Source organism: Alligator mississippiensis, chromosome 3 (genome assembly GCF_030867095.1).
Source record: "Alligator mississippiensis isolate rAllMis1 chromosome 3, rAllMis1, whole genome shotgun sequence".
Lineage (NCBI taxonomy): Eukaryota > Metazoa > Chordata > Crocodylia > Alligatoridae > Alligator > Alligator mississippiensis.
The window spans coordinates 135,746,634-136,034,101 of record NC_081826.1 but is presented as its reverse complement, the minus strand read 5'-3'; the positions used below and the strand labels follow the sequence as shown (position 1 = coordinate 136,034,101).

At 43.1% G+C, this 287,468-nt stretch overlaps 1 protein-coding gene and 1 non-coding gene across 5 annotated transcripts; both read right to left on the bottom strand.

The window, feature by feature from the left end:
• Nucleotides 1-90,307: 90,307 nt before the first annotated feature.
• ADAMTS16 (ADAM metallopeptidase with thrombospondin type 1 motif 16) lies at nt 90,308-280,395 on the bottom strand. Of its 4 annotated transcripts, XM_019491133.2 has the most exons (24): nt 280,045-280,395; nt 279,730-279,823; nt 269,357-269,682; nt 219,519-219,792; nt 217,954-218,153; nt 217,055-217,138; nt 211,738-211,897; nt 210,126-210,231; nt 209,027-209,164; nt 197,794-197,947; nt 186,304-186,399; nt 180,794-180,942; nt 174,585-174,757; nt 172,485-172,615; nt 171,145-171,268; nt 170,348-170,592; nt 163,704-163,842; nt 145,436-145,562; nt 109,282-109,483; nt 108,134-108,328; nt 105,656-105,880; nt 102,697-102,808; nt 95,365-95,512; nt 92,435-92,521 (listed from the first exon to the last, which is right to left on the bottom strand). In XM_019491133.2, exons 1-23 carry the CDS (start codon nt 280,123-280,125, stop codon nt 95,373-95,375), a joined length of 3,675 nt encoding a protein of 1,224 aa, XP_019346678.1. In that variant the 5' UTR covers nt 280,126-280,395; the 3' UTR covers nt 92,435-92,521; nt 95,365-95,372. The 4 variants fall into 4 exon arrangements, with proteins under 4 accessions (XP_019346677.1, XP_019346680.1, XP_019346679.1 ...); XM_019491132.2 differs by lacking the exon at nt 102,697-102,808 and having other exon boundaries at nt 90,308-92,521; nt 280,045-280,393; XM_019491135.2 differs by lacking the exons at nt 102,697-102,808; nt 105,656-105,880 and having other exon boundaries at nt 90,308-92,521.
• On the bottom strand, nt 151,778-151,881 carry LOC132249743 (U6 spliceosomal RNA). The gene has a single exon (XR_009461295.1). It is a non-coding gene; the product is annotated as a U6 spliceosomal RNA (small nuclear RNA).
• Nucleotides 280,396-287,468: the final 7,073 nt, after the last annotated feature.

The window sequence follows — 287,468 nt, the reverse complement described above, 5'->3', positions numbered from 1 at the left end:
AGTACTAATTCGCCCTGATTTGAACGATGACCCAATTGAGAACCCGGAGGAGGAATTCTTTGTAGATGGTTTGAGCAGTGTGATACAGGGTGTGCGATATACCGGATGTGCTGTGGTGACATTGACAGAAACAGTATGGAAAGAAAAGCTCCCTGCGACATGGTCAGCACAGGCAGTGGAGCTCGTGGCCCTAACTTGTGCACTAGAATTGGGAAAAGATAAAAGGGTAAACATTTTTACAGACTCACGTTATGCCTTTGCCACTGTTCATGCCCATGGGTTGTTGTGGAAAGAGCAGGGATTCATCACGGCCTCTGGACAAAAGATTGCCAATGGCCCACAAATAATAACGTTATTGGAAGCCCTCCGGCTACCAAAGGAGGTGGCCGTGGTACATGTAAGAGCCCATGGCAAGGCTGCAAATGAACGCCAGAAAAGGGGAAATGCAAAGGCTGACATGGCAGCCAAAGAGGCAGCACAAACAGGGGGAGAGGCAGTGTTCCAGGGCACGGCCCATGAAGGTCTTCCTATTTAGAAAATTGTGAAGTAAAATATGGTCCAGGGTCAGATAAGCTAGCCGCTGAACTCAAGGCTAGTAAAAATTCACAGGGATGGTGGATCGTACCGGGAGGGAAAGTGTTGATACCTCGAGCCCTGCTGGGAGAGATACTCCACCGATTGCATTCTTCCACTCACATGGGAAGCACAGCAATTGGAGATTTGTTGACTCGTCAAATGGTAGCCCCCGGACTTTATTTGGATGCCCAGAGAGTGGTCTCTCAGTGTCCGACTTGCCAGAAGGTGAATCCAGAATCTGCCAGACCACCAGCTCCCATGGGAGGAAGACCGTGGGCTCAATATCCTGGACAAGCTTGGCAGATTGATTTTGCTGAACTTCCTAGATCCGGCCGATACCATTACCTGTTGGTACTAGTTGACCAGTTAACTGGGTGGGTGGAAGCGTACCCCACGAGAACAGCTACCGCATCTACAGTAGCACGGGTGCTACTCCACAAGATAATACCCAGATTTCTGTTACCTGAGTCTACTGAGTCAGATCAAGGCAGTCATTTCATGGGGAAAATAGTACAGGAAGTGTCCAAAGCTTTAGATATCACTTGGAAACTCCATGCTCCATGGAGACCCCAGAGTTCAGGCCAGGTGGAACGCATGAATAGGACACTGAAGGCTATGTTGACAAAAATTTGTATTGAGGCTCATTTGAAATGGTCACAGGCACTCCCACTGGCTTTAACTCGTATTCGTAGTACACCACGTAGGGGAATTAAATTATCACCTTTTGAATTGATGTTTGGTATGCCTCCCAGGGTCTTGCCAGCAGGATGGAGGGAACTAGTTACTGTAGAACTTGGTAAATCTGAAATTTGGAAACACGTTATTGCCTTGCAGTCTGTTTTGTCTTCTCTACATAGGTTTGCTGCATCCTTCCAGAGCCTTCCGCTTGACGCACCAGCCCACAACTTCAAACTGGGTGACCAGGTCCTGGTACAGAAGTGGAAAAAAGATCCTCTTGCAGAAAAGTGGGAAGGACCCTATCAGGTGTTGCTGACTACGCACACGGCTGTCCGCTTATCAAACAGCGACAAGTGGACCCACTATTCGAGAGTGAAGCCTTTTCATCCGGAGAACACCAACTCCCAGGGTGTGGTCACTCCGGAAGCTGACAACACCCGGGAACAAGAAGCTGACAAGTGGACAAGTGAACCAGTAGGAGATCTGAAGTTACATTTACACAAATGTGGACTCTAATCTATTTTTTTGGACTCATGTCCCTTTTAGGTATAGCAAACCCAAAAGGATATCACCCAGACTGTTGCAAATGTCCCTTTGACATAAAGCTTAAGCTCCTAAATAAGACTAGCTATGAGGCTTCAAATTCTACTATAATCAATGCCTCTATGCATACCCTCTCCAAACGTTGCTTGAGTCGAGAAATTATAATAACGTATGCACTCCGTGCTGGTCCAACACCGGTATGTATAGAGCCAGAACCAGAACTCTGGTCGGCAATCCTCAGAGATTGGCCTTTAAATCCTCCCTTCGAGGTTGAGCCCCAGGGAATCCGCATAGGAGATTACCATTACGCCATGAATAAAACTGTAAAACCTAAAGGTCCACCTGCAAACCCATGGGTGGGAAATGTATGGGTGGCCCTTCTCAAAGAGTCAGCCCGCGCTCTAACTGACCACAGTTGTCTTCTGTGTGCACTTACTCCTGTTTCTAGTGATGAGGGAGTCCCTTTCCTGCCTATTCCCCTCAATAGGACAGGCATAATCTCTGACTGGGGCTTTAATCGTGATTTTAATCTTACGATTTAATGGTTCTGGGAGACTCCTGGTAGCAAAGATTAAAGGATCTATTTGTATTTCCCAACAGGGAGGGGGATTTAGGGTGGGACAGTCACGATGCCAAGAGACATGGATATGTAAGGAGGTTGCCCCTCGCCAAGGTGCTTGGACACATGCAAGCGCCTCATATGATACGTTTGAAAGCCTCCCTTGTCTCCTGGGTGAGGAACAAATTTTAGTTTGGGGCCACAATTGCACTCATTATCAAAACGGTACGAAAAACTCTTTAAAAAGGGGTTCACTGACCTTGGCTTTAATGTTTTCCCGTTCTAGCATCGTAAATGTGGGCTATGGTGGATTTGCAGGCGATGGGCATATAGGCAGCTTCCCCCCCATTGGGCTGGGACCTGTTATCTAGGGGCTTTGATTCCTGGCGTTTGGCTAGTGCAGTCAACACCTCATGATACTCAAACCATCCACCCTGGGCTTTATCGTGCTAAGCGTGGTACTGATACCTCCCTTGAAAGGATAGCCGCAGGAGGGAGTCAAAGGTGGGGCGATAATGAATGGCCAGCCGAAAGAATCATTCAATATTATGACCCGGCAACTTGGGAACCAGTTGTGGTTGGAAGGGAGCCCACCTATCTGACTAACCGCATTATCAGACTCCAGGCCATAGTAGAGATAGTCACTAACAAGACTGCCGCAGCCCTCCGCTTAATTAGAAGTCAACTCACCCAGATACGCACCACGGTGCTGCAGAATCGTTTAGCTCTTGACTATTTACTTGCCAGCAAAGGAGGGGTGTGTAAAAAGTTAAACCTGTCCAATTGTTGTGTTGAAATTGATGATAATGGTGAATTGATAAAAGACCTAGCAAATGATATGGAGAAGGTAGCACATGTTCCAGTCCAGACATGGAACGGATGGAACCTTGACTGGTTCACATCCTGGCTTCCCCAGACTGGCTGGATAAAGGGAGCGTTGATGGCCTTGTGCTTGTTAGTATCAACCCTTTGCTTGCTTCCCTGTATGCTACCATGCATCATGACCCTTCTGAGATGGACTGTTCGATCAGTTGTTAACCGTGAAATGTTTGTACACTATCAGAAATTGGCTATCGCAGACACTTATTAAAAATTTAGAGTAAGAAAGCATCTGAGGGGGGAGTTGTAGTAAAAGGACGTTAGCCCCCATAATTTTGCAGTAATGCTTGAGCAACAACCATATGATAGAAGTGTCTTATGACCATCTTATGACCCTTTTGTGTAAAGATCAGGAGGTCTAATGTCCAAGCTGTTGTCTGCGGTTCTTACTGCTTGCCTTGCATTTTGAAATCATCTCTGTCCAGTGCCTTAAGGTTATGTTAAGATAAGAAGTTACTAAAGTTTAACTAACTTTGTTGAAATTGCTCTTTTCTTCTGAGCATGCTGCAATTCTACCTTTGAGTGCACACGTACTAACCCTGATAAGTCACATTAACCAATAACTAGTTAAGTACAGCCTACAAGATAAGACGTCACAATTAGGAACTGGTACTGCAGCCAATAAACTTCTAGTACATCAAGGCTCTGTTGAATGTAAGCTATAAAAATGTGATTCCAGGCCGGACTCATCGTCGGCCCTGATTTGAGCTCTCTGCTCCCCAGTCGAACTGTTTGCAAACAATAAACCTAGATGGACCCAGCCTGTATGTGTGACTCTTTCCTTGAGGGTAATTGAACAAGCCTCCAGGGGAACTAAACTAGCCATTTTGGCAACATTAGCAGTCCTCCAACTGATTAGAAGGTGTCAAATTCATGGCCATTCGGGCCTGGTCGTGTCCTTAGGAGGAGGAGCCAGACATTGAACTCTGGAATGGGTCCCCTGCAGGGTAAACTCTGCCCCTGACAAGGGTGGAAGAAGCACAGGCGGACAGGCCTCATACAAGGAGACAAAATTCTCCCTGTCAAGAAGAGGAAAGGCTGCATTTCTGGCACCTTTTCAAGCTGGGGAAGGAAAGAAAGGATTAGAGCCTGCTTCAGAAGGGTCAGTGAGCCCAGTCACAACTACCAGAGCCTAGGGGAAAAGAGGGATTTGATGTGAACCTCAGACAAAATGAAGCAAGCTTAGGCCTTGTTGCTACACTAGCAAAATCATCTATAGCTAGCAGTTTTCATCCAACACTGGTTTTAAGCTGGTGCTAAGCATGAAAGGCCCCACCTGCCAAAATAAGTTTGCATGAGCATTTTCAGCTTTTAATTAAAAACACTTTTTTTTTTGGCAAGAAAAGCTTGAGAATGTGATTTGGGTGAACCTTAATCACTCAGAAACCACTTAAACGTCCCCACATTTATTTTATTTTTAATCCGTTCCAAATTATATGGCTTTTTTTTATTCACGATCACTGAACCCTTAGCAATACTGAACCGAGGTTAATTGCAGGGATAGCCAGAGGCAAACCACATGCAGCAACATTTCAGCAACTGTCTTTGCTGCAGACGTGCCTTTGCTAGTTTAGACCAGGCTCATTAATTGCATATTGAATTTCTTTGTCAACTAAAGCATCCATGCTATTGTAGAATTATTTTTTCTGTTTGTTTGAAGATCCAGTGAGCCACCCTTGCAGTTGTCATATAAGCTTTCCCTGCAGATGTAATAGCTAAAATATATTTTTCTAGAATAAACATTTAAAAGCTATGTTGATGTATGGGTCCGCTAGAAATGTGTCTGTATGCCCCACTAGAGGACAAAACCAAACCCTGGATAAGGAAGTGCTTAGTCCTGAATGCAACTAAGCTGCCAAACACCAGTCTTGTTAGTACCCACTGCCTTCCAGCAGCTATGAAGCCCATAATGTGACAAAATTAGCTTATGAAAGAGGTCACATAGATGGATGATTACAGTTGGATATAAATGGTTCCAAAGCAATGTCTTGAGAATCCACAGAAAGAAAAGAAAATCAAACTTAACATTAATGAGATTAAAATGAAAGGAAAGTGCTCATCATATCAAAATGGGATAAACAAGAGAAGAGTAAAGTGGAAAGGTTGGCATAGCCCTAAAATGAAAGACGTGGAATAAAATGTTCTCAGTCACACATTCATGATAGAGACTGTGTTCAGAAGCCCTTGGTTCCCAAAGCTTCCTCTATTTGGCAGTGCTGAGGGAAACTTTCTGAATGTTGGAACGGGAATTTCACTACATTACCTGATGAAGAATGTCTTGCCTTTGAAAACTTTAACTTTATTCTACACATGCAGTTGGTCCAATAAAAGATATCACCCCAAAAAGTCCTTGTCTCTCACTAAATTACCTCAGCAGTCAATGTGTCTACTCTTGTACAATGTGCCCTGGGGGTATTTGTGGTTCACTCTTGCAAGGTTCACCGAATAACCTCAATTCCTGTGGGATACTCCACTACCATGCATACATGCACAAGATCTTGCAGGATCAAGTTATTTATAGCCACCAGAGGTCAGGCTCATTCATCCAAACTTTGTAAGGGATTTTTGATGGGCATAAGTAAGCAGAACTGAAGCTTCATGGCACTCAGTCTAACATATTGGCTGTCTCCTTGTGACAGTTCTCATTAAATTCCCTGTACTCCATTAGGCTATGTACAAAGAACCCTCTCACGCTTGTCTCACAAGCTATCAAATGTGGGTGCTTGTTAGGTCACTGCAGATGAAGCTTGTGTGTACATACATGATTCTGTATTTCATTACAGATTTGTTGACCATAGCATCAGCATGGAAATCAAGTGGCTCCCTCCCTGAGAACACTGCATGCCAGCATATGGGACAGATTAGAGATGGAAAAGATGATCTATTATTGTGTAGACAACAGGCAGGCTGCTGGACAGCTTGGATGCCTGAAGCCCAAGATTTGTAGAAAAGGGAAAATAGCAACAAAATAATAATAAAAATAAATGCTTCTATGCTGCGTTTCCCTGACTTATGAAATAAGTATCATCTTTATATTGTCAGGAGCAACCAAATATAAATAACCCATGACAGCATTTGTATGGAGTGGTTCGTACGTGTCCTTTTTCCTTATTCCCTTTATCATTTCAGATTCTTAACATCATCTGTAGTTTGCTGGCTTCCTTAGAAACCAGTGCCTATATGTTGCTTGGCCTTGCCTGCAGTGAATATTTAATAAAAAGGGTTACCTGTATCCTCCTGCATCACTGTGTTGTTGTGTAAAGGCAAAAGGACAACTTTTTCTCATTCTAAGGTACAAGGTTTAGTTCTTGTCAACAGCAGATAGAATGACACTGACACTGATCTGATCATAATGACAATTATTAGACATAGTCTTTCTCTCAGCCCAATCAGTGGGACTTGTGGGTGCTCAGTTACCCTGGAAATCAGACCGCTCTTTTTAAAAGAGAGGCATAAATGTGACCCAGGATATCTCACTCTGAACATCCAGGATTGGAAATGCTGGCCTCTATGGCATGATCCTGTGGGGTATGTTCTCCCTGCTCAGCACTAGGAGTTCCCACTATCTGCGTGTTTATCACTCCACATAGTTAGGCGTGGATGGCAGGAGAGAGCTTGTTGCAAGCCCCTGATTCAAAGCCTCCTGGCTCTGGTGCTAAGTTAGTGATGCACACTATGCCAGTGGAGCAAACCATGTGTGCTGGAGCTCTATTCCAACATGAGCAAAACAGTACTTTTCCCTGCCAATCTCCTTTTTAGAAGCAGAAAAGTCAGGCTGAGAAAGACAGCAAAAAGCATTGCAGCGTGATAACTGAACGTTCACGTTCTGCTTCCTGCACCAGAAATGGTTTTCACCACAAGAAATGTCGAGCAAACCAGACTACTAGGAGTGCTGCTCACACCACATATAGTCTTCCATGCACATGAGTATGTGAGAGGGATGGGGAGGCTGCGAAGTCACATCAGGATGCTACAATAAAGGTTGCTTAGGCATTTTGAGGCAGTCTGTAATGACATAATCCCATGCCATTTTCTGCACAGCATCCCTGCCTCATTCACTACATGGAATGGACAGTGACTAATCTTTATTTTGTTTTCTTTTCATCATGTAGTCTGCATCCTAGGCCATATTAATTGCACACTATTCAAATACCATATTATTGACCAATGGAGTTCTCTCCTGCTCTGTCGCTGTAGCATCCAGGACCTGCCTCAAGGACTTCCCTCAACCTTTCTTCCCAGAGATGTTACTGAATTAGAGGCTACTAAATCTACTGAGCAGACAGCCAGTGTCAAACAATGGTGCTCTACAAACTCTACACAAAACAAAATTTGGTGGTACTTCCCTCCCTGCCTCAGTATGATTGAGCTCAAGCATTGACATGCTGAGTTACTATTACTTACTCAAAACCTTTCTCTGGCCCAACAATTATTTAGGAGAAGACTCTGTGCAAGAGTTTCCACAGGCAAAGTAGAACAACTTCAACAGCAAGATTTAGAAAGGTCCTGGACTGGGACTGCTTCATCCCCACCCCAAAATGGCCTGTAGCCTGGCAGTTAGAGTATTACCTTGGGAGATGGGGGTTCAGTCTTCTCAGACAAAGGAAGGACATGGACCTGAAGCTCCCAGATCCCAGCTGAATACTCTAACCATTGGGTTATTCTGTTTGTCTTTTGGCTGGGGGGAGGGTGCATATATTGAGGGGAAGGAGGTCAGACACACTCTGAGTATACTCACTGGAGCATGCCTCATAGGTGAAAAAGGAAGGGAAACATCTATTTTATGAGTCTAGATGGGTATGAGCTAGGTGCTGCTGAGATGCCCAGCACTGCCAGGATTTAGGCAGCTCTGCAAATGCCCAGTGGCAGAATCTTAGTTGCCAAGGGAGTTTATACATCCTAAAGCTGGCCAAGTGTTTTGCAAAAGCTAGTGGTAGGTTAGACTTAGCTACCTACAGGACAGCTAGGTGTTTAAAATCCCCTTGTAAATGTAATCACATTCTAAACTCCTAGATAGTCTCAGTAGGCTGTCTTAATCTGACCTTAATCTGGGTCTTTTGAACCATGTCATCAGTCCTCCATGCCCAGAGCTATTTCTCTTCTCTTTCCCACTTATTGAACCAGTTGCAAACTTGCACTTCAGCTAAGTGATGAGCCCTGGCTTTCTGCTTTCCATATAGAGAGAATCTATGCAGAAAAACTTGATAGAGTAATATTTAAAAACATGGTTGTAATGCCTACTTACATACACAGGGTGGTAGCATGCAACACAGAGAACAGTACATCCAATTGTTAGGACAGAAACAATGTACACCATGTCAATGCATCCCACAAACTGTGAGGTGAAAGCTTAGATCTGCAAGTTTCTTTAGTCATACTCCTATTGTGCTTGGTGACATCAAGGAAACTCCAGCCATGTTATCCAGATATTCAAACTGACATGTCCTACTCCACCTCACTTGGTATCACAAATATCAACATAACAGTAGCACAATATGAGTTTTACAATGCATTTATCCTACCACTTTGTTTTATTTATATCTTTTGATACCACCGTATACGCATATACATGCATTTATGACTGAGGAAAGCCCAGCCTAAGGAAATTTATTCTATGAGCCCATGGAGAATACTAAGGGGAAAATATTAAAAGGGAAACTTTAAAGTTGTAATATAGTCCAAAGCATCTGACTCTCATTGTTTAGACCAAGAACGACCAAGTAAAACCAGAAAAAGAGTTCACAGGGATGGTATCAATTTATTGGAGGGTTGGTCCACAAACTTCAGTGAACACCTTAGTCATTTGTATAAAATCAAAGTAGGAGAGCAAAGGAAGGAAAACTTGGGGAGAGAGGAAGAAAAGAAATAATTCCCCTGAAAAGAGTTTTGAGAAAGGGGAACAAGGCAGTATGCAACTGAGGGCTGATCCAGGGAACTGTGATTTTTGACTCCACAATAAAAGGTGATCATATTGGGTCTTTATGGCTCGGCTCTGTTTTGTAGTACAAAGGAGACCAAGGCAGAATAGACGGGTCCTAGAATGGAGTGTACATACCATTCAATCATCGTTGATTTCTGATTAGTCAGAGGAAGGTGAAAAAATGCCAAGGTACATCTATCCAACTGTGCCTCTGAAGAAAAAAAAATCCCTGCTGATCCTTGCAAGCAACTGACACAAGCCCTGAGGCACGAGATTCGGTTCTGGTCTTTATAGGACCATTATAGCATATGCAAGTAAGAGCTGCCTTCTTGCTGCTCTAACTTGCTTTGTGGACAAGATCAGCTCCACAGCCAACCCCAGGATTATGGGAAACATAAAGCTGGCATTGAGCCCACTTTGTTCCAGCCTCCTAGCTTTGTTGAGCCTAAGGTTTAAACTCTGAGTTTCTGTTTTCTCAGGTACTTTAGGCACAGATTTGCTCGTCAAGGCCTTGAGGCTAAATGTTTTCATCTCCCCAAAAAGGGGCTTCCTTCATTTCCTCTGGGCTGCTAAACAGAAAAAAATCAGTCCTAAGCACATGCATATGTGTGCACATAATAGGCTGTATTAGCATTTATTATTTTTTGTGTTTCTCAAACAGAACTCTTGACCAATAGTGGACACTGTCTAGGAAGCCAATAAGCATTAAAGAGACACCTTTTAACAATGCAAAACAGTAGTAAGGAACACTTCAGATTCTTTTATGCCTGGGCATATTTGATTTTGCTGTGGCAGTCACCATAAAGCAGGGTTCTTACCTTTAAACCAAAAGGCCTCTATGCAACAGGCAGCTTTTGGAATATTCCAAAGGTCAGACTGCATTCAAACTTTGATGAACTGGAAAAATGGCCCAAAATTAATTGAATGAAATTAAATAAGGACAACTGCAAAGTCCTGAATGTAGGACAGAACCATCACATGCAAGAATATCAATGGGGAATGACTGGCTAGGCTTCAAAACTGCAGAAGAGGACCTGAGGGTTAACAGTGGACCCTAAGGTGAACATGAACCAACAATGTTCTCTTGTTGTTAAAAGAAAACCTGTATAACATTTTGAACAGTAAGAACAATTTTCTTTCTTTTCTTTCTTGGAGAAATATCTTGGGATGTGAACTTTATCACCAGCAAAATGTGAATGATGTGTATATCAATAATGTAGCAATGCTCACAAGAATTTTTCAAGAATCTAGCTGTAGAAAGGGGTTTGTTTTCCTGGAAAGGTCAGAGGTCTTTTGAAGGATCACAGTTGCATTCAAAAGAATAATCACAAACTTGCACCTATGCCTCTTGGCAAAGGCTGCTTTGGAAGTTATCAAATAATCCATACTATGACTTAAGCCAGAGAAAAAGTATAAAACATTTAAGGTTCTGGTTGCTCCAAGGGTTTTTCTAGCTTTTTAACTGACAGCTGTTTACACCTGATCCAAGAATCATACATCGGAAATCTAACCCAAAGACTGACTTTTTTTTGTTCCTGTTGCCTTCTGTGGTTACTTAAAATAGGTTAAATTAAGCTACTAAATATATCATTTATAAATCTGTGTAAAATCCTACAAAAAATTCTCGGTTGAGAGACAGGCTGCCTGAATGAGTAAATTGTTTATTAATAAACAGATTTGGATTTAGATTACCGATAGGCAAAGAGTTATCTTAAATTATGATAATTTCTATGTACTAAGAGAGAAACACGAGATCCCAGATGAGTTTGGGACTCCGTTGTGTTAGGTGCTGCACATGTGCTTAGAGTCCATAATGCAGAAAGATTACAGACAAAACACTGGAGTGGAAACAAAAAGGCAAGATAAAGTGAGATGACATGTCCAGGACCACATAAGAAATCAGTGGTAGATTCATGCATGCTGTTCAAATATTCCAGTTCCTCATCCACAAGACCCTGCTACCTCACATTCATGGTATTCTGATGCAATATGCATCATAGCATATTAAGTATCATGTGTATGTTGGACATAATATCAGTATAAATTTTGCTCATGGTGACTTTCTTTGGAAAGTTAGTTTTATGGGTTAAAATTACATAAATAATCAAAGCAATTGTTTGTATTTTCAGAGCTATTTTCCTAGTTTTATTATTCTGATAGTCTCTCTGCATTAATACGTTAATTTGCTTATTATTTACACAATGCCAATAGTGTACACAGTACTTTACGGACATGGAAATAGTAGAGCGTGGGTTTAAAGTGCTTCAGAATCAAAATCTCTTGTGCTTATGAGACAAAACTCCCACTGAAGTGAAAGAGTTTTGCCTGAGAAAGAACAACAGCATCTGGCATGTGCATTTTAGCCTAGTCCGTTTTCTTCAGCTTTTCAAAGCAGAGCAGTTATGTTCAATTGACAGATCTGCATGCCCAATCTGCAAAAGGGAATTGTCTAATGGAAAATGGACAGTTTCTTGGGTTTCAAATATCTAAGGGATTCTTTACTCAAGTGGTATGGTACAGCTTATTTATCACAGCATTCTAAATGCCAAGTGTTGAGATAAAGATAATATAATCAGTGGGTTATTGGTGTTGAATGAATGCTGGCATTCTTGGTAGCTTTAAATTGATATGAATGTCAAGGTTGTTTTTTTTTTCTTCTGTTCCTGAAGGCATTAATAACAATGGGCTGAGAATGCTTAATGGTACCTGAATGAGAATCAAATTCACATTCTTTTTGATGCACATATAATTTAGTTTTGGCATGGTGTCTGTTTTTCTTGGGTTTTACATCATCTATGAGGTTGCATGGATACACTATAACAAAACATCATCCATAATCAAGCTAAACTCACAGAAGAAAGTTATGAATGCCAATTCAGGTTAATCTTTGACATTATGGGGATTGCTTTATGCTGTGAGTGATTAGCTCAACATCTGTGTCAACACTCAGCTGCAGATAGAGATATCATTAATGATTAGTGCTCCTAGTCACAGAGTAGACTCTGCTCCTTTTCCAGTCAATGGAAAACTCCTGGTGATTTCAATGGATCCTTATCAAGTCCCTCATTTCATGAATCAGCATGGGATAACATGCAAACATATACATGCCCAGACACACACATACACACATATGCACATACTGGACCTTTCCAAGGCAGAGTAGAAGCCAGATCCTTCTCAGGGTTAGGTTCCTTAGTCTCCTATGAAGGATGAAGATTTATGAAGCAATCAAGGGCATATGCAGCTGCACCAAACAGCTGGGCAGCACCAATGAGGTGCTCCAGCTGTTTGCTGCAACTTTTAGTTCAAGGGCCTTCACTTCTCTGTTCAGCTGCATGAGACCACTGATGAACTCCAGCTGAAAGGAGAAGTGATGCTCTTTGGAGCAAAAGGTGCAGCAGACAACTGTTTAATTCATCCTTCATTCAGTAATCCCCTGAGAATTAAGCAGACTGCAACCACCCAAATATGAATGATCAGTCTACCGTATTTCTGAAGCTACTTATTCCGCAGAATTAATGAACAACTAGGACTAGTGATTATCCCATAAAATCAGTGTTCTGAAGCTTGCTATTTTCTGTCTCATACTTACTATATAACACAGCTTGTTTCTAGACATGTTAAAACCGTGTTGTAATCACAGAGCCTCAGGGCAGCACATATATGGAGAAAATCATTGTAAATATTTCCTTTAATTTAAATTGGTGTCTGTTACATTCACTCCCCCTTTCTATTGATTCATGTGACCATTCAAATAATCAAGTTGCCTGGCATGGTTTAATCAGGGATGATCCTGCCTTGATCCTGAGATGACCGCATGAGGTCCTTTCCAGCCCTACTTTCCTTTGATCCAAAGTTGTGCCATAGAAAGTCCATTGTGAAATCATGAAGACTCTAGAAGCAGCTCAGGCAATAATCAGGGAAGACACCGACCCAGCTGACCCATTGGGCTTGAGGTATATATAATCCCAGGGCCTGGGGTAGGTGGGCAGTCTCATCCAGACAGCTGACAAGGAGGAGCTCCCGAGCTGGCCACTGAGAGAATGACTCTGGCTCACATCTAGTATGTCTGTGGGTAGGAAGCCGTAGGGCCAGCAGGACAGCCAGCATGCAGCCTTAGGGCTGGGGAGCATCTGGTGGTTTGTGGAAGGGACTAAAGGGAAGTAAGGAGGTTCCAGCTGGCCCAGGGAGAGAGTCACTAGAGGTCCCAGAGAGACAGAAGAGGGCCTGGGGAGCAGGTAGAGACAGGATGCCCATAGGTCTCAGTGACCTAGAAGCAGGGCCAGGGCTCAGGAAGGGCCAAAGGCCAGGAAGACCACAGCTGGAGACTGGCGGGGCTGTAGAGTCCATGGGTCTCAACTGACCTAGGAGCAGGTCCAGGGTCTAAGGAGAAAGACCAAAAGCCAGGAGGGTTACAGCTGGAGACCAAGGGGACCTTAATGCCCATAGGCCAGAAAGGGGCTACCGTAAGGATAAGCAGAGCCAGGAGCCCATAGTCCATAGGGAGGGTTATGATTTGATTGGTATGTGTGATGTCTGCGAGGCATGGGTATGGATAGTGGAGTGGATGGAACCCATATAACTAGCCCTTAAGGACTAGGGACAGGTATTACACATAAACCAGTTTAAGTGATCAGAAACTGGTTTAAACCTGTAACAGATGTTCAGTGCACATAAACCAGTTTGAAAATGGCTGAAGCTGGTTTGAGATAAACCTGCTTGAATGTAGTATCAGACTTAGCTGATTTGAGTCAAACCAGCTTATGCAATGTCTGTCCCAGACCCCTTTCTGGTTTAAGTTAAACCAGACTCCCCCCAGCATCCCAGCACGCTCTCCAGGCTGGGCGGGTCGTTCTGCTCCACAGTATGGCTGGCCCCTCCCCTGGCAGCAGCTCCAGCACAGACTTGTAGGCACAGAGCATCTGCCTGGCTTCACCCTGCTAAGCAGGGATTATTCCCCCCACCCCTCTGCCTTACACAGACACACAGTATTAACTAACAGATCACATACTGGCTATGGTCTATGCTGTGGGAGACAACAAAGGAAGACAGGCTTTTTGGAACTAATCAACAGGTAGCTGGTAATGTCCTTCCTTGGAAAAGCTGTTTAAGAAGAGCTTGGAGAGAGGCTTGGCTTTCTTAATGGCATGATAAACACTGAGTTAGGGGTGATAAACATTTCCTGCTGGACTGCTCAGGAGTGGGGGAATAATCAGAGTGTCCTGCGAGGGCCTGGCCATGCCCCCCCTCAACTCAGCATTGTGGAAACGAAGGGAGGGCGGCTGTAGTGCCCCCCAGCTTCTAACCTCAGCTACTGTGGGCATGTGCCCACATTTCTGGAATGAAAAGGGAATGTCTATTTACCTCCAAATTGGTTCAAGGTTTGCAGGTTAGACTAACTTGCAAATATGGACTCAATTCAGGCTCAAGCTTTAAGAAAGACTGTCCCTAGCCAAGATGATGAGCATGGACACCTGTGTTCATGAGTGTGAGGCCAGGCTTGGGGAGCCCTGGGTCAGCCTCCCTTTTTCTAAAAGATAATTACATCAAGACATGACAGACGAGTGGAAGGGGAGATTGCTCAAAGCAAGCAAAGTTAATAAGGACTGAGGGGGTTGCAAGACCTCACAGCCACCCCTGGAGTGGGATCATGTTACAGAAATCAATAGTAATCCTTTCCACCCTGAGCTGATATATTTTTAGGGTATGCAGCACTGCTTCACATAGAAGATGGAGAGCATTCACCACACCCATCACCACAGCTGTGACCTGGACGTGTAAAGAAAGCAAGGACCATCTAACAGCTTTCCTACCTCAAACACGATGAGTACATGCAATTGCTTTGTGCAAATATGATTCAAGAACATTATATTTAAATTCAGAACCCAGTAGTAGCTGACTTTTCCTTGGAATGACGCCCCAGATAAGCCCTGTAGGGTCTAGAAAGGAAAGGATTTAAAATTCTCTAAAATTTCCTAAGCTTGCCTTACTGGTTATGCGTCCTTTAAAGTTTTAAAGCCCCCATGATTTCTTCATTTGTTTATCCTGATTAAGAGTCTTAGTCAAACAAACTGAAAAGTGCATCCAAGCTCTACAGCAAGCCTGATTTTTCAGCATCAGGTCTTCCTAGAGCAGTGATGCCAGTGGGAGGCTGGGTGGCTGGGTGCTCTGGTCAGTGGGCTAGATCCAGAGCCCATGGGGTCTGGAATTTAGTGGCAATAGTATTAATTGACATGGGTCCTAGAGGTGCAGCAGCCACTCCTCCTCCCACCACCACACTTCCAGCCACATGGGCAGCCCTGTGGGTCAGATGACTCAGCTCTACACTGTGGGTCTGACCCATAGAACTCCCCAGAAGTTGAAAATGTGGCAGTAGCATGGTGGCAATTTTAACTGCCATGACTCCAGAAGCCACGAGAATTAACACTGCCACCACTCTCCAGGTCACCAAATGTTTAGACCTGTGGGGAGCCTTGTGGGCCAGATGACAATGCTCTGTGAGCCATATCTTGGTCACCCCAGCCCTGGATCACTGGTCATGATCAATACACCGAATAAAATGAAAACCCCAACAAAATCCCATGAATCAGGATAAATACCTAATACACATGAAAATTGCAGTTTGCTGGTTAAAATACAGCATGGAATATAAAAAACAGAGTTATGTCCACATTTAGCCATACACAGTATGCAGCAATACAAAACTTTGAGGCAAGCAGATGTGAACCCAACACCAAGGTGAAAATAATACTTATCTCTTCTTGTCAATGTGCTCTACAAATGACATAATTAACTGTCACAACATTCCCAGTGAGGTGACTAAATGTGGTTATTCGTTTAGAGGTGATGAAATAGAGTTTGTAACAGGTGAAGGACCTAATTCAGCAGCATGTGGAAGGATGTACTTAAGACTTTCCTGGATCAGGGAAAAGTGGCCAGATTTATTAAAGCACTTAGGCCATGTGTAGATGAAATGAGAGGCGTGTGTGCACAACACTTTAAAGCAGGCTAAATGCTTTTGCACTGCCTTAATGGTGTTGCTGCTTGCACGCCTCGGTGGTGTATTGCAGATTAATTCCAGCCGCTGTAGGAAATTCGGCAGCGTAATGCACCTTAAATGACTTGGGGTACTTAAACGACTCCTTTGAGGAGTTTTAGTTTGCTGCCCCTATGGCTGCTGAGTGAAGCACCAGGCTCTGCACAGATCTGCGGCTCTACAGGAAGTCCTGCAGGCAGCCTGGCAGCAGCATGGGAAAGCAAGCCCCAACCAAGAAAAGCGGCGAGCCTGATCTTTTATTTCCCCCCTCTCCTCACCCCTCCACCAGAGCCTGCCTGCCTGCCTGAGCTGCACAGGGACCTGGTGTTTCCCTCCACAGCTGCGGTGCCTGGGACCACCCGAGCCAGGGGCCTGTGGGTGGGTGCCACCTGGGGATGGGGGCCACCACTGCTGTGGAGGGAAATATCAGCTCCCCCCCCCCTCCACAGCCCAGGGACTGCTCCACCTGCTGGCAGCTTCCCCTCTCCTCCCCGCTGGTGAGGCAGGTAAGTCAGCAGGGTGTGTGCACAACATGGGGGTTTAGTCAGCCCTAAATTGAAGCGGTGTTTTTTAAAATCTACTGCTTCAATTTAGGGCCCCCGTTTCATTTACACATGCCCTTTGTGATCTTAACTCTAGTATCTCATGGTTAGACTACTCAGTCAAGAAGGTGGCTGGGTGGTTTCCAGTCCATGCTGTAATGAATACATGTATATTCAGTGGAGGAGGGAGTAGGACCTAGTTGTCTACTCCTCGGGAGACTAGCCTGACCACTAAATTGTAGAATTCTCTCTCTCTCTCTCTTCTCCACCCCCACCCCCTCCCAAAACTCTTTTGATTATCAGTTGAAATTTTCCACCTAAAACCCAACAAAAATCACATCTGACTTACATGCAGGCTCGCCAACACCTTTAAAGAAGTCATGCAGAGTCTTCTTTCCCAGCAGAGTGACAGCAGGCTGTTGGGCTTAGTTTGTGTAAAGGGCTACAATGGGCAGGTGACCCAAACTATTATACTGCTGTACAGTTCCTATGGATTTCCTGCATCTGCTTGGCTGGAGTGGGAATCAGGCATTAATCCTCCCTCAGTTAGGCTAGGGGCTTAGGGCTGTATGAGTCTTGTATCAAGTTGAGGGTTTCAGAGCCCTGAATTTACTTTATGGAGCCGGCTAGTCTCAGTTCCCCAGTGTTGAGGCAATCCATGTGACAGGTCACTAGAGCCACAAAGCCAGGAAACAGCCTACTAAGGTGAGCTGACAGGAAACCACAGAGTCCTGTTTAACCTCTGCTGGTGTCTCATTGGAAACTGGTCAAAATCAAGAGTGAAACATTTTGGATTCATCATCAACAACAACAAAAAGTCAGAAAATCCCCATGCCACCACCCACTATCTCCTTTCTCACATCCCCCAGAAATTTGAACTTTGAATCCCTAAAACCACGGTTGTCTGGTTCTAGAGCAGTGGTCAGCAACCTTCTTCGGCTGCAGGCCAGAATGACCCAATTTGGGTAAGGGGGGGGGGGGGTGCAGGTCCAGCCACTGCTGTTTCTCCTTGAAGTCACTTGAGGAAAGTTCCCGTCTACTGCCACCACCTTGGCTCCCCGTGGGGGCACAGGGAAAGTGGCCACTGACAAGCCCCACACTGCTAAATGCTGCTAAAGCCCCATGCCCATGGGCCAGATCAAATGGTTCCACAATGCAGAACTAGCCCACAGGCCATCGGCAGCCTGATCTAGAGTTTTGGCTTTATATATCAATGAAGTCTGAATCCTGAATTGGCAGTTCAAATCTTGTTTTTCAGTTTAAGTAAAAATATTTGTCTTAATATGGATTGACATGAAATTTTAGGCTGAAGACAATATTGCAAGCCCTGGCCAAAAATCATCTTTGGTGTAGAAGATGCTTTTTTTCTTCTTTCCTTTAATACTTATTAGTACATTTAATCTTTTGGGTGTTTTCCTTGGTTATTGGATTCTCTAGTGGGATTTCATTAGTTCAATAGCAGTTCAAAGACTTTATCTCTAGTTATCAATTTACATTCAAGGGAAAAGCTGTTTTTCCTAAAATGTAAAATCTAAAAATGTGCATTTGACTTATATGCTTGACAGTATAGCAACTAACTCTGCAAGATGGAAGAGTTTCAAAGGGAGGGACCAAAAATATTCCACTTTAAATTTTCTGATAAACTGGTGATTAGGACAATCTCCTTAAAAGGTTGGTTTAAGCCCACTCAAGCAAAAGAAGAATGTGAACCCAGGTCTTCCACATCCTGGGTGAGTTACTAGTCACTAGTCTATTGGGCAAAAAGTGGGCATTGCCTCCTTCATATTGTATGAGAGGTCTAGTCTGGTAGATGTGGGCTGAGAAAGCCAATCAGGTCAAGCAGGTGAGACAGGGAGAGAGCGCTTGTTTGTGAAACCCAAATGAGCATAGATGTGTGCTAGCACCTAAATACTCGATACCATTAAGACTTCAAAGGCAGGCCCAGAAGCAAATATTTAGTGATTAGAGAACTTTTTTGAGAGCAACATAGATCCTTCTGGATTTTAAGCATCTCCCGAGTTAAGGAAGAGCTGAGTGCAGGTTTTAAATTTTGCACATAGATGGCAGTTTAGGTACCCAAGCCATTTTGCGGACCTAGTCCAATATGACTAATCCAAAACTACATCTTCTGGATCTAGGGCACAGGCTTAATAGATTTATAATGTTTAAGACTACAAGGGCCATTAGTTCATTTAGTCTGATCTCGTGTAAGTCACATGCCATTATTTTTCACTCACATGTTCTTATACTAGCTAAAGCAAATCTGTCAGGAAAACATTTGATTTTGATCTGTAGACATCAAGAGATGGAGAATCTCTCATATCTTTTGTCAGTTGGTCCCAAGGGCAAAATGCCTTTGCTATTAAAAAAATTGCCTAATTTCTCTTTGAATTTGTCAGGCTTTAACTTAGGCTTAACAGGAACTAGTGTTTCTCCACTAAATTAAAAAGCCCTTTAGGGTACATCTACATGGTATGATGCCTGAGAAGCAGGGTATATTAGTCCAAACAAACAGGTATGCTAGCACAGATGTAGTGCTTCTGGTAACCAAGCTAGCTCACTTAGATCTAGCACAGGTATCTCTACATTGCACTGCTTTGTGATGTACACACATACTTAGCACCCAATATTTTCTCTTTGTGAAGATGCTTACAGTAGGTTACATGGCTACCCAATCGCTCTCAGGGTGAGAACACAAAATGTTTAGTCCAGAGCAGGGCTGACTGGATGGGGACTGCGGGCCTCCTAGTCACATGCTGCAGGAGCCCCCAGAGACACCACATGACGCATACAGTGGGGCGCCTGCCATGGGAATCCACATGTGGTACAGCACAGCCCCCACCTCCACCACATTGCACAGGTTCCTGAGGCACCGTGTGTGCTCCCCCAGCCACATGCTCCCATCCCTGACCCACATGAGCCACATGAGTCACGCTCCCACCACGCCATGTGCAGATGTATCCCAGCCCCCAAGTCCCTCCTACAGCACTGCACTGGTGCCTCCAGGCTGAGCAAAGTTCCCAGGTCTCTTTTTTGTTCCCTGGCCGCAGGTTTCCCCATCCTAATAGACCAGGCCACTTTTCCCAAGCCCTGGGGGTGGGGGTATGCAGTGGAAGCTGAAAGAGGCAGGGGAACTGGGGGCTCTAGCAGCAGCAGCTGGAGAACAAGGGACTGCAACCAGACCAGGAGCCCAGAGGCCACGTGTTAACCCCTCAGGGATCACATGCAATCTGCAGACTGCCAGTTGGATTGCACTGCCTGATCTAGAGGAAAAATGTGGTGGACTGATGACACACAGAAGGGAATATGGATTTTTCATGTAAAAGTTACTTTTGAGTAAGACAGAATTACATTTACCCTGGAGAAAATTAATCCAGTACACATCAAGTATCCACTACTATTTTTAGTTTCATTCTGGGGAACCCTTTTGCTCACTACAAACTGGCTTCCCTAGCAGGACACCATAGTAATGCCCACTTTGGTGAGTTTAGGAGAGCTGCTCACATATGTCTGTTCCTTATGTCAGAGGAAATGTACTGCAGAATAAAATCTAGGCTAAATTACTCAAGAGTGAACAAGTTGTGTGTCCACCCCCTCAGTTTTACAGCACTGCCTCTCCTCAAAACATTGTGCTCTCTCATCATGCTGTATAATCAAAAAAATTGCAGATGACTATTAATATTTACAACAATTTTAAAGAATGTATAGGCCCTCAGTTCAGGGAGCACCCGTTGAAATGAATAGTGTGCACAGCACAATCACAGAATATATTAATAACATATATGAGATAAATCTTTGCCTTCATGGTGAAATTTTAGGATGATGAATGTAGGACATTCCATTCATCCCATGAAATAGAGAAATAATGGAATTCCTTATATTTATAATCAGACTGTCTGTAATCACTGTTAAAGTGCAGGTTCTAATTATATTCTCAATAGGTATATTTTTCATGACTCACATATACCATTTTTCATTTTTGCCTGTAAACTTTTAACAGGGGGAGATCCATTTGAAATAATGTCTGACAGATGTTTGGGGATTCAATAAATTCCAGTAAATCTATGGCAGGTTACACGTTATAGCTAATGAAAATGGGGCCAATATTCAGGAGCTTTAGAAGTGCTCCCCTCCATCTCCTTTCCTGCAACACTAAATCCTGTATAAAATGTATAGCTCAATTAAGACAAAACATCCACGCCTTCAAGAATAAGAACTCTTTTGACTATCTCAGTTGTGTCCCTCCCTTCCTTACTCTGTAAGTCCTAGATCTGCAGGAAGATGCAGCAGCAGTCAATTAAAAAATACTTGATCTACAACCTCAGGGCATGTGTAGATGAAACGGGGACCCTAAATTGAAAAGGTGTTTTTTTAAAAACACCGCTTCAATTTAAGGCTAAGTAAACCCCTGTGTCATGTACACCTGTGTCTTACCTGCCTGTCCGGCAGTGGGGAGGGGAGGGCAAACTGCTGGCGGGTGGAGTGGTCCCTGGGCCATGGCAAGGGGACGGTGTTTCCCTCCAAGGCAGTGGCGGCCCCCCACAGATGGCACTCACCTGCAGGCACCTGGCTTAGGTGGTCCCGGGAGGCACTGCAGCCGCGGAGGGAAGGACTGGGTCCCCATGCAGCTTATGCAGGTAGGCAGGCTCCAGGGGAATAAAAAAGATCAGGCTCGCCCCTTTTTTTTTCTGCAATGGAGCCTGCCTTTCTGGGTTGCTTCCAGGCTGCCTGCATGGGCTGCCTGCACAGTCTCTGAGCTGCATGGAGCCTGGAGCTTCACTCCGCAACTGTAGAGCAGGAAACTAAAACTCCTCAGAGGTGTTTTAGTTTGCTGCGCCCCAAGTCATTTAAGGCACAGTACTCTGCCAAATGTGTTACAGCAGCTGGAATTAATGCGCAATAATCTGCTAACGCATGCAAACACCAACACCATTCAAGTGGTGCAAAAGCATTTAACCCAATTTAAAGTGTTGTGCACACATGCCCCTCGTTTTGTCTACACACACCCTCAGTTTTTATCAACCTGAAGAAAATGTCCTATTTAAATGAAAGCTACATTTTAAATAATGAGTTTTGGGGTTTTTTCACTGATGATACTTATTGAATTAGGCTCCTTCTGGACCCAACAACTTACTGAAAAAGGAAATTTTCAAGATATTTCAGGCATCGATTGCAATGGATTCTTTCAATTAATAATTTCAGTTGGAATAATTCCAGATTCAAATCAGATCTAATTATGGGGGAAAGTTTTATCTTTCCTTATTTTCCTAATAACTGTCTTTTCTCTGAAAAAGGCTGATGTGTACCAAAAGATATCGGTTAAAAAAAGAGAAGGAAAAACCAGAAAGCTGTACAAAAAATGTTTAAAAATGTGGTTTTTGCTATTATATCTCAGGTCTGTCTGGTATTTTCCCACTCCCACTCTGTTAGTCTGGTGGAAAGGCACAAGAATTCTGGGCTGTGTGATCTGAAATTTCCCTCATTCAAACCACCACCAAGCTGTGTCTGGATTCAACCTGTGAAAAGCCCTATTTTATCTGGAGTATTTGCACACAAAACCTCAGACTTTTGCAAGTATTAATGAATTTGATCCAGGAAAGCAATTTTGCCATGTTATTCACAGAGGAAATAAAACCCCTTTTGGCATTAAAATAGCAGTTTTTCACCCCTTTGTTGACAAAAAAAGCCACAAAAGTTTGGTGCAAATCCAGAAAATGTTTCATGGTTTTTAAAATAAACATGATTTTTTTCACACAGTCTTGCACAGAGAAGGGTCAAAATAATTTACTGCAGGCCCTGTTTCTCTCATCATGTTTGCTTGTGTTATCAGTGAGTTTTATCCTACAGCTGAAAATGCTCTTAAAACTCCCTTGTCACTAATAGGCATTCCACCTCCAGCATGATTACAGAATCAGCCTGTGGGAATGGCATAGTATATAGAGTTTGATCCGAAGTGCAGGCCAGCAGGGAATGCCATGGGTTTGGCATAGAACATCTCTGCCTTTCACCACCTCCCCTGACCCTTAGAACATGACTACATCTGTTTCCCCTCCAGCTTGGAAAAAGAGAGTTCAAAGTTGACTCCTGAACCTTATTAATACATATGATAGGGTGCTGGACTGTTACCAGCCAACAGCCAGGTTATGAACCCTTTCTTCCCATTGGTAGGCAGTTTCTTGTACAGGTAGCTATAATGAGCAAGTCCAGTTTGTTTTATTGCCCCCATAAACATGGACTTGTCTTTAAAACAGCCATGTCCATTATCTTTCACTGAATTAAACTTGATGGGAAATCTGGCTTGATGCCCTGAGAGAGCTAAATATTATTCTCTTTTTGTGTTAGTACAAATGTTAGCACCCCAACTTTACATTATTTTAGCTACTTTTTTTCCTTAAAATGTTGAGAATCCAACTCTTTAAACTATTATAATCATTCAAATCAGGGACTTATTTTACTACATGTTTAAGATGCGCTCTTTATAAATACTTGTCTGGTATTTTATATACATAGCAGGCAGGGTAGAAGCTCACCATGAAATGTCTGGAAAGCCACTTGTATGTTAACCAGTTATACAGGAAGTTAAAAAGATTTAAATATCTATTCTTTATTTCATAGATCTTGAGTAAAAATGCTGCTGCTGTTACCAAGTGCATCCTCAGACTTGGAGCAGATTTGGTCTCTGTGATAAGACTAGTTTTCATACAGGTCAAGCTCTTAAACTTACAACTCCTATGACCAAGTAGGGATGTCCAACTTCTAAGCCCCTGGGCGCTACATGTCCCAGGGGTTGTGTCAGTGGGGACCGCAGAATGAGGGTTGCATCAGGCAGACTGCATGCACACTGCTTCTCCCCACCCTGTGTGTGCCCACCCCCACTGTTGCACCATGTGGGTGTGATTCTCTTCGTCCCCTCTGGCATGATCCCAGCTCACCCTCAGCTGCTGGCACTGCCACAGTGCCTGGCCCCTAGGGTGAAGAAACCTGGGTTCCAGGGCCCTGTAATAACTGTTAAAGAATGACAAGGTTCCTTGGGTGAATTTGATATCTTTTATTAGACCAACCCAAATAGTTGGAGAAAAGTTATTAAGCAAGCTTTCGGGTTCAAAAACCCTTTGTCAGGCTAAGGAAATTAAAGAATGTGCATTCCATTCAGCCGCACATTATCCCCAGTGCTAATAATCCAAGAAGGCAACCAAGTGAAAAATTGGAAATAGCATTCTATCAAACTGCATAAAAAAAATGTTCCTGTATCTTCTCCTTCCTATCCTGAGGATTAATGGGATGTGGGGCTACCTCTCTTCTGTTGCAAAAAATCTCACGGATGTGCTATCAACAGAACATTCTTTTCCAAATTACAGTCCCCTTACAGTAGCTGCTTCTACATCTGAGTGGACAATAAGCAAATACAACCATTGAATTCAGAAGGTTTCCAGTCCCTAAATATCTCCTTGTCCAGAAAAATCTGGGTAGCAAAATCTGAATAGTTAAGGCTGCTTTTCAGAGATCAGTTTAAGCAGGCACCTGAAACCTCTGAGTCTGCATACAAATTGTCACAATAGAAAAAAAAGGCATAGGCAATAGTATTGGAATGAGTTTGATGGAAAAGAGGTGGATATAGGAGAAAGAAAAGAAATTTCTGAAATGACCCCATCAGGAATTTTTTTCAGTGGATTGACCACACTTCCCTTGTCATACATTTGCAAGAAATCTGAAGCATGCTGGGAGCTGTCCTTTGGGCACATGGCTCTTCCTCATTGTTTCATTCCTACATTATCGATTAGACATCAGTAGCGTTTGTCTGGAGAACATTTCATTACTTCTTAGTAAAGTTTTAATAAACATCTGTGCTCCCAACCAAACTCACTACAATTGATGATGTATCTGACAGTCTGAATACCATCATTGAATTCCAGGGCAGAGCAGTACTGGAGCATGTGAGACTTCCCCACCTAATCCACCTTTGCAGTTGGGACAAAGATTCTGAAATGGGAAAGGAGAACATTACATTTTTCCATTCCCAACTATTGCATATATTCCTTCCTATGGTTTTTACTTGCCTTTTCACTGATCCTGACTGCAGAAGGCAGCCAGTGAACACTCTCTTACAGGAAACTTGTACAAAGTTATTGCAGAAAGTCAGAAATAGAGCCCAGGAGGGAAATTTCAACTCAGAAGCTGTGAGCTTTGAGGTGGCTTAAACCAGCCTTGTATCCACCGAGGCCTGAGCTGCCTCAGAGACTGGTGGCATGTCTAATGGTATGTCTGCCCAGCACAATCCAGTGCAGACATATCAGAGCTAACTGAATAAGCTGACTCCAGCTTGGAAAGTAACAGAGCCATGTGATGCAATACTCCACATACCCTAAGTGACAGCAGCCTCTTTAAGCAACAGCCCTTCTGAGAAACTCTGCAATACTGTGGCTGCATCCCAACATACTTCTCCCAGTATCTGCCTCTTATGCCATGGCTTCTCAAAGGATCCTCAGAGGCATCTGTACAGCTGTCTGTTGGGGTGCCAGCACCAGAAGAATCCCTAGATAAGGGGAAAGTGTCCTCACAGCCTCCTGTCTGACCCTTCTGTCCAGTGTAGGTGGTTTGAAAAATAGGTAAAAATCTCATCCTTGTTCTCTAAACCAACATGACCACCCCCAGTCTTACTCACTGTACCATACTGCCTTTCAGAATGGCTAGCACTGTTTGAGTAATTTCTACTTGCTAAAACCCACGTTTCTTTTTTAGACCAGGGATGGAATCCAGGACTCCTGATCACCAACAGTCTATTGCTGTAATAGAGTAATAGCTGTACAACCCACCGAGAAAGTGCTCATCAAGGGCAAAATTGTATTTTATCCAGTAGGTGACCAAAGTGCAGCTTGAGACCAACTTTGAATCACCCAATTAAGGCGTGGGCACGTTGTGAGTCTGTGGGGGCATCTACACAAGATGCATTAATGTGCATTATCCTAGTTTAATGCGCAATACGGGTGTGCATCTACACTTGCACTCTCTTAATGTGTATTAAAAGGGTGAAATTAGGCTAATCATGCCTAAATTTGACACCTGAAAATGCTGGTATCAAATTTAGGCATGTGTAAAGCACATTAATGCACATGTAGATGCAACCTGGCACTAACTTTAGTACCAGGTCTGCCCAGGTACTAGATGCACATGGCAAGGCTGCAGGGACTTGCACTAACTTTAGTGCCAAGTCACTGCATGTGAAGACATATGCCAAAAATCACTTAATGAGCATTAAATTTAGTCATGCTTAAATGCATGTGTAGATGTGCCCTGTGAAGGAAGGCAGAAAGCAAAAGATGTACTAGTAACAAGAAAAGAGATAACTTTTGGGGCAAAATTCAGGCTAGAAAAGGCTTGGAAATATTAGGGAAAAAAAACAACCTGTTTCCTTTTGTTTGATTCCTTTGCAAAAGCAGATCTATTTCCATTTTTGGAAGATCAACAGGATTATATCAAAATACCTGACTCCCTTATCCATTTCTTCTCCCAAAAGAACCAATCCTCAAGACCTCAGGTATTAACTAAGTGCTCAGGTTCAGACTAAGCAGCATTATTTTGTCTTCCCATTGATGGGTAACTGTTAAGATTTTGCAGGTGAATTGAAGGGTTGGCATATGTATTGGTTGTGGGTACTGATGGAGATGGAAGTGAAAACTTCATCAAGTGTTTGAGTGTGTTATTGACAGCATTGGAACAAGTCTTTTCATTTCTCATTTAATAGCTTTTCAGGTTTTGGATGGAGTGCAATCTGCCAGGTGTGGATCTGGGAGGGGTAAGGGGGTGTGCACTGGTGTACTTGCATGCCTCTCCCCCCCCAACCTTGGAGTCCTGCTCCACCCAAAGTTTAAAACCAACTGCCTGGCAGTGGCAGCAGCATTTCAAGTCAGGCAGTGCTGAGGGAGTCATTTGACTTCATGGCTCATTACAGTCTACCCAATCCTTTCTAAAAATCTTCATTCCATCGGTGTTAAAAACACTCTCTTCTTTTTAATGATCTTGAGTTCCATCAATCACACTATCCTTTCTTCTGATGTTTTGTGGCTTCTTAGGTTCTCGTGGTAATGAAGCTCCTATTTTACATCCCTATAGAATGTTTTTAACTCATTCTGATGAAGTTATATTCAGTTTAAATTGAAGCGAGAACAAATAATACAGTCCCAGGCCCCTAGCGTATTAGGAAAGCTCTAAATGGAGAAAAACATGTGTGATGATGCTCCTCACCACCTGCACCCATTTTTAAAATTCTAGATCCACCCATGCATTCTGCCATAGCCTAAACTGGCTTGAGTCATAAGTACCATGCCATAGTACCTGCAAGTCATGGCACAAGTAAGGATTTTTTCCTTACAATCCCATGTTGGAATAGGGAAATATTACCTCCATTTTCCAGATGGGGAATTAAGTCTCAGGGAAAGTGAGTTGCCCAAGGTCACAAAGGAATTCTTCAGAGTTTTGAACAGAACCCAGGGCCAGCCCACAAGGCCATCTGTTCTCTCCAGACCTGAGCCCATAACTGGAAGTGCCAAGCTGTGATTACAAAGTTACACTGGTGCCAATGTTAGGAATGGTGTTTGTGTCTCCATGGAGCCCAAATGCATCTGTTGAGCTTATTTCTCTGTCCTCTGCTGTTATGAACGTTTCTCTTCCCTGTGTCCTGATAACCTGGACAGGGAGTTAGTTATATTTTCCCCATACGACAGAAAATTCAGCGTAGTTGTACATAGGCCATTCATGTCACACAGCACATGAGAAAAGTGTATTTTATTTACATCTAGGGAATTCTGAAATAGTTAAACAAATGTTATTGAATATTGCAGATAAAATTTATCTTTGAGTTGACACCAAACCTAGAAAATTTCAGCGCTAAGGGAATTTATCTGATTATAGAAGAAAGTTCAAATCAAATCTGCATTTTAGCATTATCAATGAGGGCCACTTCTGCTCATTATATATGCACCTTAAAAAGCAAAATACACAAGGACAAAATTCGCATCGAGCAGAGGTGCCAAATAAATTCCCTGAACCAATAAGGTTAACAGCATAAAAGAGAAACAGCATGTCAGCTTTAAAACTTGATGGCAATACGTGCCAAAATTAATAAATAAAAACACTGGAGAGCTACATCTGATGTGGAAAATATTTAGTCCAATATTCCAGGATGTTGCAAACAAAAGAGTTTTTTTTAAATATCATATGGTCAGTTGTAAAGTATTAAAGAATAATAGATTTCCTCGCTAGCTTGTTGAGCATAAAGGATGTTGAGGAAGCACTGTACTACATCTCAACTAAAGTCCATCCACAGGAAAAAATTTTTTTTTTTTTAAAAAAAAGCATTAAACCAAATTTGATTTCAAGTAGTGGACAAAAAAAATCCTAATGAAATGCCTTGCATAGGACGTTTTGTTATATGATGAAGTAATAAACATAGTATCTAAGGGCTACGATGCACTTGCCATGCATTAAATATATTTAAAATGTGAGCAACGAGGTATTCAAATAGTAAAACATATGAAGTGCTTCTGTATCATAGCAAAGTTATGACTTTTCTCATGAAGAGTATCTCCTGATCATATTAAGCAACATGTATTCAGCTATCATTGGATGGCTTCACGGAGATAATATGAGCAATTTGTAGACCTAACCCAGCTGTGACATCAGGTAGGGATCCCTCTGCTGTGCCAAGGTGTAGCACTCCTGGTGACCAACCTAATTCTGCCTAGCTGCCCACTAACCTCTCAGAGTATCATCCTGCTGTCTCTCCTGCCATGCCTTAATAGAAAAATATAATGCAGAGGCCAATGAGCTGTGGGTGTCTCACTTGGTTTTGCTCCTCCTTGGGCTTAGCTCTCTGTCCTGAGCAGGACTCCTCCTCTTCCTCTCAGTCCTGGCCAAAAATGGCTACCTTGACTCAAGGCTCTGACCCAGCTGCTTAAGTCTCTCTTTCCAGGGCTCTGACCACTCTGGCCACTGGCTCTCCCTGTTGGGCTCCAACTCCTTTAAATATGGACTCTCTGACACAGGGCTCTCCCAGCCCCAATCATGACACTATGGTCCTAAATGCCTTAAGGGCTACAACTGTGGCCTCCAGCCACCATATAGCCAGAGCCATCCCTAGGGTACAGTGAATCAGGGCAACTGCCCCTGAACTTTGGGGAGCCCCTGCAGAGCCAGGCGGAGCAACGGGTGGCAGCTCAGCTCCGTGCCATGGAAGAAGCATGGAGAAACATGGATTACCCCCACCCCTTTACAAGGGTACCACAGCCCCATGCAGTGTTAAAGGGGGCCCACACAGGCTGATTTGCCCTAGGCCTCACACCCCGCTAGGGTCAGCTCTACCTATAGCCATGCCAATGCTTTGCAAATATTTCTCTTTCTTCTTGTGCACCAGGCCCTCTGACACAGTGCACCAGCCCTCTGGGTCCCTGACCCTAGCTGGACCACTCTTTTTCTCTCTCTCCCTCACTGGGCCCCTTGTTACCTAGCTCTCTCACATTGGGTTCAGCCCACTGAGTCTCTGACTCTGTACAGCTGCTATCTCCCTCCTCTAGACTACTTAGCCTCAACCTCATATAGCCCACTGGGTCCTGGACCTTTGCAGGACTCTCTCTGGGCCTTAGTCTATGTAACACAGGCTGCCTACCCTTAGCCTTCCCTGCACCTGTAGCCACACTCAGACCTCCAGTACTGTCAGCTAACACTACAACTCAACCCCTCATAGGTCCCAGAAAACTCCTACCCTCCATCTGCTGACTCCTTGAAGCTTCCCGTGTGTTACTTGGGTTTCTCTTCTCTAGCAGCCCAGGCCAGGCCAGGCCAGGCCAGGCCAGGCCAACAGGAGTTCCACTCTCAGCAGATGTCAGGGCCAGACTGAGCCCTCTAGCCCAGGAGCCAGTCTTCTAGTATGCTGGGGCTCTATCTCTTCCAGTCACGTGGACTCCATTTTGCCCAAGGGTTTCTAATTAGTTCAGTACACAGCCTTCTGTGGTCAGCTGCACTCTGCTCTCAGATGCTGCATCTTAAGCTACTGAGTTGTAGTCATTGCCCTCTTACCTGCCTGGAGCCTGTGACAGCTGAAAATTATGTCTGTGTGATAAAAGTGCTTGCTGAAGGCTCTATGAAGATTAGACCAAGTGTTTTTCTGTCATTTGTTTAGATAGTAAGCTATATGTTGCTGCTGAGAGCCTAATTAAAGTTTAAGATGTAGTAAGACCTTGTATGAAGTAAGGCTTAGTAAATTTAGCAAAGCTTTGAAGTAGTAAGGCCCTGTGGCATTGTTAAAATTAACCTTATAAAAAGAATGCAAGGCTTATATGGCTATTGGTCAGTCTAAGGACAGTTGAAGTAAAAAGAATCTGAATGGCTGTAAGGTATCAGCACAGCTCAGAAGTTATAAATTGGCTGGCACATATGGAAATCATTCGGAAGGAAGATACAGCTCTGTGAAAGGGACTAATTTGCTGTTGACCTGGATCAGTGGGCCCATGGATCTCAAGAAGCCCAAGGACTGAATACCAGGGTCCTTCCCAGTACCTCTCGGACAGTGCTAATCAGGGACACCTGACTTCGCTGAGCTTTGTGGAAAGAGAAACTTGTTATACATCAGGCATCAGAGGGGACTGGCAATAAGTTGCCGATGCGAATTATTATTGTCTGTCATTATTGGTCTTAGTATATTTTGTGTAGTTGTGTTTTTGTTAAGTCAATAAATCTTTCTTACCTTTCTACCCTCGACCATACTCTCAATCCCAAACCCCCCGCAGGCATCTGGGACAGAGCCCTTTCTGCTCCTGGCAATGTCTTCTCAAGAAATCTCCTGATGCCCTTTAGTTCCTGTCTGTAGCTCTCCTGGCTACTTATTTCTCTGCAGTTGGCCCTTGCTCCACTGTTTGCCTGATTGTAGTCCTCTGATGCTGGCTTCCTAATCCCCAAGTAGCCAGGGTTAGGGGACCCTGCTACATAAGCCTGCAGGTGGGATGAGGAAAACAACATGTCAGGAGGGAGGATCCTAGATCTTTCACTTGTCAGGTTCTTCTCTTCCAAGACCAAGCTGAAAGCCCAGTGCCCACAAGCCTTGGATGGTTCAGGAGCTGGGACCAACAATGGAGGGACCAATTCAAGGCTCAAGGTGTGGTTCCAGGGCTGGGATTGACAATGAGTGAGCTGTACATGTTGGAGATCATACTGAATGTTACTGTGTGATTGCTCAGAACATATTTTAACTTTACTATCACACAGATTTTATACATCTTAAGTGTCCCATGCCATGCAAGAAGGCCCTAATTGATTTCTCAAATCTCCTTCTCTTTCTTTTTCCCTTGTTTTATTATGGAATGAGAATTGATTTTAAAATGACAATGTGGTGGAACAGACCACCCCACTAATAAGATGTTTCATAATTTGGACTTTGATAACTACAAGACTCTATGGACAGAATCCTATTTCATTTTAATGCCTAAATGGCACTTAGGTGGCAACATAACCAGCATTTCCTCTAAGCTGTGTGGCATGTGTGGCCGCACAGCCATGCCTGGCAGCATGGTATGAGTGTGCCTGCGCGGCCACACATGCCACACAGCTTAGAGGAAATGCTGAATGTAACTACTGTTTTTAGCACTTATGCACAGTTTGTGATCCTACTTCATGTGTAATATGGCTACATAAGTATCCACAAGGCTACTGACCACATGCAATAGGCTGCACCCTAGCTGAGGAGGTATATAGCACTGTACACAAATACTTGGTGAGTCATAAAACTAGAGCTGGGAAAGAAGCAATGGCTGGGATGTGTTAGATGCTAGTGAGGAAGCAGGAGAAAGATCCTCCTATGTTTTAGTCCATTAACCTAGTGGTTAGGGAACTTCCCCAGGAAGGGAGAGGTTCAGGTTCAAGGACTCCCTTTAGCCAGAGGGGGCTTGAACTTACATCTTGCTGACATCCCACTACAGTACTCAAACCTCCAAACCATATGTTAGACATTATCTGGTCTCCTCCCCAGTCCTCTTTTTGAACCTGGCCCTGTGGGCAGCCAAGAGAAGGAGGTATATGGGGCAAGAAGGGAAAGAACATCTGAGTTAGAGGGGCACTCAGTGAGGTGATTGTTACTCTGTAAGTAAGCAGGCCCTGGCTTCTAGCCTGAATCCTTGGTTCTACTAGGGCAGAGACGTCCCTACTGTTCCCTCTCCTTGTTAGCCAGCGAATATTAATGGAAGGTGCAGTGGCTCATCTTCAAGAGGCTGGTTGGAAAGGGGACTGATGCTAATGGATTACATCATTTCTCCTTCTATGGAAAAGTGACTTGCCTTGTAGTCAACAGAACATACCATGCTGAAACATGTATTTCTCTTGAAAAACTTGAATATCTAGAACCAATGACTGGGAAACAGAGGATTTCAGATTCCCATCTCCCAACAGTGATGTGTAAGCCCTCAGTGCAATAAAACAAAATAATATCCATTAAAGGGATACTGAATTGCAGAAAGAAGGAAGTGGGAGTGACAGTTTACCCATGGAATACCTGGGGCTTAATCATTCTGTCTTTTTTTAAAACAAAGTAAAATAAATTTCTTTCCATCCCAATTTTTCAAGTTACTTTCCAGCTGGCCCTCTGCACTCCAGGGGATCTATCCTGTCTGAGGACAGATCATCATACCATCATTACTTTCCACTGGAGTTTTCTACCACTGTTAGGACAAGCAGCACTAAGTTATAGCCAAAGCTGTGCACCCCAGTGGTAAGGGTTGCCAGGACTGCCTACTTTCAAGCCAGGCTTATCCCTGTAACACAGGGCACTGACAGAAGTGCAGCTTCCTGGTGTAACTCATGGCACTTCACAGAAAGCACCATGAGTTACTGTGACCTCTTCAACCAAACAGATATTCACTGTTTAGTCAGGGGCAAGGGGGGAAGGGGTGATTTAGCTCCACTTTGGAGACAATCCAGCAGAGAGAGGTTGCCTCTCTGTCTCTTCCCTAGTCCTGCCCCTCCCCACCTCCCAGCTCAGGTGCTGTCTTCAGGATGGGAAAGCGGGGAAGAGAAGGGAGGGAGCTCTGTCTGGCATTTGCCCAGCTTGCTCTGGAGGGTAGGAAAAGTAGGTTGGAGTCCCCCTGAGGAAGAGGTCTCCAATCCACCTACCTGGCACTCCAGCGCAGGCTGGGCAAACCCTAGATGGAGGGGGTGGAACCCAGATGAAGGGGGAAACCCCAGATGGATTTCCCTCCCCGCTCTTCCTTCCCTCCCATCCTGAAGATAGCACTGGGGGCAGGGGCAAATAGAAGCTAATGAACGTGCTTTGCTTTGGAGCAACTCCATCTGAACCCTCATTAAATGAGAATTAATTTGTCTCATGATCATAGATTTCATAGACATTAGGGCTAGAAGGGACCTCGGAGAATCATCGAGTCCAGCCCCCTGCCCAAGGGGCAGGATGTCAGCTGGGGTCATAGAATCCCAGCAAGATAAGCATCCAAATTTCTTTTCAAGGCATTCAATGTGGGTGCTTGAGTCACCTCCAATGGCAGGTTCCAGACCTTCGGGGCTCGGAAATTCTTCCTTATGTCCAGCCAGAAACGGTCTTACTGGAGTTTATAACTATTCAACCTTGTCATACCTTGGGGTGCTCTGGTGAACAGACATTCCCCCAGATCCTGGTGAATACCCCTGATAAACTTATAGGTGGCCATCAGACCACCCTTGAGCCTGAGCTTTTCCAGGCTACAGAGCCCCATAGCTCTCAGCCTATTGCCATAAGGTCTGTTTTCCTGACCTCTGATCATGCACGTGGATCTTCTCTGGACTCTCTCAAGCTTCTTCATATCTTTTTTGAATTGTGGAGCCCAAAACTGAATGCAATACTCCAGCTGCGGCCTCACCAAGGCCAAGTACAATGGGAGAATGACGTCCCTGAATTTACTTGAGAAGCATCTATAGGTGCAAGCCAGCATTTTGCTTGCTTTACTAGCTGCAGCATCACATTGAAGGCTCATGTTCATCTTGTGGTCAATCATGACCCCCAAGTCCTTTTCATCAGTAGTGCTAGTCAGTGTAGCACTGCCGAGCCTATAAACATGCTGCAGGTTTTTCCTCCCAAGGTGGAGAATCTTGCATTTTTCGGTGTTAAACACCATCAGGTTCTCATCTGCCCATTCCCTGAGCCTGTCAAAGTCAGCCTGGATCACCCTCCTGTCCTCAGGTGTGGATGCTTCACCCCAGAGTTTGGTATTGTCAGTGAACTTGGCCAGTCCACTTCTGACTCCAGTGTCCACATCATTAATGAAGATGTTGAACAATACAGGTCCAAGGGCAGAGCCTTGGGGGAACCCGTTGGTCACAGGGCACCATGACAATTGATTTCTGTCAACCATCACTCTCTGGGTCCGACCACAGAGCCAATTCCCCAGCCAGTGGATCGTGGTGGACCCAAGGCAACAATTGGCCAGTTTCACCAAGAGGTGATCATGGGATACCAGATCGAAGGCTTTTTTGAAGTCAAGATATATGACATCAATCTCCTCTCCCTTGTCCAGGTGATAGGTCACCTGGTCGTAAAAGGAAATGAGATTGGTCAAACAAGATCTACCCGCAACAAACCCATGCTGGGTATCCCTCAGGATATTGCCGTCAGCTAGTCTGTTAAGGATGGCCTCCTTGATAATCTTTTCCAAGACCTTCCCCAGGAAAGAGGTCAGGCTGATGGGCCTGTAGTTTGCCAGATCCACTTTCCTCCCTTTCTTGAAGATAGGCACCACATTGGCCTTCTTCCAATCTTTGGGTACTTCACCAGAGTGACAGTTCTCGAAGATCCATGCCAGGGGCTGGGCTATGATGCTAGCCAGCTCCCTGAGTACCCTGGGGTGTAGGTCGTCAGGGCCAGCTAACTTGAAGGTGTCCAGCCTCTCAAGGTGTTCCTTCATGAGGTCAGCATTGATGGAGGGCAGGGGATCTCCCTCACCCAGGCCTCCCTGTCCCATAATGGGCATGAGTGTCCCATGGGACTGGAGAAAGACCAAAGCAAAGTACCCATTAAATAGGTTGGCTTTTTCTTGGGCGTTGGTTGTCAGTTGTCCCATCTGGTTTAGCAGGGGTCCAATGTTGCCTTTGCTTTTCCTCCAGCTCCCCACATATTTGAAAAAAGGACTTTTGAATGTCCTTGATACTTGTAGCTAGCTGGAGTTCCATCACAGCCTTGGCTTTCCTGGTTTGCTCCCTGCAGGACCAGACGAGTGTGGAATATTCCTCCTCGGAGGTAGAGCCCATCCTTCATCTTTTGTAGGCCTTTCATTTTAGCCACAGGAGGTCCGCTAGTTCCCCAGAGAGCCAAGGGGGATGCTGTGCCCTTTTGCTGTCTTTCCTCCGAGACAGAATAGCCTAAGCTTGTGCACTGAGGATTGCTCCCTTGAGGAGAAACCACTCTTCCTGAACTCCACTCCCCTTAGGGTCTTGGTCCCTTAGGGCCTCACTGACAAGCCTCCTGAGCATGTCAAAGTCAGATTTCCTAAAGTCAAGGACTTCTGTATTGCTGAATGACCTGCCAGCTTTATGGTGGATGGTGAAGGTGATCAGCTCACGGTCGCTGTAGCCCAGCTTCCCATCTATCATTACATCACTGATTAGGTCGTCCCTGGTTGCCAGTACCAGGTTGAGCAGTGCTTTACTTCTCGTTGGGCCGTAGACTTCTTGAGTCAGATAGAGGTCATCCACACACAAGAGAAAGCTTTGCGACTACTCAGATTTAGCTGAACACTCTTCCCACGAGATGTCCGGGTAGTTGAAGTCTCCCATGACATCTATGGTCCTGGAGCATGCGGCCTCAGCCAATTTGCTGGCGAACTCCTGGTCAAGCTCTTGACTTTGGGTGGGAGGTCTGTAGTAGACCTCCACCATCGTATCCCCTATACTATGTTCCCCATAGATTTTAACCCAGAGGGGCTCCAGTCATCCACCCTGGTCACCAACATCAGCTTGCAGGGACGCGTAGCTTTCTTTAACATAGAGAGCTACACCCACGCACTTTTATCTACTCGATCTCTCCTGTACAAGGTATAGCCATCTATATCCGTGGTCCAGTCATGTGTGGAGTCCCACCAGGTCTCTGTTATCCCTATGACATCATAATTATTTGTGTTAAGCAGGAGGACAGGCTCCTCCTGCTTATTCCCCAAGCTCCTGGCATTCGTGTACAGGCAGGCAAGTATTCTCCTTGGGGGCCCTTGCCTTGCTCACAGATTGATCCAGGTCTGGGGCAGGGGTGGGCTCCCTTAAGTGCCTAGACCCACTGGCTTTGCAAGGGTTGCTCAGCGGGCCATCAGTGGCAGTAGTCCCTCCATCCCCTGGCGGGCTTAGTTTAAAGCCCGGTGGAGCAGGTCAGCTAGCCTGGCTGAGAAAAGCCTCCTCCCCAGCAGAGAGAGGTGGAAGCCATCCCTTCCCAGCAGCTCACTGCCTCTCTCACCAAAGAGTGGACTGTAGTCATGGAAGTCAAAGCCTTCCCGATGACACCAGCACTGCAGTCTTTGGTTCACTACCTGGATCCTCCTCTCCCTCCCCAGCCCATAGCCCAAGACTGGCAGGATCGAAGAAAACACCACCTGCATCCCCAGACCCTTTAGCCCTGTTCCCAAATCCCTGTAGCACCTCATGACCTGGCTGGGAGTGCTCCAAGCTGTGTCATTCGTACCCACATGGATAAGGAGCATGGGATAGAGGTCAGTAGGCTAGAGGAATTTAGGGATCTTCTCCGCAATGTCTCGGACAGGAGTTCAGAGATCTTCTCCGCAATGTCTCGGGCACTTTGAAAATGTTTTGCACCATGCAATTCTGTCAGGGCGTGGTCATACGTCACTTTCAAGGGACTGATCATGCAACAAATGTAACTTCTGTCTGCACCCATAGTGCCTACTTCAATGTCTCTCTGGCAGATTTTCCATTTCTGGGAATTTACACTGAGCAGACAGAATAAGCACCATAATGTATGAAGTAACAGGGCAAGGGCAGTGGCATGAAGAGAAGGGTCAGTAATAAGTATTCACTGCCTGAGTATGAATTATTTCAATCCAAAGGAAGGAATGGCTGTACTGAATCAGAGGCCACTTTATTCTCTGAAATATTTTTTTCATTTAAATTAACTGGAGAGGGCTTTGTTCTCATGGCTATGAACTACCTGTAAACTTACAGTTAATATAAAAGCTGAAAGGAGCTTTACTGTTACCAGTATCATTTTGGAAGCTCATTAGTTTTTAGATTATTTGGCCTTGGCATATTTTCAGAGAATTTAAAGAACATATATGCAAATAAATTTTATTATAGAAATTATTCTCAGGAGTATACTGATTAATCCCATATATTAGCCAAGTAGAAATGACTTTTTGGTAAAACCTTTCAATAGACTATATAAATTCATATTCGGTCTCCAGTATCTATCAGTAGATCTGCCTTTGTTTTCTACATATCACTGTAGCTACAGTTCTGAAAGTTACAGAGCACCAGAAACCAGAAGGAAAAGGGAATTTAAGTCAATTTTCTCTTTCTGCTCCTTTGGAGCAGAGCAGTTTGACATTGTGTAAATGTGTACATACATATGGATATTGCTTTTCTTTTTTACCAAACAGTATCATTTGTGCTTAAATTTACAACCATCAATGTTTAACAGGCTTCCATGGTTAGCCCCACACCACCATTCTCTAATTTTTTAATCAAAGATATGGCAAAATAACAGCAAATGAAGCTAGAAGCCTGACAGAGTCATTTTCATGGATTTCATAGATTTTAGGGTTGGAAAGGACCTATTAAATCATTGAGTCTGTCCCCCTGCCCTGGGCAGGAAAGAGTGCTGGGGTCAGATGACCCCAGCCAGGTGGTTGTCCAACCTTCTCTTAAATATCTCCAAGGAGGTAGCAGATAGCACCACCTCCCTTGGAGGCGTATTCCATATTTTGGCACCCTCACTGTAAAGAATTTTTTCCTGATGTCCAATCTAAATTTGATCACCTTCAGTTTGTAGCCATTGTTTCTAGTTACCCCGATGGGACCCGTAAACATTGTATCCCCTATTTCCTGCTGTCCCCCCCCGATGAGTTTGTAGATGGCCACAAGATCACCTCTCAGCCTTCTCTTGTGGAGGCTGACAAGATTCAGGTCCGGCAATTGGTCCTCATAGGGTTTTTTCCTGTAGGCTTTTAAGCAGATGGGTGGCCCTCCTCTGAACCCTTTCCAGGTTATCTACATTCCTCTTGAAGTGCAGCGCCCAAAACTGGACACTGTACTCCAGATGTGGCCTGACCAATTCTGCATAGAAGGGAAGTATCACCTCCTTAGACTTGTTTGTGATGCACCTACTTATGCAAGAAAGTATGCGGTTAGCTTTACTTATTACTTCATCACATTGGTGACTCGTGCATTTTGGAGTCAACTATGACTCTGAGATCCCTTTCCACAGTTGTGCTACTTAGAATGGTACCTCCCAAGCTATAGGTGTGTTGATGATTCTTCCTCCCTAGGTGCAACACATGGCACTTATCTTTGTTAAACTGCATCCTATTCTGTTCTGTCCACTTCCCCAGCCTGTCCAAATCTGCCTGGATGCACCCCCTGCCCTCTAGTTTGTTTACCTGACCCCATAGTTTGGTGTTGTCTGCAAACTTGGACAGAGTGCTTTCTACTCCCTCATCCAAGTCACTAAACAAGATATTGAACAGTACTGGTCCCAGGACAGAGCTTTGGGGACTCCACTGCCCACATTTCTCCAAGTAGAAACTGACCCATCTACCATCACTCTTTGGGTGTGTCCCATAAGCCAATTTTCCACCCACGAGACTGTGTAATAATCTACATTGCAACTGCTTAGTTTATTTATAAGAATTGGGTGTGACACTGTGTCAAAGGCCTTTTTAAAATCTAAGTAAATAGCATCTACCTCTATTCCTTCATCCAAGCATTTTGTGACCTGGTTGTAAAAAGAAACCAGGTTAGTCAGGCAGGATCTGCCTGCTATGAACCCATGCTGGTTGTCCCTTAGCATTATTTTACCTGGTGGTCCCCCACAAATGTGATCCTTAACAATTTTCTCAATGGTCTTGCCAAGGATAGAGGTTAGGCTAACAGGCCTATAGTTACCTGGTTCCTCCTTTCTCCCCTTCTTGAAAATAAGGACAACATTGGCCTTTTTCCAGTTTTCTGGGACCTATCTTGAGTGCCACAATTGCTCAAACAGTCATGCCAGTGGTTCTGCTATGACTCCAGCTAAGTCCCTAAGTACCCTAGGATGAAGATCATCAGGGCCTGTTGACTTAAATACATCCAACCCCTCCAAGTGCTCCTTTACTAGGTCAGCACTAACAGTTGGTGGGTTGGTACCTATCTCGTGCTTACCTAAAGTCCTATTGGGATGCATGCTCATATCCATATCCAGGAACACAGATGCAAATAAATAATTTAGGAGCTCCACTTTGGCTATCCTATCTGTTACCAGTTGCCCTAGTCCATCTTGAAGGGGCCCTATGTTAACCTGTGCTTTCTTTTTGCTTCCTATGTATTTGAAGAATGTCTTTTTGTTATCCTTAACTTTTGCTGCCAGCCTAAGCTCCATATCCACTTTGGCCCTCCTCACTACTTCCCTTCAAGCTCTCCTTGGTGGCTGCCCCTTGCTTCCAGAGCCTGTAGGCCTCTCTTCCCCTCCAGGCACTCCTGGATTTCCCTGCTCAACCAAGAGGGTTTCTTTGCTCTTTTGCCCCCTTTTATGTGTACTGGGATGGTCCCTTTCTGTGCCTCCAGGATCAGTCCCTTGAGAAACGTCCATCCTTCCTGGACTCCCATCTCTCCAATGCTTTTGCCCGACAGTCCCTCCCTAACTAATCTCCTGAGCTTGTTGAAGTTGGCCTTCCTGAAGTCTAGCACTTCAGCCCTACTAGTTATCTTTCCCACATTTTGCCAGATAGTGAACTCTATCAATAGGTGGTCATGATCCTTTAGGTTACTTTGTAACTGCAGATCCCCCACCAAGTCATGCCCTGTGGCCAGCACCAAGTCTAGAAAGGCATTTCCCCTAGTGGGAACGTTTACCTCCTGTGTTAGGTGAAGGTCCTGTAAGCAGGTTAGAAACTTATTCGAATGGGCAGACCTGGCTGCCTGTTCCTCCCAGCAGATGTCTGGGAAGTTTAGGTCACCTGCGACAACCAGGTCCTTTGATCCCACTGCCTCTGAGAGCTGTCTCAAGAATTCCAGGTCTAACTCGCCCCCCTGGTGTGGGGGTCTGTAATAGACCACCACTACCAAGTCCCTTTTTCCCCAACACCCCTGTAATCTGACCCATAATACCTCAATTTGTCCTTCTAGGCCCAATTTAACTAATTTTCAGAGATCTCTACTAGAATACATATCTGTATATTGACAGCTTCTCTTCAGCCTTGCATTAGTATTAAAAGAAAGTGGAGCTATCATTAAAAAACTATACAGTATAAGGATCACATGGATGCTTTTTGATTGATGACTAGACATTTAACCTTATTTCACCAGCATCAGAAAAGATTCACCCACATTTCTGTAAAAATTCCATTTTTTATCAGAATTAAATAATCTAGATTAACATAGAACCTAGTGCATTTTGTGTAATGTAATGTTCTAATTTCTCTATTCAAGATCAACAAAATAAACAAATAATAGAAAGGAGTAAACAACTGGAGGGTGTCTATAGGGAAGAAGTGGCCCAGAAGACCTATTTTGCTTCACACCCCACATTATTTTTGTAATGGAATCTCTGTATAGCCAAGCCTTTAAATTATTCAAACTACAAGAAATACTGATATAAAAGAAAGAAAGTTATTGTTATTTAATATAGTTTGGGGATAAGCTATTAGAAAATAATTTTTATCTTAACTACATTCCTTTCACTATAAAGAGACATCAGTGCAGAAGGCTCTCACTAGCATAAGCTACAAGGGCAAATAAAGCTTAATAAGTGATGATAACTTTATTTGAATTCAGTAACCTGAATTAAGTGAATTCAGTAACCTGAACAAACGCTGAGCAGTCAGCTAAAAGTCTGAGTATTTTAAAATGTGGTGATATTTTCTAAAATAACATGTTAGTTATGAGCATTTAATCTTGATCATTTATGACAGATGAGCCGAAGCAAGGTTTATTGGGAAAGTATCTTCCATGACTCTGGTTTCTTATGTTTACTAAACGCTTCTTGTCTCCATGGCAATGACTATTGTCTTCAGCGAAGACTGAAAGAGGTATTGGGAAACACAATATCTAGGGGTCAATAGGTGGGAATGACTAAAAGTGCTGGCTCTGCTGTAATGATTTCCCAGGATCATACAACTGGCTAATTGAGGTCTCCTTGCATTTTACTGACTGTCTCACATGTTTTCAGCCTAGATTACAGAAGATTTTCATTTGTTTTTTTAAAGCAGTCTGAACTGTTTGCCCTCTGTTCTCCATGTAAATAGGGCTTTTTTACAAAATTGATACACATTTTTAAAATATAAGGACAAAGCTGACTTTTGTGATTGATAGCTGGTCTGTTATGTCTGCCATCAAGATGGGTTTATCCATGTTTTTGTGAAAACACCAATTTTGACACAGAATTCAGAAATCTAGGCTAACATATAAATGATGCAATTACGCCAGGTAATGTAACATTTGCTGTGCACTTGGGAAATATTCATTTATAGAAATAAAACAAATAGTGGTCAGCCACATCTGCATTTGCTCACACATGTTATGACTCTGGATACTTTGATACTTTTCCTCAAAGTTTTCTCAGCTGCTCCTGTTCTATGTGCAAAAATCTAGATGTTTACACATTTGACATTTTTTATTCAGTTGTCATCAAGAGTCTCTATTTCTGTTGAATTATTTTGAATTTTGCTGCTTTTTGTTTGCCTGCATCCTTGGAAGTGCCTTCCATTTCTGTCATTAATAAAAAAATAGTTATTTCTTGATTTTGAATGAGCCTAACTCATAAGCACTTATTATGTTCTTACCTGTAACTATGTTAACTCTATTTGATATTAAAAGAATATATATTAGAAAAAGTGATAATTTTGAGGCAGCATTCTACTTAACTGTTAAATTGTAGTTAATTAACAATCTGATAAATTGTAGTTAATTTAATTTGTAAAAATACTATATATTTTAACATTTTCATTTGCATAAATTTCATAGACTTCATAGATATTAGGGCTGGAAGGGACCTCTGAAGATTATGGAGTCCAGCCCCCTGCCTCAGGGGCAGGAAGTCAGCAGGGGTCACAGGATCCCAGCAAGATAAACATCTCATTTTCTCTTGAAGGCGTTCAGAGTAGGTGTTTGAACCACCTCCGATGGCCTTGGGGGCTCAGACAGTAAAGAAATTCTTCCTTATGTCCAGCCTGAAATGGTCTTGCAGGAGTTTATAACCGTTCAACCTTGTCATCCCTCGGGGCGCTCTGGTGAACAATCATTCCCCCAGATCCTGGTGGTCACCCCTGATAAACTTATAGGTGGCCATCAGATCACCCCGAGCCTGCGCTTTTCCAGGCTGAAGAGACCCATAGCTCTCAGCCTCTCGTCATAAGGTCTGTTTTCCTGACCTCTGATTATGCGCGTGGCTCTTCTCTGGACTCTCTCAAGCTTCTCCCCATCCTTTTTGAATTGTGGAGCCCAAAACTGGACGCAGTACTCCAGCTGCAGCCTCAGCAAGGCCAAGTACAAGGGGAGAATGACGTCCTGGGATTTGCTTGAGAAGCATCTACGGATGCAAGCCGGTGTTTTGCTTGTTTTACGAGCCGCAGCATCACATTGAAAGCTCATGTTTATCTTGTGATCAATCATGACCCCCAAGCCCCTTTCATCTGTAGTGCTAGCCAGCTTAGCACTGCCGAGCCTATAAGGATGCTGTAGGTGTGTCCACCCAAGGTGGAGAACCTTGCATTTTTTGGTGTTAAACACCATCAGGTTCTCATCTGCCCATTTCCTGAGCCTGTCCAGGTCAGCCTGGATCATCCTCCTGTCCTCAGGTGTGGATGCTTTGCCCCAAAGTTTGGTATCATCAGAATTTTTTTTCATTATCCTGAATAAATTGCAATGAATAATAATGAGAGCTTTTGGACTTACTTACCTCTGAAAAGCACAATCACAATCAACAGAGGCTACAGTCTTCTTTAACAACTAGCATGTTGCAATCTGTAGGCCGAAATACTGTAAGGCACTTAATTTGGGGTTGTGTTGAGAAGAGAGGATTTAAGTTTTATTTTAAGAGTCTCAAGGCCTGCTGAATAGCTATTTTAATCTGTTCTCTTAGCATAATCATTTGCTAATATAAATGTTGAAAGCAGCTTTACAATCTCATAGCTGGGAAACTACCTGATTATTGACATACAGGCTTAAATGTATCAAATAACAAGTTTGCTGCATCCAGTCATCAAGGATTTGCTCTTGGTACTAAATAGAAAAAACAAAAAACTTGTCTGTGTACGCACGCGTGGGGGGCGGAGAGGGGTCTTACCATGGGATAAGTGACATGCATTGGCTGTCCTAGTGAATGACCCTAGTGAAGATAAATGCATGAGGCCAATCATAGACTGGAGCACAGCATTGACTTCACATAGCTATGTCATTGTAGAAAACTACTAGTGCCTTGTCTCTACTAGGATTTTTTGTTAGGATAGTTAACATGTGTGATTTATTCCATGGCTAAAAAACATCTTTTTGTTTTGTTTTGTTTTTTGCAGTCAAGACAAACCCTTCATCTAGAGTTAATTCTGTCTGCAAATGCACAAAACAAACAGATGTTTCTATTTTCTCTGTTTTTGTAGTCACAGAGTCATCAATAACTTTGTGCATAGTAGGCAGTTATAAATGTGAAATTCTGTATGCTGTGATGTGTTAATCAGGGTTAGAATCCCAATCACTAACAATAAAGCTAATTTTTCATCGCTAACTTGTTGCCAGCCTTACAAAACTTAAAAAACAGTCCCCCTGATATTTGATAGTCATGAGCTATGCTATTTCTTCCTAGAATGTAGGAGGCAAACTGGACATAGTAACATAGAAAATGGGGGCTGAAAGGGACCTCTGGAGGTCATTTAGTCTAAGCCATTGTCTAAGCTATTACTAAAACTACACAGTCAATCCTGTCACAACAAAGCATAGCAGCCTAACCTGCCACAGGTAAAGCAAGGGGATAACAGCATCCAATGCCCCATTGCTGCAAGAGTTGGTAAACCATGGATCCAAGCAAGAGGGCCAACCCCTCCCTTCTCACCCTGCCTTCCCTGCCACCTACAGAGGAAGACAAAAGCCCACACAGTGGGCGCATCTACACAAGACACACCTGCACAGTCATTATTGCGCATTTATTTAGTGCTTGTACTAAATAAATGTGCAGTAACCAGAGTTACAGCTCAATAGCACCAGCAAATGCCATTTAAATGATACTACTCTTCAGTAGCCTAATAATACTGTTCAGTAGTGTATTTTGTCTCTACTGTGACGCGCTACCGAGCAGTACTTTTCGGCTACTGCACAGTCAGCATCTGCCCACCGTGTACCAGGTTTGGCCATGTGGTAAAATTTCTTCCTGACCCCAAATATGGCAGGAACCTCTGGGTTTTAGTTCCACTAGGACCACTAGCACACCCCACTCAAAATCTACACCCTTGGCTGCAGCCAACACTTAAAGCTTCTGAGGAAGGTGAAAGAAAAACAAAAGCACAAAACCCCTGAATGTCTAACAGCAGGAAAGGAAATAATATTCCTTCCTGGTCCCATGCAGCAACCAGCAAAGCTGAGAAGAATGGAAAATACCCATAGTGGAGTGTAGGCATAGATACTGTTAGATCATCTCTGACCATAGGCACTGACCTTTACTTTAGTCAGGGTGGGCCTAAGATGATGGACATGTGGAAAGTTTTACACATTTCAGGTGACAGCCCTCTTCCTGAGGGGGCCAGAGCCCTCGGGCCCCCATGTACTTGGCGCCTCTGTCCCTGACCAATGCTTATCTGACCTCTTGTTGAACACCTCCAGTGATGGAGATTCCACAACTTCCCTAGGCAGCCTTCTCCACTACCTCACTATCCTAACAGTGAAGACGTTTTTTCTGACATCCGATCTAAACATACTTTGCTTCAACTTCAAGCCATGGGTCTGTGCCCTGCTCTCTGCAGAAAGAAAGAAAAGGTGTTCTTCTTTATTTGAAGACTGCTATCATGTCTCCTCTTAGGCATCTTTTCCATAAGGTGAACATACCTATTTCCTTCAACTTCTTCTTGTATGGCTTACCTTTCAAACCTTTTATCATTTTTTAACCCCACCTCTGGACCCTCTCTAACTTCTCCATGTTCTTTTAAAATGTGGATCCCAAAACTGCACACAGTATTCTAAATGAGGTCTAACCAGTGCCCAGTAAAGAGGCACTATCCCCTCCCGTGTCTTGCACCTGATGGTCCTATTGTGTTAGTGATGGGTGTGGGCAGTCAAGAATGGGCAAATTCTGGGACTGGGTTCCCAGACAATTGGAGAGCTCGAGATGCCAGGAGTCAGAAATGGAGCCAGGAGCCAAAGCTGGAGTCAGGATTTGCCAGAAGTAAGAACCAGAATCAGAAACCAAAACCAGAGTCAAATCAGAGAACCAGTAAGTGAAGGAAGGTGCACAAGGGTCAGGAGCTAATACCTGTCTTTGTTTGAACAGAGTAATGCAGGCTGGGCCTAATTTTTAAAAGCAGAAATTGGTGGGGCCTGTTGCCTGTGGCTTCAGGAGACTGGCTATCCTGATTGACCCAACAGGGGCTCATGGCACTAGCCCCAACTTGCTGCAAGTAGTACCTGTTCCCCTGAAGCCTCAGGGGGATCAACTGTCCTGATTGAGGCCAGCTGGGCCCAGAGCCTCATTACATTATTGATGCAGCCCAATACCACATTTGCTTTTTGTACATGTGTGCGATATGCCTATTGACATGACACACAGGGCTCAGAAAGCTAGCTGAATTCACGTCTCGAGAATTTCTCAACTGGTTTAGCTTAGGTGCTCCAAGGATGAAATCCAGAAATGCAACTTAAGCATCTTCAACTTAAGTTTCCTAATGCGTAGAACTGAAGTTCCTATCACTCTAGGAAGACAATCCAAAGAAGCAAAGTTGGGTACTCCTCTGCAGTTATTGGGGACATTTTGATCCCTCCCCAGAGGTGATCCACAAGAACATGCACGTTGAGCAGGAGTTGCCTGAACTGGCCAACTGGTGATCCTGTGAATCACTCCTTAACCTGTGATCCTGTGGATCACTCCTTAACCTAGGACTGATCCACAGGATCTCCAGCTCCTTTCTGATTTTAGGCACCTGAATTAGGGCTCCTTAATACATCTTCACTCACTTGTGAACCAGAACATGGAGTCTTCTTCTGAAGGGTAGCCAAGTGACCATATTTTTTCAAAGCTCACTCCTGAATATAGCAGGTGCTAATACACTGGATGTATAATATAACTGCCTGCAGTTTAGCCAGGCACAGAAAGCTGATTATGAGACAATGCTCAAAAAGTTTAAGGAGTACTGCACTCCAAAAAAAAGAGAGTTTCGAAAGATATCAGCTCCGCATGAGGTCACAAAAAGAGGGAAAGTCCTTTGGGGAATTTGCAAAGGATCTCAGACTGCTGAGTCAATCATGTAATTTTGGAAAATTCACAGACTCCCTGATCAGAGATCAGATGGTACTAGGGATCAAAGACATGCAGCTCAGGAAAATATTGCTAAAGGATCCTGATCTCAAGCTAGTAAAAGCAATGAGCATGTGCAATGCAGCAGAGATCACCCCGTCTAGAATGAAGTCTTTGGAAGGAAAGCCAGATACCAAAACTGCTGACAGAGTAATAAACCCTCCCAGAAAAGAACAAAAACAAAACAGATATTGCAAGGGGAGGCCTGATAAAAGCAATGAGGACGAGGTTATGAATAGTAGCATAAAGAGCAATGGTACCAATATAGACAATAGTTATGACCTGCTTGCTGAAAACACTGCAACAAATGCAAAAAAACAAACCATTCTGCAAGAGTGTCCAGAGGAGAGGACTTCAGGCATAGAAAGGAACACAGTGTGCAAGCACTGTGCAGCAAGGTGAATTGCAACACTGCAAGCAGTGAAGAAGTGCTCTATGTAGGAATTGTCCAAGAGAAAATATCCTCAGAAGACTGAAATACCATGCTGGAAACAAATGGAACTCCTGTGACTTCTAAACTGGGCACTGGTGCACAAATCAGTGTTATACCAGACTATATTGTAAAGGGCTTGAAAATGAAAGGAAGTATTTATGGCAAGCAGATAAGGCTCCAAGCTTACTGTGGGGAGCTGATTCCTCCTGTTAGCACAAGTAATCTGGAGATAAAAGAAATATGGTAATGAAAAAAATCAGTTTGTAGTTGTGCCAGGAAAATATGTACCTATATTAGGTCTAAAGACCTGCCAGGCATTAGGTTTTATATTCAGTGAATATATACCATAGAGGGGCACAGTCAAATTGAAGGTAAGTTTCAAGATGTATTTGAGGGGCTTGGCAAGTTGAACAAATAATATAAGATTGAGCTGTCTGAACCCTATACTCCTACAATACATGTTCCCAGAAACATTCCTTTAACTCTCAGACAAACCCTAAAAGCAGAACTAGAGCACAAAAAAGATGGAACTCTTCACCTTTGCCTGGACTCAGATGAACGTAAGTAATATGTAAAAGATGAATATAATCTCATTCCCACCAGGTAAGAAATCTTTGGAGAGATGGCACAAGCAACATATTTCTCCACAGATGCATCAGCTGGGTTTTGGTACAATTCATTAGAAAAAAATAGCACATTTTGCCCATTCAATACTCCATATGGAAGATTCTGCTGTCACAGAACGCCTTTTGGGCAATGATCAGCACCAGAATTATTTCATAAATACACACAGCAAAGATCTGATAGCATTGAAGGTACCAAAATATATCTAAATGATATTTGAATATGGAAACAAGTGCAGGAAATGTCTACAGATGAAATAGGAACAACCTGCTGCACACCACGAAAGAATAGCAGAATAAACAATCAGGAGCAAAGAAGACTAAAACACAGACCAAGCAAGACAACTCGGAGACTACAGCACAGACTGATCAAGACAATGCACAAACTAATGTGATGCCTCATAGATCTGCAATATTGTGAAAGGCACAGCAAATATTGAAGATTGTTAGTTCATTAAAAATTTGAATTATTATACATGTATTGCTATTGATTGAAATGGGTTGTGTTTTCTGCTTGGAAAGTGGAGATGTGATACCTCTAAGGCAGGGGTTGTCAACCAGGGGTACGCAGACCCCTAGGGGTACTTAGAAAGGCCGTAGAGGGTACATATGGGCAGGCAGGCAGGTGGGGATGGAGCATGCCCTGGGGCATGGCAGCGTGTCCCCCAGCGTGTTCCCATACTTTGTTTCTTACCAGGGGGAGGGAGAAGAGGAGGGGTGCACTGGGTGCTGCCAGCCCCATGTGGCACACCGCAGTGCCTCCCCCCCCCACCTCAGCTCACTCTCTGTGCCCACTCCCAGGAGCAGTGCCAGGGGACAAGAGCAGCAGTGCCCTCTGTGGGCCACATACATGCCAACCAGCCAGCCGGGGGGGAGGGGGGGACGGTTTTGCATACAGCGGTTACCACTGCCGCTAAACACCGCACCACTTTCCTGTGGCCAGTCACACATGCGGCTCCATAGGCTGCTGATGGACAGTGCACAATTAGCTGGGTGCGAGGCCTGTCAGCAGCCTGAGGAGCCACACATGTGACCAGCCATGGGAAAGAGGCGTGGGGCATGGTGGCAGTGGCGTGGGGTGGTGGGTGGCAGTATGCAAGTCTCCTCTCCCCCATCCAGGCGGCCATGTGTTGCCTGCAGAGGGGCACTGCTCCCCTTGCCCCCCAAGCCCTGCTCCTGGGAGTGGGCATAGAGACACATTCCCCCCCATCCCCACCATCAGTCTCCATCTGGCCCCCTCCAACCCCTTCCCTCTCCCCCCCGGTCCCCTCCCCCCACACACTTACCTCCTGGGGGGGGGGGCGGGTATCAGTATGTGTTTCTGCATCTAGTATCATAGTATCATAGTAGCTAGGGTCAGAAGGGACCTAAGCAGATCATTAAGTCCGACCCCTTGCCTTGGGCAGGAACGGATGCTGGGGTTATATGACCCCAGTCAGGAGTCTATCCAGCCTCCTCTTAAAGACCACCAAGGTAGGAGCGAGCACCACTTCCCTTGGAAGTTGGTACGAGGCCCTAGCCACCCTAACCGTAACATAATGCCTCCTGATGTCCAGCCTGAACCTGCTCTCTACCAACTTGTGGCTGTTATTCCTAGTTACCCCATGTGGTACCCGGGGGAACAGGGCATCTCCTAGTCCCTGCTGATTCCCCCTGGTGAATTTGTAGATGGCCACCAGATCCCTGCTCAGCCTTCTCTTGTGGAGGCTGAATAGGTTCAGGTCCTTTAGTCCCTCCTCATATGGCCTGCCCTGCTGCCCCCTGATCGTGCGAGTGGCCCTCCTCTGGACCCTGTCAATGCTGGCCACATCCCTCTTGAAGTATGACACCCAGAACTGGACGCAGTACTCCAACTGCGGCCTGACCAACGATGCATAAAGGGGGAGGGTCACCTCCCTGGACCTGCTTGTGATGCATCTGTGCACGCACACATGCAGACACACACAGATACAGACACACACAGACACAGATACACACATGCAGACACAGACATACACGCAGATGCACACACACACACACACACACACATGCAGATGTAGCCTCCCAGGAGAAGGCGTTAACCACCAGGTTTATAGGTGGATCTAGAATTTTGAAAAGGGGGGTACAGATGATCACATGCATCATCACATATGAAACAACACATACTTTTCTCTAGTTAAAAATAAAATAGAAGCTTTAGTTATATGCTAGGAACCTAGGGCTGTATTAGTCAGGTTAAGATTGAAGAATAAACAAATATAGCTTCACTGGAATGATTTAAAACAACCTGCAGAGCAGTGAACTAGGAACTTCACCACCAGAAGCAGTGAACAGACAGAAGAATTGCAGAAAAGGGACAGCTCGATTGATGGAAGGTCAAGGCCATTCAAAAGGAAAGAGGGTCATTAACACCTGTAGGATGAAAAGTTTAGAAGGGATCAGGTGGATTATTATTGGCCATGAAATCAATTGACTTCCTCAGCACTGCCAGACTAGATGCTACTGCCAGGCAGTGGTTTTAGATTTTGGGTGGAGCAGGATCAAAGGGAAGTTTACCAGTGCAGCCCCCTTCATCCTATTCCTGATCTGCTCCTGAATAGGCTATATTCTGGGACATGGCAGGAACTGCTGTTGAAGAGGGACCACAGTGCACCTAGGAATGCAAGAATCATTGGGTCAGAGAGACAGCAAGTATTTTATATTAATGGGCACAGGTTAAAAAAAGAAACAGAAATAAACCCGTGGATAGCCACCATGGGCAAAGTGTTTCTCTTACTTCACTATAAGAGGGAGGAAGGATCTGGAGCTTCATTTGTCTTTTTAATTTTATTTTTAAAACTGGTAGGTAATCTGTGAATGAACCAACAAGAGAAAGCATTCAGATACATGAGGAAAAAACAGAGTCAATTCATTGGTAATTATATTTATTGTACTTGCTATCCATTACCACCCCTTACAAGTTCTCTGCCACACCAAGCCCCTGCAGTATAAACTTCCAGCTGAGATAAGCAAAAAGATTCATGATAATTTGTGGAATAATTTAAAAGCAATTAGCATGATATTTTGGATAAGAAACTGATTGCGTTTTCATAACCTACTATACCTACTCAGGAGCAAAACAGAATCTCTAAATGAGTCTAATTTTCTTAAAATTAGAAAGACTTGATTAAAACTGAATGAATTGCAGTGCATTTCATTTATTATCTGACACCAAAAAGCACTGTAGGACTGTGTTACCAGTTAACTCTCTTCTCTGCCAAAGCACTGAAACAAATTAAACCAAGCTCTGTTACATTACAAGTTTGCTGCAAAACTCTTTATGGTAAAGAATCTTTTCTTTAATGCTTTGTGGCAGCCAAGACAAATAGCAACTTGGGAATACTTTGCCGAAGACACAGAAAATCATTTCCTAATTGATTCATAATGTAATTATTTTCAGGATTAGAAGTCTAAGCCTTGTTTTCATAATGAATATGGGCCAGAAAATGACAGCTCTAGAATATAGTCCATAATCAACACAGTTAGCACCATAATAACTGAGCTAACTGGCTATGACTAAAATGTGTTTAATGATGACTCAGTTCTGACTTAGGCTTTTTTCTTTTAATTTGACATTCCCCATAAAGGTTACTCAATTAAAAAAAAGCTTATGTTAAAACATGGTGTTGAATATTAAAAGGCCAGAGGGCCCGGTTTATTGAAAGAGTTACCAATACACAAGAGAGTCTTGTATTACATATACTTGACCTGGGAAATATGTGGGGTGGGTTTTTTTACCCCCCTTATAAAGTATGGTAGATACTCAGGAGATTTTTAAATCTTTCTTTCTGCATGCACGAGCAAAGCCAATACTTCATTATAAGTTTTTGGGTTCAATGCAGCACCAAAAGGGCACACCCTTTTTAAATGTGCAAATCACACATATTCATCTGGGAAAACAGCAGCAAAAATGAGAGTGCATAAAATGTAGTTGTTGAACAACAGCCAGCCTTAAGCCTTGCTTCTGCAGTGAGACTACCCACAGGCTTGGAGGTCTTGGCTAGCAGATTCCAATTCAAGTTTGGGCCATTAAGGTTTTATGCAACTGTTCAGCATAGTTAGAACAAGCAACATTAACAAAGGCAATATTGGATCCTCCCCACCCCTCACAGTTAGTGAGCAAACATGCTATATTTTTATACCTTCTACCAGTAGTGTCACTACTGGGCAATGACCATGGTACCAGTCCCAAGTAGTGACTTTGGGGGGAAGAAAGAACAGCCATACTGTGCTGATGGCCTGGCCATTGCTGCAAGTGGGAGCTTGGCTACAGCTGCTTCCCTGTGCACTGCTGCTACCCAGGGAGCAGAGCTGCCCAGTTAGGCCTCTGCCCTTTACTGTTCATTAAATATAATATTTTCTTCCCCATGTTTCTATTTTACTTTATTCATGGTTATATTTTTTAAAGCATAAACATAGCAAGGAGCCTAAAAATGGGGTTCATAAAAGCCAGTAGGGAGTTACCTACTCTATCCAAAAGGATATGCTGAGCAGAGGAGAAGGGAGTGTCTTAAGCCATCAAAGAGCTAGGCAGCAAGGATAACCAGCAGCTGAACTGGGATTCTCATGATATATATCAGTGACTTCCAACAAACCAGAAGTCAAGGGTTGTATAAGGGTGAGATCTTTGTCACTGTTAGGTGTGCAAGCATGATTCACAAAATAAACCCAGAGATTTCACATAAGACTCCATAATGCTAAAAACAGTCTGACCTGCAGTGGTCTTTTGGAGTTTTTTGCAACAGAAAAATTGCTCTACTATTTTCTGTAGTTAAAAAACAAATGAAAGCTAAGAGCTGGGGAGTGCTTTCTGTTTAACCAGAGCCAGACATAGGCATGGGTGAACCAAGCAGCCACCGGGGCCTGGACAGAAAGGGGGCATGAAAATGGTAATTATTTTCCATTGTCCAATTATTATTATTATCTCTGTCGAAGCAGGGCCCAATATTAAAAGTTCACCCGGGGCCCGCCAGGAGTCTAGGTAGTCTATATGTGTCTAACAAAAGGTGCTTGGAGTCTGAACAGTTTGAGCACCACTCATCTATATTTTGAATTTAGGCCCCTAACCAGCAGCAAAATGCAGGTGCGGGACAACTGAGGCAGCAGCCCCAGATGCTGCCTTTTCAGGGAGGCACAAAAATAATTAACAACACAATGGCAACTAACTACACTGCTGTTATCAGTATGTGCCCATGCATCTTGGCTGCGCCGGGCACAGAGCTGCTGTGCTATACTTCTGTCCCTAACTCCTGCTTAACTATTACTTTTGGTGACTTTGTAAATACCGTTGCAGATTGAGGTCCTAGAACTTTCCCCAAAGTCACAAAAGAAGGACATGGCAAAGCTGAAACTCAGGTCTTCTAGATCCCAGGATACTACTTCAACAATGAGGCCACCTGTAGGAGAGTGGTTTGCCTCTTCAAGAAGCAACAACCTAAGGCCAGCTAACCCTGTGTGATTCTCAGTTCCAACTAGGAAAGGGTTAAGTCAGTTTTATAAATAGTCAATCAAGTTCAACTAGAGGAGAACCAAAGGATGCAAGAGGGTTCCTATGGTGGCTCATGGAGCTGAGCAAAAAATGGTGTCCATGACCCTTCAATGAGCTTTGGTCAAGCTTATTTTTATTTTTTGAAAATATAACTAGGCCTGAGAAACAAAGGCTTAATCCAGACTCTGGGCGTGATGCCAGGTTTGTCCCAGTTTAGAGAGACAAGCCCACCAGTGCATATCATCATTCTACAACACTTGCTCCTAGACCTCTTGAAAGAGCTTGTTCTTTTCTAATTGCAAAACATTGCATTTCTTCCATTGCCTACTATCCTATACAGAGGTGAACCACTGTGACTGTTCACATTTACTTCCTTATTGGTCTGCCAGAATCACTAATGCTGTCAGGGCCATACTGATGTAAGTGTGCATACAACTTCATTTGACTGGCCCCTAACCATGATCAGGATCTCTGGGAGCTAGTCTAGTAGATATGTTAAATAAAACACAACAGTGGGTCAGACTAGAAGCCTAAGCGCCTTCACAGGATAACAATATGGCATTTTTGGACTACAACTCTCTCTTCAGAAAAAAAAGGAAGTAGCAGCAGCAAATGCTACAGCCAAATGGTATTCAAGTTCTATTGAACGTCATGGATTAGCTCTTACCACCTGTGAATGGAAGGGGTACTTGATAATCATTCCTCCCTATGCTTTGAAGTAGATGGATATTACAGATCTTCAAATCCTGCAAGTATATCAACCATCATTCATTTAATTAGCCCCACTCATCAATTATAGTCCATATCAAGTTCTCTCTTCTTCTGGGGTTTGTGTTGTGGTTATTCCAAATTGCTTTACCATATTCATTCTGCTTCACTAGGCCTACCCCACTGCATGTGCTATGACAAGCTAGAAGTGTTTTTGATGTATCTCCAGGGAAGCATTTATAGGGGGAAAGGGGAGCTTAATTTTTATTTCCAGTCAGAAAGCACTAACCAGAGCCTCTGGGTTTTGCTGTAAATTCCTGTTAGCACTTTCAAGATGAAATAGATTGCAAAGCTTTTCTCTGAGGTTTATGAAAGCGCTCATGTTTCAGGTGTCACACAGCTCTGCTTGAAGAGATGTTTTGATAAGAAGAGACACAACCATCAAGATAAAAACCGAATGTCCCTCTAACAATTGCTACTGTGACACTCTTAAAGGATGAAAGTCTTCACTGGGTATTTACTCATACTTATCATCTTACTGTATAAAATAATAAAATTGGGAAAAGGAAGTTTAAGATTTCAGCAAACATGCTTTCTTTTAAAATAAAAAAACTATGAAACGTTCCGAACGCTCGGAAATTTCAGAATATATGAAAATATTGTCTTGAAATAAGACTGCTCCTGACACAACAGCATTTTGTCAGACTGCAAAATTTGCAAGGAACGGGAATCAACTCCCCAATAAATCCTGGTATTATTAAAAAGCAATAAGTGGCCAAGCTTCAGAAATGTTATGGATAATCTGCATGGTATCTGGAGTTAAATTAATTTGACTGAACATTATTAGAAACTGAATACATCTTTTTAAAAAAAAATAATACCACTAAATATCACTTGAGGGCAGCAGAGAGTGAGAATGGGTTTCAAAAGAGTTTACACTTCTGATAGCGCTCAGGGGGAAATGAGCACAGAAAAGAAGAGACTCAACTTTCTCCGCATCCAGATTTGCATGAGAGAGGCAAGTATGTGATGTCATCAGACAGACATGTAACTTCCTCTGTATTAGTATACTGCTGCCCAGAAGGTATATCATTTATGACCACAACAAAATATTGACACAGCAGTAGGACAGGTTTATCCAGATCCCTCACCAGAGTCCCTACCTCTGAGGCAAGTAAGAGAGGCAGAAAAGGCTCTGACTGCCCTGCTGAAAACTAGGTCTACCTGCACACAACTATTTTAGATAACTGCAATGCAAAAAAAAAAAAGAGAGTTAAACTCTGTACTCAAATCATAAAGTAGCAGCCTAACATTTCTAAAGAGTGCTACAAGCAAGATATATATATTGGTAATATATTTTACAGAAGCAACTGTTTAGTTCGGAGAGATGCCAACATATTAGCATTTCTAACATCAGTCCCAGCTACACTGTTGGTCAAATAGAAGATTACCAAGAAATCTTGCTTGTCACTTATTCCCCAGGCCAACATCACTAAAACATTACAACACTCTCTAAAAAGTGGCACTTTGAGAAGTCTTGCATGGCTCACAGAAAAGAGTTTAAAATTTCCTAAAATTCCCTAATTTTAAATTATACCATCTGTCCAAAGGCTACTGACATCTCCCCAAGTAATTCAAAAACCCCATGACTAACATAAGCCATTGCCTTGATTAAAAATTTTGCTCACTCAGTCAAGACATTTAAACAATATTATGGGTAACTGTTTTTACTGATGCTCAATAGCATGGATTAGTCCATCTGAGAGTTGCAAATGGAAATATTTTGACTTGGGCCCAGAATATTTGTTGAGTTGTTCTGAACTGGTGAATTTACACTGGCCCTGATTCAGATGGATGGTAAAATTCTCTAGACATTAGTGTTTGCCTTAAGGTGCTGCAGTTGTTAAATGGAGCTTCTTGGTCAGAGGATGAGCTGTTGTGTACACCTAAATAATCAAACTCACTGTTAATGGACTCTGGAGGCTACGAATAAGGTGACCATAGGTCCTGCTTTGTCCGTTAACACTAATTGTTACTGCACAGGTGATACATCATTCATGGCAATTGATTCCCAATATGGTGCAGTGTCCCAGATTTTACACTGTCTCATATAGTCACACCATATATGAAGGTCTTGTCAGTTATTCTGTAGAAATCAAGGTTCAGATGGCTCAGGTCTGGCTAATGTTGAATCCCAACAATGCTATAATTAAGCGGACATGAGTCAGAGAGGATATGTAAGAATAGTAGCATTCCCCTTGGCTTCCCAAAGCACTCTGCAGCACCCTTAAAAGACTCTCACAGCACCCCAGGATGCTGCAGTACCTTGGTTGAGACTCGTTGATCTAGAGTCTAGGCCTAATTCTTGATCAGAGATAGAGAGAATTGTGCCCAAAGAGAATTGTGCCAGATTCCTGATGTTTTGGTCTGATGAGGCTTTTGAGGTAGTGTAATTTTCTTTATAGGTGCAAAGTTGGAACTGAATGACTACATCACAGCATGTAACCCACTCGTTGAACTATAACTTATCTTGGCTTGCAGAATGTCTACAGGCAGACTACAATTTCCTCAAATTTCCTCACCACTAGAATTTACTAAAGGAAACTTTTGCAAGTTATTTTACTCAATAGATCGATCACAGAGAGCTTGCTGTTTACTTCTGGTACTTTATATTCTGTCAGGCAGTATTGGTTAGCTATGATTGATCACATAAGTGACATGATACTATTTTTTGGGTAACTCTAATATCTTTGATTAGACCAACTAAAATAGTAGGAAAAAATCTTTTTTGCAAGCTTTCTTCAGGCAGAGGGAGAGTCTGTAGTTGTTTTGTGCTCTTTCTGGATGAGATAAAAGCCAGTATGCAAGAATGCAGGTCAGTGAAAGCGCAAATGTGCGGCAGTGAGGGTTACACTGATTGAGAGACAATGTGTGAAAGTCAGGTGGGGATGAGGGAGGGGCAGGAAAGGAAATGGTGACCTGGAGATGGAATAAAGCTGGTAAATTGTAGAGAGGTTACCTGGGGTATCAGATGATGGGCAGGTTATAATGTGCCATAAATCGATGCGATGTTTATATTTAGTCCATGATATTTTGTATCCAGTAGACTGATGAAGTGATGTTCGTAGGCTTGTTTGCAAAGTGTTTTGTAAATTCCCTTTGAGGATTAGACCTGAGAGATTGGAGACAGAGTGGTTATCTTGTGAGAAATTTACACCCACAGGTAACTGGGTATTTCTGTCTTTGATAGATTTTCAGTGTGCATTCATTCTGGTACGCAGTTGTTGTTTGGTTTCTCCTACATATTTTCCATCGGAGCACTTAGTGCACTGGGTAAGATGTACCACATTTCTGGAGGTGCAGGTGTAAGATCCAGGAATTGTTCTGTTGTAGGGTGTACTTATTGTGGGAGTGATGGAGATGTGTTGGCAGGTTTTACACTTCTTGTCTCAGCATCGTCTGAATCAGCTCAGTGTGTTCTGGGCTGCAGGATGTTTGCTTCTGGTGATGAGGTTGGTGAGGTTCGATACCTGTTTAAAGGCTATTATGGTGATTCTGGGAGGATCTCTTTAACAACTGGGTCTTCGTCTAGTATGGGTTGCAATTGTTTGAGGATTTTCGTATATGTTCCAGGGAGGGATGGTATGTCATAACTAATGGTGTGCAATTCATGGGGATTTTGTTTTTGTACTGCAGCAATTCTTCACACGGTATCTGGGTGGCTCTTTCAAACGTGCGATCTCTCTCTCTGGAGGAATGTCCTTGTTGAGTAAAAGCCCTTTTGAGATTTGTGAGGTGATGATTGCAGGTGTTCTCCTCAGTGCAAATTCATAGATTCATAGATTGTTAAGGGCTGGAAGGGACCTTGTAGATCATCAGGTCCAGTCCCCCTGTACTAGGCAGGAAAAGACAACTGGGGTCAAGTGACCCCAGCGAGGTGAATGTCCAGTCTCCTTTTGAAGATTTCCAGGATAGGTGACTGCACCACCTCTGGAGGGAGTTTATTCCACAGTCTAGACACCCTAACTGTGAAGGAGTCCTGCAATTGAGCCTGAAGCAGCCTTCCAGGAGTTTGTATCCATTGCTCCTGGTCTTCCTCAGGGGTGCCCTGATGAACAGCTGTTCACCAAGTTCTTGATGTACTCCCATGATGTAGCAGTAAGTCACTACCAAGTCTTCTCTCAGCCTTCTCTTCTGTAGGCTGAAGAGGCCCAAGTCCCTCAGCCTCTCCTCGTATGGCTTGTCTTGCAAGTCCCTGATCATACAGGTGGCTCTTCTTTGGACCCTCTCAAGTTTTTCCATGTCCTTGTTGAAGTGCAGCACCCAGAACTGGACACAGTATCCAGCTGTGGTCTCACCAGTGCGGAGTACAGTGGGAGTATCACTTCCTTAGTTTTGCATGAGATGCAATGGTTAACACAGGCCAGCGTGTTGCTTGCCCTGCTGGCTACAGCATCGCACTGCCGGATTATGTTCACATGATGGTCGATCGCTGCCCCAGGTCCCTTTTGGCTGTGGTGCAAGTCAAATTATTGCCACCGAGCCTAAAGGTATGTTGGGGATTGCTTGCCCCCAGATGGAGCACCTTACACTTCTGAGTGCTTCATCTGGTTCCAGTCCGCCCAGCTCTCCAGCCTGTCCAGGTCTGCCTGTATCTGCAACTTATCTTCTGGCATAACCATGCTCCCATATAACTTGGTGTTATCCGCAAACTTGGCCAGTAAGCTTTTCACCCCCACATCCAAATCATTCATAAAGATGTTGAAAAGCACCAGTCCAAGCACAGACCCTTGAGGGGCACCACTGGCCACTTCTCACCAGGACAACACAGATCCGTTCATGAGAACTCTCTGGGTCCTACCATGCAGCCAGTTTTCCACCCACTGAACTGCTGAGCAGTTAAGCCCACAATCTTCCAATTTTTCCACAAGGATATCATGGGATACTAGATCAAAAGCATTTTTGAAGTCTAGGTGTATAATGTCGAGTGTCTCTCCCGTATCCAGGTGGTGAGAGACCTGTTCATAGAAGGAAATGAGATTGGTGAGACAAGATGTACCTGCAGCGAAGCCATGCTGGCTGTCATTCAATCTTACCCTCAATGAGCGTATCGCACATAGATTCTTTAATAAGTTTTTCCAGGATTTTCCCTGGGATGGAGGTTAGGCTGATTGGCCTATAGATGTCTGGGTCCTCCCTCTTCACTGTCTTGAAGATGGGCACAATGTTGGCCCTCTTCCAATCCTCAGGGATCTCCCCTGTGTGCTACAATTTCTGAAAGAGTTTTGCCAGGGGTTCTGCAATGAGTTCAGCCAGCTCCTTCAGCCCTCTTGGGTAAAGTCCATCTGGTCCTGATGACTTATAAATGTCTAGCTTTCCTAGATGGTATTGCACCAGCTCAGCATCCACAGTGGGAAGGCTATCATTTCCACCATGCCCCCCTGATCCTTATCTCCTCAGTGGTATCAGAGGGCTTAGCTGTATATTACAGCTCTCTTGGTGTGTTTAGAGTGATTGCTGGTTTTATGCAGATACGTATGTTGGTCCATGGATTTCTTGTATATGGTAGTTTGTATTTTACCATTCTGGATAGTGACTATATTGTCTAAAGAGGAAATGTTGATACTGGAGTATTCCAGAGATGGTCTGATTGAAGGGTGACGATTGTTGAATTTCTGATGGAAAACAATTAGAGATTGCAGGTTTTCAGTCCAAATGATGAAGATGTCATTGATATATCTTAAGTATAGCATGGATTTGATGGTTCAGTCCTTGTGGAATTCTTCTTCCAGGTGGCCCATAAAAAGGCTGGCATATTGTGGGGCCATTTTGGTGCCCATAGCTGTGCCCATGGTCTGAAGGAAGTGTTGGGTATTGAAAGTGAAGTCATGTGTGAGGACTAAGTGTATACGTCAGTAATATTTTTAGGTCTGTACTCTGAGTTGTAATTTTGCTCTTGCAGATATGTAATACAGGCTTGGATGCCATCCTGGTGTGAGATGTTCGTATATAAGCTGGTAACATCCATGGTGGCTAGGAAGGTGTTGCTGGAAAGGTGGTTTATGTTTTTAAGTTTTCATAGAAAGTCTGTTGCGTCTTAGACAAAACTCGCTCTTTGGGTGACAAGAAGTTTTAGGATGCATTCATTGAAAACTGATATTTCCTCAGTTAGGGTTACATGGTTGGATATGATAGATCTGCCAGGGTTCCCTTGTTTGTGGATCTTAGGGAGCATGTAAAAAGTCCCTGGGTTGGGTATTGGGAGGGTGGGGGGGAGGGAGTCCTCTACCTGAAGAAGGGTGTTTGTACCCAAAAGCTTGCAAAGAATATTTTTCCAACTATTTAAGTTGGTCTAATAAAAGATATCAGATGCCTAACAAAGCATACTTCTCTCCAATGCAGAGAGTCAATGGTTAGCCAAGGATGACAAGGTGACTTAAACTTTAAAAATTTTGATCAAGAAGAGTAAATGAAAGCTGAAGACAGAATTTGCCCAGTAGAAGCAGAAAATATATTATTTTTTACAGAGGAAAAAAATGTCCCTTATTTGCCAGTTCTAGGAAGAAAAAGCACATCTGGCAAAGAACCATTTGAAATGTTTTTAACCATCCACTTTATCTATACACCAGCTTGGTCGTGGTAATAAGTTAGGCCCTGAAATTCCAAACTCTTTATGTGTAATCTTTAAAAAAAGGAAAAAAGGGTCAGAGGATGAAATTTTCAACAGCACTTACAGCACTAAGGCACTGCGATGATCCATTGAATGTCAATAGGATCAGAATCCCGAAAGCATTTAGTTGCTTTCAAAACTCCCACTCATAGTATTTATGCAGCAGTTTGCTTCTGCACATGGTCATGTTATGCAACAGTGAAACTATGAGAGTTTTGTGACTGAAGTCAATGGGACTACATTATCATTTACTGTCTTGCAAAAATAAAATGGTCTTGAAGTACAAGTCTGGATTATTGAAAATCAAAAATTTAAATGAAAGAGGTGTCATTTTTCCCACTTTAAGATTATTTTTCTACTTCAGTTTGTTTTTTTTTTCCCCACTGCAAGTCAAGGAGCCTGAATTTATGCTTATTGTTATGACACTTTCTCAGGATTCCTTTTTTTGGTTAGGCCTAAAGGCTAAGGATGTGGTAAATATAATATTATCCTATTTCAAACATAATTAATAAAATTTGGGGGATTGTCAGAAATTTCTTAAATCTTATTTTAATTTTACAAGATATTAACAATATATTTATTAGAGCTGAGTAAATCATATCTAATGAACTTACTTTATTTTTTTAATTAATGCCATATATTTTCACATAAAATACCAATAAGCCATTGGGTTTTTGCAGAACTATTCATTATTACTATCATTTTAAAGAATATGAATAAAGATTATAATTGATAGAATGAATAATTCATTATTTTGACTTTTTTTAATGTTATGGGTTGACTATAAATATTTACCACTTCAGCTAAGTCGCTTATCTGTGATAAATGAAGTAAGTCATGGAGCATTGTGTCCACTTTCATTAAGAATACTGGCATGTGTGAATTCAAAAGGGGGTTCCTGGAAATACTTCTGCTTCTGACTTACAAATTTGTTTTAAGTGAACATTTCTACTAGTACGGTTCAATCTGCTGCAAGAATTACAAAAAGAATGGTAAAGAGGTGTCAGTAAGACCAAAGAGAATTAACTGAAAAATCTGACACAATATTCAGGGAAACTTGTAAGCTGTTCTTTCAGCTCTGAATTCTTTTGAGCAAAAAACATTTTTCTTTGCAAGAATTCACCTGTGTTGCTGTTAGGCAAAAATAAAATGCAGAAAGGACTGTTAGGTAGTGATGTTGATTTAAAAATACTGATGAGATATAAATAAGACAGCAGAGGAGACTTGTTGTCCAGCTCTGACCTGGAAAGAAATTTCTACTAGAGCAACTGAGGTGGCAGTTATGCTATGAAAGCTATGTCTGCAGTGCCTCAAAGTGGATGAGATGTCAGATTCAATGTGGTTATCGTTTAGCAATGGCAGGCATGCATGTTATATTTGCAGCAGGAGTCAACGTCTCTGCTGGATGTTTTGAAGACACTGAGATCCACGTGCCTCCCTCTCCCCCAAACTGTCTCTGGGCATGTAATATTCTATAATTTGTGTGGTGTAAAAGATGCCCACCAGGCCCCGTCTGAATGTCTTCCAGGATGAAAGGAGATCTTCAGCACACTCAAGGCTGACATGAGTCATGTGGTCTAATCTGAGTGTCTGGGAGAGAGAAAAAGTAACAGAGACAAATAAAAAGCCATTTCATGGACTAGAATTACTGCACATAGGCACAAACCAGCTATAAAATAATCAGATTCAGTGAGACAGTAGCTATAGTGAGCACATAAACTCACTTACATCACTTCTGAAAATGGAGTATACTTTAGCCCTTTATAGACTAGGCAAAGGTTAATGGTTACCATTAAATAATATCAGGATAGCAAGTCATTATCCCAATGACTGCTACAGATTGTCTCCATGGATTAAGAATCACTTGTCTCTTATTTGAATGAATAGGTGAGAGTTGGTTGAAAAGGTACTAAAGTGGAATGGATAGCTGCTGTTTAGTTGTAGCTAGTGCAGAGGCAGTGATGAGTAAACGCTCCTTGTGAAAAGATTAATTAAATTCTGCCCCTGAAGAGCTAGCTGATAACACCAGAAGAGAGAAATATTCATAAGGAGAAATCTGAAATTACATTTAGAAAGTCACTGATCTTTCATTCCTTAATAATGATGGTTGAATAGGTTTGGATAAGCATTCAAAATCTGGAGCCTTTCAGACATTATTCAAATGTAGTAAGTCTGCAAAGCTTTGAGGCAGAACTTGCCAGAAGAGTCTCTCTTATGACACTTTGGGTAATCTCTGTTTCTGGATGAACTAATTCGGGTTCCATCTGATCTCAGGTCAAAAAAGTAAAAGGAATAAAAATGAAAGAAACCCTCCCCCACATATTTTGTACTGCCAAAAAAAGTTTTGTTCAGGTCTAGAGTTTTAGGTCAAAGGTTAAGATCAACTCCTTGTTTTAGCAAAATGAGTTTACTTGCCTTGAGGATTAAGACAAGAAACTCATTAAACGAATCCTACTAAACTACAGCACCAGACCTGCCAGCTTCTCTCTCTAATTTTTAACTATTGATTTTGTTCTCCCAGAGTAGACTCTCCTGGAATCCTATCTGATTGACTTCTACTAGGCTGAGAGAAGTGATTTCTTTCTCTTGGGCAAGAGGAACATCCTCAAATACAGCTCTGTTCCCTCCACTTCTATGATGCATGTTGCTTCTATTTTCCTTCCTTATTTGTAATCTTAGCTGCCTCTGTGACCCCAAACCTCCCTTCTCCTTCCATATCTCCTATGTGCCTGTCAGCATAGAAGCAACACTCCCTGTGTATGCTACTGCCACTGAAATCCTTACCCAGTCCTTGTCTTGCAATTGTTTCCACTCCTCTGGAGTAAAACTTTGTGCCCAGCAACAACAGTGTCCAGGGGGCTGAGCTGACTTGCAGGACATGGGAAGTCTAGCATATCTGCAGACCTTAAGTAATCTGGTACTTTCATTTGGTCCCAATTAAATGAGTAGTCTTGCTCCTATCTTTCTGATCACCACAACATTTTGCATCTCCCTCCAATATAAATTACGGCACTAAAGAGCTAGATGAAAGAAAACTGACTGGCCATGCCACTTCATTTGCATCCCTACTAGCTGTCTGATGGACAATACAATCTCTTGGAGAAGGCACATTGCTACTTGTAGCCCCATTATTTATGTTGGGCACTAGCTGCTTCTCTAATGGGAGCCAGTTCAGAGCTGGCCTTCTTCCCTGAGCAATCTTTTCTCCCTCCCTTTTCTTCTTCTTGTTCATCTAACATTAGTTCCTAATGACCATCACGTTTTTTAGTATGACAGTGTTTTACTATGCTGCTCCTGCTCTCTAAAGCAGCCATCTTGAATCTCTATTCCCAACTCAACCATTGTTATTACGGAATGAAAGATCAGTGACTTCCTAAATATAATTTCAGATTTTGAAATTTTCAGGTCTTCGAAAAGATTATGAAGGATCATATTTGTGAGAGTCCAGTGGGAAAAATCATGCATCAGGGAAACCAGCATGGATTTGTGGCAGGTAGATCATGCCTGACCAAACTGGTTTCATTTTATGACAGGGTCACAAAACACTTAGACGCAGGAGTAGAGATGGATGTTGTTTTCTTGGATTTTAGCAAGAACTTTGATACATTATCTCATCCCATTCTCATAAATAAATTAAGAGGCTGTAACATAGATGTTTACATGGTCTGATGGGTGGCAGATTGGTTTAGCAGTCACACCCAGAGAGTAGTAGTAGACGGGTCAGTATTGACCTGGAAGTATGTGGGTAGTGAGGTCCCACAGGGTTTGGTCCTTGGACCTGTACTCTTCAATATCTTCATCAGTGACTTGGATGTGGGTGTGAAGTGTACTTTGTCCAAGTTTGTGGATGATACTAAATTGTTAGGTGAAATGCACACTCCACAGAGTAGGGAATGATTGCAGGCAGACCTGGACAGGTTAGAAAAGTGGGTAGTACACAATAGGATGCAGTACAACAATGATAAGTGCAGAGTGCTTCACCTAGGGCACAAAAATATCCAGCACATCTACTGGCTGGGAAGTGACCCTCTCAGCAGCACAGAAGCGGAAAGGGATCTCGGAGTCAGAGTGGACTCCAAGATGAACATGAGTCATCAGTGTGACGAAATCATCAGCAAATCTAACTGCACTTTATCATGCATCCGCAGATGCATGACAAATAGATCCAAGGAGGTGATACTTCCCCTCTATGCAGCTTTGGTCAGACCGCAGCTCGAGTACTATGTCCAGTTTTGGGTGCCATACTTCAAGAAGGATTTTGATAGACTCGATTAGGCCCAGAGGAGGGCCACTCATATGGTTAGAAGCTTACAGGACAAGCCCTATGAGGAGAGACTGAGGGACCTGGACCTCTTCAGCCTCCACAAGAGAAGGCTGAGAGGTGATCTTGTGGCTGCCTACAAATTCATTAGAGGGATTCAGCAAGGGATTGAAGATGCTTTGTTCACCAGGGTGCATCTTGGGGTAACAAGGAACAATGGTCGCAAACTGACAGAGAGAAAATTTAGGCTAGATATCAGGAAAAGCTTCTTCACAGTAAGGGTGGCCAAAATTTGGAATGGGCTTCCAAGGGAGACGGTGCTCTCCCCTATCTTGGGGGTCTTTAAGAGAAGGCTGGAGAGGCATCTGGCTGGGTCATCTGACCCCAGCACTCTTTCCTGCCTCAGCAGGGGGTCAAACTCGATGATATGTTGAGGTCCCTTCTGACCCTAGCATCTATGAATCTATTTTCAAATCTGATCTGAAGATGCGCTGTTCCCTTGTTTAGATGTCGTCATTGCATTCTTCATCTGCTCCTGTTTTTATTTAACTTTGGCCAGGTACAGACATTACAATTTTACTGATATAAGTGATCAGCAACCAGTGTGACCTACTACTCACAAATATGACCTGCTGCTCATCATTTGGGAAGAACTGGTGGAGGATGTAGAAGTGGATGGCAACTTGGGCAGCAGTGACCACAAGATGATTGAGTTCAGGATCCTGACAAAAGGAAGAAAGGAGAGCAGCAGAGTATGAACCCTAGACTTCAGAAAAGCAGACTTTGACTCCCTCAGGGAACTAATGGGCAGGATCCCTTGGGAGGTCAGTCTGAGGGGGAGAGGAATCTAGGAAAGCTGGCTGTACTTTAAAGAAATCTTACTGGATTTAGGAACAAACCATCTCAATGAGCAGAAAGAATAGTAAATGTGGCACGTGACCAGCTTGGTTTAGCAGAGACCTCTTGGGTGAGCTTAAACATAAAAAAGGAAGCTTAAATATGTGGAAGCTTGGACAGATGAGTAAGGAATAGTATAAGAGTATTGCTCATGAATGCAGGGATGAAATCAGGAAAGCCAAAGCATGATGGGGCTGGGGAACTCCCTTCTCATCAGCACAGAGGCAGAGAAGGATTTTGGAATCACTATTGATTCCAAGATGAACATGGGCCGCCAATGTGGGGACACAGTCAGGAAGGCTAACCGCTGTCATGCATCCACAGATGCATCACGAGCAGGTCCAAGGAGGTGATCCTCCTCCTCTGTGCGACACTGGTCAGGCCGCAGTTGGAGTACTGCATCCAGTTCTGGGCGTCGCTCTTCAGGAGGGATGTGGACAGCATCAAGAGGGTCCAGAGGAGGGCCACTCGCATGGTTAGGGATCAGCAGGGCAGGCCCTACGAGGAGAGGCTAAGGGACCTGAACCTGTTCAGCCTCCACAAAATAAGGCTAAGAGGGGATCTGGTGGCCATCTATAAATTTGCCAAGGGGGACCAGCAGGCAATGGGAGAGTCCCTGCTCCCTCGAGCACTACTGGGGGTAACAAGGAACAATGGCTATAAGTTGACTGAGAGTAGATTCAGGCTAGATATCAGGAGGCACTACTTCACTGTCAGGGTAACTAGGAGCTGGAACCAACTTCCAAGAGAAGTGGTGCTGGCTCCTACCCTGGGGATCTTCAAAAGGAGGCTAGACAGCCACCTAGCTGGGGTCATTTGACGCCAGCATCCTTTCCTGCCCATGGCAGGGGGTCAGACTAGATGATCTGCTTAGGTCCCTTCTGACCCTAACAACTATGAAACTATGATTGGAGTTGCAGCTAGCAAGGGATGTTAAGGGTAACAAGAAGGGTTTCTACAAGTATGTTAGCAACAAGAGGAAGCTTAAGGAAAGTGTGGGTCCCATACCGAATGGGGGAAGCAACCTAGTGACAGATGATGAAGTAAAGGCTGAAGTACTCAATGCCTTTTTTACCTCAGTCTTCACAGCAAAGTCAGCTACCAGACTACTGCACTGCGCAGCACAGTATGAGGAGAAGATGAGCAGCCCTCAATGTTAAAAGAACAGGTTAGGGACTATTTAGAAAAGCTGGACATGTACAAGTCCATGGGGCTGGATTTGATGTATACGAGGGTGCTGAGGGAGTTGGCCAATGTGATTGTAGAGCTGCTGGCCATTATCTTTGAAAACTTATGGTGACCAGGGGAGGTCCTGGATGATTGGAAAAGGGCAGATACAGTCCCCAGGTTTAAAAAAGGGAAGACGGAGGATCCAGGGGACTACAGACTGATGGATGAAAAAATTATATTTAGAGATTTGCTTTTAGGAATTTACTTGTAGGTAAAGTAGATATTGCATTAGAACAACAGTCCAGGGGGATGGCAAGGGTTAATTGGTTTCTGAAAGCCTGTTTGTGACAAAGTTTCTTTCAAGGCGCACTGTGTCTGGAACCAGCAGACACCATGTCTGAGACCAATGGACAAGTGGGCATACACAGGCTGGGAAATTGAAGATATTTACCACAGTGTTCCCTGAAAACCCCAAAACAGAGATAAGGGACTCTGCTGTGGTGGCTAGGTCACAGTGAACAGTTGTAGAACCCTTGGGATGTCTGGTTTAGGTGGATGGACAGCGGTAAGTGCCCAAATTAAGATGTGTGAATGGGATAGATTTGGGAAATGAAGGAATATGCTGACAGAACAGAACATGGACAGTATGATGACCACAGGGAAACAAATCAACCGTACCCAGAAATGAAGAGTCATCAGATGGGAAAAAGAATACAAAAGGTGGGATTTCAAAACAGCAAAGGGTGCACATGGGCTACCATGGAGAGAGGGTACACCACCAACTGGGGGAGGGGGAAGGGTCAAACCTCAACCTCCAGGCTGCTGACATCTGGCATACCTTTCCTCTATGAACCCTAGGACTGAAAGATATAGAATTAGGGGGAGGGGGGGGGGTGTATTGCCTTGCCTGTGTCATTCTTACCTGCTATCACTGTGTATCAATAAAATTTGCCTATTATTGAATGGAGTTGTGGTCAGTCTGAGGGTTTGGGTCCACTCAGAACAAGGTACCTGGGTCATAAATCCAGTGCCAACACAGACCAGTCAGCCTTACCTCAGTTCCTGGAAAAATCATGGAGCAGGTCCTCAAGAAAGCTATTTATCAGCACTTGGAAGAGAAGAAAGTGATCCGGAACAGTTACCACGGATTCACCAAGGGCAAATCATGCCTGACCAACCTGACTCCGTCTTCTACAATGTAATGACTGGCCCTATGGATGCAGGGAAAGCAATGGACATGATATACCTTGGCTTTAGCAAGGCTTTTGATATGGTCTCCCACAGCATTCTTGCAAGCAAGCTAAGGAAGTATGGGCTGGATAAATGGACAGTAGGGAAGATAGAAATCCGGCTGGAGCATCGGACTCAGAGGGTAGTAATCAATGGCTCAGTGTCTAGTTGGTAGCCAGTATCAAGTGTAGTGCCCCAGGGGTCAATTGTGGGGCCAGTTTTGTTCAATATCTTCATTAACAATGTGGACGATGGGATGGAGTGCACCCTCAGCAAGTTCACAGATGACATCAAGTTGGGTGGAGCAGTAGATATGCTGGAGGGTAGGGCAAGGATTCAGAGTGACCTAGACAAATTGGAGGATTGGGCCAAAAGAAATCTCATGAGGTTCAACAATGACAAGTGCAAAGTCCTAAATTTAAGATGGAAAAAACCCATACTTTGCTACAGGCTTTGGGATCAGCTGGTTAAGCAGCAGCTCAGCAGAAAAGGACCTGAGGGTTACAGTGGACACTAAGTTGGATGAGTCAACAGTGTGCCCTTATTGCCAAGAAGGCTAACAGCATACTGGGCTGCATTAGTAGAAGTGCTACCAGCAGATTGAGGAAAGTAATTATTTCCCTCTGTTTGGCACTGGTGAGGCCACCTCTGGAGTACTGTGTCCAGTTTTGGGCCCCCCAGTATAGAAAGGATTTGGACAAGGTGGAGAGAGAGTCTAGTGGACGGCAACAAAAATTGTTAGAGGGCTGAGGCACACACTTATGAGGAGAGGCTGAGGGAACTGGGCTTATTTAGTGTGCAGAAGAGAAGACTGAAGTGGGATTTGATAACAGCCTTTAACTACCAGAAGAATGGATCCAAAGAGGATGGAGCTAGACTGTTCTCAGTGGTGGCAGATGACAGAACAAGGAGCAATGATCTGAAGTTGCAGCAGGGGAAGTTTAGGTTGGATATTAAAAACACTTTCTCACTAGCAGGGGGGGAAGCACTGGAATTGGTTACCTAGAGAGGTGGTGGAACTTCCATCCTTGGAGGTTTTTAAGACCTGGTTACACAAAGCCTTGGCTGGGATGATATAGTTGGGGATGGTCTTGCTTTGAGCAGGGGATTGGACTAGATGAGCTCCTGAGGTCCTTTCCAACCCTAATTTTCTATGATTCTAAATCCATAACAGAACAGAAGTTCAGCACACATAGACTGGTTTAAAAATGGCAGAACCCAGTCTAAGATTTGCACCCCTCCACCAAAGGGTAAATGTGCGCTCTGTTTGCAACCAATATAAACCGTGTCACTTACAGAAAAGCATGTAACTTAGATCAATTCTACCTCAGGTTTTTGAATATCTGTACCTAGCTTCTGTTACATAACTCTATTATATGGTTTCTATGAAAGACATCACAAGGAGTAACATTTTATTTGACTTCGGGGACTTGCACTGGGATTCAAGGAGAGAACCACTGTTAAAAGAAGCAACAGATATCCCTGGGGCTCCCTAAGCAAAATCAAGCTAATAAACTTTTTGCACACTATTCTCTAGCACAGGTACTAAAAAAGAATTTCCAGCACTGTAAAGTCACCACGGAGGAGCTTCACAATAGTAAGAAGTGCCAATTGCTTCATTAGGGGACCTGGAGTTGTCCAGTGAGACGTCAAAACCAGAGGGGCATGGCTAGGGAGAAGAAAAAAAACTAGCTAATTTGAGAATCCTTGGAGTAAATGTATCACCCAGAGGACCTTTTCTTGAAGGATGAATTGAAAATTAAAGTTGCTGTCTTCTAACAGCCCTTGGGGAGAAGAGCCCAGGGTTACATACCACCTTCTTTACATGGGAGCATCACCTATGTGTACCAGGGGGTGGAGTATGCATCTCTTCATGCTGGTGGAGGTTTATCACATGCCAAATCTGTACACTACTTAACAACTTCTATTGAAAGCTTTTGAATTGTGTTTACCTGTCATGGAAGGGAACTCACTGTGTAACCACAGAAATCTGACTCTCTATCTTTTGACTCCACACAAATCTGCAAGCAGAGAATAAAATGAACAGAAAATAAATACAGAATGACATTATCTTATTTAAAATAGACTTGATTACTAAAGCAGACCTCATAAATATGTTTCCATCAGTATTGTCTGCAAAACAAGCTTACAGGGAAGGTATATTTAGTACCACAATCATATTAAAATACCCCACAGAGTTTCCAAGGAATGCAAATAGCTTAAACCAGGAGACAGTTCCAGTCTGTCTGCCTTTTCTAGAGAAGGCTTCCCCAGTTTTATTACAGAAAATTTTAACCAGAGAATTTCCAAGTTCATTACTGCAAGAAAGGGTGACATTAAAAAGAAACAGAGGTTCCCAGTATTTGGGGGGAAAAAAATCTTTCTATGTTCTGTCTGGTTTCTTCATGAAAAAATCATGAAATACCTTTGAGAATTAATAGCTGCTGGTTTAAGGCCCAGCGTAGTGAATTATACTTTGGATTAAGTATTTACCTTGCAGGGGGGAAATAGAAACTTTCCACTGTTTCATAATGTAGGAGTCTGCCCACTGGCTAGCATAGTCTATGGAGAGCACATCATCCTGGTATTTTGCTCTGTGATGACTCCCCCTGCAATATATAATCAAATTCAAAGGCCTCCACAGGATTGATCCAGTTTACCTGAAGAGTTGCCTCCTCCTACATTATGACCATCCAAGGCAGCAACAATGTACTGGTCCAGTGGACCTCCCCATACTGGCAGAGACTGTGGAGGGCTGTAGTAAATAACCGAATGATAAACAAAAAACCTGTTTCATGATGCCTCTCCATCACACATTACAGTATGTCCAAATGAGACATGCCTCTGACAGGCAGACCTCACCCTAGCGAGGTTGGGAGGGAAAGTGTGGTAAATTGGTAGGAGGTCAGGGCACTTGTCACTGTTGGCCAGAAGAATGAAAGTGTGACCACTGGTAGGCACACCACAACTTGAAACTTGTTTTGGGGTGTGATGGAATAGGTTCAGAGTGTAAGGTGGGGGATCACAGCAGAAAGGGTGGGTACCAGCAGGGGTAGAAGAAAGCAGGGGATTTAATGTGAATAAAACATTTTCTCAGTCATCATGGGAGATGTAATTCAACCAAAAAGGTAGAGGGATCCAAAAATTCAACTGCCCTGAGGCACAGTGGGAACTCAGGCTGACATGCAGATTTAATGTCACTCTGACCTGACAGGAAGCGTTGAGACCTTTCCAAAGTCTAATTTTTTCAGGAACTTTTCATTTCATGAAAAGTTACTGTATTTCAACTTTGTGCCTCAGAATGTGATGAAAGCTAATATTGAAATATCAGGGGCTTTTCTGCAAGACAAAATTGCTATTTTTTTCACCATTCTAATGCTATGGGTGTGGAGCATCAATTGTCTGTATTGCTGGCAAAGGTGTAGGAGTGGTAGTTCTGTGACAGCTGCACAGTAATAAAGGGGATACTATTAATTAAAGAGAGTTAGCAGTAAAGGGGTATTTTTGGAAGAGAGGAACAAAGAAAACCTGGCAGTCACCATAAAAATTTCTGCCTCCAGAAAAATTAAACATTTAGGGTAGAATTCTATTTCACTTAATCCAATTTGGGGGGGGACCTTTTTGCCAGCCATGCCACAAATCAGCCTTGCACCCTCCCTGAGTGCCACTCTGAGCCCCTTCCCTTGCCCAATCTACTCCTCTGCTTCTTGCTCCCTGCCCTGTGCTCCCTGCCCAATATGCTGCTCTCCTTTTTGCTTCCTGTTTTATCTGCTGCTGTACTACTTGTCTCCTCCCCAATCTGCCTCATGCCACATACAGAAGCTGCCTGTGCCACTTATAACATGCTTGCTGCAGGTTGCCCACCTCTGACAATCAGAAGCGAACAATCAAAGTGCATAACCAAAGAGCAGTTTAGGAATAACACTGAGTTATATGTTTATTGTGCAGGAGTGGTTCTATTATCCCCTCTGGACATGCAGATGTCTCTCTAGTCCTATAATGGGGGCACCATTCTGCTCAGTATAGGTTATTAGTTGATACATTTTCTATTCCAATAGAAACACTGCTGACCTGATCTTCCGCTCTGTGAGAATGGTATAAAGAATCAGTGACCCAGGTCCTTTCCTCCTCCTCATGGGCAAAGGCTGCTGACTCAGTATGTATATCTTCCATTTGTTACCCTGACACTTTTCTGCTTTCCAGCTTCTGCAGTTCTTCTGCTGCTGATGTCAGAGACAAGCCACCTTGGCTCAAGTCATCTAGACAAGGGCAGGAGGGACATGTCAAGATATTTTTAAAGTAACCTGAACCCTTATTGTAATGTGGATCCACCTGGGACCAGAAACTTAATGAGCTCATGGAGCATATAATGAGGAAGCACCAACAGAGCAAACACCCACCTCCCCAAGGGTAGAAGGCAGATAAGTTTTTTTCTTAAAGAAGTAACTTTTTGAAAGGTACTGCGTGCAATTAGAGAAATTAAGATCTTTCCTACATTACCTACAATAAATCTTGTCTATCAGGAGTCCGCAGTGTTTTTGGGCAGAGCGCCAAAAATACCCACAACCTCAATTTGTAAGATGTTGGCATGCCAGGGGTGGATGGCAGGGGAACCATGAGGGGCCTCATCTTTGTTGTGGCAGTGCAGTCCCGGCCCCTTCCCCAAAGCAAACATGCCAAGCAAAATGCCTTCATGTGTCATGCTTTGGCACGTGTACCGGGGGTTGCCTACCCTTTTGCATACCCTTAACAATCTCTCATATTTTTTCCATATCCCATTGCCATCTTCTTTCCTTGTGTCACCCCAGAATTTTGGATCTTACATTAATTCATTATCAAGGTGTTCAAGAACATGTAAGGACAAGGTTTCTCAAGACTGAGGTTCTCCAAACCTGATGAAGGTATAGAAATTCTTAACCCTTTTATAAAAAAGGTCTTACCAGCATCAGGAGTTTCATCATTAGGCCTGCTGATGCAACAAAGTCCACAGCAGCCCTTTGACTAAAGTGCAGTATCTTCAGCCTGTTCATGACAGCAAATAAGAGGGGTCTCTGATTCTGTCCCCTCAGCTGTTGCAGGAACGGAAGAATGTAAACCAGGACCATTCTGAGCTGAAGCTATCACTCAGGCTGCAACAGCTTCACATCACAACATGGAGGGAATTTTCAGCCAGGGGCATTGTGGGTTTCCCTTCCTTTTGCACTGCCTCACTAGTGCAAAATGAATAGACTAAGACATAATCTTCCCCTATGTACTGATTAGGACCTTGAAATAATACTGGAAATGGTGAACATCACTGTTTTCCCCCATGTGTGGGGGAAAAAAAATCTGTCTAAGCTTCCTGAAAGCACTTCAAACTATAAAATAATTTATTATATCTATCCATAGTGCATAAGGATCAACCTAATTCTTTCCTCCCCGGACATTTCTATAAACTTCATGGAAGATTCATTTAGTCTCTTCCCATTATAGCTACACTTAAGGACTTTATATTTTCCAAATGTTTCAACTCAATGACTTTTCCAGAGCACTTAGCATTGAAGAAGGGCATTAAACTGCAAAGCTGATTTAATGGTGCCTCCTTTGATGTACATTAATCAGAAGTCAAGTTGTTTTAAGTGAGGGAAATGGCTAGGCCACCAAAAGAGCCACTTCATCGTAAAAGGAACAAACTCAGCAGGAAACTGAAGGGGGTTACTAGAGGCATTTTAGCTGAAATGCTGGGCAGCTATGGTTCTTAAGTTCTGCTCTGAGTTACAAATGACTGTTTTCTTAAGATTCATAGATTGTAAGGGGCTGGAAGGGACCTTGCAAGATCATCAGGTCCAGCCCCCCTGCAGTAGGCAAGAAGACAACTGGGGATCAGGTGACCCCAGCAAGGTGACTGTCTAGTCTCCTCTTGAAGATTTCCAGGGTAAGTGATTGCACCGTCTCTGGAGGAAGCTTATTCCACAATCTAGACACCCTGACTGTGAAGGGGTTTTTCATACAGTTGAGCCTGAAACCGTTTTCCAGGAGTTTGTATCCATTATTCCTGGTCTTCCCCATGGGTGCCCTGGTGAACAGTTGTGCCCTGGTTAGTCTGTAAGGTGCAATTAGCTCTGCAGTAAAGCCTCAGCGCCTACATGTGCAGTACTATTAGGAGGGAGTAAACTAATTAACTCCACCATAGGTTACCACTTGTAAACATAAGTACTGTCTTGTGGCAGAGTCACTCACTCCACAGCAATGCATGTGTTGATGCTGATGGGGCTGGCTGGAGTAATAGACTTATTCTTACCTCCAAGTACAGGCATCATCTAGTTTGCCCTTTTTCATGAAGAGTCAATTAAGCCTTTAATATATTTTTGCACTAAAATCAGCAGCAGGAGTGACTTCCCAATCCCTCAGGAATTAATCTTTCCTTAGAGCAAATATTCTGTGGATGCAGAATTGGGTTGTTGGCTTTTTTGTTTTGCAGTTTGAGGGTTTTTCTGAGGGAAGGATCATTGGTTTTGATTTTTGTTGTTGGTTTTTTTGTTTGTTTGTTTTGGTGAGACTTTAGGTGGCAAATGGTAGAAGAAGAGGGACTTTTCTGAGTCTTTTTGTGAAAGGAATGAGTCCTCCACTGACTTTATTGCATCAGGAATAAAAGGCAAAAGGATATACATAAAGGCTACATTTTTCACAGGTGGATTCTTGGAAGGGAGTAGGTTGTATCCAATTATGGGTACCCCAACTGAGGGGACTTAGACCTGATTTTCACCTTGCACAGCACTAAGGGCCAGATTTTATTCCACCTATTAAGTGTCTAAGTAGAATTAAGTGTTTAAGTGGGATTCTATTTCACTCTGTTCAAGTCCTGAAAATCTATTAACAAATCTATTTTAACACACACTTACAATTAAGTTGCAGGAAAACAGTGAAAAGGAAAAAGACCCACACCCTTTTTTTATTAATAGTTTTTCAGGGCTTGAGCAGGGCGGAGTAGAATCTCAATTAGGTGTCTAAATCCATTTATGTACCTAATAGATGGAATTGAATCAGTCCCTTCAGCTTTTTATTTCTCCCTGTCCACATTAAGCACAACATACCTAATGGGGATTCACTGTTCAATTTATAGCCATCTCCCATGTGCTCTTAGCCATGTTAATGGCTCCTGAATATGATGCACACCATACAGGCAAACAGAAGCTCTGAGATGCCTTGAGTAAATGTAGTATCTATTTAAATGGCTCTTATCACGTTCTGGGCAGCACAGTCAAAATGATTTTTTCTTGTTTTGCAACAGACTAAAAATCATGCTGTTGAACACAAGCAGTAGAGGGGATGCTGACACTGGGCCAAATTCTAAGACATAGGATTGGCATGGGCTTGTTCAGGGATACAGCTTCATCCTCATCCAAATTTTCTGGAAAACCTGTGTATCAAATTCCCCAATTCCCCAAAGTTTGATGCATTCATCACTGTAAACTTCAGGAAGTTTTAGAAAAAGCTCCAAATCCAGAGAGTTTTATGTCAGGTTTCGTACCCCAAACCACAGAAAAAATGCTTTCCTTTCAGTTGGCCGCTGTAAAGAGGCCCAGAAATTCTTTTTTCTATTCTTCTACTTATGATTGCCAAGAGAGGTAGCCATCTTTTATCACTCTACTCACCTCGTTTTGGGGTGCAATAACCTATAGGAACTATCTATGCTTGGTCATCCCTCAGCACCAAAGAATGGGGTCAGTAATAAAGCAGCAGCTGCAGTGAATGTGCCCCAATTCACAAAGGTTCTTTATCATGGTAATACTGTGCATCATCATATCCAAAATAAAGGTGTAGATTTACACAGACGGAAGAGTTTCATGACTTAAATTGAGACACACAACTTCTTTTTTTTTAGGGATTCACACTAAAGAGAGGCCAGACAATAGTAAATAAGGAAAAGGATAGGTATGTGGAAGTCTACCCCTTTCCTTTACTTAGGCAGCATTTATACAGGTCCCTACAGCCCTGACTTCTGCATTGCTGATGGGTTGAGATTCCATAGCAGAAACCCCTCCCTAGACAGGGACATATACATTCATTCCTAGTAAAAATTGGGTGTAGGCTACTGAATCCATGGAATTTTCTGCATTGTTTGCATTTTGCCATCATTTAAAAAAGGGCTGAACCTCAGGTATGAACTCTCTCCTTTTTCTTACTAAGGATTGTTGAAAGTATCCTTTTCCTGATCTCCTTTGTTGCTACATTTTACTCCTTCAGCAGGGTCTCATGTATTTTGGCCTTCTTAATTATGTGATATGCCTTTTAAAGATCCCCTAATCCTAATTTGAAATGTAATGGGATAGACAGGTCTAGTACTCACAAAAAAATCAATTGCACATATATGTAAAAACAAAGAAAGCCCATAAGATATGAGCATGGTTCCCTTTGAACATAAGGGTAATGAAGTAACTTATTCACGCATTGCAATTAATACAGATACTTTTAATGCATTGCCTTAAGTCAGGGGCAAGCAAAATGTGCCCCTTGGGCCAGATCCAGCCTGCCAGCCATTCTATCTGGGCCATGGGGAACCTAAGAAGTTTAGAAAATTAATAATTATCTGCTCCTGGCTGCCTGTCAAAGATGACAGGAGCCAGGGGCAGTAGGACCCAGGGGAAGCTGGCAGGAGTCAGAAGAAAGGCCAGCCCCCTCCCACCTCTGCCTCCCCCCACCCAGAAGCCTCTGCCTGCAGCTGTTTTCCCTGCATGTGGCTGCTCCAGCATCATATGGCCCCCGGCTGTATGGATGGACCACAAAGCACAGAGCCACGCTGGTACCCCAGGGCCAGGAGCCAGAGGGTATGTGTGTGTGTGTCCATGCAGTGAGGGAAGGGGGAGAGAGGGAAAGAGAGAGAGAGAGAGAGAGTGTAGTGAGGGAAGTACACGATGTGTGTGTGTGTGTGTGTGTGTGTGTAGCGAGTGAAGCACACTGTGTCTGAGTGTGTAGGGAGCAAAACACACAGTGTGTGTGTGTGCAATGAGGGAGGGAGAAGGAGAGTGTATGTGTCTTCATAGGGTGAGTCCCACAAGCACCCCCACTATATACTTGCACCCACACCCCCCTCGCTTTGCCATACACACAGACCCCCACACCCACACCTCCTGACACATCCCAGCCACCCTGCCCCCAACACAGTTCCCCACAAACCCCGTACTCACCCAGACTCCACATATCTATACATACTTACATGCTCCCTCACCCCACACCTACACCCCTATCCACCCCCACAATAACCCACAGCCTCCCCCACATACCCACACACCCACAGCCCCCACAAACCTATACCCACCCCCCATCCCCCCTACAACCCCACAGTATACAAGAGTAAAACTTAATTTTAAGCTATTGTGCAATCACCTCTATGTATATTACACAAACACATGTAAATCAGGACAAAAATATTTTTTTAAATCAAATTAATAAATGTTGTAGATGTTTGATTTTTAGAATATAATTTGGTGTTTTTCTGGTTCTGATATGGCAAAACCCCTTGCTGAAAGGAGTATTTCTGGGGGCAAAGGGAAGGGCTTCTGGTGGCAAAGGCTGGGGGCTAAGGGGTGGGACCTCCGGTCCCAAGATGGAGACCAGGAGGCAGGGCACCTCTCAAGGGGTGGGGCTACCCATGTGGCTCTTGACAACTTGCCAAAACTCAGTAAGTGGCCCTCTGCCCAAAATAATTGCCCACCCCTGCCTTAAGTGTATCCAACCATATCCTTCTACTAGTGGTCTTATCTAGATGACAGATAACAACTTTCATAGTAACCAAAGCAAAATTACCTTTAAAAGAACTCAACACATGATGCCTTCAGAGATTCAAAATGCTAAGCCCACCATAAGACCAACAGTGATGTCTGATAAAGTAAAACAAACAGCATAAACATTTAAAGACAGACCTACTGAAGGGCCAAAGGCTAAGAATTAATGAGTGTGTGGGAAACATTGAGCTCAAGATGTGGATTGGCCAAACAGATGTTCTCAGATTGCACACAGGGAAAATGACCAGTTGGGTGTTGAAAGCATTCAAGCATTCCATTACTGAGTTCCAAAATGGCAGAAACTTACTTTTTATGCATTCACACAGATCACAATGTGAATAGTGGATGTAGCAGGCATGCACAGTACTTAGTGTATATCTAGCTATTCCGTAAACACAGTTTTGCACAGAAACACCTAGGACTTAACTATTTAGGCAGACCAATCACACATTAAATTAAAAAAAACCACATAAAACCCAACTAAAAGACATAAATACCTTCTTTTATCTGGGCTCAGGAATAAGAGAATTCTTGTCCTGACAAAAGAGAGTGAGGAGGTTAACCTATTAACCTCCTCACCTATGGTTTTAGAGGGGACTGGGTCCAGTGACTGCCCAACAGTTAGGCCAGGAGGATATTAGAAAGCTCTCAGATCCTTTCTCAGCAATAACTAAAATGAGAATCCCAGGGACTGTGGAAGAATGCAGTTCCAGTGGGGTTAGTCATTTTCATGTAACAAAGCAGATAAAATTCTAATTTTTGCCAAAGTCCTTGCAAACTTAAGTCAGTGGGTTTCACAAAGTCCTAATGTCCAGCTATTTGGCACATGGGATCTGTATGTTGTGGGCTGTTGTGAACAACAAATCCACTGTTTTGGGCCATTGTGTCCTCCCAGCTTATTAGGCTTTTCCTCCATTCCTGGGATTTGTACTCCCTTTTTGCTAATGCTGCAGACACTAGGGACTCTTCTCTATCTAAGTTCTGAAAGAATGCACTTAATTTAAAACAAAAAGGACAAAGGAAGAAACAATTATTCAAAGGCCAAACCAGTGACTCATGATGATGCAAGAGCAGAATTCAGTTCCATGTGATTTTGAATATTTGAATCACAACTAACACATGAGGAGAGGCAACAGCTCTAGAAGAAAAAAATGTCTGTGTGAACCACAGAGGGTCAGCAAAGCCAGGTGCTGGCAGAGCATGGTTTGGGGGTGGGAGATCTGGGAAAAACAAAATTAGTCTCAAGTATCAACCTCCTTCCCCTTCTAGCCTCTCATGGCCAATTACCATCACATTGCAATCCCCTCATGGCTAATCTTCCATGCTTTAGCTGATTTATAGCACAGTGCTTCTCCACCCTCTGCAGGCTCAGTCTGTCTGCTAAGAACTCCCATCCAATATGTGGCAATGACCTGGTACTTTGTTCCAGGCTGATTTCAGTGTTAAGATGAAGTAGAAGACAGGATAGATTTGCACCTTATAGATTAACCAAAGTAGATAGATAGATAGATAGATAGATAGATAGATAGATAGATAGATAGATAGATAGATAGATAGATAGATAAACCTCATAACCCCTACAGAGGAAGAGGGAAAGAATGAGAGAGAGAGCAAGAGCAAGCAAGCAAGCAGGTTTACAGGCATGGACAACATTCAGTCACTGTCCAATCTGTACATTGCTATTGGTGGTACTGTGCTAATGAAAAACTGTGATAATGTGATTAAGTAATCCAACACAGTGCACCTGAACAAGGAGTCATTAAGGTGACATGTGCAACTACCATACCTCTTTGAAAACTGTTCACTCTCAAAATCTGTGTGCAAGGAAGAAGCCCGCTTGTATGCACAAAGGTGGACGTATCACTGCACACCTACTTAACTGGGTACGGAGAATATGCTTACACAGTTGTGCCTTCCCAATGAGTATTAGACCCCACAGATGGACATTCAGATGCCTAAACAATGCCTTGTTTGCATACACAAACACTTGATGTTTGTCAGGATGTGTTTCAATATGGACAAGTGCAGGGTGCTGCACTTGGGCAGTAGTAACCAGCAGCACACTTATAAGATGGGAACTCCCTTCTTGAGAGCACGGAGGCAGAAAGCGATCTTGGAGTCATCATTGACTCCAAGATGAACATGGGCCAACAATGCAAGTTCACAGTTGGAAGGGCATCCACAGGTGCATCTCAAGTAGGGCCAAGGAGGTGATCCTTCCCCTCTACGCGACACTGGTCAGGCTGCAGCTGGAGTACTGTGTCCAGTTCTGGGTACCCCACTTCAAGAGGGTTGTGGACAACATTAAAAGGGTCCAGAGGAGGGCCACCCGCATGATCCGGGGACAGCAGGGCAGACCCTACAATGAGAGGCTATGGGACCTGAACCTGTTCAGCCTTCACAAGAGAAGGCTGAGGGGGGACCTGGTGACCATCTAGAAACTCACTAGGGGGGACCAGAAGGGTTTGGGGGAGTCCTTGTTTCCCCTAGCGCCCCCCGGGATAACAAGGAATAATGGCCACAAGTTGTTTGAGAGTAGGTTTAGATTAGACATCCGTAAGAACTACTTCACAGTAAGGGTGGCTAGGATCTGGAACCAACTTCCAAGGGAAGTGGTGCTGGCTCCTACCCTGGGGGTCTTTAAGAAGCAGCTCGATGCCTACCTGGCTGGGGTCATTTGAGCCCAGTTTTCCTCCTGCCCAGGCAGGGGGTCAGACTTGAAGATCTACAAAGTCCCTTCTGACCCTACTTCTATGATTCTATGATGTACTAACCTTCACTAGTAGCTCCATCTTCATTTATATTAAGCAAAATTCAATTTTATAGCCCATTCTCTGGAACTAGATTGCCCAATAGGTGCTTTAAGTGCAAAATGGCTGGAGGTTTACCTGCAAGTTTGAGAGACTTTGGTCAAACTTCTGGTCCTACTGAGGTCAACAGGAGTTTTGTACTGAGGTCAGTAGTTTTGCACTGACAGCAACAATGTCAGGATTTTACCCCTCTTTTTTTCCAGTCCATATTGCCTGAGTTGCAGTCAACAAAAATATTTGAGCCGGGGCACCCTCAACTAGCTAAGAGATGGAGCTACTGACAGAGTGATCTTCAAGATGGTGTCTGAGCTTTGGAACTTACTTGTTCCCTCAGTCCAAAAAGTTCTCATTTTGTTGATGTGACGGGCATATTTCAAGGTCTGTCTCTCTATTCCTGAGGTCTGGGGAGGATGGAAGGGGTAAAGATAAGAAACTGATATCTTGGGGGGGTGTAGCGGGGGTGTTGTGAGGCTTCATTGTTACTGCATTGGTAACCATTAACGTATAGGTATGTACTAGCTGTAGGACTTTTGGTGAAATAGCTGTTGCCTGTAATGAGGAGGATACTGGGAGAGGATATAAGATGAGTTTGCTGCTGCATTTATCTTAGTCATGAATGAATTGAGATTTTAAAGAAATATCAGGGAAATACAGAGACTGGAACAGACACTTTTTATATCCCTAAAAATCTAGACACATAAGCTCTCCTATTATATCCCAAATAAAGCAAAATAGTTTGGCTTCTGCTTTGAATGATATTTAGGAACATTATGATATCATAATAGTTTAGCTCTGAACTGGGAGATAAATGGAAATGTGTATTAATCACAAACTCTGGGATGACTGAATCATTTTTCCCCTGAAGTTATCAGTGTCGTTGGTACCCAATGCCAAAATTTTCAATAGGAAATAATTAAGGATAGGACTTGTAGTAACTCTCTAACTATAAACTGACGATAGCAGCAGAATTTTCTCATCTGCAGAAAGTTTTTATCTGCCAACTCCTGACACTTGGGGTTGATGAGTCATGCAGCTGTGTGGGAATGAATTCCGAATAACGAGGAGCATGGTCTCCAATAAATAGTCACAACTAACCAAAAGTCAGTCAGAGTGTTTACCTTTGGTCCAGCTGAGAGAGATAAATGTGCAGTAAAAACAGACTTTTCTTTCGGCACCAAAAGTGCTTCCAGGAGACTTCAGTCTTTGTCCTCTTGCCTGTCTCCAAAGCAGGTGTTTTTATGCTTGTACTGGAAAGCAAGAAGTAACTGCTTGCATTAGTGAAAGAGTTATTTTTGAAAGTCAAATAATCCAAAGGAGGTTGCACAAATACAGATCATTTCTTAGGAGTACCCATCCAATATTCAATTCATTTACATCCCTCAGCCAGTTTTCCCTTAATTGTGTCAGCTACATGCCTTTGGGCACTTTCCTGCCATCACTTCAGACTACCTAAGAAAGCAAGAAGAAATAGATAATGGCTTGTGCTCCAGACTAATCACTTTGCCCTTAGATCTATCCAGCACAGGACAGAGACAGACATGTCTGACCCCATCTCTTTCTTCCTGCTAGCAACTTCTCTCCTCTTTCACAGTGAATAAGCAGGGCCATATTCTTGTGAAATAGAATAAGCTGGACTAACTGTTGGAGTAACTGATTTTATAGGGAAGCCAGTTCAGTGCAGTCCCAGAGATGAGGCCTGAAAATCAGCTGATTTTTTTGGTGTCAGTCTGGAGACCCACCAGAGCCAGTTGGAGACTCCCATGAGTTCGTGGGGTTAGGTCCTATAATCACTAGACTGTGGGTCCTAACCCTGGAGCCACAATTGAACATATTGGACATGTCCAGACTAGCATGCATGTAAGATTTGTGGTGCATGTGCAACCATTTGCTGTGCTGAAAATTTGCAGCTTGGCACCAAGATTTGATACCAGGAACTCCCAGTATAAAAAAAAATGGGGCAGAAGAAAGCAGCACAGTACATACTTCAGGAGTGTGCATGGACAGACATGGAGGTTCAGCCCTCTAGGGAGACCAGACTATCTCCCCTCCTCTAGTTGTCCTCCGGCTCCTTCAGAATGGCAGGAGCCAGGAGGAGCAGGGAAATGCCATTTCCCCAAAGCAGGTCAATTTGCCCCACACCAAACTACACATGAAGGGGTATGTGCAGTGGCAAGAAGTAGCAACACAAATTTGTGCCTCTAAGTTTGCTCCATGAATTAATTCCCTTAAACCAAGCATGGTGCATCCTACACTATTTTGACACCTTAGCTACAGCAGCTATCGGATGCCATATGCCACAGGGGATAGAGATTGTGCGTTTGCCATGTGTCAAGGGTATGTCTTTAAAGCTGGAAGAAGGTTTAATCAAAATCTGGCCTTCCAAGAGAGTGGCAGAGATTAGATCAAAGTGATGGGAAAACTATTTCTGATGATGGGAAAAAAAATTATCTGAGACAGAAAGGTTCCTGAAAGTGTGAGAATAGCATTTTCCTCACAACAGCAGTAGCTGTCTTGGGAGATAATAGCACTTAGAAAAGCCAGCTGCAGGCACAACTAATCTGTGAAGAGAGAGAGGCAGTTAGCCGTGTTAGTCTGAAGTCAGGCAGAAGGCAGGGCAGGGTAGCACTTTACAGATTGACTCATTCAGAAATGTATATGCTTTTGTAGGCAACCGACTACTCCATAAGGAGTGGCATCTGATGAAGCAGGCTGTTGCCTACAAAAGCTTATGATCAAATTAGTTTATAAAGTGCCATCCTGCTCTGCTATCTTCATTTCTAATCTGGCCATTCTGATGAATCTTGATGCCTGATTATACTCAATTGGGAAGCCCAATGTCTCTTCATGAAAGATGGCCTCAGAGCTGGTATCCATCTCTTCATGGTACTTGATCATAGAACTCTGGCCAGCTCTTCTGGAATACCCCTAGTGCAGCTGAGATCACCATCATTTGTATTATTATTACTAATTATCCAATTTGCAGAAGCATTTAGAAGCAAAGGTTCCAGTGGCCCAGAAACTGTATGCACAAATAAACCAAAAAGCTTAGTTTCCCTTAGCACCAGCAAGATTAACCAGACTCTGCAATGAAATTTCGTGGTGGAGTTCTGCCTGGATACTAAAACGTATTGGTAGGACTCACAGACAATACTTGCAAAAGTACATTCCTGCATGGCTGTATCAGATACCAAATGAGAGCCATGACACCTTGAACGTTCTCACTTGAGACTAACATGGTGAACTACCTCTTTCTCCTTCAGGCTACCACAGAATTTCTGGGTGACTTTAACCTGTTTGTATTCCCAAAAAGCATGGGAAAAACCTTTTGTCTCCATGATTTGGATTTCTTGTACAAATGGATACAAGAAGTGAAGCATGGATCTTGTGAAACAAGTGAGCATACAGAGAAAAAGTTTACCAGAATAAAACATAGAGGATCCAATTCTTGTTTACACTCTGGCCCTTTTACCTGAACAGGACCAAGGAGAGGTGCCCTAATGATATTATTTCCCATATAAGTCAACTCTTCGTGTCCATGCTCAGGATTTTTTTATTATTATTATTATTATTTTGGCTCAAGAAAGTCTATTTGTAGGATAGATGGATGATGATGAGGGGTATTTTTTGTTTGCTTGTTTTGAAGATAAATGTTGCTAATAACTTCCTTATATTGGCTGCAAATAACTTCAGCCTAACCCAGGTTAAAGAATTTAGAATTCTCAATACTTGTGTGCAATTGTCTCTTTACAAGAAGCTTTGCCCCAAGGACACAAAGCACTGGAGGCAGCTGTGATGCTGTATGTTTTCTCAGGTATGTATGCAGGAAGGCAATATGTAAGACTTGGGCCACACTATGAATGAATGGTAAAGTCAGGAGTAGACCACTGGAAATCTTGTTTTTTGGGCTTGAACACCAGGAGAAGGAAATATTTCTGCATGTATACATATATCTACAGATTTTGGACATAAAATGGAGAAGAAACTTCCTCTCCTCATGCATGCTCTACTTCCCATATCCCACCAAGCCTGAGTAGCAAAAATGGAAGGGATGGGAAGGCACCCGGCCAGGCTGATAGGGAAACAACTGGATGCCTTTGGAATGGGTGGAGTCGCCTTGCATGGACAGGATGTGGCACCCTCTGTCATGCGGTGATCAGCACACAATAATACTGCAACTTTCTGCTGTATCATAGGAACATTAGACTAGAAGAGACCAGCCAGTCCAGAGTCCAATCCCCTGCCATGGCAGGCAACCATGTAATAGATACGCCTCTGTTGATATGTGAGGAGGACATGGTGCCTTTCATCAGCAATTAGTTGTTTGCATTAAAAGCCAATTCCCAGTCGAGCTCTTCTTTCCCTGGTGATAAATTGCCTGGAATGAAAAAGTGGAACACTGCCCAGAGGCTGAAATGAATTGACTCCTGAGGTTGGTGACAACTGTGTTGCTTGTGTATTCAAAAAGCCCAGGCTTCAGCTAAAGCTTTTAAGGATTACTGACTTACCACAGACTCATTGTGGTTTTTAACCCTCAACCTGGCACGTAACTGAAGAGGCCATCAACTCAGAGAGACCATAGAAAGAAAATATCCCTTATGTATGCTGTTAGCTCAGTGACTTTATCAGATACTGAAAGATGATGCATCGCATACTACTGGGCTGCATGTAGACAAAACGAGGGGTGTGTGTGCATGACACTTTAAAGCAGGCTAAATGATTTTGCATCACTTTAATGGTGTTGGTGTTTGCACGCCTCGGCAGCATATTGCACATTAATTCCAGCTGCTGTAGGAAATTCAGCAGCGTAATGCACCTTGAAAGACTTGGGGCATAGCAAACTAAAACTCTTCTGAGGTGTTTTAGTTTGCTGCCCCTACAGCCTCAGAGTGAAGCACTGGACTTTGTGCAGCTCCATGGCTCTGCAGGAAGCCCTGCAGGCAGCCTGGCAGCAGCCCGGGAAGGCAGGCTCCACCCAAGAAAAGCAACGAGCCTGATCTTTTTTTGCTTTTGTCCCCCCCAGGACCTTGCCCACATGCCTGAACTGCATGGGGACCCAGTGCTTCCCTCAGCGGCTGCGGTGCCCCCCCCCCCGGCCACCTAAGCCAGGTGCCTGTGGGTGGGTGCTGCCTGGGGAGAGGCTGCTGCTGCCGCAGAGGGAAGAACCAGCCCCCCCTGCAGCCCAGGGACCACTCCGCTCACTGGCAGCTCACCGCCCCCTCCCCGCTAGAGAGGCAGGTAAGTCAGCAGGGTGTGCACACGACATGGGGGTTAATTGGCCCTAAATTGAAGCAGTATTTTTAAAAACCCACCCCTTCAATTTAGGGTCCCCATTTCATTTACACATGCCCCTAGATACAATCTCTGAGATTATCTATCTAGTAAGAAGATATTTGAGGAAGATGCCAGTACTCATTAGGGAGTATTTTGGTCCTCCTTTTTAATTGAATTCCTGACAATAAACCACTGGATGAAAAACTTTGTATCCTGGTCTCATATAATAAGATCTTTGGTACAGCCCTAGATACTTTGACTGGTTTTCAGCTATGATATGTAAATTTAGATGTAGACCAATCTCACTGCTTGAAACTTCACCAGCATAATGATAGGGGATGTGATGTTGATGAAGAAGCCATCTTTTGAATTGGACTGAAATTCAGTATGTTAACAACCACTGAATAAAGAAGCAGTAGTAAATAGTTGTGGAGTTAACCCTGAAGTCTTGGTCAAAGTCCAGTTCTTGTAATGCTGTTTTATAGATTTCATATTTCCATTTGGACATAGGAATTTTCTTAATTTCTTGCTCTGTTCTGTAACAGCTGCTGTATTCCAAGATAAAGGTGGTATAATTATTCTTTTATATTCTATACTTGTGCCATAGGAACGACCCTACCACTTTAGAGCAGACTGTGTGTAATGTGATTTGAAATCCTTGGATGTAAGATTGCTTGGGTTTCCACTGCTTAAAAGTCATAAGTTTTAACAACAGGGCAATGTCTCCAAGTGATATAACCCACCTCCTGCTACAATTCCTGGATGTCTCTGATTTTTAAGGAGGGAAGTAAAACTTTTATTCCTATTGATCCTGTCTTACAAGGAGTTATCATGTCATTAAATCCCTCCTAGACCTCCTAAATGCAGCTGCACTATTTTGTGGAAAAGAAGAAGAATTCCAAATCTAACAGACTAACTGAAAGAAGTCAGACATTGCAATTAATTTCATTGTTCCTCGGAGAACATTTAAACCCTGGCCCATTTATGTTTTGGTTTTCAGATAAGGACTTGTGAGTATAAGGTATAGATACCCAAGTTTCACCATTCTGTTGAAACTTCTGAGGGGCCCCACATTTGGTCATGGCATGGTAGTTTCAAAGACAGGGGAGCAGATTTTTGCTCACCAACCTTGACTGATAAATGGTCCCTTAAGTCATTCATTGCTTTCTTTGGACACAAAAATAGCAGCCACTGCCACTGCTCTCAACTCAGCTGCTGTGCCACTGCTGGCAGCCTGTCTGTAACCATTGCCCTGGTTGCCTCTGCTGCTCATAGTGCAGAGCTGCAGCTGCTGCTCCTCCTGCTGACAGAAGCTCTTTCTATTTCAGACCAAATCAGAGGGTGGATAACTCTAAGGGGTCCTTTCCCCTCACTGGTGGCCAAGGTCAGGAAGTGTCAGAGGCTGGGCCATTCTGCCCTCTGCCCTGCTGCTTCAGCTTCTGTGTTCTCGGTTTCTAAGTACCTAAATGCACTCCGGGGAGCAATTTTTCTCCCTAAACTTGCATAGCTCATAGGATTTAGAAATGGCAACCAAACTCTCCAATGGAGGTACCTGACTTTCCAAAAACCAATATTATGTTGCTTACTGAGTTACTTCATGCATTGGGGTAGTTTCTAAATTAACTTATACAGTATGGCACGTACAAGCTGATGGGATGTGTGCAATCCCTCTACTCCAGAACGGAGAATTATTTGATTTGCAAAAGTTAGGAACTCCACCATCTTTCCCAGCCAACATTTTTGGTGAAAAGGTATTTTTGAATGAAAAATATTGTGTTTGTAAAAGAAAAATAATACCAGCCTGACCCAAAGCCGACTGAAGTCAATGAAAGGATTCAGTGACTTGGGATCAGACCCTAAGTTAGCAGAGGTACAAACAGCATTTACTTTATGGCTGGAATGTATAAACTCTGCAAGACCTCTGTTTAAACAGGCACCTGAAACAGTCTCAAAGATTCAAAAAGCCACAATGACTAACTCCAAAGTTTTCCACCAGCTCTTATCAGTTTGTCTTGTGCACCAGATCTTTTCCAGACCGGTGAGGGAAACAAAACTAAAGGTTTCAAACCAACCCATATTTCAGCAATAGATTTCCCCTGCCCCCAAAAGTAAGACTTTTCAAGAAATAAAATACACCTCATTTTTCAAACTCCCATATCTTAGAAAAGCTTTGTCTGGTTAACCTCAAAATCTCTCCTCAAATTCTTTTCTCTTGAAACTTCAAAATATAAAGCATAATTTGGAAGATGCATGTACTCTTCGGAGAAGTGGAGAGGAGTGCATAGGAAAAATCAGGTTTACAATGAATATCAATCCCCTTTAGTACTGAGGGATGGCAAGTAACTTCATAGATAAACCTCTGTCACACATCATGTTAATAGAAAATGGACAGCTTTTTACCTTGAAACTTACTTTTTCCTGCATAGATACATTTTGGGCACTTTTATGGCAAGCAGCTGCTGCTTTCTTTTCCTCCATTTTCTTTCCTCTTCTTTTCTTTTTTCTTGTCTTCATCTTACCATAAAAGATCATTAGCTTTTGAAAGGGCTAGCACAACAGTGAGGATTTGACTTGCCCCAGGTGGCAGTGCAGAGAAAGGGAGCATCACTCTTCAGTATATGGGTACAAGGTTTTGCCAGCTTTAGTTCAGAATTGCCTTTCCAGTCTGCTGATCTTAAGTGGAAGGAAAACTGCCGGCAGGTGGTCAGGTCCAATACCACCTTACTTCTCCTCAGAACAAAGACGTTCGCTGTTCCCTTCTTGGTGCAGCCTGAAGTAGAGTCTCCCCCAGCTTGTTTCTAAGGCCTCACCCTTTACCCAAAGCCAGAAAAGTCTCAAAGTAGCCCTGAGATTGGATTACTTAAGAGAACCTAACTTTATTATGATGTTACTTCAGGGCATTTCATAAAGTAATCATATAGCTTAAGCTGTCAAAATCAGTTAAATTTGCTTAAAATTAAAACAAGGAGCAGTAACAAAGGAACCTGCAACACACCTGGGATTGTTTTGATTACAGTTACCTTGCATTTGAGACTCACTTCTCATCCAACCTGCTGCAGAGCACATTTGTTAACCCTCTGGGTAAGATTCAAAAGCCTGTCTTTTTCAATGTTTGTGAAGGCTGTAAATGAGGATATTGACTGAGGTGGATATGCTTCTGAGCAGTTCTTTGTTCGTATTGTGATTTTTACTTTAGGGTGTAGCTGCCTATCACTGTATCTTTAAAAAAATATGTACTTATTTCTAATGTTTTTGTCTTCTGTCTAAAGAAATCAAATGTCAGTCTAGAAATGGAATGTAATCCCCCTGGGTAGAAGCTGCAATGACTAGATTAAATCCTTGCTTTGAAGATGACTCTTCAGTAAGTATACTCCTTTTTATAATATTCAATATAAAATACATTAGTCTCCAGCATAAGCAGAAAACACAACAGAAGTCATATTGGTGACATATTGAAAAGACCTATCCCTGAGCACAGGAGTAACCAGTATAGGCAATGTCATAACCAACAATAGCACATACCAAAAATAATAAATTGGCTCTCACTAGGTGTATATGAACTGATCAATATGAGCACACTGGAATTTAGTCTTGCCAAGCACAAGGATTTCTCACGTACATCATGCAACTATCATCAGTTTGAGCTCTTTGATTACATTTCAGATGTGCATGTTTTCTTCAAGGGCTGCAGTTCGCTTAAAAAGCATTTCCTTGAACATCAAGTTTCTCCCCTGTGTATCAGTGCCTTAAGACTAGTCAAATGGAATGAATTATAAAATCTAATTCTTAGCAATTTAGACTTCTTATTTCCCTTCCCCCCACCCACATTCATCATGCAATACTCAAGCTGTTTCTGCCTGCCATGTACTAGCAAAACACTGTAAAGTTTGAGTACAGACACTTCAGAGAACTATATAAATTCAAATAAAAATGATTTTCATTGATTCTTTTTAGAAATAAATTCATCTACCATTCATATTGTGGTTCAGTAAAATGTGAATAGGTTACTGCCAACTGCTGTCAAACATGACAGTGCATATCAACTGTATTGAATTTACAGCTGTAACTAAAATGACAATTTGGCTCAAGGCTTTAGTTTTGCCTTACCCAGGCAAAACTTCCATGAATGTCAATGATCAATGTGTCTGAATGAGGAATACAGGACTGAGTCCAAACTACTGCTGTTTGAAAACAGTGGTAACTTGCTCCTTAGAGAGTAAGGAGGGTGTTTGGCAAGTGCAGATCAGCCTAGCAAGCTCTCAGTCATGCTCTGCTGAAATCTTCAGCACAAAGCACATGCTGTGGAAGAAGAACCAAAACTCTGTTTAGGGTTCTTTGCACAACAAAGTCACTGAAAGTGTAATCTCAGCCCCAGCCATTAAGTGATGAAAAGTTACCAGAACAAGTACTGCAATAAAAGTATCCTAAAATTTCAGAAAGCAAATATGCAGATGTCCATTCAGAGCAATATCACACCACAATTTTTTTTTTACAAAGAAACACCATTGCTGTAATATAGCAAAGTGAAATATTAAGATGTGCAGCTTTTTTATTGTAAAATGTCATTCATTTTGAATGGATACTGAAAAAACAAACAAACGGTTTTTAGCTTTACAAAGTATACTATTAAGCAGGTCTCTAGTGTAGTAGTACCTTACATTTTAATATGAACAACATGGTTTTGGTATAATCAGCTGCTTAAACAACACTGGCATGGAACAAATTGTTTTGTAGTTATGGCAAAGCATATAAAAAGTTTAAATAAGAACACTCGTTTGTAAATAACAAAGAAAAGTATTCCCTGGTTTGTGAATCTAGAAGGGGGAAGAAAGCACCTTTTGAATTATTTTAGTTCCCCCTTCCCACCACCTCTAAGTAGAGCTTGAGTTCTTCCATGGCCTAAGTGCCTCAAGTACATTTGCTTTAATTAGAATAGTTTTAATTTTCATGGGGTTCTTGAAGACTCTAATCAAAAAAAACACAGACACTCTTACTGAAATTCATATTCAGAGCCGGCTACATACAGCTGCAGAGGGACTCACTCTTTAATGACTGTTAGACTAGGGACAGAAATTACATATAAACCAGTACATGATTGAAACCTTGTTCAAATCTGCAACACAACAGAAGTTCAGTGCACACAGACCACTTTCAAAATGGCCAAAACTGGTTTAAGATAAACCTGGATGGGTGTAGTATCAGAATTAACTGATTTAGGTTAAGTTTGATTTATTGAACTTGTGACCCAGATCCCCTCCAGATTCAAGCTACCTAACAGTCCCCCAGGATCCCAGGATGCTTTGCACCTCCTCTACAAACTCCCTGTCACAGGGTAGGCAGGTTAGCTTTGGCCCAATCTGTCTGCTCCAGCAGACCAGAGAGGCATGCTCTAGCACCCCCTAGCTTCTGGCCTGAGCCACTGCAGGCATGTGGCTGCATTTTCAGAATCAAAAGTGAATGTTTGTTCACTTGCTTATCAGTCCAATCTATGCAGCTTAAGCTAACCTGTGAAGAGTGAATCGATTCAGCCTCTGGCTTTTTGACTGTCAGTATATAGCCTTAAAGTAGCTCAAAGTATTACCTAACAGATGACTGCTCAGGGGAAGCTGAGGTAAAATGAGAGTGCAGACAGAAGTGACAATTTTTGCCTGATCTGGCCCCAGAAAGCAGTCTACAGTCATGACCAAACACAAGTGCATGGCTATAGACTTCTTTAAAAGGGCCTGATCCTGCAAAAATCGGAATATAATATATTCTGTAGCTCCAAAACAAAGTGTATTCTGTAACATGCGCCTTCCAGCGTGTTGCTATTTTTAGAATGGGAGGGGGTAAAAGTTTTCAGTTTGGTCTGGGGTTTTTACAGCCCATGCTGAAGAGTGGGGTGGGTGGATTGAAGCCCACCTGAGGTGGGAAGGTTCCAATCCACCCATCCCACCCTCCAACACTGGCTGGGGAACCCCAAGAACAAATTCCCTCTGTTCCATTTCCTCCCTCCCATTCTGAAAGCAACGTCCAGGTTGGGAGGCAGTAGCGGCATTGCTACAGAGACTGGGCTGCAGGCTCACAGCAAGCAGCTGGAATCCCCAACTCCCAGACCCAACAGCCAACTTCTGTTTGGTCCAGGGGATCGTTTTAACTGAGAGCACTTCCTGGAAAGTGCTATGAGTTGCAAAGGGGAGCTGCTCTTCTGTCTGCGCCCTGAGTGTTCTAATGCACTTTTACTTGTTGTTTTAACTTTTCCTCCTCCAGAAATCTTCTCCCCGGTTATCTTTTCATAACAGCACCCATATCGTGAAAAGATCAGCTCTTTAGATGATTTTAAAATATTCTCTATAAAAAAAATTAACTGTGCTTTTTCCACTTCTTCTTTACCTTTTCCCAGAAATGGGACCCTGCATATAGACAGTGTTGAAGCTCCTATCAGAATACTGCAAAATATTTAAAGGTCTCCCCAGTAGTGCACGTCCATGTCAGTTTTTAGGCCCACAGTTTAAAAAAAAAAGAGAGAGAGACGAGTATCATTATTCTTCAAATTCCCATCTTCATTAGGCACAGCCCAACTTAGAATGTGCAGCTCATTTTGTATTAAAAATATACTTTGTTTATAGTAACCAGTCTTCATTTATAAATTTGATTTAGAACAAGATTTGCAGCATTGTTTGCCATAAAACTTGTGGTTGCAAACTCCGTGCTGTGGAACCAAATAGCACCAATTGAAGTAGTCCTTGCAGAAGGTATCTGAAAGAGGAAAAACAGAGGTTAGACAGAATTACTAGTATGCTGTATAAAGTACAGAATTATCCCTTCCTGGGCCTGATTACTTGGCATAAGAGAAAGAAAGCCTTAAAGGCACCTAAAACAAAACGTCAATTTTCTTGCAAGAGAATCTAAAAGATTCACAAAGATTAGGGTTCAAAGGACATTTACATTAACCTAATCAGATCTCTTGCACAACACAGGCCATCAAGCCTCACCCAATAATATCTGCATCAGGCCTATGACTTTTTGTGGAGCAGTAACATAAGTTTTAGACAGGTATTGGATCTTCATTTGAAGATTGAGGGCATTTATACACGTTTGTGCCGCAGCACCGGGTGCTTTTAAAAGTGCCCGAAGCTGCAGCAGATATATTTATATAAACAGGGAAACATGAGTCAGCGTGGAGAAAATGGTGGCGTTGTACTTTTGAACTAAAACACAATGAAGGTGTTTTAGTTCAAAAGAGCACTGCTGCCATTTCCTCACGCTGATGCTCATTTCTCCACTTATACAATTGCACATGATGCAGCTTCATGCATGTCAGCTCGCACGCAGAGCAGACTCAATTAAATGAGTCTGCTCCGACGTGCTGGATCTCCAGTGCATTTCAGCACAAAAAAGTATGTGTATAAATGCCCTAAGTGTTAGAGAATCCACCATATCCCTTGGTCAATCACTCCCATGGAGCAGGCAAGGCAAGCTCACAACCTCTGTGACATCCAGTGCATTCTGAATAAAACCTTTTCTTGTATAAAGCATAGCATGAGATCCAGAGTATCACTCTTCACATTACACAAGATGCCCTGTCATTAGGATTCTTTAATAGGTTGTGATAAATTCCCTTCTTCTTTCAGAAAAAAATCCCTCCCAATTCATGGAGATGTTCCTCATCAGCAAAGCCTACACACTTGACAGAGGCCTGGGGAGTTGGTACAGTATTTCTGGAGCTCGCAGTTGTTCTGGGGTCTTGGGCTACATGTGGACCAAACTGAAAAGTTAGAGTCATCAGCAGTATCAAACAGTGAAGATGACAAGTCCTAGCATTGCTTTAGTGTTCAAAAAGACCCTTACAACTGACCAATTGAAAAATCTGCATGCTTTCTCTGCTCAGCCAATTTTTCCAATTTCTAGGTTTGTTCCCAATTTGCAAATCTAGGCTGCCCCCTGTAGGTGCTTTTGCTTGACAACAAGACTGAAATTGTAGTTAGAATAGTCCAAACTGTTCACCTAGCCACCACAGTGGATGCCTTATTTTTCTCTACTGGGCAAAAAGAGGAGCTATGGAGACCCAAAGTGGGAACTGAATGAAGTAATACATGTTTAGTTTCTACCCACATGGATGTGAGGGTAACCAGAAGAGTTTCTCTAATCCAAGTAGCTTTCCTTAAGTATATCTACTAAACAGCAGCCAGTAATAACTGATATTTTTATACTTCATATTTCCTTCCCATTCAGTTTTGCTTTTGGCTATTTCCAGCCACTGGAAACTGGACCTTTTAAAGCACTAAGTTAGCACTGGGAAAAGACCTATTACAATTTTCCATAGTAGCTTGTGGTCTCATCTCAGGGTTCTCCCTTTTGGGAGCTCTTCTTTGGTACTCTGCTCCCCACAAAAAATTCTGCTAATAAATTCTTCCCTTCACCCTTCCACATGGGCTGCATTCACTGACTGTTTCACTGCATCATGACTATTGTACTACCAGATGTAGGATCTCCAGTTTGGATTGGCCACTGCTGTTTTTTTTACCACCATCTCATAACCCTGAATTTAATAGTCTCTAGAACACATTTGTACAAAAATCTGCATCCCCCCCCCCCACACTTCATTATTATCCCTCCATTTTCCCCCCTCAAAAATTGTCAGTGTAGACAGGGCTATACAGTGTAATTCTGGTTAACTGGAACTAATTTACCCTAAAGTCTGCCTAATTTCACACCAGCTATATTAAACTGCAAAACACCGCTCAATTCACAGCCAAACATCTGTTTATTCAAATATTTTGGGTGTCTATAGTTTATGAGGGTCCAGCTGTATATGAGCAACTGTCATGGGAATGTTAATGAATAAATGATTGTGACAAAGATTCAGTTATGTGGGGTCTTGAATGTAGGAACTTGAGACAGGACCATTGTCAAGATGTCTTATTTTTAAGGGATAAACTTTGGTTAGAACACATTTCCCCTAGAAATATCTGAGAGGGGGAACCAGGATAGGAAGAGAAAAAGGAGAAAATGTTGTAAGGAGATCTTTATGAAGGTTCTCTTAAATCAGGGGTTGGCAACCTATGGCTTGCAGACCAGGTTTGGATCACAGAGCCACTGAATCCAGCCCTTGTAGCTTCCCCTGTGCTATGGTGAGGAGTAATGATGGCTGTGACTGTGTCCTAGCACCTACCCACCCACCACTGATCCAAGTTGGGTCATTCCAGCTCACAGCTTGAAAACGTTGACAGCTGTTGCCTTAAATCATTGATTGGATGAGAGAAGGGAAATGGCTCCCCTTGTAATAAGCTGTGATTCCATCTCCATAGTCCAGCAGTTCTCAAGATCCACAGATAACAAGGGCCATTTGCTAGCAAGCCCATGCTGTTACACTAGCTATGGTTCCCTTTGCTCTGAGCATGGGACCACAGGTGGAAAAGAGAAGAGTTATTTGGAGAAGAAACACTATTCACAGACTCAATCTCACATACAGCCTGACATGGGATCTCATGGCAAATGTCTGAATTGACACACCAGCCTACTCCGCTGACAGGTAAAGCATCAGCATTAAGGGAAATGTAATGCTCCAAGTTGGACAAGGATGCAGTCTTTGTAGTTACCTTTCTTTTCAGGAATGGGACAGAAGTTTGTGTTGCAGGCTTGGGAGGTGATAGGCTTCTGGTGCGGGGGACAGCCCATGGCTGGTCTGCCAGATGCCAGGCATTGCACAGACCGCACTTGCACACCACCACCACAGGTTGCTGTGCACTGTAAGGCAGAAAACAGTGAATGAGCTATACCTGTTGTATTCCCACCTGAGACAACACTGGTAAGTGTTTGAAGGAAAAATAGAAGAACCTGACATTGGGATGGAGTATGTGATGACATACACAGGAGATCAGGTTAGAGATCCTGACCAACTTGGCCAAAATTCAAATAGAAAAAGCAAAATTGTGTTACTTGCAAGATGAAGTTAACTGTGTTCATTTTATGGGTGTAATTTTGCAGGCATAAGTTTTGTAGGAGCAAACTGTGCTCCCTTAAAGGAACCCAAAGCTGGAGGACTTTACCACTTAAAAGCAGAGATGGAATTCAGGGATGAGATTTCCCTAAGTACACAACCAACAGAAATCTCAGTACCCTTCAATGGAAGGATGCTACTACACCGTTTAGCTTTATTCACACAAGAATTATGATCAGTAGGATCTGGATCACAGCCCCATGAATCATTTGTGTCGGACATAACTTGGAAAGGTTCAATTCAGTGCATCTTTCCCATTCAAAGTCTCTGATAAAGTGCTTAAATACAAGAATATCATTTAGTTCAATGATGCTAATAGGATGGAAGCATTTACTGTTTCTGTTTGTTTTACATATGAAATGCCCCCAAGTAAGACACACACCTTGATTTTGGAAGGCAAATGTAGGAAAAAAAGATATTTTCCAGAGTCATGACTGAGAGAACTGACTGCTTATAACAGGTCATTTGCCCTCAGCCAGCTAACTGGCTACTTCAGGCTATGGTGCTAACCCTTTCATAGCCTCTGCCAAATTGGCAGCAGCTTTTGACTGCTCAGCCAAAAAACTACTGCCAATTTGGCAGAGGCTGTGAGAGGGTTAAAGCTGGATCCCACCCCTGTTGCTTGCTGACTCAAAGAGAAGCGAGAGCATCTCCACGCTTCTCTTCTGGTGATGAAAATCTGCTTCCCCACTTAAGACAAACATCCCAATTTTGAAAGGCTATTTTTTGTGGGAAGGGTGCATGCAGTATGCAAGTAAATATTTAAGTTCTTTGTTGAATCGGAAATTAATTCCCATACAGCTAACTTTGGGCCCATATATGCATTCCAGTTTTTGCTGGGCAAAATGCTGTGCAGATTGTTTCAGTTCCCTCGTATGTTAATCAATAGATATTTCAGTGCTATGATAAATATATTAAGGGTGTGCACAATGGGCCGTATTCAATTCAGATTCGGCCCGAATCAGGGACAGTGATTCAGTTTGTTGATTCATATTACTGTCCCTGATTCAATTTGGCTGAATTTAAATCTGAAGATTCGAAGCTGATTTGGAGAATTAGCGACTTGGCCATAGACACAGCTTTAAATGTTTTTTCTACATACCTCAAGGTACCAGGTGTGACTTGTGAATGCTGCGATGCTGGGGTGGATGGAGTGTCCCACAGGAGTGCAGGGCGTCCCCCTGCGTGCTTGGTGGCAAATCTGAAAGTGGACCAGAAGTACTTCTGGTCCACTTCCAGGTCCGCCGGGGAGCATGCAGGGGGGCCCCCGCGCCCCCTCTGACTTAGCAATCGGCCACAGGGGGACCCTGGGTGCCCCCCCAGACCCAGGAGGCACCTGTAGCTGCACTGGAGAGACATGGGGGGGGCCTGTGAGTTCCCCGGCGGACCTGGAAGTAGACCAGAAGTGCTTCTGGTCCACTTCCGGCTCTGGTGCCGAGAGGGGTGGGGCGCCCCCCATGCTCCTGTGGGATGCTCCATCCGCCCCACCATCGCAGCGTTGATGAGCCACCTGGTACCTAGAGGTATGTAGAAAAAACATTTAAATCTGTGTTTATGTCTGAATCTCCGAATGTTTCCAAATCTCTCTAATTTGATTCAGAGAGATTAAAAGGTCTCCTGATTCAATACAGACTTGGAGATTCAACCACCAAATCGGGCCAAATCTCCACCAAATCAAATCAGCGACCGAAGCTTCACACAGCACTAGAAAATATGGTCTTCTGTAGCTATAAGATAGCACAGTTTATCCCAGCCTTTAACATAAAGAAAGGATTTTTATAAGATTTCTGTTTTTGGATAAACTGCCTTCTGTTTATTAGATTATTTCTGTAGTATTTTCTCCTTTCACATTTTCTACAGTCTGGACAACAATGTTGGAAAAAATAGTAATTCAATAAGTAGATAGCTTTATTTTTTTCTTAGTTCATTCCTGTTGCTCACTGACATCCTATTAATTTTTGTAACTGCTGTGAGCCTTTATACCTACACTTTTCAAGACAGTCAATTATATATAAAGCACATCTTTCTATGGAAATGCTCACAGCAAACTTTTAGTACATTTTGAAAATGTATGAAGAATAACTGTGAGTAATGTTTGTTAATTAAACTTGCTTGCAGCCTTGTGCTCAGATGCTCATTGATCACAAGGCATGGAAGATTCAGTTGGTGAATGGGAGTCCTCCTACGGACAGGGGTGTTGCAGAAAGTTGCACTGATGACGCATTAAGGCTTTGATCTAAAGCCCACTGAAATCAAAGGCTTTGAATAAACCACTGTGTGCTACTCTTTCCTGAGTCAGTAGTAAGATGACACTCCAGCATAGTGCTTTGGTTACAAGTTTGGTTACATAGTGCTTTGGTTTGCTAGAGTTGCTGTCTTTCAGATTTGCCATAAAGCTAATGACTTATCTACTCAAGGTTATTATGATTTTTTTTTTTTTTTAAAGAGAGGAAGTTAACTCCTATGTCTTGGTCAAATTCCATCCAGATAACTACATTTTGACTACTGCACTTATATTCCTAGGGAATTTCAAACCCAGTTCCTGCCTTAAACAGCTCTGTAGTGGCTCTTCAGTCTTAAATAGTTATTGCATCCCAGTTAAATGGTGTCAGATGGGAGTCTCACAGGGCTGTTGGGAGGCTCAGTTAACAAATGCTCACAGATGAACAGTGCTGGGTGAAAACAAATGAAAAAATGTCTGTTTATGGACCTTTTGATGCTGCTGGCTCACATTGACTCAACATGATCATAAAACCAGAACTATATGGCTAATCAAGTTCAACATGAAAATGTGCACAGAATCATGTGAAACTGAACCAAAGAGTTAAAGAACAACAGGTAAAGCAAATAACAGAAATCAAATTAAAAGACACATATTGGATGATGTTTTGAAAAGCTTTGTATAGACACCTGTTAACTCAGTCTAACAAAGCAAATACGTATTTGAAAAAGAGATGTGGCAAGATACAAGTAGTTTGCTAAATGATAAACAACACCTGTCAAAGACAGGCTGCATTATTTCAATCTACAGGATATCTTACTGTGGCTAAACAACCAGCATAAATACCTTCTCCCCATTCAGGTGATACTTAGCTTGGAGGTAAAAAGCATTTTTTTTTCCTTTTAGTAGTGTTAGAGCAGCGGTAGGCAATTATTTGGGCTGGAGGGCCCCTGAAGGAGTTTGGGTGAGCTGTTGCAGGCTGGGGGAGGGTGCTGACTCAGCCCAACATGGCAGCAGGGAAGGAGAGGGGGAATTGATCCTATCTGGCCCCAGGCCCATCCACCCTGCACCCATCACTGGGAGTGCTGGATGGAGACGATGGGCGAGTGAGGTGTCCATGAAACCAGCCTGGGCCCCCGCAGGCAGAGTGTCCTTGGCCTAGTAGATGTGATGGGGCTGCTAGCTAGAAGGGACTGGCATCTGGGAGTGGGACAGATGAGTGGAACCAGGGTTGGGATGAGGGGGTGATAATGTGGGGCCAGGGCAGAGCCACGATCCATTCCCTGCACATCCCTGCGATGGGCACCAGTTCCATGGGGGAAGGGAATGTAGCTGTGCTCTGGGACCAGCCCGAGGCCCACCCACCCACCTGTCCCACTCCCAGATGCTGGTTCCCGTCTGCCCGTGGCCTCATCCCATCCACCTGACCAAAGTATGCCCTGCCCATGAGAGTCCCAGGTTGGTCTCTATCAAAACCCAACCTTCCCTTTCTGTCCAGTGCCCCCAGAGGTGGGTGCCAGGCAGATAAGCCAGGGTGTCTGGGCAGCGGGGCTGGGTCCGGTAGCAGTGGGGACACTGGCAGTGAGAGCTGGGCGGAGTGAACAGCTGCTATGGGGGCTGCTGGGAAGCCAAGTCTGGCCACTGTGCTGCCCCTGCTATGCCACATGCCCAGGGGTGGTAGGGCCAGCTGCATGTGCCACAACCCAGGTTACCCATGTGGGCCCTATAGAATTCCCTGGTGAGCCAGATCTGACCCATGGGCCATATTTTGCCCACCCCTGTGATTCTATAGCCATGTTGATCCAGGAATTAAGCACAAGGCAAGGATTTCTAAGGGTGATATCTTTTACTGGACCAACTGGGAATAGAGTTAGACAAGCTTTTGAATGCTTTGTCTAAACTGGGAGATTAAGGCCCATCAAAAGGGAGAACGGTCATTATCACATTCTTGTTCTTCCAATAATCAGCTTCTTTTCTCCTGCTAATTGTTTGCCTGCTACACCTGGGAATTTCTCTGCTGCCTCTTCCAGCTGCTTTGGCCATGCCATGCTGTACTGGCTTTAACTCTTCAGACCTAAAGAGAAATGTCTTACATTTGAAAGCTTGTCTAACTCTATCCCAACCATCAGAAATGTAGGGATGTGGAAGGGTGCTGGAGCAAAATGGAAGTGGCAAAAGGGACTATGAAAGTAAATGCATAGCTGCCACTTTTTTGTTGCCTCCTTCCCCCAGGTCAGTACGCAGGATGGTTGCCCTTTTTGCCCCCCACTAATTATGCCAACTATACAGTTGATCCAATAAAAGATATCACCCTAAGAAATCCTTTTCTTTTTATCATTTTTACAGAGAAGAAATTGCAGGGCCGTAAAATTAAAACTGAAAAACCAAGACATACATAAATTAAAACATTGTGACTAACTGACTCCTATGTCTTTGTTTTGTTTTTTTGCAGGGAGGGTGGTGTTCTCCATAAGATGGGCTGGTCTATTTAAATCTAAATAAAGCACTTCAGGTACAATCCAGAAGTGGAGACTGCAGGCATCTAAAAATGGTACTTACACAAAGTGAATGCAGCTCAGTCCAAAAAATATATTGAGGAAACTCTGCCAAAGGTCACCAAATCCTGGAGGCACCTGAATTCTTTGATGCCTCCATTTAGGATTGCAAAATTCCATGGGCATGCATAGAACTGGCCCAGTCCAAGAGGCTTGTGTTTGACTCCTGTCCACTCTCCACTTAAGTCAGAACAAAGATGGGAACCTAGACACTCCCTATGTCCCTGGAGGGCCTGACCTGCTGGATGTGCTCTCAGGATAGCATTCTATTCTTTCCTGGTCATCAGAATGGCCATATTTGATGCTTACACATCCAGGGGTATTCTATTCCCTGATATGTAGCCCTTCACACAAGGACAATTACAGTCATGCCTGCTGAGTGTGTGCTGTAGCAACTATAACCCTGGACAAGTAAATTCCAAAAACACCCTATAAGTATTTTAAAAATGGCCACATAGATGACCAGGAAAAAATAGGCTCACTTAGGATGGCATTCTAATTCATATTGGCAGCACTGTCATGCCATACCCACAGGCACATTTGTTTTAAAAGGTTGTCATCACTTTTTATGTTACAGTCTGGTGGTTAGATTAGGCCTGGATTCAATGCCCTCTTCAGCCTGCTGGTGTTCAAAACGTCATCTTCTATCTCTGAGGAGAGTCCTCATCACCAGGCTACAGACTACATTGGGATGCTGGTATCCTGCCCCCTTTCCCATTTAGTGGGGCCACTTCGCAGAAAGGAATACAGAAATCATGAGGCCAGAAAGAAAACGAGGAAGTGGGTGCAGGACTATAGTTTAGCAGTGAGGTCTCTCTATTGGGACATGGTCAATTCTGGGTTCTAGTCTGCTCCATGGAACATTTATGTATTTTACACTGAAGAGTTATTGCATAAAAAACCAGAAATAATTCTGGGAGCAGGAACAAGGACCCAGATTTTAGCTGGGAATGGAGGGGAAGGGGGAGTATCCTAACCAGCAGGCTACAGACCTAGGCCTTCCTCTTACCTGCTCTTCTCCTCGCTGAATTACTCTTGCACTCTTAGCTGCCTTGAACTTCTCTTCAACTAGAAAGATGGCTCCATATACCCTTCTGTGTAATTTGTTTGTAAGGAGACATTCAAAAGGGCATTTTTATATGCACGTGCCACAGCGCACGCAGTTGTATAAGTGGCAAAATGTGCATCAGCGCACAGAAAATGGTGGTGGTCCGCTTTTGAGCTAGAACACCTTGAAGGTGTTTTAATTCAAAAGCACACCACTGCCATTTTCTGTGCGCTGATGTGCATTTCGCTGCTTATACAACTGCACAGATCTCCGGCATGTCCAAGAAAGAAAATGTATGTGTATAAATGCCTGTAGGCATTGGAGAATGAGTGTTTGAATCCCCTCAGGGTAGGGTGGCCACTGATGCATCCCCAGAATACAGAACATCCCCTTGTGAGGGCAGTCCCCCTCAGCCAATCTGTGATGAGGGGTGGTGTCACTGCCTCCTTGGTCAATTAGCAGCAAGGAGTGGGGCCACTGGGCCCCTTGGCCAATCAGCATCAAGGGGCAGGGCTACCATAAAAAGGCCACCTCCCACCCTCTTTTCCTAGTTGGGAATCCTACTCCTCTTGGCTGTGCACTGCTCTACCTCTAGGCACTGCCAATAGAATCATGAGGGCAAATGATTGACATGTATTTCCACCAATTAACTGAAAAATAGAACTTTTTGCAGTCTGTTCCTCATTCAGAAATGAACAGAGGACAAAAGATTTAAGTACAGGACGGTTTGGTATAAGCTGGACGAATGGCCACCCTGCCTCAGGCTGAGGAGGACCCAAAACCCAGGTCTCCAACTTCCTGGGAGAGTGTTCTGACCACTAATCCAGCAGGAACAAATATAGGCAAAACCAACACCGCCACAATGGAGGTTAGGCAAGAGTTTGATGCACAGCTGCTCAAAATAAGGCATTTCTGGTAATGCACAGAAGTCTAATTTTAGGTGTCCTAGGAACTTTGTGGCCCAAATTAGAGACACCAAATAAATGAAGGTGCCTCTAGGATTAGAAGCTTCTGAGTGGGATTTCCTGGATTGCTTTTCTTGGACTTAGATGCTTATGAACAACCTGAGTACCATTTTAGTCACCATAATGCCTCCACGGATTTTACCTGACATGCTTATTTTCTCAGTTATAGGAGTCAAACAGAATTGATTCAGCTGATTCACATCAAATCTCTCTGTGCTTTGTCCTGTGAATTTCATGATTTCTTTAAATTCATCCTGAGAGTGAAAAAAAATGTAAGGAAGCATGTTTGCTGTGCTGGTAAAATTATAAGTTCATTAAGATGTCACTAGCATCTGCAAACTTTTAGTAAATGTATTTCTTCATGACTTAGCACTTAATATTTCAAACTAAAATATAGATTTTTTGCAAGAAAGTTATAGATGTACTATAATAGATGCAATTTATAAACCTCATAATTGTAACATTAATTCTGTTAGTTTATTGCCCCACCATCTGCTTGCTGATTTCATAGCATGCCCACATACAGTGGCAGCGCTCAGACCTTATTGAATCAACAGGAAAATAAGGGTTTCTGGCAGGCCCCATGGGCCATGGTCCTGTGTGCCAGATCCAGTGCATGGGGCCTGATCCCAACATGTAGGTCCAGGGAGAGGTGATACAGTATCCCATGGCCACAATCCTGGCATATAGAGCTAGGTGGTAGGGAAGGGACAGGGGATGGGGTGGGGTCCCAGGGCCCAAAACCCAATATGCAGGAACAGGCAAAGGTGGCACATGGTCCAAGGCCCCAATCCAGGCAAATGGGGGCAGCATGGTCTAGATCTGGGTGCACATGCCTGATCCTGGGGGCACAGGTCTGATCTGGCCTGTGGACTAGCCCCACTCATTTGTCCTGCAGGGCAAAAAGTTGAGCACACTGCTTTATACACAGGTAGGTGCACCACTGCTTTATACCAATAGGCTATGCCTCTAGCAGCTCCCATGCTTTTTCCCAGGTGTCACTATCTTGAGGAGATTTTCTCATGCTTAGGTAGCAGAGAACTGTACAAACAAAACTGAACTTAGTGAAAGAATGATCCAACATTAAAGAAAAGCTGTAAAAGACTAGAGGACTTGGAAATCACCTGGGCTGCATGCAGCCATGTCTCACATACACCATAGAAAATGAAGTGTATTTTAGCCAGGTCTTCCTGACTATTAACTGCAAAGGCAAGAGCAAGTCAATGAAAAGATAATATCCATGACTTGCCTCAGAACCTCTGCTTTTGATTCAGGAACACACAGTGGAGTGAACCTAACCAATCTAAGCTAAACTGGAACTATTTACTCTTTCTTCTCTACACATTTTTGTTTCCTGATATAGCACACCATAGCTTAGCATCTACAAACATAGTATAGAGGAGACTGTGTTTGACTCACAAACGAAACCATGTAATAAAGGAAACGTGTCAAGGAGTGAAGTCAAGGACCAGATTTAATTTTACCTATTCGGTATGCAAGTGGACTTAGATGCTAAAGTGAAATTCTACTTCACCCTGCTTGAGTCCCAGAAAAACTGTCAGCAGGCCTTCCTCCTCACTGTTTTTGTGACTCAGTTTTAAAGGTCAGAGGAGGGAGTGTTACCAAAGTAGAAGTGATATGGATAGTCAAGGATTCAAACAGGGTAAAACAGAATTGCCTTTAGACACCCAAATCCACTTAGATCCCCAATAGATGGAATAGAATCTCGGCCGTGGCTAATACAATGCAGTGCTTTGCTGCCTGAGAAGGAGGAGGAAAGAAGGGAACTGAGTGAAGCAAGGCCTTCAGGCTGTTATGTAATCTCACACCAAGGATTTGGATCTATAAAACAGAGCGTGTATATGCACTCCTGACCCCAATGGTCACTGTTTTGCAGATGGTTCCCAGCTTGCAATGCTATGTCTTGCACTTTGAAGAGCGTGGGTCTGTACAGGCCTTCTCAAAAGGGAATATAAATTCATCCTGTCAGGTCTGTTGTAATTACAAAGGTCTCTGGTTCTGTGCCAGAAGTCAACCCCATTGTTGCAAGTGCTCATCCTTCATGCTTCTTGTCCCCAAAAGCTATCGATTCCCACTAAACTTTCACACAGACAACAAAAAGAATGGTTGGAATGAAATACGTCTTCTTACACTGCTCAGCCTCTGATTTCACACCCTGTTTTCTGAGTGGTGAATCATTCAGACAGCCAGACAGGTGTTTGCACTTAACCAGTCACATCAACCTTAAATTAGCATGTGAACTATCTGAAACTCAGCCACATACTCTACTCAACCGCTTCAAGTTCATCTTAATACAGTGGTCCCCCTCAAAATAAAAGATAAATAAGGCTGATCAAAAAACCTGCACACCACATGGCATAACAAGAGATTTTAAACCCTTTTAAGAACGACTTCTTAAGTATCACAAGCTGCTGGGCATCAAGCCATTATATTTTGACAACCTTCCACAAAATTGAGCTTAGAGTATCGAATGTAAGTGCCTATGGTGAGCAACTCACTGAATTCTTACAACAAAATAATTTATAGTCCCTGAATCTGTTTTTAAAAATCTGTGTTAAATGGGGAAAGTTTGCCAAAAGCTTTGTGACCACTTCATCAAGGCATGGAGACTCCATGTATCAAGTGTCTACAGGGTAGTGAAAGGCATGTAGATATATTTTACTCCTCTGTTAAGATGCAAAGAATGGTTCTAATTAACTCTGAATAAGAGGTTTCTCCTCCAAGATCTCCTAAGCTTTTATGAACACTTGGGCAGTCCTAAAGGCCATTTTCTGAAAACAGAGGGGGAATTTTTCTGGGTAGGGACCATTTTTTCTTTTCTGTTTATAAAGACCCAAGTGTAATTTTGAAGATAGTGGAAATATATAATAAATATCAATAATTCCCTTTCCAGTTATCCTAATCACTCTTTTTACCACAGACTATTGGGTTCAACTGTGTTCTCTCATATAGAAAATAATTCCCTCCATTTCAGGAATTACTAGATTGATTTCTTTAGCCTGTATGATGCACAAGGCCATAGCAGATTATGACTTCATCTGTGACTTAAAATAGGTTCAAAAGTTAATACTGTCATGTACCTGAGACCAAGGAGAGGAGTACCAGCTGCCTCGAGTATAACTCACTGCTGAGTAAATGGGGTGCTTAGGACACACAGCTAAAATGCAGTCTTTTTCCAGATCCAAGTTTGGTTTTTGCAGGTGGGAGCACTTTTTTGGAGCAAGGTCTCGGTATTTTCCAGAAACATACTTTTCTGTACATTTTAATAACCGTCTCTGAATTCCTTTTCCACATGTCACTGAACACTAAAAGAAAGACACGGGAAGTGAGATGTTATGGTAGCCTGTTGACAATCTTATATGGCAACTATAATTTTCTTACTCTCAAGAATATACAAGCAGCAGCATTTTTTCTGTGTAGTCTTAAGAGAAATATAAGTGTAGAGGACAGAACAAGGATTTGCAGTACCAAAACTTAATTTTTATTTTTGATAGTTTGTAGTTTTCATCTACTGTATGTTAAAGTACCAGAATATTGACAACTTTCTGTGGAGTATATTCTGCCAAACAGTTTTACATAAGAAAAAACCTTCCTTGGAATAACAGGAAGGAGAGAAAGGGAGCAGGGGGTTCTTCATATTATTGGAATATTAATAAACAAGTCATTAAAATCAGTTCATAATGCCTCAAAAAGGGTAGGCTGTTTTAAAATATGCTTTTTTGCAATATATATATACACACCACAATACCTCTGCACAGTGGTCACTGCCAAAAGTCAGTATTTGCCAACATATTCTATATAATAAGGATCTTTCATTAAAAGAATATGAAGTTTGCAAAGTCAAGTAACTCAAAAGTTAGGAAATGCCAGATTTAAAGTTGTTTGTGCAACATCAGTTTGGCCCTCTTTGCTATATACATCATAATCCCGTCTTTAGTTACGCAATCCCATACTATTTGTTTCCGTAGGACTTATGACTTTTTCAGTGCATACGATAAATGGTTCTCATTGACTTGGTAGTTATAATCAATATTTCATTTTAACTTCAGCATTCAGTGGTTCCTTTCTGCATGCCTCCCAAGCTTTGCACTTAATACAGAACTATTTATGTCCCTGTGGGCTTTTCTATGGCACTTATCATTTCAGCATGCAACACAAATACAAATCTGGGGTTTATTGCACTGGAACTGAAACCATTCTGCCAATACACTACTCCATCAGTTCAACCCCTCCTACCTCATTCCTATTTCTCTCTATCACATGGCACCACCGTGTACACATGCAGAGCTTCTCTCTGTCCCAGTATTTGTACTGTGCCCAAGCTCCATTCCCAATATTTCCATTTCCTTTCAGCTGTCCTAGACTATTCTTTCTCATTCCTCCATACCCTATGTCTTAGTCTTTTTCTCTGTCCAACCTCCTACCCCTTCTGCATTGCAGTCTAACTGTTTCCCCTTGCTCTTCCTCCAGCTGTCTTGCACCTGCATCTGGCACTACAGAGATCTCTAAAAGCCAAGAGGAGAAAATGCAGAGGAAGTCCTACTTAGCCTTGGTATGAAGTATTCCGAGTCTCTTTGAGCAGATGGGCAGGTGTTCGAGCTGACTGCCACAAAAGATCTATGAAGTGAATGAAGCATCCATAGTGCATGGATTTGGATAATTTAACTGTCAAATGATAAAAAGCTTCACCTGGCCAAGAGGTGATTTATGAACACTTGCAACTTGAAGCAATTCAGATTGGAATTTTACAGAGACACCAAAAGGCATATTCATGATGTCAGAGTGACGTTTCCCTGCCAAATTTCATATTCTGCTCCAAAACATACAGGACAAACAATTACATTTGTCAGGAATTGATAACATGGGCAAAACAATTGGTTTCTCTCATTTCATTCTTAGAAATGGCCACACTGGTTCTGCTGAAATTTTCCACAAAATTCGGCCAGAGGCAGACGTTCAGCATGGAAAATTTCAGTTCAATCCGGCATGTTAAAATCCTGAAAACAGGGTTACATCAGGAAAAGTGTTAGGCAATCATAGCTATAGGTGTTGTTATCAATGCTAACAAAGGCAATGGCCCAGTGAAACAGTCTTGTTTGTCAGCTAGCATAGTGTGTTAATTACTGGGAAATGCTGACCACTGTATTTTCATTACCAGTAAACTTTCCTTATGGATCTTCCTTATACGCCTATGTACTGCACTATGGAATACCAATTCCTGCAGACTCAACACAGCCAAATTCTTTCAAAGTAATGGTAATTTTGTCTATGAAACATAGGATTTGGCATTGTGTAAATAAATAAATACTATAACATTGTGACGATAATCCTTTGGAGGTTCCTTATAAATGTTTCAGTGTCCTTGTCACTAATGTTGCACAGCGAAAGTGGGGTTGGGGGGGAGACGTTGTAGGTTCTTATCATGCTAGTACTAGCTAGCAATTGATTAGAGCAGGTCATTTACCACATACGCTTAAAAAAATTCAGTCCTCCTACAGATTTGAACTACACATTCTTTAAAAAATTTTTTACAAGGGCAATGAGATAGTATTGCCTACCTCTGACCACGTGGACACAAACCACTGCAGCTTCTTCTGTTTGTGGCAGCGCTTGAGGAGACAAGCTTCCTGAGTTTTTGGTTTCAGTTCTGTTGTACAAGCAGCATCAGTCAAAATCTGAGCCCGGGGAGAGGGATTTGTGCTCTTACAGACAACTGTTCTTTTCCTCCATCCTTTTCCACATGTTCGTGAACACTAGAGATGGGAAACAGGCTGTATTTGCTTGTGATTATATTAACAAGTTAATTGTGAGGGAGTATGAGGATCAACATGGGCACAAGGTGTGTCTACATGAGCTGCCCACTGCACACTATGCAAGTACTAAATGACTGTGCAGTAACCAGCATTACGGCATAGTACCATCGCCACATGGTTTTTCCCCGATGCTACTGCGCAGTACCAATGAGCTACTATGCAGTACCATTGCCACATGGTTAGTGCTCAGCAACATTACTGCGTGGTAGCAACAAGCTATCATGCAGTAGCTCATTGCTACTGTGCCGTAGCATCTCCTGTAGATGCGCCCACAGAGACTTAACTTCCCCACTACCAAAAGTGGTCTTTACAGCCATAATTGGGACACATAGGTGGGATATTTGGGAAAGCTTACACTACAGCTAAGTGCATTATATTCTGTGCTTGCAGAGAGTGTCAGTCTCCAGGTGCCAAGTCCAGCAACTGGTGAGAGCAATAAATAAGCATGTATTATATTTTAAAAGGCAGTAAAACAAGCTGAAGATTTTTTTACACTTTAATTTCCAATCAATTTTACACGGGATTGCTCAGATCCTACAGTGGTAGACAGCAGCATAAACCTAAGAAAGGATGGGAATAATACTTGATGGGAAAGGAAGAAATAATATATGCTCCCACTGATCACAAAGCCAGTTATGGTGGAACTGCTAGCCTTGCTCCTCTTCAGGAGTAGGAACAGAGGTCTTTACTCAGAGGAGTACAGATTATACTCAGAGAACTATATATCATAGTGACTATATATAAGAGTAATCCATGTATAAATGTTTAATGCATTAAATCTTGGCATAGAACAGAGACAAAAACTCATTCTGTATATTCAAAAGTGATTAGCTAGTCCACAAGTACATTGCTAGCTGTACTACTCACCACTCAAGTTAATCCTGTGTTCTTACCTCTGACCAGGGCCCCACACTCCAAGCAGGTGAACAACTCTGAGTATTGCAAATCTGCCTGCTGACCGGAGCAGGCACTGGACAGAAAGAATATGACACGGGCTCTGGCTTGTAGCGGATTCTTTGAACACACCGTATTTGTCTGAGTTGCTCTCCTGTTCCACAAGTCAGACTGCACTCACTCCAGTTGCCAACAGACCAACTAGAAAAAAGGTTTATTGAAATGTAATCAGCTAGTACCATCTCCATGTGTTCATTCATAGGTTGATTTTTTCCTTTAGTCTTTTGTCAGAAAGAAATTAAAAGAATTGAAAAGCAGGAATGGAATAAAACACTAAAAAAAATAAGTACTCTCCAAAATCAAAAGAGCCACGGATGTTTGTCTTGTGATATTCAGGTTGATCTACAACAAATGAAAAGTGTGCATATGCTAGAGATGTTCCAAAAGCAGTATCTAAAACAATGGTTCTCAACCTTGTTAGACTCAAGGCACCTCACTGAAAGTGCCAGCTCTTAGTTTTCATTCTTTTTTTTGACTAAATAAACATGCTAGAGCAATTCTTTTGTTGCAAAGAACTCAGAATGTTTTTAACACTATGGATTCCTATTTGAACTCTCTGATTTATCTTGTGAAATCTGTTTGCACATCTAAATGTGCTGACATTGTGTGACACCCTGAGACACCCTTGAAAGTATCTCAAGGCATCCCAGGTTGAGAATCACTGGTCTACAATCTTGGGAAATTTGACCTCAGCTGATTATGAACACACTCTGTGATCATTCTGGCTCATTCTCATTTGCTTTTTGAAGTTTGTAACATCAGATTGTGGCATGGCATAGCAACTTCACTAATATTAGTCTCATCTGTGCAGTTCTAATCCATGTACACCCTTTTTTTTTCCATTAACTGTTTTTTAGGAATTCGAGAATGGCTGACCAGAATCACATTTAGGTAGCCTACGTCCACTTACATGCCTAATAGATGGAATAAAATCTGGCCCTTTATGTTTTACATTAGTGATGGTTTTACTTCTGTCTGTTTTCCCTGTATTTATTCTCTGTTTCCCAAAAATTTCAACCTCTACAAGCCTTTTCTAACCAAAAATCTAGTTTGATCTTTCTATCACTACTATTTTAACCCATCCTAGCTATGCCAATCCCCTGCTTTCCATTCCAATTGGCTATACATCAATGTTCCCCTTTCCTAAATGGAAGACATTTGTACCTAGAATCCTGGATGGGCCAAAAAGACTCTTGGCTACAGAGTCAAAAGAACCCTGTCCACAAGGACTCCACTCCACAAACCAGTATAAATCAGCACAAGTGGCCTGATTGATAGGATGCATTTCTGCATCATCACACAATCCATTATGATGACCTAAATGTGAAAAGTGGCAGAACATTTGCTGCCTCAGCTGCAGTTTTGCTTGGTTTTTATTGAGCCCACAACAAATGGGCATGGACAAAGAGAAAAAAAAAGTTAGCCAAGTATTACATCATTTTCAGAGTCTCTTGGCACCATGGAGCTTATCCCACACCACCAGTATTTTCATCAAATTAAGTCAACCATCAACAAGGAATTCTTGTTGTCTAAATCACCCCACCAGATAAACACTTCGTGTTCTTCATTGTGTTTCATGCTAGCTTAGACAGGGATTTAATGTGGAGGCTTGCATTTCCTGTTACAACATTTTTATGCATCATTTCCCAATGGCTATTAGCTGTTTTCAAATATAGTTAGTTGCATGGCTTTCCTGTTCTCTTTTGATATTGATAATTTTTTTGTACTAAACAAAAATGTTTCCAGTATACTGTTTCCTTTAAAAATTAATACTCCGGATGTCAGTCTTTGATGTAGATGCAGTATTTTGTAACAAAGATGTGATGCTCACAGACACATCCTGTATTTATATATTTCAGAGGACGTTATTAAAGCAGCGACAAGTTAGAAGGTGGTATAAACGTGTTCTAACTGATAGAAGCAAAATTAATTTAGAGACTACATTTTATCTTCACTGATTCTCATCTTGAAGGAGTTTGCTCAGTTCACGGGAGAGTTTGGTACTTGAGAAATACACACCCTTCCCTAGTCATAATTAACATGGTTAAAATAGACTCTCTCAATGCTACTACATTTGTATCAAACACAATCCCTATAATCCCCATAATTGCCTACACAGCCTACTAGGTCCATGACATGTAGTACTCTTCACTGTATATGGGGGAATTCCTTACTGAAAAACATCCTATAGAATTTAATAGAGATCTAAAAGTCTGTCTCTATTAAACAGATGCTATTTCTTTTAAACTAAAACATTTCACAGGGACCAAAAGACTGTGTAGACAAATTTTAATTAAGTTTATAGCATTTAATGAGGAATTATAGCTGTAGATTGGCTTAAAAATTCCAAAAATAAGGACATAATTTCTACTAAATGCTTAAGGGATTTCCCCAAGGATGTGCACCTGCACATCACTTTTTTGAAACAAAATGCTTCATGTGCAAAGTCAATGATGTTATTTACTTTCACAGTACAAAACTTGGTTTTGCTGAGTTGAAGTACAACAGACATGATGTTCCAAATAGAGGTGTCAGCAACTTAAATAACACATTTGTGTGTCATTTCAGCCTATTTAGAGAAACATACATAAACAAAAATACCTGAAATTAGCCTGGGTTTCTTGTATTTGCAGAAAACGGGAGTTCTATCCAGTCATTTGAGAAAGTATAATACTCATTTTTCCAGCAGTTTCAATTCTGAAGAGCTTTGGTTATTGTAGGCCTCTTTAAGAGAGAAACAGGTGGAATTGCTGTTCCTCGCCTTTGTGTCACCATAAAAAAAGATTATAGTTTCACAAAGCAAAAGCAAATGGACATCCATACCCTTTTTCATACCACAAATGCCCAGATTTGTAGCCACAACAGAAGGTAGTAATAATTTATGCTGCTTTACTGCAGCAGACACCTATCTGGCGAGAGAGCACAGACAACCCAGAGCTGCCTTCATTCTCCAGCCACTCCGAGTAGGACCCTGGGGGCTTGAAGGGCCTCATCTTGTACAGAATATTGCACCCCAGTAATTTCTGCACAGAACTGGGTCCTTCAAGCCCTGGGGGAGGCTGCCAGGTTTTCCCCGCTCACCGGGATGTGCCCTCAGGATCTCCAGGGCATGTCTGGGTAAGCAGGGAAAATCAGGCAAGCTCTCCCAGGGCTCAAGGAGCCCAATCTTGCAAAAAAAAATAAATAAAAATTCCTGGGGTACATAGAACCAGGCCCCTCAACCCCAGCAGAACACATCGCCTATTGTCCTGCAGCATCAAGAGGCAGGACAACAGGTGATGTGTGTTTTGCCCTATGAAGCAGATCAGCTGTGCCACGACACATCCCAGCACAGCTGATCCATTTCATTTGCTGATATCGATTTCTAGCCCAAGGCAATTTCAGATGTTTTTTGTTATAGACAGTCTCAATATCTTAACTCCATGTTTAAGATCCATGGGACACTGTTCCTTGGAAAATGTGACTCCTCTCTAAATAGAACCAGGCAATCCATAATACATCTAGCTTTTGCCAAAGGATTTCCTTTTCTGACACAGAATTAGGAAAAAAAAATACATGAATACTTTTTGCCAGACTAAATCAGAGCATTGGCCCATCAGATGCAACATCCTGCCTTGGGCCTCAGAGTGCATCTCGTGCTTCAAAAAACAAACAACATGAAGTGTTACTGCTCAGATATGCACAAGGTTCTGGTTCAAACAATATGTTCAGCAGCAGCTAACCCAACAGGGTTTGCTACCAGTTCAATCGAGCACCCTCCTCAGAAATCCATTACTTTTATTCAAATGTATAGAAATTTGTGTGCGCCACTGCAGCTGCCTTGCAGGGCTCCACATACTGATAGTTTTGTAAAAAGAAAAACTTAAAGACTAGCTGAGCAGCAGCACTTTGCACTGCCACATACGAGAGTGAGGTTTGAACTTAGAACTTCGTCAGAGTTGTGAATACACTGAGAGCACTAGTCTAACTGAAGAAGGAAGATGGAATCTCCTCCAAGCCTCCTTGGTCAGAAGTTAGTGAGATTAAAGTAGAGGTAAAATGGAAGATTCAGGACACTGCAATGAAAGAAGAGAATTCCCAGAGACAGAGAGGAACTTTCATTTGATTTAAGGTAATAATGGACCCATTTAGATTAGATAAGGATTCAAGAATAGTTAGTTCAAGCACAGTTTGAACAGTAGAACATACTGAATTTAAAAAGAGTTAATGTAGAGCAGTGGTCACCAACCCAGGGATCGTGATTGACCGGTTGATCCCTGAGCCTCTTTAGGTCAACCCTGGACTGGTGGGACAGCTGTGCGTGCATGCATGCATGCATGCACCCGCTGCCTCCAGCCCCAGCAGGTCAATCTGTGGGGGAGGGAAGGGGCAGGGGCCAGATCAAGGCCCCTGCAGTGAGGGACTGACCTGTGGCTCAGCCAGGAGCAGGGGAAGGTAAGTAGGGCCCCAGCCCCATTGGGTGGTGGGAGGACTGGAGCCCCAGGGGGGGCTCCTCCAGGAGCACAGGGGGCTCCCTCCCCATCTCTGTGGGGACAAAGGTGGCAGTGGCGGCTGCTGTTGTGCCTTGAGCTCTACTGCAGCTGGCCACGTGCAGCTCAGCTCAGCAGCAGGGACTCCTGTGGCATTGTGCCCCTGCCCAGCCAGGTCTGGGACTCTCCGCCACCCAGGAGCATGTTGAGGGTGTGCGGGCCGGGAGCAGTTCGAGGCCCACGGGGGTTTTCCGCATGGCGGGCTGTGGCCAACAGCCCGGACACGCCCGGGTCGGGGAAGGCAGGCGGCACGCTAGAATTAGGCACGGATGCTTAGTGGTTGATTTAAGATTATTTTACTTACACCAAAGATGGTCACGGTGCAGGCAGGAAAACTTGCTTGAGTTGCAGTTACAGACAGAAAAGAAGAGAGGCAGACTAGAGTTCCTTCCCGTGAACCTTCTAGCCCAATCCAGTTGAAAGCTCTAAACCACGAGCCTGTCGTGTCAACTGAAGAAAGTAACTCGAAGCAAAGAGCTCTGAATACACTCACACAAAGTTTGCTAGTCTCCGTGGAACTTGCGCGCAGGGAAGGGTATGTCGAGGGATCAGGCGGCGATGGGGAGAGGCTAGAGGCTGATCAGACCCCTATAGCCAGCTCTAAGGTACACGCGCTGGGTCCGATAGGCTCCGCAGCGCACCTAGGGTTCTCCTCAAGATGTTTACGGAGTCCCCCCTTGCAGGGTTCTCCTCCGGAGATCTCCAACTTGTGCGGAAACCGCTCAAGCCTCTTATACGGCTAGCAGGCCAATCACTAGCCGCCACGTGGGAATAATTTAGAACTGGCCAATAGTGGGACACAAATTTGTATACGAATGGCGGGAACTCCTTGCACCGTGCATTTCTCTTTTGCAACCTAGAAATGCACCCTGCAAAGAAAGCTACGAGTGGCGGGAAATAATTTAGCAGTGCCGAAGCACACGCAAACAAAAATCATACCCTTGGGTTGTGACAGAGGGGAGGGGGGAACTCCTGCCACTGGGCGCAGCTCTGCAGGGACCCCGTGCCGCTCCCCCCCCCTCGCCCGCTCCCCCAGTGCTCCAGGACAAAGCAGCTGCTGCTGCAGGCTGCCTGCTGTGCCCAGAGCACAGGGTGGGAAGGCGGTACAGGCTTCTGGAGCACAGGTGGGCAGGGCATGGGCCCCTGAGACCATAGCTGGGCTGTGCCCAGCAGTGGGAGCTTCACATGTGCCCCTGGGTGGCAGAGAATTCCAGACCAGGCCAGGCTGGGGCCTGACCCCAGTTCTCTTCTGCCTCTGGGCGGGGGGTAGGGCAGGGGGTGGGGCGGGGATGGGACAAGGGGCAAGGTGCAGGGTGGATGGAGAGGCAGGGTAGATCCTGGGGTGCCCTTTATCTCCAAAATGTGATCTTCACTATAAAAAGGTTGGAGACCACTGATGTCAAGCAAAGTACCAGAACTATGCTCCATTCTCTCTGAACAGTAAGGTTTTTTAAATGCTACCAGGATAGGTCTTCAAGTCATGCTCTGCTCAATATCCTACATTTTACAATATTTAATAGTAAATAACCACAGTTACAACAGTATCATTTCAATGATGGGTATAAACCAGAGACTTGGACTGGGAGAAGTCACCACTTTCTCCTCCAACATCTAAAAAGGAAACATCTACATGATGCAGGCATTTAAGCTATCATCTACAATGTTAAAATGATGTTTCCTGCATGCATCTTCTTGTATAATTGCTTTACATGTTCAGTCACTTGAACCCCTTGCTACAGTTCAGTTTTAGTGATGCCAGACAGTAAGGGAAGAGATCATCAGCTGCAGGGATTTCCACTGCTGAACATTTGAAGAATAGCTTGTGATCCCAAATGCACATTTATGGTGGGGAATGTATACGATATTTTACTGAAATAGAGATACCAATAATCCTACAATATTCACAAATACTCACTGAAATCCTAATGGGACAAACTACAAAAAGACTCAAAGTAGGGCCAAGAGTAAGACTTGGGCAGGAATTAGGCTCCTAAGTCCCAAAACAGTAATCCTCAGAACCCCCACTGAACTGACACCTAACCCTGCACAGACCTAAATGCCATGGTTGCCTCTGTTTCTGACATTAAAATTCCCAAGCATCTCAAATTCTGCTTGACACAGGCCTGGAAGTGCATTTACTTTTGTAGATGAGTTAGGATTGAGGATTGAGCCATTAAAAAGGCAGCAAAGAGGAAAGGACCTTTTGCATGAACTATTTTTCAAGGACTTGGAAAGAGTTAAATAGAATACTACCTTCTTCTCAAGTGCTATCGCCATGTTCAAATTTGGGTCCAGATATGGGCACATACTCAATTACTAGCCTTAGAGACGTCCTTGTTGGTGCATGGATCCACATATGTGGGCAGGCCAGAGGGTGATTCATAGTTTGAAAGTTTCCTCCACATTCACACATGGTGTTTCTATTGGACTATCCTCACAGTTGCATGTTAACTTTAGTCTCACCAGCCCCTGTTCAGAGGCAGTTCAAACGTCTCCATGTTGGTTTTGATATTGATTGCAACTTCCTCCTGGGTAATCTCTAATCATAACTGCCATGTTTTTATTCACATGGCTGTTGGTGTTTCATCCAATGGCTGCTGTAGAAAGGAAACTTTTCCATGATGTTTGTATACTGGGAACTGCAAAGTGGCCATGTAGTGGGGGCCTCTTGTCTTCAGTCTGCTTGGTGAATTCTGTTTTGCATGCTGCTGCTCTCCTAATGTGGGAGAGCATTAGTGATGTGGTAGGGAAATTCCACCAAGTAGATGGTGACAATTGACATTTGTTGGTTTAAGGCACCCAGTATTGCACGTGCAACTTTCAACTGGAACAGTGTCTAGCTTCTTGCATGTGCCATTGTTTCCCAGATCAGGCATGCATATTCAGCTGCCAAAGAACAAAATGCAGACATGGTAGCTTGTAATGTTGAGTTGGCCACTCATTTGGAGTTGATGAGCTTCTTTAATATATTGTTCTGGGAACAAACTTTGCACTTTATCTTTTTTATATGTGCTTTATACTAAAGCATGCACTCTAGCATCACGCCCAAGCAGATGGGATTGAAGCAGCAGGTGAAGGTTATTCCATTCCAGATTACACTGATCCACTTATTAGTACTTTGGTTCTGAAGATGGAAGAGACTAACCTGTATTTTCTTTGGATTCTCACAGAGATGATTTTTGCTGTAACAGTCTGACAACCCATTGAGCACTGTCACAAGTGTGCCCTTGACTTGGGTGAAGTTCTTAACTTCGGTTGTGGTAGATATTTTGTCTGCAGATTTAAAACTTCTCATGCCTGAGTGAATTGGTTAATCATTGGTGTAGATGTTAAATAGTATAGTATAGTAGATGGCATATACTAGATGTTAAATAAATGGCCCCTTCAGTTAGGCCATTCCCTTGTTTTCACTGTCAGCTCCACTTCTTGAATAATTCAACAAAGATTAGTCATTTTTTTCAGCAAGGATAGTATTATTTGTAGCAGTTGGTAATCTTTCATCACATACCTTTTCAAGGAACCTCCAGTGGTTTACAGTGTCATAAACTGCTGACAGGTCTACAAATATGGCACCAATAACCATTCCTTTTTTAAAAGCCACCTTTGATGTGCTGTGTGGTGTTTAGTACTTGACTGATGCAAAACCAGCTTGCTCAGGGATTAGGTGCTTTTCAACAACTAGTGACAATCAGTTTAAGACAAGGGGTTTGTAGAGTTTTAAAGGATGACACAGTAAGGTTATAGATCTGAAGTTCTTTGGAACTAAGGGAACTTTTCCCATTTTGGAAGCACTACAATACATGGTTGTATTGTAATAGACGTATTGTATTCTATTGTATTGTAATACATACTTGTATTGTCAGGAAATGAGTATGTAGTTATACACATATTGTACAATTGGAATAGCCAGGCCCTTGTCATTGGTCCAAATGGTTTTATTTGTTCTATGAATATCATCAAGACCAGCAGCTTTGTTTACTGCAGTTGTTAATTCAGCCATTGTAAAATGTGTACCAAAGTTGTGAACCTCCTGTTTGTTTGGTTTTTTGTCTTGATTCAAACCTTGGGTTGTTTACTTGGTGATCTATCATTTTCAGTAAGTTGATATGAGACCTGGTTTGTAGTGACATTGTAGCACTGTTCTTTCTCTTTTGTATCTTTCTTTGCATGTGCCACTGTTCTTTCTCTTTTGGTACATCAACCCAGATAGGAACTGATGGCCAGGATCCCCTGGGAGGTCTGTCTGAGGGGGAAAGGAATCCAGGATTGCTGGTTGTACTTTAATGAAACCTCACTAAGGGTGCAGAAACAAATTACCCTGATGCACAGGAAGACTTGCAACTATGGCAGAAGACCAGCTTGGCTTAGCACGGATCTCTTCAATGAACTAGAACACAAAAAGAAAGCTTACAAGAAGTGGAAACTTGGACAAACAACTAGGGAAGAGAATAAGAGTATTTCTTAGGCATGCAGGGATGAAATCAGGAAGGCCAAAGTACAACTGGAGTTGCAGCTAGCAAGGGACATGAAAGGTAACAAGAAGGGTTTCTCCAAAATGTGTCAGCAATAAGAGGATGATCAAAGAAAGTGTGGGTCCCTTACTGATAGGGGAGGCAACCTAGTGACAGATGACGTGGAAAAGGCTTAAGTAATGCATTTTTAACTCAGTTTTCACAGGCAAGGTCAGCTACCAGACTACTGCACCTGGCAGCACAGTTTGGGGAGGAGGTGAGCAGCCAACACTGGTGAAAGAACAGGTTAGGGACTATTTGTAAAAACTGGATGTGTACAAATCCATGGGGCTGGAAATGATGCACCTGAGGGTGCTAAGGGAATTGGTCAATGTGATTGCAGAGCTGCTAGCCATTATCTTTGAAAAATCATAGTGAACAGAAGATGTCCTGGATGATCGGAAATAGACATATATGGTGCCTATCTCTAAGAAAGGATAGAGGGAGGATCTGAGGAATTGCACACTGGTCAGTCTCACCTCAGTTCCTAGAAAAATCATGGAGCAGGTCCTCAAGGAATCAATTTCTAAGCACTTGAAGGAAAAGAAAGTGATCAGGAACAGCCAGCATGGATTCACCAAGGGCAAATCATCCCTGACCATCCTGATTGCCTTATATGATGAGATGACTGGCTCTGTGGATGCAGGGAGAGTGATGGATGTGATATACCTTGATTTTAGCAAGGCTTTTGATATGATTGCCCACAACATTCTTGCAAGCAAGTTAAGGAAGTATGGGTTGGATGAATGGACTGTAAAGTAGACAGAAAACTGGCTAGATCATTGGGCTCAAAGAGTAGTAATCAGTGGCTCGATGTCTAGTTCTCAGCCAGTATCAAGTGGAGTGCCCCAAGTGTCAGTTTTGGGGCTGACTTTGTTCAAGATGGGATGGAGTGCACCCTCAGAAAGTTCACGGATGACTCCATGTTGGGTGGAGCAGTAGATATACTGGAGGGGAGGGCTAGGATTTAGAGCAACTTAGACTATTTCAAGGATTGGACCAAAAGAAACCTCAGGAGGTTCAATAAGGACAAGTGCAAGGTCCTGCACTTAGGAACAATTTGATTCACACTGGGTCTGTACCCAGTGTGCTGGGGACTGATTGGCTAAGCAACAGCTATGCAGAAAAGGATCTAGGAGTTACAGCTGACAATAAGCTGAATATGAGCGAACAGTGTGCCCTTGTTGTGAAAAAGTCTAACGGCATACTGTGCTGCATTAGTAGGAATGTTCCAGCAGATTGAGGAAAGTGATTGTTCCCCTCTAATCAGCACTGGTGAGGCCATATCTGGAGAACCGTATCTAGTTTTGGTGCCCCCAGTACAGAAAGGATGTGGACAAATTGTAGAGTCCAGCAGAGGTCAATGAAAATGGTTAGAGGGCTGGGGCACATGACTCATAAGGAGAGGCTGAGGGAACTGGGCTTATTTAGTGTGGAGAAGAGCAGTTGAGGGGGATTTGATAGCAGCCATAACTACCTGAAGGGTGGTTCCAAAAAAGATGGAGCTGGACTGTGCTTAGCAGTGGCAAATGATGGAACAAGGAACAACGGTCTCAAGTTGCAGCAAGGGAAGTTTAGGTTAGATATTAGGAAACACTTTCTCACTAGGAGGGGGTGAAGCACTGGAACAAGTTACCTAGAGAGGTGGTGGAACCTCCATCATAGAAGGTTTTTAAGACCCAGCTAGACAAAGCCTTGGCTGGGATGATCTAATTGGGGATAGTCCTACTCTGAGCAGGAGATTGGACTAGATGACCTCCTGAGGTCTCTTCCAACCCTAATTGCCTATGAAGCTATGGTCGTCCATGCCCTTTTGCTATTTATTATTCATTATATCCACATTTTCAATGTGGGCCACAGCAGGAGCATTCATGTTGTAGCCCCTGTCAGATTCCTCCAATCTGCAAATACTGCTACACACTTATCACCCTCAGCCAAAGAAAAGAATACTACCTCAATCCATTTAGATGCCTAACAAGTGAAATGGAATATAAGCCTTGACCTCCAGAACTAGGGATAGACGTTACACATTAACTGGTTTAAGTGATCAGAATCTAGTTTAAACCTGTAACAGAACCGAAGTTCAGTGCGCATAACCAATTTCAAAATGTCTGCAACTGGTTTAAGATAAACCTGGTTGAATGTTGTATCAGACTTAACTGATTTGCGTCAAACCAGTTTATGAAACTTCTGTCCCAGTTCTGTCTTCCTGGTTCAAGTTAAACCACAGTCCCCCAGAATCCCAGGATGCTTTGAAGCCCTGAGATGGACTGTGCTATCTGCTCCAGAGAACAGGGTTGGCCCTGTCCCTCTGCCCCCTTGCTGAAGGAGTGAGGGCTGGCTGACAAGCAGGTGGAGGTGGGAAACCTGGCTGGGGACTGCAGCTGGGTCTGATGGGGGGGAGAGTGGTGCAGCCCCTGCTAGACTTTTCCCCACTGGAGGGGGTGGGGAGTAGAAACCCTGGGAGGGACTGCCCACCCTGGCAAACCCTGGCTGGGATCCAGGGCCAGGAATGGGGTATAAACCCCCTTTTCTTGGCTCAGTGCGCTGGCCCCAGGCCAGGGCATGGGCATGCCCCCTGCTCTCTGCTTGAGTGGGGAGCAGGGCGTGGGGGAGGCAACAGCCTGGGAGGGACTATTCCCCTGTCCCTCGCAAACAAACCCCAGCTGACAGCCTGATGGCTCTGGGGGAAAAGCCAGGTCTACTTGCTCATCCAGCCGAGCAGGGGGAGTGTATGTGTGTGCCTGACTGGGGTTGGCAGTGGTGACCCAAGAGTGGCAGAGAGTGAGAGGAAGCCCCACGCCTGGCTGGCAGTATGAGGCACCTGCAGCTGGTGGAGGAGGTGGCATGGGACAGCCTGTGCGTGAAGCAGCTCTGCAGCATCAGGAGGCTGAAGAGGAAGAGCAAGATGCATGCCTCAAGGGTCCTGGGGGCCCTGGTGTGCACGGACAGTGGCATAGAGGCAATCCTGCTGGAGCTGCAGGCATGTGCCTTGGCAGCCAGAGTGGCCACACAAGATGAGCCCTTTGTGCCTGTGGCTGCCCCATCTGGCTTTGTGCCAATGGCCTCCAAGCTGGCCTGAGCAGCACCTGACACAAAGGGCTCATCCCATATGGCCAGTCTGGCCACTAAGGTGCCTGCCTGCAGCTACAGTGGCATTGCTTCCATGCCACTTCCTGGCCATCCACTGCCTGTGCACACCAGAGCCCCCAGGACCCTTGGGGCATGCACCTTGCTCTTGATGCCACAGAGCTGCTTCACACACAGGCTGCCCCACGCTGCTTCCCCCACCAGTTGCAGGTTCCTTATGTTGCTGGCTCAGTGCGGAGCTCACTCTTGTTCTCTGCCACTTTCTGGTTGCTGCTGCTACCCCCACCCTCAGCCAGGCACACACATACACCCCCTCAGCCACCCTGCTGGATTAGCAGAAGGATCCAGCTCTTCCCCTGAGCCATCAGGCTGTCAGCCAAGGTTTGCCTGAGGAGGTAAGCAGTCCTTCCCAGGCTGTTGTCTCTCCCCCTCATGCCCCACTCCCTGCTCGAGCCCTGCAGTAGACCAAATGGCTGTTGGCCAATGCCTGGGAGCACACCCACATGCACACCAATAAGCACTGCCTTCAAGGCACTCTGGAAGCAGGTACTGTGCCCACGCACGCATGCACACACACATGCACACAGACATGTGCAAGGACACACACGTGCACATACACACACATGTACACCCCTCCAGACCCACACCTGGACACACACGTGCGCGTGCACACACACACACACAAACATACATGCACACACACCCTTCCACACCCACACATGGACATATGTGCAAACACACACACTCCATCCAGACCCACGTGCAGATGCACACACATGCACATAGACACACACACACTAACGCATACACCCATGCCTCCCCTCATACACACATGCACCCCCTATGCTCCCCCACTCTCCCCACACACACACACACACACACACACACATACTCCCTGCACAAACACTCCCCACACCTCCCCTGCAGACACATAGCCCTCACATCCCCCCCCGCATTAAATGAAATGCAGGCTGAGCATTCCCCACAGCCCATCTCCCCCTGCCTCCCTTCTACTCCCACCCCCACCCAATGCTTCACTTTAAAGAAGAAAGTGAAGTGGGTCCAAGCAGCTGCCCACCCCCTTCCCAGGGCAGGCTGAAAATGACCTTCCTCACACTTCCCTCTTCAGTCGAAAGGTCACCAGAGAGTCTGGGTGCAAGATTTAGCACTGCAGTGGCTAGCAGCAGTCATTCAGTTGGGAGGGAAGGGGAAGAACAGAGGTGGTAGATTTTGCTATGCAGGGCAGCTAGTGCCGTGATAGCTGATGCTCTGGGAGCCAGGCTGGGGTCTCATGCAGGCCACAGTGGGGGGTTTAAAGCACCCCTTTCCCTGGCCTCAGCATGCTAGCCCTGAGCTGGGGCCTGGCCACACTCCGTCTACTCAAGCAGGGAGGGGGGGAAAAGCCTTGGAGTTTCAGTCCCATCCCCTTGGCAGCGGCTGGCAGGCTGGGAGGTGTGCTCTAGCACCTTGGCTAGACATAGGTATGGGCGAACCGGGCACCCAGACACAAAGAGGGCCTAAAAATAGTAAATGTTTTGTCCTATTATCATTATTATTATTATCTCTGCCGAAGGGGGGCTCAATACTAAAAGTTTGCCTGGGGCTGCCAGGAGTCTAGGTATGGTGCTGTCTAGTGGCCCTCGGCTTCTGGCCTGAGCCACTGCAGGCATGTGGCTGCGTTTCCTGAATCAAAAGTGAATGTCTGTTCACTTGCTTCTCAGTTTAATCCCTGCATCTTAGACTAACCTGCAAAGACTGAATCGATTCAGCCTTGGGCTTTTTGACGGTCTGTGCTTAGCCCACAGGACTTGGAAAATGTTAGATTTCCAAGTCCTCATCAGGATTCACGAACTGGACATTCCTCTACCTGTCTCCTGAGGGTCTCTTAAAACCTGCCTACCAGCTGGAACCCTTCTTCTTCTTTATTTTTAAACAAACACAGCTAAAGGAGAAAGTGGTTGCTCTCCCCACATTTTTCAGGTGCTTTAAACATTCATGTATCCAAGATACGAGAGAGAAAAGTTCAAATTCTCTTCTGCCTGTAGGGCTTCAAAAACTCACATTTCCATGAAAATGCCCTAACAACCAATGTATAGGCTGCTATGGGGGTGATATACTGTCAAGTCTCTCTGCTAAATGAGTTCCACTTTGCATCAGAGAACTCAAGATGAATTTGGCCAGAGAGAAAGATTAACATTACCTGCAAGGTGGAACAGCTCCAGAAAATGGGCTTGAAAGTACCCAGGCTCCCCACTGCAGTATAGCGTACAGCCTGGGGACAGAAGGGGTTAAAGCAATCTTCCTGGGAGGTAGGAGATGCAAGCTGAAATCCCCTCAGACAGAGGAGGAGATTGTCCCCAAGTCTCCCATACCCTGGGAGAGTGTGCTACCCACTGAAATGCTCTAAAAGGGGGGGGGGGGGTCAGACAGCAGGGCCACCTTGTTTAAAAAGACAAGAGTGACCCCTCCTGTTTTGAAAGAAACAGCTAAAGCACTTACCTTGAGGAGAAAGCTTCATGCTAAAAATCCCAGGTGGATGGAGATGCCTTCTCATAATACTGAGTAAAGTGCAGAAGCCCCAAAAGGTATAGCCCTGTCCTTAATATTTCTCTGCTGGCTTAGTACTCACTGTGTTTCTTTTGTTGTGGATCCCAGTGGGTTTCAGAGCTATTTCACTGTGACTTATGCTGGAGGCTTTTAACTTGGCCAAATAAAGGCACATTTTAAAGGAGATGCCAAAAATACATCCTTGCAGCTAGACCATACCCCCTCACCATGCCCACAATTTCAAGCGCCTTCACCAAAGCACGTAAGTGACAGTGTCTCGGCAAAATGGCTGCAATTTTTTCTAGCACAGGAAATCAGTGCATTTCCTTCTAACTTTACAGAGAGAAATGGCATTAATATAGTTTTGATAAAACTTTCAAAACAAAAATTAATCCTGAGGAAAACATACAGCAACATCATAAACAGCTGAAAACAGGTTCCTCTTATAGCATGGGTTAGGCTACCTTAACTATAGATTATGTACACAGTAATGCATAGCCATCTTAGAGCATTTTTCTTCAGAATAAGTGAAAATGCATTCACAAAGGAAGTCGATATGCTCTGATTCTCTCCCAGAGGCCCACGAAACGGCACAGTGGTTCCCCAGAACTTGTCTATATCCCTCCAAACTACATGGTTGGTCAAATAAAAGATATCCCCCATAAAAATCCTTGCCTCTCATTTTTCTGAACTAACACCACAGCAGCACTGTCATTTTATAGATGGGGACACTGAGGAAGAGACAAAAGAAGCAACTTCCCTCAAAATTGCCCAGCTGCCTGAGAGAACAGCTCAGCTGATAACCAGGCCTCCAGTAGGCAGCACTGCCTCTCTCAATAAGGACAAATGTAAAATGAGCAGCATAAACAGGCGTCCATTTCCATTTACAGTCTATAATGTAGGACAGGGACAGAAGGCTCCAGTGTTGCTTAACATTCAATGTTTACTTTCTGGGGATAGAATTATACTTAAATTAATGTCATTTGCCTTTTGCATCCCATGCATAGTAGCATTTCACATGATCTTTCTGTCCCTTTCTGTTTTTAAACATTCCCAACAGTAAAATGAGAAGAGAGCCTGATTTATAGGCAGAGCAAAATGTTCTCCTCTACACCTAGGTAAAATATCAGCTGACAAACTACACATTTGCATGTTACATTATATTTAAATGTTAAAACATTCCTTTCCATTTCCAGAATTATGATTTATATTTCAGGAATATGCCAAATGTCCTAGGAGCTGTAAAAACATGTTCCCACCCAAAAGACTTTATAATATAATGGCAAAAACAGAGGAAGTATGGGGAAAAAGGAATAAATGTGTATGTGAAAGAGGAAGAGTGATGTCTGGGACACAAATCTTACGATACATCTAACTTAGTCAGCATATTCAAATATTCATAACTCTGCACTGAATGAAAGAGCTACATCCTAAATCTGCTGTGTACATTGCTACTCATTTCTAATATTAAAGAAAAAAGTTCTAATAAAATATGCATGTGCTTGAAATACAGCAAATCCTAAAGAGTAATTGATAATATAGACTATAGTAGGAAAGGTAGAAGACTCAGGCTATTGTACAAGGAGACTGCAGAGAATTTCAAAACCTCATTTTAGATACATTCCTAACTTCTGACTAGTAAAGCAGCAAAGGAAAAAACTAAGCCTTAAATCCCCCTTCATTTTAACTTGCGTAGTTCAGGAGTAATGTGTTTCAAGTCAATGGTATTGTTTGTAGCCATGTTGGTCTAAGGACACAGGCAGGCAAGGTTCTTTGGGTAAACATATCTTTTATTAGACAAACTAAATACTTGGAAAAATTGTTCTTTGCAAGCTTTCAGGCGCAGAAGGGTGTTTGTGTCTGAAAGCTTACAAAGAACAATTTTCCAACTATTCAGCTGGTTTAATAAAAACTATCACATTTACCCAAAGAACTTTGTCTGAAGGCAATGGAATTATTACACTGATATACAAAAACAAAGGATGAGGCCCACTGTGTTTAATACTCACACATGTATTTTGTTTCAAAGTTCTCCTAAACAGCTACAGTTAAGAACTGCAGAAGGAAATCCAGATAGACTGGCAGGGACTTTACAACTATATTTTCCTGTGTTTTCTGTTTGGACAGATGTTTCACTCACTAGCTATACAAGCAGGAGGCAGACTGCTCCGATATCTGCTGGCACACTTCTTCCTCTAGTCCTGGTGCCTGACAACAAGCTTCAGACCTCAGTTCAGAATGCAGAGCAGGTTGATGACAGCTGATTGGCAAGCAGTGGCAGCGTGGAAAGAAAGAAATTAGCAACAGCAAACCAAGCCCTAACCGAGTGAACCTCAAATGTCTCAGTCAGCACTTCTGGATGAACATTTTTGCAGCTCCTCTCTTAGCCAGTTGAATGAACGCTACACTGCTTTGTTGCACTCATAATAACAAGCTGAGGCTTGGAAAGAACGAAACACAGCAAAAGTCTCCTGTTTAAATATTGTGATGAGGTTAATTTTAGTGTGACAAACAAAGACAATCTGCTGTAGGACATCAGATCTGAAGCAGAACAAAATGTCAGTGTTAATTTTACTATTTTTTGGCAAGAAACTATTTTTTAACAGATTTTCTTGTCTCAGAAGTCTGTTGTCAACTTGGATTTAATGTGATTACATTTATAAGGTCAAGAAAATTCAGTCGTATGCAAGACAAGCTAAAGACAGAAGCCAATCTCAGACTTCTTCAAAATATAACCCCCCTGTCTTAGTTCTGATGACTCGTCTGGTCAGGATAACGATGTACAAGAGACATACAAATTTCACTCTTATTTTTCTAATATTATTACTTCAACTATCAAAATGTTGGTGAGAAACTGTAAAAAATGAACAATAAATTGTTAGATAATAATTAACTCTCTTAGGGCAAAGTGGCAAAGCCTGGATGTCTTGCTATGAATGCAGATATAGGCTCAAGGCAGGCTCCAGATCTGTACTGGAGGCCAACACCAATTGAACCAGCAGCAAGTGGAAACCCACTCTTTCAGGCTGTAGGCTACAGAAACTGGTTTGTTTTCACCAGGATATATCAATCAGCCATCTAGGCTTGTGTAGGTAGTAGGCAACTGTTGATCCTTCTAGATCATGGCATATGCATAAGAGGTTCCCAGGACCTTTGACTTGTACTCCTAGGCAGGAGTATGGAGGAGTGGAGACTGCCCAGACCTTCCATCCCCACTTTAGATCACCGAGACAAAATTTAAAGGTCAGACTGACTCTGGATGTTCAGTGCATCAACAGCTGTCATTACATGCGTGTCCAGAAATCAAGCCCAGGTCTCACGCATGGCAGACAGGGATAACATCACTAAGTCACAACAGCGGGTAGGTTTTGTGTGGACATTCGAACAAAATATACTAAGATTTACAGAGAAAACTATTCATAATTATTCTCTGCTGAGGTTTTCTTATTTCTTTGTACTATAATAAATTTAAATATATTTTTTTGAGGCTTGGACAAAGACAATTCAGCTATTAGCTTCCCCCATTATGGCCTTGTATTATAATTAAGGACAAAGCCCTATTTCACTTTACAGATTGAAATGACAGTTTTCTAGCTGTGCAAGTGCCCCACATTTCAGGGTGCCTGTACACATGTGGGGAGGTGGTTCCAACACACTGAAACTACAGTGTATCAAAGCAGACTTGATTAATCGAATCTGCTGGAGCATGGTAATTACCATGCTCCAGCAGCCTCCTGCAGCTCATGTATCAGCATCTTGGCATTTAAAAATGGTGGTGGGGGCCCTTGAACTAAAGCTTGTCAAATGAACTTTAGTTCAAGCACCCCCGTCACCATTTTAAAGCACGGGGATGCTGATACACAAGACACTGAGGTGCTTTAATTAGAGGAGCTCTCCGAGCCGCTTCAATTAAAACACACCCCCTCCCTTTGCCACCTCCACAGCACATGTAAAAGTGCCCTTAGTGTGTGCATGTGTATGTATACAATAAATAAATACAGAGATGGACAAAGTTAACAACATGCTGAATATACATTTTACACACCACTGCACCCAATCAGAAACACATAACTTCCAGGTGAGAGGAGGAAGAAGCCATGTTTGAAAAAGGACTGTGCGAGTAAGGCAAGTTATTCCCTTGCAATCCCTTCGTTCAAAAGAAGGAAGGGGGTATGGTATTATGTAATGAGGAAGCTACTTTTAAAAAACACAGACATGCAGGCTCCTTCCAGAACGGTAGTCTGTGTTCCCGTGTCTGTCCAGCACACCAGCGGTGAATAAGAACAAACATGTTGGTGATGGAGGAAGGAAACTGGGAATGTGCAGCAGAATGAGGAGCTGTTCATTATTTCCAGGGGTTTAGAAAGACATGGCTACCTATCCTTCCCAATCCCCACCACTCAATGGGACAAAGTAATGACATTAGAGACAAAGTATTGAGGGAAGAAATAGCATGTAGACAATGTACGGGGAGGAACAGAAATGGAAGTAGCCCTCTCTAACAGAGCAGATATTATGGTGCCTCTGTTGTTTTCTATACAACGGACTGAGAGTCTGATTGACTGATGATTATTTCAGTCATAAGGTGCCTTATTTAATTAAATCTAAGACAAGGTTTTTCCTCCAAATCAGCATGGGGGAAAATGCTCCTGGTCTTACATTTGCATACAAGGTAACCTCACTACACACATTGTCTATCATTAAACTGCTGCCAAAAGTGATTAAATGCAGCCACCATTGAGCATGACTATAAAATATGTCGCCTATATTGTGCAAATATACTGATAGGAACCTACCACAAGGCTAAGTTACTGCAGCCCACCTGAAAATGATATATGGTAGTGCCCACTGTGCTCAGTTCCCACCAGTGCTGACTTCTCTTACAATTATAGTGAGCCACTGCATTAAAGACATTTCAACTTCCTCTTCACTCTCACAGCTGAGTTGTGCCTTTCTTTCCCATATCCAAAATTCTTGTTTCTTCACCTCTCTTAAATGTCTGGCAAACATCACCAAACCAGGCCCAAACAGTTCACCTACAATACTCTGTGCCGTCCCCCCATCTCAGCCTGTCACATATAATTAGTGTGGCTCAATAGATGGCACATGGGGGGAGGCATGGGGGGCATGTGCCCCCTCCCCCGAGATTGGCCGCCGCTGACACTGATAGGTGGTCCCTGCTCGATGCCCGCTACTGACACTGATGGGCAGTCCCCACTTGCCAATGCCAGCGGCTGTGGGCGGTCCCCGCTCACCACCACTAATGGCTGTGGGTGGTCCCCGTTTGCTGCTATGGTGCCCTCCACTCCCCAGTCTTGGGAGGCACCAGTTGTTCATGTGTGGCTCCACCCTCCACGAAGTGGAGCCAGACCAGGTTGCCCTGTATCTCCTCATCTGCATATAAATTTTTGGAGGGTTCCCAGGAGTCATGACAAGAACATCTGGCTCCAGCCACGAGTGGGGGCTAATTAGCACATTAATCCTTTGTGTAGGGTATCTGGAGTGCATACACATACTGAGTAGTAGGGCTGTGTGAAACAGCATCATTCTGTTTCAATTTCTGTTTCACCATTTGAAGGAACAGTGTTTTGTTTTGTTGCGTTTTGGAGCACTGTTCCATTTCATTTAATTGAAACTGTTTCGCTGTTTCAACGCGTTTCAACGTTTCACCCAATGGCAATAATGGGGAATCATGAAAATGCCTGTATCTTTGTCATTTCTTGCCTGATTCAGATGAAAATTGCAGGAGTGGTACCCCCTTCTGAGGTCATAAAGCTTGCCACTTTTCAAGGCTATAGATGCATGGGTTTCTAGGAAATTGCACCTCAAACTGCAAAACTGGTATCACTTGCTAGCAGTGGCAGCCTGCCATCATCCCACACACAGATCCAGGGGCCCATGTCCCCCAGAAGGGCTGCAGGACTGTGCCAGACTCCTCCCAGGGGGTTTGAGCCCCCAGATCTGTGTGTGGGATAACAGCATGCTGCTGCTGCCAGCTAAAGCCAGCGCCAGCTCTAGTCTTCCCGGTACTCAGCATGGGCTGTGCCCAGTGCCGGTCCCAGCCAGCAGCAGCAGCCTGCTGTCATCCTGCATCATCTGGGGGTCCACACCACCTGGGAAGAGCTGGGGGAAGTGTTCAGAGAGGTGGGGAATCCAACTGGGAACTCCCAGTTCAGTTCCCCAGCCCCTGGTTTGATTCCCCAAGCTCTCTGATCATTTTCCCAGCTCTTCCCAGGGGACATGGGCCCCCAGATCTGCGTGCTGAATTTCAATGGCAGCTGACCCACGCCCCCCAGGAAGAGCTGAGGAACTAAATCAGAGACCTAGAGAATCAAACAGGGAGCTAGCTGTCAATATCAGAGAGCAGTCCTCCCCCCCCCCCACTTCCCCCTCCCTCTCCTTAGTTTGTTTAGCTGCAGCAAGGCCAGCTTCAAAAGTTTTGAAATGTTTTGAGTGATCTTGTTTCGTTTTGAAGCTGTTTTAAAGCCTTTTGTTTCATTTCAATTTCAGTGTTTCGAGCTTGAAACACATCAACACATCAAAACAGCTTTGAAACGAAACATCTGTTGAAATTTTGCACAGCTCTATTGAGCAGTGCTAAGCTGTGGGATCACCATCGCTTAAAATTCTGTTAACTCTACTGTGGCCCAGCCCAATTAGCTAAATAGTAAATCATGAGCCTTTTGTTTTGAATTTATATCATGCATAGATAGTTACATGGAAGGGGACCACGATGGTGGCAGGGGAATACTGTGACTGAGGAAACACAATTAAAATAGCACTGTGTAGTAGAAGGTTGCACCCTTGTCTGGTTACATACAGGACTTCCTATGATAGCCTCATAGTTAGCTTCCCACTGGCCAGCTGCCAGTGGGAGGATCTCAGCTACATGCCAACTTTATGGAAATGGGAAACTCCTCCCTAGCTTGCTTCTGCGGCCACATGGCTGAGGGCAAGCAAAACTCAGGGGTATCCGAACCCTAAGCCTCTAGGCTTGGGCTTGCATGTAGAATGCTGCCAAAGGATTTGGAAGCATCTGAAGCCACAGGCTGGGGTGGAGGATACTTGCTAGTAGCATGGACACATACGGTTCTTGCATAAATCAAATGGATTTGGACCTGATTTGGCTAATTTGATCTGGGGGACAAAAAATTTTCCTTAAAAAAACCAAAAAAGTTTGTACTATACGTAAGTAGGTGCACGAGTGCTGTTTGAAAGCATGTTTATGGAATACCTGTGCTAAAACTTGCAGCAGTTCAAAAAAGGTAAAACGCATCAATCCTGGATGAACAAAGTCTATGGATACCCATAGTAATTTGCCTTTTTGCAAATTACTATAGGCCTGTTTATTTCAAAATCAATGTTTTCAAACTTGCCCCTCACTTCCATGTGCTCAGGAAGAGCATGGTGTGAAAGCAAGACGAGAGGGGAAGGACTGCAGGGGGATGAAGTTGTGGGGAAAGAGGGCAAGGTGGCCACCTGACCCCCACTCCTCCCTCCAGATGTAGCAATGGGAGGGGAAAAATGCAAAGCAAACCTCCAACAATTAAATTCTATACCTGGAAAATTATAACAACTTTATAAATTTTCTATATAAGAGTCTAATTATTGGAGGATTATCTTATAATCAGGGTCATCTTATATTTGAGTAAATACAGTATATCACAGTAACAACTTAAGTAGAAACATAAGAGCTTTGTAACCCTGAAGAAACTAAATCTATATAGATGAAGATCTTAACTAGATAAAGGAAGAACCAGAATGTTAATGTTTTTACAAAAACAGTAATAGAAAGAAACAATATTTAATAATTATGCGGTGCAAAGAATATAAAAACTATCACCTTACCAACCTAAATTCTGGTGTTATAACATGGAATCAAAGTTTAAGAGTTAGTATCACAAACTACACCTTGCATTTTTACACAGGAAAGGAACACATGTAAATGGTAGATAGTTGAATGCTCTAAAATCAAATAAACTAAACCAATATTAAGCATCTATTTGAGGTCCATCTTGCCAAAAACTTTTTTCATTTGATCACTACTAGATATCTACAGCACTACTAGATGTGCGGGCCGGGAGCAGTCTGAGGCCTTCGGGGGCGCGCGGCGGGCTGTGGCCAGCAGCCCTGGCACGTGGGTCAGGGAATGCAGGCCGGTGGACTAGAATTAGGCACGGACGCGTAGCGGTTGATTAAAGATTATTTTACTTACACCGTAGATGGTCGCGGTGCAGGCAGGAGAAAACTTCACTTAAGTTGCAGTTACAAAACTCGTACGAACAAGACCCGTAGAAAAACTCAAGTCTCTTGAAATAACTCGGGCAGAGCTCTGGATACACACACACACAAAGCTTGTTAGGCTCCGTGGAACGAGCGCACAGGGAAGGGTACGTCGAAGGATTAGGCGGCGACGGGGAGAGGCTAGAGGTTGATCAGGCCCCTGTATCCTCCTCTAAGGCACACGCGGGGTTTGTTAAGCTCCACGGCGCACTTAGAGTTCTCCACAAGATGGTTACGGAGTCTTCTCTTGCGGGGTTCTCCTCGGAGTTCTCCAACTTGGGCAGAAACCGCTTAAGCCTCTTATATGGCTAGCAAGCCAATCGCTAGCCGCCACGTGGGAATAATTTAGAACTGGCCAATAGTGGGACACAAATTTGCATGCGAATGGTGGGAACTCCTTTGCACCGGGGTTTTCTCCATGCAACTGAGAATTGCACCTTGCAAAGAAAGCTCCTCATGGCGGGAAATAATTCTGCAGTGCCAAAGCACATACAAAATCATACCCTTGGGTTATGACACTAGACATCTGCAGGCTAACTAGAAGATAAACTCACATGTCAAGCTTATTTTAAAAATAAAACTTAGAGCGTTTCCTGGTTGCTAAGTTTAAAAAAAAGTCCATGGTGTAAAATTACTTCTTAACAGGGATAGTGCTGTTGATAAGTCTGAATGTATCAAGATTACATATACTACTGTTTTTCATTTTAGTCAATCTTCCTCTTTCTTAAGGTAATTACAAATCGTTTCAGATTCTTTTACAGAGTATATAACATGACCTAATTTCTGGACTTCAGTGTAAGAAAGTATACAATGCTGCATATTTTGCTTCTACTCGTCTTCAATTCTTATTTTTTAATTTACTACAAATATGAGCTTATCTTTTATTTTGCCCAGATCGCGTTAGAAATATTTCCCACTTATCTCTACCTAGTGAGAAGGATGCAGTGACAGAAGAGTTAATGCACCCTGCTATAGCTCCAGACTCACGCTGATGGTCAATGCCCAGTTGACCCAACTGTAAGTGGGCAACTGGTCGTTTTGGGATGGGGAGTCAAAGGTATCTGGACAGGATGTTAGGCATATCACTCTTGTGTGCCCCTGGCTAAAGAAACTAGTGTGTCTTAACCACACTAGGCTGAAAGATGACAAGTCTCTGAGGCAAGATTGGGTGAGGGATGGCAGAAGGGGAAGCAGTGAGTGTAGAGATAGAAGAAAAGACCCAAACACTGTGAATTAAGAAAATTTCAAACATCAAGCCAGAAAATCTAAAAATGTTGATACAAACATAACCATATTTGTGTGAAAGCTATATCCTATTTTCCAAACAACTTTAAGCATTCTCTATATATGTGGTTAATGCATCTACTTTTGTAATACACCGTCACCTGACCTTTAAGACTGAGTCACAAAAAAGCAGTGAAGAGGAGGAGGTGGAGAATACACACACTTTCTGTCTGAGCAGTTTTCAATGGATTTGAACACAATGGAATAGAATCACACTTTAGCACTGAAGTCCACTTACTCATCCTATTGTTGACATGGAATCTGACCCTAATTATTTTTCTAACCAACCGGACTTGCTTTTCAGCCCTGCCCTCTGTTTTTGTAGACACTTTTCTACCTCCAAGTAATTATGTCTGCAGACCATTGTGTGAATTCTCTTCACTCTTTTTTTAACCTATTGCCAAGGAAGTGTAGGAGCAGAAATGGAGGCCTGAAAAAGAATCCTTCTATTACCTAGTCCCTACTGAGTCAACTGGTTATGAACCTTCATTTGCTGCTTGTGAAGGCCATCTTCAATTTTTTTTTTGTGACACTGCCAAACCATGTCTACATCCAAACTCCATATTGATGACGTACAATTCATGCCTTAGTCTTTTCTATGAGTTGCCATAATCTCTTTCACACTCCTGGATTGTTCCTTTTTTCCCCTCTCACATTAAATTCACTAATGCATATCATTTTCTCCTGATGTAACTCAACAATTGTCCTTTTACATGTCATATACTACAGATACAATTTGTATGCTAATATCTTAATTCTCTGGAGTCCTATGTACCCTGGACCTGGTACAGGAGATCACTTAAGCACAGGAATGTTCCCACTGAAGCCAAGGGGAAAGACCTTCTGCTTAAAGTTCAGCAAAGCGCTAATGAATGTGCTTAACTGGATATAGGATAGTTTTATGCTGTTGTATTTTTTCCCTTCAATTCTAGCAAAGACATTTTGGGAAAGAGACAAGCGAACTGGCTTCATGACAAAATCCGTCACTGTAAAATAACTAGTAACAGCAGTAAGATAAATAAACTATTATCATTCATTAGAATGTAATAACAATGATTTTTTTTTATCAGTCTGCCAGTGCAATGTAATGTAAATACAGCCATTTGGGCGTAATGAGTTTCACATATGATCAGCCATCAAACAGCCAACTTTGCTGTATTGCAACTTCATATTTATAGACTTCATACACTGGCTCAGCTGGTTTAAATGTTTAAAGTGGGCCTAAAGCCAAACACTGCAGGGTGTATGGTAATGTCTTCTAAGATATCAGACGCAAAACATAGAAAAAGTGTCTGGATAGTTTAGACAGCATTATAATGTCTTTTTTAACTTAAGAAAGTGCACAGGGATGATGTAAGATACTATATGTATATAATAGTTTACATATTCCAAGCATTTGCTGTGACTGCAAAACTATATAGGTATGAGGAGGTTAAATCCCTAAATTACCTAGAGGTGTTCCCAGGGGACCAAGAGCAAAACACAAGCATCTGAAAATACCTAAAGATGTCATTTCTCAGGATGTTCAACCCAATCAGTTACAATCAAGTCTCATCTTAAATGAAGCAACTATTCAGTGCATCTAATCTGAATGTTTTACTTATTCTTGCAGCACTGCAACTGTTCATCCCTTTGTTCAGTTTAATTTACAAGAACTTGCAAAGCTTTATTGGGTAGTATCTTTCATTGGATGAACTGTATAACTGGAAGGCAGGTAGGGTGACACCTTAAAGACCAGCTTGTTCAGCAAGGCATATGCTTTCTTAGGCAACAGACGACCGTACTTCATCAGATGGTATGATGTTGTTTATGAAAGCTCATGCCTCTGTGAAACAGTTAATTTGTAAGATGCCACCTTGCCCTGCCTTCTGTCTGACTTCAGACCAACACAGACAGCAACCTCTCTCTCAGTTGAGCGAGATCTTCAACGAGTTTTCCTCAGGAAGGATATCCCGTGCCCAAAAAGTCGTCTTAGGTCTCTCTCAGCTATGTAGTTGGTCCAATACAAAATATCACCTATCAAAGCAACTAAAGGCCAGAGCACATACAGTGGAAGCCTAAGAATGACTCTGAAGAATATTATTCAAGCTTCCCATGTAGCACAAACTACATTTTGGTTGAAGGAGACCCTTACATTATCTCCTGATTTTGTATCTAAGTAAGCCACTACTGCAATCATGTAGGTAAACTCAGATAGCACCAGTACAGCTGTGTCAAGCATGAATTCTGCTGAAAGAGAACTGCACGGAGGCAGGGGCAGTGCATTGGTGTAATTGCACCCCACTTTGATTCCTCCTTCACTTTAAAACCAACCCCTGGGGGGTGGGGGAGAATGCTTAGAATTTGCAGTAAAGAAAACTGTAAGTGTTTAAAATGTCTACTCCCTGTTCCAAGGCAGGAGAGTTTTAGTACTTCTCAATAAAAAGACTTTAAATGTGCTTAGGGTCGGAAGGGACCTAAACAGATCATCAGGTCCAACCCCCTGCCCCGGGCAGGAACGGGTGCCACGGTCATATCACACCAGCCAAATATCTGTCCAGCCTCCTCTTAAAGACCCCCAAGGTAGGAGAGAGTACCACCTCACTTAGAAGCCCATTCCAGAGCCTGGCAGCCTTAACTGTAAAGTAATGTCTCCTGATGTCCAGCCTGAACCTTCTCTCTAACAATTTGTGGCCATTATTCCTAGTAAGCCCAGGTAATGCCCGGGGGAACAGAGTCTCCCCTGATTGCCGCTGGTCCCCCCAGGTGAGTTTGTAAATGGCCAACAGATCCCCTCTCAGCCTTCTCTTGTGGAGGCTGAACAGGTTCAGGCCTTTTAGCCTCTCTTCGTAGGGCCTGCCCCACTGCCCCTTGACCATGAGAGTGGCCCTCCTCTGGACCCTCTCAATGCTGGCCACATCCCTCCTGAAGTATGGCTCCCAGAACTGGATGTAGTACTCCACCTGTGACCTGACCAATGCCGCATAGAGGGGAAGGATCACCTCCCTGGACCTGCTTGTGATGCATCTGTGGATGCACAAGGTGTGGTTAGCCTTGCTGACCTCTTCCTCGCATTGGCAGCTCATGTTTATCCTGGAGTCAACAATGACTCCAAGATCCCTTTCTGCCACTGTGTTGACAAGAAGGGTGTTCCCCAGCCTATAGGTGTGTTGCTGATTCCTTCTCCCTAGATGCAGCACTTTGCACTTGTCTGTGTTGAATTCCATCCTATTCTCATCCACCCACCTCTGTAATTTGTCTAGATCTAGCTGGATTCTGTCCCTCCCTTCCAGCATGCCCACCTCGCCCCACAACTTGGTGTCATCAGTGAATTTGGACAGCATGCATTCCATGCCCACATCCAGATCGCTGATAAAGATGTTGAACAGTACAGGCCCCAGGACCGAGCCCTGGGGGACTCCATTGCCCACATCCCTTCAGGTCGAAAACAACCCATCCACCACCACTCTCTGGGTGCAACCATCTAGCCAATTTGCCACCCATCTGACTGCGTAGGCATCAGTGCCACAGTTGCCTAGTTTTTTAAAAAGAATGTGGTGGGAACCCGTGTCAAAGGCCTTCTTAAGGTCCAGGAAGATGACATCCACCCTGACACCCTTGTCTACGGACTTTATGACCTGATCATAAAAAGAAACAAGGTTAGACAGGCAGGACCTGCCCTCAATGAACCCATGTTCGTTGCTCCTGAGCATTACCTCCTCTGCTCAGCCCTTGCAGATGTGCTCGATAATTTTCTCAAAGGTCTTCCCAAGGACCGAGGTAAGACTGACTGGCCTATAATTGCTGGGGTCCTCCTTTCTCCCCTTCTTGTAAATGGGAACCACATTGGCCCTTTTCCAATCCTCTGGTACCTGGCCAGTGCCCCATGAGTGCTCATAGAGCCATGCCAGGGGCCCTGCTATGACACCTGCCAATTCTCTCAGCACCCTCGGGTGAAGAGCATCTGAACCTACTGATTTAAACAAGTCCAGCCCCTCCAAAATTTCCCTAACTAGGTCATCCCTGACCCTAGGCATGGTGGTGCCTCCCCTGGGTCTGTCCACAATTCTAGTGGTGGAGATGTCCTGGTCCCTGTTCAGGAATATGGAGGCAAAGAATTCGTTAGAGACTGTAGGAACTCTTCCCTCCTCCCTGCCCCAAAGGAACAAGAGACATTTCCTTTAGCCTCTTTTTGACAAATGGCCAAACTGTTTTCACTTGAACTAAAAAATGTACATGAAGATAAAGTTTGATGCCTAAGCTTAGAAAATGTCAACCTTTACGATACTTTGGTAAAGTTATTAGCAACTGAAAACAGAGGCCTTAACATGGAAAGCATCCAGCAGCCTCTACCACAGGCAGTGCTTACTGGTTTTGTGTAAAATACATACAGTCTAACCTAATCAAAGTGTATTTCATAAGTTGCTATATCTTTGGTTGCAGTAAAACAGAACATGATGGAATCAAATAGGTCAATGGTGAGATGAAAGACATTTCCCTCCCTGTAATATTTCACTCAATGAGTGAAGTAACCAAAAGATGCTCTGTAAAGAAGAGATAGTCCCGATTACCCATCAGCGGCACTGGGAGAAGGGTTAGCCTTACACCACTATTTACTCCCTGGGGTTCCATTATGAGAACCAGGCCTCAATAATCCAGAGGAACACATGGAACTACAAATCACCATTATTCATAGGAAAATGAGCACTGCAACATGCAATTGCCAAACTCACTCATTTAGTCTGTAACCCCTAAGGCCCTTGTAAACAGTGACCTTTCATACATTAGCAGATCATCTTACTTAAATGGGACCATTCGGGTGAATTAAGTTATTTAAGTAAGGCGGTCTTTTTAGGATCAAGGCCTACATTTATGAAGCAACAACCTTGCCTTTGGTATTCATTATATATTCTTTTCTATATGTTATAGGCAAGATTTTAAAAGACAAACAGTAGAGTCAAGGTGAAAGAACTAAAATATGCATTCAAAAACGAGGAAGTCTTTCCTTTACTTAAACTACATGACAACATAAGAACTGCCATATACTCAGTCAGACCAAAGGTCTATCTTGCCCAGTATACTGCATCACACAGTAGCAGAGAATAGATGCTGAAAGAGATAATGAACAGTATATAACCAGGGTTTTTGTCCATTCTTTTCCCAGTTGCAGCCTCCAGCATTTAAGGTTGAGGAAGTTCTAATTCAGTTCTAACTGATGCACCTTTCCTCCAAGAATTTTTCCAATACCTTTTTGAATCTGGTTCACCTGTCAGCTTCCACATCTTGTGGCAATGAGTTCCATACTGTAATGACATGCTATGTGAAAAAGAACTTTCTTTTGTTGGTTATACACTTGCTACCTACTGGTTTCATTTTGTGACCCCTAGTTTTTGTCTTGAGCGACAGTAAATAATAAATCCCTATTTACTTTCTCCTGACAAGTTAGTATTTTATAAACCCTTATCAAGTCCCTGCTCAAGTGTCTCTTTTCTAAACTGAACAGGCCTAGCCTCTTTAGTTTGTTTTCACATGGAGGCTCCTCCATATCACTAATTATGCTTATGCCCTTCTCACTACCTTCTCTAGTTCTTCTATACCCTCTTTGAGGCATGAGGATGAAAACTGGCCACAGTATTCAAGGTATGAACACACAATGGGTTTATAAAGCAGTCTGCCTCACTTAACTCTGTTCTGGGTCAGTTAGACAGTGCACGTGGCAGAGGGAATCTGGAGGGGCCGGGAGCTGAGTGTGCAGAGGCCCCTAAGCCCAGCTCCCAGACCTTCCGGTTTTTAAATCACCACTCAAGTTGAGCTGCAGGGGCACAAGGGGAAGCTGGAGGGGCTGGGAGGCTTCCACCCCTGCCAGCTTTAAAAATTACCACCTTGACCACTCAGCTGAGTGGTGAGGGAAGCAGGAGGAAATGGTTGCAGCCCAGAGCTGGGCTTGCAAGCCTGATTCCCAGCTAGCCTGGCTTTTCAGCTGTGCAGCTGGTAGGCAGGGGGCAAACTCCTTGCCCTCAACTTCAGTGCCTGGGAGCCAAGCAGAAGGAACCAGTATGGAAAACTCCCTTCCTTACTCTGACACTAAGATCTCAGGTGTGAGGAGCAGCAAGGAACAGCGTATGCATGTACTTGCATAATGGAAAGAAACCATTGTTCGCAGTTTGTTCAGTTTTTTCAAGTATGCTTTGTGGAAATCATTATTAAACAGGAAATAAACAGTTCATAGCCCAAGATTTGGAACTTATTTTCTCTGCATAACTTGTCTAAATGAGACTGGCCCTAAAAGATAGCTAACATTTATATTTCAAACATAAAGCAAAGCAGATATTTACTGAAAGCAAGCTGCAGAGGATTGCTTTATTAAGGAAGGTTAGGGAAATCAAAAGCATAGTAAAACGACAATTTGGGGGTCATACATTTCAGAAATGAGCTATGAAAGTACTTTATCCCAGGCTGAAACAAGAGTCTGAGAACTAGAAACCCAGTAAGATGGCCACTCTATTATGGTTTGCCTGGTCTCATCATGATATGGAGGTGAGTCTAGGTTGGAGAAGAGAGTACAGGAAATAGGTTGCTGGCTTATATCCATCCCCTAGAAAGAGACTCAGGATTGCCAACACCTCATTATTTAGCTAAAATATTCTTGCTGTCAGAAGCCTTTCAGACATTTTTAAACTATTTTCATTTTAGAACAAGAATCCTGAACTGAAAGCATTCCACACTCTACTTCAGAGATTTATGACCTAGTAGGATGTCATTAGTCTAATGATTCCACATTTGATAAAAATCCAACATTGTGAGCCTTCCACACTGTCAGCATTGAAAGGTATGCACATAAAGAAGGTTTAGAGTTTCTAAACTGCCCAGCAGTTTTTATATTTCATTTAAATTAAAAACAAATATACTCTTGCTTATAGCACCCAAAGACTTCTCTCTTGAAATCTTGCTTCAAACTTTCAGCAACAGCTACTCATGACAAATTTGCCTTGAATCATGCCTTTTCAAGTGGATTAATACTATATGCATTTCAGAGTGGGTTAATTACATTCTGTAGCACTTTTTGTGAGTTTAACTATTTTTTTCACTGAGATTATTAGCCATGCACTTGTGAGCTTTATCCTACTCCCCCCTCCCAATAACAGGAGTTTGACATTGACTTCGAGAGGGTGAGGCCCATTCTTAAGGCAATATAACAAATAACTGTGGACATCTTCAGTTTTCTTTTTAAAGTCTTCAGCTAAGAATTCTCACAACAAACTTCAGACATTTTGATAAGAACAACATGTGTGTGTTTTGAAAATGAAGCTTGACTTAAATTAAACCGAAAAAAGGAAAAATAATTTAGAAACCACTATTGAGTAAGAATTCCCATATTTCTCTCAGGAAAAAATATACTTCTTCCCTAAACAGCATTCTTTGTTAAATATTCTGAAGGTATTCTCAAACAGGGGCAATGCATTTCATTGCTGCTGTTTGAGCTTTTAAAACCTTGCCTTCCACAATCCAGGCATAAACTAAGAGTCTTCATTTAATATTGTGACTATAAAAGTCACTCTGGAAGACTGTTTCCCTTGGAGCTGCACTAAGAGGGACCTTCCAGGCAAAGATCACTCTTTGCTTACCCACCATGACTTGAGGGATGGATCTACTGCCTCTGCAACATTGTCCTCTCTTGCTTCAGAGGCAAATGTGTGATGGAAAGACAGGTACAGTGGAATTCTAACAACTCCCATGCAAAATCTGCTCCAAAATTAACACAACATAAGGAATTATTCTCTTCACAATAGGATTCTTCCACTATGCTTCCTGGAATGAATAGTGACTGTAAACTCAATTGGATCTTAAACTCTTCCGGTACAAACTTATGCCTAAACCTTAAATGAAAAGCTCACACTCACACGTGCACCCATGGAGAACCTGAATACTTCGGGGGGTCTATCTAGATGCAGAAAAAACTACCAGTAGAGGAACAGAATCTTGAATTTCTGCAGCTTTGTTATAATATTGACATATTAGGAAACCGGGTAATCTTTTCTCCCAAATTTTGCTAGAGTTGTTACAGGAGTCCAGGGTCACCACTTTTTATCCCTACTTCAGATTATGAATACTGTAGAGATATATTGGTCATGGAAAGACTTATTTATGTGAACTACAATAAAAAAACAATCCATATTCCATAATTTGACTACTCATTGATTTCAATATCCAGGAAGCCACGCTGCCTTAACTTATTCTTTCTACAATAACCTACCATGTTAGATAGGTTGACACTCCTACCATGTATTCTTCCCTGACTGTGTTGTGTTCCTGTAACAACCTTTCATTGTTGTCTTGTAAGCAGTAGCTTCCTGATGCATAATCATTATTAATGATAGCTTCACACCTATCTCTTCCTCTTTTTTTTCTTAAGACACTTAAATCAGTGCAATTGATAGCAGTATTTGCTGTTCATAGATTCATAGATGTTAGGGTCGGAAGGGACCACAGTAGGTCATTGAATCCGACCCCCTGCCTTGGGCAGGAAAGAGCGCTGGGGTCAGATGACCCCAGCTAGGTGCTTGTCCAGTCTCCTCTTGAAGACCCCCAGGGTAGGGGAGAGCACCACCTCCGTTGGAAGCCCATTCCAGATTCTGGCAACTCTTACTGTGAAGAAGTTCTTCCTAATGTCTAACCTAAATCTGCTCTCCGTCAATTTGTGGCCATTGTTCCTAGTTACTCCAGGGGGTACCCTAGTAAATAGAGAATCTCCTATTCCTTGGTGCCCTCCCCTAATGAATTTATAGGCAGCCACAAGATCACCTTTCAGCCTTCTCTTGCGAAGGCTGAAGAGATCTAGGTCCTTCAGTCTCTCCTCGTAGGGCCTTGCCTGCAGGCCTCTGACCATATGAGTGGCCTCCTCTGAACCCTCTCAAGATTCTCCACATCCCACTTGAAGTGTGGTGCCCAAAACTGGATGCAGTACTCAAACTGCAGCCTGACCAGGGACACATAGAGGGGAAGCATCACCTCCCTGGACCTGTTTGTCATGCATCTGGCAATGCGTGATAAAGTGGGGTTAGCTTCGTTGATCACTTCGTCACATGACGACTCGTGTTCATCTTGGAGTCAACTATGTCTCCAAGATCCCTTTCCACTGCTGTGCTGTGGAGAAAGTCATCCCTCAGCCTGTAAGTGTGTTTGTGGTTCTTTTTGCCCAGGTGCAGCACTTTCCACTTGTCTTTGTTGAACCGCATCCTATTTTGATCTGCCCATTTTTCCAACCAGTCCAGATCCGCCTGGATCCATTCCCTACCCTTGGTGTATTAACTCTGCCCCATAATTTGGTATCATCTGCAAACTTGGACAGGGTGCTTTTTCTGCCCTTGTCCAAGTCACTGATGAAGACATTGAATAGCACCGATCCAAGGACTGAGCCCTGCAGGACTCCACTGCCCGCATCTTTCCAAGTCAATATCGACCCGTCCACCTCACCACCACTCCCTGGATGCGACCCCTAAGCCAATTTGCCACCCACCCAACCATGTAATCATCTACATCACAGCCTGTCAGTTTACTTAAGAGAACAGAATGAAATACTGTATCAAAGGCCTTCTTAAAGTCTAGGTAGATGACATCTACCTTGACTCCTGCGTCTAAGCATTTTGTGACCTGGTCATAAAAAGAAACTAGGTTAGTCTGGCAGGATCTACCTGCAGTGAACCCGTGCTGATTTACTTCCAGCATTATTTCCCCTGCTGGGCTCCCACAAATGTGATCCTTAATGATTTTTTCCAGAGTTTTCCCAAGGATGGAGGTGAGACCAACTGGCCTATAGTTTCCCAGTTCCTCCCTCCTCCCCTTCTTGAAAATAGGGACCACACTGGCCCTTTTCCAGTCCTCTGGGACCTGACTGGAGCACCATGAGTGCTCAAACAGCCATGACAGTGGCTCTGCTATGACCCTGGCCAATTCCTTCAGCACTCTTGGATGAAGTTCATCAGGGCCCACTGATTTGAACACATCCAGCCCCTCCTCCAAGTGCCGCTTTGCTACGTCTGTGTTAATAGTTGGTACACTGGTGTCCCTCCTGTGTCTATCTATGATCCAACTGGGAGATTTGTCTTGGTCTGTGTCTAGGAATACAGATGCAAAGAACTCATTGAAGAGCTCAGTTTTGTCCCCTCTTTCTGTCACCAATTGCCCTAGTTTGTCCTGTGGTGGTCCTATGCTACCCTGTGCCTTCCTTTTGCTCCCTATATACCTGAAGAAGGACTTTTTGCTGTCCTTAATTTTTGTCGCCAGCCTAAGTTCTAATTCTGCTTCTGCCTTCTGAACTGATTCCCTGCTAGTGCGAGCCAGGGAGGTATACTCCTCCTTGGTAGCTACCCCCTGTTTCCACAACCTGTATACCTCTTTCTTTGCCCTTAGGCTTTCCTGGACTTCCCTATTCAGCCAAGAGGGCTTCTTGGCCCCTTTGCCCCCTTTTATGCACAATGGGATTGCCTCCTCCTGCACCCATAGGATTGCTCCCTTGAGGAATGACCACCCACCCTGGACCCCCATTTTGCCAATGCTCTTGAGCTTTAAAGCCTCACTAACTAATCTCCTAAGCACACTGAAGTTAGCCTGTCTGAAGTCTAGCACTTCAGCCCTGCTGGTTAGTTTACCCACCCTTCGTCAGATAGTGAATTCAGTCAATCGATGGTCTCTATCCCCTAGATTACCTTGGATTCCCCATCAGGTCATCTCCTGTAGCTAACACCAAGTCCAGCAAGGCATTTCCCCTAATGGGATCATATACCTACTGCATTAGGTGGAGGTCCTGTATGCAAGTTAAGAACCTACGTGAGCAGTTATGTGTTCCCTGCCCCAGAATCTGAGTCTACTATAGATCACCTTAAATTACCTCCAGCTGATACAGAACATTTCTAAATAAAGGTGTGATACTGAGCGAAAATGATTCCTGATATAAAACTGTTTACATGACTGAAGTTGGAGGAGGAAGATAGCCAACTCTACAAATCACCAGACAACTTGACACGTGCTGACAGGCAGAGACAACCAAGAGAAGAAGAAAAATGATATTTGCTGCAACTGTAACTTAGATTATAAGGAAACATTTAAAAAGCTACATACTTATAATGTGTTTCCTTTACCTCTAAGAATGTGGTGACAGCCTACAAGGGAGGAAGCATTTAGGATGGTGAAATAGGCTGTAAATTGGATGAAATTAAAGAAAGAAACAAATAAAACACATAAACCCAAAGCTGAGAATTTGAAGAAATTCAACTGTAAATTAATTTGTCAAAAACATGGAAGCTCCCATTTAAAACCAGAATAGAAAAAACCTTTGGATACATGTGACAGCGAACACTTTCTATGATTCAGTAACATGAGAGAGTGTGTCAAGGGCAGATACGACGAAACAAATAAAAAAAGTGACAAAGGCTCACATGGTAACCTGCAACTGCAGTGGATTGAACTCAATAAGCTAGACGTTGCCTTCCAGCCTTCTTTTCCTATGCTTCTTAACTTGTTTTTTCCACTTCGATATTTTATTACTGGGCAATAATCACTACCCAGTATGCTGTTTTAGAGTGGGATGAATACAGCAAGTTTCATCATCACTAAAAAAGGGTGAAAACATACTATATACTTGTGCAGAAAAAGCTTTTTAATTTAGTGACATTATTTCTTAATTTACAAGATTGCTCAAAGTTATTCAAGTTTCTTCTGAACTAGCTCATACTTAAAAAATAAAAAGAGATGGCTTCTACAATTTCATCTTTTTATTTACCTTCAAAAATCAGGAATCACGCAGTTCGGTATATGCCATTCAACAGCACATGTTATTAAACGTGAGTATTTAAAATAAGTTTGCTCATTACCTGGGAGGGCAAGCTGCCATTTTACAAGGGATGACTCCAGTCACTGGCCTGCTTTTAGGGCTGCAAAGAGATTTATCCACTTGCACACGCATATCTCTGTAACATCCTTCCTTTGTTGTCATCTGACCTGTATTGAAGGGAAAACGAATTAAATGATACAAGTCCAAAGAAAAATATTACTAGAAATTATAGGTGATGCTCTTGGTCAGTCTTTGGAGTTATGCTGGGAGAACTTGGGCATTAAAGCAGAAAAAAATATTCAATACTGTAACCACAATTAAGTTTTCTGTAAAGAAAGATGTTATTCTGTACACTCTATGCACTAGTTATTATCTCTTTCCCTAAATTACAGCACTGTTATAGCACCGGTTCTTAAAAATGCATCAGAGAAATTAAGAGAGTGTGGAAAAATGTTTTTAATTTACTCAGTATACTTAACAGCACCTTGAGCCATATTTTAAAAAATATTTAAGCACCTAACTCTCATTTGTTTCATGAATCTAAATGCCTTTAAAACATCCGTGCCTTTGAATTTAGCCCTTTTCACTGTTATGTTCATGCCTGATGGAACTTCCTTCCTCACAAACTAGCATGTGAGATCACTCAGGTTGGTTTTTTAGATGTTCACATCCATGCTCCTTTCCAGGCTTTGCAAAAAGATTTTAACTGTAAGAAAGTTCATACTATAACAACAGTATGAAGGTGTGTGTCAGGCCTGTAGCCTTAAATCCAGGGCTTCAACCTGACCAGCCATCTACCCCAACCCACCACCTTGCTCCCGTTTCCAAAGGCTGGATAAGGCCTTTCCAAAGCTTCCATCAGTACCTGAGTCTCTGCCCACTCTCTGGTACTTGAGTGACTGGCTCCTGCCACCTGACCCTCTGCTTCCCCTACATAGGACAAAGGAGAGGAACAGGAAGGATCTAAGCAACAGGGCTCTTCACATAAGACTGCACATCTGGTCACTCTGCCTCCTTTCTGACCTCCTGGTTTCCTAATTCGGTCCACATGTGGATTTTGCTTTTCTTTTGATCTCCTGGTTTCCTGACTCAGATTGTCCCTGGATTCTGGTTGCCCTCTCCAGCTCTGATTTGTAACCAAGTTCAACAACCATGATCACTGATTGGCCTGACTGCCCACGTCCCAGCACTGACAGCATATGACAAGAAATCAGAACATGTTTGATCAGGTTACTCTCATGCCAGTTCAGGGTTCACAATCCCTTGCAGGGAAAAATCCAAAATAGATGTCATGAATATCAGAAGGAAAACAGAAAAACTCTTGGAATTTCCTGAAGGCATTGAAATCACCACCCAAAAACCTCTGTGCATAAAACGTAGAGGAAACTCTATCAATAACTTGACCAATTTCAAAACTTGAAATTTAAAAAATAAAATTACCTATTTCATTTACAACAGAACTATTGCTTCCTCAGATGTGGGCCATTACTCCTTGCCTTATAGAACCTTATCAGGCTAAAAAAAATGCTGGATTTATATTTATAACAGTATCTCACAGAGATTTGTAGACTGGTCATGTCATGCAAGTTTATTCAAGTCCTTCTTTACATATATTTTGTCCTGCTTGTCCATTCTTTGCCCTTATGAGCAGATGGAACATTATAAAAGAATTCTACAACTATCTCACATGTGTATTTATTCATTATGTACAAAATTATACCATTTTAAGTCTTAGTTGAACTCAATAGTTAGAACATTCATGTGTTAGATAAGAATGAGTTTTAAAAGTCCCATCTTGGGGACAAATCATATATATTTTGCATATGCCCAGTTTGGCCACATATGTCCCTGACCTGTATGTACACATCAGGGCATTTTCCCATGTAACATGATTGCCTGCAGAACTCTGTATATATTCAGTCATTTGCACGTAGAGTTTTCAAAGTTGGCTATTAAATTGGAGAAAAAATAAAGGCAACATCAAAACTATACGATTAACTTTGTGAAAAATGTATTAGTAGCAAATTCTTTAATTTTATTTTGTTAGGCTCTGCTTGAAATATGGAAGCTTAAGTCGGCTTAAATGACAACTATATTTCTAAGTAACGCTATTATGTGGGTTTATCTCTCGGTAAGGACAACTTTTAGAGCAGTTTTTGGTGACTCAAGATGCTATTTCCTCCCCTTAAGAGGCCATTCAGATGGCATATCACTGATGATAACAAACAAAAAACAGTTCAGTAAAAAAACACTGTGTCCAGTACTTGGGATTCACAAGCCTTCCTAAAGATCTCCTCTTGGGTTTTCCTAGACTTAGGCTTTTACACCTGGCGTCCAAAGACATATTTAACTGAATGATTCAAATTTCAACATTTTCTTATTCTTCCTAAAGACAAACATGGCTTATAGTCTCATTTTTCTGGTTGTTCTTAGATATATCATATAGGAGAATAGCAATGTATTTTCAGAGCTGTGCAAGGTTTTGGACACCGTAAAATGGGTGATGCCCTGACTGTCCTTCGTTTTTCTCCACATTCACAACATCTTTTAGCTAGTGCTTTTCCAGCACGGTACATAAAACACAAAATAAGAAATAAAACATTTATAGACTGGCACTGCACTCACAAAGTAAAATCAAAATTAACTCACATCAGAGAAAAAAATAATTTCTCCCTCTCTCTCAGAGCCTGAAGTTGGGGGGTTTTTGCCAACTCAGTGGGTCACAGTTGCACATCTATAAAAGTATTTCAATGAAACAAAGATTCCTTTACCAAATCAGGCTGAATCTCTGCTAAATCAAATCAGAGTCCAAAGCTTCATGCAGCCCTACCAGGCAGTAAATAACAATATTAGCAGTGAGGAAAGAGAAACGTTGATTTGTGCTGATACTAAAACGAAGGTCTTAAGATACTACATTAGAATGATCAACCATAATAAAAGGAGATAAGTGTCCTCTGGCTTAAGGACAGTGGTTCTCAACCTTAGACTCAAGGCACTCCTTGGAAAATGACAGCTCTTAGCATTTACTCATTTTTGACTACGGAAATATAATAGAGCAATTCATCTGTTTCTGGAACTCAGAAAGACCACAGCAGGTCAGAGGGTTTTTGGAACTATGGATTGCTATTTGAAATCTCTGGGTTTATCTTGTGAATCACATATAAGCGTTTGGCTCACCTAAACGTGCTAATAGTGCATGGCATCCTGTGGCACCCTTAAGAAGATTTTTAAGGGCCACTGCTCCAGGAGGATGCTATCAATGGCCTGGTGAGGGCATTTTTATAAAAAGGGAAGAAATTAACATTAAACTGGAAGAGTTCCAGCAGAACATTTATCTCATTTGTTTTCAACTATAGGTAACTAAAATAGGTCTATCCTAATGGCCACAAGTTTTTGACAAATTTTAAAGAACCATACATGTAAACACCAGGGGTTAGAGGAAAAGAAATCTGCACTATGGAAGAAGGCATCACTTTAAGGATCTTGGAGATAAAACACGTGGAAGGAGATGAAACAAGAGCTGGACAGGCTATTTCAAGTAAAAGAACATTGGTTCTTCAACAAATGAAGAGATAGAAAAGAAAAAGCAGTTGAAAAAGTGTCTAATGTGGCAGGAAGGAAAGGGACAAAAATCACTACTATACCAGCACCAACAGTAAGGAGATAAAGACACATATTCATGTGTGACTGGGATGCACAGTACCATCCAACCTCCATAATATTTGTGCTGATAGCTAAAAGAATAGAACACAGGTAAAGGCTTGCTGTGAGATCAGTAATAAGCCTAGAATTGAGCTTTGGAAAAGCTTTTGTAAAGATAATCACTTCCAGTTCATTAGAGGATCTGTCCTGCAAAGTGCTCAGGATCTTTAAATCCCATTGGACTTAATGGGATTTGAAGAGACTCAGGCATTCACTTCCTCCTGCGAGCTCTCCGGGTATTACATACCCATATATACCCAAATAAGCATTTAGTTAGCCAGGTCTGAAGTTAGGCAGAAGGTAGAGTTGAGGTGCATCTTAAAGACTAACTGGAAAAGTTTAACTGCCTAAGATTTCATGAACAGGTCACTGATCAGATGCTATGGAAGGACATGCAGAGAGCAGGCTATCAGACAGAAGGGCTAAATACAGAAAGTCAAAAAGCCCAAGGCAGAATCGATTCAATCTAGGCAGCTTCCTCTAAGCTGCATAGATAAACTCATAACCAACTGAACTAACATTCAGTTTTCAATTGGGAAAGGCAGGGGGAAGCCTGCACTGACCCAGGCCAGTAGGCGGGGGGGTCTACAGTATATCTCCCAGTCTGCTGGCCATTGCCAGCCCAGCCAAGTGTCCCCAAGCCCCTTCCGTCCCCCCACAGGGGGTTAAGAAGCCCACTGTCTGGGTGCTGGGCCACCTTGGGGAAGTCTCCCCCTCAGGAGATTTCCCCCAGCCTGGGTTCTCCAGTCCAGGCTGCCCTAGGGAGCCGAGGGGAATTCCCCACTCTCCCCTTCCCAGTCATTGATTGCTTCAGCCACTGCCCCAGGAGAGAGGAAGAAGACCTCCAGGCCAAGTGCCTGCCTATGCAGCCCAGCATGGGGCCACCAGGGAGCCCCTGCCTTGTGGGGTTTCCCCCACCCCAGCCCATGGTTCCCTAGCCTCAGGCAGCCCCAGGGAGCTGAAGGAAATTCTTCCCCATCCCAAACCGAACCCCTTGCCTTAGCTGCTGCAAATCTCAGGGATAGCCCAGGGAATGGAGGGAAATTACTCTGCTCCTCTGCATTAGTTTTGCCTCAGATTCATAGCAGTTAAGGCAAAAGTGGCTGTGGAGGAGCAGGAGAATCTCTCTCCTCTTCCTAAAGCTGCCTGAGACTCACAGTGGCTAAGGCAAGCAGCAATGTGGTTTGAGAGGGGAAGAATTCCCTCAGCTCCCCGGGCCTGCCCTGGGCTGGGGGACCCTGAGCTGGGGTGGTGGGGCGGGAGTCCCCCAAGGCAGGGGCTCCCTGGTGCCCCTATGCTGGACTGCATGGGCTGGCACCTGGCCCAGGGGTCTTCTTTCCCCTCTGTCCTGTGGCAGTCACTGGGGTAATCAGCAGCTGGGAAGGGGAAGGGGGAGAGGAGACGGCTGCCAGGGTCTGAAAAGTCCCCACCACTGGGGCCTTCCCTCCCCCCCACATGCTCGGTTCCCCTTCCCTCCCCCACCCCATCCCTACGGACTGACAGACACAGGCAGGAAGCAGGCTAAGGACCAGAGGGGTGAGGCAGTACCTGCTCCCCTGGGGCAGACAGTATAGCCCAGAGCTGCACAGCATCCTGGGATGCTGGGGGACCGTGAGTTAACTTGAATCAGGAAGAGATCTAGGACAGAAGTTCCATAAACCAGGTTGACCTAAATTAGTCAAGTCTGATACTACGTTCAACCAGGTTTATCTTCAACCAGTTTTGGACATTTTGAAAGTGGTTTATGTGCACTGAACTTCTGTTCTGTTACAAGTTTCAACCAGTTTCTGGTCACTTAAACCGGTTTGTGTGTAACTTCTGTCCCTAGCCAAGGAGTGATTCAAAAACAGAAGAAGGCAGGGTAGATTTGCACATTATAGAATAACTAAATCAGAAATGCATAAGCTTTCGTAAGCAGGGGATTTCTTCATTGGATACAGAAGACAGGGAAGCAGGGGTGAGGGGAAGGAAGGACAGAGGGCAGTGCTAAGAGACAGAGGGAGTTATTGTTTAAATTCTGTTCTGCAACATTATAAAATTTTTCCCAACTGCCACATACATTGTAGGCTATCTGAATAAATGTATTTCTTTTCCTCTATTTTCCTACTATGGTTATCTTACATAAGACCAGTGTTAGATTAAACTCACTAGAATAGGATATCCAAATTAAGGTTGCACACTGGCAGATTTCAAAGACTTATTCTAAATGGCAGGAGTTAGCTTTTACATTAGATCCAACCCCAATGTAAAAGATCCCCACAAAGTTCTCCATTCCTTAACACTAGTGGAATAATGAGTATCGAGACTGATTCAACATCCCAGACTTAAGGGGTAAATCAACAGAAACCACACCTATGCTGGAAGGCATATTGGACAAGTACCCTACACCAGAAGATGGTCAATAATCAAGAAGTTACACTGTGAAAGCCTAATGATTGCTAAATTTATCTTACATTTTACTACATACTGTAGTATCTCGGCAGCTTTGGAAGTACTCATAGGAGTAGAGTGGGCAATAGAAGATGCATAGCCCTGTCCAAAGCAGGAAGTCTAGACTCTCCAATATAAGTGCAGAAAGAAGTACTAATCATTAGCAACCCACTGGGACAGAGGTCAGGATGCAGGAGAAGAAAGAAAGAAAGAAAGAAAGAAAGAAAGAAAGAAAGAAAGAAAGAAAGAAAGAAAGAAAGAACGCTTCACGAATTTGCGTGTCATCCTTGCGCAGGGGCCATGCTAATCTTCTCTGTATCGTTCCAATTTTAGTATATGTGCTGCCGAAAGAAAGAAAGAATTTGCGTCACGAATTTGCGTGTCATCCTTGCGCAGGGGCCATGCTAATCTTCTCTGTATCGTTCCAATTTTAGTATATGTGCTGCCGAAGCGAGAAAGAAAGAAAAAGGAACAGGTCATAGTTAAGTCTCATTCTTATTATTTTTATTGAGAACTCTGATGGAAACTCACTATATCCCATTGGTTAGTATTGTTTTCTTATGATAAATCTACCCTTCAATTATGATGCTAACATAGGAACGACCTGAAGAAATATAAAAGTATATCAGTCATCATTCCTTATCTTTTATGCATGTGATTATTGCTAAATGAACTACTCATTAATGATAACTTTCAGAGGATGTCTTTATTTCTTTTGTCTTATTGCTAGCTGAAGACTCATGGCAGAATGCCGCTTCATCTAGTGGAAGAAGCATCCCACAGGAGCGTGGGGGGCTCCCCAGCACGCTTGGCAGCAGACCCAGAAGTGGACCAGAAGCACTTCTGATCCACTTCTGGGTCCACCAGGGAGTGCGCTGGTCCCCACCTCCCCTAAGCCTCACCTTGGCTTCATGACTGGTGCCTCCTGGGTCTGGACGGGGGGCACCTGGGGTCCCCCTACAGCCAATTGCCAAGGCAGGGGGATGTGGGGTGGCCCCCCCCAGTGCACTCCGTGGTGGATCCAGAACTAGACCAGAACTACAGGAAACCCTCGTTATTTGCAGATTCAAATATCCGTGGTGCACTGCAGCAATAGTGTGGGTCACAGCGAGGGCCACCGCAGCTCTCTCTGGTGCTGCACTGAGCTCCTGCCTCTGCGTTAAACAGGCACAAAACACTGCGCAGAGCATGGGAGGGCAGAGCTGGGGAGAGCAGAGCAGAGCCAGGCGGGTGGAGAGCAAGCGCTGGGGATGGGGAGGAAGGCAGCAGTGGCAGCAGCATCTTCTCCTCTGGAGGCAGCTGCAGTCAGTCCCCAGGTGCTGTGGGGGAGCCCTGTGCTTCCAGCTTCTCGTGGGGGGGGGGGAGGGGAGAAGGGGGCATCTGTGGGGTCTGATGGGGAGCCCTGTCAGTACTCGCGGATTTTGCCATTGGTGGGGATCTCCAGAGCAGATCCCCTGCAAAATGGCAAGGGTCTCCTGTACTTCTGGTCCACTTCCGGATTTGCCACTGAGCACATGGAGGGGACCACCTGCACTCCTGTGGAACACTCCATCTGCCCCAGTATCACAGTGTTCACAAGCCACGCCTGGTGCCTTGAGCTATGTAGAAAAAACATTTAAAGCTGTGTCTGTGGCTGATTCGCTGATTCTCCAAATCAGCAGATTTGGATTTGGCTGAATCAAATCAGGAACAGTTATCCAAATCAACTAATTGAATCATTGTCCCCAAATTGGGCCAAATCCAAATATGAATCAAATACAGCCCATTTCGCAACTCCCTAGTTAATACCATTTCTTGCCTGCACAGCTCTGACTTGCCACTACATGGCTGGTGAGCAGGGGCATAACTAGGAGCCAGAATGCCTGTGGTCTCTCCCTGTTTGGTTGAGAGAGGGAGGAGAAAGGCTAAGAATGGTGCATCCTAGGTAGGCTAGAGGACTGCAAATCTTATCTCTGTGGAACAGACTGAAGTTATCTGAGCATGAACTAGGTAATATGGCCCAGAGTTAACCCTCACCTAAAGTGGTGCATTTTTTAGATACTCAGAGGGCAATTAGCACAAGTTAATGAGCATTAAAGTACCCCTGCTTACTTTTAAAGTGCCTTTAGTATGTTCTAAGTGTAATGGGTTAATTCACTCATAGAGTTGCTCCCAAGAAGCACTTTGGTTGTCCACTGCATGACATGGATTCTTCCCTTAATATTAAGGAACTGTTTTTACTCTAAATACAGAAAACATAGTCAGTCAGAATTGATCACTCTCTGAAAATTCATCACAAGAGCTCCAACATAACTCCCTTAGTCCCACAGACCTTTTGCAAATTGTTTTCCTTCTAGTGTTATATCCAAGTGCTCAAGTGCTCAGAGCTAAAGACTGATGCAACAAAATGTTGCTGATACAAAAACATTGTTGTAGTGGTCCATGACAGTGACTTAGGGAAGGGCATTTTGTTCCCCAAAAGTTTGTCTAACATGTCTTCCAACTATGCATTTGGTTTAGTACAAGATATCACCCATAAAGTCATACTTTATTCAAAAACATTGTTAAGAAAAGAATCAGGCTGAAATTCATCATGTTTCTTCTCATAAAAATGACTGGAAAAGGCAAAGGTTCATGAATACAGTAAAGAGTTTTTAAAGATGGTCTTTAAGGCCAAACGGACAGAAAGGCTCTCTTCTCTTTGCCCTTTTATTTGTCCACATATGTTCTAACTTAATGAGTATATTGAAAAACTTGATTGTTGGCCTTGAAAAAATAATTTTCTGAATACAGATAGTTTCTGAATCTGCCACTAAAAACTGCTCTGGTCATTTGCATTATATTATTATTGTGCATTTCTTTTGGCCTGCCCTGTCACTCAAAAACCAGCTGATACAATGCCTAATTCACCTTCTGCCTCCAACATCTGTCCATGAAGTTTCCTTCATATACAGAGAGCTGGTGTCTTAGTTCATTATACAATACAATGTATACTGTGCCTCCTGCTAAACTACTAATGAACTTTATTGATCAGCCCATCAATTTATTTGTACAATAAGATTCAAGGAGTTCAGAAACCTGAAAAAGATAAAAGCAGTGTACAGGTAAACCAGAAGGATTAAACTTAGAATTAACTTCAACACTATCTATTTTGGAGGAATTGTTTTGGAACCTTTTATTTATGCCCAGTGAGGGGAACTGCAGCTATGGGTCACTGGAAAATATCTCCCTGCATTACTCTATATCAGTGATTCTCAACCATGGTGCCACAGCACCCTGGGGAGGCTTAAAATTATTTCAAGGGTGTCACATGATGCCCTGCAATGTTAGCACTGCTAGGTGTGCAAATATGATTCACAAGATAACTCCAGAAATATCAAATTGGAATGAATTCATACTGTTAAGAACATTCTGACCTGTCAAAAACATTGGAATATTAATGAGTGAAAACTAAAAGTTGGTATTTTTCCAGGGATGCCTCTAGTCCAGAAAGGCCCAGAGCAACTGTTTGGTATTGTGCATTTTCCAAGACTCAAACATGGCCAGGCTGTGATGTTAACATCCTCAGTTTTCTTTACATCAACATGAGTATATAACAGATAAGTCAAATGTTCTTCTCCATTACTATCTATTATACATTCCTTCCTGTTAGTATTATACTTCATTCAGGCTTGTATGCTATAGTCACACATTTAATATTTTATCTCTGTATTAGTTTAAAGTTTACTTTGGGTAGAATGTATCTATTTTACACCTTCAATTTACTTTTGTTGTTATATTTTTTACTTCATATCCTTAACCTTTTGTCACTTTTCAAATTTTAATGTATAGTCAGATTGAGAAACTGAATGTACTGACCTGACTCATTTGTTCATTTTCACATCTTCCACAGAACTCTTTTCTGTTCATATTGTTTTAACTACTTTCAAGATGTTACCTTGAAACCTTGTTAGGTTTCAGAAAAGCATGCATATACATGTACATGTGTGTGTTCATTTTAATAATGAGGAAATGGAAATGTTGCCTAAACCAAGAGTTCCAGTGCTAGACCAAGAGTTGCATTCTAGACCAAGAGTTCCAGTGCAGTCCAGTCATTGTGTAGTCTGGAATACTTTGAGATCTTTAAATGAGACATACATCCAAATGCAGATGGATTAATCTCAACACTGTGCTTACTTGGAAGAAATGAGTAAGTAAAAAATTATTTTGACAACTAACATAGTTTTTAGTGCATTTAATCCATTTGGGGACATCTAACATTTATTTTGGATCATTATAAGTTTATCATAACACACGCTATTTTTTATAGCAATAATCATTTTAAATAATTGTAAATGCACAAACTGCCTGCTTTTATAGCAAGAGAGCATCCTGTACTGTTGTTAAGGTCAAAGCAAATGGGAAGTATAGGGGAGAACATGAAAGAAATCCTGTGTTCCAGTCCACAAGATGGTAGCAAAGCTCCTCTATGATTATTAAATCTGATTGGAGAAATAGTGGAGGAAACCTCATTCTGTTGGAATAGGCATTATAGAATATGCCATTTTCACCAGAATTTTTTTTCAGAAGAAAAGTAAGAATTTTTTTTTCCCACTGAATTAAAAATGTGACTTTTAAATAGTTCTGTAAGGAACTTTTTCTATGTCTCCCTTTAAATGACTCTTCACTTAAAATCTTTAACATTCTGTATTGTAACATGATGGAAAATAAGAAGTTAAAAATGGAAACAACACACTTTGGTTTTATTCAAGCAAAAAAGTGTCTCAAATGACCCAAAACAAAATTGTTTTCAGTGTTTTTCCTTCATGGAGAATTCTGAGATTTTCAGTTTTCATTCCTACTCAGAACAAAACCAAATTTTAAAATCTCAAAATTGCCCACTGGCCAGAATCTACATCTTCCTCAGAGCAATAGTGAGAAGGGCAGCAGGTGTAAAATGGTAAGTCTTTGCTCTATGATTCCAAAGGTGTGAGCTCAAGTCCTGTTTGCGTCATAGGCTGCCCCCTGCTGTAAATAGGTGTTGTAAGTGGGCTGAGGAATCTGTGGCAGCTGAGTCTAATGGTAGCCACAAAAATGGTATGTCTTAACTACATGATCTCAATGGGCTGATGAGCTCTGGTGAATCGCTCACCTTTGCAGTCCTGAAGATTCAGCACAAAATCACAACAATCCACAATGGAAGAAGTGGCCACTCTACTGTCCTACTAACAGACACTGGATACATGCACAAAGCACATAATTTGTGAGACAAAACTCTACAATAGGCAAGGAATGGAAACATCCAGCGTAAGGTTTCAACATGCATATGCAGTAGGGCTGTGCAAAGCTTCGGTCCCTAATGCGATTTGGGGGAGATTCAGCCAGATTTGGGGGCTGAATCTCTGAATACGAATTGAATCAGGAGACCTTTTAATCTCTCCAAATTGAATTGGAACCCTCCAAAATCGATTCAGAAAGATTCAGCGATTTGGATATAGATACAGCTTTAAATGATTTTTCTACATACATCAAGGTACCAGGTGGCTCATGAATGCTGAGGTGATGGGGATGGAGTGTCCCACAGGAGCACAGGATGCTCCCCAGTGCGCTTGGCAGCAAACCCAGAAGTGGACCAGAAGCACTTCCAGTCCACTTCCGGGTCTGCTGGGGAGTGCCCCGGGCCCATGCTCCCCGCCCCCCCACCCCTTCCAGGTCTGCTGCCAAGCGTGCTAGGGAGCCCCCTGTGCTCCTGTGAGATGCTCCATCTGCTTCACCATCATAGCATTTACAAGCCACCTGGTACCTTGAGGTATGTAGAAAAAACGTTTAATCATGGTTACCACTTGGAATTGTGATGGTTAAACCAAGAGGAACCAAAAGAGAGACAGCAAGGAGAGAGAATTTTCTAAATATAAAGGAAACAACTCATACAATTAAAAACTGTTACAGTTTGACAAGAATGCCAAATTCAGATCAAAGGAAGTAGCTCAAATTAAAGCTGACATTGATTCACATTAACCTTTGAAAGACCACAAGAAATTACCTATATCTGTTTTATGACATCATCTCCTATTATGATAATGCTTCAGTCTTGAATTAAGGGAAAGCTGTTCACTGAAAATAATGACCTGAAATTATCTACAACAGGGAAATATTTCAGGTGCAAGTTCCAATGTATAACAATAATGTTCTTTTTCTAAGATCAAACCTAAGTATGTTACTTTTGCACATGAGATGAAATGAACTGAATACTAACTCCATTTTGTTTTATCTATTCACCTGAAAATGTAGCAATTATTGGATGCACATTTAACAACGTTGTTATGAACTGCACAATTAGGCAAGGTACACTGAATATTTCTGTTTCCCTGAATGCCTGGTTTTCATCATACAGAAAGAATGATTTTTCTTAAGTACAAAACAATCGGTATAATAAAAAAAACTTTACTTTCATGGTTGAAAGTTTTATAAACAAAGTTATATATTTCCTTGAATCTAAAACAACACTGAATTTAAGATGACCTCCCAATAATTAGATTCTATATGTGGAAAATGTATACATTTGTTATAATTTTTAAGGTATAGAACCTAATTATCAGAGGTGTGTCTTAATTCTTCCCCCTCCCATTGCTACAGCAAGGAACATAGTGATGGGGGGGGGGGCAGGGGAAGGGTCAGGGTTAAGTGGGCCCTTTGCCCTCTGCCCTATTTTAATGTCAGACCCTGCTTGGGCTCTGTTTCTTTTCTGAGCATGTGGAAGTGAGAAACAAATTTGAAATGCAAGGGACTGAAAAACACTGACTTTGAAATAAACATACCTGTTGTAATTTACATAAAGGCAAATTACTAGGGGTACCTACCAACTTGGTTCATCCAGAATTGATGCATTTTTACTTTTTTTGCAAATTACTGCAAGTTTTAGCACAGGTACTCCATAAACACTTTTGAGCCACACTTTCGTACCTACTTATACATAGTACAAATTATTTGTGATATTAGTCCAAATCCCAAAGACTCATGATTTATCATATAGTTCATTGGCCTGAGCCCCAGCAGAATCAACAGAGTTTCCATGGTGACCCCAGAGACCAGCAATGCTCAGTATGTGTTTGTACTCCAGATACCTCCCCACTCCCACCCCCTGCCATAAGGGATCTACATGTTTGGAACCCCCAACTCATGACTGGAACCAGGTATTATTGTCACAAGTCTTGGAATCTTCCAAAAATGTATGGTGTGAGGCTGCCTGGTCTGGTCCCACCTCATGGAGTGTGGGACCACACCAATCACGCACAACAGGGCAAAAGAGGGAGTAATACAGCTTCTCATCTACACTGATGTTTGGTGATGTTTGCTACACATTTAAATCTAGTGAAGAAACAGGAATAAATGGAAATGGGAAAAAAAGTGCTCCTCAGCTATGGGAGTGAAGAGGAAGTTGAAATGTAGTCAACATAGTGGCTTAACATGACGTAAAAGAGATTCAGTGCTGATGGCCAAGATCAAGTGATCAGGTGAGAGTCTGATGAATGCCTTAAGGGCAGAGAAAGAGATCAATGGAGCATCAGCATGGCAGGAGTGGAGGAGGGAAACCCAAAACCCAAAATAATGATAGTGGTGGCTGATAACCAGAAGGTGGAAAAAGAAATGAAGAGCAGAAACAAAGGTCTGGAGACAAAGGGAGAGTAGATAAAAGGTAGAAAAGCAGATAGAAAAGCAGAAAGTGAAGATGAAGGCAGAAGCAACAACAGAGATAGCAACAGAGGCAGCAGCATAGAGGGTGGCAGGGAGAGAGACGAGGCCAGAGGGAGGACAGACACAGAGGAGAATGAGACAGTGTGGGAGCAGCTTAAGAAGGATCATCGGGAGCGCAACAAAAGTTCAGCCCACCAGGAATAGCATAGCAGGAAGTTCCCGAAGAGACATTGCAGGATGCTGGTCAAGAATAGAGACTATGATGAGGTCAACATTAACTGGTGATGGAGTACAGAAGACACTGATGATGAACAAACAGACATGATTTTGTAGAGAAGGTACTGTTTGAGGTATTGGGGATGCAGGCAGAACATGTCACTAGCATGACTGCTTTCTTCAACTGAAAGACAAGGCAACTGACTTATTGGAACAAAGAAGGGTATGACAAATGTTGGAAGAAATATGTAGAGGAAGGCAGGGAGGGAGAAATTAAAAGAGTTAAAGTTTGTAGCAGCAGAACAGTCAAGGGAAAGAGTGATTATTGTCCAAATGTATATGGATATATTAGAGATGAAAAACAGAAAGGTATCTGGAACAAGATTTGCAAAGAGTTCTGTGGGTAGAGAAAATGAGGGACAAATATGGTATTTGGATTGGGTCTTGGAGGGCTCAAACTGTTAAAACCAAATGAGCAGAGCTCGGGTGGCATGGTGGTCCAGATCCCATCTGGACCACCTCCCATTGGTGGTCCAGATAAGGCCAGGTCGGGGTTTTATAATATACCATAGGCAACCAAAGCAGTGTAGCAGATGTGGAAAAGAAGGGCACCTGGCTGCACAGTCCCATTACAGTGTGTTACAGTTGTGAAGTGATGGGGCACAAAGTAGCAGAGTGTCAGGAGCTCATAAAATGCACTGTTTGTTGGGGGGAGGAACACTTGTATCATAGGTGCCCAACAGCTTTTGTAACCATGGTCATAGGACCCACAAGGATCAGAAAGGGACAGTGAGGAAGAAGAAGGGGGAGAGGCTGAGACAGAAATTGTAGAGGAGATTCTTCAAGGGGGGAGAAACAGAAGTGGAGGAAAGTGGAATCTCTGTAATAGAGGTTGCATGAGACAGAACTCAAGACAAAATGGAAGGGGAGGAAGAAACACCAAACAAAAGATCAAATGACATGGAGCTGGGGGAGAGGAAGAAGGAAGAAACCAAGCAGACAACAGAAATGAAGGTGGAACAAGGAAAAGAGCCAGAGAGACAGGCAGTGAAAAAGAAGAAAGTGCAGGGATAGAAAGCCAGGAAAAAGAAACCTGGTAAAGAGGGAGGCAAGTCAGAGTCAGAACTGGAGAGCAGCTTCCTGCTATTAACTCCCTTGGGCTCCAGCCCTGAGTGCAGAGGAGGAAGCAGCAGGGAGGTGTAAAAACAGGAGGCTTCCTAGCTGCAAAAGTGATCAGGCAGCTTGCAAAAGCGACAGGGATGTGAAAGGTGGGGGAGGAAGAAGGAGGGGCAGAGTCAACCATGATGTTCTGTGGCACAGACGATACTTAAAAGGAACAGGCATACTCAGTTTAACATAAGCAGAATTGCACTGATTATAGCTTTAATTAATATCAGAAGTATCTTAACAAGGAAAAGATGGGAACACCTCAAACCAATGTTAAATGAAGTAAAGGCATATATAATCTAACTACAAGAATGTGGTATACTGAGAGAGGGATTATAAATGTTTTGAGAAGAGGTGAAGATGGGGACTGTCTTGGTGGTCAGGGACAAATGAGAATAAAGTGGCTGGAGTGGCAATACTATGCAAGAATCCAGAGGTGAAAGCACAGCAGGTGGAAGACATCACCAGTGGCAGTGAATGATAATATCAGTTAGGGGAGCAGATTTAGAAGTTTTCAATGTATACGCACCACTAGAGTGGGAGGGGAGGCAGGCACTGCTTACAAAACCAGCAGTTTACATGTTCAGAGGGAGACTGCAGATAATAGTGGGGGACTTTTATTGTATAACAGAAGTAGGTGACAGAACAGGGGAAGGAGAAGGCAGAACTTGAGACAGTTCATCCAGATTATTAACAAATAAAATCAAAGTCACTAAGGGATGTGTGGGCAGAAGAGAAAGCTCTCACTAGACGTGACCCCAGTTGAAAGAAACAATCGAGAACTGACTTTGTGTTTGTATCAAAAGAAATAAATATAAGGAAGAAAGAACCCATATGTGTAGCATTTAGTGATCACTAGATGCTGAAAGTGGAACTGAGTCTTGGCAAGAGCCTCGTAAGGGGAAAAGGAGTAAGAAAGTTATATGTGCAACTGCTACAAGATGAGGAGATACGTCAAGTGTACACAAGAGAGTATGAGGGGTGGAGAAAACTGAAAAAATATTTTAAAAGTACACAGCGAATGGTGGATGATGGTGAAGAAGAGGACAGGAGAATTCTTCAGGAAGGAAGGCCAAAGAACTTCACAGAAAAGAACAAAAGTGCCGAGGGAGCTATAAGAAACATTCAGGAGCTTCTAAAGGAAGCCACAGAAGGAAGACAGGTATAAGAAGAATTAGAAGAAACATGGCAAAAAACAGAAATCTGGTTTAAAAGAAAGATGAGAGTGAAAATGTTTTTAGCACAAGCACCCTGGGTCGGAGAGAAAAAAGAATGGTAGAGTGGTGCCAATACTTTTTGGCTAGAGTGAAGATGGCAAAAGAAGAATTAAAAGCAGTGCAGGAAGGAGGTGGTACCTGTGTGGAAAAGCAGGAAGAGATGTTAGAAGCAACAAGTTTTTATGAAGTGCTATATCAGAAGAAAGAAACACATAGGTACAAAATGAAAGATTTGCTGGAAAAGATTGAAAAGAAAGTACAGGAGGAGGAAGCAAAGACAATGGAAGCAAAGATAAGCTTAAAGGAAGTGGAGAAGTGTTTAAAAACCTTTAAAGGAGGGAAATCGCTAGGAGCAGATGGACTACATAAGGAATTTTATGTGACGTTTTAGGCATGGGTAGGAAGGGATATAGTAGAAGTTTCTGAGGAAGCAGCAGAAACAGGAGAGGTAGGGAAAGATTTTACAAGAGGCACTGTGATCTTATTCTTCAAGGAAGTGGAGAAGGAATTCCTGAGAAACTGGAGACTGATTACATTTCTTAATATGGACTATAAACTAATGGCTAAGACACTAGCTTTGAGGATGAGGAAAAATCTCCAGAAGATGAAGACCAAGTATATGCACTACCACGTAGAAAGATTTCCAAAGCAATCAGAGATACACTGTCCCACATCCAAGAGAGGATAACAAACATAGTTATAGCAAACCTAGATTTAGGAAAAGTGTATACAGAGTGGATCATGATTTCATATTCAAAGTTCTAGGAAAAATGGGGCTCCCCAAGAAATGTACATCTTGGATAAGGTTATTGTTAGGGACCTACCAAAATCACAGCTGCACGATTTTTATGGAAACCGTGATATTGGGAGGGCTCCGCGAAAAAGTGCGGGCTCCATGCTTTTGGTGGGCTCGCTGCACAAAAAACTTATGAACAGGCAGAGAAGCCCTGCAGTCTTGTAGCAGTGTTGGGGAAGGGAGAGGGCAAGGGGCAGGAGGTCCAAAGTGGTCAGAGAGGAGGAGGGGAGGGCAAGGCTTCTTGCAGCAGTGAGCAGGGCAAGCAGTCCCATCCCAGGGCCACGGACCATATACAGAGCATTCACCATGGTGAACCTGCAGTGCATTGTTCAATAAAACCCATCACAGGGCAAGAGGCTGTCACCACCTGTGGAGGGAGGAAAGGGGAAGAGGTCAGCAAGTCAGGCACAACCTGCAAATTGCCAACCCTTCATAACTTTACTGGGTTCACCATTGCAGGTTCACCATAAAGAACACTTTGTATGTGGCCTGTGGCTCCAGGGCAGGGCTGCTCATCCGGCTCACTGCTGCAAGAAGCCCCACCCCATTCCATCCCATCCTTCCCTCCTCCCTCTCCCCCTCCCCCCCCACCACAATAGTTCTTGTATTTCTCCTTCTCTGAGAGCTTAAAATATTGGTACCTGGGAAGTAAAATACTAATGTAAATAAGTCCTTTAGACATGTGGTATAAGCTGATGTAAACAAAAACATCTTCTGATAAAACTAAAATATCCAGGGCTGTTAAAAACAGACCAACTTGAATGATGGATAAAACTAACAAAACTTCTTACAGACATAATTTATACTGAAGAAAACGCCAAGATACAATTTTGGAAAGTTTCTTCCAGAATCTAATATAATTTTTCTTTTTGTAAATTATGCCAGTCAACCCAGACTTGTTGTTCTGTTTGATCAAGTTACTGAATGACCTCCTTATTTTTGGAAAAGAAATGAAAAATTTAATTTTTTCCACCTCTGTGCTTAGCTGAATTTATAAATCAAACACTGAAGCTGAATTTCTAACCCCATAAATTACCCTTAACTTAGAAGCTGTCCAACATTTAATAGGAAAGGGTCACAGTCTGTGCAACTAATTGTAAATATGATTTTATTTGGGAATACATTACCTTCACCACATGACACTGAGCACTCAGAACGGATGATGGCCCACGTATAATTAGATTTTGGGGCAACCTTTTTTTCAGTCTCCAACGTAGGAATGGCATATTCCCAGATAATTCCTGGGTTTCTTCCTTGAAAGAGAAGCTGGAAAAAAGAAAGAAAGAAAGAAACCCAATAGGGAATATGTCATTTTCTCCAAGTCCTTTTGTGCTCTGTATTCTTGAACTGTTTGAGTCATACATAAGGCTACAAAATTTTGTCACAGCAATCACATAGGTCAAGAAAACTACAAACATGACGAAGCTCTTTGGCTTACGGTGCACTCTACCACTCAGCCAGAAGATAATACGTAGAATCAGGGAAGATGAAGCTCAACCAGGGAAGCTGACCTATAGCAATATCTCCAAAACAGGGCACTACTTACCACAAATGGGTCACAGCATTTGCACATGAGGTTTATATCCTATTTGAAATTCAATTGAAGAGTAAAATTTGTAACTGGAAGTGGGTTCATGTGCTTAAAACTGGGATTGCCAACAGCCTACCCCTGCCCTATAAGAACGGAAGAGGGAAGTAACCCTTCAACTGACAGAACTAAATAAGTTTAATATTGTCATTGTGAGTGAGCAGCCGGCCTGGCTAGCAACCTTCCCGTGAATATTGGTTTTGCTTGTTTTGTAAACTTCTCTCCTGCACCATTGCCATGGAACTTGCTGAAAATAAGTCTGCCAGACTCATGGATTTAGTCATGGTTGATGCATGAGCTTCACTAAATGTTTTTCATTACTGTCAGTGACTCTGCAGCTCATGAGATTCAGTGCGAGATTCTTTATAGTGGGGATCTGCAAAGTCAACTTCATGCCCAGTATCATGAAGCACAATAAAACCAGCATGGAGGAAATCAGCTCTCATATGAGAGTACATAATTCATCCTTCTCATTAGAATATCCTAGAGGCAAATGAAGTCCATTAGACAAGATTTTTTTTAAATGGGTATCTACAGTTTGGCTTCCAAGCCCACATTTAAGCATGTGACTAAATTAGCTGATTTTCAGAGCTGTTTGCTTAGTAGCTGTGCTGAGTTTAGTGGAACTTTTTGAGACTTTAATACTTTGGGAAATTTATGCCCCTCAATATGGATTTTAGATCACTTTAGATCTTTACCCCAGAATCCTTTGAATGATCAGCTACTGGCTGCATTTGCTAACATCAGACATGATGTATTGAAGGTATTCTCTAATATATCATTGCTGGTATTTTTAATTTCACAACAAGCCTGAACTAAGTAATATGTAACATTTTTTCACAATTTAAAGCTTACTAAAAGCTTAAAATCCCTCTACAGAAAAATAAAAAAATTGGCACATGATTAGAATTGGAAATTATCCCATATTGGAAGTTATTAAGAACGGACAGATTTGCTGGTTATTCTGTTTTATGGAAGGTAAGCACTGTTTTTTTCCCCCCCTTAAAGGATCTTTATGCAAGGCCCATTAGACAACCAGCAAAATCATACAGTTAAGATCAGCAAGTTTCAGAGAGTTGGTGTTGCCAAACATTTATATGACAGAGCATAAATTGTAAACACCACATGAAGCTCCATTTCTCTGAACCAAGTAAAAATGGTGATAAGTCATGCTTTCATTACAGTAATTGATATATTTCCTTACAGGGTAACTGGCAGATAATTCTTAACTTGACACTAGTTACACAGTAGGGGTTCAGCAGTGAATATAGCTAGACAAATGCATCAAGGATTTAGTAACCAGGGTCCTCTCAGTCATTAACAGATTTAGCCTCACAGCAGCCCTTGAAGACTGGGATGGGGAACTGAAATGCAGAGAAATTAATGGCAAAATGTCATTTGATCAGATAGCTGCCTAAACAAGAATGAATACAGGTAAAATACATAAAAAGACCAGAAGTAGGGACTGAACCAAGGTCTCCTCCTCCAGTCAGACTGTTCTACAGACTGGTGTTTAGGGCATTCTGGAAAGCAGAATACATAAATTTGAATCCCCTCAGGCTGACGAGGGCCTTGTGCCCAGGTCTCCCAATTCTTGGGTAAGTGTTATACTCACAAGTCATACACAGAAAGGTACTGTCACCACCAGCCTACCTGCAGAAATAGGAATAGGCTTCATAGTTTCCTAGTTTGTAGGGTCGGAAGGGACCTTGACAGATCATCAAGTCTGACCCCCTGTCATGGCAGGAAAGAGCACTGGGGTCAAACGACCCCAGCAAGGTGTTCATCCAGCCTCCTCTTAAAGACCCCCAGGGTAGGAGCCAGCACCACTTCTCTTGGAAGTTGGTTCCAGATCCTAGCCACCCTGACTGTGAAGTAGCGCCTCCTGATATCTAGTCTAGATCAGAAGTGATCGGAAGCACTGAATGTGCAGCCTCACTCAGGTACCTCATCTCCAGAGGAAGGGGCTTTCACACAAAACCCTGGGCTTATAGATTCCTACTGGCTACCTCTCAGCTCCACCAGACTGTCCAAATTTCCCCTTGCTGATGTCTACCTCTCCCTATTGTGCACCTATGGTGCCTAACCCTGCCATCTGGATTGCAACTACATTCCATCGATCTCCATATTCCAAACCTACCAGTTTGCCTATGGGTCCACTTAGGTGCATAACATTGAGATCATTCCTAAGCTTTTAGCCCATGGGGTATGATCTCCGAGTGGACTCAACAGTGTACTGGATTTGGAGTATACCTGCCAACCAAAATGGGCAGGGCAGGCTCAGGCTAAGGTTCAGCCTGGCCAGAAACACCATTGGTACTGTGGCAGACAAGCATAAAGTCTCCCCATTGGCTGTGCTGGGATCCTTGGCACCCAGGTCTGATCCAAGTTGGTTGTCTGCCTCAGGTATGGTGCCTAAGCTATTCCAAAGCTTAAATGTAGGTGTCTTTCTATAAGACCAAACTGAACTTTCCCTAAGTGGACATCCTCAGGTCACACAGGAAGCCTATGGCAGACCTAGGAACTCCAAGATCAGGTCCCAAGTCACAGTCCAGCAAATGACCTAGAGAATCACCTTATGCTCCCTGCAGTCTCCAAAAATATACCACTGGCAGAGACAGTATGCTAAGTTCAATGGGTCACTGATTTGTTTTATTATGGCAGGTCTTACGCTACATCCCTAAGTAGTCAAAGCAGCAAAGGTGAATTGATTATTCCTGCAGAAGCAAAGACAATTGTCCTTGACACTATTCTGGGTTACTCTCCTGTGAAAACTATTAAGGACATAGGTGTGGGAAAAAGCAGTGTTTTGTGCACAGGTACATAAAGGGCCTGAAGATCAAGTTTGGGAAAGGTAGTGACTACGGTAAATTTCAGCACACTTGATAGTAGCAAGGCAGATAGAAGGAGGAGGAGAAAGGGAAGCTCCTATTTTTCCTGACTTGGAACTAATTTATACAATATACACAGTGAGAGTTACAGGCTGTGTCTACACATTCATTAATGTGCTTTAGTGCATTAACATTAAATCTAGTACCTTTGGGTATTTTTACACATGTTCCTGATGTGGCGCCAGGCACTTTTAATTGGTGAGTCATGCTAACTAAACGCACCCAGTGCCATGTCAGGAACACACATACATCAGCAATGCAGCAGCATGCCTCTGTGCTGAGAAAATGGTGGCCATGCACTTTGAACTAAAGCACAAAGTGCACCACCACCATTTTCTCAGCATAGACGTGCTGCACTTCTGATGTATGTGACATCCAAGGCTGCCAGAGCACGTCAATTTATGTGCTCCATCAGACTTAATTAATCGAGTCTACCCTGATGGACTGGATTTCCGGCACATCAGAGCAGGCTCCCCTCATGTGTGTAAGTGCCCTCCATTGTGAAATACTAGGAAAAGACGCATTAGCCTATTTTAATGCACATTAGCTAAAGAACATGTTTTTTTGTAACACTTTAATGCACATTAAAATAAATTAATGCACATTAAATTGCACAAGTAGACATGCCCAGTTTCAAGCAAAGATCACATTATCATTTTGGCCTTTCTGCATTTAGCAGTCTTCACAACCTTGTTTACAGCTGTGTGGTCTAGAAATTTTAAGATGGTATTTCACAGACCTGCAACAGCTGGCTTGAGGAAATTCATAGATTCATAAATGTTAGGGTCGGAAGGGACCTCAATAGATCATCGAGTCCGACCCCCTGCATAAGCAGGAAAGAGTGCTGGGTCTAGATGACCCCAGCTAGATGCATATCCAGCCTCCTCTTGAAGACCCCCAGGGTAGGGGAGAGCACCACCTCCCTTGGGAGCCCGTTCCAGTCCCTGGCCACTCGAACTGTGAAGAAGTTCTTCCTAATGTCCAATCTAAATCTGCTCTCTGCTAGCTTGTGGCCATTGTTTCTTGTAACCCCCAGGGGCGCCTTGGTGAATAAATACTCACCAATTCCCTTCTGTGCCCCTGTGATGAGCTTAAAGGCAGCCACAAGGTTGCCTCTCAACTTTCTCTTGCGGAGGCTGAAAAGGTCCAGTTTCTCTAGTCTCTCCTCGTAGGGCTTGGTCTGCAGGCCCTTGACCATACGATTTGCCCTTCTCTGGACCCTCTCCAGGTTATCCGCATCCTTCTTGAAGTGTGGCGCCCAGAATTGCATGCAGTACTCCAACTGCGGTCTGACCAGCGCCCTATAGAGGGGAAGTATCACCTCCCTGGACCTATTCATCATGCATCTGCTGATGCATGATAAAGTGCCATTGGCTTTTCTGATGGCTTCGTCACACTGCCGGCTCTTGTTCATCTTGGAGTCCACTAGGACTCCAAGATCCCTTTCCACCTCTGTGCCACCCAGCAGGTCATTCCCTAGGCTGTAGGTGTGCTGGACATTTTTCCTCCCTAGGTGCAGCACTTTGCATTTCTCCTTGTTGAACTGCATCCTGTTGTTTTCTGCCCACTTGTGCAACCTATCCAGGTCTGCCTGCAGCTGTTCCCTGCCCTTCGGCGTGTCCACTTCTCCCCATAGCTTTGTGTCATCTGCAAACTTGGACAGAGTACATTTGACTCCCTCGTCCAAGTCACTGATGAAGACATTAAAGAGTATCGGTCCAAGGACCGAGCCCTGCGGGACCCCACTGCCCACACCCTTCCAGGTCGAGACCGACCCATCCACCACGACTCTTTGGGTGCGACCCTCTAGCCAATTCGCCACCCACCAAACTGTGTAGTCATCCACATCACAGCCTCTTAACTTGTTCACCAGTATGGGGTGGGATACCGTATCGAAGGCCTTCCTGAAGTCTAAGTATACGACATCCACCCCTCCTCCTGTGTCCAGGCATTTCGTAACCTGGTCATAGAAAGAGACTAGATTGGTCAGGCAAATTGTAAGGGATCTCTCAGCACAGATAACCCTGTGGTACACAACAGTCTGGGAATTCTGGTAGCAATATTGCAATTTTGAAACATATTTAGCCATGTTTGGAGGATATAGTGTTGATCTCCATAATACAGAAGTTTGCTTTATCTTCCCATTTATGGAAATTGATTTTTTTTTTTTTTTCCATCTGATAGACAAATGCTCAAAGACTAATTTATTTATAGACAGGAGAAGTGTCCTGTCACAGCAACACCTGAACATCTCTAAATTTACAACAGGAATCAAATGCTTTTCCCAGTTACCTAATCAGACACACAAGAGACTATAGTAGTGTTCCATGACTTCTGATCCTGTTTACAGGGCAGTTATGGACTGACAAAGAATGACTTTGATGAGGAAGGCTAATTTTTCTGTATTTTTGTGAAGAGCTTGGTCTAATATTAGTCCAACAGTCTGACCAAACGTAAAATGCAATCCCTGGGGGAAGGACAGCTACTATGTAGTAAAAGCTGACTACAAACTTAGCATGCTGGCACTCTTGTTTGGTGTTGAAAGGACAACAGTCAAGAAGGCCATGGTGCAAGTGTCAGGCTTTGGCATCCCAATGGAATGAGTCATTATTTTTAACAACAGCCCCAATATAGTGAAAGAATTTGAACATGAGTGGGGATGCCCCAATTGCAATGGAACTATTGATAGAAAACACTTGTCCATTTTTCTGCCGGTAATGAAATGACAATGAGTCTAAGTATCACAAAGGCTATCATTCCATTCTGATGTAATCTCTCCATTTTAGATGCATTCTTAAGCCACATGAATAATGTAATACATGCAAAACCATTGTCACAATGTTCACAGGGAAGCAGAACAGGGATTATCACAACTCATGCACATAGATGTACATTACGATTAGCCTTTGCTTACAGAGCCCATTTAATCCCCATCACTCCCAAAAGGATACTAACACATGGTATTTATTCAATGATGTCAGTTAACAGCATACAAAGGTGAAGCTTCTGACTGGTATTTTAATTTAAAATTAGTTCAAGGTACAGTAGTCAAGTTTGTACTTCTGCTGTAATATCTCCATGGTAACACACACACGCAAATCAAAACATCTTCTCTCAGAAAATCCTATTCTAATTTTTCACCCTTCTCAAATTATGCTAAGGAAATGTACTAACAGCATTTACCTTTTACACAGATGGAAAAGAGAGAAGAACAACATACAAGATATAATAGTTCTCTTTAGGCTTACAGATATTCACCCTAAACTCTTCAGAAAAAAACCCCCAAACATACCTCTATTATTACTGTTTCATTCGTAGGTCCTGCAGCAGTTAAGGTCTCTGGTTGATTATATGGTCTCTGATAGTCAAACACTGTGCCCGAAAACTTGTATCGGCCAGGCCAGTCCACAGTCCAGTAGCCATTAAGATAATATTTTTTATATGGATTGCGAACAGAAATATAGGAAGTAGACACATTCATTTCATGAACACGAATACTCTGAGCTCCTGCAGGAATAGTGACTACTATGTAATATTCTAAATAAAGATAAGAGAAAGAGAAAATAAGAACATCACCCTCACCTAAGCACACTTATGCATGTTTCACTGTGCCACAATTTAATCAAGATCGAAGGGCTTATTCATGGGTAGTCAAGTTAGTTAAGTGCCTACTTATCTGAAGGACTGGGGTGTTAGTAGACAAGTAAAAGGATAGGAGAATAAGGCGGGATACCATCACATGTGCTGTAGAGCACATCCCAAATAGTTTGATCGGAAAGAAATTTGATTTGCAGGGGAACCCCTTATTTTTGCAAAACAAATTTAAAAAAAATAATTGGACCAAGACAGATATAGTTTTCACACAATCCTTAAAATAGTTAAAACAATTATTAGTAGAATAAATAATCTATACACCCCACTGACAAAAAACCCAAAATGAAGGCAGCCACTGATAAAATAGAAAACCAAATAAGAAAACTTGGAATAGTGAATAATATTCTTGTTCTCGCAATGATTTTAGACTTCCAATGGACTCTCTGTAGTAGGGCTTACTTAATATGAAGTGCTATTAATCTTCATAATACTCACGGTTTGTATAGTGTTGTTTGATGTACTGGCCCCTATAAATTTTGCAACTTGAGTTGTTTCCTTTGCATACCCCACAAGCATCTTTTACAGCATTAGAACCCAGGACATTATCACACCCAACTGCCTGCAAAATAAGGTACATTTTATTATGCAAAAGTATGAACAACACAAAATCAATGATAATTCTTCAAAAAGTGTACAGGGAAAAGTAAAATATGAACTCTTCAATAGAACATCCTCTCTTATCTTTGAAGGAATTCACATCTATAATGGTAAGCACTAAGATTCAATGAAGATTGTTTAAAACATATCAGCTTCACCTAAAACCTAAATAAAGTTGCATCCCCCTCCAGAAGTGTTATGAGTCTCACAACCAGCCTGATCTTGAACATCTCCTTCAGGTGAAAATCATCTTTTCCTTCCTCTGGTAGGAGGGAGGTGCTCAGTAGCTCAAAGGATCAGGTCAATACACATATAGCAATCCACTGCTGCATGCAGGATTTATGGCCAATGTAAAAAAAGAGCACCTTTCTTTCACTGCACTTCTATCTAAGGATGAAGGCCTGCAGAGCATGTCTAGAGGTTCCTTAGTTACATTTGAATGTTCTTTGTTACATTAAAATGTTCTTTTGACCAAATATCAAATAAAAAAACCTCATCATCATGATCATCATAAAATCAGATATGCTACTAACATCTAGTAACCTATAATAAAACCAATATATTTTCAAAGGGTTTGCTCCTTTTAGCACCTGGGGGTAAGTGAAAGGCACCATCAATATTAAAGAGTAGATGGTGCATGTCTTATCCACTTTTGACTACTTGGTCTCAAACACAGGGCACTTATATTCATGCAGAGAGGCTGCTCTGATGTGTTGTATTTACAGTGTGTTGGAGCAGACTCAGTTAATCAAGTCTGCTGGAGCGTGGTAATTACTGCGCTCAAGCAGCCTCCAACATCACGTGTACCAGCATCCCTGCACTGAAAAATGGCAGTGGGGGCTCTTTAACTAAAGTTCATTTGATAAGCTTTAGTTAAAGTACCCCTGCCATCATTTTTCAGTGCAGGGGTGCTAATACACATGATGCTCCGGGTGTTTTAATTAGAGCGGCTAATTAAAGTGCCCCCCCCCCTCCCCCCCGCCTCCAGGAGCATGTCTATAGTTCCAAAGTGAATGGGAATACATTCTCATCAATGTGACCAAAGGTTGCACAATCTCTCCCTACATAAAGGATGACTGAGAATAAATCATTGTCATTTACTTTGTTCTATTAGTAATCTAAGAATAACCAATATCTTAGTTATCTGCAAAACAGAAGTACCTTTGTTTCATTATTACCTCACAAGTCCCATCTATACACACATTAGGGCTATCCTCTGAACATGGTGTCCCATCTTTTACTTTGTTTGACAGAGAAAAGAAGAAATCGTACCCTTCAGCAATACAGTAGAGTTTACACAAATCTTGATCTAAAATGCAAAACAAAACAAACTACACATTAAAAGGAACATTGTTTTATTTTTCTTTATGACCACTGCTGTTTAAAAAAAAACAACATATAAAAATGGAGATAAATAGTCAAGAGTTTTAAGCATGCCAGATATCTAACAAAAGCCATGTTTTTGGAAATGAAATAACAGAGCATTTTTATTTCCTTTTATTTTACTTACCATCAATTTTAAAATTAAGTAACTGATGGAGCTGCCATTCATTACATTTTTAAGATTACTGAACTATATTTTCAACAAGGACCAAGGATGGTACTTTTATTTGGTAGAAATAGGGCTTGTTTTAAGCAATACTTAATTTTGATTGGGTGTTCATTGAAATGAAGAAGCAAAGTCATGAAAATGTTTGTCACTGGTTGTGATATGTCACAGCACAGCTGATTGAGCTCCATGGTTTAGGTCTGTTTCCAGCCTAAGAGGCTCCCAGCTTCATACATGCAGATAAATATACTTTAATTGCTTACTTCATTAACAGAATACTGATTGTAATTGTACCTTCCTTACTATTTGCTCTTTTAAATATGTGTGGAACTGGCATTAAAATTTTGCTGAAAGACTATCCTACTGGTATAGAGCTTCCCTAATGGATTACATTAATTACTTAATTAATAAAAATCCTTGACATCTAAACAATTTAATTTTTTTTAGAATCAGGAACAGTTTAGTTTAAATCACTCCATATCACAAGATCCTTTTTGCTCTCTTTCCTCTAAAAGAACACAAAATGGGTCTTCTCATGTTACTAAAAATAATTTCCTGCTTCCTAAAATCTATGGCTAGGGACAGAAATTACACATAAGCCAGTGTAAGTGATTGGGAACTGGTTCAAATCTGTAAACACAACAGAAGTTCAGTGTACATAAGCCTCTTTCGAAATGGTTGAAAACATTTTAAGATAAACCTGGATGGATGTAGTATCAGACTTAACTGATTTAGGTTAAATCTCTTTATTGAACTTGTGTCCCAGATCCCCTCCAGATTCCAGTTAACTTTCAGCCCCCAGCATCCCAGGATGGTTTGCAACCCTCCCCAAAAACCCTCCCTTGCAGGGTGGCTGGCCTAGCCTTGGCCCAAGCTGTTAGCTCTAACAGAACAGGGAGGTGTGCTCTAAATACCCTCTGCTTCTGGCCTTAGTCACTGCAGGCATTTCCAGAATCAAAAGTCAGTGTTTGTTCACCTGCTTATTGGTTCAATCTATGCAGTTTAGACTAACTTGCGAAGATTTAATTGATTCAGCCTTGGGCTATTTGACCATCTGTAATTAGCTTATGACACAATCTAATAAGACAGCCGGGACAGAACACAGTGATAAGCATGACATCTCTGATTCAACTATGTTGTTTTATTGAGTACACAATAAGCTGGGGAAGTGTGTTAATGAAGGGACAAGACATCAGGTACAGTCTGAAGGAACAAGACATTTAATGCATGGAAAGTTACTACCTTTTGATAACTGAAGGTTGAATGTTCTGGTTACTCAATACTCATTATAAATGGAATTTTCATATTAATATGTCTGAATGATCTCATTTCAATATCAGCACACAGTATATACAACATCTGTCAGTATCATTTATGTTGTGGAAACTTGACACAGAGCAAAGTTTAATTCAGTTTTACAGATATAATGCAGAAGGAAGGACTGAAGTATGCCACTAAATTGATGTAGCTATGATTGTGTTGAAGCCATTAACTTATCGAAAGATTACACTTCATTTTGGTACACTCAACATTTGACCCTACTTTTATACATGGAAATGCATTGCTGCTTTTTTTGTAAAGTATCTTATCTGTACAAATGATGAAGAATTCTGGACTAAATTTTCTACTATAGTACTATCCTGCCATACATGAAAAAGAGAGAGAGACAGAGAGAAAGTAAAAAAGACTCAGTTTGATCTGTGTGAAATAAAGCATGCGTGAGATTTACCTCCCACTTGAGTGTAAGGTTTCCATTTGTAGTACCATCCCCTAAATTGCTTGCTATTAAATTCAGCACACTGGATGGCTCTGAAGTCAACGCTGTTTTTAGGACAGTTTTGACTGTTGCAAATCTTCATCACACGAGTAGAGCCCTCACAGAACTTTCCTCCATGGGATGGCCTGAAACATTAATACAAATAATAATACCACAGAAAGCATCCCTTAACAGTTTAGATTAATATTATGCTTCCATTTTCAATATTATACTAATTTTAACTATAAAACTTTATTTGACAAAAAAACCAAAAAATTGCTCATTAACAAACATGTTTGTGTTTTCAATATACATATCCTCTTCAGAAGCTATTATAGGTGGCTGTAATATGTTGTTTTGCTGTTGTTTACTCAGTTTGGTTTGTTTTTTATTGAAAGTTAAGTGTCTGCTGAAGACTGGACTACACATATAAGTTTGAACCTAGACACGTGTTAGAGCACTAAATTGTACCAACTGTTCATATTCGTTGCATGTGTCTTTTCAGAAGGATGATCAAAATAACAAATGCTCAGGATAGAGGCCAGCTCATACTCCTTGAATGACTATAATAAACTTTAAGTGCATGTTAAATCTAAGTACTTTCTATGGCCCTTGATGCACTTTTGTATGGATTGCATGTTATTCTCACAGGTGCATTCCCCAAGGGCAGTTGTATGTAACTGCAGATCTGTGAGATTATACATAACTTAAATTCTACATATATTATCTCCTACTGAGTGCCATTTACAACTAATTCAAGAGGCTTTCTCCAACTACAAGACAAATTGTAGTATGCACTGATTGAATTAAAGCAGGTGTGGAATATCTGAATATCTAAAAATCTGTATAAAAATGTAACAGGAGTTTGTGCAAAATAAATATATCATAAAAGGGTGATGGGGAAGGGGAGAAAAGGAACATCTCTCTGATAAAAGTTGTTGCTACCCCCATTATACATGAGAGCTTAAAAAGATCTTGCATAACAAAACAGTAATACATGTCTTAAAATTTACATATTTAAATTGTGTTAGTGAATGAATGCTCGTGAAAGTAAAAGAGGGCCTGCGTCACAAGGGCTGAGTTGCACATATTTTTCATCAGGAAACTCCCCTAAAGTAACACTGGGATTCTGAAAATCCAAGTTCTGCTCCAGGTTATAGAGTGAAACTTGCTATAGTATTTACAGATATTATTTTATCTGTGTGTATAAATCTAATAAACATGGTTTGCAATAAAAGTCAGATAAATTAGAAGGGATTGGAGTGTTGTTGTATGATAGTCCAGGAAACATGAGGCAAGAGGTTTCTGTGATATCTTTTATTGGACTAACCGGAGTTGGGAGAGAAGTTTTACAAGCTTTCAGACACCTGAGGAAGGTCAGTGTATTCCCAAAAGCTTATCAAACTTCTTTCTCAGCTATACAGTTGGTCCAATAAAAGATATCACAAAAACCCCTTGCCGCATATAAATGAAATAAAAAGACAGATTAAAATAGTAAAATAAAATACTATGCAATAGAAGAAACATCAGACAATGGCCCACAACTTCGCGCTGCCTACTGAAGACCTGCCCAAATACAATGTTTTCAGAAGATATCCAGGCCCAGAGCTTCCTAGAAATGTGACAAAAGCATATTTTACCAATCTGATGGGAAACCTGGGACAGGTTTTTTTAATGGACTGTCCCAGAAAGACCAGGATGTATGTCACCTTGAGCACTGCAGTAGTCTGTCCTTGAGGGTATGAAAGCCTGGATGATGGTAATCAAACCCAAATCTGAAAGAAAGGATCACAGTCTTCTAACGAAATGGAGTTGATGAAAGGTGCCCATGGTCAACACTGCAGCCTGGAAATCCAAGTGCAGCAAAGGAACAAGGAACATGACAAGGATGTGAACCTAAGTGATAAGGGAAGCTAAGCCTCAACAAATGATAGCTGTCCCATCCTTATCACTTCCAAGTTGTGAAGTGTGCCAACTACCACAGGTGTCTGAATTCAGTTTAACTGGTTCATGAACATCCAATCCCCAGCTGCAGCCTGGCACTGGTAAGGACAGAGACTACAGCAGGCCTGAGCAGGAGGAAAAGAAGAGAGAGAGAGTTGTGTGTCATTACAATCTTACCCAGTGGCTTCAGATACCCACTGGACAGGAGGAGCAGCAAAATGGGGGACCCCACAGAACAAGTCCCAAAGGGACAATTAGCATCACCCATCACCACGCTCTGGGACTTCCAGAGCAAAATTAATTCAGAGTGGCCTCATGAATACCCACCGGGTCATGTAAATGTATCAACTGTATCAAAGGCTGGTGAAAGATCTAGCAAGGTCAACAGGGTACAGTTTTCCCTCACAATCCCTAACTGAAGATCAAACAATGCCACATGTGTAATCTCTGTACTACACTCAGGATGACAGCCAGAATGATGTGGGACCAGGAATCCTGTAGTGTCAGATGCACCTGTAGTTGTCAAGCAAGCATGCATTCAATGACCTTCACCAAAAAAGGGGAGACTGAAGGAGTGATAGTTGGTTGGGGAGTCAGCATCAGAAGTGGTCCTGATCTCTCCCAGCTGGCTTTTATACGCATGGGTCCAGTTCAAACAGCTACCCCATTCCCATGAACAGGTGACAACAATTAAAATTGATCCACATAAACCAGATGAGACTGAACTTCCCAAACCCCAAACTGATTCTGCAGCTAAACTGGTGGTCCCTGAGCTGGGCTAGATACAAGCAGCTTTGTTTGCAAAGCTAACGGCAAACTTGCCACAGCAGACTATAGATGACTTGCTTTCTGGGCAGAGACAACCTGGTTTAACCAGGACATTCACCACCCAGAACCATTTTGCTGTATGGCACTTTGCAGATGTAACTGCAATGGAGAAGAAAAACTTCTTCACTACCACCATTGACACAGCACTGTCCTTCAAAAATGAACTCTCCTGCAATTGGTCAGCTTCAACATGGATTGAGAGCTACCTGAGCTCTAACCACCTACCCCCTCCGCCCCCCCCCCCCCCCCCACTTCAGACAGCTTAGAGCCCTGCACAACAGAGGACTCTGTGCCATAGAAGAAATGGGAATGGCCACCTTAAATTAATGTCACTATATCTTCTGTTAGTGTCGAAACATTACTACTTGCTCCCATTAACCTGCTCTCTTCCACTTATGTTCCTCCAGCAGACTGTTCCTTTCTCCTAGCTTTCTTCCTCCTGGGTTCCTTCTACTCCTCCTCTTCCTTTTTTGCCTTCATTTCAGTAAGTTTACTTCCTTCTTTGCCTCCACACTGCCTGAACACCAGCAGGAAGAGTTTAAAAATCATAAATGTCCCCCTCAATCCTCCTCCTAGGTGTGGGATAGGAGGCTGGCCCAACCTGTACCCATCTTAAGAGGTTGGGCCGGCTGGTTTCATGTCAATGAAACTGGAGTTTCTTTTTTGGGGACAGGTCTGGGCAAAATGTTCCACTTCTCCATAGTAGACAAAGACTCCTGGAACAGCAGTGCACCCTTTCCTTCAGGGGAGTCTCCTGCTAGTCGCCTCAACCTGCCCGGGTGCCACAGATAGCAATACAGAGTTTTTCTGGATTCCAGGGCAGTCCTGCAGACTGGGGCAAGTCCCCCTTCTCTTGTTGACATTCAGTCAGGAGAATATCAATCTTAGTTCAGAGATTGAAGAGTTGCTGGAAGCTCAACCTGGGCTAGTTTATCTTTGATACCAACCACCGACCCCCCCCCACTGGCAAAAGTGGAAATGTTGTGCAGCCTCCAGCCAGGCACCTACATTCTGTGGCGTGGCTAGACACAGGACAGTGGCCCTCTTTCAAAGGCTGGAGGTCCCACTCTCCTGTGCATATGTGATTTGGGTCATTGAAGATCCTACCTATCATCCCAATAAAGGCTTCAGATTTGATAATGGAGTGGCTTGAGGCCTCCAAAAGCAGGGATGTCCAGGCCAACGCATCTCTAATCAGGAGACTGATTATCAGCCCCACTCTGGCTGTGTCTGAAGCATACATTTGGGGATGCAGCCTGAAGGCCAGGTAGCATTGATTTATAAAGTAGACCCCTGTAGGTCCCCAAAACCTACAGGAGTCACCATAACATCTGCCTGGTGATGGAATCTTGGGAGCAGGAATCACCGAGGTGGCTGGCTGAGCAGCTGATGCTGGCAGGAGGTATTCCAAACCAGCAGGGCAGCCATCTGGGCCTGCAAATGCTGCAGCACAGCCACCAGTCCAGGTCCAGAAATCTGACCTGGTGACTGAATCATCCTACAGTGAGCCTTCCAGGTAATCTGATGGCTGCACAAGTTGTCATCATCCATCAGTCCAGCCATCCTAGTGGGTAGAGCTGGGAATGGGACAAAAGTAGGAGTCAGGAGCCAAATACCAAGCCAGGGTCAAGATCAGGGAATCAGAAGCCTAGTTACCAAATTCAGGGGACAATCCACATGGCAAAGTCCAAAAGCAGAGCCAAACTGGGCTCAGGAGCCAGGAAACAAATCTGCAGGGAAATCCAAAGCCAACAGCAGGTCAGGAACCAATAAAGTCAGAGATATTGCTGGGACAGGGGCTGCTCACAGACTGGAGAGCAGTAGGTTGTGCAGCAAGGCTCAGGTGTTGGAGGAACTGCTTAAAAGCATCCCCACAACCAATCAAAAGGAAGTTACTGGAGGGCAGCTAGCCTTGATTAGTTGTAACAGGGTTCACTCTACTTAACAAGGGCTGTAGGGTGGAAACGTGACTGCTTTGCTGAGTTGACCCAGGCTATAAGGCAGGAGCCTTTCAGTATTAAATATGAATTCAGACAAGCTTAGTTTCTGTCAGTTTCTGCAACTCAGATTAAATGGAAGAACTTTCTTTTGACTTTCATTTAATATAAACGTGATTCAGTTATGCCACAGCTAAAATGTGTTTTTTCCATTGATTACCATACTGTCAGCAGGTCACTTACCCTGGTTCCTTACCTATACCTGTCAGCTCTGGTTCAGGCTTTCAAAATAATTTTATTTCTTTCAGAAAGTCTTTGCAACCATAATAAAAAAATCAATCAAACCAGGATAAACAAAACAAAACAAACACCTGTTGTCTTCCTTCATACAATAAAAGGGGAGTTTTCTGGCTCTGTGCTTCTCCACAGCCTGTTCTCCCCTTCTAACACTCCCTTCATGAGTTCTTAAGCCTCCTGGTAGCTGCAGCTTCTTTAGCAGGTTTATCAGTTCCAGCTGCCCCAGCCTCCCAGCCAGGCAGACTATTATAGACTGACCAGCTGCAGCTGGGTTACAGGCTCTTGAGAGTTGATTGTGTCCTTACACATACCTAAACAGAACTTTCAGAAGTACACTTGAACCTTCACCAGTTTTGTTGTTTGTGATTAAACCAGGTGCCATTTTTTCAGCCAAAAAAAAATTTGGAAAAAAAAAAGTTTGAGAAGGCTGGAAATGCTTGCATATTCATGTCAAATTTGTTGAATAGCTTGGTTGGAAACCAAAATGAAAAAAAAAAGAGAAAAAAAAATCATAAATGCCCAAAGGAATGAGGTCAGCCGCCTGCCCAACACAAAACATTTGTGCTGTCCTAGGTGCCATTCACAAAACAACTGGAAAAGACACCGTGTTGTTAACTTCCAAACACTATATATTTCTGTGGTTAAGCAACTCACCCATACTCTCAGCCTGCTTAACAGTTTTGAATTTTGATCTACTACCTCCCATTATATTGCCCCAACCACCAGGCTACAGGAAATCCTCAGGACATCCCTAGCTATTTATTTCCAAATTTCCTTTGCTGTCATTTAAAAGGCTTGAACTTTTTCAATTTGCCAAAAATCTGGAAAAAAATCCAATTTCAGGTTGACTTGGCTAGTTCTAATTAACACAAATTAATTTACTTTAAATAATGAAGCAAGACATCTTCTCTTGTACTCCTTTCACAGACTTCCAAATCCCCATTGTATTAATTTATCTGACTTTGATTTGGTTAATACAGTACTGTTTAATATACCAGAACAAAAATGTTTGTAGTAGAGGTTAATATTTGAGTTATGGACTGTCAACATGCCATAAAAATGTTTAACAAAGACAACTCACAATTCTAAAAACATTACTAGACTCTATACCTGTTTTCTGCTCAATGTCATTAATAAATTAAGAAAGATTAGGTATAAAGATATGTATATATTCACCTTGGATTAGTGCACTGTCGCTCTCTACGAGATATGCCTCCTCCACAGGTTCTAGAGCAAGGTGACCAACTGGACCAGTCTGACCAATGCCCATGGATTGGCTTGGGTCCTTCATCACCATATTTGACACACTGTCCACCACGACACCACTACAACATTCAAGATTTGGGCATTAGGTTTGTTATGGTCACTGCTTGTAACTTCAATGCACAGACTATTTTTTATCGATTTAAAAAGGCTTACGAAGCTTCATATATGCTAAAGACAATATGAAGTAAATTCTGCCCTGGATGATGTCCTTTGCATCCCCACTGAAGTTACTAAAGAAGACAGACTAGGAAAATGCCAGGGTACAATATGGTCTTTTATATAGATTTTATAAGCTTTTTTAAGGATATTTATATCAGCAATACTTAATATTCTAATTTATTTTCCAAGCCTACAAATGATTTGAAGCACTGCAAAATATAACAAGAATCACAGAAATCTCATGTAGGGATCTGACATACTGAGATAAAAATTTGAACACTTAACTTGTTCATAGTAAATTATTAGTTTTACTGGAAACATTTAATCATGAGGCATGACACAGCCTGTTAGAAAACCTTTTTTGTGAAACTCCCCTAAAATAAGAACATATAATTTTTTTCAGTTCAGTACCTTGTACTTACAAATCTATTTTTTCATGCTTTCATTCTACAACACCTAGGCTAGGGACAGACATTCAAAAAGCCAGAGCCTGAACTGATTGAATCTTTGCAGGTTAGTCTAAACTGCCTAGATTGAATCAGTTTGCAACTGCAAAGACATCCCCTCCAGACTGAGGAAATGCAGGCACATGCCTGCAAGTTTGCTGATGACACTAAGATGTGGGGCAAGGTGGACACACTTGAAGGGAGAGAGAGGCTGCAACTAGATTTAGACAGACTACAAAAGTGGGCAGACGAGACTAGGATGGGGTTCAACGTAGACAAATGCAGGGTGCTGCACCTGGGGAGAAGGAATCCATAGCATACATACAGGATGGGGAGTTCCCTTCTTGAAAGCACAGAGGCAGAAAGGGATTTTGGAGTCCTTATTGACTCCAAGATGAACATGAGCCGCCAATGCCAGACCACAGCCCACAAGGCCAGCCATACTTTGTCACGCGTCCAAAGATGTATCTCAAGCCAGTCCAGAGAGGTGATACTCCCCCTCTATGTGACTTTGGTCAGGCTGCAGTTGGAGTACTGCATCCAGTTCTGGGTGCTGCCCTTCAAAAGGGATGTGGCCAGCCTGGAGAGGGTTCAGAGGAGGGCCACCCGCTTGGTGAGAGGGCAGCAGGACAGGCCCTATGAGGAGAGACTGAGGGACCTGAACCTGTTCAGCCTCAGCAAGAGGAGACTGAGGGGGGACCTGGTAGCTGTCTACAAACTCATCAGAGGAGATCAACAGCAAATAGGTAGAGCCCTTTTCTCCCCAGCACCACCTGGGGTGACAAGGAACAATGGTAATAAGCTGATGGAGAACAGATTTAGGTTGGAGATCAGAAGGCAATATTTTACAGTTAGGGTGGCCAAAATGTGGAACCAACTTCCCAGGGAACTGGTCCTCGCCCCTACCTTGGGCAAATTCAAGAGGAGGTTGGATGATCACCTGTCTGGAGTCTTGTGAACCCAGCATTCATTTTTGCCTGTGGCAGGGGGTCAGGCTAGATGATCTGTTCAGGTCCCTCCTGACCCTAGCAACTATGAAACTTAAACCAGGAAGGGGTCTGGGACTGACTTTACATAAAGCGGTCTGATACTACATTCAACCAGGTTTATCTTAAACCAGTTCCAGCCATTTTGAAATGGGTTCATGTGCACCGAACTTGTGTTCTGTTACACATTTAAACCAGCTTCTGATCACTTAACCTGGTGTATGTGGAATGTCTGTCCTTAGCTCTAGTATCTGAGGTAGTAGAATTCTGAAAGTCTAAGGTCATACAATTTTTCCTGGAGATGAAACAGTTTATCCTCAATTTCATTTCTCTGTCCCTCAATCTTCATTTGAGGTCTTACCCACAATTTCCTGAACAAAATGCTTCAGAATGGTTCAGTAATCTTTAAGTCACAGAAAGACAGGTCTCATTACTTCTGTCAACCTTACATGATAGGTTATTTTGTAAATACCTTATAATACATTGTTGAAAAGAGACTGACTTCTGAAGAAAAGAAACTGGCTTTATGTCATGTTTGATCCTTAAATATTTAACTGTGAAAAATTCAGTTTAAGTACATTGCTAATTCATGTCTTATAATGTAAAAGTAACTTTACATAAATCAACAAGAAAAAGTATACTAAAAAAATCTTTAAATGACCCTCAGGTAAAACAGTAAATTTAGCTTAGCTTCCCTTTGATGTTCTGTGCTTCTGCTAAACAGTAAATGGCTCAGACTGTTAAAGCAGTTTCAATTAAAGTTTTCAGAATTTGATAACTGGCCTTGACAAATTTAATTTCTGATAGTGTCTTTTTAAAGTCCTGACAGACAGCGAATTCAAGTACAAAATGATATTTAAACTTCTGGCTGTGAATTATACAGGTTTATGCAGTATATAAACACCCTTTGTTTAATGCTATAAACCTCTGTTGAAGCCGGTGCTGAAGCGATCTCCTGTGGCAGAAGTTCCATGAGAATGTCATTGGTCTGGAAGCCACAACAGACTAATTTAGAATCTGTCCAATTTAGATACAGAGCACCTCAATTGATTTGTTTGGGATTATTCTGGTATGATTTAGGGCTGAGTCACGCACACTACTTCCAGGAGCAGAGGAGGAAGGTAACTTCTATTCTGTACTTTCACAGGACACAGTGTATGTGCCATTTGTACCAGTTCTGTTTTTAGCTTGCCATATGTGGATTTGAGATCCTGGTATAAGAGTCTTTGAAAAAAATGCTGTATATTATCTCTAGAACTCTTAGGTTTTGCCCATGTACTCCTGCTTTAAACTACAAATCTTCTTAATACTTCATTAAATAGATCTCCTACTCTTCACCAATATTTATCTCATTTTAATTTCCAAAACATGGATGTTAGATTTGCCTAAGCTTAATAGTTCTTTATCCTGTATGCAATTACAATGATTCCTTCAGGGCTACTCAGAGATTAAGCAAGTACAGGTCTCTGAGGGAAAGCAGCCTACCTCCAGAAGATCAATTAATAACAGTGTTCACACAGAATATGATGTATAATTTCCTAAATTACAAAGCAACTGCATGTGTTCTTCTCATTAGGTTTTGTTATGGTTAGGGATTAATTAAGTTAATATCTTCTTGCATTATGAAAATGATCTTTGGCCAAAGCACCCTTATACGTTGTAAGATGGAGAATGCAGAAAGACACAAAAGTAAACTGACCATATGACATCTGGTTTACATTTAAGGTAATGTACTTGAGATTAATTGTTTCTGTGTGTTATTCATGGAAAAGAACACTCGACTTCTCTTCTGTCTGTCAACCATAATTATATCCATTTAACCAGAAAGCATATGTTGGCTTTGATGTTAAGAGTTTATATACTATCTGTCTGCATTTACCTTGAAAAATGTTCAGTATATGATACCTTTAAAATTTGGAGCTATTAGGCTGCAGCCAGGTTTTGTTAAAGAGGCTATTACAAAAGCTTGAACAGAACTAAAGGTGCTCTAACAATGAAGAATGAATGAATGCACAAACAAGTGGAGCAAGTGAGTGAGCTCTGGCATAGGCCACAGAACGGGCTAGGCCACCTGGGCCTTAGCTCGGCCAACTTTTAACATGTTAATTTATATAACCCACAAATGCGCAATTGTCATTCCAGTTAAAACTATATAGCTAATTTTTAACTGCATAAGTAGCTAAATTAACCTGATAAAAGTTGGTCAGGCCATGGCCCAGGTGGTTCACCCCGTTCCACGGCCTATGAGCTCTGGTAATCTCTGGTTATGTTCCCAAACCTTGGCCTGTGCATTCAAAAAAAAACTGAACGAGAAAGCATCTTGTTCACACAGCAACAACTCACAAAAAGTTAATTTGCCCTGCATTGCTCCCAACATTGCTCCAGCCCTTAAACCAAATTCCAGGGTAAGATGCTCTTTTTTGCGGTACAAGCTCACTGATCACAAATAGATTTATCTGCAGGGAGTAACAATTAATTCACATGGATGAGATTTTACAGAAACAAGGCCCGTGTTTGAAAAATTCACACTCACCCCCTACCAATGGAACCAGTAGAGTTTGATATATAAATCCATTGTAAACCTGTAGGCCTCAAGCAATCTTAATTATAAAAGAGGAGGAATTAAAAACCTGAAAAAGACTATCATTAATAATTGATGTCATCAAGAGAAGTAATGGCATATTTTTCCCTCCATTTGAAAAAAAAAAACAAAAAACTTTCCATTGTTAATCCAATTTGCAGGGGGAAAGGTAAAGCCATGTGTTAACTGTGCTCAGAAAATTGCTATTTGGCAATCCATAAAAATAATCATCAGAATTTTATTTCTGAATCTGTTACAGATTAAATTTACACATTCCTTATATTTTTTATAAATGGAAATAAATGTGATGGTTTTTTATTTTATGTGAAGCAAAGATTTAAAAAACGCTGAGAAAAAAAATCTCAATAGCCACTTTCAGTGAAAAATAAAGTAAATGCCTTCGCAATCATAATTATAATTGAACTGGATTAAGAATTTGTTCTTGATACCAGAATACATAAAAAATAAAACAGGTAACGTCAAGCAAATTTGTTATAGCTTTTGATGAGTTTGGGTGATAAAGGGAGCTTTTGACATAAGCAGAAAAAGGTAGTTAGCCATGTTATGACATCTGACAGCCTAGTAGAACATTCTGATAAAAAAGAAACTATGCACAAAAAATATAGTCCATATTAAATGTAGTTCACATTAAATGAATTAAAAACAAGTTAACTGATATATCACCAAAAAAAAAAAAAAAAAAGAATATTGTAAGTGGGAAATCAGTATCCAAAGCAGCTGTTTCTAGCAAGGTCATTCAGGGATGTGTTCTCAGCTCATTTCTAATACTAATACTCTGGGGGGGAAAATAGTAGTAAAGTTTGCAGACACAAAGACTAGAGAGGTCCTAAATAATATTAACAACAACTAAAACAATAAACTATCCAGACTGATTTAGCCCCACTTGGTAAAATGTATACATCTAGCAAGAGGAGCCTTGGGTGCTGCGTTTCTAGTCTGAAGGTAGGCATTGAGCATTTCTTCCTTTCCACTGGCAAAATATGAACTGTAGAGGTGTGTTGTTTCCAAGCACTTCTCTTTGGTATCCACAGTTTACAGTATTAAATAAAATATGTAGGGGGATAAATAGCTTTCTAGCTAAAAAATATGTCAGGGAATCATATTCTGCAGAGATGAAGGCTGCAGATATATTGTCATTAATATGCAGTGCATATATACACACGGACACACACACATTTTAATAAACAGCATTACTTTTGCTAAAGTGTCCATATGATTCATCCTTACCATGTCATGCCCACACATAGTGCCTTCAGCAGCTGGCATAAATTTGGTTTCACATTTTCTGCCAACACGGTGGCACCACAAAGCCTTACAGATGTCCTAATGAAGAGAAACATGAAAGCTTTTACATATGTGAATACAATATAAGCAATGGAAAATGTCTAAAAGTGGCCTTAAAAAATAAAACTAAAAACAAAACAAAAAAAATATAAAATTTGATAGTTTAAAAAAATGAACAAAAGACCTTTTTTCTTACCCATTACCTGGACCTTAAAAAAATAATTCTCCAAATCAATTTGTGCCCATATTTAAAATTAAATATCCATCTTTATTTCCCAGTTAAACTGAATTGGTCTTCTATTGTGGCTGTTTTCATGAATAAAGCATGAATATGCACAAAAGGTGGAGTGGGGGGAGCAGGACATCCAATTTTTGAACTCCTCAAATAGAAATTCTAGTATACTAATTATAATCATATATTGGTCTCCAATGATTTCTGCTAGACCAATATGTTGGATATGCATACAATTTATATTAATCATTGATTCCAAAACCTGTTCAACAAGATAAAGGGAAGAATAAGACTGCATGGATGAGGAAAGCCATTATAAATACTATCCATTAATGCACTAGCATTCTTAAAATACAAGAGGTACAACAACAGTGTTGTTCTACACAAAGAAATATTTACAAAAGTGGTTACTTAAAGAGAAAACTACATACTCTGTGATACTCTGTGAAATGTTCCCAAAATAATCAATGTAGACGAATGTCTCCTTTGCCACTGGGTCCATTCATGGATTGAGGTATTAAATTAAAACCCCATCAACTCCTGTATTGCCTCATTGTGGCTGCCAAATGACTGGCTCATCTGTTCAGAGACTGTGGCTGAGAGCATTATAATGTATCTCACTACAGGCTGCCAAGAGATCAGAGTGCAGCGTGTGACACATTCTCAAAGACTGCCACCTCAGTTTCCTTTTATTCCTAATTCAGAGATAGGGGCAAATGGAAACAGCAGGCTGGTGAAAAGTTTAAATAGCTAAGTAAATTAGAGAGACATACATGCTGCCTTCATTTTGTTACATTTAACAGCACCATTTGCAACTACATTTGGCAGATTTTATAAATCTATTACTAACAGGCACAAAGGTAATATATATTATGTACAATGTTGCCACATGACCACGTATAGACATGCCCACTGACAGGCAACGCGAGCAACAAAAATAACAACAACTGGCTAATGATATCTCCAGTTATATTTTGTTCAGATAACTCCTAGAAAACATCCAATTTTGTAGACAATCAGCTAACAGAAAATAAAAGATGTGAGTGGTGTCATGCATTTATACTCTCTCACCCCAAGAAATACAACAAGGCAGGCAAGCGAACTCTCAGAACAGTAGACATTAGTATTTTACACCAACACTGGAGCCAGCTCCTCTGCATTAGGCTTTTCTACAGAAGATGTTTTTATTTAATCCATTTATTTCAAGTCAGTTTTCTTCTGAAGCACATTTAAACTACACTGCTCCTTGAAGAAAACGTTGTTGCGCTTCGGGGAATTTCATATTAGTTAATTATGAGTTATTTAACTTCCATAGCTCATCCTTAAGTATTGCTGAAGTCTAATGAAGGTTTCTAGAGAAACAGAGAATTGCCCAAAATGTTCCCCAGGGTGATATTTAGGAATATTGTCTAACTTGAGATATAACTAGTTGAATAGGTGAGAGTTTAACTATTTAACTAGCATACCCAGGTTCACACATCCACTTCCTATAGATAGAAGGAATTCCATGAAAGACAGCAGAAGCAAAGAAACACTAGGGCTGATGACAACATTTCTGAAACCAAAGTGTGGTGTCTTGCACCCTTCCGGCCACCTGGCCTATCGGGGTATGGCCCCTCCCCTCAACTCGCCTGCCATGACTTTGATGTTAAAACTTACTATAAGAGGGGTCTTCAATGGAGATCTTTCCCAGGTGGGCCTTCCTGATGGACAGCAGTACTTACAATCATCGGACGCAATGTTCCATGGGGCTCTGCCTCCCCTACACCCCGTCCACTCACCAACCGGTTGATGTGTTAATGATGTTTTCTGGCCCAGTAGGACAGCCGAGGGCCTGTCTACTGGGTTCCAACCACTCTTTCTCCCCTCTTGGGGTCGTTTTTACTTCAAAGAAAATATTCCTCTGAGTAGGAGGGGGCTGCAGGGCTGCCTCCCTTATCCCAGCCCCCTCTAGAGATCTCAGATGCCTCCTCTCTCCTACCGTAAGCAGGCAGAGCTCCCCTGCCTCCTCAGTGTCAGCTTCTTCCGGGGGCTGTGTGGATGCTCCTGCTTTGCCTCCCGCAGGAGGCTTAAAGCTTTCTCCGGTGCTGCCTGCGTGAGTCACACAGGCTGGGTTGCCTCCTCCCCGTGCCGGAGCCCGCCTCATGAGCTGCCAGCCCGTTCTCTCTCTCTCCAGCTCTCTCCCTGTCCCAGATCTGGTGGGGCTTTTAAACTTTCCTGCAGCGGCCGGTACGGCCGCTGGGATTGGCTCAGCTGTTTCCTGCACCAGAAACAGCTGGTTAAACAGCCGGCGTAATGCCAGTTCGTGCGGCTGCAGCTGCAGGCGTAGCTCCTGCTCTGGCTGCCCTGCGCGAGGTAAGTTAGCTCCACCAGGGACCTGCTCTCAGGGCCTGGGGCTCACGGGGTCCACTCTCTCCGCCTCGAGAGCCTGTGGGGGTGCCTCACCGCCACAGACCTCCCCCTTTAAGTTGCCTTGTGGCATCTAGTTTTCTCGGGCAATGGTTTGTACCACCTGATGCTCCTCCCCATGCCGGAGCCTGGGTCTTATTATGTCCCAAATGGCACCCCATGCGTGAGTCATGAGCTAATCTCCACACCGCACGGCGGAGTGAGGATGGGACCACTAACTGCCTCCTTTTCAGGGTGCCGTCCTCACCCTGTTGGTTCTGATATAATAACCCCCCTATTACCTCGAAGCCGGGACGACTCCATGACGATCCTTCCCCGAGGTCTGTGTTTCATAGCCACTGGAGTTCCGGGTCTTCATTTTGGGCCCTACGGAATTGGGCCACACTCACCAGCTGCTCCAGGTTGATGCTGCCTGATGCTATTTCGTTCAGATGGGCTGAGCCCTTGCCAGCCCATCCCTCTCCCCTCCTGATCTGATTCCTGTCTTCTTCCGTCACTCTTACTTGTTCAAGAACTGTGTAGAATGGCCCCCATTCTCGCCTCAGGATCATCTCACAAGCCAGGGTCGGGGCTAGTCTGACTTGCAGCTCTCCACAAAACTCCATCACCTGGAATGGCACGTAACAACTCTGGAACCGCATCTCTCCCCCTAATATACAGGTCATCGTCAGGGGTTCCGCATTCTTCCGTCCTGTCTGCGGGGCGAGGTCTGCACGTAGTAGGGACTGGGAACACCCCGTGTCCAATGTTGCCTTGACTGCCTTGCCTCCGATCCAGGCAGTTACTACGGGTTGGTTCCATCCACCTTCTTGGGTGGCAAACCCAAAACTGCAATCCATAGGTTCTGCCTTCTCTGTTTCTTTGCCTCTCTCACGGGACGGAGGATATCGTGCTGGTGCGCGGCTCAACTTGCTCAGGCTCATACCACATTTGCGGGAGATGTGTCCCGTTTGCCCACAGCGATAACACACCACCCCTCTTGGTGCTCCTTGCCTCGGACCTGTCCGCCTCTACCCTTCATTTGGCTGGCCCTCCTTTGAGCCTCGTGAGCCTTGCCCACATTCTCTCTCCTTTTCTGAATTAGTGAAGGCCTCGGCCAAGCGTAGTGCCTCTTCACTGGATTGTGGCTGGTGCCTTCATACCCATCGTTGGGTGTCTTCCTCCAAATCCCATAGGAACTGTTCTAGCAGGATCTGGTCCATCACCCCCTCCCGGTCAAACTTGCCTGCTGGTAACCATTTATTAAGTGAATCCTTTAAAGCTTGCAACAAGCCCTGAGGTCACCTAGTCTCCCTGGGATTTTGGGCTCTGAAGGCCTGCTGGTGACTTTCTGGAGAAATCTCGAGCCTGTAGAGGATCATCGCCTTGATTGTCTCATAATCCCGGGCTTCCTCTCTCGACAGGGCTCAGTAGGCAGCTTGAGCCTGATCTATCACTAGCGCCCCTAGGTGATGAACCCACTGACTACAGTCCAACCCCGTCTGGATAGCGGTTCTCTCAAAAGCTTCAATAAGCTTCGGGATCATCTTCCCTAGTCATTTGGGGCATTTTGAATAGAGCAGCATTCCGCTGCATCCACTCTTGCTGGTGTGCACCCTGTAGCTGCTGCACCTCCAACACTTGCCCTATGGCCTGAATCGCCTGCATAAGCAGCTCTGCGTGAGCTAGTACTGGCTGCTACATCTGCTTAATCCCGGGTCAGGAACGCTGTCCTGTTGATGACGTATAAGACCTTCCCGGCCAATGCACCACTGGCGTCTTGCGCCCTTCCAGCCATCTGGCTTATCGGGGTGCGGCCCCTCCCCTCAACTCTCCTGCCCTGACTTTGATGTTAAAACTTACTATAAGAGGGGTCTTCAGTGGAGATCTTTCCTGGGTGGGCCTTCCCGATGGACAGCGGTACTTACGATTGTTGGACGTGATGTTCCACAGGGCTCTGCCTCCCCTGCACCCTGTCCACTTGCCAACTGGTTGATGTGTTAATGATGTTTTCTGGCCCTGTAGGACGGCCGAGGGCCTGTCTACTGGGTTCCAACCACTCTTTCTCCCCTCTTGGGGTCGTTTTTACTTCAAAGAAAATATTCCTCTGAGTAGGAGGGGGCTGCAGGGCTGCCTCCCTTATCCCAGCCCCCTCTATGGATCTCAGATGCCTCCTCTCTCCTACTGTAAGCAGGCAGCTCCCCTGCCTCCTAGGTGTCAGCTTCTTCCAGGGGCTGTGTGGGTGCTCCTGCTTTGCCTCCCGCAGGAGGCTTAAAGCTTTCCCCGGTGCTGCCTGCATGAGTCACGCAGGCTGGGTTGCCTCCTCCCCGTGCCGGAGCCCCCCTCACGAGCTCCCAGACTGTTCTCTCTCTCTCTGGCTCTCTCCCCCTCCCAGATCTGGTGAGGCTTTTAAACTTTCCTGCAGCGGCTGGTACAGCCGCTGGGATTGGCTCAGCTGTTTCCCGCACCAGAAACAGCTGGCATAATGCCGGTTCATGTGGCTGCGGCCGCAGGCACGGCTCCTGCTCCAGCTGCCCTGCGGGAAGTAAGTTAGCTCCGCCAGGGACCTGCTCTCAGGGCCTGGGACCCGCGGGGTCCACTCTCTCTCCCTCAAGAGCCTGTGGGGGTTCCTCGCCGCCACACAAAGTCTAAAAAAAGAACTTGCATGCATGCTTCTTATATTTTCTTGAATCATGAAGATACTTTAACTCCAAATTCCTCATTTATCTCTGAGGACAGTTTAACTTCATGCAATTCAAAGGACACAGCTCAGGTATAATACTCTAATTACAGCTCTAACAGCCTTGCAAGTAGATAAATGGCAGACATCTCAAATTACAAGCTGAAAATGGACCTCAAGGAATGGGTAAGTGGGTAAGCAATATCATTAGTTTACCCTGGAAGCAAGGGAGGCAAGGGATGGCAATATCTTTTATTGAACCCACTATATTCTTGGGAAGCTTTCATATACAGCATGTGCTTCCTTAGGTTTGGGAGAGAAGCAGAGGCAAACTAAATACAAGATAAAACAATGACTATCACATATACAAACAAATAAACCTAAGGTATTGTACTGAGATATGTAAATAAAAATATAGTGAGTGAAGTCAAGCACACATGAAACAAATTAAATGTTAACTGAATATGCACTGTGGTAGTTTAGTAATCTTATTACTATTCACCCTCTGATCTCTCTTTATAATATAATGTACTTCTAGCAAGGAAATGATACAGGAGATAAATATATGTTCTTTTAGAGTATTTCATGGTGACATGCAATTAATGTAGTAATTTGGAACTGTGCAGGTATGTAGTTGAGAAGGAAGGGTCAGGTCTAGATTGAAAAGTGTTAGGGCAATGCAGTGCAGTTTAGCAACAGCATCCGTACAACTTGGTTGATCAAATTTCAATACAGATCTGGCAGTTCACATTCTAATCTTTGGGGTCAGGCCATTAGAAAGTGTTGACAAAGCAGGATAAGTACTAGATAAGTATGCCAGAGTGCTTGTAGGGTTTGAATATTTACCCACGGAAGAAGGCTGTCAAAGCCTACGTTTACACTCACCAACAGGTTTTTGCAGCTACTAAAGAGTTCAATCTACAAGAAAAGCCTGTATTTACTGACTGCTGCTCTGCTCTTCACATAGATTCTAAAATTCTGTACATTATTCTAGTGCCGATATACATTAAGAAACTTGCAGAACATCTTATCTTGTTGGGTTTGAAGAAAATCATGAAGAGAAATAAAGGTAATTTTAGTTTATATGCAAAACAGGTTGCAAACAGAAAAAGCTTCATACCCCACAGAGCCAACAAACCAATTTCTAAAAACGGCATAATTATTATAAATATCATTGTAGATATAGAATATAATTGTAAATATTTTTGTAAAATTATTTTGCAACTGGATAAAATATTTTTATCAACTAAAAACACAAAGCAGTCTAAAACTTCAGTGCAAATCTTTTAAACCAAATGAGACTGAGCGCTGCCTTCCACACACATGATCTTGGTTGTGACTAAAGCAAGCTGGTATCATGAGACTTTGGCACTAAGCACTAGTAATACACTAAAATAGCAGCAGCGAGGCCTTGAGTTAGATAAAGATGGATTCTGTTTTCTCTCCTAGGAAAAGAAAAATGTTTACTTCTGTATTGAATTCAACTGCCTTGGAGATTAAGAAAGCTACATTAATATATACAGGGCCCATCTACACGTGTACATTTACTGCTCAGTAACCAAAATTACTGCAGTGTGGGAGCGCATCTACACATGCAAGCCCATACTGCACAGTAAATATGGCAACTCACTGGCCTATTCCTGCTCACTGCACAGTAAACTTAAACTGGCATAAATTCACATCTGTAGGTGTGTCTACATGTGTAAATTGCCAAAAGAAATCTGATCTCCAAGGGAAAAAGCAGAAGCACACTCTTGTTTTCAGTTGTCCCACAGAAGCTCTTAACACAGATAAAGGGCCATAGCCTACAGGCTGCTCTCTGCAAACACAGGTGCCTTCCCCAAGCCCCAGTAAATTCAGCAGGACTCCCTTCACCTGCAGATGTCTTCCCATGTAGACACTGCAGATCATAGCCTTTGTCAACATGGCTTTCCATGTTTGCAAGAAGTAATGTTCATATATTAAGGAGAAACAGTTTGATTTCTTTTTAAGCTGAAGAGTTTAGCTTGAGTGCTTAAAAACAAAAACAAACAAATAAAAAATCCCCCCCAAACTCCTCTTGATTAATTCAATAGTTTCTAAGAGTGTATCCTAAAATTCTCCCAAAATTCAACATAGGCTAGGTACAGATATTGCACATAAACTGGTATAAGTGGTCAGAAACCAGACTAAACCTGTAACAGAACAGAAATCATCAGATTAGTTTAAAAAAGGCAGAACCCAGTCTAAGATAGACCTAGATAGATGTAGTATTAGACTTAATCAGTTTGCGTTGCAGTAGTTTATTGAACTTCTGTCCCAGATCCCATAGCAAATCACCTTAGTTCACTGTCCTCTGGCATCCCACGTGCCCCTCACAGGGCAATGTGCTAGCCTTGGCTGGAGCTCATCTACTCCAAGCTGTCACAGATTGGATCCAAAGAAGCCTCCGTCTCCTGCTTGTGAGGCTGAACAGATTGTGGGGGACACACACTGGCCAATCAGAGGTGGCTGGCTGCAGAATTCTCTGGCACCCTGCTGTGAGCACCTCCCGTTTGCTGGTCTTGGCCAGTGGCAGGCCACCTCTGTGTCCTGCACCCACCTCCCTCTCCCTCCCCCCAGAGCAAACATGAGTTCTGTTTGTTCATGAGTACTGCATGCAATTCTGGGCACCACACTTCAAGAAGGATGCGGATAACCTGGAGAGGGTCCAGAGAAGGGCCACTCGTATGATTAAGGGCTTGCAGACCAAGCCCTATGAAGAGAGACTGGGGCACCTGGACCTCTTCAGCCTCCGCAACAGAAGGTTGAGAGGTGACCTTGTGGCTGCCTATAAGTTCATCACGGGGGCACAGAAGGGAATTGGTGAGGTTTTATTCACCAAGGTGCCCCTAGGGGTTAGAAGAAATAATGGCCACAAGCTAGCAGAGAACAGATTTAGACTGGACATTAGGAAGAACTTCTTAACAGTTAGAGTGGCCAAGGTCTGGAACGGGCTCCCAAGGGAGGAGGTGCTCTCCCCTACCCTGGGGGTCTTCAAGAGGAGGCTGGATATGCATCTAGCTGGGGTCATCTAGACCCAGCACTCTTTCCTGCCTATGCAGGGGGTCGGACTCGATGATCTATTGAGGTCCCTTCCAACCCTAACATCTATGAATCTATGAACTAATTTAGGGCACTTAAACAAAGCTGCAAAAGTTAGTGTAAATTTGCCTAGCCTTACAGGTGAGACCAAAAAAGCCCAACAACTTTGTACTAGGTGAAATTTGAGAGGGTTGTGAATAATGTAGCACAAGGAACTATAATAAAAGTGCAGCTGCAACCTCAACTGCAGCATCTATTAGTTACAGCAGGGCATGCACATGCGGAGATCTCAAATTTGAAGCCACTGTGAAGGGATGCAATCAGTAGCCTTTGCTTCTCAACAATGTTACCAAACAGAGATTCCCTGCAATGTTGTACCCTTGTCAATCCAGCCTTTCTGGCAGAGGTGGCTCATCCCACCAAGAAATATCCATCCAGCTGCTTTGACTTAGGAAATGAAGGTTTCACACAAAAAATGGAGTTGGTGACTTTGGAAAGAAAGAGAAGGCACTCTGGGCACCTATACACATGCCCAACACCTGCTCCAACGTGTGCTAATTAGCGCATGTTGAAGCAGACTTGATTAACTGAGTCTGCTTCAGCAGCCTTTGCATCATATATATTCAGCCTCCCTGGGTTTCAAAATGGCAGCAGGGGCACTTTAATTAAAGCTCATTGAGTTCTAGTTAAAGCGTCCCCATTGCCATTTTGAAACACGGGACACTGAATAGACAAGACACTGTGGGCACTTTAATTAGAGCAGTTTCCAAGAGCCAATCTAATTAAAGTGCACCCCACCCCAGCATGTGTAAAGATGCCCTCTAGTGTCCACTTACCCTTTTATCTCTCTGCCTGTTATTTTCATCTTTGGACATTCAGGCGTTGCCTACTATTTTGGCTTAACAGATGCAGAAGTGCAGCTCTCTCTCTCATTGACATGCTGAGAGAAATAATCCTCCTGCTCTTTCCAGAGGATGTGAGAAGCAGTGCCTAGCTTTTATATGGTCATTTGGAGATTTATAGCTGGTTCATAAAGGTGAGGTCAGCTTTGCAGTATAAAGTCACTATTCCAGAAGTCACTTTAAAATGTACCTTCTTTCCCAGTTTACAGAAACATAACATTTGCAGCCTTGCATACAGAACAGGAACAAGCTGCAAATCACTAGAGTTAAAAAAGTATCACATTTCCATTCCATAGGAAATTTATATTACAAATGATAATTCTGGCTAGGGAAAACACAGATTACATCTCTTGTCTCTGAGGTGCTGGTTACCAAGGCAGAGAAAATGTTTCTGCCAACAGTGCAGTTCCAAAATATAAATGTTTGCCTACAAAAGCAGAAGACAAAAGCTAAGTCATAGAATGGTATGTGCATACCTGATATCACAAATAAACTCTGTTTCCTACATGTGTGCTCTGGGTTCCCCTTTCTGGGAAGGCTGGGCTACATTTTATTCTAGCATCTTGTGTGGAAAGGAGGATAACCTTCCAAGAAGGGAGGTATTTTAGTTTCAAAGTAAATTTTAGGAAAACTCAAAATGTGGTGCTTCCAATCAGCATATGTTTAAACATTATAAGATCTTGTTTGTGGAATATATTCATTCTTGCATACTTGAGGATATTTCCATGGTACATTATACAGCAATAATTGCTATGAAAGTAAAGGATTTCAGTAAAACTTTTTGGATTAGAATTCCACCTGCTGGGTGTCTCAGTGGAAATTAAGGGTGTTTTAACATGTGCTCTGAAGGGTGCGGGGGAGGGGAGGTTCTTTAATTAGAATGGCTACAAGACAGCTTTAATTAAAGCACTCGCAATGTCTCACTTATCAGCATCCCTGTGATTCTAAATGGCAGCGGGGGCACTTTAACTAAAGCACCCCATCACCATTTTCAAGCATGGGGATGCTGATACACAAGATGTGGAGGCTGCTAGAAGTGCGCTAATTAGCATGCCCCAGCAGACTTGATTAATCAAGTTTGCTCTAATGTACATTATTCACAAGCCAGTAATTACAGCATGTCAGAGAAACCTCTCCACACTTTTACAGGCACCATCGGCACCTAAGAGTGATTCTATTCTATTAGGTTCAAGTCCCTGAAAATCCATTGATGTATCTAGTTTTATGATAGTCTTAAGGGTGGGATAACAGTGTGAGTCAAAACAGCAGCAAGGGGAAGAATGACCCAGCTATCTTTTGCATTAACTTTTGGTTCAGTTCATCTCTATTTTGTTGATTTTTTTCTAGCTCCACAGTACTATTGTTATATGCTGCTGTATAGCTAGAAGCCAATCAACTTCATCTAGTTCTACAAATCATACCTTGTTTATGCTGGAGGAGGAACCCCGCTTTTCAAAGGTTCTCATTTTCATTTGGCTCTTTCCCTGAAACGATGAAATCTAAACTGCTGAGCATCTTTTTCAATTTCCTCTTTCCCATATCTTCCTTCCACACTTTTCCCTTTGCTTGTTGTTAGCCCTTGCTATGTTTTGTCTTAATTAGATTGTGAGCTGTCAACAGTTGGGAACTCTCTGTTTAATTTATCTACAGTATGTTGATATATAGATGAGTCTCAAAAGAATGAGAACAAATTTGAAACATAGCCTCCCATTGTTACAAGACTTATGGTGGCTTAGGGAAAACAGCTGGACTAATTACAAACACATTTGTGCTACTCTTTTTCAATGACTATATGATGTACCTTACTAGACTGTACTTTTTCTGCATGCATTGCTTGAGCTGTATGGGAGCCTTCTATAATACCCTCTCTAATGCATTTTGCCTTCATGTACTGCCAATTGACATTCCTTATTTAACAAATCAGTCTCTTGCCTTAACCTTGTCTGCTGATTCCTTAAACAAGGCAACAATTTTGCTTTGTTGCTGTTTTTCATTTTAACAAGTTCTTGACACATGGCGAGTTCATCCTTCTCTTCCCTGTACTTTCTTTTGCAGCAAATAGTTTAAAAACCAAACTTTAAGACAGCATCACACAGTGAAAAAATCTTTGCAGAGGAGGTAAAACTCTGGATGAATGTAGTACAAAACATTTCATAACAATCACTTGCCTTTTTAAAATCCAGCATACACAGCTTGGCCTTCTCCCCAAACTGCCATTTGCACTGTGTGTTGGCATCATACAACTCTCCTGGCAGCTTTTCAGGATATTTGTATTCATTCACTGATGTAGGCTGATCAGCAAGGCATGTGGCTTGAGCAGTGCTGCAACATACAGATGAGGCAAGAGGGAATTAGCATTTGCCAGATGCACTTCATAAATTCTGTTTAAATAATGCTGGCTGAGATCTTTCAGGAGTACTTAAAAAAAAGTTGGGTTCCTAGCTCACACTAGAAACCCATGGAAGTTAGCACCTAACTCATTTGTACACCCTAGTAAATTCATTCCACCCTTTTTTTCCTATGCTATAGTGAGGTAAGTTTTCATGTAGTTTAAATATCTTTCGAGACACAATGTTACACATAAACTATATATGGAAGAGTAACCATTTTTTATGACAATTAGGTTTATCAGATTTTCTTTTAATTATTGTAAATATTTCTAATGCACTGGAAAAACACCCACATTTTTCTATGTAAGAATGACAATATTTCACAAACTTCTCAACAAAGGTAAACTGCTTGGTCACCATTTTCATAGTTTCATGGTTGTTAGGGGCTGGAAGGGACCTTCCAGATCATCAGGTCCAGCCCCCCTGCACTTGGGCAGGAAGGACTGCTGGGGTCAGATAACCCCAGAAAGATGGGCTACAAGACGTTTTTTGAACATTGTCAGGGTTGATGACTATGCCACCTCTGCCTGTTCCAAACCATTGGTGCAGGCTTGTAAATTTTCCTTATGTCTAGCCTGAAGCGATCTTCAATCAGTTTGTGCCCACTATTTCTTATCCTTCCCTGGGGAGCCTTGGTGAATAAATAGATTATCCTCCAAACCCTGATGTACACCCCTAATATATTTATAGGTGGTCACCAAGGCCCCCCTGAGTCTTCTCTTCTCCAGGCTGAACAATCCCAAGTCCCTCAGCCTCTCCTCATATGTCTTCATCTCCAGGCCTCTAATCATGCGTGTGGCCCCCCTTTGAATGTTAATCATATTCTAAAATGATATTTTTAAATATGAGTCACTCGCAGGTGATTGGAATGAATGTTCACTTCTACTCTGCTTTCTGCATTTTATTTCACAGCACATGATGAAGTGAGCTTCACTTCACAAAAGCTTGTGCTACATACAACCATCTACTTTGGTTAGCCTAAAAAGTACAGCTCTAACCTGTCTTCCAAATTACAGTTATCATTGCGCAGACCATTTGCATGAATACTTCTTTAAACCAGTTTGTGGGCCCTATTATCTGAATACAAAAGTGTAAAAATTTCCCACAACAAAGTATATCCCACAACAAAGTATCATCCTCATATCAAGGGACTGCCAACAACAATAGAGAAATATCAACTTCCAGCACTACTTTCCTGTGACCTTCTGATCACCCAGGAAATGTCATTCATGCAGCTGTGGTCCTCAGACATTTTAGGAGGAAAAAATCACTTCAGTATTTTTTTTAGGAGGAAAAAATCACTTCAGTAAATGCATTATTGTTCCTCATCACTAATGGTCAACAGACAGAAAAAAAAGGCCAAGCAGTCTAGAAGTCATAGAGAAAAAAGGAAAAAAATAACAAATTGATAAGGTTATGATCTGGGAAGGACTTTTTAAAAGGGTTAATTTACAGGGTAGCTGATCTCTTAGCACCTAGCTAGGAAAGGAGGTAAGAATTCCTCATCAAATGTAGACATGCCTTTTTAATTACTACATGGGTTTTTGAAGGTCAGAGGATACAGGGGTTGGGGATGAGTTTGTTCTATGATAGGGGAAATATTACTCTCCAAACTAGGAACAGGGTAGAAAAAAGCAGTAGTAGTACATAAGTAGGCTCAGTAATGCACATAAGAAGAAAGCAGTAGTAGTACATAAGTAGGCTTAGTAATGGTAATGGATTTTTAGGAACTCAAACAGGGTGGAATAGAATTGCACTTGGGTGCCTATTCCACTTACTAAGCAGAGTGGACTTAGGCACCTAAGTGCAATTCTATTCCACCCTGTTTGAGTTCCTAAAAATCCATTACTGAACCTACTTATGTAGTGCGTTTTAATCTTACCTTTAAGACTGGGTACAAAAAAGCAGTGAGGAGGACCCACCTTTTGTATTAACAAATATTCATGGAGCTAAACAGGATGGAATAGAATCTCACATATGAAATGAAGTCCACTTATGTGCATAACAGGTAGAATGGAGTTTCCACACAGAAGTAAAGAACCTGGAGGATGCTGTCTAAAATATCTATGATGCATTAGGAAGAATACTTTGAACTTAATTATAGGAATAACTAGGGCATAAATGTTCAAGCTTAGATGCATACAACAGACCTGCAGCTTGGTCTCTGTGGGATTGAAAAAAGAAGTTATATTCAGAGGAAGGTGAGGGGGATAAAAACAGTCCAAGGTAACATTGTCCTTCTAAGTGTATACACAACACTCCAAATTGACTTATCATATATGTATTTAAATGTTTAATATTGAAATGGTTATTCCCAGGATAATCTATAAACAGCATTGACCTAAATTCCTCTGAATCAAAAAATGAAATATGCTTTAACTGGTCAAAAGAGAAAAAAAGGGTAATCCATGGATTTTCAGTTCACCTGTTTTACTTAATTATCTTTTATCAAGAACATTTGAAGAAACAGCAGTCCTAAAAGGCTGAATAAAATTGTGGGAAAACATCTATTTACATGGATTGAATAAGCATTCCTATATAACAGGAAGGGCAGTGATTTCTTACAATTAATTATTTTGTAACACTGAGTTTGCAAAACCAGCAAACAAGGAAAAAATGCATCATCCTTGCATTTAGCAATAAAACCAGAAAGTGTATTTACCCAGAACCCCAGAGTTATATCATTTACAAAATGATACCTTAAGCTCATATCCTATACATAAATTTTTTACTCCTATTATTTTTGAATCAGTGCATTTTTAGTCCTAAGGGCTCATTTTCAGCTCCCCCATTTTTAGTCCTAATGGCTGACATTCAAATTCCTCAGTAATGGCAACATCCTGACAGTAAAATTCCTCCCTTTGGCTCCATGTTTCAAAGTTACAATGAAGTATTTCCACCATCAGTCTCTGTGCTCAGGACCCACTTACGTATTCTACAAAGATGAAGCATAGAACATAAGGAAAGTCATGGTCCCTTCCAGCCCTGCTGGAGTGATGGTGTGTAAAGGGAATTACATGATATTTTTTCTAAATTCTGTGTTTCCTGACCTCTGGGAGGAAGCATACCTGGCGAATACCCTTTTCCATCCCTTTAAAGGCATAACCAGTACAGGCCTCAGCATAGCTGTGATGACTCCCAGGAGCATGGACATGATCACGTCCAGACATAATCCACCAATAATAGAGCCACTCTCTCTTGAACTCCTAAATTTCTGCAGAAGTGTTTTACCTGGAAGAATGCATTTCTTGCACGCATGGAAAGGTATAATTTAACGTTAAAAATCTGGAACCTTTACAGATGCTCCTCACTCTACTTCCAAGGATCCTCTCAGTAATAAGTAAAGTATCTGTAGGTCTGAAAGACACATGACTAAAGTTTAAATTTTGGACCAAGTCCCCAGGGGCTAGATCCAAATTGACCTTGTAGAGCCTCCCCATAGGACATTACACATTTGGTTGTGTTGGCCTAGAAGACTGATCCAAATCAATGGGGTTGGGTGCCCGCCTAGGCTTCCTGGACAGTGAGTGAGGAGGCCTACATACAATCCAATGGCAATCCAGAGTATCAGGTGCTGTGTAAGGAGGTGAACAAATAGGACTTGCCAGGCAGGAGAGCATGTCTGAACTCCCACTCCCCCTCAGAGCTCTCAGTGCTGTCTGTAGGAATCCATAGTGGCCAAAGCAGGGGTGCCTGCCTGACAGCAGAAGAAAATTCAGTAGTACAGAAACTCTTCCTCAGTTCTGACCACACAAAGTGGTGGTGCCCATCTTTTGCCCAATAGCCACAGAGTTAGTTCCTAATCAAGACACCACTGCCAAATTTAGAAGAAAGTACCCCTACCACCAGGCTACAGGTTATTCTGAGGAGGTGCATTACCCCGCCTCCCCCTTCCTACTTGAAGCCGGGCTATCAGGAGCCAAGGGTGCAGTATTCATGGGGCCAGAAGGACAGCAGGTCAGACAGTGCGAGTCTATGGCCCAGTGAAGAAGATACTACCATAGGAGTGGGGAGTTCTTGATTTCTGACAGGTTATTTCTGTGTTTTAGCCAATAACTTTCTAATGAAAAAATGTATAAATATTGTAAACCTAGCAGCAGGCATCTGAACCCAAAATTTCCCAAGCTGGATTCTTTAACCACTGGGCCACAGAGTCACACTATCTTTTGCTTGCTTTCCCCTCTCATCCCAAGAATCTTGTAGTCTTGATGGCCCAGTGCCCCAGTTTCATCAACAAGGGTGTCTATACACCTCTACTCCATAATCTGCTGGCTAGGGAACTCATCTAGGAATTGAGAGCTGTGGATTTAAGTCCCCTGAGGCAGAGGTGGGCTAATAACCCAGGCCTCCCACTTCCAGGGCACTAAGTGAAGGGGCTGCTGATGCCACCACCATGACTATTTTTGTATTGAACTACTGCTGCTATGAAACAGTTGCTAAGCCTGCTCTATGCTCTGTCACTAACTAAAGAATTGGGGACTTAGATATATACCAGGCTCCTTCCACACAGATTATGATTACAATGGATGTTAGACAGGAGTTAGGTACCTAGATGGCCAACCTGGGTTGCTTCTGAGTGTACACAACAGCTTAGGCCTCAGCACCTAACAATCTTTTCTGGCCAAAATGAAGATGCCTAATGAATCTAGATACCTAAGCAGTTTTGTAGCTGTTTGAGGGGGGTTACTCTGGATTGCTTTTTCTGGCTTAAGATGCCAACAATTTGGAACCACTTCTAGATTGCTACCAACTTCTTTTTCAGTATATCCATCACTAAAACCATCCATATAAACAGATATACATGATTATTGAGGAAATAAACAAAAACATGCATATGCACAAAAACACAAACACAGAAGTTGAAGCATGGGAAAAATATCAGACCTTTCCTAACTGTGGATGCTGAGCAGGGTAGGACCCAGAGAGTTTTCATGAATGGATTTGTATTGTCCTGGTGCAAAGTGGCCAGTGGTGTCCCTCAGGGGTCTGTGCTTGAACTGGTGCTTTTCAGCATCTTTATCAATGATTTGGATGGGGGAGTGAAAAGCTCGTCAGTCAAGTTCACGGACAACACCAGGTTATGGGGCAGTGTGGTCATGTCAGAAGATAGGTTGAAGATACAGGAGGACCTGGACAGACTCGAGAGTTCGGCAGACTGGAACCAAATGAAGTTTAACACTTCCAAGTGTAAGGTGCTCCATCTGGGGGCAAACAACCCTCAACATACTTACAGGCTCAGTGGTGACAGCTTGACTTGCACCATGGCCGAAAGGGACCTAGGGGTAATGATTGACCATCGCATGAATATGACTTGTCAGTGCCAGGTGGTGGTCAGCAGAGCAAATAACATGTTGGCATGCATCAACCAATGCATCTCGTGTAAAACTAAGGAAGTGATACTCCCACTGTAGCCAGCACTGGTGCGATCGCAGTTGGAGTAGTGTGTCCAGTTCTGGATGCTGCACTCCAATAAGGATGTGAAAAAACTTGAGAGGGTCCAGAAAAGAGCTACCCGTATGATCGGGAACTTCCAAGGCAAGCCATACGAGGAAAGGCTGAGGAACCTGGGACTCTTTAGCCTAAAGAAGAGAAGGCTGAGAGGGGACTTGATAGCAGCTTACTGCTATATCAGAAGAGTGCATCAGGAGCTCAGTGAACAACTGTTCACTAGGGCACCCCTGGGGAAGACCAGGACCAATGGATACAAACTCCTGGAAGGCCGCTTCATGTTTAATATCAGGAAAAACTCGTTCATAGCCAGGGTGTCCAGACTGTGGAATAAACTCCCTCCAGAGGTGGTGCAGTCACCTGCCCTGGAGGTTTTCAAGAGAAGACTAGACAGTCATCTTGCTGGGGTTACCTAACACCAGTTGTCTTCCTGCCTAGAGTGGAGGGGGCTGGACCTGATGATCTGCAAGGTCCCTTCCTGCCCCTAACCATCTATTAAACTGAATTTTTTTAAAAAATCTTAAATTAACCTAAACGTATGGCTTCAGTTAAATCCAAGTTAACAGCTTCCAGTACATGAATTAACATTTGACAGCCTCTGTCTCAGGAAAACCACTGTTGTCAAACATTACTGGCTGAGAGTGTGCAGAAGACTAGATTGTGCTTGGCAAAGGGATATATTTTGCATTTAATTTTTTGGTTCCATCAGCTGCTCTACTGCAAGTAACTGAATCTGTGTCTAAATACACTCATTTTAAGTAGCTGAAAAATAAGTAAAACATTTTCTACAAATGTGAGACCATATCTTAAGGCTTCTAAAATTAAATAGCCTTGCTTCCTAAATTAAGGGCCATAGGCACCAATAAGACTGATTGAGAAGAGATTTTTTACTATTAATATAGTGCAAAAAATGATATGTTAAATGATATGTTAATCCTGTTGAGGAGTCTGCTACACTCCTAAATTTAGTATCATATAATACCTGTCTAATTATAAGACTCATTTTGAAGCATCTGAACCAATTCTGGAGCCCAAGACAGTTGGGAAGTAAAACAGGCCTGTCCGTCCATCAAGGTAACTATAAGGTTCACTTGCCATGTTAATAAATCCAGACTTTTCCCTTAGCTACTTGCATGCAGCTCTCATTGGCAGTTACTGACTATGTAGAATTTGCAGCGTAACCAACTATTCTGAATCAATCAAAGTTTTGCTCTGTGGAAAGGGCCTTTTTGGATAGAATCTGCAGCAAGAAGTTCTGTTTGAAAGTTGTTAACATGCTTACAGATAATTGTAGTACAGTATTATTATGAACAAAATACCAGCCTCGCAATGGAAGGTTTAGAAAAATACATTTCTTATAGGAGCAAAACTGTATTAAAACTTTTCATTTCATGGGGAAATAAGTGGGTTTTTATCTCTCAAGTTATTCTAACAATTTCCTCCAGGAGAAAAGTTACTTGCAACTTTTAACTCTTCCACAGCAACAACAGCTGGCAAACTAGTTCCTGCAGAGTGCATTTTCCAAAGAGGTGTGTTATTTAAAAATAATGAAATCCAAGAAAATATGAAAAGAGACTGGAGTACTATAAGGAGTCATATGCAGGAAGGAAGGCCCTGTGCTGCAATGTGCTGGACACAAACAGGACAAAAAAGATGAGTCTGTTCCAAAGAGCTTAGAATGAAAGCATTAGGGGAAAAAATGAAACAGATGGATTCAGACAGACAGAAAAGTACAAGGCCACCATGAGACATTAGCATGACAGGAAAGGGTCAGAGCATATTGGCAGCCCAAGTGCTGTCAAGATTTTTGGAAGGTATCACAGCAAAGGAGAATTTTCATACAAGTTTGGGAGGAGAGTAACAAGCCAGCTTTGCAGATGTTTCTGGGCAGCTCCACCAAGGCATAAAAGGCAGCCTGGTGCTCATTTGAAAAATCTAGTGAGAAGATGGTGAAGGTTGGCACCATCTTTCTTATGGAATTCCCTATGAAACTCCATAATGCTCTGGTTAGATGCTCGGGTGGGATTACTCCTACATGTTTCTGGCTGACATTATAAATGAAGTTTTCAAAGCCTGCAGGATGCCACTTAGCTTTCCTGAAATCCTCACTCTGTGTTCTTTTAGAAAAGTGCTTCCTATATCTTATTTTCTAACTGCTGAGTTAGTTGTGCTTCACCTGCCAAAGCAGGGATGGGTGTAGCATAACTAGATCCACAGCATTCAGATAAATGCAGATAACAGCTCTCATACTGCTGTAATCAGGACACCTTAGTAAATATGAGAGAGTGCTGATTTTATGACAGCAAAGAGTTTACCAAAGTTGCATAAACAAACAATATGAAAAACAAAGATCTTCCTGTAGCTGATTTGTGTTGGAGATATTTAATAATTAAGCAGGTGGACTCTGAAGGTGATCTTATCACTTTATATCCCCTATTTGAATCAGCCACTACAAGTTTGCTAAAAATAGTTTCCTAAAAATCTAATCTGAGCAAATGAACACTTACAGTTGTTAGTGCTAAAGAGCCATACAATTTTTTTAACACAAACTCCCTACCAAGCAACTCACATTCTGGCACAGAAAATGCCGTACATCATCTGTTGGCACCAGCCACATTATGAAGGTCTTCTCTCATTCAAGTGAGAATGAAACAAATAGACAGTCACAAATGCTCCATGCTTCTTCATGAAAAGTGGAAGGAATATTTATGTTAAAGAATCAGCCATTGTCTTCTTCTAGCTGTCTTAACGGGTATCTCCACCACCCCCATGGTACACTCAAATGTATTAATACCCTGACTGTAGAGTATAAAGCTAAGGTTTAGAGGAACACAATATAGAATACATAATGACTATGCTTGCACAGCTGTGCCTGTAAAGTTTTATTCTTGCCTGGGTGGCTTAGAACAGGGGCAGGCAATTATTTTGGGCAGAGGGCCGCGTACTGAGTTTTGGCAAGCCATCGAGGGCTGCATGACCGGCAGCCCAAGGCAGATAAATATTAATTTTCTAAATCTTTTAGGGGCCCCACGAGCCAGACAGAATGGCCTGGCAGGCCACATCTGGTCCCCGGGCTGCATTTTGCCCACCCCTGGCTTAGAATATAAAACAAGACAATGCACGTTCTAAAAAACACCAGCCTCTCTACAAATGGTCCCAAATATTATGTTAAGTATTCTAGTATTTACAATTCGGGTGGCAAACTTTTGTAGTAGTAAAGAAACTATTAACAAGGGTGAAAGCCAGATCTGTCCTTGTACCTGGAATCCTAGGAGAAAAACAACAAGCTTTTAGCTAGCCATTCATTTAAGCATAGATAATTGAGTCAATCAACATTTTTTCAAAGGCTCCTTAGGGTCCAACAGTGTATAAAATATCTAGAGAAGCAGAACTGAAAAGTGCAAAATTGTCAATGCCCATCACAGCTGTTCCTTCTAAACTTGCATCCTGCAGGTTTTAAGCTATGAGTGTCTTGACAATCTCTTTTCCCCAAAGACAAAAATCACCCCTTACAAAATACATGACAAATCTGCATGAAAAAATCTTCATCTCAGACATTTGAATTTCTAATGGTATCTGAAATTCACATAGGATCACGTAAATGATCTATGCTGTAAACTTTTACTTATGGTCATCATACCAGAGTAATACAGAATGTATTAGTTCAATATATTAAAAGACTACAAGACTTTATAACTACTTGCTTTACTTCTATAAACAATGATATGCACTGGGTTTCTAACTAGAGATTCTAGGGAAAAGCAATGATAGTCTTACTGGATCACTCAACTGGGGATAGATCCTATGTCATCTCTATACACCTAAGTGAAATGTATGTAGCTACGTAAATGCCCTTCTGACACATACATCCAGTTTGGGCATCAGTGTAGCTATACTTGCCCTTTGGATCCCTACAAAGCATGCCCCGTATACTGAACTCTGAATAGCTGCCCTCAGGGAACAAGGTCCCAGGCATGGGGGTGGAGGTGGAGAACCCCCCACCTATTACCCCAAAGCCTAGTAGTTAGAGCACTTCCCTGGGAGCAAGAGACTGAGTTTCAGGTCCCCCTCACTCAAAAGGAGTTTGAACCTGCATCTTCTGCTTCCCAGGAAAGTGCTATAACCAGCAAACACTGCCCAGGCCTCTCTCTAGCCCTTCTTTTGAAGCTAGTCATTTCCTTCTTCTCCTCCTACACTCCACTCACCAGTAGGAATGCACAGAAAATCCCAGTCTGCCACTGGTACTAATCAAATCCAAACTGTACACAAGTGCCTGAAATTGCCATTACATGGCTACTCCATTGCTATTTAGGCATGTAAAGCTGAAAGAGGATTTAGCCCTTAATCATTTTTGTAACAAATCTATCCTAACTTTTCCCTATTCATTTGCTTGCTTCTACCATGGTCAGCTCCAAGTTGTGAGTAGCTTGAATACATTTCCTTCAAACCTGAAATCAGTCCAACTACAAAAATCAGCCTTGGCAAGCCAGGAGTTTCCAGGTCACTTAGAACAAAGTTGCTGTGCCAAGCAGCAGCACCTTCAAGTATACCACACTGCACCATGTGAGCTGCATCCTGAAACAGGAAAAGTATGGTTGTGCTTGCATGGTACTAGGGGCAGGTTAATTAGCATTGCTGAGTGACAGCACCAATTAGCCTTTCTCCAAGCTCATTCATTACCTTGCACTCAGCATGGCCCAAACGCAGATACTGCACTGCCTTCTGAACCAAAGCAGTATAGATTTGAAAGGGTTGCTGCTTGGCATGGGGAGTTTGCCATGCACACATGACTTTAGCCTCAAGTTGGGCTAAGGATATAACCTTCCACAGAGCAGACAGTCCTTAAGGTTTGGCTAGTCAGTGGAGCACAAGAGACAAATCTTCCTTAGCAAGGACTAAGGACATTTTCACACTCTGCACTTAATGACCTAAAGGAAAAATTCTCTTGGGAATAAGAATTGCCTCACACTGGTCTTTAGGGATGGTCAACAAGGAAGAAAAGAGTTTGGTGTATAATCCCAAAAGACAGCGCACAGGGGGTACATCTACATGTGCATTAATTTACCCTTTCTAATGTGCATTAAATTTAGTACCTCCAAGGTGAGGTACTAAATTTATATGCATTAGTCTGCACTAATGTGCAGTAGTGCATTTGCACACTTTTTTAGTGATACTTAATGCACAGTAAACTATTTTACTGTGCATTAACCTAATGTCATGTTCTTTTAAATGACGCTTTAATGCACAGTAAAATAGTCTACTGCACATTAAAGCGCATGTGTAGACGTGCCTAGTATATCCTACTCCTCAAGTCCAAGGAGCTCAGAGAGAGATCCTACCTCCTGAAAAACAGTAAGTTCCACTGGTTTCTCTGGACTATTGAGCCTCAAAACAATTCTCACAGCTTAGGTGAATAGTTAAATGTCAGTTTGACCTATGTGCTTCATCCTTTTGTGATGTATTAGGAAAACTACATTTCAAGCTTTAGCCAAGACAGTGAGGCTGCCAATTGTTCCAGTATACCATTCAAGGGTGAAGTATAAGATACGCTGAGGGCACGTACCTTAAAAATTTGTACAGATACTGACGACTGCAAGCTGACCACGAGAATACCCCATTGTGTCCTGCTAAGGTGGGTGACATGATATTACCTTCAGACTTTTTGCACATGTTTCCTTCTCCATCATGGATCATGCCAAAGCTGCAAGAGATGAGACAAACTCACCATAAAATGAACCATATAAGATCTGAGTACCTGCACATTCATGTGTGTAATGAGATACTCATTTACTATTTTTTCCACAAGATCACTATCCTATGCAGTGCACAGAATGGCTCTGCAGCAGGAATGAATGGAGGGTAATGCAGTGAAAGAGGGTTCCTTGTGTTTTTTGCAGGAGGTAGAACATGAAGAGCACATGAAGAAAGATGGTACAGAAAGAGGAAGGTTAGTCTCATGGTTAAGGCTGTTGAATCATAAGGAAGTAGGGCTGGAAGGGACCTCAACAGGTCATCTAGTCCAACCCCCTGCCTTAGGCAGGATTATCCCTATCCAAGCCATTCTATGCAAATCCATTGTCTAACCTGTTAGCAAAACTACACAAACAGAATGTTGCCCTGGACAAGTGGATTCTGATTCTATTACTGCTTCTGCCATAGGGTTTTGTGTGCAAACTTAGGCCACATTTTTCATCCACTGACTAAGAACTTCAGAACCGGGTCCACAGATAGCAACAACAATCATTTAAAATTATGGTCAAACACAAATCAACATCAATGGCCCTTGGAGCTGTGACAGTTTGTGGAACATCAAGCAAGAAACCAGGTACATGCCTCAAAGGTGGCAGACATGAGATGATGAATCTATACAAGGTACCAAAAACTGTGTTGCCTTGAGCAGGCCACTTTTACTGGAGTTGCCAAAGGCTGGCTTTAGCAATTCTGAAAGAACTGTAGTGTACAATGAGAAGCAGGGTTTAGTACTTTGATTGAGTGGGAGCAGACTACCTGTAATAAGTTACTAATCCAAACCTAACCTCACAGCTCTTGAGCCTTAACAACTTTTATTTAACTAATTCAATTGCTGACACACAAATAAAAAGAAGTCTCTAAACTCAATAAAATAAATGCACAGAACCTTCTTGTAATGCATCCACACTTACTTATGGCCAGACTCATGAGCAATAGTAAAAGCTAGTCCAAGCCCAGTGTCTTCATTAACAGTGCAGCTGCGATATTTACTACACATTCCACTAATTGGTGCAAATCCTATTGAACAGAAGAATAAAATGTATATTATTACATATTTAGATCACAAGATATTGGTTTGCTACCATTATAGCTTTAAAAGTCACTTTGGTAAATATTTAATAGCTCCTCTAGAATGGTGCAGACAGAAATACAGCTCCCCAGTATAACTCATGGTGTTTCACAGAAAGCACTGTGAGTTAGACCAACTTTCCCAACCCAACAGATGTTCACTGTTGGGTCAGGAGGGTATGGAAATTGAGCTCCAATTTGGAGTCAATCCAGCAAGAGAGGCTGCATGTCTGTAGCCTCATCCCCTAGCTGTGCACCCCTCTTCCTCTCCCTTCCCCACCAGCCTCTGGTACTATCTGCACGATGGGAGAGAAGAGAAGGGAAGGGAAGAGAGGGAACTTGGGTTGGTGTTTGCCCAGCCTGTGCTGGAGGGGGGTGGACTGGAGCTGCCCAAGATGTTCCGGTCTATACCGGTAACATGACAGAAGTTCAGAACACAAAACTGGTCTATGCCCATAACAGAACAGAAGCTCTGCACACACAGATTGGTTTAAAAATGGAGGAACCCAGTCTAAGATTTGCACCATGCCCCCCCCCCCCACCTGCAAGGTGGAATGTGCATTCTGTTTTTCTATGAACAACATAAGCTATATGGGCAAAAAGACTCTTACCAGTATAAGCTGCATCTATCTGGGGTTTTTTTTGCTTGTATAGATATGTCAATCAGGGATAAAATATTTTCCCACCCAAGCAATGAGCTATGGCATCAAAACTCTGTATTGTAGACCCATGTGTCCCAATACCCACTGGGACAGTTTATCTTCAACAGCATATACTAGCAACCAATTGCATTTCACCCCCATTACTGGATTGGTTGTTCTGTAAGGGCACAATAACACGTTCTCTAACAGATTTCCAGGGAAAAAATATATGAGTCTTTGTTTTCCATGAATATGGGGTTAAAGACAAGTGCAAGTATAAGATCTTGTATATCCTGTGCTTCAGAGATGCATACTTGATTGTGGCCAAGATTAGACATTTTCATAAAACTAGAACATTTCATTGCAACACAATTGTAAAAAAAAAAAATACCCCACTGCTTCCCTCAGCACAATGGCATCTGAATCTTTTTGCCAAGGCTGGAAACAGGCTAAGAAATAAGTACTCAAGATTTACTCCTAAGGTGACAATATAAAGGCACTGGGAAAACTTACAAGCACCCTAAAAATGTTAGAGCATCACAAATACACACTCTGCAGTGCTACCTCTTCCCTCCAAAAATCTTTTCCTTGTGAATTTCAACACAGTTAAAATAGTGTTCAAACATGATTATATCAACCTCAAAAGCTTCTACAAGGATGTGTTCCAAGTTCTCAGCTGAGCTATCAAGCCAGGTTCAAGATGTAGTGCATGAATAAAAATACAGATTTAAGTACTTGTCCGTGACACTGAACTATAAAACGGATCAGGGCTGACACCCCTGTGATTGTTGATGACTAGACAGCAATGACTCACCTAATGTGTCACATGGTTCATTCTTCCAAGAACATATATCAAGGCCAGTCAGTAAAACAGCATGGTCATGGCGACTTCCATCTTTCCCCACCAGCCCAGACTGCCACTGACAGAAACTACTCAGTGTATGGTCAGCATGGTGACTAATCACAAGCCCTGGCTGCTCAAAGAGATGGAGACATTGTTAAAAACATTTGAAAGACTCCTATACATTAACCTTTTTTTCCTGATATCAAGAGACTCATACTTAGGTGAAGCAGCAGGAGACAGGAAAAGATGATGTAACACAATGCACTGAAACCTCCTGCCTATGTGGTCTTGGGTTTCAGATATCAAGTTAGAACTAATCTCATTTTTTACTTCATTGGAGCACATCACAAAACATCATGCAGTCAGCAATAATCCAGGACAACCTTTACATTTTGTTCAAGAGATTTTCCCAAACCAGGAAAATAGTGCTAGTGAGTATCAAAACTAGGGGGTAGCAGCAGAAGGGAGCAAAGGCTTAAACAGCATCCACGCATGACAAACTTGAACTGAACTACTATTGTGAGTATCAACTGACTCACAATTAACTATAGGGGGAAAACTAAACAGAAGTACAACTGATTGAAAAAGGGAAATATTTTTTGAAAAAACTAAAAGAGTCATTTCACTCTGACAGTTTTGAAAAAGAACAGTTTTTATCAACATTTTTCAACGATAATATCAGTTTTCAGTTTTTCTTCTCCCTTCCTTCCCTATGTTCGCCCCTCTGCAATGTTTTTCTCCTTTTCCCCTTCTCCTTTCCACCCTTTAAAAAGTTTTTTGCAAAAAATTCAAAAATACAAGACATTCATGAAGTATTTTGATTCAAGGAAAACACTATCATTGTGTCTATGTTAAATTCTAAAAGGATCTGAAGTAGTATATCATGTAATTCAGGTGTCTACAAAGTTTAACTTTACTGCAAAGTCACGTAAAGCTGATCTAAATACTAGGCATTTTAAATTTAGATACGGCAGCATACCATGCATGCTTGTACTAGTAATTTCAAGGAAAATTATATTAATTAAAGTTAACACAGGTGTATGATCAAAAGATAGACCCTCTTACTCTTTTCAAGCTGGACGTGTTCCAAATGAGAAAAGTTTTAAAATACAAAATAATTAAGGTGCCACTTAAGAAGTGCTGATTGATCAGCAACTAAATATGAAGTGACATTAAAATAATAATTGTGTGCTCTACTTCAGTCATAATGATTAAGAACCAGAACAGAGAGACCCAGGGGAAAAGAGAAGAGAGGTTAAAGTTCCTGTAAGTACACTATTTACTGCAAAGTATTGAAGAGGTTTCTTAGATATTCAGCCTCAAAAGAGAGGTAATACTGAATTAACATGAGCCTTTTAGCACTGGTTTCATTCATTTAAAAAAAAGTCACTCTTATGCAAGGTTTCACAGCATTTTCCAGAAAAACAGAGGGAAACAAAGCCATCAAGCTGAGAATGGAATCTTATTATTTTCATTCCGGTTTTTAGTTATCTTCAAAAAGTTAAACCATTTTTCCTGGGATAACCTCAAAGCTTAGAGTATCCTGTAGTGGGGGCAGGGGTACCCTAAGAGACTGATGCCCCCTCCCCACTCACCCACCCCCATTTAGGGCAGTCTGCCCTGCTCTCTCCTGCCACACCTTTGATGTCAAATGAATTGATGAAAAAATGCAGGAGGCTTACCATTTGTGGCCCTGGTGTTCTGGGCTAATTAGACAGCTCCAAACCACCCCTATGCCATGTCCTATGCCTTGCAGAAAGTGTCCAAATCTACTCCTACTTCCCTAGACTCTTACTGGCTGTACTCAGCCTCTGGCCCACACAGGCCTCAGGTCCCTCTAGGTGGACCTTGGCCCCTTGGCCCCTCACTGGACTGCACTCCAATCCATCTCTGGGCCTCACACTCACTCTGACCCCTTACTGGGCCACACACTCACACAATGGGCCTTTCACCCCTTAGGCCTGAGGTCCTTCTTATTGGACCTTGTCTGCAGGCCTTTCCCCTCTACGGGGTGACCTACAAGGCCATGGAGGCTGAGGCTTTACAGCACCCCATCCCCACCTTTCACTGGAGAAGCATAGGTGTGGTATTTTCTGGGGGCTGCCCTGCCACAGGCAGTCCCACTACACCATCCAACCCCAGTAGGGTGTAGTTTCAGGTCTTACCCAGGAACAACAGGAACCTCCTCCATCCCCATAGTTCCTACCCTAACCTCCAGGTGTTATAGGAGTGGCAGTGGGGTGGAGGGTGGGGCGGAGCCAGGCAGGCCTTGCTACTGCTACCCCTGGGTCCTTCCACCAGCTCCTCTTGGGTCCTGCTGCTGCTGGTTCCTTGTCAGCTTAGACAGGCAGCCATGGACATATAATAATTAATTTTATAATTTTTTTAGTGGCCCACAGGCTAGATAGAATGGTCTGGTGGGCTGCGTCTGGCCTGCAGGCTGTATTTTGCCCAGCCCTGATCTAGAAAGTGGGGTTGCCCTCTATGGAGTAGGTGTGTATGAAACTTCAGTTTCTGATTCGATTCAGAGAAGATTCAGCCCAATTCAGAAGCTGAATTGTGGAATCCAAATCAAATCAGGAGACCAAAAAAACCCCTCTAAATCGATTCAGAGCCTCTGGGTATGAAGTGTACTCTGTTCAAGTTTGCGGACAATACTAAATTGTGGGATGAAGTGCACACTCCGGAGGGTAGAGAACAATTGCAGGCAGACCTGGACAGGTTAGAAAAGTGGGCAGTACACAATAGGATGCAGTACAACAAGTACAAGTGCAGCGTGCTGCACCTAGAGTGCAAAAATATCCAGCACACCTACTGGCTCAGAAGTGACCTTCTCAGCAGCACAGAGGCAGAAAGGGATTTCAGAGTCATTGTGGACTCCAAGATGAACATGAGTGACCAGTGTGATGAAATCATCAGCAAAGCTAACTGCACTATCATGCATCAGCAGGGAGGTGATACTTCCCCTCTATGCAGCATTGGTCAGACCGCAGTTGGAGTACTGCATCTTGTTTTGGGCACCATACTTCAAGAAGGATGTTGATAGACTCGAGAGGGTCCAGAGGAGTGCCACTCATATGGTTAGGGGCATACAGGACAAGCCCTATATGGAGAGACTGAGGGACCTAGACCTCTTCAGCCTCTGCAAGAGAAGGCTGAGAGGTGATCTTGTGGCTGCCTACAAATTCATTAGGGGGACACAGCAAGGGATCGGAGATGCTCTGTTCACCAGGGCACCTCTTGGGGTAACAAGGAACAATGGTCACAAACTGAAAGAGAGCAGATTTAGGCTAGATATCAGGAAAACCCTCTTCATGGTAAGGGTGGCCAAAATTTGGAATGGGCTTCCAAGGGAGGTGATGCTCTCCCCTACCTTGGGGGTCTTCAAGAGAAGGCTGGATGGACATCTGGCTGGGGTCATCTGACCCCAGCACTCTTTCCTGTCTATGAAGAGGGTCAGACTCGATGATCTGTTGAGGTCTCTTCCGACCCTAGCATCTATGAATCTATGAATCAATTCAAAAAAGATTTGGAAAAAGATTTGGAGATTCGGAAGGCAATCTTTCAGGGGAACAGAAATTGAAAAGAGGGAGGAAGAACGGGGTAGGAAAGACTGACATCTGTAGCTGGCCAGTGACTGTGATCTTTCCCTGAGTCCCTTCCAATCACAGTGCTCTGGGGGAGGAATGTATAAACAGCACAAAAGCCTCTTTCTTCAGCCTTTCTGTCCCTTTTGTGAGCTGTTTCTGGCTGAGCACTGAGAAGGCCCCCTGTTACAGGCTACCATCCCTGCTGGTTTCATCCTGTGTTCCTTGACACACTCACACAAAGTCATAGATCACAAGTTTTGCTTGTCAGCACCTTGAGGTGCAGTTTCCCAGAAACCCCTGCACCTATCTTCTTGAAACGTGATGGGCTTCATGCCTTCAGAGGGGACTACCAACCCTGCTGTTGTTATCCAAATCTACCAAAAAATGACAAAGTTATCGTTCTTTCAGTGATTCCCCATTATAGTCTATGACTGAATCTCCGAATCTCTCCAATCAGTGCCGAATCTTCCAAAACTGATTTGGCTAAATCAATTTGGGACAGTGATCTAAATCTCTGAATCGAATGACTGTCTTCCAAATCGGCTAAATCTGAATTGAATACTTCCCTATTCACACAGGCCTACTATGGAGATACCACAAAGTGTTAAAAAGATATGAATTTGTTCAACATCAACATAGAAAGCTGGGAGGAGTGCACAGAACCCTGTCTAATCCAGAAGGAACATCTGGTACTGGGTACAGTTCAACATGAAGCAACTTTGATTCAGATGGAAGCAAAGTGAGGAAGAAGAAAACAGCATGCTGTATATTTGGACGCCAACTTGGACAACATAGGGATCTGTGAAACTTGTAACAAGCAGTGTCATTTCTAATTGGGCTTGTCAGCCACAAACAGATTCATCAGGCACGTGACTAGACCTCTAATGTGTACACCATGTTCCAGAGGTTTGACAGTTAGGTGCCTACTACACACACATACACACACTCCTCACACACACACAGGCTGTTTTCAGATGTGAAAAAAAACAGAAACACCAGAGCTTTAGTTTCAGATCGGCACACCCCCACACCAAGCACAGCACAAGCCCAGAAGAGGCACCACATTAGTTTAATCCAGTTTGCCCAACATCTATATAGATCAGGTGCTTCAGTTGGGCTTTCTGGAGCTTTTATCTAATAGTTGATTGAACCAGTTTTAGAATAAAAAGGGCCAAAAAGGCCTGTTGAAGCACCAGAGCTATATAGATGCTGGGGAATCAGGTCAAACTACCATGCTTCCTCTTCCAGCAAAGCTCTATTTTGTTTTGTTTTTTGTTTTTTTTACATTTGTCAGCACCCATAGGGGATAGTATGTGTGTGTGGGGAACGGGGGGGAAGTCTCTCTCCTTTTACATTATTAATGTTGTATTGATTATTTTAAGCAATATTTAATAAATATATGTATATACTTTTAATTTTATTTTTAATTTTAATATTTTTTAATTTTTTAATAAAAACCCAGTGCACATAATCTCATCTCCTCTTTTGCTTCTTTACAAATCAAATTGATAGGCAAGTTACCAAGAAGCAAAATATTTATATTAATTATACAGGAACCAAAAAGTCATACCATATAGTCATACCATAAGTGTGGGAGAGAGCGAGAAGCCAAAACTTCCACTATGTTAATAATAAAAAGAAAACATTAACATCATATATAAAGTTTCTGCAGGAGAAAGGAAAAGTTTTGGTCCTACCTGCTCGTCTTCCAGAAGTATCAGACCAACAACTGCAATATTTATATTACCTCCTATTGTTCCATCTTTAAACAATGCAGACACCTACAAGATAATATTAACAACAAATCAATTGAAGTATTAGTTAAATTTTAATGTCTGCTTTAAGTCAAATTTTAGCATAGTTTAAATCTATTCCAACTGATATATTTATATAATAATGTTATCACTCTGTAGCGTAACTAGCAGTGGGTGAGTGGAGCAATAGTTCTATGCACTGATTAAGAGGAAGCACAAGGATGACTGTCCCACACTCCTAGGGCACAAAAATTGCTTGTTATACCTCTGTTATCACCATCATATCTACTGATAGATGGTTATAAACATGAATTTTCAAGGGCAAGATAACATTCATTTTAAAGATCAGGTACATTTAAAAAAAATAATCTGTTTAAATTAAGAAAAACGAATTTGGTTCTAATAGATGAAACTGTGGATTAAAATCTATTAACTTTCTTAAACCAACAGTCTCCTCAATTTGCCTAATCAAGTGTAGCACAGGTATTAAAACAAACTTCTAACCTCCAAAAAGCAACAGCTGCCCCAAAAAAAGATGGTCTAACCCTGTATTACAACTCTTATCTTTTATAAGAGAAAAATGTGTTGTGACTCATAAACAGCACTTCAGGTTAATTTTTACTGCCACTTTCTGCCAGATTTAATGGTCTGTTGGGTAAACAACTGTAACAGTACAAAATGAGTAATCAGTAGTTGCTGTTTCATGCCTATTCACTATGTTAGGATTTTTATGGTTCAGAAACAACAAATTGGGAAATGATGTAAGAATGGCAAATACTAAAAATAGCATATTATGAAAGGTTTAATTACCCAGTTGGCCTCAACAAGAAGTGGTATCCTACCATATTGAGTATAGTCAAGACGTAGGTAGTAATGTTTTCATGGCCATGGTTTTGCATCATCTTTTTGTCAACTACCACTAGAGTCTCCACATTCAATTCTTTATTCCTGTGGGCCTTTGGAAGGGACCGCTTGTTTCGTACTGGATACTTATATTCATCTGGTAAAATGTAAATATCTTCTTCTGGAGGCTTAGGCATATCTGTGAAAGGAAACAAAGGAGAGATAGGGAAGACAGAAAGCTTCACACGACAGAAGTAAGCCACAAAAAAAAAAAAAAATCAAAGCATTTATTTTTATATACAACCAAGTAATGGGCATGTACTGTCATTTCATCACAGTATCTTGGTCTATGAAATTAAGGGAATAAAAGGCAAAGGAAGAGCACAGACAATTTTGTAAAGAACTGGAATCAAGTTACATTCTGTATTCAGTCCCCTGCTGAATGCCAAATATTGTAGAAGTATCTTTGTGCAAACTCTTGGGATTTGTTCTTTAGCATGCTTAAATGTTTGAAGGCAAACAATGTTTTCTTTCTTCCAGCTCTTATGATCAGATGTACTAATTTAACATAACTTTGTATTCATCGCTGATTTGTTATAATGGAACAGCATACTGAATTAGCTGAAAAAAAATCAGAAGCTGCAGAAAACTCAGATTACTCAAATAAATACAGTCATTATATGATTGGAAATTAAATATGGCTTGTTTAAATAACTGCATTATGCCGGTATACACTGGCTACCTGTATGTAGCTCAAATATAAAACACACTGTCCTCTCATGACTGGCAGTAATTAAAATTAAAGAAAGTTTACAACAATGGCTTCTCAATGACCCTTGTCAAATATAGGTGTTCCCTGCCCACTGGATCCTGGTATCAGGAGCATGCAGGAGGCCAACTTATGAGAAATATGCTCCAAGCAGAAGAGTCAATAGTATGACTACATGTAGGAAATCAATAGAGCCACACAATTCTTCCACTGTCTCATAGCCCCTGATTATATAACCTATTATTAATGGCTGAGACACTGGGCCCTCATGTCCTACAATCAGATTTTTGCATGAGCTTTCACCTTTTCCTCAGCCTTTTAGAACTACCAATTTAATTAGAAGAAATAACATGGAAAAGCTGCAATTTAAGAAAAGGAGAGTGCCAGGTGTAAAAAGACATTAATAAGCTAACAATCTGGCAAGGAAAAATTCCCTGTATTATTAAAACATGTCCCTGACTAATCAAAATATTCATAACAATTATTATCACAAAGGTCAAGTTGTCCACTTCTTGTTACTGGTACTAACAATATAACAGAAGCAAATCCCTTTGCCCAACACACAGCCTTTGGGAATTCCAGGTCCAAAGCTGAATTTTGCAACTCAAATTGTATCCAAATCCTGGATGTAACTGCAATTTAGCCCTTTGTTATAATAAAGCTGTTACCCGAAATAATTTTCTTTGCTTTTAAAAGATGGGTGCTCTTGCATAGAGAACAGCAATGAAAACATGTGGTAGATTAACAATAACTACAAAAAATGTGACTGTATACAGAAAAAATGTCCTTACATACATTTCTTGCGCCTCCCACAAAAGTGCTGTTTTTCCAGTCTCCCATGAGTGTGATGGCGCTGATTTTCTTGAAAATATGTGTTGTGATTTTCCAGTTCCCTTTGTCTTTCAATCACAGTTACCTCATTATTGTTGGGTACTTGGGTTTCTATAGATCTCTTGTACAACATGTGAGAGCGGTGTCCATCCGGTGCAGAATAGTTATGCTTTTGTGCTATGTGTGGAGGTAGTGGTTTCAAGAAGTAATCTGCTTCTTGGGTTCTTATCAAACCTGACTAGAGAAATGACAAAAAAAAAATTAATTTCAAGGCACGTGTTTTTATTAACGTCATTTTTCCCCACACCAGTCATTTTCCCCACACCAGTTTCCAAATAGTGTTCCTTTATTTTACTCCACACAGCTTTTTCAGAGATGCATGAGATGCAACATTAAACAGATGCAGTCTAAAGAAGATCCTATCACTTCCCACTCTCCATCAATAGGAAAAAAGTATTCCTTACAAAAAGGCAATACAAATTCTTTGTATTTACTTGCCATAATACAATTAAACGCAATTACTACAGTGTTATTCAGAACAGAGACAGGGATCATGAGAAAATGAAGTAAGATTTTAACTTGGAAATATGCGAGCTAATACAAAAATAAGTAAATCTAAAAGATAAGACCATCGAAAGGGAAAAACTTCAGAAACTATAATGCTGCTGAAGTGGCATTGATTATAGACAGACAGTTCAGATCTGAACTTGCAATAGAAAGGAATCTGCAAATAGGGTCTGTACAACTTTGGGTAGTATATATAAACTCATTTTATGATGAAGGAAGTAACAGTTCTTCTATTTATCTATTTATAGCCGTGGCTGCTTTGCACCTGAACACAGGGCTTGGGATATGATACTTAAATACGTAGCAAGAGACTAAGAAAAAGAGTTTGAAGTACCATGAGAGAAATGATAGAGAACTGCAAGATCTGACTCTAGAAGCAGGATTAAGAGAGTCAGTATGAATAGGTTAGCAAGGAAACAGCTAAGAGTAGAACTGACAACAATGCACAGGGAGAAAGAAAATTCAGTGTTGTGTATCGGAATATAACTAGGACTAGTAGAATGGAACTGAGAGGAATACAATGGAGGCTGAGAATCAGGAGAAAGTTGCAGTGTGCTAGATCAAGTCTGTGGACTAGTCAACAACAGGGAAGTGGTGGTAACTTCCTCATCTGAGACATTTTAAAAGTAAACTGGACAAAGCCTGAAGAAGTATACTGCTAGGAATAATCTGATCTTGGCAGAAAAAGGTATTAGATGATCTAATTGGTCTTTACCATCTCTGTGATTCTCTGTTTCCTAATGTAGCCCAGGTAACTTGGGGATATACTCCCCTTCTCCAATTGAAGGGGATTGTTAGCTGGCAGGTGTGCTATGGGGTGGGAACTGCACACCGCTTAGTTTCCCTCCATCCCTGTAGAACCAGGCCAGGACAGTCAGGGGACTTAACTATGTACACATTTATTTACATTAACTTATCACAAGGGAAAGGAACAGAGATATGAACATACGTACAGTGTATATATTTATAAGAAATCTAACCAGTAACATAAACAATACCCTCTGGGTAAATGACATAAAACCTTATACCAGTGCTCCAGATACAGGTAAGTCACAGGTAAGTATCTGATCTGAAACAGATAAATCCCAAAGATAAACTCAATCCCGAGGGGAAACCCCAATGCCCTTGGGCTTTTGCCAAGCCCTACAAAGAAGCTGGTAACTTTAGGGGGGCCTTCCCCTTTCAGGAGCCCTTAACTAACCAGGGAGAGGGACTCCCCTCCCCTATGGGAATCCTCTTTTCCCTGCAACTCACAGCTCTCAGGCCTGGAGGGTGGCCCTCGTCCTCTGTGCCAGGCTGCTCTCTCACCTGCAGTGGGCTTCGGGGGGGTCGGGGGGGGCAGCGGTCGCTGCTCCCTGGAACAGGGCTCCGCTATGCAGGGCTTCTGGGGCCTCTGGCTTGGCCCTGTCTGCTGGCTCGGTAGCCCAATCACCGTCTGGCTCTCTGGACTCAACCTTTTGCTATGGGTCGGAGGCCTGGGCTGCCTTGTGCAGCACCAGGCTCGGTCCGCTCCCGGACCCTCTGTGCAGCGCCTCCTGCACCAAGCTCCCAGCCTCGTTCTGGGCACTGAGGACCTGAGCCGCCCAAGCGCTCCCAAGGTCCTGCTCCATGCACTGGCCTGTGCACCGTGTCTCTGGCTGCACACCAGAGGCTGCAGACCTGAGCCGCCTCAAGCAGCTCCCAGGATCTGGATGCCATGTGCCATGCTGTACACAGAGAGCCTGACCATTGGAGCTGTCTGCCGTTCCCCGCTGATGGAAGTCTTCAGGGGCACTTCTGAGCTACTGCTTCACCCTGCTGAGCAGCTCTCCTCAGCCTTGCTCTTCTCTCTTCCGGACATGCTCTCCTCATGCAGGGCATGCAGTTCCTTTTATATGCTCCAGGGCTCTGCCTCTGAAGTCTTCCAGACCTGAGTGTTGCAGTCTTTAATCAGGTTCATCGGGGGAGGGGAGGGGGCACTCCTCTCCCCCTCCCCTCAGGAAAGGGGCGTGACTGAACTCCTCTTGCTGCCTCCTGATTGGGGGATGAGCTCCACCAATCAAAACAAAAAGATTTCAAGCCTGGGACTCAACCCAAGCTCCAAAAGGCAAGCCTGCTACACCAATATAAAGCCATATGTTCCCATACCTCTTGCCCAAAAACCTGTAAAAGCTTGCTATAATAATTTGTACCCTAACAACAAACACAAGCTAAAATCTCTTACTTGTTATATTATTTACTGCCCTACAACACAAAAGTGATCCCACAATGAAAATCCACTAAACACATGCAAATCTAGCAAAGAAGAGGAATTGGCAGAAGGGAAGGGAAGAGGAGTGGGGGGGATGGGTTCCACCTAAAATATATGTGGAAGTCAAAGAACCAGATAGGATGACTGTCCAAAACACAGTTACCTAGATGATTAATTAAGCTTTATATTTCCAAAACATTGCACCTGCCAATAGCAATAATACTGGAGTAATAGAAATGGAATTAAATTAAGTGGTATAAAATGCAAGGCCATGAACTGAGGGACTAAGTAAAAACTTATGTTACAAACTGGGTGCATCTACATGTGAAATTAAGGTGAAGCAATAAACTCTGGAGCTATTTGAACTGGAGTAAACCCAAGACAGCAGCAATTTGAACCAGGGTGGAGCAGGCCCAGCATGGTAGGGGTCACAGGGCATCAGCTCTGGACTCCCGGTGGTAGTGTCAGGCCTTAGAGGGATTGGCTGGGGCACAAGGGTGCTGCACCTGTGGAGTAGTGTAGCTAGGTGGCAGACAGGAGTCTGGCCCCCATCTGGTCACTGTCTACATGTGCATGTCAGCGCAGTTAATTACTCTGCTGTAAGATAGCAGCAGAGTTATCAGTTTACTGCGCCTGATACCAGTGCATGTGTAGTAAAGCACACACGTAGATGCACATACTGGGAGCTCCTCAGTTGCAAACAACTGAAGTGGTGCAGATGCTGGGTATACCAGCTGATCAAAGAATATTACAGGATAACTATGAGCTGCCAATAGGATGCACCTGCTAACAGGCAAATGTGGTCCTAGGATGGATGGAACTAGTTCCACTATTAGTGCCATTTGTACAAGGCACCTATGAGACCTAATCTGGAATACTGTATATGGTTCTGGTCACCTACCTTCAAAAGAGATGAGATCAATTTAGAACAGGTGCAAAGAAAGGTCATTAGGATGATCAGGGGATAGAAAGTAGACCATCCTGTGAGAGGAGTCAAAGATCTTAGCATGTTTAATCTAGCAAAACAAAGGTTGAAAGGGGATAAATAAATTGGGGGAGCAGAATTCAATTGTAATGATGATGTTGGCGTATCAGAAGATTCCTAACCAGTAGAGCAATGAAGTTCTGGAATAGCTTTCTTCACCTGGTATGGTGTGGGCAGAAAACCTAGCTTTTTTCAAGATGGCATTTAAGAAACTTATGGAAGGGGTTGTATGGTATTGTACCTGCCATAGCAGGGGACTGAATTTGAGAGCCCAGAAGGTTTCTTCTAGTCCTACATTCCTTTAATCCAACAGTGTCAGCTGATGGCTAAGTACAAAGGGCCATGTTAAGGGTGGGTACGTTTAATTCAGATTTTAAGCAGCTTAAAAAGTATTTTGCTGACATTCACAACTGTTTAGCTTGTCTTAAAAACAAAATCTATTCAACAGGTGTTTACACCCCCTCTGATATTGGCAGGTCACTTCCTTGGCAGATGGAGGCTGCTCAACCTCCAAGCTGGATCCTTGCACTGAGCTGGCAAAATGAAGTGACCTCACTGTCCACAGAATGGCTGATATTTTTTTTAAGAACAAGTAAAGGTGATAACTTTAATGAAACAGGTAAACATCCTACTGTCTTGTTAGCTCCGCTCATCAGGCAATGACTTGGGATGGTGACTGCTAAGTCAGGCCCTAGACAGTTGCATAATTACTCTGTACCCAGATGCCTGACATTGTCATATCTTGCTGTTGAGAGGTAAAATGCAATAGGGTCTTGCAAATCAGGCAGGCTGAACCTTTTGAACATTATTCAACACCGAACACCGATTATTTGGGTTGCACACTGGGTGCCAGAATGAGCGTGGTTTTGTTGGGGTTTGTTTTTTTTCAGGGGGGAGGGAGTTGTCCCCCAGCCATGTTGCAGGCTAGGAATGAACATGATGTCCTGAACATGATCACCCTTCAGTGCATGAGTAGGAAAAGGACACATATAATATCTGTCTGGTTTTCAAACCAGTCAGTCAGTCACCTCTGTGTGAATGCTGGCAGCAATCATTTTCACATGTCCGTTTCCAGTCTTCCTTGCTTTTGAAAGGTATCCTAGGAATGCCAACCACAGTCAGCAAGGCTGATAACAGAGAAGACCTGAATTCCTCCGTGCCATGAGGCAACAACTAGACCCTACCATTCCCATCTATCTGTCTTGGGCTGTTCTTTGCTTTTTCTCTTTGTTGTTGAGACCTATATGATTTTCCTTTCTGAGTAGTGATCAGGGGAGGGATGTGGCCAGCCACCCGTTCCTCCCTCTGCCCAACAACAGGAATGTCTGTCATAGCAAATGCTCCAGCTTCATTTCTAACACATCCCCAGGTATTTTCATCCATTTTTCTAGATAACTTTAGAGGCAAGAGTGAATCTCAGCATCTGTTATAAATTAATTGAACTAAATACCTAGCACTTTTCTAAGATATTTGCTCTTAGAGGCATACAAATATGTTATTTAATCTCCAAATGGCCAAACAGGACACTAGGGATTTAGGAACAGGTCACATCCCTCCTTATCCTTTTCTCAGCCTCAGGTTAAAAAAAAAAGGAGGTAGCAAAAAGGAAGGGAAACTCCATAGGATGTCATGGGCGAGTTTCCAGGATCATTCGATTGTGAAGAAAGAAGGGAGAAATGAAGTCCATGGAAGAAGTGTTTATGGATCCCATGGAAACCACAAAGTTTCATAGTAAGCCCACATCTTTCACACTTCCCCTTTTTCTTCTCCTTCTCAGGGTTGGAAAGTATACCACAGTTACTATACACAAGGGCAAAAAAAATTAATTCATTCTCTTGATGCACCACTTTTTTTGGTGACTACTTTGCAGCATTTGGAACTGGGGACTTGTCTCCTTCTCCAGGTACTACCCACACACATGGGATTGACACAATGCTCTTTAGAGCTCAGAGAAAAACAGGGAGATGTGGTAGAACCTATATGCAGAGGAGCCTGTCCCTGCATAGATGTCCAGGAAAGGGGTGTTTTTTTATGAATTTTTTGTTTCCTTTCCCTACTACCTCTGCAACATGTTAAGCCCCACTCCAAAGCAGGGAAGCACTACAGCTGCTTGAAAAATCTCTGCCCCTTCATACTTGAATTTTGTCACGTGAATGAAGTGAGGGACCCAGTAAGTACCTTTAAGTGCGTGTAGAATCTGACATGTCACTGCCCTTCTCCCTCCTGGAAAGCTTAAAACCCTCCTAATTTAGACCAACCTTGTAAGTCTGTCACCCGGGAGATTGGTACCCCTGCTACCAAGAAGGCCACCAGAGCCACGCTGTTCCCTTTCTCCATATAGGTTGCACCAGTGTTCCACCAAGCCAAGCCCTTCCCTGGCCTGCAGGACATGAATCCAGAGTTCAGTCACTTGTGTAAAACACATCTGAAAAGCAGGGTAAAATCAGCCCACAGTGAGCTCTGGGTTGCTGCAGCCTGAGTGCTACTGGTACCTGAGCTAGCTAGTTTAAAACTTGGTTGATTGCTACACTGCAGTCTCTGCCATTCCTGACTTCGCAACATTAGTTTAGGAGCTGGCATATGATCTGGTCTGGTATATGAGCTGGTCTGGTATATGAACAGACACAGAGTATGCTTGTTACAATGAAGAAGTAAATGACACCAGGATGCATAACCAAGTGTTTTAAAGCTGTAGCCCTGAGGAGAAAAAGGAAAGTGTAAATGGGACAAGTTTCTAATTTCACCCTGACAATTCTCCCTTTTGCTCTGACATCCAATGTACAGAACCACGTGAGCATGAACAAATATGTATGCACACAAAAATACAATGGTTAAAATATTTACCAGACACTTATTTGCCAAAATCAGATATGTAGATAGGGGACCAACTGTCCAGCCATTAGCACCAACTCTTAACACAATGTCTTCTCTTTTGAGCCTGCTTTGGGTCACAATCTTTCATATCAGCCACCAAGTAGTATGTGTCTGGCAAATCTCTAGTGTCCCCAGCCAAACTTTCTCTAGTTGCTGCAGGAAATAAGCATGATATGCACCCATCCCACTTCTCACAGAATTTGAATACAATTTTCATTACTATGTGCTACTCACAATAGGCAATTGGGATTTTCAAATTCTCCTTAAACAAGTCATTTTTCAAGACAATACAATATTCTCTCTATAATGTGCCACCTACTCCTTATCTTTAGGCCATTTTATTTTGATTCACAGAGTCGTGCTACATGCACCTGCCTCACAGCATAACCCTGCATGTCTCTGTGCATCATCAGAAATAAATACCCTGAATAATAAAAAAAACACCATGCTTTTTTAAAGAAGAAAAAAGCACTTTGAGTAATTGAGCCTTTTCAGCAAGCAATAACAAACTATGAAAAGTCGTGTCTAAGTTCAATTGCCCCGTTCTGGGACTGTGACATTTTATTGGGACTAAAAGAAATTCCACTTGAAAGTACTGACCACACAGCTAAATGATATTAGCCATATACAAGGTTAAAAAGAAACATGGATGACAGAAAACCTATGTGGAGGGGTTCCTAAACCCTAAGAAAAAGAGGGTATGTAACTAAAAAACTTAATGAAACCTTGTAAAGGTATAAACAAACAACATTCACAGTAAAAGGAAAAAAGAGTGCATTCAGTTTAATGTCAGTTTAATCCGTAGATTACTAGGATTATTAATTTCTAATTTATCTGTAACTAAACTGTAAACAATATAGGGATCTACAATTATTTTAAAGAAATCCAGTTAAACAGCTGTCTCTTATGCTGTGATATGTTTTCACAGGTGTTGTTATACAAAATTTATACTCTTATATTTTGGGCCTAAATTCCCTTTAATGAAGACATGATCTGAAATACAGTTCTACTATGGCAACTATAGAATACATAGAACTGAAGTAAATGATACAAGGATTCCTCCTTTGGTAAGTATAATACATTAGCAGTTCTCAGTCTGGTTTGTATAAATAATGACCAGAGATCTTGGTTTTCTCTGATTTAAAAAAATCCCCAATTTGGGGGTTAAAAAAAGTAACCCAAATCCACATTTTTCATGATCAAAATGAAACACCACTAGTATATATATATATATATACTATAGTATATAGTAGTAGTATATACTATAGTATATATATATATATATACTAGTGGTGTTTCATTTTGATCATGGAAAAATGTGGATTTGGGTTACTTTTTTTAACCCCCAAATTGGGGATTTTTTTTTAATCAGCGAAAACCAGGATCCATGATAATGACTATCAAAGCTCTAAACACATCTGCTCGAATTCAAGTATCTAATTCAGTGCTGCATATAGTCTGTCAGGCTAGAAAAATAAGAGACTTGTAAGTAATAAATTGTAACTTGTTCTCACTGCATGGCTGAAAACATCTTTGCCCTTTAGCCAAATCTAAAAAAAAAGTATGAGTTTGATGAAGCATAAAGCAAAGCAGGACAGAGCAACAAACATGCAACTCACATGACAAATAGAATTTTTTAAGGGATGAAACAAACAAAAGTCAAACAAACAAGTCTTCAACATCCCTCATGAATGCTCAGAATTATCCCTCATTTGGTTCATGATTTCAGTCAGGTCACCAGACAGCAGGAGTTACTGTTTTATACAATCACAGTTTGCATGATGTAGATTTGGGTGATATCAATATCTGGTTTTACATGCAAGGCTGAAGAACAGTGGCTATAAATTGTAAGCATGAACCTTTTCTTGGTTAAGGAAAGAGTCTAAATCAATCAGTTTCAACAGATTTTAAACTTTTCTCTAAGATAATGTTTTCAGGCTAGAAAGGAAACCTTCTAAACATGAGGCAAATGGCATCCAAAGTAATGGTCTCTTCCTAAATCCAGAGCCAAATTCTTTCTTATTCAGTTAAGTTTCTTATATTCAGCTCACCCCAGCACCCCCTCTCTCTCAGATGCTGTTTTCCTAGCAGAATAGAGACTGGCCCTAAAAAAACTGACGTCAGTAAAGTGATGATAAAATACTCTCATTTCAATATAATAAGGAGGACTCAATTTTTCACCTTAAAGAGTTAATCATCCTTTCAAGGCCTTGGTGAGCCAATATAATCACAATGCAGCTAGTAAATTTTTCAAGTGAAATTATAGTCTAATTACATATACCAGGGGAGGCAAACCTGCAGTATTCATATCACAAGTGGCACTGGCAGCCCATGTGTCAGGCATGCAGCAGATCAGGGAGGGAACAGGCAGCACAGTGGCAGATAGAGTGGGAAACTAGGTCTGTGCAAAGCGGCGAGTATTCGCTTTGGATTTGGCCAATTCGGGGGACACTGATTCAATTTGGTGATTTGAATCACTGTCCCAAATTGATTCAGCCAAATCCAATATGGAGATTCGACCGCCGCTGAATCAGCCAAATCTCCAAATCACATAGGTCCCATCCTCCGCCCGCTTTCCCAGCCCTATCAATGGCTGCCCCACCTGGCCTCAGCATTCCGGCTCTTTAAAAATAAAAACCCTGTATTCACCGGCTGCTGCCAGGTGGGGGGAGGGGGGAATCCCCGCTCCCCCCCATTGCCCCATGCTGCATGGGGGGCTTTGCTATGAGCCCCTATCCCCTGCCCTGCCCACTCTTCCAGCCCCCCCCACCCCTTTGGCTGCCCTGCCTGCCCCAGTGTCAGCTCTTTAAAAAAACAAAACAAACAAAAAAGCCTCACACTCACTGGCTTCTGCCAGGCCAGAGGGGAGGGGCAATCCCCGCTATACCCCACTGCCCTATGTTGCATGGGGAGGCCCTGCCATGAGCTTCCAGAAGCCCTGAGGCTGCTGCAGCACCTGGTGAGCATGGGGCTTTTTTTTATTATTATTATTTATTAACAAGCCGGGAGCTGGGGCTGGGTGGGGCAGCCGGGGGGGGGGAGCTGGGAGAGTAGGCAAGGGTCAAGGGGCTCTCAGGAAGGCTGGGGAAGCAGGCAGGGGATGGGGCCTGGCAGGGGGCCCCCCATGGTCCCCTCTCCCCTCCTCCAGCCCCCCTCCTCCAAATTGATTTGGAGAGCTTCAAATTGATTTGGACCTTTTTATTGGTCTCCTAATTCGATTCGGAGATTCGGCCACCAAATTGATACGAATCTCCTCCGAATCGAATCAGCACCTGAAGCTTCGCAGAGCCCTACAGGAAACAGAAAGCAGAGCAATAGATCGGGCAGGAGAGCAGGCCAGAAAGCAGAGCAGGCAGGGGAAGGGGATCAGAGTGGAACTCAGGAAGTGGGTGGGACTAATTTGTGGCATGGCTACCAAAAAGGTTGGTCCCCATTGACATGTTATGAAATATTATCCCTTAATTACCTATTCCAACTTTCATTGTTCAGTAGGCTACAATAAAGAACATAAAGAAATAGAAAATTGTGAAGCCATTCCATACAGAGCAGTTCATTGCAGAGCCTCACTAACAGGGACCTACCCAGTGGCAGATTTACCATGAAACAAACCATGCAGTGGCATGGGGCCTGCAATGACAGGGGCCCCCGCTGCCAACACTGCCGCCGCTGATGGAGAACCTCCCTCATTTGGTTTGTAGCCCTCCTTCCTGCCCAGTGAGTTGTGGGTGTCTTCAACTGTTCTGGCCAGAAATTTCAGCCACCACTTCTCCCATGCGGCCAGTGTGCCACACTAATTCCCCTGCAGGTGTGCCATGGCATGGGCGGTGGGACCCTGCACCCTGCTTGGATCACAGGGCCCCACTAACTGTAAATTCACCACTGCACCTACCAAATTCATGACTACTATACCTGTGGAAAATCCCCTGATTAAGCCCATGGAAGCCATTCATGGTAAGCAATTAAGCTGCAGTTTCAGGCCATTTGGCAATCTGTGGGGAGAAGCAGGACTGCCAAGGCCCCTTGGCCAATCAGAGGCATGGAGGTGGCCCTGCTATGCTCTGCCTGTGAAAACAGCAGCTGGCCCCCATGTTCTGCCTGCAAAACTGGCCAGCCACCTCCTCAAGTTTGGTAGACCCCTACTCATTAAACACATACAAGATGATGAAGTGTACATCTACATCATGACAATCACCTTTTCCTCAGACCTTACTTGTCAGATCCATCTATGTAAGAAACTCCTAGCTTACCTCTCTGGAGTTTGGATCGGCTTTCCCCTAACCCAAGGGTGGGCAATTACTTTGGCTGGAGAAACATTTAATGAGTTTTGGGGACCTGTCAAGGGCCACGTCCATCTCTCTCTGTCTCTCTCTCCTCTTCTATCTTGCTGTCTCTCCCTCCACTCTCTCTCTGTCTCCTCTTCTCTTTCTGTCTCTCTCTCTCTTCTCTTCCCCTTCCACTCCTTCCAGAACCTGCCACAGATGTAGTTCACCACAGTGGGTGGGTGGCAGCGTCAGCTATGGATGCTGTCAGTAGATTCAGGAGCCCAGACATAGAACTTGCCAGCAGCATCCACAGCTGAAGCCACTAACCACCCGCTGTGGCGGAAGCCCCATCCAAGTCCACAGATGATGCCTGATGCTGCTGGGTGGGAGCAGCGCCACCTGTCTGCCTAGCACCATGCAGTGACCAGAGCCACTGGCTGTCCACAGGCCAGGTCCATTTAGTTGGCAGCCGTCCACCCGTGAGCTGGATCAAATCTGTTGGCAGGCGGGACCTGGCCTTTGAGCTGTATTTTGCTCACTTTTGCCCTAACATATCCATTCCACGCACTGGGTTCACTTCTTAAAATAGAAGCAAAGAAAATCTACCTAGATCGCATCTCTGGTGGTTTCCTATAATGGAAACAGCACAGAAGAGGAAAAAGGTAACATATATGATTCCTAAAAGTACTCAGCTTGAATTTCCTGTTCCTCTTCAGTGAAGCTCTTCTAGGAATCAGTCTCCATACTTCTTGTCTGTCTCTGTGTGCTTTGAATGTACAGAACTGCAAGATTATTAAGACAGAGACAGGAGGCTTTTATAACAAAAGGTTGTTGAGGATAACCATTAGAGTTGCCCCAAAGAGATATAGACATAACCTTAAATTTGAAACTTGGCATTAGGTCCTAACAGAGATTTGAGATGTTTTATAGAGTACTGGGGGGGGAAAAAGAGCACCTACATTTGAGATCTTTACAGGAACTTACAGTATTTGTTTTATATAATTTAATAAAATAGGAAACATCAAATGCTGTTGGAAAAAAAAGATGTGATATTTTTTCTGCACTATTTTGTGTTGATTGCCTAAACAAGTCATGATCAAATTTCCATGCAAACCTGTTCAATAGGAAAAAAAAACTAATTTTCTTTTATATCCTTTAAGAAGGTCCCCTTGAAATAACGTTTAATTTTATATAGTGTCACAAGAAAAAAAATCTGACGATAATCCAGCAGCCATTTTCTTGAAGTCATAGCTAACATCACAATAATTTTCACATATTAGTAGGGAAGGGGTGCAGCAGTCTGCATGGGAATTATTCTTTTTTATTATTATGACCACTTATTTTATTTTCTGCTTGACTGATCATCCAGCTGCTTGAAATTCTGTGATAGCTGAGAGTTAGTCAAGGAAACATCATGTTTTGGACACAAACAGAGACATGGCAATTTTTTTTTTTCTCCAAGAGATTCAAAAAGCTATTTAATAGCATATGAAATTACTTAACTCATTGCTTTAATAGTAGAGAAATTCCAAAGAAAATCCTCTGAGACCGATTTCATTTTCACACCATATCAAGGATTTTAGGTTAGTTCATGTTCTAAATTCAAAAGTATAACTAATCAGCTAGCTGTATGGGGCAGCTGCCTCAAATCATACACTTGGCATGAAAATTCCTCAGAGCCTAATGCTGCTTTCACACCTTTTAAGGGATCTTATTATACTTTTGCTTAATACACTAGGAAATTCAACTTACCCCTATTTCCTGATATGGAAATACACCAGACTAAATAAGAGTTTTAAAGTTCCCAAATGTCATATTTCTAGAAGATATTTATTCTGCTGCTAATTTAAAAGTTACCACTAAGATACATTTCTGGATGGATTTCTCCAAGTGATTACTTTTTATCTGAAAATGAAAGTCAGAGGATGTGTGTCAATCAGATTCCTTTATACTTCAACTTGCTTAGAATTGAGTCTGGGTGGCACCATATCACTGGACAGTAGCAGATGTGGTGCTTATATTTAAAAACGTGGAAAAAAAGGTGATCCAGACAATTATAGGCCTATAAGTCTGATCTCAATATGCAGGGCTTTAGAACAGGTCTTGAAGGAAAGGATAATTACAAATATAAACATGAAGGGGAAAATGGGATAAAATGCAATATGGATCAACATGTCTACAGCAACATTTTGTAATCCTAACAGGATGCATCAGGAGAGGTATTACCATTAAAAATAGGGAAGTATTAGTGATATCATAAAAGGCACTGGTGACACCTCATTTGGAATTCTGTGCACCATTACAGTCACCTATCCTCAAGAAATAAGTGACTCTAACTGGCACAGAGGCAGAGAACAATTACTAGGATTATCAAGGAAATGTAGAATGTCTCTTATGAGAGGATACTAAAAGAATTCAGGTTTTTTTAAATCTAGCTACACAGAGGCTAAGTGGGAATACAGTGATGTTTATAAACGCATTTAGATGAGAAAATACCATAAAGGAAAAAAGAGCTACTTAAATTTTTGAACAATGAAAATACAAAAGCAAATACGTTTAAAAGACTCATCAATAGATTTAAACTGGAAATTAAACAGTGGTTTCTACCCATTAGGTTCTCAAAACGACCATCCAGTTTGAGTAGCGCTGGCAAATAGAAACCCATTGTTAATATGGAGCTCAATCAGTTCACAAGTGACATTAGATAATGTGGTACGTGCAATAGCAGATGACCAGACTCAGTGACGTAGGCAGGCTTTCCCAAACTATTTATGATGGACTCATGCCTTCAGAGGAGATCCTTCTCCACTACGCTTAACTAGATCATATCTTTAAGGTGTAGTCCTATGGTAAGTGTGGGTTAGACACCATGTAGCAGCAGGCGCATCAGAAAAAAAGCCTAGAGACCCAGAGGCTGTAAAGAGATGTCTTATTTGAGGTGGTCTTGATTATGCTGGGTTTTGATCCAGATCAAAACAGAAGTGATACAGCCATTTACACACACACAGCCCCTCCAAACTGCATTGAAACACACACAAAAAATTACACATAAACCAGTATAAGTGATTGGAAACCAGTTCAAACCTGTAACACAACAGTGTTCAGTGTACATAAACCACTTTCAAAATGGCCGAAACCAGTTTAAAATAAACCTGGATGGATGTAGCATCAGACTTAGCTGATTTAGGTTAAATTGATTTATTGAACTTCTGTCCTAGATTCCCTCCAGATTCAAGTTAACTCACAGTCCACCCACATCCCAGGATGCTTTGCATATCCCCCACAAATCCCCACACAAGGTGGGTGTGTGTGGCAGAGCACCTTTGGGGTGCTTGCCACGTGGCAGGGGATGCAGTAGGCTGGGGCAGAGCCCAGCAGGGAAGACAGCCAAGTGAAGCCCCCCAGATCTCATTTTAAGGGGGGAGGTGTGTGGCAGAGCACCTTTGTGGGTGCTCACCATTTGAGGGCTCTCACAGGCTCCAAGGGGAGCCTGTTTTGGAGAAGCAGCAGGGGAAACCTTCCCCTGGTACCATTTAAAGGGGGAAGATGTATGGCAGGGCACTGTGGGTGCCTGCCACTTTAAGACCAGAGCCAAGCAGCCAGCAGGTGCTTGATTGAGGCAGCCATTTTAGATCCCTGGCTGCCTATATAACCAGCTCAGTTCCTTACCAGCTGGCTGGCCAGGCAGCAACATTACCTGGCTGCAAGCCTGAAGCTATGATCCTAGAGGTAAGGGCAGGAGCTGTAGGGGATGGTTAGGAGGCTCCTGGTCCTGGGCATGACCTAAAACTGCACCCTGCTGGGAGTGGGTGGCCTGGTGGGGCTCTCAGTGGTGCAGGACCCCCAGGAAATGCCAGGTCAGTCATCACCCCAGTGAAAGGCGGGTAGGGGTGCCTTAACTCTAGCTCTCTCTTCAGGTGGGTTTATGTAACATCGGAGAGAGTTGGGACCAGGCATGGCTACAGCCACCTGAGCCCACCAGGGAGCAAAGCCCCGTGGCCCCAAGTGAGGGGGCAGTCTGGAGCCCCAAGTGAGGGGGGCAGAGAGTGGGAGAGTGGGGACCAGGCACAGCTGAAGCCACCTGAGCCCTGTGGGGTGCAATACCCCAAGGAGGAAGAGTTGGGGCCAGGCATGGCTGCAGCCACCTGAGCCCACTGGGGAGGGAAGCCCCATGGCCCTGAGTGAAGTGGGGCAGAGAGTGGAGCCCTGAGTGAAGGGGAGGCAGAGATGAGTAGCACAATGACATGCTGCTCCAGGTGGGGACTGAGAGTCCCGATAAGACCCTGGAACACCAGTCATGGTGTCAGACAAGAATGCCCTGGTGAGGGGTAGCCCCAGAAAGGGGGTGGAGATGAGGAACCCCAGTGAAGGGGTGCGGAAAACCACAGGGCAGAGAGCCCTATATGTTTATGTATATAGAGTTGACCACAGAAGGGGCACAGTAAGCTTAGACCTGGTCAGGTAATTGGCTGGCCACTACCCCGCTGAGGGCCGTGGGAGAGGCCCAAAAGACAGTACGTTTGCCACCCAAAAAATGGACTAGCTAAGCCTATGGCCTAAGGGGCCCGCTCCAAGAGGGAGCAAGGCAGAATAAATTGTTGATGGATGAAAGAGACCCTGTGAGAGATGGTGGAGTGTGAGAGGTCCTAGTGAGAGAAGGGTAGTATGAATGCATGTGTGACTGAGGCCTGACAGTGCGGCCTAAGCTTGGTCTGTCTGTAGGCTGGGAGCACTGTAACACCTGGATGCCATTTGCGAGGCATAGGCAGCGGTGTAGGGGAGGTACGGAGCCGCAGATAGCGCCTCCTGACATTGGGGCAGAAATGGACAGCCTCCTGCCTAATTAATATCATATTACCATATTTTCGCGCATATATCCCGCGGGGTATACGCGATTTTACAAAAAAAATGGATGGGTGCGGGCTATACAGGGGTGCAGGCTATCCACAAACTTTTTTCCCCTGCAGGGCCAGGGCCGGGGCCCAGCTGCGCCACCACCACCGTGGGGGCTGGGGCCAGGCTGTGCCGCTGCTGTGGGGGCTGGGGCCAGCTGCGCCGCCGCAGGGGGCAGGGCCAGGGCAGGCTGGGCTGCACCTCGCCGCTCCCCGCTGGGCCCAGGCAGGCCGGGCTGTGCCGCCGCTGCCACAGAGGCTGGGACCGGCTGTGCTGCCTCCCCACTGGGGCCCAGGAAGGCCAGGTTGTGCTGCCGCTGCCGCTGGGGCCAGGGCAGGCTGGGCTGCGCCGCCGCCGCCGCTGAGGGGACCAGGGCCAGGGCAGGCTGTGCCGCCTCTCCGCTGGGCCCTGGGCAGGCCAGGCTGTGCTGCCACTGCCACCGGGGCTGCTGAGGGGGCCGGGGCAGGCTGCGCTGCCTCCCTGCTGGGCCCAGGCAGGCCAGGCTGCACTGCCGCTGCTGTGGGGCCTGGGGCCATGGAGGGCTGGGCTGTGCTGCATAGCCTCCCCGCTGGGCCTGGGCAGACTGGGCTGTGCCACTGCTGCTGGGGCAGGCCGGGTTGCGCCACCTCCCCGTTAATACGCCACCGCGGGGAATACACGGGTGTGGCATATACATGGATTTATTTACAAAAATACAATTTCCCGCGGGTTATATGTGGGTGCGGCTTATACCCGTGGGCGGGGTATATGCATGAAAATACAGTAATTACCAACAAGGCGTGGCAGACGAGTCAGGTGGGTGGTGTGCCCATAGGCAAGTGGGGAACCTAGCACTGTGGTTAGGCAGGGAGCCCCACTTTGCCACAGTGGGTTAGCTTTGGTCCAAGCTGTCTGCTCCAGCTGAGCAGGGAGGCATGCTCTATCACCCCCCAGCTTCTGGCCTGGGCTACTGCGGGCATGTAGCTGCATTTCCAGAATCAAAATGAATGTCTCTTCACAGCTTAGACTGACCTGCAAAGTATGAATCAATTGAGCCTTGGGCTTTTTGACTGTCTGTACTTAGCCCTGTAGGGTCTGGGACAAAAGATTTACCCAGGAAAATGCAAAATCCATTTTCAGACAGAGGCCCTGGAGAGTGTGACCAGCTATCTGTTGAGGGTGCAATATGCATGGCAATGGCTGTTGGAGCAACGCCATCCCCTTTGAGAAAGGACTGCCTGCTTTCCTTAGCAATGTTGTAGCCCATCTCTCATTGGGGAAAAAGCATTTGACCCCATTTCACGTATGTCTCTGCAGAGTCAGCTGCAACATGACCTTCAGACTTTGTAACAAATTAGCCACTAAAAATAAATCCTAAAAAACAATCAAAAGACAATTTACAACCATGAACAATTGTTATTACCAAAAGAAGGAGCTAAAAACAAAGCCAACTCTGAATTCCTGTAATCAGACACAAGGGCCACGTCTACATGAGGCACTGATTATGCAAGTACTAAATGCACATTACTGGAATTACTGTGCAGTAGTATGGCTTTTAGGTGACGCTGACTGTACAGTAGCTTGTTACTACTGTGCAGTAGAATTTTGTCACACTTCTTCATGCCACATGATGCTACTGCTCAATAGTAACAAGCTACTGCACAGTCAGCGTCTCATGTAGACACAGGCCAGGAGTTGCATGCATGATCCTGCTTGGTCAATGCACCTTAATGCCAAGTTGCAGGATTAAGGTCCAGACCCACAGAAGGATGCAGAGGTTTGAAGTGGGACACTGGCACTGAAGCTTTAAATTTCCTATCCACAAATACACATTCAGTTGCTACCTAAGCATGCAGATTCCCAGACTCCAAAGGCACCTCACATTTTTACATTACACTTCACTAGGGCCTAAAGATCTGCTACCAAATATGACCAAGTGCCCCTCACTCTTCACAGGACTGAGGAGCTCAGCACCTGACTCATAACAAAGTGCCAGCAGGATTACTAAACAAGGTATTCCATTGCCAGTCCTTGCAAGTAGCTTCAGTCCTCTGTTATTCTCAAAAGAGCAAGGAGTTAAACTTAGAAAATGATAAAGCTTGTTTATTCAGAAAGTATTCTTAGCCTGGTGATCTGCTGTTCCCTCCTGCAATCCCCCAGCAAATGTAACAAGTTATACATAACACTCATAAAGGTATCCACATACTCCTAGCAGATCTGGCTCTATGCAGAATTCAGTGCTGCTGTAGGGAAGCAGTATAACTAACGCACACAAGTGCAAACACTTACACAGCAGAGGGGACAAAACAGTCACTCAGACCTTCAAACTGCTTTCTAAATAAGTATTTCAAGTGAAGTTATTTTATTTCAAAATTCATAGCATTAAACAATTACCATTCCTATGTACCATACACATATCTATACAGCCCTCTGGTACATAATATTATAGTTCCCACTGAGTAGAGGAAGCTGCCATCTTTACTATAGTATGAAAGTAAATACAATGACCCTGGTTGTGGGTTGCTGCCTGCCTTTAGGGACTACTGTCCTGGCAGTGCAGCATGATGTGGAGTTCATGCAAACAGGAGGGAAGCAGCAGCTGTTTATGTGAAGTAGGCATCATCCTGACTAGCATCAGTGAGCAAGCATCAGTGAGCAACCCAAACATCTCAGAGACATCATCTCTCCACAGTGATGACTAGAAAATGATATTTAGAGGTTTGCTTTTATAAATTGGCTTGTAAGTAAAGTAGATATGCATTAGAACAATGGTCCAGGGGAACAAGGGTTAATGGGTTTCTGAAAGCCTGTTTGTGACAAAGTTTCCTTTGAGGCCCACTGTGTCTGAAGCCAACAGACACAAGGGCTGGAAAATTGAAAACATGTATCACACTGTTCCATAACTTGAACAGTGTACCCAAACAGATATAAGGGACTCTGCAACACTGGCTCTAGGTCACAGTGGCCAACTGCAGAGCCCTTGGGATTTCTGGGTTTGTTGGAAAGCCCAAATTTGGAAAGCGGTAAATAACCAAGTCAAGATGTGTGCATGTGATGGGTTTGTGAAACAAAGGAATATGCTAACAGGACAGAATGTGGACAGTATGACAACCACAGGGATACCAATCAACTATGCCCAGAGATGAAGAGTAATCAGAAGAAGAATGGGCTACAAAAGGAGGGACTACAGAGTAGCAAAGGGTCCCTGAGGGGGAAACCTAAGGCCACCATGGACAGAGGGCACACCACCAGCCCATCTCACCCACTCCACTGTGTGGGGTTGGGCCTTGTCCCTTAACCTCCAGGCTGCTGACATCTGACATTCAAGAGAGCACCTCAGGGTGACGCTTGCATACTGGCCAGATGTACCTTCTGTGGCAAAATGCCTTGCCAACATCTTCCCAGACCCATATTTGGGTTTCTTCTTGCCATTGTTCTATTACCTATCTGTCAATTTGGTTACCATGGTCACTGCGGTGGGCAGACAGCCCTCCCCACACCCTGCTTCAGGTAATCCTGAACTGTAACCTGAGTCAGATATATTCCTGAGGGAGGAGGAAACCTGTTTCCTGCCCTTGTGGATCAGGTGACCAGTTCTCTCACCTGTCCTTCAACCTAGTTGCCGGGTTACTCCAAACCTATTGTCTGGGCACTGACCTCATGGTTTGGAGGAAGGGGCTTGACCACTGTTGCTTTTTAAACTGATTGGTTGGCATCCAATAACACCTACCTGATTGGATCGGGAAGGTAAGGTCATTGTGGGGCTGCTGCTGGTGAGACCTTAGTGATGAGGTCACAACAGGGGATAAAAGGAGTCCCCATGAGGAAGGAGGAGAGCCATTTTTGGCAGAGCCATGCTGAAGAGAGCCATGCTGGAAAGCAGGGAGAAAGCTTCCATGATGGAGCCCTAGGGCTCCTCAGGAGAGAGGAAGAGCAGCTGAACGCTGCAGCCCTCTCCCTCTCTCTCTCGAAACTGGACACACAAGAAACTGCCTGCCTCCAGAGGAAAGCAACTAGCCTCTGGATAATACTTGTGAGTAAGCTACTTGAGATCTATCTAGATATATAGCTTGCAATACAGCAGTTGCATAATCAATGGCTACCAGGCCACACTGTTTGCTCTAAGGTTATTCTTTGATATTGCTTTATCCTGTATCGTACCCCAAGCCTTCCTTCTGTACCAATAAAATTTCCCTCTGAGCGTAGCATGGGAGACTTATTGAGAGAGGGACTGGGTTATATCTTGATGCCCCCTTGGTCCCGCTGACTAAGGGAGGTTGTTTTTTGTGCTTCAGGCTAAAGGAAGCACTCAAAGTTATAGCAGTAGGTTGAGCACCCTCTAGGACTACAAGGCCCATGTTTCCTAAGGGGCACAGAGACAAGAACAGTCCAGACCCTGGTTGGTGACAGCAATACCCCCAGGCTCGCGGGTGTGCTCCAGAAAGGGGGTCAGCTGGATGTGAGGCACCTCTGGGGAGGCACTCAGAGCTGGGTATGTGGTCGGGTGCAATGAGGTGGGTGGCTCAATATAGGAGCAGCCCCCAACTGGCCTGCCACACTTTCCCTCTGTGACAGCCCTAGGACTGGTAGATATAGAATTGTTTGCCTTGCCTGCATTACCTTTATCTGCTATCGCTGTATATGAATAAAATTTGCCTATTATCTAATGGAGAAGTCATGGTCGGTCTGAGAGTTTGAGTCCTCTTGGAACACGGTATCTGGGTCATAAACCCAGTGCCAACACTCAACAGACAGGGAAGCTGTCATCTTTTGTCCTGACAGGGAACAGTCTATCTTCCTGCTAGTGTACAGCTCTTGAGACAGAGACAGCAGGAGGACAACCTGAAGAAGCTTGGAAGAAAATCTTAAAAGGCTAGAGAGGGTTTTGCCTCTGAGGCCTGACCCTCAGATTCATAGAAAGAGCCAAGTGAACCCATCATAAAGCAGCTCCTATCTTTTTCTTCTCCCTCGGGAAAAATAGCACAGCCATCCTCTAATATACAGAAGTATTTCCACACACAGTCATTCAGACAAAAAGGACCTCTATTTTGCAAATACTGCCCAATGAACTATGCATCTAAAAAGCTACCAGGATGATAAAACATGACCTCGCATATATGAAATGTCCCATGACATTAAAATGTCTTTCATGGGTGAAGGCCAAGGAGTGAGGTTGAGAACACAGATAGGAGGTGTACTTGCAACCCACATCCTTAAATCCAAATGATCTTCAGCTCCTGTAACAACACTATCAGGAAGGCTTGAACACTCAAGAGCAGCTCATCAGTTATCAGGAAGACACAGCAGACCTCTTTTGTGCAAGTCCCTTCTATAGTCAAAACAGAAACATACAATACAATGTGACAGTTAAAAAAGAAAAAAGCAGTAATGTGTACTGTCTAGCAGTATTTAGTGGGGAACAAACTTACGGAGAGTGAAACCTAACTTTGCAGTAATGCCACTCACTTTTTTTTCTCCTTCACAGAAAAAAAGAATGAACATATTGCATAGTATATTAGTAGCGCAATATGTGAACTACTAGAGAAGACTGGAAGTGGGAAAGTATTAGTTCTGCTGAGGACAATGCCAGAAGTATGAAAGCAGCTTGGGACTCATAATAGACAAGTATCCACATTTTACAGCAGTAGGATGTGTTTTCTATGACCTAAACCTGTTTAATGACTTCATGAAATTGAGTACACTGGAAGGAATCTATAAAAAAGGAAAAGTAGTAATCCAACATGTGAAAACTACTCATACTGTAGATTCAGGCTTTAAAAAAGCAGCAGAAAGAAAAGCTTGGTAAAATGGTAACACTGGAACCTTTTACCAAAACAGGATGATGATTAGTGTATGTGGTGATATCATTTGAAAGCTTATTAAGAAATAAAGAAGCTCGTCAAGAAACAAGGATGACTCAAGTTATTAAAGAGACATAGTTAGCCATGTTTGTCCAAAGTCAAGTAGAAGGCAGAGTAGATTTGTATCTTACAGAGCAACTGAAGTAGAGATAGATAGATGACAAAACTTCTTTATCTGATTTGGATACAGTAACTGCAGAAGCAATTGGCTGTTGAATCTTCAGACCATCTTGGAGGTGAACCAGACGTGTGTATACTCACTGGTTAGTCTAAGGTACAAAACGATCCTGCCTTCTACTTGAAGCTGTTAATGAAGATTCAATAGCCAAATTCTTCTGCAAGCACTGTATCCAAACCAGATCTAAAGCACTGCTGTCAGAACTTCCTCAACTGATGGCCAAGATAAATCCTCAAAAGCAACTGTCTTTAAAGATGCCTGAAAAGGCATCTCCATTCACAAGTCAGGAATTTTGCAAACCTCCAGACCCAAGGTTCAAGGTAACAACAGTAATGAGGATAGCATTGTTACAGAATCTGACTAAATTACTAAATAAGTAACACATTTAGCATTAGATACTGGAAAGTACTTTCACGTCACAGAATACAGAACCTCTTTCCAGATTTGGCCCAGAAGTCCCTTAAGCACACGGCTCCTAAATGGTAGCAAGGCTTTTGTGCAACAGAACCTGTAATTCTTCTTGCTTTTCCTCCACTTCAGCAGCAGAGGCCTCATTTTTTTAGCTCAACATCTTAGTTGTAAGGGCACTCACTGCAGGAAAGGGGAGACCCAGGTTCTAGACCCCCTCACCCAGGGGCTTGTGGCCCACCAGGTTAGGCATTACCCAACTGCATTTCCACCCCTTAAAGCTGTCCCCCTTCTCAAGCAAAGAGAGGGAGATAGGTGGGGCCAGGAGGAAGAAGCCAGCCAGAAGCTTGGCAAGAGGAATACTGCTTTTGCTGAAGGGGATGCTGGGTTCTAATCTGGACCTCTGCTCCCAGTGAACAGAAATCTAATTCCACCATGATACTCCATTGATTTTAGCCAATGAATATTAAAATGCAAGGTAAAGTGGGTCAGATTTCCAAGGAGTGCAGGAGAGGGGGCTGGATAATGTCTAGCCTGTGGCCTGCTGGTTAGAATACTTTGCTGGGATGCAATGGATGTAAATTCAAACTCCCTTTAGATTTTTGCCCAGTTCCAATTTTGAGACTTACACTTGCTCAGGTACGTACACATAGAGCTGCACACAAATCCAGCCAGATCATGCTCAATAGCTGGGTGAACACTTGACACTGTGGCAAATGTGCAATTGTGTGTAAGTGCCACAAATGGTAGTTACAGAGCTGGGTAAGTGTCATTTAGGCATATAAAGTGATCTAGCCCAAGAGTCTCCACTGCACTATAACTGATGCAGATCATCAAATTTAATTTTTCAGAATGTGCTGAACTTAGTCTGTAAGAGGTGACACTCGAAAGACAAAAAACGCCTAAAGACAGGGCATGTGCTGCCCTGGAGCCAGATATATCTTTGTATAAAGTATTACTTGGAAAAGATTTTCCGAAGCCTTAATCTCCAAAGCAAGGTGTCAAGTAAAACAACATACTGTGTAATGGTTATTCTCTTGTGGTACACACAGAGGCCTGATCCTATCCTACTTAATTCAGTACCTACATGGACTTAGATTCCTATGAGTGGTCTTACTCAAATCCCAGGAAAAATTGCTGACATGCCTGCTTCTGTAATACCATCACTTTAACCTAAGATTATGTATAAGAAGTCAGGAGCAGCAGGAAGACTCAGCCACCCACTATCTAAACACAGTGATATAGGATCACTTAGGTGCATAATAGATGGAATAGGATTCAGGCCCTTACATTTTAATCCAACTCCTATTAGAGTCAAAGGTAGTCTTTCAATCTATTTTAAAGGGAGTTGGATCAGGCCCTTAATACCCATAACCTCTCAACAGGATTTCTGTCTCTCAAGGGGAAAATAACCGTAAGACCCCACAGAAACTGGTTCTTTAAGGCTCATTCCCACTGCTATATTTATAACCATTTGAGTGTTCTGAATACAAGCACTTACTGTCTGAGGGTCATCTAATCTTTAAAATACGGCTATATGCTGTTGGTGGTCTTAACAGTTTGAGTTTCTCCTGAGCAATTGGACTTTGAAAGGTTGTAGCTTGCATTCTGGAATAATTGCCTTACAGAACTTAACTGGAAAATCTTTCAATTTACTTCTCACAACTGTCATTTATAAATTAAATTTTATGGCACTACCAGGAGAAAACATTTCCTGCACAAACCAATGTTAATGTTATTTCTAAATGTTATATTATAGTCTGCTTTAACCTGTGCTCTATATCACACACATGATCTTTAACATGGCACAGTTCCCATGCATACCTCTATAGATTCATGTAACAACTAATACATTGTAAGCACTGTTATCTTATCTTCATCTAATGATACATTTCCAGGTCCCACAAGCTCTTAATTGCAGAAATCTGAGCTCCATAAAGCTCCTGCTTCCTTGTCCTTCTTCCAGGTGAGACTACTTGCTTTTAAAAAGTACAGACCAACCAGGGTTCCCTACACCCTCCCTTCCAAAAACAAGTCTTGTAAAACAGCCACTTGGGTAAGGGACTGGCCTGATCACCTGGGATTGTGTGTTTAAAAATTGCAAATTCTCTGATAATAATCCAGCATTCTCTAATTAAAATATCCAAAATCCATGTTTTTCCATGATTAAAGTGAAATGTCCCTCATATATCTATATGTATATGTATGTATGTATGTATCCATTTAACACAATGTTTTATTGATATTTTTACCATTTTAAAGCAATTTGGAAGCCTACCAGTGCCTCCAATCATTATAATAAAATAAATTCTAAATACCTATATATTTTGGCATTTGATTTTGATTTTGTGGTTTTTTTTATCATGGAAAATCTGAGTTCACCCTGCCACTGTCACTCACCAGGATGTGGGTCCAGCTGTGGCTGTCCCCCCCCCACGCTGCTTTGTGGCAACCCTGATATGCCAGTGCCCTGCCCCTGCCCATGCCGTTGCCCCTCACTCCCAAGCCATAGCCTCTCCCCAGCCCTGCCAGTGTCCCTCACTCCCAACCCCCTGACCCTGCTAATGCCCCACACTCCCGACCCAACCTTCCTGGTGCCCCTCACTTCCAAGTTACAGCCCCTCCAGCCCTACTGGTGCCCCTCACTCCCAATCTACAGTCCCTGTCCCCCCGGGCCATGCTGGCATCCCTCACTCCCAACCCACGGTCCCCTCCCCCCCTCCCCCCCAGTGTCCCTCACTCCAAGCCACAGCCCTCCCAGCCCTGCCAGTGACCCTCACTCCAGACCCACAGCCCCCTGCCCCCACCCCCCCAGCTACCCCTGTCCCTCCCAGACCAGAGTGCAGCAGCTGACATACCAAGTGGACAAGGGAGAAGAGATTGATGTCATATATCTGGACTTTAAAAAAAGCTTTTGATCTGGTGTCCCATGACCTCCTCATGGAAAAAATGGCCAATTGTGGCCTCAGCTACACCACAGTCTGATGGCTGGGAAATTGGCTTCAAGGTTGGAACCAGAGAGTAGTGGTCAATGATAGCAAATCACTATGGCACTTCGTGACCATCTTGCTTTGGAGATTAAGGCTTTGGAAAATCTTTTCCAAGTAATACTTTGTATAAAGATATATCACTGTGGCGCTCTGTGACCAGTGGTATCCCCCAAGGCTCTGTCCTTGGACCAGTTCTCTTTAACATCTTTATCACCAATGTGGACACTGGTGTCAGAAATGCACTGGCTAAGTTCGCCGATGACACTAAACTTTGGGTCATAGCATCCACACCTGAGGACAGGCTAGTGATCCAGGCTGGCTTGGATAAACTTAGTAAGTGGGCAGATATAAACCTGATGACGTTCAATACCGATAAATGTAAGGTACTCCACCCCAGGGGAAAAAAAACCTGCAGAATGCTTATAGACTCAGCAGTGCTACGCTTGCTAGCACCACTGCTGAAAGAGATTTGGGGGTCATGATTGACCACAAGATGAACATGAGCCACCAATGCGATGTACAGCTAATAAAACTAACCAAACTCTGGCTTGCATCCATAGATGCTTCTCAAGTAAATCTCAGGATATCATCCTTCCGCTGTACCCAGCCTTGGTGAGGTTGCAGCTGGAGTACTGCATCCAATTCTGGGCTCCACAATTCAAGAAGGATGTTGAGAAGCTTGAGAGAGTCAAGAGGAGAGCCATGCACATGATCAGAGGGCAAGAGAACAGGCCTTATAAAGAGAGGCTAAGAGCCATGGGACTCTTCAGCCTGGAAAAATGCAGGTTCAGGGCGGATGTGGTGGCTGCCTATAAGTACATAAGGGGTGTGCATCAGGACCTGGGTGAACATCTGTTCACCAGAGCACCCCAAGGTAAAAGAAGGACCAATGGTTATAAACTCCTCCAAGACTGTTTCAGGCTGGACATAAGAAAAAATGTCTTTACTGTCTAAGGCGCCAAGACCTGGAACAGACTCCCTCCAGAAGTGGTGCAGGCACCTACTCTGGACTCTTTCAAGAAACGTTTGTATGCTTCTCTTGCTAGGATCCTTTGACCCTAGCTGACTTCCTGCCCCTGGGACAGGGGGCTGGATTTGATGATGTTTGAGGTCCCTTCCAGCCCTAACGTCTATGAATCTATGAGTGGCTCAATGTCTAGTTGGCAGCCAATGTCAAGTGGAGTGCTCCAGGGGTTGGTCCTAGGGCCAGCTTTGTTCAATATCTTCATCAATGATCTAAAAATTGGGTTGGATTGCACCCTCAGCAAGTTTGATGATGACACCAAGCTTAGGAGAACAATAGATATGATGGAGGGTAGGGTTAGGATTCAGAGACCTAGAGTAACTGGAGGATTGGACCAAAAGAAATTTCATGAAGGTCAATAAGGACAAGTGCAAGGTCCCACTCTTAGGACAGAACAATCCCATGCATTGGTAAAGACTGTGGACTGGGTGCTAACGAGGAGCTCTGCAGAAAAGGACCTGGGGATTACAATGAACAGTACACTGAATATGAGACAACAGTGTGCCCTTGCTGCCAAGAAGGCTAACAACATACTGGGCTGCATTAGTAGAATTGTTGCCAGCAGATCGAGGGAAGTGATTATCTCCCTCTACTCAGCACTGGCAAGGCCACATCTGGAGTACTGTGTCCAGTTTTGGCGCCCCCAGTAGAGAAATGACGTGGACAAATTGGAGAGAATTCTCCAGAAGGCAATGAAAATAGGGGGCTGGGTCACATGATTCATGAGAAGAGGTTAAGGAAATGGGGGTTATTTAGTCTGGAAAAGAGAAAAAAGAGAAGACTGAGGCTGGACATAAGAAAAAATTAATAACAGCCTTCAGCTACCTGAATGATGGTCCCAAAGAGGATGGAGCTAGACTGTTCTCAGTGGAGGCAGATGACACAACAAAGAGCAATGGTCTCAAGTTTCGGCAAGGGAAGATATTAGATATCAGGAAAAAACTTTCTTACTGGGAGGGTAGTAAAGCACTTTGAGAAGCTACCCAGAGAGGTCCTGGACTCTCCATCCTTGGAGGTTTTTAAAACTTGGGTAGACAAAGGCTTGGCTGGGATGATATAGTTGGGGATGGTCCTGCTTTAAGCAGGGGCTTGGACTACATGGCTTCCTGAGGTCTCTTCCAACCCTAATTTTCTATGATTCTATGACTTCTCACAAGTTGGGTCAACCAAACTATTTCTTCCCCAAAAGAAAAAAACACAGACATGAAACTCAGTCCTCCTAAGTGCTTTGAATTCTATTCTACTTTTATCTGACTGTGGTACACCCCATGCCACCTGGCCCACTTCACCTCCAGCGTCTGACCCCTGTCACCTGTTCCCCCTGCCACTTACCCCCAGTCACCCCTCATGCCTGTGCCTGCCCACCTGCCCCCTGTCCCCAGTGCCTGCCCCACAACCTGCCCCCACTGCTTCCCCCACCCCTTCTAGATGGCAGCTCTGGCTCCAGCTCCCAGGTCAGAGAGGCTGGAGCTGGAACCAGAGGTAAACAGCTTCATGGACATCCCTGCACACCCCCTCACACTCTCCCACTGCCTGCCTCACATTCACCTTTTCCTTCACACTCCCTGCACTGCATGTCCCCTCCCTGCCACACAAGCCACCCTGGCCTGGGACTGTTAGCAGCTCAGCTCTGGCTTTGACCCTGAGCCCAGGGCTGCAGCTGGTGTGGAGCCACTGCCTACCCCAGACTGGCATTCAAGTCTAAGACAAGGCTTCCCTCCCTTGTTGATTGGGAACAGAGAAAAACTTCATCTTGGGTTTGAGTAAATGTGGTAAATGAAGTCAATAGCAGGCCACAATACTAAAAACACTAACACCTCAGTCTTGAAATGTTGTTTTAGATTACCTTATTCTGTTCACCATTAAAGTCTTTCTCTGTGCATGCAGTTGGGTTCAAATAAATTTCTAGAAATGTTAAGATACAGGAGTACACCCCTCCCCCCAAAAAGAAAATCATTAAAAAAAATACATAGACAGATACATTAAAGAATACCTCCTCACAAACAAAAATCTTCTAACACTATAAACATAAGTTATAAAAACAAAAATGACTTTTTAAGAATCAGATCGTATGTGCTACTACAACTACAACTATGTTTGTAAAGAAGGCAAATGCTGACAATTTAATCTTCATAAAAATTCTTCAGTTTGAAAAGTAACATACCATATATATAGGCTTAAATGGTGAAAATAAAAATATGTTTTTCTTTTCAATTGTGCATACATTATGAACAAAGAATACTCATTTTGTAATGATGTCAAGAGAGAAATCTATCACGTAACTAAAAAGTCTTTAGTAGACATTGCTGATACTTTTTTTCCATTTAGGGGTCATAAATTTTAAAGCACAGTCAATGAAGACTTGTGGGCATTTATCAAATCTTACACTCTGTATATTTAAAGTTGAGAGATAAAAGGAAAAACAACATTCTGAAACCTCTTTATTCATATTCTAGACTCTAAAACTGTCACATTTCCTTCTGCTTTGTAAATGGCTCCTCCCCCACCACCACCACTTTTCATCTTAAAACCTCTTCCTTGCACAGATTCTTCATTGGTATTGACAGGGCTTAGTAGAATGAATACAGGATTGTTATTACTTGTGCAGTGAGTACCTAAGGAGAAATCTTATTCTATCCCTCGACCCACGTCTATTATTCTAGTACAATTACCTTTATTTTCACTTAAAGGGGGTAATCTATTAAATATTAATTTATTTTCCAGTAAGTATAGAGTGACCAATAAACAGTGCTGGATAAATGATTTTTGCCATATCTACATTCACTGAAAGCAATTAGCAACAAACAAAGGGACCTGCTGGAGATATTTCCATACAAGTCTTTATTCCAATGCACACTTCCAAAAAAAGAGTAGAGTAAGGGAAAGTTCAGTGCACAGAACCGGGAGCTGTTATCTTATTAATTCAGTGTTAGGATACTGGTTTTAAAAGGATCCACTAAGTTAAAGTGTGTGTTACAGTATTGAAACCCTGAGCTTTTGCTAACAATCAGACACAAGGCTTTACAGGGTGTCTGCTCTCTCAGATGTTTGCAGTAGGTCCAAAGAGAGCTGGAGTATGCTCCGTCTGCTTCAGATCTGGAAATGGTAAACAGAAGATCCTGGCAAAGCCCCAAAAATACTGTGGCAAATGTGGGGATCAGCAGCCTTAAAAGGAACACCCAGGGGAGACAAAATAATGGTTAAAGCTATAAGATAAAACTGAAGATTCCTATAAGGAGAAAAAAAGTCAACCAGTCCACAGCCAAGTACTAAGCACACTATATCCCATTAAGTACTGACCCCTACATGGAAGAACTAACTTATGTGAACCCAACTTTCACTTAAAGTACCATGTGGTAGGAGGTACCAGATCATCCAGCATCAAAGTGATGCTTTTGGAAAATAACTGAGAGAGAAAATAGCTCCAAATATTAAGAATTTGGAATCCCAGTATCAAAAGAAATTGATCATGTAGTAGGGACCCAGCCAGGCCCTGCACTTACTGAAGCGATGGCAGGCAGAATGCCCCACAGTCTGTGGACCCCTGCACTGTCCCAATGAAGAGTGGCAAGCCCGGGCTGACAGCATGCACCCCAAACACCTGTTTCCCAGGTGGGGCGGGCAGATAGTAGGCAACATGCTCCCCATTGGCCTGTCCCATGGGCAGGGCTGAGAGCTGAAAGCCAAACTCCACCTGGGCCCAGAGCCCAGCCTGGGAGGAGAACAAGCAGTTGGCCTACCTGGCACTTCCTAGAGCCTGGATGCTGCAGCCACAGGCAACGATGAGCCCCACAAGGGCTCTCAGCACTTGGCGGAGGCCACAGGGCACACTGGGGTATGCAGGGTCCAGGTTTTCCCAGGCCATCCTGGAACTTCCTTTATAGGGCAGTGCCAGCCCCAGAGATGGGGAAGCAGTCATAGGCCTATACCACTTCCCCCCACCAGAGCCAAGGACATCTGACCTGAGGCCAGCTTGACCCCAACTCCCTGAGCAGGATCCTGACCAGCCTGCAGACACTGGAGGGCAGATACCCACAGGGACTTCATGGGGGTTTGTAATACCTATGGTCCCAAGCTACCTGAAGGGTTTGGCTCAACAACTTTTCAGATATCTGCTTGAACTAGGCTCACAATAGGAGGTAAACCCTGAAGATCTTCAATTTCCTTGCTGCAGAGCACTGGGATGTCCCTGCTCCTTTAAGAGAACAAGCAGCCTGAAAGGTTGCTTGCAGGTATCGGGGGGGGGGGGGGGGGGGGGGGGGGGGGGGGAGCTAATGAGGGACTCACCTGATCAGAAGAGGGCTCAGGCTTGAGCTATGTAAGCCCAGAGCCTACATGGGGCAGGCAGTCTCTCCCCCAGCAGCTACAAGGTGAAGAGCTCCTGGCTGCAGGGCAGCAGGGCTCCTAAGGGGACCTGGATGGAGCTAAACAACTCTGCAGGCCTGGGAACAGAGGCACATTCCCTGAGCAGAGAAAGACTGGTGTCAGAGAGGACAGAGTATATAGGCTGGGGATAGCCCCAGGCTGGAAGGTATACCCACTGGAAGATAAGGAAGGTTGACTCTCATAAAGGGGCAGAGGACTGCTTCTGTTGTATGTTTCTGTTACAGCCCAGGAGCATATGGCTTATGTCACTGTTTAATTCAGTGGTTTGGTTTGGGACTGCGAGGGGAAACTACAGAGGTGCCATTAGTACCCAAGAGGCATGCGACTGCCTTGAGCCATGCCATAAGCAGGCTCAAGGCCCAGCCTGTTGTTCAGCCCAGAGTGGGGGCAAAGTGTAGGAGCACAAAGAGGTAGGGACTAGAGGCCCAGTGCTCAAGAGGGGCACAGCCACAAAAGGGCCAGGGCCCAGTGACTGAAAGTAATAGATTGAAGGGAACGTCTCCTAGCTAAGAGGGAGGCGTACACCCAATGGAAGGGAGGGGCCATCACCAGGGAGAACTATACCTCGGTTGCTCGGGGCTGCAGGGGGGCAGTCAGGAAGGCCAAGGTGGAGATGGAACTGGGACTAGCTACCCAGATCAAGGACAACAAGAAGTCCTTTTTTAAATACATACGGGGCAAAAAGAAGGTACCGGGTAACATGGGGCCTCTGCAAGACACGCTAGGAAATCTGGTTGTCACACCAGATGACAAGGCTAACCTATTTAACGATTTCTTTGCCTCCATTTTCTTGAGCAAGGACCAGATCAGCCCATCTGCCGGGACCCCCTCAGGCCCCGTGGGAGGCACACCCAGGCCTAGGGTCAAGGAGGATCTAGTCAGGGAACTTCTGGAGGGACTAGACATATTTAAATCAGCTGGTCCTGACAACCTCCACCCCAGAGTGCTGAGGGAATTAGCAGAGGTCATTGCGGGACCTCTGGCACGGCTTTACGAGCACTCGTCGTGCTCTGGTGTGGTGCCAGAGGCCTGGAAAAGGGCCAATGAGGTTCCCATTTTCAAAAAAGGTAGGAAGGAGGACCTGGTAAACTATAGGCCAGTTAGTCTTACCTTGGAGCTGGGTAAGCTTTTTGAGAGAATTATCCTGGCGCATGTCTGTGAGGGGCCAACAGGGGAGATTGTAACTTTTCTCCTACAAGCTGCCCTGAGCCTTTGTCCAGAATGGTGGTATGTAAAACTAATAACCATGGAGCTGGGTTTTCCGTTCACCGCAGAAAAACATGGTACAACATAGATTTTCTTATTTTAAGAAGAAAAACATGGCTTTCTTCAAAATCAGTGGGTTTCCCCTTCAAGCTGTCAGAGTTCCAGCCTGCAAGGGGCTGGGGGGTGGGAGGAGGGGATCAGGCAGGGGACACCATGTGCATGTGCATATGTACACATGCATGTGGCAGTCAGGCAGCACAGAGAGCAGTTCCCGCAGCTCCCCACAGGTAAGTCCGGGGGGAACCCCCATAGTGAGGGAGGGAGGAGGTTGGACAGGACAGGGCTGAGGCAGGGGGCACTGCCAAGCTGGGGTGATGCATAGGGCCTGAGGCTTGGGGCCCAGGGCCAGGGCAGGAATGTGTGGCCACAGGGCCTGGCTGGGGAGCAGGCTGGAGTTGCACATGGTTCATCCAGGGGGTGTCAGGGGACCTAGCTCCTCTCACTATGCACACTCCTGGGGGAGTCATAGGGGGCATGTTTCCCCTAGATTTGTGTGCATGGCGGGATGAATGCAGGCTGCCTGCTGTATGCTCAGGGCTCCCTTGCCTGCTGCCCTTCCCTCAGGGTCTCTGCAGCCCAGTGGGCAGGACACAGCATGGCAGGGCAGAGCAGAGCAGGGAGCCTCGGTGCCACTGCCAGGAGCCCCACGCTGCCATGGCAAGGTGCCCCCTGCCCACCTGGCAGCAGGAGAGGGGCATAACTCTGCACTGCCACTCCCACTGCTCCCAGACGGGTAAAGGGTGCCTTGTCATGGTGGTGTGAGGCTCCCAGCAGTAGCACCGGCAAGGGCAGGGGGCTGTGGCTGGGAAGTGAGGGACACTGGCAGGGCTAGGAGGCTGTGGGTTGGGAATGAGGGGCACCGGCAGGGCTGAGGGTTTGGAGTGAAGGGTACTGGCAGGGCCAGAGGGCTGTGGGTTTGGAGTGAAGGGTACAGGCAGGGCTGGGGGGACCATGGCATAGGAATGAGGGGCAACAGCATACCAGGGCTTCTCAGTGCCACAAAGCAGTGGGGGAGGACAACTGCAGCAAAGTGAGCAAGGGGAGCTGATTTTCCATGATAAAAAACCCAAAATCAAATGCCATATATATATAGAAAGAGAGAGAGAAAGAATGGCATTTCATTTTAATTGAGGAAAAAAGCAGATTTTGGGGTTTTTAAGTCAGAGAATTCGCAATATTTTATCAGAGATTTTGCAGTTTTTAAACAGAGAAAACCAGGATCCTTGCTAATAATTAAGTAAATAAATAAATAACTGTGTGATGCTTTAAGATATATTTTCTCCCAGTTCTTACAGAGAGAGCTATCTACTGTATTTAATGAGGCATCTAAAACATTTGTGCCTATGGTCCTTAAGGATTGATGATGGGCTATCAATCGCGAACAAGTAAGATTGTCTTTCAAGGATCTTAATAGTGAGTCCGCAGGTGGCTCCATAGCCCAATTCTACATCCACATGTCTTGTCACAGTGAGGACAGGTGTTTCCAGGAGGGATGGGCACCGTGTTGCTGCATTGGATGTTCTGATGTTCTTTTCACCTGTTCTTCTTTTGCTCTTCTGCCTGTCGATGAGCTGTTTCAAAGTGTTGAGGTCCCTCCCAAAGGGTCTTCCTGCATTTTGGTCAGTCCTGAGCAAAGGTCTCCCAAGTGTTGATATCGATGTTACACCTCTTCATGTTTGCCTTCAAGGTGTCTTTGAAATGATTCCTCTGTCCTCCACTACTTCACTGACCTTCTTTCACTGTGAGAAAAAGATTCTCTTTGGAAGGCGGGAGTCAGGCATGTGAACAACATGACCTGTCCTGCGAAGTTGGTTTTGGATGATCATGGCCTCAATGCTGTTTGAATTTGCTTTGGCCAAGATGCTGATGTTTATGTGTCTACCCTCCCAGCTAATCTGAAGGATCTTGTGAAGGCACCTTTGCTGTTACTTTTCCAAGCTCTTGATATGTCTTCTGCATGTGGTCCAAGTTTCCAAGCCATACAGCAGAGTTAGAATGACAATGGTTTGATAAACCAAGAACTTCATTTCAGCAAGGATGTCATGATTTAAGAAGACTCTCTTACACATACATCCAAAGGCTGTGCTCACACATTTCAAGCGGTATTGTATTTCCATGTTGATGTCTGCCTTTGATGAAAGAGGGCCTCCAAGATAGGTGAAGTGATCCATGTTCTCCAGCAATTCTCTGTTGATTTGAATGGGAGGGGAGGGGGGTTGTTTCTCCATTTGGAGCAGGTTGGTAAAGGACTTGCATTTTCCTTATGTTTAGAGTTAGGCTAATACTCTTGTAAACTTCCGAGAATACACTAAGAATGGTTTGGAGGTCCATTTCAGATTGAGCAATGACAGCATTGTCATCCACATACTGGAGCTCCATTATGGATGTTGTCATAGTCTTCGTTTTGGACTTGAGTCTGTTGAGGTTGAAGAGTTTTCCATCCATCCTATACACAATTTCAATTCCAGGTGGAAGCTTTGTGTCAATAGGGTGCATTATGATGGAGATGAAGATGAAAAACAAAGTTGGAGTGATGACACAACCTTGCTTCACTCCAGTTTTCACCTCATATGGTTCTGTTTGATTCCCATTGCTGAGAACCCTTGCTGACATGTTGTCACAGAGATGTCCCAGAACGCCGATGAACTTGTTTGGGCAGCCAATTTTGGACAGGATTTTCAAAAGGGCTTTACGGTTTACAGAATCAAAGACTTTAGAAAGGTCAATAAAGGAAAAATAGAGAGGTTGATTTTGCTCACGATGCTTCTCCTGGATTTGACATGCTGTAAAGATCATGTCCACAGTTCCTTGAGATGTTCAAAAGCCACTTTGAGATTCTGAAAGAATTTCTTCTGCAAGTGGGAGAAGGCAGTTAGCAAGGATACAGGCAATGACTTTCCCAGCAGTGGCCAACAATGAGATGCCTCGGTAGTTTCCGCAATCAGCGCTATCCCACTTCTTGAAAACAGTAACAATTAAGGCATCCCTTAGGTCAGCTGGGATTTCTTCCTTGTTCCAGGTTTTAAGGATGAGGACATGAAGCTGACACATTAGTTGTTCTTCTCCTCCTCTGAAAATATCTGCACGTATTCTGTCAACACTGGCTACCTTGTTTTTCTTCATTTTCCTGATGCCACTCTCGACCTTAGCTGGGGTAGGTGGCAAACTGAGGTCTTCTCTGATTGCTTTTTGTGGAAAGTTGTTGATCTTATCTTCATCGACAGTTGAGTCACAATTCAGAAGATCCTGGAAATGTTCTTTTCAGTGAGCATTGATGGATTTGCTGCCTTTCAGGAGTGTTGTTCCATCCTTTGATTTTAGAGGATTAAGGCCTTGAGTGCTAGGGCCATAGATAGCTTTGGTAGCACTGAAGAAGCCACGAGTGTCACAGATGTCAGCAAAATGTTGGATTTCTTTTGATTTCTAAATCCACCATTCATTCTTCAGTTCTCGTGTTCTCCTCTGCACCTCTGATTTTGGTTGTTGGTGTACATTTTTCTTGTTGGCAGATTTGATGTCATTCTGCTAGGCACAGAAAGCTTTCTGTTTCCTTTTGATGGGACCTTGAATTTTAATGTTATTTTCATCAAACCAATCTTGATGTTTCCTGGTCTTGTATCCTATGGTATTTTCACAGGATGAAAGAACAACTGTCTTGAGTCCCGTCCAGTACTCTTCAACTCCTTCTGGTACTCTGTTAGCAGCGTCTCATTCAGGAGTTGCTGGAATTGTCTCTGCTTGAGTGGGTCCTTCAAGCACTTGATGCTTAACTTGCACCTGATCTGCTTCCTTTGCACACTTTGTTTAGGAACAATCCTGATGGACATGCAGGAATAGATGAGGCAGTGGTCAGTTCAACAGTCATCAGTGCTAGTCATGGCTCTCATAATCAGGACATCCTGGCGATCGTGAGTCCGAACAATCACATAGTCAATCAAATGCCAGTGTTTTGATCTAGGGTATTTCCAGAATGTCTTGAACTTGTTCCCTTGATGGAACAGGATATTTTTGAGGACAAGTCTCTGTTCTGTGCACTTTGTCAGGACAAGGACCCCGTTAGCATTTGAATTTCCAACATCTTCTTTTCCAATAGTACAATTCCAAAGTTTTTAGTCTCTTCTCACTCTGGCATTAAAATCTCCAAGAAGGATGATCTTATCTTCCCTTGGGATACTTGAGAGGATGGTGTCAAGCTGTGAGTAGAAGTTCTCCTTCATGATCTCATCAGTATCGAGAGTCGAGGCATATGCACTCACAATTGTCACCTGTTGTTTTTTGGCGAGTTTCAGATGGAGAGTTACGAGGCATTCAATAATGCCAATTGGGAATTCTGAGAGTTGGTTCACAAGTTTGTTTTTGATGGCAAAACCAACTCCATGCGTCTGTGGCTCTTCTTCTGCTCTCCCTCTCCAGAAGAAGGTGTATCCTCTACCCTCTTCTTTCAGATGCCCTTCTCTAGCACGTCGAGTTTCAAATAGGGCAGCAATGTTGATGTTGAACTTCCTCAGTTCACGAGAGATGATTGCTGTCCTTCACTCATGGCAATCACTATTTGTGTAGTCCACTAAGGTTTGTATGTTCCGGGTTCCAAAAATAATTTTTGTTTCTTTGTGATTGTATAGAAACGATCCCACTGGACGTGGTTATCCAGTCAGGAACTGATCGAGACAGACTATGTTTGGGGCACCTGTTCTAGCCCACTCCCCGTATGGGGTGAGCAGAGTGGATCCTAAATAGGACTGCTCAGTTGTGGGTGCAGCTGCCAAACTGCTCTTACTGCCTCTGTCCATGAACAAATCAACTGAACCAAACACCCACTGCCTACGTGCCAGCCCATAAATAGGAACTTCCAGATCTCACAGTCCTGTCCCCATTGCCACTTGCCACTCACCATAGGACTTTCTGTTGCACAGAGGAGATTTATAATTCCCGTAAGGAAGATGCCTTTGTGTGACTTCTTTTAGCATGAGGATGTTGTCACAGGCCAACAAGCACATGGTCCTTGACAGATAGGGATCTAAGTCCAATGGCATGGAATCCAAAATGATTAGAGACCCCTGATCTGCTGCAACCTTCATCTACCTTCACAGCCACTGAAAAGGGGGTTATACTTTTATTCTGCCTGGTATGCTGTTGAGGTCTTCTTGGATCACTCTTAGTCAAGAACTTCCCCCTCGACCTTGCCATCGTGGGTAACCCTACCAGGAGCATGAAGCTCCTGACAGCCTTGCTCTCAGGATCATTGGAATACTCAAGCCTCTCGACCACTACAAGGTGGCAATCCCCAGAGAGGCCATAAGGATTAAAAGGCTGTGCACAGCACTACTACCCCAGTGTCCAGAGGCCACAGTGCCTCCCACTGCTACTCAGGCTGGCTCTATTCTTACTGGGCAGAGTGAGCCAATCTGAGTGCTCTTTAGCATCCCCTTCTATTAGGTGGAGCAGTAGCACTAATAGATAATGTAAAGAGATGCACCCATGGTCAATGGGATCTGTGATGGAGGAAGAAAAGGAGGAAAAGGTTGGGGCTCATCCCAAGACATGCAGTCAGTCCCATCAGGTGCATTTGCTCATCCCTAGCTGTGACTCAGCCTAGTAGAAGCCTAAAGACTGATAAATCAATTCTAGCATCATACCCCCCAAGAAGGCAGCTTTAGGGACTGAACATGGGTTAAAAGAAAGATGGTTGGTTACAAAGATAGGAAGAACAGTAGTACTTTACATCTCAGAAAGGTACCTGCATTCCCATGTGTCTGACCTGGTTAAAAATACAGGTATTAACCTTCAATTACTATTACTTGAGTGCTTGAAGAAGGATTTCACCCATATGTTTTATCATTCATCTGGCATCACAAATTAATTTTCAAGACGTTCACAGCAACTCAGTAGCTGAATCATATCAATGCTACTCAAGCTAAATGTCATGCTGTTCAGTGTTCAGACATGGGCAGGTCTAGGATTTTGAAAAGGGGGATGCAGATGATATGGTGCATCCACCCATATACTACAACACGTTCTTCTGCAATTAAAAAGAAATTAGATGTTTACTAATATGCTAGGGACCTAGGGCTATATTATTCTATTTAAAATTGATGTAAAAAAAAATATAAACATATTGGAATGTTCATTTATTTGTTATTAGATATAAAAGGCACAACAAACTAGGCAAAATAATCAAAAGATGCTGTTTCATTAGTCCTGTAGTCATTAGAGATAAATGTTCATCTCCTTTTCAGATTCATAAAACAGAATCTAGTCTTCCTGAGCACCTGGGCACTCTATCTAGTACTTCACTAAAAGTTATTTCCACACCTAAGTTAATGTTCACCTAAGCTAATGTTTTTAGCTAAAGTTAAAATGAGTCTGCAACATGCAAATAGGACCTACATTATTGGGAGCAGCTAACAGACAAAAGAATTGCTGAAGAAAGGATAGCTCAATTAGTGGAACATCAAGACCATTAAAAAGGAGAGAGGGTTGTTAACAGATGTTGAATGAAGTGTTTAAAAGAAATCAGACAGATAATACTGAGCCATAAAGTCAGCTTGAGTCTCTTACTGCTGTCCAAATAGAAATGCAGCTGCTGCTGACCGGCAGTTAGTTTTAAACTTTTGGTGGACCAGGAATCAAAGAGGGGTGCAAATGCACCACTACACCTCCTGCCCCCTCCAAAATCCACCCCTGGAGCTGAAACAGAATTATTAGATTAAACAGATTAGTCACCACAGAATGAACTGCATTTCCCAAAGACTTTAATATGAAAATCATCATTTTACTTCCTGAAGAAGTCCTCCCTCATCTTCCTTTCCTTGCTTTTCTTGTAGTTACTATTTTAGTCAGTATCTGTAGACTCCCACTAGGTCAAATAAAATCTAGACTGCCAAATACTCTCTGGCAACACTGTTTTATTCCCAATGAATAATTGTATACCCAGGCTTTAACAACATGGCACTGTTCTTTGGCAGTTTCAGCTCACACGGGCCATGTGGGATACTAATGAGTATATATTCCCAGTGTCTTACTAAGAAACTCTTACAGCACTCTTTTAATACTAATCCAAGACAATGAAATTCTTCAGCAAAAAATATAAACTCAACAAATGAGGTCCCTCCTTTCTCAGACACATGACACCAATAACTCTACTTGCCCCAAAAGCAATTGGCTTCAATTTCAGCTTGCATATAATGTGTTCAAGTGTTCTTAAACAATCATTTTCTATCTAAAGACGCATAAACAATTTTAAAATGCCTATCACTTTTGCAAAGGCCAGTGCCATAAAAGTCACACCCATAAAGCGAGCATTTTAATCTACATGAAATTCAATGTTGCAATCAAAAAACAACTGAATTCCAAATTAACAAAATCAAAGAAAATCAGATTTGCCTACCCTTTTAGTAGCAAATGACTGTCATACTTTTGTTCTCCCAAATAGTAATTTTGCTAGAAGTTTATTTCAATATGTACATTTTTTCCTCATTTAAACCAAGCTTCCAAAAGAAGCATTTTTAGTTTTTAAAACTAAAACAGGGATGCATACGGATAAGGAAAAGAAAAATACAATTTATTGCCTGCCATCTACTCTGAACATGCTACAAAATTAATTCAGGCATAGATCATAACTCACACTTGTGAAAGAGAGAAAAGGGAGCTGTTTAGTGTCACTTAAACTTTCATTATTACTCTTAACAATGTAATATTTCTGATCCAGTCAACCTACTGGGATGAATAGATTTTAAAATACATTTAATAAAAAAGTCTTGGGAATCCTCTTCATTCTGTCGGCTGAGAACTAAACCAATGGGCACTTTCTGATTGACTATATCACTAAGGCCCAGAGGCACAAAAAGAATTAAAAAGAGTGTATCTAGGTACCTGAGTCTAAAATTTAAATCCCCAAAACTTTCATTCACCTGCTTCCATACCTTGGAGGTATCTGAAATTGAAAGGTACCTCAGATTTTGGCCACTATCACTTCTACTCCTAGAAGTTATTCTACTCCTACTCCAGCCAGCTTCTAAAAGGAAAGTGACCCCAACTCTGCTTGTGGGGCAACAGGAACAAGGGCTTACCTTCTACAAAAGACTATAATCAGGGAATGCCAAGTAAAGGGAGGCACCTCCCCATCGTGTCAGCACTATGGCACCTAAGGCACCTAAATCCTCAACTTCCCTGGTACTTAAGACCCTTGTCTTCAGAGTGACCTTTTGGCTAGGTTTAGGTGGCTTCCTGTGCAGCAAACTCATTTTTACTCTGTTCTGAAGTGCCTAATTCTCCCCATGCAGTGTATAAGGAGCCTAGATGCCTTACTCAGAACTGAGGATTCAGCTATGGCCAGATACAGATAATAGGTTTTTACCAGTATAAGTGATAGTAAACCAGTCTATACCCATAACAGAAGTTCAGTACATAAATCCAGTCTATACCATAACAGAACAGTTCAGCACAAATAGACTGGTTTAAAAATGGCAAACCCAATCTAAGATTTGTGCCCTTCCCACAGCACACATCAAAAGGTGAACATGAGTTCTGTTCGCTACTGATCTAAACTACAGTGCTCACAGAAAACCATGTAATTTAGATTGATTCTGCCTTGGGCTTTTTAAATATCTGTACCTAGCCTATGTGACTGGATACATAAAAAGCACTCCAGCAGCTATGGGGGCTCATACACATGATGCTGCGCCAATGCTACAGCACTCTTATTAGAATGCAGTGCACACTCAATTAATGAAGTCTGCTGCAACACGTTCTAATTAGAACACGTCAGAGCATGTGTATAGGCACTGATAAGCTACATCCAGACAACTGTGGCCATTTGGTATGTAGCGCCACAGATCCATCTGTGGTGCCATACAGTGCACATTCAGGCATTTTCCAACTTTGCAGCATGGGCAGGGTGTGAGGGTTGACTCCTAGAGATCCAGAGGTCAAAAAAAAGTAGGGTGGCGCATTTGGAGGCATCACATGCTGCCCAAACCTGGAGCTTGGCCAACCAGAGCCACACCCCGGCTGCCAGCCACACTCCAAGCTGCATGAGCGACATGGCTGCAGCTTCCCCGGCCCCCAGGACCCTAGGTAAGGCTGCTGGGGCCAGCATAGTTGATGGCCCCAGCCCCTCCTATCCCACCAAAGGTATCCTGGTGCACAGCACAGGCATTCTCTGGGAACAACTAGCAACAGCACAAAGTGTACCACTGCTAGTTGTCTCTGGGGAACCAAATGTCTGTGCTTGTCTGGACGTGGCAATAGTGCTTACATCCTTTTATGGATCTGGGCCTGGCTTGCTTCTGTGCAACAATGAATGTGCTGCACCCAGCACTGAGAATGGTTTTGTTCTTAGAGATTTGTTCAGCTGCTACTTCCCTAAGGAGACTTTAATTTGTCTAAGAAAATTCCTCAATGTTTATTGACTACTATTTCAAGCTCTAAAAATTTTTAAGTTGACATAAACAGTAGAATTTTGATGACCTATTTAAAGTACAATAGCAAGGCACAGAGTAGCAGATTCCAATTACTTGCAATAGAGTCTAATTCTCAGAAGCAGAAATGCATAAATTTGCTAAGGCAGCACTATGAGCTTATTGCCTCCCCTATGAAAATGCCCATTTAGTAAGGTGGTGACAAAGACAGCTATTCACACTGCGAAAAATCTCTTGAAGAAAGCTAATAAGATCAATGTCTAGCTCTGTTTAAAACAAAAAAAGGTACCCACAAAAGGTGTGGCTTCCTCAGAACAGACACTGTTGAGGCACATGAGTAAGGAAAGATTTTGTACAATTTAAGAACTACAAAAAGTAAACTTAAGGAAGTATCAGATTTTATTCCCCTAGGAGCCTGATCAGACCAAATGTGAGTGAAGTGCTCAAGCCCATTAACATAAGTTTTTCCTGCTGCTTTTATGTTGCAGTCATCATGGAATTATTTTAAATGAAATCGCAAGATCCTCTCCCTCCAGATACTGATTTTCAGCTTTAATGCTAATGTCTTTACACTTTTCTGTTCCAACTTTCCATTTATTTCTTCACTTAAGTGAGCTGATTTATCACTAAATTAAATAGATAAGAGGATGGAGTTAGATACTTCCTATAATCACCACAGAGAAAGTGGGTCTCCAGGTGTGATTTAACTGAAAAGGTAGTGAGACTTTGCAGACATCCTCAGTAAAGCTTTCCTGAATAAAGGGGACATTATGGACAAAGACACAAATTCCCAAGCCTGGAAATGGGTTACAGAGACTATGACAGAAAATTCAGAGTTAACATAAACCTCCAGTATGATTACTTACATAAAACACAATAGTACCAAGTACCAGATTGTAATATATCTTAATTTTCACAGGCACAAATGCACTGTGACACAAATATACCTGGAGAATACCTAATCATCCTCTAATGCAGTATTTGGTCATACAGAATTGTTCTTTTCAAATAATTCATCCTTTCCTCTTCCGTTTATTAGTTGAAATTTAGTTAAGGCAAGTCACGCTGAAGGAGACATAGTCTGGTGGCTTGGGCACCAACCTGAGATTTAGCTGACTAGGGTTCAGTCTCCTTCATGACCTTGCTCAAGGGATACAAGAGCCAGATTTTTAAAGATATTTATGCAGATGAGGATGCAAATAGGCACCCCCTGTGGAATTTTCAGAAATATCCTGGCAGGTCTCAGCTGCCTTAAGTGCAATTTTATTCCAGTTTCTTCAAGTCCATGAAAATCTATTAATACACACCATCACCTTACCTTTAAGACTGAGTCATAAAAGAGCAGCAAGGAGGAGGGGTCCCCTCCAACCTCTTACATTAACTGTTTTTCAAGCAGAGAAGAGAATCACACTGAGGTGCCTAAATCCAGTTATGCACCTAATACATGGTATAGAATCGGGCCCCAAATTCCCCAGGATACAGACTGAGGGGAATTAGAGTGCTTCTGAAAATCCCAGAAGTTGGGGTGAGGAGGTGGGGGAGATAAATTTAACATGTTAACCAATATATGTTAAAATCCTAGGGTGCCTATACATGTGCTCCTGGGTGGGCAGGGAGAGAGGTTCATTGTGTCTCTTGGGGGTGTCTCTTAGGGGCCACTTTAATTAAAACACACACAGCATCTTGTATGTTTAGCATCCCACATTTCAAAATAGCGGCAGGGGCATTATAACTAAAGCTTGTTTGAGGAGTTTTCATTAAAGCACCTCCACCACCATTTTGAAACATAGGATGCTTTATAGAGGATGCTTTCTAATTGGAACGCTCAGCAGACTCAATTAATTGAGTCTTCTAATCAGAATGTTTTGGAGCACATGTAAAAGTGCCTCTAGCTTACACAAGGAAAGTTTCAGTCTTAATGTGCATTTGTAAGTCAAGATAAACCCAAGATTCCCCCATATTAGAGAATGAAAAACCACCACTATTCCTAGGGTACTCATGGCCGGTGAAAAAAATTCTTCCCAGTCTAGTTCCCAACAAACAGATAACATATCATATCATTAGTATAGAAATGGTATAAAAATAAGATGATGTAACATCACGTAAGGAAAAAGCAGAAATTAGCAGGGCAGTCTGTCAATCATTTTAGATGCCCATATACTAACGCAAGAAGTGTCAGCATGTAGAATGGGAAGGCTTAGTACACACAATTACAATCTAATTGAGATAACTGAAATTAGGCAGGACAACTCACACAACAGGAATATTGATGTGAATGGGTATAGCTTGCTCAGGAAGGGCATTGAAGGATGACCAAATTAGGGCCTTGATTAATGAGACAGTGGATGCATCAACATGTACAATTAATGCACAGAAAGTAAGCTTTCCATGTCAGCATGTCTACATCTGCACCAATCTGGAGCAAATTTGCTCCTGACAGGAGCAGTTCAGTGCAGAGATACTTCTGCTCTGCTCTCCTGTCATATAGCAGCCCGGGGGGTGGGGCTCTAGGCTCCCCTGGGTGCCAGCCCCAGCCTAGCAGGGGACACCAGAATCAGGCCTGGACTGCTGGAGGGTGGGGGGCAGCTGTTTCCCAACCCGTGCCCTGAAGCTGGGAAAGTGTCCCCTCCCCCTCAGCTGTTTTCCAGCCCCCTGTTCTGACCAGTCAATGGGGCAGCTGGCAGCAAGCCCCCAGCTGGGCAGGAGAGCTCCCCACCAACCCCTAGGTGAGCAGGAAAGCAAGAGCTAACCAGTCCTAGAGCTGCTCAGTAGGGCTGTACAAGGCTTTGGACAGAGCTTCGGATCCGGAGAAGCTTTGGATGCTTCGGCGTCCAAAGCAGCACGTCCGGATCAAAGTGCTGGCTTCTTTAGGCTTTCTGAAGTGGTTCAGAGCTTCCGAAGCACTTCGGAATAAGCTTCGGAGCCGCTTCAGAGATCCAGCCATAGGGTATAATGGGGAAACAATGAAATATCTATAACTTTGTTGTTTTGTGTCTGATTTGGATGCAATTTGCAGGAATTGTAGCCTCTGCTGGGAGCATAAATTCTGCCAGGTTTCAAGAAGATCAATGCAGGGATTCAAGGGGAACTGCACCCCAAATTCTTGAAAGAAAAACTGATGTCACATGTACGTGTTACATCATGGAGGGGGGGGGGTGAAAACTGCAGGGGTGGTAGCCCTTACTAGGGCCACAAATCCTGCCAAGTTTCAAGAATACAGGGCTTGGGGGGAACTGCACCCCAAATTCTTGAAAGCAAAACTCATGTCACGTCTATGTGTTACAATACAGGGAGGTAAAAACAGGGTGGTGGCTCCTGATGAGGCCAAGTTTCAAGAAGATCGGTGCAGGGGTTTGGGGGGGAACTGTACTGCAAGCTGTGGACAAGCAATACTCATGACATTGGTGACAGTATGTGTGAAGGTGCAGCAGGGTGAAAGCTACAGGGATGGTGGCCCCTGCTGTGGCCACGAAGCCTGCCAGCTGTCGTGGAGATAGGTGCAGCTGGTGGATGAAGATACAGCGGACACAGATCATCATACACCAGGACCCCTGGCTGAAGTATGCATCAAGTCGATCTGGACGCAGTTGGGCGCAATGGTGTTCCTGCACACTGCTGACAGGCAAAACTTGTGACATGGGTGTTTGTGCAATTGTGTCTGTCTTGGGGTGTGGGAGACAGTACGGCAGGCCTGACTGCTAAGCTACTGTGTTACCAGTTACCAATCAATCATGATTCAATCAGGGTCCAGCTCAATACACAGGACCTAGCTAATGTAACCAGTTAATTACCATCAATTAATACCTACAAAACCAGAGACTAAAGAGAGGAAAGAATCAATACAGACAATCAACTGCCCCAAGACAAGAGACAGTCAGTTGCAGAAGCACCCATGTCTCGAGTTTTGCTTGTCTGCAGCTTGAGGTCCAGTTTCCCCCAAATCCCTGCACTGATCTTGAAACTTCGCAGGCCTTGTGGCCTCACCAGGGGCTACTACCCCTGGAGTTTCCACCCTCCTGTAGTGTAACACACAGACATGACATAAGTTTTGCTTTCAAGAACTTGGGGTACAGTTTCCCCCAAACCCCTGCACCAATCTTCTTGAAATTTGGCAGACTTCATGCTCTCAGCTGAGGCTACCATCCCTGAATGTTCCATCCAAATCAGACAAAAAAACAACAAAGTTATAGATATTTCATTGATTCCCCATTATACCCTATGGCCAGATCTCCAAGGCAGCTCTGATGCTTTGGAGCTGCTTCAGCCGGTCGAAGCAGAAACCCAGTCTGGAGCTCTGGATTGGATCCCTGGCATCAGAAGTGGCTGGATCCGAAGCTGGATTGGATCGCTTCCAACTCGCACAGGCCTACTGCTCGGCTCCCCACTCCTGTGAGGGGCTGGGAGCCCTACAGTGCCAGGACAACAAGGGGAAGAGAGGGACCCTGGGGGGAGCCAGGAGCTCAGCAGTGCCAGGACCGGGCTCCAGATGGTGTGGCTGACTAGGAGCAATATGCTCCCGGTCAGTATCTACACAAGCCCTATTTACAGGTACTGTGCAGTAATGTCTCTTGTGTAGATAAACCCAGTGTGTGTTAAATCTCTGCAATATTAAAGTTAGAATGTGTTCCAAGCCATCTCATGCTAGTGTCTGCTATGATCTCTAACATACACACAGCTTCCTGATTGTGAGTCCCAGCTGAGGTTGAAGGCACCCAGCTTTCAACTTAATCCTGGAGGAACTGGACAAGTAAAAGATCCAGGATCCTTCCTCCTGACATGCATGGCTTTCTTTGTCCCACCTGGAGACACGATACAGCAGAGGGATCCCTGGCTGATGTCATACACAGCTGGGTGAGGACTACAAATTGTTCATATTATCTCTGTGGAGCAGTCTGACAACAGCTGAACATGTTTACTTAATATGATATGGAGATATGACTTACAACTTTTTGTGCAACTGCTACAATGTGAGCGCACTTAGCACATGTTTTACTGGTAGAACACGTGGTCATTCGTATTTTTAATACATGCTAAGTGTAACATGTGACACAGCCCTTATTCTGCATTCTAAACATACTTAGAATTTGATCTAAAACGAAGTGGGAGATTAACCTTTTGAAAGGCTCTGGGATAAGGCAGGGCTATCCAATTGATGGCCCATGAAAGCTTAACATGTGCCCCTCACCCCTCCTAGCTCCTAACCAGCCACTGTTCCCTCTATAGGTCCAGCTGCTGGTGTAGCTAGGGTGGTAGGTGCTGCCTGTGCACACAATGCAGACATGGAATGAGGTGAGATGCAGTCCAGGGACTCAAGGCTGCAGTAGCATAGCCCTCAGCTGCTTACAAGTTAGACAGCCCTGGGTTAACATAAAGGGGAACACCATGAGGGCAATACCACACATTGAAATAAAGAACTGGCTGAGGTTGTTTTTTTGGTTTTTTTTTTAATTACTAACAGAACTATTCAGACAATTCACAGGACTTGGTGGATATGAGAGACTTCAGTTTCAGTAATATCTGATGGGACAGCAACAGCTGCATACAGATAGATCAGCAACTTCTTGGATTGTTAGGAGACAAGTTTTTGGTACAACCCAACCAGCGCTGGGCAAAATCCATCTCAGTCTGCTGCTCATGAATGGGAAGAATTGGTTGAGAATCTGAAGATGGACAGCAACTTGGATGACAGTAAATATAAAATAACAAAGTTCTTATCCTAAGGCAAGGAAAAAAGGAGAATATCGGAATATAAACATTGGACTTCAGACAAGCAACTTTCACAAACTTGGAGAACTGGCAGCGGAAACCCCTAGAAGGCACATCTTAGGGAAAAATGGGGAGGAGATTTGGTTGTTTCTTGGAGACAGAATATTAAATGCACAAGAGCAGGCTATCCTAATGGCTATCCTAATGTGAAGGAGGTGTAGCAAGACAGACGCCCGGTTGGCTAAATAACGGGCTCTTCAATTACTTGGAAATTAAAAAGAACCTTACAGAGAGTGGATATTTGTATTTAACCTTAGTGACACATTTAAGAGAATAATACAGAAACAAAAGAGCCTTTTTTTAACATCAATCTTCACAAAAAGGGCAACTATCAGCTGAAAACAGTTAACAAGGGCAGAGCCTAAAGAAGGGAAAGAACAAATTGAAGATAATTTTGATAAGCTAGATGCTTTCAAATCAAAAGGTCTGGATAATCCTAGGGCAGTCAAGGATGACATTATTCTACAGAGGGTGCATCCACACATGCACTTTACTACACAGTAGACTAATTTTCTACACTGTAAAGAATCAAAGTCTACACGTGCAATGCTATTAGACCTCAGCAAACTAGTTTTCGCTGTCATAAGATAGCACCATCAGGGACACATGTAAACACTGACCCAGGCATACATTGCACCCAGTCAGCACAGGCAACAGGGAGTCAGACTCCTGTCTGCTGCCCAGACACAGGCTCCACACCCTGGGGCACTCTCATGTCCCAGCCAGCCCCTCTGCCACCTGACACCACCTCCGAGATCCTAGGACTGAACTCACAGCCCCAGGCCAGCCTGGCGCTGCTCCACACTGGCTCAAACTGCTGCAGTCCTGGGCACAGCATCTCCTCGTGCGCCCTGGACTGCAGCAGTTTGAGCATCTACATGTGCCATTAAGGTGCCATGATAATCTCCAGTGCAAACTGCACTGGAGTTTATCACCTCACCTTAATGGCATGTGTAGATGCACCCAAAAATGAACTTATCTTCAAGAATTCCTGAATCCCATGTGAAGTCCCAGAAGACTGGAAAGAGGGAAAAGCTACCTTTCATCTTTTTTTCTTAAGAAAATAAAGGTGTGGGGGAGGGGGCAGGGAAGGGAGAAGGACCCAAGGAATTGCAGAACAGACACTTTAATTTCAATCCCCAAAAAGATACTGGAGCATAATCATAAATCAGTTTGTAAGCCCCTAGAAGAAAACATGTGATAAAGAAAAGTCAGCATGGATTTGTCAAGAGTAATTCATGCCTACTCAACCCAGTTTTCTCCAATGAGAAGTAGAAAGGCCCTGTGAATAGGAAGGGAGAGGGAGCAGTGATGTGATATACCTCAATTTTAGTAGGTTTTTTACTCTGTCTCCAATGATGTTTTTAAATGTAAGCTAAGGAAATCATCTAGATGACACTACATAAGATACCCTTAAGTTGGTTACGTAACTGAATGGAGAACTATTCTCAAAGAGCACTTATCAACAGCTCAATTTTAAATTGGGAAGGGGTATTATATGATGTTTTCCAAAGGTTTGTCCTGGATCCAAATTGCCCTAGGTTTGGTATCTTCATTTAAGGGAAAGAAGTGAGTCTACGCTTAGTAAATTTGTTGGTGGCACCAGTTAAGATGAGGGGAGGGGAAGATAGCAGGTACTTCTTAGTCTAGAAATAGGAATTAAATTAGAAAAAGGTATAAAATAAATAGCATGAATTCAGTAAGGGGAAGTTCAAAATCCTGTATGTAGAATGCAAAAATGCAAAATAGGAAACAATTGGTTAAACTGTTGCACTGCAGAAAATGACGTAGGATTGATAGCGAATCACAAACTAAATAGGAATCAACAGTACAATACTGGAGGGGGAGGGATGGGGGTGGGGGGTGGGGAGTGTAATCCAAACAGCATTCAAAAAGATTATATTGAGAAGTTGTGGAATCCCATTGTTGGAAAGTTTACATGCATATTGAACAATCATTTGTCTGGGATAGTTTAGAAAGATACGAGTCTGCGTTAAACACAAAAGTTGGACTAGATGACCTCTTAGGGTACCATCTGATGCAGCCACTTTAGGTTTACACATCTTACTTTAAGCTACCTAAACCTAACCCATAAGTGGCATGTTCAGGTGTTTGCCACTCCCAGGAGTGACATGCACAGCCCCCAATTATGGTGATGGGCTGGCAAGTCTGCAGGGTGGGCTGTTAAGTCAAGGCCCAGTCCAAAGGAGATAGTCAGGGGACTAAAAGTAGCCTGGTCAGGGTCAAGGGGGTAGGAACAGAATAGTCCTGGGGCTGGGGCAAGTGGCTGCACTTTCCCAGCCCTGGGGCTGTGTTGTGAATGCATATGGGCATTTGCTAAATCAGCCTTTAAATCGATCTAAACTTAGTTTTTCTCCTAGGTGAACCAGCGTATATCGGGTGCACCACTGTTTGGGCAATTTAAGCCATGGTTAGGCTGATCTAAATGTAACACTTGTATATACCCCTGAAATCCCATCCAGCCCTATTTTCCAATGTTTTTATGACAACTTACATAATTAGTGTGAAAGTTTTTTTAAGCGTGAATGCTTATCGCAGGAACTGACACTAAATTTTTATCTGATCTCAGTATCTGAATCTTTTTTGTAAACTTCACTAACAAAACGTTAATATTTTTCATTGCAATAACTATCCTGTGTTCTTTCAAAACAGCCCTAGCTAACAGTAAGCATGCCTTCCAGGTCTTTACTTACCAAGCCTTTGCATGTTGAAAGTGCTACTGATGAGTTCTTGTGTGATCGTAAGAAACCTTGATAAAAACAAAAGTCCTGTGGTGGGTAAGATTGTATTGATTTAGTTCCACTTTTCCCCAGTGTCTGTATTATAAATCCAGGTGCCATTAGGTTTTTAGAAGTCTTAAGATCCATGTGGAAGTCATGACCAAATCCATGGAGTCGTAGATGAAGAGAGTCAATTTCTGTATTTGTAGTTGACCTCTTCCTTCTTTCGTGATGTGTGATTTCATGTGTTATGTAATCCCCATTCTGATTTACTTCATATGCTTTCACAATTTCATATTCTGTAATGAACATATATGCCAGAATTAGCATATTGAAAGAAAAAGCTATCATTAGGACATACAATATTGTTTCAGCTTAAAACAATAGGAACTACTATACATAACAAAATCTTTTAAAAAAAGGTAATATACTGTGTACCCAACCTAATCAACGCAAAACAAATTCAGCACCTAAATATTTTACATATGCCCTTAACTTTTCCCACAACAAGAACAAAATTTAAGGTCAATGCTCTCATATTTCCATTTATTGGCACAGATTCATACTTAGATGCCCTACTGCAGACTGCTATACAGGGGCAGATCCAGAAGGGGTGCAGTGGCATAGCTGCACATTCCTCTTTTGGACTGCACCATGATTTTTTTTTTAATTTCCCCAAGGCAAGTAAGAATCCTTCATCATCCTCTCCATGCTTGAAGGCACTCCACCTCCCCTTCTAATCCTACATAATCACTGCTAAAATAGTTTATCACCATAAAAATTAATCTTCTAGAAATTAACAGGGGTGATCTCACATAATTAATCCAAGACCAAGAGAGCAAAAAACACTGCCACACACTCATGCTTACAATATATATTGTAATCATAACTGAAAGAAGTATAAAAGCATTGAAATTAATAAGTGCTATTAACATATTTACCCAAATCAAACTCTGAATTTAACATCACCCCCCCCCAATAATCAGATTCTAAATATGGAAAATTTATAAATTAGTTATATTTTTCCACGTATAGAATTAAATTATTGGAGGGTCATCCTAAATCCATCCCCCTCACCACTACAGAAGTGCTCAGTTCTGCTAAGTTTAATTGAAAATGTTTAACTTAACTGGAGAACTAATTCAAGTTCAGTTGTATTCCAAAGGCAACAGCAAAGGATTTGTTTCCAGTCAAAATACACTCACTGGTTGGCATTGCCATGAAAGACAGACATGGGGCCCGATCCTATTTCACCTACCAGGCACCTAAGTGGATGTAGGAATCTAAGATGATTCTATTCGAACCTGTTCAAATCTCTAATGATGATCTATTAATGTAGTGGTGCTTAACCTTTAGCCCGTGAAGCCATGTTGTCTGGTCTGTGGGTCTCACCATAAGTCCAAAAATTTGGTGGTGGGGATGTAGTGGCAGCATTAATTGCCATTGCTCTGAGGCCAAATTTCTAGACCCATTGGGAGCCTCATAACCTTCATGTTGGAATGACATGGCCCTGTGTGGTGGACTGCACCAATGCATGGTGGGGCCACCATGTGGGGTCAAACCAGCATGCAGCCAAATCCAGCTCACGGGGTCAGGGCAGCATGCCAGATCACATGTGTAGACGGACACTGTTTTAGATCCAGCCCATGGACAGGACCTGCACCACTCATTTAGCCCACAAGGCCAGAAGGTTAAGCCCCACTACATTAATTCATCTAATTGTAAATGCTATCGCTTCACCCTTAAGACTGGGTGATAAAAAAGAAGCGAAGAGGAAGTGGAGGACAACCACTTTAAAAGTTGTTCAGAGATGCAAGAAGGGTAGAATAGAATCACAAAATCCATTCATGTACCCAATAGGTGGAATAGAATCTGGCTCAGTGTCCAAACTACTAAAATTTCAGATTTTAAAACTGAAGGCATTCATGGATATCATACATACAGGACAACATGGCTAGATTTTTTTTGGAGACCAAAATATTTCTTGGACACATTCTGAACTAAAGCTTCTTTGAAAGTGTAGAAGAAATGAGATGAACATGGCCTTAATGACAAGGACTGCCAATAGCTCAGGGGACAGTTTCAGTATGACAAAACAAAACCTATAGGAAAACTTGAATGTATTTTTAAGCCAGTGGCTCCCAAACTGTGATCCATGGACTGTCAGTAGAATGGGAAACCATAGATCAGCAATTTACCCATGGATTGTTCACCAGGTCCCAAACAGTATTTTCAATTTAAAAGTTGAGTATAAAGGGTTGTTGGTGATTTACAAGAAATACTGAGAATTGATCATGGTCCATTTTTCTACTGTCAGGAACAAAGAAAAAATGTATTTTTTTAGTACTTCCCAGTGATGCAAGTGTTCTGCACTTTATCTGTTTTGGTGTAATAGGGTTGCTGAACAAACTAGACATGAGTTTCCAGCTGTCAACTCTATTTCAAGTGTGAAAAAAGTGTTCTTAAAGGCACCACTGAGGGCACATCCAGACAAGCACAGTCATGAAGTATGTGGCGCCGTAAGCATGTTTGCAGTGCCACATACCACACAGTCTGGTGTTCTCCGCTCTCCAAGGACGTGCTGCCCAAGCGTGCACTGTGTCGGGCTTTTTTTCCCCCCACTTTTTTTTTTGACCCCTGGATATCCAGGGGTCAAAAAAAATTCAGGAAAAAAAAACTGGTGCAGCATATGCTCAGGCAGCATGCACTGCTAAAAAGCGAAGCTGGGACATCTGGAGCCGCACTGCAGCTGCTGGCCAGGGTCTGCCCAGCAGGATCTCTGTGGCTGCAACCCCAGTAGGCCCCCAGGACTCCAGGTAAGGCTGCTGGGGCCAGCACTGTGCTGGCCCCAGCCTCCCCTACTGCCCCCCCGGCTAACATGCCATGCGTCAAAGTGTGTGTGGCACAGACATTCCCTGGGGACAAGTAGCTGCAGCGCAAGGTGCACTGCTGCTAGTTGTCCCTGGGGAACCAAACATCTACGCACATCTGGATGTGTCCTGAACATGCAGCACTACATAAAAGATTTGCCACCACAGGCCATGCTGACTTGGGGAACTTGGCTAAATATAGCCTTACTTTATGCCTGGTATTTTGAGGCTCTAAAAATAACATTACCTGCAGTTTTGCTGCCAGCAAGGCAGCCTCCATTTGTGCTGCTTTACAGTCAGGAAGGCTCTTGCAATGATTGAAGCATACTTTTCTGCTCTTTCAAAAGTGATCAAGAAACTTGAGGTGTTTTTCACCCTCTTTAATTTGGTCAAGGGGAAATTGAACTTAGAGGCCCCACAACTCAACTCTGCTCCGCATGACAGGGGCCAACACATGAAAGACAAGCCATAAAGACTTTTGAAGAGGAATGCTGAATATAAAACACTGTGAAGAGTTACTTGGACAGCACTAGTCTGGAACTACAGAAGAAGCAATAGCTATGCTAGCTCCTGTCTTCAAGTTTGACCTACCAACTTCTATGGATCCTAAGAGATCTCTCTCAGGGCCCAAACTTATCCTGATTAAGAATGCCACAAATTAGCCCTGGAAACTTGGAGAAAATACTAATCACATATTGTGAATCATGTTATTATGCATGCAAGTAAAAGGACATAATATGGGCATATCCTAAAATGTGCATAAATGTGTTCTGGACAAAATGTTTACTCGTTACTGGCTGATTATGATTTTTATATTTAAATGTTTGGGGATATTTTTCAATTTCATGCAAGTTTTGGAGATAATATAATGACATTTAAAGTCCATATTTCTGTTGCTTTAAGTTAATATTTCACCATTTTTAGAGCATAAATGCACACACATTTTAAGGGGAGGTGAGGGGCGTGCATATAAATCCTATGTTCAGAGACAAAGCAAACTGTGTTGGTTGGAATCTCTGCCATTCAAACACTTCCTCTTTTCCTCCCAGTCAATTCCATGTCCTCAGCACTCCCCCAACTTATGCAAGTATTCACAGCTGTCAGAAGTTGAGCATGCTTTTCCTAGCCTCCAAAAGTAAGAAATGAGCATCTTCCATTTCTCCTTCCTGCTCATATTCTATACATTTGGAGAATAACTTATATGCCTTTAATGGCTTGTAAGAATGTTTTTACATTTAATAAGGGAGAAAGTGTATATTAAAGAAAAGCTTCTTAATTATTAAACTAATTAAAGTTAACTATGTAACCACAGTTTAAGGGCACAGTAAATGTATGTGTAATTATTAACTGGCATTTAACAAACTTGGAAAGTTAAGAATGCAATGCATTATCAACTCCATAGCTTGAATCTATTTGTTTTGAAAACTTTCTCTGTTTTCAAACTCTGGTAAAGATTTTGACATTTAAATTTTAATTTAAATAAAGCACTATTTTATACAGTATGCAACAGAACAGGAAGACTGCTACTTTTTTTTTTTTTTTTGCTTTTTGAAGACCTTAAGGCAGGGGTTTCCAACATGCAGCCTGCAAGCCAGATCTGGCCCATATGATCCAACTCACAGATCTCTGAGCCAGCCCCAAGCACTGCATGGGGCTGGACTAGCCATGTGCTCTGCACCTGGCACAGTCAGTCAGATCAAGGAGCGTGCAGCATGTAGCACCCCACTGAACCCACGCTACATGCTGGCTCTGGTCCAGCAGGGTGCCACATGCAGCATGAACCTTTTGCTCGCCCCCTGTGCTGCATGCAGGGCATGCAGCCAGTCCAGCTCTATAGACCATGTGCAGCACATACCAGCCCTAGAGCCCACTGTGCATGCAACACATGGGGCTGGCAGGAAACACACATTGCAGGCTGGACCCAGCACTATACATGGCACAGGGGGGCAGGGCACGAGCTGTATGTGCTGCCCAGGACTGACTCCCAATGCAGTGTCTGCAGTGCTGTGTCCATGCTGGGCACTGCATGCAGTGTACACCCCATGCTGGCCCTGCATGCCATGTGCACAGTGAAGCCTGGGACCAGAGCATGCTGCATACAAGTGGACCTGGCACCATGGGCACTGCACAGGGGTCTGTCCCAATCCAGGCTGCAGACTAGCCCAGCAACCTTTATCTAAACCATGGTGCCAGGTAAGTTTGACACCCCTGGCTTAAGGGAAATAAATATTTTTAAATAGTGGTTAAGGACATGCCAGCCTCTGTCATTTACAGTTTAACTTGTCCCTGCTATAAATTCTTAAACTATTATATAATGAGAAAATAGACAACGCTTTCAGTTACTTGGTTACTTCGATCTATAAACCTGCTTTCTCCAGTGCAGCTATCCACTACTGATAATACTCACTTTCGTCATCAATTTCTCACTCAGAACCAAGAGACAGTGAGAGTTGGCTGACTTGGTTGCTTTCATGTTGCCTTCTCCTCACCGCCTCATGCATTTTTGCAGATTGTTGGCCTTGTAATGTTATCAGTTTGACAGCAGTAGTGAGGTGATGATAGAAGTGAAACCACATTACTAGAAACAGTTATTTGGATTTTTAATGGTCTTTATAAAATGCAAAACATGACTCAACTGTTTCAGACCAAATATAAAACAGCTCAGGCCACATTCTCAAATCGGTCAGATTTGGAACATACTTGTTTGGAGTGCTCTCTTCAGTGGTGTTTTATTTCCTGCTTCCTTTTTCCTCCAATACATAAATATTTCTGAAGAATTAATCTCTGTAGCTATCTACCCAAACTTTACTGCACAGTCATATTAAGCCATCATGACACATTAAAGGAGAATGGAAACTATGATGCACTCAAAGTGACAGAAACAAAAGTCAAAGTAAAATCATTCTTTGTTAGTCTAACTGTTCAACTTTTTCATTTAAATAAGGTTTGACTTGATTATGAATAAGATATGAAGAGAGACCTCTTTTAGAATGGGCAAGAGGTGTGGTGCTGCTCATTATTCTTGCTTTCTACTGTTTCTCAGAGTAGAAGAGGGTCTATTGTTACTTGCAGTTGTTGACAACAAGAAACTTTCCTTGAGTCATGAAAAATGGGCTCAGTACCTTGGAATACCAATGCGTAGTTATTTATCAAAAAAAAGCATGAATTCATATAAAGCAAGCTAGGTTCTTTAGGTAAATCTGATATCGTTTTTTAAACCAACTAAAAAAAAAAATCTTCCTTGCAAGTTTTCAGGTACAAACACCCTTCTTCAGGCAGAAGGAGTGTCTACAGTTATTTTGTGCTCTCCTTAATGGGATGGAAGCCTGTATACAAGAATCCAGGTCAGTGAAAATGTAAATGCCTGGCAGTGAGGATCAGAGGGGTTGAGAGATGATGTGTTCACTACAAATACATACGTTCCAAAAACTATCACTGTAGCATTAGCTGATGGGATTTGTTTTATTGGTCAGCATTAAATACATTATTACTGCATGTCACCATATGGGCACCTTGAAGACCTACAAGGATCCACCTGCATGGATCCCAATGTAAGGCCGGAGCCAAAGGCAACCAAACATACCGGATACCTATGGATATTGTGCATCCATTTTCTGAGCAGCTATGATCCCCATATAGATTACTCCTACTAAGAACACAAATAGGCTGCCCACAAGGAAGGTACCAAGGAAGGGGTAGAAAACAAGTCATATATTTGCCATTACTGAATCTGAAGCACATATACCTAAAGGTGAAGGCTAGATCACCTAATTCTTGTACCTCAGACTTGAACACCTAACCATTCTTAAGTGTTCCTGCAGCCAGAGTGACCTCTATGACTACGTATAGACACTCAGAAAGCCTGAGGTTAGTCTGAACTGCATAGATTGAACAGATAAGTAAGTAAACAGACATTCACTTTTGATTCTGGAAATGCAGCCACATGCCTGCAGTGGCCCAGGCCAGAAGTTGGGGGGTACTAGAGCATACCTCCCTGCTTGGCTGGAGCAGACAACTTGGGCCAATGCTAGCCAGCCTACCCTGTGAAGCGGGGGTTTGCACGGGAGGTGCAAAGCATCCTGGGATGCTGGGGGACTGTGGGTTAACTTGAATCTAGAGGGAATCTGGGAAAGAAGTTCAATAAACCCATTTAACCTAAATCAATAAAGTCTGTTATTGCATCCCTCCATCCAGGTTTATCTTAAACTAGTTTTAGCCATTTTGAAAGTGGTTTATGTGTACTGAACTTCTGTTGTGTGACATATTTGAACTGGTTTCCAATCACTTATACAAGTTTGCATCATTTCTGTCCCTAGCCCATGGGCTTGGGGGAAAGTAATAATCAAGACTGCAAAAAAAGACTTCTGCTATGTGTACCACTTTTACTCATGATTTTCTGCTGTGGGCCTATGAGCACAGGTCAGTGTGATTTTGTCAGTGCATTTGTTATTGCCTGACATCAGCTGGAAAATTCCCAGACTTAAAGCTGAGCACATGCTGAAGTGTTTTGCTGGACAGGGTCCTGGGGGAGGACTGTCTAGTTAGCTTTCCCTCAGTTTCTTCTCATGGGCAGACATAAACAATAGCAACCCCCAAATCTAATCACAATTTATCTCCAGTGGAGGAGGGTAGAAAAAGAGAGAGGGTTTATTATTATTTTTAAGTACTTTGGAAGCACTTGCATATGTTAGAGATAAAGCAATAAGCAGATGAATTAGACTGAAACTTTTTGAAGTCACACTAATGCAATCTAATTGAATTTCCAAATATTTCATAGCATCATAAAAAGGAGAAAGTGTCTGTGTATTGAAGCAACATTTCCAACTTTTGCAAAAAATTATCAACAAAATATGAAACGAAATATTTTACTATCCGTTTTGACCCCAACTTTTAAACTTCTTTATGATTTTACAGGCTTGATCCAAAGCCCACTGAAGTTTGTGGGGGGGGTCATTCTATTAGGTGCTGGACCAGACCATAAAGGCAGCAAGTCTAGGGACCTTTATCTTCCAAAGTCAGCGACTTAAGTTAAGTTATCTCAGTAGGGATATAGCCATAATATTTCAGTCTCTTATGATGAGATGGAGTAATGGTTATTGTGCTTTTGAGGGAGACCTAGTTAGCATCTTCCCTTGATAGATCATTACTTACATTATAGCCAAGAAACTCGTGTTCTAAAATTATTACAGAACCTGGATATTTAGTTGACTTACTCGGCAATCCTAAAGCTAACATTTATGAGAGGGGGAAAAGGAAAGCTTGAGGGAAAATGATTAGCTCTTACTTAGTTTGTCCTTTTCTGAACTGCCACTTTGTTGCTAAGATAATGTTATACAACAGAAAAGAAACTGCTAGTATTTCATTGAGTAAGAACCCCTGGAAACACCAGGTGCTGTCCACGTGCTATGGTCTGCAACTAGATCTGCCTCAGTGAATATAGGCACCTGCAAAGAAACCCCAGTGGTCTCCACATACAGAGATGTGCCCAGACAGGTTCAGTTGACTCATCTGTTTATTTCCCTGCCAGAAATAATCTACAGCTTTATCAAGCCATGTACAGTGTCTGTCTCTGTATACTTCATCACTAGACTTTTATCCATAACTGTGATGGTTTTCCTTTCTTTTTCAAGTACTTAACAGGATGGATTACATACTTTTTAAAAATAGCATCACCAAATCAGTACTGCTTCTATTGTGTTTAATGATCTATTTTAAAAACATTATCTTCCCAGCTTGTCAAATACAACAACCATTTGAGCAGAATACAAAAGTTTACATCTGTTTAACAATCAAGCCATTATTAAGAATGCAGATTTCATGCATGACTGGCTAGATACTTTTTGCTTGCTGTGAACTAAATTGAAATGTGTGCATGTATGGGCTTTATAACTTGGATGACAAGCAGTTTGCTCTGGAATCTTTCAAAAATTTTCAATATACTGCAGAGAGCTAGTACTGAGACAGCTCTGCAATACAGATGCATGAGTAAATAGTTTAATAAACATAAGAAAGAGAAACTGCAAACTTTTTCCAAAAGCAGTTAAACTATAGAATAAACCTGGAATTAACACCACTGACTAAACACAGCCAATTCATCTGGCGAGACCAATCTTATTCCCACTAAAGTCAAGGACAGTTTTTCCAATAAATGTTATGAATACAGAGGTAGGAATTAATTTATCTAGGACAGTATTTGCATTAAGCGCCCTCTAGTGTTCTCTCCCCATCTCTGTCAGGCAAGGTTTCCTTTAATAATTTTTTATGACACTATTACACTATGGAACAGTTCCAGGAGAGGGTTAAGCATGTGCATGTTTTATGTGCATAATAAACAGTGTAATTTCCTTTTTTTATATATTGAACAAAGTCTAAATATGTTTTGAACGCCACAACAGTGAACACTACTAACATTCAATTTTGACACCTAAATGTAAGTGCCTATAAGGCAAAAACTGAGATAAAACAGTGAGCTTGCTGCTGATTAATAGCCTATCATCATTTAGCGAGAGCTGGCAGAGAACATCTTGTCATTTAATTGGCGTATATGTAGATGACATTTCCGCAGTATTAAATGATCATGATTATATCTGTTTTTATATTATGAGGCAATAATTCTGGACTGGAAGAGAGCCAGCAGTAAGCTTATCCATTTAGAACGTTGTATTATGATCATGGAAGAAATGGTGACTGATGATCATTGCAGCTGAAGAATACACTCAGGCTTAAGAACTAGACCAAAGACAATTTCAGAAAGATGGAGTACCATCTGGCTTGAGCAAATCCAAGAGAGTCAATTAGCATTTTCCCTGTTTTTAAACTAGATAGGAAGGTGGATAGATAGGTAGATTAGATAGGTAGATAGTTTTAAAAGGGAAAAATGCTAATATCTATCTACATACACACACATGTATCCCTGAATCCGGAACACCACAATACCCAAAGAACTCCATATGTATCAGGAAAAGGCATTGTAGCTTTTAGTTTAACACTTTGCTGTGCTGCAGTTTGCATCTTACGCACCAGAACTCCCTGTATGTTGGACACACACTTCTGAAATTTTGAATGAGGTACCCAATCAATGAATTTCTTAGTTCATAAGTTCCTAATCACATCAAGAACACATGATCTTATACTTCAACAAGCAACCTTGTAATAGTTATAGGAAAAGTTGCACTCTTCTTCCCTCTCCTCATGTTCTACACAACTATCCTGATAGAACTGAACACCTGTGATGATGCTTTCTTAAAAAAAAGTACAAAAAAAAAAAAAAAAGCAGCAGCAAGTCTCAGGGGATGAAAAGCAAGAGCACATTAAAGGAAAGCAGGGGGGATCTGCTATTGGCAGTAGATCACTTGCAGAGAAAAACTTACCGCTTGCAATAACCTTACAATGACAGTCCTGCCTATTTCTCAGAGCTGGCAAAATTTATGAGCTGCTGACTACCAGGATTAGGCTTACAAACCCTAGGTGACTTACCACTGTTTTCCACGAAGCCCGACAGCTCCACGCGGGGGTAGTTTTGGCTTCCAGGAGCTCCAGCTGCTGGGTCCCCGGCATACACAGGTGCACTCTGGAAAGGATTGGCAAAGGGGGCTTGAGGCAAGTGGAAAGAGAAAGGCTTGAAGGAAAGGAAAGGAAAGGAAAGGAAAGGAAAGGAAAGGAAAGGAAAGGAAAGGAAAGGAAAGGAAAGACACCCCCCCCCCCCCAAAAAAAATAAAGGCAAAAGAAGCCCAAGATCCGAAGGGCCCTGGTGCCAGAGCGAAGGCAGAGGGTCCCAGTGGAAGTACCTACCCTGCTCCCCATTTCAACGAGCAGCAGGATCAGGCGGCACAGCAGCGCGGAGCCTGGCTTCATGCTGCCGCAGTCCCGCATGGCCGAGGCGCCCCCGGCCGGTGCCGAGCGCCGGGCCGTGCTGGCTGCGGGGGTCGGCGGGGCGCTGCCGGCCCCGGGGAGCGGCGGAGGCGAGCGGGGGCTGCCGGCACTGCGAGAGGAGCCGCGGCGGAGGCTCCTGCCGCCCGAGGAGGAGGAGGAGACAGGGCTTGGGGGGAGCCTCCGCGGGGTCAGCGGCTGGAGGCAGCTGCACTTGCTGGAGGGGGAAGAGCTGCGGGGCTGGCCAGGTGCATCCCCCTCCTTGCACCTTCTCGGCCCGCCCCCCGCTCGCCCTGCCCAGGGGCAGCACCTGCCGCCCGCGCTGCCCCTGAGGGGCGCCTCCGCCCCAGCCCCCGCCCGCTCCCAGCGCTGGGGCGGCAAGACCCGCAGGTTATCCTGGGACGCTGCTCCTGCTGATTTGGGGATGGGTTGACCCACCTCCTCCTCCTCCTCTCTGCCCCCAACCTGCGGGGGGGTGTCACCTTGGCTGTGGGCTGACCTCCATCCATGAGGCAGAAATTGCTTCCCCAGTCTCAGTTCCTTATTGCCAGAAGTGGTGGCCTTAGGGCTGTTAGGGCCCTGGGCAAGAGAGTCCCCTTAAGGCTATGTACCAGGTAAATATCCAAGCCACCACAGGTGTATCGTGGATCTTTTTAATATTCTTGGGGGGGAATTAGATAAATAGTCAAGCATTAAAATGCAAATAGAGCCACTTCCTTGCAAAAACGTCACCCCCCCAAAAAAAAATTGGAGCCCCCTAAAGTGTGGGGCCCCAAGCGGTCACCCGGTTTGCCCTCCCCTAAGGCGAGTTCCTTATTTCAGTTCCTTATCCCCAGTTCCTTGTTCCTGGTTCACCTGAAGAGCTTTTTGCCCCATGATCCCAGCCTAATCCTAGCCTCTGGTTTGAGGCCGTGTACCTGGTCCACGATATTGTTTTGTTTTCCATTTTAATTCATAAATACCCATTTCTGATTACCTCTGTAGCACATCTCATTGGGAAACAACCTTTCACTGTGTAAAGATTCGCTTTGGAAAAGGAACCAGGATCCCAAACTAAAGAACTGGGAACCAGGAATAAGGAACTGGGAATAAGCAGGGTTTGAATTACACTTTGACTCTTGCAAAAAACAAAAATTGGGCTGCCCATCAGGATGCTCTAACAAAATCTGAAACCCCCCAGATTATGATTTTCAAGTCTTATGGGGGGGGGGTCTTGCCTCTTACAGAGGGGCTCAGCCCCCTTCCCCACCCCCAAGCTCCCCTGTAATCCAAACCCTGGGAATAAGGAACTAACTTCAGCCTTGTCCTCCATCCCTCATGTTAAAACCAAGGAGAGGATGTTATAATGAAGCCCCCCCCCCCCGCCTGCTTCACTGAGAGACTGCATAGGATTGGTTTTTAAGTGCCGTCCTCATTTGTGCCTCTAGGGGGACTCAGATCCACTGCCTCTACTGCCAGTAGTAATCCTTTGAATGGGAAGCCTAGTCTCACCCCTTGAACCCAGCAACAGAGCTGTGAAGGGATCGCCACATAACTAACGCTGGCTCATACCTGCCATCTTGGTCTAGGCAGATGATTCTTAGGTCTTGCTCTAGGCAGGTGATTCTCAGCCAGAATGCCATGGTACCCTGGGGTGCCTTGAGATCCTTTTAAGAGTGCCCCAGGAGGCCACACAATGTTAGCACTGCTAATTGTGCAAGCATGATTCCTGAGATATACCGAGAGAGTACAAATAGGAATCTGGAGTATTCAAAACATCCTGCCCTGTTGTGGTCTTTCCAAGTTCTTTGCAACAGGAAAATGGCTCTAGTATTGTTTTTTGTAGTCAAGAACTGAGTGAAAACCAAGAGCTGACATTTTCTGAGGGGTGCCTTGAGTCTAAGGAGGGGACCCTCGAGTCTAAAAAGGTTGAGAACCACTTGCTGACATCAGTACTGAACAATGATTTTTGTTCTTCAGCTGCCTTGTATGATTTTCTGCATCAAAGGCCTCTGATAATAGTGTAACGATCACAACATTTTTGGTTTTTTGTAAAAAAGTTTATATGGTTTGCAGTTAAATGTCTACATAGTTGTAATACCTTTCACTAATAATGCACCACTTGATTTTTAGGAAGATACACAGTATTGTGTTTCATAGATTCATAGATTCATAGATGTTAGGGTCGGAAGGGACCTCAATAGATCATCAAGTCCGACCCCCTGCATAAGCAGGAAAGAGTGCTGGGTCTAGATGACCCCAGCTAGATACTCGTCTAACCTCCTCTTGAAGACCCCCAGGGTAGGGGAGAGCACCACCTCCCTTGGGAGCCCGTTCCAGACCTTGGCCACTCGAACTGTGAAGAAGTTCTTCCTTATGTCCAGTCTAAGTGTTGGTGCAGTTAGACGTGTGGAAATAAGATTTTGGATGTTGACACATTTCAAAAAAAGAAATGAAGGCTGAAAGTTGTTATTTGTCCAACACTCCTTTAAATATGCTAGTTTCAGAAATTATGTCAATCTTATGTCAGTGGTTTCTGGCAGTGTCTTCCCAGTGAGTCTCAAAAGCCTACTCAAAGTACTGTGCTAATAGAACAACTTGTTTGTAGAAGTATGTGCAATTTCTGAAATGAGAGAAGAAATGGAGGAAGGGTGATGTCAGGATTAAGAAACAAGCGCACACCAAAATAAAAAGATAAAACAAAAAGTAAATCAACAGACAGGAAATTTTCAAGGAGGAATAACTAAGGTGGTAAATCTATGTAAACTCATCTGTGCTGCTTTTAAACCTATGAAACCTTGGCATGCTGACACCTGCTGGCAAAAACTAAAAAAAATAGATTCAAAGTATTAGAATACAATTACAGGTAAAACATGGGAACATCAGCATAAGGGGAATGTTGCAGGTGGTATTTTTAAAATACAGGGATTTAACATTGTTGTTTTGAAAGACTGGGACCATCTGGGGAAACCTGCCTGTGCAATTTAGCAATTCTGTGTGTGGTTATCAACACTGTAGCATGGGGGGAAGCTACAATTTTGAAAAGGGAGGTGCAGATGGTGGGGTGCATCATCATCACATATAAAATATCACACATTTGTCTCCAGTTAAAAATAAACCAGAAGCTTTACTAATATGCTATGGGCCTAGGGTTGTATTATTCAGTTTAAATTTGAAGCAAAAACAAATATAACTTCATTAGAATAAACACACTGCAGGGCTGTGAAATAGGAGCTTCATTAGGAGGAGCAGCTAACAGACAAATTGTAGAACAAAAGGCAGCTTGACTGATGGAACATCAAGACTATTAAAAAGGAGAGAGGGTTGGTAACACTTGGGGAATGAAGAGTTTAGAAGGAATCAAGTAGATTATAATGAGGCATGAAGTAAATTGACTCCCTCAGCACTGCTGCTACCACTGCCAGGCAGTTGATTTTAAACTCTAGGTAGAGGTGGAATCAAAGCGGGGTGCAAGTGCACCAGTGCAGCCCCCCTGGGTCTACCCTTGTTCTGTAGGTCTCTGCACAAAGCCACTGATCCCATTCTGTATTCACAGTCCTTTCCCTTTCCCACTATCTTTTCACCCCTTGGTTGAGCTGACACTGTAAAGGGTGGCAGCACAGACATGACAACAAAAAATCTTTAAATAATGACTGTCCTCTGTTCACATACAAACACCCTGGACAGTAACTATCTCCTACCTAAAAGGAATGGATTGTCCAAAGGAAGGTTGCCTTAGTAGCTTAGTCACCTGGCAAGTGCTGCTGCACATCTTTTAGGTGCCTGTCCCCCAGTGTGAAATGGAAATATGAGTTACAATCTATATGGAGTTACAGGCTGCCTACTCACTTCATAGGGAGAGAGAAGTGTCATGGAAAGGCAGTCGATTACCAACCCTCCCACCACCCAGGCAAAGTGGGGAGATGCCTAGAGCTAACCAAAAGAAAATGTGAAACACAGGTGTTCATCTGAAATTCGACTGCTACTCTAGAGCTCAGGTGCTTGACTCAGGGCTGCAAGCAGGTACTTCCATCCACTCAGGATTCAGTACACAGGAACCCCCTCTGGAAGGTAGGCACCGACATCAATTTTTTGAAACACCAGAGCAGAGTTCACTGATTTCTTTTGTAGTAAGGCACGAGGAGGAAGAGATGGTGGCACCAGCCTTTTATTATAGTAGCCTGATGGTTAGAGACCTGGCCCAGGATGTGGGAGATCTGGCCTACAGGCATTTCTCAAACTTTGAGAAGTTTCAAACCCACATTTCTCAACTCCAAGGAGAATGTTCTAGGCACTGAATTATAGGTTAGGTTGAGTGGGATCACAATCTCCTTCCCCTTGTTGAAGCTAGTCTATTGAGCAGCCAAGAATGCAAGACTCTTAGTATGAAAGAGGGCACAAGAAGGAACCTGATTCTGTATCACAGAGATTGGGTGTTCAGCTGGGGAGGGGGAACATGGCTTCCATTTCATAATCTCAGAAGTATTTCTGAGTTTTGTGTAAAGGTGGTTTTGCATAACAGTGCATAGTCAGTGCTAGGCACAAAGGCTAGAACCCAAGACTCAGTTCTCCTACGCAAGTGCCCGAACTACTAGACTACAGTCATGGTCCCTCTCACACCCACTCTTCCCAACACTATGAATTTAGCAGTCGCTACTGAAGCTGTACCACTGTGCAGCAAGCTGAGTCCTATCCCTTACCTGGACTAGCCAATAGCTTGGTCTTAAAGGCACTGTGCTGAGAGGTGGGAAATATGGTTTTGACCCTTATTACACTGTCAAGGGACTTGATCCCAGGCTTCCCACCTCCTGGATGAGTGCTGTAATCACCAAGTTACCATATAAAAACTAGACATTGGCCCTACAACCACTTCCTCCTCTTTAAGCGTTTTAAAAAAAAGCTATATAACTGAATATTGTGTGGGGGCCTGATCTTGTTGGGGTTTGTTAAGCTTACTCTGAGCATGCCTACTACATCGTATGTCAGAGAGGACCTAGGCTTTGCTCTACTTGATTTCTGGATCCTAATGGCACTTAGATGCAACATAGTCATCTTGCTTTTTAGGCTAGAGCAGTTCTGTGCAGGCTCAGAAGCAGACCTAGAAGGCATTGAGGAAATGTTCAGGTCAAACAGGAAGCCTTTAGTAAGTTAAGGCACCTCTATGGTTAGGTAACTGCTGAAGTGGCAGAGTTGGTTTGTTTGTTGTTGTTTTTTAAACCAGTTTTTGACACAGTGCCCAGAGTCCTGCTGGGCCCAGATTCTGTTTTAAGTTTTGGGGTGGGTGGGGGCCTTCAGATTTAGCCCTCTGTCTTCCTGCATTTCTTTGTTTTAGGTCTCTGAATTTGATAGCAAATCTTTGGTTTAGTCTTTGATACTAAAGGGACACATTTAATACCTAAACTGAGAGTGAACTAACCTTTCAGCCAGAAAATGTGTCTTTTCAGAAATGGGTGAAGGTACATTGGCAGGGCAACATGCTAAAACTCATATGATTGCATGACCTTACTTTTTGCACTTCTCCCAAAGCACAATCTGAAAAACATTTAAACTTGCAATTGACAGCAGAGGACCCGTGAACAAATTTAAATTGTTCAAAACCAGGAACTGAGTTCCAAAGCAGAACTTAATCCAAACCATATGAACTCATCATTTCCACATCGTCATTTTTCTTAGAAAGCAAAAGGTGTCTATTATCACAGTCCTATACCCTGATAAATTGAGAGTTCAATGCCAAAACAAGTAGTTTGGGAATCAACCCCTGGGAAAACAGTTTTGGAAAAAAGCAAGGAATGAAAGTGGGAAACTGGTTGTTCATTAGCCACCAGCTATATAGAACAGCTGTGATCAAGACTGAAATTTCTGCTTCTTAGGGCAAAACCTTGATTTTTAAGACCACTAAGGGAAAACTGCATTGCACAAAATCTAACTACTTTTGTGAGAGAGTAAATCATTACTTTAAAATATCTTAAAAAGCAGAATCAGAGGGAGCTGCTGAGTCAAATAGAAACTGAGAAACCAGCTCACTACTTTGTATGCATGAGAAATGGTATGCTGTAAAAGCAAGTTTGATTTTTGTTTTTATTTACCCATACAAATGAAAAAAAAAGGTTTTGCAAGTATTCCCAACTGTTTTGTGATTAAAATGTAGACCCAAATATCCTATGGTCTGATAAAGTTAGAGTTTGAAGCCAAGATAGAATTTTAAAGACTTGTCCCTTGGGAAGACAATTTTGGAAAAAAGCCACAAACTGGAAATGAGCAGCCTGGGCAACAGGCAAATTAACTCACTGACCATTAAAGAAAGAAATGTAGCTCCTCTTGTAGACAATAAAAACAGCCCTGTGATGAAAAAAAAAGAAACAGATTAATGATATATTTGTTCATTTTTACTTTTATTTAGAAATCTTTTTTACTGATAATAGGCAAGGAATGCAAAGTCTTGGATCAGTTTTTTAAAAGCCTATTTATTATGGGAACTATGCTTCTTTGAGAATTGCCATTATGAATAGCCTGTCTTTGGAAAAATGAGCTCCATAACCGAACAGTAAAAAGCAATGTCTATTGGAGCCACTTACCTTTTTATCCTTGTTCACTTTGTTTAGATGATAAAGAGGGTGCAGAGGGCCCACTACACTGCAGTTCTTTGCACTAGGCGTTATTAGGAGTGTGGAAAATCTGGAGAGTTACATGTGGGTTGGTTATACTTAGATAATATTAAGAGTTTTCTGTACAACTTAAATGCAATGCAAAGCTTGGACTCCTCTGGATGTGACTGAAACAGTGAAACACACTGGTTGACAGTCTGGTTGATGTGAGAAAGAGAGAAAGGAATTTGGTGCATCATGATGGGGCCACCTTGCACAAGAGCTAAGGGCTAGGCAGGATCTCACAAATACTCCAGGCTGCTGCTGCTGAGGATGAACATAATAATTTTTGTCTTTATAATGCAGTGTATAGAAAGGTCCCAGTTGGAATCAGGGGCCCAGAGTGGTCACTGAACTCACAGTGATGATTAAATCAATGTCGATACAAAAAGCTTCAAAGGTCAAGTACATTGTCAGCTGAGTTTTATAACATGACATGAGAAATCACTGCAATAAACTACTCTCTTGAATGATTTTTTTTTAGCATGCTAGGGAATTTCTTCTTGCAACAAAGGAGGCAGATATAATAGCAATATTAAAGCACAAAAAACAAGCTGCTGTGTGGTTCCCAGAGTCCAGTCTGACTTCTCAGGGCAGATTTGAAAATACATCTAATGGCTCTTGCCAAAAGAGCAGAAAACTTTTCCCTGAGACAGTATGCCTTGATAAACCCGGCTTCATCCATAAAAATGGATGATAGTGTCTGGCAAATCTTGGAAGTAT

What these genes read in the sequence shown, in the direction of transcription:
- ADAMTS16 (XM_019491132.2), bottom strand. Translation starts at nt 280,125, where the DNA reads ATGCGGGACTGCGGCAGCATGAAGCCAGGCTCCGCGCTGCTGTGCCGC. An exon ending in TATCTGTACAAATTTTTAAG is followed by an intron (nt 197,948 to 209,026) that starts GTACGTGCCCTC and finishes TGTATGTTGCAG; the next exon opens with CACTGCTCAAGCCACATGCC. An exon ending in CGACAGTGCACTAATCCAAG is followed by an intron (nt 174,758 to 180,793) that starts GTGAATATATAC and finishes TTAATGTTTCAG; the next exon opens with GCCATCCCATGGAGGAAAGT.